Source organism: Drosophila ananassae, chromosome 2L (assembly GCF_017639315.1).
Source record: "Drosophila ananassae strain 14024-0371.13 chromosome 2L, ASM1763931v2, whole genome shotgun sequence".
NCBI classification, from domain to species: Eukaryota; Metazoa; Arthropoda; class Insecta; order Diptera; family Drosophilidae; genus Drosophila; species Drosophila ananassae.
Window position 1 is genome coordinate 13,420,074 of NC_057927.1, and position 231,866 is coordinate 13,651,939.

General features: G+C 41.2%; 20 protein-coding genes, 2 long non-coding RNA genes and 1 other non-coding gene across 50 annotated transcripts; 13 read left to right on the top strand and 10 right to left on the bottom strand.

The window, feature by feature from the left end:
- Positions 1-8,720: 8,720 nt before the first annotated feature.
- On the top strand, positions 8,721-64,833 carry LOC6501131. Its single transcript, XM_032449515.2, has 14 exons — positions 8,721-9,071; positions 10,071-10,474; positions 27,499-28,458; positions 31,885-32,273; positions 47,541-47,640; positions 56,018-56,128; positions 56,527-57,349; positions 59,620-59,710; positions 59,765-60,774; positions 60,841-61,017; positions 61,080-61,537; positions 61,605-61,782; positions 61,886-61,897; positions 61,957-64,833. Exons 3-14 carry the CDS (start codon positions 27,801-27,803, stop codon positions 63,191-63,193), a joined length of 5,244 nt encoding a protein of 1,747 aa, XP_032305406.1. The 5' UTR covers positions 8,721-9,071; positions 10,071-10,474; positions 27,499-27,800; the 3' UTR covers positions 63,194-64,833.
- On the top strand, positions 53,765-55,620 carry LOC26514799 (golgin subfamily A member 6-like protein 22). Its single transcript, XM_014911854.2, has one exon. The coding sequence runs from the start codon at positions 53,889-53,891 to the stop codon at positions 55,503-55,505; it is 1,617 nt and encodes a 538-aa protein (XP_014767340.1). The 5' UTR covers positions 53,765-53,888; the 3' UTR covers positions 55,506-55,620.
- Positions 64,834-65,174: 341 nt separating the features above from the next.
- LOC6499454 (pre-mRNA 3'-end-processing factor FIP1) lies at positions 65,175-67,821 on the bottom strand. The gene is made up of 4 exons (XM_001954572.4): positions 66,236-67,821; positions 66,090-66,176; positions 65,947-66,017; positions 65,175-65,882 (listed from the first exon to the last, which is right to left on the bottom strand). Exons 1-4 carry the CDS (start codon positions 67,671-67,673, stop codon positions 65,373-65,375), a joined length of 2,106 nt encoding a protein of 701 aa, XP_001954608.1. The 5' UTR covers positions 67,674-67,821; the 3' UTR covers positions 65,175-65,372.
- Positions 67,822-68,060: 239 nt separating this feature from the next.
- Positions 68,061-68,760, bottom strand: LOC123256986. Its single transcript, XM_044714047.1, has 3 exons — positions 68,710-68,760; positions 68,336-68,653; positions 68,061-68,275 (listed from the first exon to the last, which is right to left on the bottom strand). The coding sequence occupies exons 1-3, from the start codon at positions 68,758-68,760 to the stop codon at positions 68,102-68,104; spliced, it is 543 nt and encodes a 180-aa protein (XP_044569982.1). The 3' UTR covers positions 68,061-68,101.
- A 311-nt stretch (positions 68,761-69,071) lies between these two features.
- LOC6499453 (nuclear receptor subfamily 2 group E member 1) lies at positions 69,072-70,046 on the bottom strand. The gene is made up of 2 exons (XM_001954574.2): positions 69,349-70,046; positions 69,072-69,283 (listed from the first exon to the last, which is right to left on the bottom strand). Exons 1-2 carry the CDS (start codon positions 69,986-69,988, stop codon positions 69,072-69,074), a joined length of 852 nt encoding a protein of 283 aa, XP_001954610.2. The 5' UTR covers positions 69,989-70,046.
- A 4,079-nt stretch (positions 70,047-74,125) lies between these two features.
- LOC6501132 (serine/threonine-protein kinase Pak) lies at positions 74,126-84,993 on the top strand. Of its 6 annotated transcripts, none has more exons than XM_044714035.1 (9): positions 74,152-74,217; positions 74,348-74,506; positions 79,900-80,196; positions 80,283-80,437; positions 81,281-81,446; positions 81,510-82,133; positions 82,540-83,783; positions 83,842-84,060; positions 84,129-84,993. In XM_044714035.1, exons 3-9 carry the CDS (start codon positions 80,013-80,015, stop codon positions 84,210-84,212), a joined length of 2,676 nt encoding a protein of 891 aa, XP_044569970.1. In that variant the 5' UTR covers positions 74,152-74,217; positions 74,348-74,506; positions 79,900-80,012; the 3' UTR covers positions 84,213-84,993. The 6 variants fall into 6 exon arrangements, with proteins under 6 accessions (XP_032305465.1, XP_032312080.1, XP_032306084.1 ...); XM_032456408.2 differs by having other exon boundaries at positions 74,348-74,417; XM_032449574.1 differs by lacking the exon at positions 74,348-74,506 and having other exon boundaries at positions 74,126-74,217.
- A 1,236-nt stretch (positions 84,994-86,229) lies between these two features.
- On the bottom strand, positions 86,230-92,126 carry LOC6499452 (transcription elongation regulator 1). 5 transcript variants are annotated; one of them, XM_014910587.3, is made up of 8 exons: positions 91,791-92,125; positions 90,146-91,728; positions 89,739-90,072; positions 89,527-89,677; positions 87,369-87,752; positions 86,950-87,314; positions 86,554-86,883; positions 86,230-86,493 (listed from the first exon to the last, which is right to left on the bottom strand). In XM_014910587.3, the coding sequence occupies exons 1-8, from the start codon at positions 91,991-91,993 to the stop codon at positions 86,367-86,369; spliced, it is 3,477 nt and encodes a 1,158-aa protein (XP_014766073.1). In that variant the 5' UTR covers positions 91,994-92,125; the 3' UTR covers positions 86,230-86,366. The 5 variants fall into 5 exon arrangements, with proteins under 5 accessions (XP_014766073.1, XP_044569969.1, XP_044569968.1 ...); XM_044714034.1 differs by lacking the exons at positions 86,230-86,493; positions 86,554-86,883; positions 86,950-87,314 and adding an exon at positions 89,007-89,225 and having other exon boundaries at positions 87,705-88,789; positions 91,791-92,126; XM_044714033.1 differs by lacking the exons at positions 86,230-86,493; positions 86,554-86,883; positions 86,950-87,314 and adding an exon at positions 89,007-89,225 and having other exon boundaries at positions 87,705-88,860; positions 91,791-92,126.
- A 711-nt stretch (positions 92,127-92,837) lies between these two features.
- On the top strand, positions 92,838-93,851 carry LOC26514179. Its single transcript, XM_032455191.1, has 4 exons — positions 92,838-92,874; positions 93,074-93,279; positions 93,354-93,472; positions 93,667-93,851. Exons 2-4 carry the CDS (start codon positions 93,074-93,076, stop codon positions 93,810-93,812), a joined length of 471 nt encoding a protein of 156 aa, XP_032311082.1. The 5' UTR covers positions 92,838-92,874; the 3' UTR covers positions 93,813-93,851.
- Positions 93,852-94,103: 252 nt separating this feature from the next.
- LOC6501133 (HEAT repeat-containing protein 3) lies at positions 94,104-96,089 on the top strand. Its single transcript, XM_001954578.4, has one exon. It carries the CDS (start codon positions 94,179-94,181, stop codon positions 96,066-96,068), a length of 1,890 nt encoding a protein of 629 aa, XP_001954614.1. The 5' UTR covers positions 94,104-94,178; the 3' UTR covers positions 96,069-96,089.
- Positions 96,090-96,389: 300 nt separating this feature from the next.
- LOC6501134 lies at positions 96,390-98,390 on the top strand. The gene is made up of 3 exons (XM_001954579.3): positions 96,390-96,696; positions 96,999-97,396; positions 97,453-98,390. Exons 1-3 carry the CDS (start codon positions 96,397-96,399, stop codon positions 98,312-98,314), a joined length of 1,560 nt encoding a protein of 519 aa, XP_001954615.2. The 5' UTR covers positions 96,390-96,396; the 3' UTR covers positions 98,315-98,390.
- Positions 98,317-100,280, bottom strand: LOC6499450. Its single transcript, XM_001954580.4, has 2 exons — positions 100,022-100,280; positions 98,317-99,962 (listed from the first exon to the last, which is right to left on the bottom strand). Exons 1-2 carry the CDS (start codon positions 100,154-100,156, stop codon positions 98,463-98,465), a joined length of 1,635 nt encoding a protein of 544 aa, XP_001954616.1. The 5' UTR covers positions 100,157-100,280; the 3' UTR covers positions 98,317-98,462.
- A 150-nt stretch (positions 100,281-100,430) lies between these two features.
- Positions 100,431-102,538, top strand: LOC6501135 (general transcription factor IIF subunit 1). The gene is made up of 4 exons (XM_001954581.4): positions 100,431-100,595; positions 100,652-101,568; positions 101,624-102,214; positions 102,276-102,538. Exons 1-4 carry the CDS (start codon positions 100,572-100,574, stop codon positions 102,475-102,477), a joined length of 1,734 nt encoding a protein of 577 aa, XP_001954617.1. The 5' UTR covers positions 100,431-100,571; the 3' UTR covers positions 102,478-102,538.
- A 179-nt stretch (positions 102,539-102,717) lies between these two features.
- Positions 102,718-107,981, top strand: LOC6501136 (E3 ubiquitin-protein ligase RNF13). Its single transcript, XM_014911413.3, has 9 exons — positions 102,718-103,069; positions 104,629-104,879; positions 104,939-105,114; positions 105,175-105,269; positions 105,336-105,529; positions 105,599-105,794; positions 105,852-106,217; positions 106,281-106,431; positions 106,495-107,981. The coding sequence occupies exons 2-9, from the start codon at positions 104,769-104,771 to the stop codon at positions 106,847-106,849; spliced, it is 1,644 nt and encodes a 547-aa protein (XP_014766899.1). The 5' UTR covers positions 102,718-103,069; positions 104,629-104,768; the 3' UTR covers positions 106,850-107,981.
- An 834-nt stretch (positions 107,982-108,815) lies between these two features.
- On the bottom strand, positions 108,816-126,382 carry LOC6499449 (transmembrane and coiled-coil domains protein 2). Of its 4 annotated transcripts, none has more exons than XM_001954583.4 (10): positions 125,801-126,382; positions 114,510-114,671; positions 111,992-112,693; positions 110,959-111,023; positions 110,384-110,895; positions 110,203-110,323; positions 110,024-110,128; positions 109,826-109,939; positions 109,585-109,760; positions 108,816-109,516 (listed from the first exon to the last, which is right to left on the bottom strand). In XM_001954583.4, exons 2-10 carry the CDS (start codon positions 114,643-114,645, stop codon positions 109,390-109,392), a joined length of 2,058 nt encoding a protein of 685 aa, XP_001954619.2. In that variant the 5' UTR covers positions 114,646-114,671; positions 125,801-126,382; the 3' UTR covers positions 108,816-109,389. The 4 variants fall into 4 exon arrangements, with proteins under 4 accessions (XP_001954619.2, XP_044574299.1, XP_044574301.1 ...); XM_044718364.1 differs by lacking the exon at positions 125,801-126,382 and adding an exon at positions 113,124-113,212 and having other exon boundaries at positions 111,992-113,006; positions 114,510-114,650; XM_044718366.1 differs by lacking the exon at positions 125,801-126,382 and having other exon boundaries at positions 111,992-113,006; positions 114,510-114,648.
- Positions 126,383-127,028: 646 nt separating this feature from the next.
- Positions 127,029-163,112, top strand: LOC6501137 (histone-lysine N-methyltransferase, H3 lysine-79 specific). Of its 3 annotated transcripts, none has more exons than XM_044717398.1 (9): positions 127,029-127,243; positions 127,890-128,109; positions 151,986-153,229; positions 153,293-153,876; positions 153,940-154,115; positions 154,458-158,219; positions 158,284-158,505; positions 158,778-159,242; positions 161,551-163,112. In XM_044717398.1, exons 3-9 carry the CDS (start codon positions 152,951-152,953, stop codon positions 162,528-162,530), a joined length of 6,468 nt encoding a protein of 2,155 aa, XP_044573333.1. In that variant the 5' UTR covers positions 127,029-127,243; positions 127,890-128,109; positions 151,986-152,950; the 3' UTR covers positions 162,531-163,112. The 3 variants fall into 3 exon arrangements, with proteins under 3 accessions (XP_044573333.1, XP_014766900.1, XP_001954620.1); XM_014911414.3 differs by having other exon boundaries at positions 127,030-127,243; positions 127,710-128,109; XM_001954584.4 differs by lacking the exon at positions 161,551-163,112 and adding an exon at positions 160,518-160,875 and having other exon boundaries at positions 127,031-127,243; positions 127,710-128,109.
- LOC116654773 lies at positions 128,999-129,588 on the bottom strand. Its single transcript, XR_004310016.2, has 2 exons — positions 129,472-129,588; positions 128,999-129,411 (listed from the first exon to the last, which is right to left on the bottom strand). It is a non-coding gene; the product is annotated as an uncharacterized LOC116654773 (long non-coding RNA).
- A 2,572-nt stretch (positions 163,113-165,684) lies between the features above and the next one.
- LOC6499448 lies at positions 165,685-171,198 on the bottom strand. Its single transcript, XM_001954586.4, has 4 exons — positions 169,878-171,198; positions 169,576-169,818; positions 169,079-169,514; positions 165,685-169,022 (listed from the first exon to the last, which is right to left on the bottom strand). The coding sequence occupies exons 1-4, from the start codon at positions 170,660-170,662 to the stop codon at positions 166,611-166,613; spliced, it is 3,876 nt and encodes a 1,291-aa protein (XP_001954622.3). The 5' UTR covers positions 170,663-171,198; the 3' UTR covers positions 165,685-166,610.
- Positions 171,199-171,716: 518 nt separating this feature from the next.
- Positions 171,717-173,308, top strand: LOC6501140 (transcription factor Ouib). The gene is made up of 4 exons (XM_001954587.4): positions 171,717-172,042; positions 172,100-172,680; positions 172,753-172,887; positions 172,946-173,308. The coding sequence occupies exons 1-4, from the start codon at positions 171,899-171,901 to the stop codon at positions 173,232-173,234; spliced, it is 1,149 nt and encodes a 382-aa protein (XP_001954623.1). The 5' UTR covers positions 171,717-171,898; the 3' UTR covers positions 173,235-173,308.
- A 5,974-nt stretch (positions 173,309-179,282) lies between these two features.
- On the bottom strand, positions 179,283-179,780 carry LOC123257638. Its single transcript, XM_044717406.1, has 2 exons — positions 179,535-179,780; positions 179,283-179,411 (listed from the first exon to the last, which is right to left on the bottom strand). The coding sequence occupies exons 1-2, from the start codon at positions 179,778-179,780 to the stop codon at positions 179,319-179,321; spliced, it is 339 nt and encodes a 112-aa protein (XP_044573341.1). The 3' UTR covers positions 179,283-179,318.
- A 122-nt stretch (positions 179,781-179,902) lies between these two features.
- On the top strand, positions 179,903-180,495 carry LOC116655193. Its single transcript, XR_004310400.2, has 3 exons — positions 179,903-179,987; positions 180,047-180,253; positions 180,320-180,495. It is a non-coding gene; the product is annotated as an uncharacterized LOC116655193 (long non-coding RNA).
- Positions 180,496-182,901: 2,406 nt separating this feature from the next.
- Positions 182,902-185,498, top strand: LOC6501141 (neurochondrin homolog). 2 transcript variants are annotated; one of them, XM_032452010.2, is made up of 2 exons: positions 182,902-183,048; positions 183,101-185,498. In XM_032452010.2, exon 2 carries the CDS (start codon positions 183,174-183,176, stop codon positions 185,343-185,345), a length of 2,172 nt encoding a protein of 723 aa, XP_032307901.1. In that variant the 5' UTR covers positions 182,902-183,048; positions 183,101-183,173; the 3' UTR covers positions 185,346-185,498. The 2 variants fall into 2 exon arrangements, with proteins under 2 accessions (XP_032307901.1, XP_001954624.1); XM_001954588.4 differs by having other exon boundaries at positions 183,131-185,498.
- A 9,075-nt stretch (positions 185,499-194,573) lies between these two features.
- LOC6501142 (verprolin) lies at positions 194,574-211,702 on the top strand. Of its 13 annotated transcripts, none has more exons than XM_014911419.3 (9): positions 194,574-194,750; positions 196,372-197,070; positions 202,208-202,244; positions 206,758-206,846; positions 207,303-207,523; positions 207,579-208,023; positions 208,080-209,026; positions 209,758-210,468; positions 210,534-211,702. In XM_014911419.3, the coding sequence occupies exons 2-9, from the start codon at positions 196,941-196,943 to the stop codon at positions 211,233-211,235; spliced, it is 3,282 nt and encodes a 1,093-aa protein (XP_014766905.1). In that variant the 5' UTR covers positions 194,574-194,750; positions 196,372-196,940; the 3' UTR covers positions 211,236-211,702. The 13 variants fall into 13 exon arrangements, with proteins under 13 accessions (XP_014766905.1, XP_044570513.1, XP_044570517.1 ...); XM_044714578.1 differs by lacking the exon at positions 194,574-194,750 and adding an exon at positions 195,995-196,191; XM_044714582.1 differs by lacking the exon at positions 194,574-194,750 and adding an exon at positions 195,995-196,175.
- Positions 211,703-212,642: 940 nt separating this feature from the next.
- Positions 212,643-212,715, bottom strand: Trnam-cau. The gene has a single exon. It is a non-coding gene; the product is annotated as a tRNA-Met (tRNA).
- Between the last annotated feature and the right edge of the window lie 19,151 nt (positions 212,716-231,866).

Sequence of the window (231,866 nt, forward strand, 5' to 3'; positions counted from 1 at the left end):
GGGCTATTTGCCTGGCCCTGTTTTGCCTTTCGAACGTCAACAGAAATTATTCAATAAAACAAATATTTTGTTGGCTTTATATAAATAATCTTAAAAGCCAACAACGAGTCGGAAACATCTCTCGGGCTGTCTGTAACAATTACTTGTTGTGTGTGATTGCAAATTGGATATACTGCAGGCTGAATTGATTGATTTTCAGACAAATTTGAGTTCGCACAAGTAATTGAATTACCTTTGTCTTTGGTGCACTGAGTAATTAACTTAGCTTCCATCAATGTTTGCATTTCTAAAGTTTCTGGGACACTGACTCGGAACAAGAGTATTAGCTTCCAGCCGCAAATGGGAGATAACCACATGAAATGAACAGTGACAGGATAACAATATGGCCGGCTGACAATGCGATAATAGGCCAGGACACGGAATCGAACAGCCTAACCGACTTTGGCTATATAAGCCGTCCGGCTCATGTCACAACTGTCCCGGGGAAATCTGTTGAAAAGTGCAAAAAAGTGCGATAGAGCCATTGAAGGACGACTGCGAAAATTGTCAAGTGCCTTTTTGCCACACTCACACACCCTGACACTTACACTCCAGCACACACATGGCAAGAAAAAACGCTGGCAATGAAATGAATAATGTATGCCTCCCCGCTGAGGCCCTCCACTTTTTCACCTGCTGATGGTGTACACGCTTTTATGCACAAATTACCTGTCACTTGTGCTTACGTATGCGTGTAGTAGTGCACGCCCACACAACACCATACAGCCACACCTACATATGTGACTCTTGGCTAAAAGTTTTTGGTAGCCTCGCAGGTTTGGTGGCTTGGAGGTGCGAAAGTGGCCCAGGACTACGACCAGGACCAGCACCAGCACCAGAACAGACACTTGTGGCAGCTGCTCTGCCATAAATCTGCACTAACGGTATGGGATAAATTTATGTTCCGCATTTGCCTGCTGATGCCGCCTGCCCGCCCCTCAGCCCGCTCAGCCTCCTTTGGCCAGGACCTCTTCCCCTTCCACATCCTGTGCAACTGTGCGTGCAAACGCTTAATTAACACGCAATCATCAAAATGCCAGCACACAGAAGGTGCTGCAGAAAAAGGTCGAAAAAAATATCCAAAAATGTTGCAAAGGGCCTATGGGCACTATATTTCCAAACTAAGGGTGTAATAGTGCCCTTTCTATGGAAGAGGATTTCTAATAAGGGTTTTTATGAATTGAATTCAATTGAATTGAACTATAAATTGTTTTATACATTTTTAAAGAAAAATATTAAATAAAATGTACAAATGAATGGGTTTTAATATTTTTTTAACCCATAATTTATTCATACAAATTAAAAGGATAACCCCCGGTTTCCACATTTTCATTGCGTAAAAAATATACTATTTTTACAAGTGTATCTTTAATGCAAAGACGTAAAACTCCCTATAAATATAAGCCAATTAAGCCAGCCGAGAGTGTGCGGAAAATGGGCCACCCTGCCGGCCAATTGATATGAGTAATGAATGGCCACGGGCCGGGCAAACATCTCACTCGATCGAGTGGGCGTGGCAAGTGTCGAGTGGTCGGAGTCAAAAGATGCCCTCAAGTGGTTTGTTGGGGCCATAAATAATTCTCGGGTTTGTGAGGTGTTTTCCCATCCAGCCTTACCATCTAGGACCTAATCAAATCCAACTGACACCTGGCAGCCTGGTCGAGGGTCCTTAATATGGATAAGTGGCTGAGAGGGAGAGGTGATCTTAATATGTCAATAAATAATCCGAAACCAATGACCATATGCGGTTAGCCAATATACTAAGTGTTTAAGCCACAGAGCACAAGGCCGGGAATATGCACACAAAAGTTAGAGTATTGTTACTGAAAAGTAAAATGCATCTTGCTAGTTGTTTAATTGAAAATATGTAATAAAATATCACTGGATAACACGAAAACCAATTAATTTAGAGTATAATGAAATAAAAACCAACCAACCAAATTTTATATTTTATTATTTAAAAATTTCTGAATAAAAATAGCGTAACACTATTTTTTTATATAAGGTTCAACCCCATCGCTTTGCAATTAAAAATTTTCCCTTGAAAAAGGGGCGAAAAACTATAAAAAGTTTTCACCCTAAAGCGTATGCAACAATTTGCTGCAACTTTGTGTTGCATGCAATTACATAATTCAATTAAAAAAGTTGACAATGTTAACGGGTTTCCGGAGCCTGAGTGGATGTTGCAAAATGTCAATGAATAATTCAATTAAATGCCACGCACACGCCAATATCGGGCCAAGGGAGCCGTCATAGAAAAATATAGACATAGAAAGGACGAAAATGGAAAAATTGAAAAGCTTTGATGGGAAAAAGTGAGGCCAAACGGGAACATGAACCGGATATTAGTGATGGGCCCAAAGGAAAGGACCGACCAGGCACTGTAACAAATCAGGAAACAAAATTCTATGGTGCATAATTAATTATGCCAGCAATTACGCGGCCAAGGACCTCGCCTCAAGGAGCACGTGCCTCGGAAGCCCACCTGACAACATTTCTATTGTTGACAAATTAATGCGAGCCTCGAATTGAATGCAAATAATTTATCCAACACGCAGCCCAAGCCGGTCAATGCCCATCAACATTAATTACGTTGACCATTTGAGGATGAGAGAGGATTTGAGAGGATACAGGACCCGTGACCATTATTGTCCATTGTCATCGGTTTTCAGCTGATCCCAGTCTCCCAGTCTCCTTCCCGGTCATTTCAATTCAACTAAAAGCTATGGAAATCTTTTGAAAAAAAACGCCCCAAGTTCGAGCCGAAACTAGTGTTTGAACTTTATCTTTTTGTGCTAACGGCCAGAAACTTTCGGACGGCAGTGTGATGTCGCTGCACACTGTCGACACATTTTTGGCATCCATTTATTGTCCTTGCGCCTTAGCATTGGCATAATGAAACTCTCTCTCTCTCTGGGAATGAAAATACCAGCCAGAATAGTCAGGTCCTATTGGAAATAAGCCAACACAATTTTAATAGCAAAAAATTGTTATAAATGCAATCAGCCAAGTGACAGTGAAAAAATTATGGCCGAATTCTGCAACTATTTTGATTACACAAGAAATAAATTATTAGGAAATGGAATTATTGAGGTAAGTTTTTAGGGCATTCAGGAAATTGTTATTATTGGTTTCCCTATATTTATTAAAGTCCATATTGGAAAGCCAAGTTCTAGTAACTTAAATCTAGTCCTTTCTTATTATTTCTAGTGCAATTCAAAGTCTAGTCCCTGCAATTTGTGGCGTCGCCTTGGTCTCATGAAGGCAATTGCCAAAACGCTCCAGTTACCCGGCATTTCAATAGCGTCCTGATATATGCATGAAAAATGCATGGAAAAAATGGCGCAAAGGAATTGTTGCGCATTTATTTTCATGGCCACCGGAAGCAGTCTGTAGTCATGGCAAGGAACTATCTATGTTTTTTACCCAAACGACCCTAGCAACGATATTCAAATGCTCTTGCCGGCGACTTTATATGCATTTTAAAATTTGTTTCCATAACTTTGTTATGTCTTGCCAAAGTACACTCTTAAAATGTTATTAAAATAATGGCCTGGACTGGGTCTGAGTCTGGGTCTGGGGTTTTGGGTTGGCTCCTTTGGAAAGCCAATCAAAATACCCATTTCCCGGGGTAGATTGCGAAAGTTTTCACAAGTCATGGCAAACGTGAAACTGACAGGTATTTTGAGTACACATTCATACATTTATTACGCTGCACATTCGACTTTGAGGTTGGCTTGATAAACACAGTCAGGAAGCAATTATGTGGATGTCTGGTGTAGTCAAACCGAAAAATAAAGATAAAATCACCCAGGCTCCGTTTCAGTGGCCATCAATGTCAAGGACACTCGTTGACTCTTGACAAGCACCATTCGCACTTATACCGAACTGTTTCATGAGTTCTTTATGGCTGTCGGCCACGCAAAAAGCTTGAAGGATAAGATAAACTGAAAATGCGATACTGAAACACAGGGCATATCTTTGACCCCACTGATTCCTTGGTCCCCGCCTAAGCTGATTCAGATTCCTAGAGCACATGGCAAATTATAATCGTCTGCCAATTTGACAAGCCTATCAATTGAATTCCGTTCGGGACTCGGATGCCCCCAAAGTATATCTCAATTATGGCTGTATGGCGGGTCAACTTTTTCCCATTCATTGAGTCCTCACAAATTGGGTTTATTGTTGTGTTTAGTATGCGATTTCCACTGGGTCAGTCTTCCAACTAACAATTTCTTTATACAGAAAGACAACATAAGTAATAATATTTGCAATAAACAAGAATATGCTGATTGTCACCTTATGTGAAGAGATGTTGTTGAGAAAGCAAATTTATTTTATTTTGTTTGGTGAAGTTCAAACATAAATGATTTATCCATACTGTTATTAAAAGTTTCAGGTTTTTAAGAAAGTCATTAAAAGTCGAATAAAAATAGGAATAAATAGTAATCTTCAGGGATTTGCAGGTTTTATTAATAATAAAAAAATAATAATATCTTTGGCCACGTTTAGTGTCTCACTGTTCCCTAAAGGGATATTTTCTCTTAGCCGTTAAATCCTCTTTAGTTCCCTCTTAGCTCTTAAATACTGGTTGCACACAAAGTTGGGAAATATTGTTGGCTAGCCTTTATGAATGAATATTATATTTATAAATATTTTAAAGTTTCTAGTTTGAGGAGGATTTGTGTTTTAAATCTATTATATTCAGATATGCAAATGGCATATAGAATCTATTTTACACATTTTTTAAAATGGTTTGATATTTTCTTTTAGTTTATTACTAATATGTAAATGCTTATCCTTTCTCTGACTTTAAAGAACATTAGTAAATTGCTTGGGGAACGCATGTACTCGTCCTTGAATTTAATATCATATATTCCATTAAACCTTCTCTAATAAGGGAAATGTTAATTTAAATTTCGAGCGAGTTCTCAACTTAGTTGGAATTTATTTTGTACTTTTCGCTGTTTCATGCCGAAAAAAAAGTTTCAATTGAAAACATAAACAAAAATAAAGTCGTGCTAACAAGACTTGATTTCTTGGAGATTTCCATCTCGTTGGCTTCACCGAAAGCTAAGACAATGTCGCTAAGTTGCTGACTTAAATTGTTTTGGAGCCCCCTCTGCGGCCCCTGCCCATTTTTGATGCTTCATTTTTATGGCTTGTACAGTTGCAGCTGCTCGAGGTAGTAAATTATTGTGGCGTGCTGGAATTTGCCGTTTCTTATGAGCGGGGCGGTGCTGGAACCCCTTTGTTATCGCCCGGCCAACATGGCGTATGCGCAATTACGTATACGACATGTAGGCGCTTACATTAAACACTGACCGCTGTCTAGTCCTGTCTCTCTTACGTTCCACCCGCAGCTCGTGTCAAGTGTCCTTGCAGGGCAGTCATAAAAATTCCACAATGTTGATTTTAATATATCCTTAATGGGGTGCCATAAAAAAGAGTTGATGTCCAACGTGAATAGTTGCAGTTAAACTAAACTTCATTGACTTGAGAATGCTCTAGGTCCGCCATTTGTAGATTATCCAAATGCCAAAACAATTCTTGAATCCTTCACGTGACTTACCACGCTTTATGGCCCATTTACATTCAATCGTAACTTATTTCCCATTCGTGGCTTGTTTAATTACCAAAGGCCATATGCCCGACTACCACAGCTATTAAATGAACTTTTTCAAATTTATTGAATTGAACTGGGCGCGTTAATTGAATGGGTTTCCTTTTTGGTGCCAGAGACTCAGGCCAAGAAGGATCTCGAAAAATATTCATAAATCTATTGAGGCCAAAGGAGCGGGTGAAAGCTGCCAAGTGAAAGTCATTTAAAAAGTTTCCCAATAATAAGGTAAACGCAAACAAGCCGGTCAAGGTGAGGCGAGTCCTGTCGGTGAAAATGAATTCAATATTAAAGCCCTCAGATAAGATACTCGACGGCTTACAAGGCCGGACATTGAAAGTTTCTTTTTGTATTTACATATATGCATATATATATTTGTATTAACAGAGTCGACTTGTTCGGATCGGTTCGGTTCGGCTAAAAGGGGAAGCCAGCAGGATACTCGAAATGAGTTATGTGCCAGGAATCTAAATACCATTTTGACCAAAAGTTTCTCTGGCTCTGGCTCTGGCTTGTTGGCTGGCAGGAAGTGTAAACATGTTCGCAGGTGTCGAAAGCGGAGTCAAGTTTTGGCCAAGTTTTTGGTCCAGGCAAATGGCCAATTTAATTAGTTTTCCTCATTTTTTTTCCGTCTTTTGTTTGGGTATGGCGGCTTGAAACAAAGGCCATAAACAGTTTTCAATTTATTTAAGCGAATATCCTGGCCATCCGGCTAAGAACAACATAGGTCCTGACAGAGGATGAAATAAACGAAATGTAATCAAGCAGATGGCTGCTGTCCCGATTCATTCCCCTCAATTTCACTTTGCGGTTCTTGGTTAGCCGCATCTGCGAAATTAAAGCGATTTTCATACATTTTGTACCTTTGCCGATCGAGTTAAAAAGTTTGCGGTTGGCGGCCCTCGACTACCAATTATTTATTTTTTTGCGACTTCCTCGGGAAGCTTAATTTCAATGCTTTATTGCTAAAGAAGCTCACGGACCTCTGGGCCAAAGAATTCACTGTACATGCCAAAGAACTTGTCACATTGACGTGGTGACGGCACATACAAAATATTTTCTTTGACCTGTGAAAACTTTCGGGGCATTTCTGGGGTCTGGGTCGGCTTCTTTTAAAAGGTCACTCGGCTGCCAAAATGGCTTTGTGCCGAAAAGTTAAGCAATAAAATTTTGCGAGTGGGCGGAAGCGTTGCATGAAAAAGGCCGAGCAAAGGGTTTACATATTATGATGGATGGCGGTTCCTAGGACTCCAAACTGGTGAGGTGGACCCTTAAAAGGCCGAACATTCTGTTAATGTGTGTTTGGTTTTATTAGCTTAGGATTTCGAGGTTCGAAAAGGGATGAATTTTATTTTGTGAATCGTTAGAAAAAAATTTATCACATCCTGGAAATTTTTTTAAAATATTATATCCTTAACATGAATGGTATTTTTCAAATGATTTCCGCACAAGCTTTATGTTGTTTCTGAACCTTTTCGGCGACGTTGTCCTTACTAAAAGCTGTAAAGCTTTTATCCTCTTGGTAAAAGAATCGGAATAGGTTGATTTTCTGGGAAATATCCTAAATTTAGTGAAACACAAAACCTAGAAAGGATATTTTTAAGCTTTTGGTCGCTTTAGAATGAAAGGCTGAAAAGTCTATTTTTGTAGAAAGTACAAATATATATTTGATACTATTAAGAAATAATGGTTTCAAGATAATATATGATTGGGTTTAATTTGTTAAAAAAGTTATTACAGTTAGAAGTGTAAGCCTTACACTTACACTGTAAGGATATGTGTATTAGTTTTCATCATTCAAATTAAACATTATCAGCTTATCGGAATACCTTATATGAAGTTTAAACTCGTCATACCTTAAATATGATTTTCAAAACATGGAAATGTTTCCGTCCTTTTTATAATAAGCTGCCCAAGTAATTAAAATGCTTTCAATATTGATGAAAAAATGGCACGGAGCCCGAGGCATGTTTTTTGACAAAGATTTCGGATTGTCGGAAGTAAATTGGCCAGTCACGAAGGCACGGCCAGCAGCAACAACGACACACAAGAGTAAATATTTTCTTGCCACACACATAATTAAATTCCTATTAAATGTCGAAGGCAGCAATAAAAAAAAAGTAGAATATTAAAAATAAGTAGAATATAATGGCATTTTCAGGGTGCTGCCAATGAAACGAACGCACAAAGCCTGTCGACGAGCGCCGACAATGAGAATCAAATTATCAACATAATGGGAGCCGGGAATACAGGAACCACAGGAACGGGAAGGGCGGAAGGAAAGATGGTTGGTCCTATAGCCGTACATGCGTACATACACATACCTGCTTTTTCATTCATAAATTGCTTTAAGGTGGGAGGGCTGAAGACACGTGTTCGTAGAAAGCTTTTAGTTGCCTAATTAGAGGGTGTCGGGTTAAATGCCAGTTATTAGATAAAAATTGCTCAAAAAATGTATGAGTTACTAAAAACTCTCACTGGATAGTCCCTATATCATATAGAAATGATACTTGTTCCCGTCCTGTCTTTTCAAAAATCCATCTATGATATAAATACCAACGTTGTATGTTTAAGTAATTAATGACCCAATGTACTGGAAGTAATTATCATTTTCCCTACTTCAAATGTCCAATTATTTATTTTATCTCGTTTAGGCCCACAAGCTGACCAAAGTGGACAGCAGATGTGGGCTTGGAATGGTAGAGCCAGTGATATATTTCCGGTGTCCACCGAGCGTGTCCTTGGCTATGACAACAACGGACTAAATCGCTGGCGGATAGTCGTGTAATGCAATCAATTACTCAATAATCCCCAAACAAAACTTTGCATAAACAAAACGGCTTGTCGAAAGAATGAGAGCACCAACAGTGACAACAACAATTCCACTAGCCGGCAAAGAAAAGGCACGTCGATTGGTTTAATAACAAAAATCAGCTGTTAATGTCCTGCCGCTCTCAGGCCATCTTTCCGAGCCGCTCTCTCACAAAAGCTCAGATGCCGAGTGAAGCTTTTTAGGGCCATGTCGGGAAGAGGGTCAACGCTGCGTATGCGTTACGTTTCACTTTCGCTGAACGTCGCCGAAGTAACTCAGCTTCTGTCTTTGGCGGCTGCTGCGACCCAATCAGGCTCGTTTCGTTTCGTTACGTTTCGATTTCAGTTTCAAATTCAGTTCCCGTGCAAATCCCGAGGCGTCTGGTCGTGTCTCCGGACGAGTCGAGTCGAGTCACGTCCTGTAACAATTCCCCCATTGAATCGCGCGGATTTCGATTGCTGTTGCCCTACTGCTGCCCAAAAAAGTAGGCAGCGCGAATTGTGCAAGAATCCCCCTCCAAAGTCGACTCCGGGCCACCGCAGAGTGTGCTTCTTAGCAGTGTCTGTGCATTGGTGTTTAAAGCTTTAACTTGGCCAAGACGTAAGATTTTTATGAATGAACCAGAGCGACGGCCGGGATCGGGGTAGGCCTGCTTGTAATTGTGTTTGATGTGTTAAAGTGGAGGCGTGCCAAGCATATCAAATGTCAATACCTGGCCAGAATGCCGTTAATGAGCCAGCCCTATGGAAAGGAAAAGCTTAATTCCATGTACTTCGGCCAAAACTTTAACTGATCAAAAAGTTAATATTGCAATTTTATCCGATGATTATGGAGAAGTCTTAGTTAAAGATTACATAGGCAGTTTTGGCATTTTTTTCAAATTTCTTTCATTCTTTTTAATTTTAATTAGGAAATTTAAAATGTTCCTTTACGAAAAACTTGATTCAATTTTTACCTTCTAAACAGATCAAAAGTTTAAGTAAAATAAACCCCTTTCAAAACCTAGAAGCTTAGTGCGTTAACCCACATTCTGGATATATCATAAGAATATTTTACTCACGTGCTATGCCTTTTGAAGCAGTCCTTCTGAGTAAGCCACACTGACTCACAAAGATTATAAAAGCCTCTCCAGGCCTTTGGCTAAATGTGAAAAATTTATTTGGGAATTTCTCTCCTGTCGCGCCAATGGAGTGTCATCGTTGGGGTTGTTGTTGCTGTTGTTGCGACTGCTGCTGTTGACCCGGCTAATACGTGATCAGATCACACAACAAACCGCAACAGCAGCAGCAGGAGCCAACGATGGAGGATATACCTTTCCCTGGCCCTTTTGGCTTAAACGTCGCCATGGCTGCCATTAAAGATGACACACGCCAGCCGGCTGACGCCTGCTTACATTACGAGCACTCGTAAGGCATTCCGATTTCAATTCCACCAACGCCAAAGCCAACGCTAAGGCCAAAGTCAAAACCGACATCGCTCATACGCACCGTAGGCTGCCAGCTCGCCCGCTGACCTTAATTGCCGAATATTTCGGCGAAGCACAACAAAGACGTTCAAGCAATTTGCCACCCCGAAAAAAAAATCGTTTACATTTTTCAGTGAAACTTGTGGCAGCCATGAAGATGATGTCGAAGGATATATAAGACTGGAAGTCTACAATTACCAAAGAACATCCTTCTTGACACACGGCGTAAGTCAAACGGTTGAAGCGTTTTAATTGCCACCGGCAGAAAGGATTTCCTGTGCTTTAGAAGTGCGTGTCCTTGTGTGCTCACGTGTGTGTTTGTGCGCGTTCGGTTGAAAGGTGTGCGACTGGCAGACGGGCAAAGGAAAGGACCTCGCACAGCCCAAATCCCTGGCCAGACAAGCCTTTGCGGGCCTTCGGTCGACACCCATCAAAGCGGCTTACGTGCCCTATACCCGATACCCCGCCCAGTGACCAATGGGCAGTGTCTAGGACGAGCAGACGCACTACTTTCACACATCTGGGTCTGGCGAGTCGGGTGAGTGTGCTTTGCGATTTTAGGCCGTAAGCTCGGGTTACGTATACGCTTCAATACTTTGGAACGTACTAAGAAGGTACACCATGAAAAATCAAAGCACTGGATTCGGTTTAGAACTGATTAAAGTTTACAGAAAATTTGGGTTTCTTTATTAACAGTTTTTGTGAGACTTTATTAGGGATTTTGAGCACTTGAATGAGTATTTCTTCGGCAATTATAATCCAATTCTTGCAAAGAATACCTTAAACGATTTGTGAATCGATTCCCCACCAATATACAACAAAACCTGCGAACAAAATATTTTTTAGATTTTTTCAAATTTTTCCTGGGGAACCCCCTCCAAAAAGAGGGATTTGGGAAAATGCCTCACTGGGATGACTATGTCTTGCCTAATATATATCCTATTCTTGCAAGGAATATCTTAAACTATTTGTGGACCCCTAATCTGCATCAAAATTTGAAAACAAAATATTTTTTAAATATTGGGCACAACTATAAAATATTTTTTCTTGTGTAGTTTGCAAGAACACACTTCCAAAAAGCCAAATCAACCTGCTCGTTATGACAATGACCTGAAACAGCAGCATCCACTTGTCAAAAAAGACGAAATAAAATAAAGTAGATGGGACTTCGAGTGCGTAGCCAGGATAAAGCCAGAAGTTTACGCGAGAATCGAGTGACGAAGTCACACAAAAGTTGAACCGACAAATTTTTCATAGAATAACAAATGCAATTTCCCCCGGGAATGAGCTACTCAATAAACTGCCTCACAAAAAAGCAAACAAAAGAAGACATGTGGCAGAAGAAATGAAAAGGTTAATAGAATACCTTCGGTAGGTTGTATGTCTACGATTTGCATGTCACGTGGCAGTTAATAATGAATGAGACCTGAGATGGGTCAAAGTAGTGTGCTTTTTGGTGAATCGAACGGGACAGCCGCTAAATTGAATGAAAAGCCAAGTTATTTCGAGTTGATAAAGAGGCTTTTTAGGTGGGAACTAGACATTAAATATTTGATAAGCGAAGAGCTCAATATTTTATATGTCTGGTCGCGCCTTGGTATAGAAAACATAATTTCTTTTAAATCGCTAAGCTAAAATCTCGTTTAAAATGTAATTTTAAGTCAGTCTCGATAAGGGACTTCCATAACTTAAGTTTATCGTTATAGTTTTGAACTCAAGAAAACATCCCCAAAGTATTTTCTTAAACAGAAAGCTTTCCTCCAGTTCACATATTGCTTGAGCGAGTGCCATTAAGGATTATCTATTAACCCAGTTCTCTAGTTTCTCGCCGCCAAGTTAGATCCTCTCAAGGCCAAGTCTTTAAATTAACGAATACAGTGTATTCCGCAAATGTATCCTAATTTTGTTTTCATACTCCCGTCAAGTGCGGCAACTTCTTAGCCGAACTTAAGCATCTCTCCTCGCATCTATGCCCCTTCGCGTGCCGTCTGCTTGTCCTCAAAGTTTGCAACTTGTCGCATACACGACATAAATCCACACACAGACAGCCACATCCACAGAAGCCAAGTACTTTACTATAAGTGTGTATACAAGGCCTATCCACGGGCTTTGGAGACAAAAACTTCTTGCTAAGGACGTTTTTTGTTGAGAATTTTGATGCGGTAAGGGCATGACTGTGGCCAAAAGGATGAGTGAAGGCAGGGCCATTGGGTGAATATCTCAGTTTTGAGCGCTTTACGAGGGGCTGTCAAAAAGCCAAGTGAGACATTTGTTTTCACTGTCTTTACAACTTCCGGCTTGTCGCTTCAACTATGCTGGATGCTATACTCTGGCGCTCTAAAATTGTTTGCATGGCTGCTCCGTAAAGTATGCAACAGCCCGCTGAGCCTTAACAGGTTTTCATCAGACCCGAACACATGGGAACATAACCTACACCTATGTATACATATATACGTATTACATCTGTATATTCGTTTCACTTGGCTTGGTCGAAGCCCATCAGGCTCATGTATTCTCGGGAAACGACAGCCCAGTGGAATAAAAGTAACATAACATCATGTTTGCGTAATCATTAGACAAGGATATTCGCCCATCAATCCGTCCAGGCGCACATTACCGCACTGAAATGCACAAATCAATGCCACATTGTGTTCTTGCTCCCAGTTATCCTGTTTGCCTTTGTTCTCGGAGTGAAGGCTTTGACAAAATGTTAATCAAATCTCTTGTTCGGGCCAGAAAAAGACAAAAAGGCAAAACCCACTCACACGGGGGGTCGGCATTGTTGTTTGCGTTGCAATCTGTTCGGGTGTTAAGTAGATTTATGCCACTCCATTATGCCATTCAGCATTGGAGAGCCCAATTAAAGGTGCCTCTTTCCAGGTCCTTTAAAAAGCCTTCCACTTAGCCAGGCAATAACAGGACCTCGGCACCGAAAGCATCCTTTTTGTTTAATACGAAGCTTTTGTGGAAAATAAAGAGGTAAAAACAACAAGTTAAGCCGAGTCTTAAATACCCTTTACTTTACTTTCTGTTTAATATTATTTAATTTCTTAAAAATATTCACGACATAGCATAGCATGGAATATGCCCTTCCGGACATTATTTTTTTTACTTTTATGAGGCTGCATTTTATGCGTGGCCCATACCACAAAAAAAAGCAAATCCCGTTCTCTAAACTGGGTTATTTTAAAAGAAACTCGTTACTCAAATCTGAAATGCCAGTGGAATGCTAATGAAATGATGGGCGTGGCCTTGTCTCCGCCCCTTTCGGATCCCTCCGCCATTCGGGTTGGTTGCTTTTCATTTGACCTAAGCGGCTTTCCAAAAAATTTATGTTAATTTTTCCGTCTGGTTTTTATATTTGATTTTTTTCGAGAAAATTTCCGTAATTATTTCTTAGGGATTTTTAGCCCTTGCTTCGTGTGCCATTCTGCGAATCAGCTGAAAATCGTTTATTAAATTTTTTATAAGCTGCCAACGCATTTTTTCTGCCTTCCCATGGCATTTAAAGTTTTATGCTACCGCTCTGTGTTTGCTTTAGAATTTATTTTTATTTTTGGCCAAATAAAAACTGAGCATAACTCGGGGTTGGAGAAAAAAATCATAATATTAAATGTTTATTCCGCATTTAATGAATTGGATATTTTCCCTCTTTTTTCCTTCGGCCAATGCCAATTGCGGAAAAATATTATGAATGCTTTTTGCTGTCGCAAATTTATTGGAACTTTATGTTACAATGAATGTGGTTCATTTGTAAAATCATATTAAAAAATATATTTACTCTGTTTGTAAATAAAAAGACCCTAAAAAGCGGATTATTATTTATTTTATCTCTATACGCATTTTTTGCTAATTATATGCTATTAATCAAATAGAGTATGATATATCATAAGGAATTTAATTAAAATTGGAAGTAACTCAATTGCAATTGTGAAAGGCTTTAATACAGACATTAAATTTAAATGCAACATTTTGCACTATCCGCAGTGGCGTTCTCTTTTCACAGCAATAGTTATATCAAAGTGTTTATCCTGCGGCTAAAATGTTGACTTTATCCCAACAGAGACAAGCAAAGAGCCAAAAATGAAAAATATTTGCCATTTTCGGTGACCCACATATCCATTTCATATTCGACACCCAACTGCATCTAATTCAGTGTCCCGAATTGTACTTGTATTGCCTCGCACATTTGTTTACTTGCCTCACACACACTCTAGCAATCTGCCTTAATGCCATATTACGGAAAGCTGAATGGAATTGAAAACGCAAAAAGAGAGACTCAAAACGGCAACACTCACATACGCACACGTATTCACAAGCACACATGAATAGTTGAGCGCTGGGCGAATGCGTAAACAGTCAACAGAAGGAGCAATGGGGACAAGAGGAGGAGGCAGCAGGCAGGACTCAGGCAGTAGGAGGGATGCGGCATGAGGCTGTAGGGAAAGGAGGAAAGTAGAACGGAAGCACAGCAAAATTTTTCAAAAATAAAATCACGCTGTAAACAGACAAAAGAAACCGGAATGGCAGGAGTAACAGCTGGCAGGGTTGAGCAACAAAAAAAATAAAACAATCAAGTCTGAATATCGAAAGTCATGGGTTCTGAATATTTATACCCAGTACTGCAGATAAAACAGTTGCATATACAGTGAAGTTTTGTAATCTATGTTTATTTATTTATTATTATTCATGTTATTAATTTTTATGTCTTCTAATATTTCTAATATTATAAAGGTTTCAAAAACCTCCTTAGTTCTCATAAAATTGCAAAAAGTAACATACCCTCTTTCATAGCAAGTACCGGGTATCGAAATTTCTAATGGAGTCTTAGTTGGAATTTTTGAACGTAGAAAAAGCTTAGCATACAAGCAAGAATATGTATGTTTGTACTGTCGTGTACAGCAGGATGTCTGCATCTTCCATTTGCCTTTTGTCTTTAAGCGTTTATTTCGAGAGACAAACTTTTTTGCTGGCAGCCATTGTTTTCGTTTCACAGCCGCCCTGTTGTTCGCTCCCCAGCGCTAATTTATCTTGTCAAATATGATTTAATGCCTTACCACGCCCACTTGCACACGCCCGCCTCTCGCCCTTCGACGGCATAAAGAATTGCTGCAGCAACAGCCAGAAGCTTAGCATTTATGGCAGCAGCTTAGCCACTCCCCGCATCGGCCAATATTCCAATTTACTGAGAATTTGTAATGCGTAGTGATAAACGATGCCATTATTTGTGGTGTGTGCAATTGCAGTTTAATGCGTGAAATTATGAATTCGCATTGGGGACGGACAAGTCCCCTAACGAGCATGATTATCGAAATAAATGCAGAAAACGACAGCCTATACTAGCAATTGATTGATAATACTTTGTTAGCCCACACGAATCGACAAGCGTTTCAATAATTTGGGGCACATCCTGTCGGGAAGAGTGATAATCCCCCGATTTATGATGAAAATTGAAAATCTTCCGCTTTATGCCATATTTACTGAGCGTAATTATGCTCGTCGTGGTTGTGGCTTTGACGGTGGCGTATACGTAATGTGGTGAGCCATTGACAAGCATTCCGATGACCGCCAAAAGCTGAACTTCCATTTAAATTCCATTTAATGCAATTGCCGTAATTAACTAGAAATTGCATTTAAACGTTAATGATGTCTGGCAAAGGCAATCAATAAGGGATGGCTTGCTTTGACAGTGGAAATTAAAGTTTCCTTTCGAAATTAAACACAAATATTATGAAGTTCCCTTTAAAGCTATAAATAATGAACAGTATGTTATATTACATTTAGCAACTTGAGCTTAAAGCCTTTCATCTCTCAGACAATAAAGAACTTCATTTTCATGCCACTGGCAGTGCATCGATTAATTGGGCATTGATGATGATAATGACCGCAAATTGCCGAGGAACAGGATCCTAAATATTTTTCTTCTCGCCGGGAAGCAATTACCAGCATTCTGTGAAATTAGGGGAGAAGCCAAGAAACAAATTAATGGAGCTCGGACTGTGATTTATGCAGTCCGAGCAGGTGCCAGACATCCAACGGGTAGACTTCTAATTGCATTCATACATATACACTGAAGCGGCCGCAGGAGGTGGGATATACTAGGCCAACTTGAAATGGTGGTCAACTTGAGGTTTCCTGTAGAAGGGGACAAGTAGGTCTTCGCTGACGATGTCATTAAATGAGCCTAATTAGCGTGGTCCCCAAAGGGGCCAAAGCTGATGCCACTGTTTTGCGAGTCAACACAAATTAACAGTCGCAAATAAATGCGACCTTTAATTAAAAACTGGCGCGGAATCAAAATTGCAATCGTAAGCATTAAGTCAAACAGCAACCAATCCCAAGGATTCAAGGATCCAAAGGATAAGGAACGGCCAAAGGCTGGCTACGCAAGGCAAGGAGATGCAAACAATTTAATTTCACCTAACTGTAAACAAAGGGCCAGAATCAAAGCCAAACAACGAAGGCGATGGGAAAGTCAAAGTCAAGCCAACTTGAGGACGCCATTTTCCAACAATTACGCAATAAACAACAGTCGGGGACCAGGTCCTGAGCACCAGGACCCAAAAACCAGGACTAAAACTGAGACTAGAACCCGGACCATGAATGAAAACGTAAATTGAAGAAAACACGCTCTGGTTCGGAGAAGGCACAAGGAAGTCTTTAAAATATCACAGCTTGGCCTTTCCCCAATTTCACTTTCCTTGTGTTTGCTTTCTCCGTTCCCCCTGCGGACCCATGGAAGTGAAATTCATTTCTGGTCTGGCTGACAAGGGAAAGCCCCCAGAGTGAAGGGGTTAAATGTGGAACTCGCCGGGCCTGAAAGTGTGACACTTGGCCTAGGAAAGTGCCGAAAAGGGATATCCTAGTCGGGTCGCCTTATGTAAGCGAACTGGCGAGAAGCGAAAAGCAGAGATATGGTATGTCAGATGCAAACGGGTAAGACGAAGCCAAAACTGAATAAAGTTATTTAACAGCAACTGGATGAGGCTTAAGAAGGGGCCTTCGCTTCCAAGATATGGGTTGTAACTTTGACATAAAAGGTACCGAACAACCTACATACATCTGAAGTACTTGCACGAATAAATGTCTTAAATTGGATGCTTGCAGAAAATTTTGCAAGGCTGGTAGAGTTTTTTTTAGGATTATCCTGACTTAGAGGGCTTTAGCAGAAAGAAGTGAATCATCACTTTTAGGAGATGTCTTAACTCAGAGAAATGAATTACTAATTCAGTTAAAAGCGGTTCTCCCAGTGCATATTTTCTCAGGGTCGTAATTAATAATGTCAAGACTTGACTGAGTGTTTTCACTGCATAATTAGAGTCACGCATGCGAGTTCAATGAACTCATTAAAATGCTCGGTAAACCACAGAACGGAGCAGAAATATTAATGGGGCGTCGGCTCATGACATACGAGTTGGAAATCCTTTTCAGTTTCTTGCACAAAGGCGGAAGACTAAGCCAGAACGCCGCCAAAAAGTCATAAACTTGTCACACACTTTGTAATCTCAGAATGCGGTCGGATGGTCCTCATTTTGTAAAGTATCTCTCTCCATTCTGCCGGGTCTTCCACTTGGCTAGATGCCATGGGAACTGCGTGCTGATTTCGCCAAAAAAAAAAGAATAAATAAATAAAATCCAGTAACCAAAATTCATTAGGTTGGCAGCCGCTGGGAAAACACTCGACATTGTTGTCTCGCAGCCGAAATCTTCACACTCTGTATCCGCCAGATACATATACACTCGGCCATTTATTATCTCCTGCAATTTGTCAATGTCGCACTCAAATAAATTCATTAAAGGACATTCGCCAGGACGTTGCCATGGCGGCTGGCTCATTTAGGCGAATTTAACGGTGGACCAATTAAAAGTTTTCACACGTTAACCGGAAATGTGCGACAGTTCCGTCATTTCCATTTGAATGCTAATGAGCTAACTGGACAGAGACCGTGTCGCATGTGGCCTAAACGTGTCGCAAAGTGGCAACACCGTCAGCAATTGCAATACAACAACAGAAACAAAATCTGCTGGGAAAAACTTTGCGTGTTTAGCGGACACGCCTCTTTAAAGGGGGTTACAAAGTTTCTCTATTTGTTTCAATTTTCCCCGCCAGCGAGCTTCTGTGTTTTTTCAGGACTCTAATACGCTTACAAGTGCCCCCCAAAAAAAGTCCTCCATCCACACATGAGGGCATACTTTTGGCAAACAGTTTTCATTGCTTTTGGCGCTGCTTTATTTTTCGGGCCAAGAACTTTGCTCAACAAGTTTTACGCATAGTTTGGCTGTATTTCAATTAGAAAACGAAACGTGTTTCAACCTAATCGCGGGAAATTTAATTTCATTAAATTTGATGTTATTTCATTAATTTCTTATTCACCTCATCTGTCTTCGCTGCGTACATTTCCTTGAGGAATACAGGATGTGTCCCGCTATCCTGAATTGGAAATCAGTTTCTAAAAATACTTTGACTTGGCAAGAAGGAGCCAGAATCCTAACAACAAAAATCACCGAAACCTGTCCCAAATGTCGGATGAATACCGATCCGCCTAAAATGGCTCCAAGCCAAAGACATAAGAAATTAGTTGACAGCCAGATTGTCGCAGTCCTTCTCTTGGAGAGCTCTTGGGCAAAACAGGATACAGGGAGAGGCTTAAAAGATACTCCACTCCAAAAGCTCCACATAGCTCCACGAAAGGGCAGCTCCGACCTAACTGAAAATTCAATTAACTCGATTGGCGGAGGACACCCACGATGACACCTAGTCGACCCCGTATGGTCGCCCCATAAAAGCCAAGTGTATCGGCTTTAACTCAAGGCCGCAGCGTATTAAAAAGGGCTTAGGACACTCTGGAAAAAAGGGTTGCCGGGCCTCATAAAAACTCATTAAAAGAGCGCCCAGCAAATGGCAAGAATGCAATAAAAATCACCAACGCCGAAGCGGAAAGCGGCAAAAACAAATGAATGGGAAACAAAAAATGAGGCAAAAACCAAAGAAATCGGGAAAACAGCTGAAGCTGGAAAAACAAATTTGTTTCGTGCGCATAATTAAATTTTTTCGCCGAGTGCTGGAGCGAGAATGTGAGAATATTTTGTGGATCTGGAATGAAATTGCCCAATGTTTATGGCCAAAAGAAGAGGCTCTGCATGGGCTGGGCTGGACTGACCTGGCCGAAATTTATGCGCGGGCCATGCTCACCAGACAAACAAACAGTTTTGGCTGCATAAATTTAGAGGCTTTCGACCAGCAGTTTTGGCTTGTAGTTGTTGGCCAACTAATGAGTGGCCACAAGGGAACTCTTTGTTCGTGTGTGTTTGGCTTTGCGGCTTGTCACTTGGGTTAGTTGAGACGTCAAGGGAGTTGAATCCCACTTACTTCAAAGAGATGTTAACCAAATGACGGAAATTTATTAAGTTAATTTGTTAATATTAACTTACAAAATTTGGGCTTTCTTTTCATATTTCATTCATGAATTTACATTTCAATTTGATTGCGATTTGTAAAGTTTAGAGACAATTTGTGGCTTTTTTGTGGTGAATTTGTAGTAGTGAGTGTGGCTTTAATTCTTTAACTATATGCTTTGTAGATATGTATTTTATCTTACAAATTCTTCATTTAACGTATTCTTTCTGACTTTAACAAATTCTTTTATTGCCAAAGCGTCTCCCTAGTCAACTACCCAAAACTCAGAGCACCTTTGGCAATTCACTTAATTGGCCAAGTATCCAAAAAAAAATAAAGAGAACCAGTCGTAAATCATTTACCAACATGTACGTATTGAAAGCCATATATATCGATCTAGGGAAATGGTAAAATGTGAAGCTAAAACAACTTGAACAGCGAGTCCCTGGGCACTGACTTTTCCTCCTTTATTACCTTTGAACGGTTTAAGTGGCGAGCTTTTCGGTTCGCGAGTCTCAGATTCGCGATTTCCCCAAGTCGTGGCCTGAGATAAGTAAACATAAGGAGATGAAGACAGTACATGGAGAAGCATAGAACGCAGTGAAAGGGAGACTTAAACGCAAATCAAATAAAAAGCGAATATAAATTTTAAGGAGCGAGTGGCGTTTTCTGCAATCGTCTAAATGCAAATTGCTTTTAACGTAGATTTTGTTTGAAACTGAAACCAAAAGCCCAAAGGCAATGCGAAAAAATATATATATTTTTATATGAATGTTGGATATTTACTATGCATTTAAGCCGTAGTAAAAAAGAACCGCCATTGCTGGCATCCCTGGAGGAAAAATAAAAAGTAATTCAAAAAACTACAAAAACAAACTTAACACCAGCTTAATAAAAACATTCGCACACTTTTTCATACACCGCAGTGTGTATGTGCATGGTCTTGTTTTTCTGAAAATTATGACATTATGAACACATTTTTTCCCCTCTATCTGCGAGCTTTCATTTATGCTTTGCTCAAGTACACTCATATATATTTTTTCTTGAATTTTAATGATGAATTCCAGCGGGGCTGTCAGCACAAAAAGTTTCAACGCTTTTTTTCATTTCTGCGTTCATATGTGCGTGTTGCCCGCCGAGCACAACAAAATTTGCATAAATTCGTGCAAATAATGCGATGGAAATTATTTTAGATTTTTGTTGCCATTACTGCTTTCTCTTTGCTTCTTTTTCGAAATTAGATTTACCCTCAGGCCGAATAAGCAAATATTGTTTGACAGGCCCAGTCTGGGAAAAGGCCATAAACGACTTTGGCATACAACTGAATTTGGTGGAAATTTGTTGATGGAAAAAAAACTCTAATAAGAAAAAAATCACAAGAACGCCGGAAACTTTTTAATGAAGGTCTCTTCGAATGCAAAAACAGTTTGAAGCCTTGTGCGATCCCTGAATCACTCACAAATCCTTGGAAACTATATTCGTCTAATCCACATGTCTGCCAATGATTTAAGCCAAGGCCAAGCAAACAAAACTCATTAATGTCAATTGGCATTTACGGCAATCAAAAGCACAAAACGCAGAAACAAAAGGGAATGAGACCCAGAACTAAGGCAGTACCGGGCCAAAAGGAGAACTTTTCCTGTTGCCAACAATTACACCACTCAAAGGCAAATCAACAGCAACAACAAGAGGACTGGTTAAGAAATGCCAAGATAAGACGAAACACAGAACACCGTAAAAAATGTTTTCCATAAACAAATATATTTGAATAGTAGCTCTAAACTATTTTTAATTAAATAGTTACCCCTTACATATTTTGTTGATTGTTGATGAAGCACCGCCATTTAATATCAGAACCTATAGTCTACTTATTTGGGCAATGAGTCATATTTGTGTTTTAAAGCCATGTTTTACAAAAAACGGTAATCGAATATCTTCAAAATGTAAAATTCAATTGATCCATATTTGTATCTCAGTGAACGTTTCAGGCCAAAACAGAAAGAAAAATTTCGTTCATGTTGCGAATTTTGTGCAGACGCCTTCAAGTTCATGTTTTGCCTTTGCTGCTTGCCACTAATTTTTGCACAAACAACAAACGGGCTGAGAGGAAAAAACAAACCGCCCACACAAGCTCATTCGCCCACACACACCCATGCACCCACTAACACGCAAACTCACACAAGCGCGAGCGACCAACAGCTGTAACGGTAATAAACAACAAAGGACCAACCGAAACAAAAATAACAGCAACAAAAACAAAAAACTCTTCTTGGGCTGCCCCCTGTGTGTCTGCCACAAGTTGCGCAAGAGATTTTTGTCGCCAAAAGTAGGCAAGCCAGGCTAAAAACAAAAATACACATTTTTTGTTACTTTATCTGTATATACATATGTATGTACAGTACAACCATAAAATATATTCCATAAAATCGTGGTAAAAATACTTATCAGTTTCCTATAACAGTTTCAATTCGATTACGCATTCAAAAAATAATGATTATCTTTTAAACTCAAGAATTTTATATTTTCTACCGCCCAAGTTAGGGAAAATTCACTTAACCTTGTAACTAACAAATATAATTATAATTTTTTCTACAAGATCTTACCCAAAATGTTTCCATATCGTTGGGGTATGTTTTACCTTATATACAGAGCTATTCACCTACCAATTTCCCAAATCTCCTTGCCGGGATTCTCAAGAAGTTTAAATTATTAAAAGTAATACTCGTTGATAATATTAAAGCAAAACTCTTTTTTTATCTTTTCTGAATATTATAATAAAGAAATTATAGAATTATATTTTTTGTAAATTTAAATAACTGTCAAAATAGGAAAGCCATAAGTGTAAAGAGATAATATTTTTAGTGCTTGCTTGTTTTGACTTTTAATAAAACATTTTAAGCGTTTATCGACGTCAATGGTTTTTTTACAAGCTTTTTCCTTACTATATTTTGCAAATTCTTTCATGTTTACAATATACCCCGCGTTTTTATGAAAAGCAAGTGTAAAAACACAGAGATAAAAACACACAGCACGCAAAAAAAAAAATCACAAACCGGAGAAAAATAGAAAAGAGCGCGAATGTGGACAATTTTTTCACGACGCTGCGAGCGCTACATGTGTCACTTTGGCACCCACCAGCCCCCTTTTTTAGCCTTCGCCTCCGTACACCTCTCTCTGCCATGAGATGGATACCCAAAACCAGACATGAATAACAGCCCAAATACTATAGATAAAAAACCAAGAGTGTGCCCAAAAAGCGAACCCAACTCGCGAGGCTCATACGGTGGCTAAAAGAAGAATCGCCAGTTGGATCTGCCACCTCCCTGGGGGCAGGTTCTTATATAAGTTCAGCCAGAGCATCGCCACGACAAGAAAAGCAGCAACCCCACCCGGAACCCGAGTCACAGATTGCAATCGGAACGAAACGCAGAACAATACAATTAAAAGTTTTGGGACTTTCCAAAGATTTATGCAGCAATTGCCTAGGGCTTCCAAAAAATGTCCTTCTGTTTTGGTTCAAAAAAAATACAGACTTCTATATGCAAACTTGGTCTTAAAGTGGCTTAAACTAGCATTATTGATCTTCTATTTACAATTAAATTTTAGATCAAGGAAAAAGTCTATTGCTGGAATTTAAGTCATCAAATATCACGTAACTTATTCTTAAAAAAAGAACTTGTGCTAACTTCAAACAAAGTTCAACCAAAAGTGCTAGTCTTTTCTCAAGAAACTTAAACACCGCCAGCAAGAAAACAGAAGGAAGGATGTTGAAGACGTTTCCATGTTTTCTTTCCATTAACTGGTGCCTCCAATTGGTGTGTGCACCGAAGCCCAAACCAAAAAGCCGAGAATCCCAGCACGGGCTCAGACTCGAAACGGCCGGGCAGATAGCTCACCTTGTGGCAACCGCAATCAAGGTGGCAAACGTTGCCACCGGCAGCGACAGTTCGGTTAGCCGCACTTAACCCGGCGCTTTGTGCGGAGCGGGCGGCATTTTAAAATGAAATTAGTGCCTCTGCGATTCGAAATACCAGTTATGCAAAATTCATACATTTTGGGAAAGGTTTACCGAAATAACTTGTGTTCTACACTCAATTCAAGCACTTAAATGTAGGTTAGGGTCTTTAATAATGAATTAGTATGATGAATTAGTGTATTAAGGTCAGAAAAAATATTGAAAAAAATGCCTCTTTCAGCAGAATTCTAATTGATTGGGGGGAAGGGTCCTGGTTATCAGACACCAAAAGATAAAACACTCAGCACAAAAGAAGCCCAGGGAGCTAAAAGCAAAGAAATTGAAGAGGGCCGGGCGTTCGTCGCAGTTTCCAGGACAACCACATAATTGAGTTATTACACTCACTGACAACACTGCCCATGGCGCATATAAATTCACTTCAACGAGCAGCAACAAAAACGAATGGCAAAAAAAAAACCAAAATAGTAAAAAAAGAAGGTGGGCGGAAAAGGGACCAATACGGCCCAGCCTGGCCCAAAGCAAATGCCTGGCAATTTGTGGAACATGTGTGGGGTAGATCACGTTGAAGCTCCCTTGAGCTACAGCGAAAAATATAAGCAAGTAGATCTGACAACACTGTCACTGCCATAAAATTGTCACTAAGCATATAAGAGTAGGAAGGGTTATCTTCATAACTCACAGAGCATGCTTTATGGACGAGCGAAAGGTACAGAAATAACAAACAAATTTCTACCATCGCGTAATCCCAGCAAATAATTTAAAGGCATGAATGGGAGATCTTTCAGCATACCCAAGCCTTAAGAAGCTTTTCTTAAAAAAAAATTGGGCGTATGCAGAGAGAAAAAATAATTTCTTTAAAGCATCCTATAGTTTAAATAAAATAAAAGATATCTTATAGAATGGACACATAACGAAAGATTTTTCAATGGAGTTCAGAAAAAAATCAATCTATTATTTATTTAAGTAGCGGATACTATATAGATAACTAAAAAAATAACTAAAATAATAAGAATATTTCTTAAGAAATTAATCATTTTGATAAATTGGCTAATAAACCCTAATTAAGTTCCCAGTGTAGGGTCAACAGAAGGCGTTCATAACCCAAAGCATATGATAAATAAAACACACACTCTTGCAGCTAAGATATCCTTGGTAGACGCCTATGTGTGTGTGTCTGTCCTGAGTGCCATTCCCTCTCACCGCCCATTGTTAGTTCAGAGGAGTGTCGGTGAAGAGGAGACTTTGGCGTTGAAGCCTCTGAACTACGACCCGACCTCAAGTCACGGCCCAATGCATATGTATGCGTATTAGGGATGCTCCAGATACACACACAGACACACTCACCGCACTAACTGTCGTTTGGCCCGTGTCAATATGTATGTAAATAAGCGGGAAAACAAGTGGTTATAAATTTCCAAGGATGATGATGCCGGGCGACTGTCGCTGGCGCTGGCGCTGCGCCATTGCGTATACGCACCATCGACGCCAAAAGCCGTCAACCAAAAATAACGCCATACACAGACTAGCCGGGCATGTGTGTGCTTCTATCAAAGAATGTGTGTGTGTGTGTACTGTGTATACCTTAATAATAACGCCCTTAAGAAAGGACGCTGGCGCTACAAACTCAATAACAAAACGAAAATAGGCACCATGACTGAATGAAAGCTCTTTGAGAGGCAGATGGGATGAAGGAGAAAAATAAAATAAAATAAACGTAAACGTAAACATGGCCAAGATGAGATGAGGGTGCCTGGAGCTGATGAGGCTGAAAAAATGGGAACGAGCAGGATATCTATCAGCTGAAATACTCGCTTAAAGCAGTCCAGCCCAGTAGTTTCAACGTCCACTTCACTATTATTACTCGCATCCTTGAAAGTTTTTAATATGCTTATTTATATAAACCCCGAGCCACCGTTGCGTCGTCAATGTTGTTTATTACGTCCCGTCCTTTGGCCCCAAACCACCTCAAATAGGGGTTGTCCACTCACCACTACCACTAAGTTGAAAGCGTTATTGCTCTGCTCATAGAACGCCATTAAATTAAAAGCAATTTTGTCACAGAAAATACTTTAACTTTTTGTGCGTAAGCTCGTTTTGCTGAAAGGTTTTTCATTTTGTCGACTTGCATCTCCCACTTATCCCTGCAGCATTATTGGGAGTTAAAGGGTCAAGTGGTGGGGAAAACTTTAGTGAAGCCGCAGGCCAAACGAGAACTTTGAGTAATTAAAGTCCTATTAAATTTACCCGAGTTTCCTTCATCCTGGTAATTGTTTGTAACTCTGTCAGGCGTATTAGGGACAAATTCAATATTCAGTAATCCCGCCAATCTCATCCATCCATCATTAAAATAAAACGTTTGAGTGGTTGTGGAGAGAGAGGGGCTGCAGCATGTGTGCCCGGGGCCTCATTTTTAACCTTCACACTTTTAACAATTACCCTCCGGTCCCGATCATTGGCAATTTGCGTTACCATGTTGTCTCAGAATTTTCCGGGGAGGCGGCATCGTCGGGCAGATTATTTATTTTGGCGACAATGACAACAAAACAAATGCATCAATCATTTCCGGGCAATCGGATGACAATGGCCCAGGACGACCTTCCTTGAGGTGTGTACGCCCTCCGTTGGAAGCATCTTTTTTAATATCTAAATGAAAGTTTAGATTGTCATGTTGATGAATCGAAATATTGCCGCACGAATGCGTTGCGCAGGTAATCAACCATAAAAATTGGGCTGAGCCGGAAGAGGAGCTCCAGCTCCAGGAATAGACCTCAAAGCCTGAACCTGTCTGAGTTTTGCGCTTTAAATTGCCTCAAAGTGGATTTTATGAGTGTGTGAATGCACAGGGAGAAGTTTAAGTCATATAAATTTTTATCTAGAATATTTAAGTATAATTGAAGCTTAGAGAACATAGGACCTCCATTCTGAAGTTTATTATTCTTGCATATTGATTCAATAATTTTTGGAAATATATTTTTCTGTGTTTCTATTTTTCTAGTGTAACTGAGAATGTGAATGGTATAGATTGTAGGCTTTAAAAATTGACAAAATCAAAGAATATATGTCGACTCCTGCGACTGGATAGCTTGCCACGACTCACAAGTAAACAAAGTCAAAGAGTTGAGTCTGGCTGGCCAAATGAAACTCTAGATGATGGAGGAATATGATATGTAAACTCACAAAATATTTATTTAGGCACAATCAATTTTATGGCCATTCGTTTTTTATCCCGCCGGCGGGGACTGGAAAGTCCGGAAAAAAATAAACGGCCTGAATTATGCAGAGCCTGGCATTTCCTCTTCCTTTCGCAGCACCTTGCGTGGGTGGGGCGAGGTACTTGAGTGTGTGAGTGGAGTTGGGGACGTGCGCGTTAGCGAGTGTGAGTGTGTGGGTGAATGCTTAAACGTGCATGAAAACGCTGCCAACCAGCAAGAGACACAAAAACAACAAACAGAACGGGAAAAAACAACACCAACACCAGCAAACAGATGAAACGTCAACGGAAGCGCGTGCGTGACAGACTGTGGGTGTCTGCCATTCTCCTTTGTATCTGTGTGTTTGTCTGACTGCATCTGTATGTGTGTGAAAGTATGGGTGTTTGAGTGCTTGTGCTAGCTGAACTTTTAAACTAATTTGAAATTTTAATTTAATTAATTTGTATGCGTATTTTTTAATGAAAATGTCAGGGTGTCGGAAACTTCCATCGCTCGTTTGCCGATGGGAAATTTTTGAACGCGGATGTCGGTGACTTGGATATTTAAGTCTTTAAATAAATCATGACGACAGGTGTGTGGATTGGAAATCACATTGAGTGGGGAATGTCATTTGAGAAATTGAACTGGGTACTTGGGATGGAGGAGGAAGGTAAAAAGACGCTAATGAAGGAGATAAATAAGGGACAAATAATGAGATAATTTCATGGAAAGTCTTTGGATCTCTGAACGAGATTCATATCATTTGTGCGGGCCTTATTATATGGTATTTTTAACTAGTTTTTATTCCTAAAATACTTATTATAAATGTTCTTGATGTCTATTAATGTGTTGCTCACAATATTCCAGCCTATTTTGCAAAATCAAAGTACAGCTGGAAAAAAGTTTCCTTAAATCTTTCATTTGCAAACTTTTAATGAGAATTGCAATTTCCATTTCACGTTCTAATTTCCCCATCCTGTGTTGTTTTTTTTTTGCAGAAAACAACTGCAATTTGCCAGCAATAGAAACACAATTATGGCAGATTCGAACAAAGCGTCGTCAAAGTTCATTACCAACAATAATAGAGGAAATAACAGCAACAGCAATCCAACCAGCAACAGCGGGGCCAGCAAAATGTAAGCTGCGAAGTGGGTGGAACTGAAAAGGCCCGCTCAGCTAGGCAGTGGGCAAAAGGGTAACAGCATCAGCAACAGCAACATAGAAGCTGCAACAATCGACAAGAGCAATCACAACAACTGCAGCAGCAACATTAAGAAAACCAAACCAAAACGCAACATAAATGAAGTTAACAATCTGTCAAATTGCTAAATTATTTCTGCTGTTGACAGCCTTCTTCTTTCTCAATTCCCAACGCGGCGCTGCCTCTTCAGTCCTCGGTCTAAACAGCGCCAGTCCCTCCACTACCACCATCTCCTCTTTCCAAGCCATCCCTTCTGGAAGTAACCATAGCTCTGGGACGCGTATCCTTGAGCCGCTTGCGCCCAAGACAGCGACAGATTTTGCTGCAACATCAACAGTGGTTGCGGTAACGCGGACTTCCGCAGCAACAACAGCAACACAAACACTTGGAAACCATTCACTTTCAGCGACATCCACAGCAACAACAACAAGGACAGCAAAAGGACCACGTAATGCGCGTGAAACTGAACGTCAGAAACGTCAAAAGCAACAGCCCCCAACTGCAACAAAACAGGAACAGCAACATCATCAGCGCCAAAAGCAGCCGAGGCAGCAACATCATCAGCAGTTGCAACAAGAGGGACAGCTACGTCAACGGCGACAGCAACAGCCGGAGGCCTCAAATCAACGAGTGGGCGTCTTAATCCCCCCCTCGTTGCACATTGATATGATGCATGTGCAACAGGGCTTTAAGAATTTTCTCGACTACTTTCAAGTCCACTTGCCCAATGCCAGCGTGGATTTTCTCCATGATGCCGGTGAGTATGCCCGAAAGGACCGAAAATCCAACGAGGAGGCTGTCTTGTTTGCCTTGTTTGTTTAGCCAAGAACCCCCACCCCTAGTCCTGGAGTGGGGAAAATCCCTGCCAACATGCATTTAGACATCATGCTTTATCGATGATTTGTGTCGGATGTGTGTGTTTCTGTGTGTGTCGGATACTCAAGTCAGCTTCGTTCTTGTCCGAAAAAAAAACAAAATAAAACTGCCGAAAAATTTCACATGAGTCAGAGAAGGAGGCAGTTCATGAAGATGAATTGGCCGGTTGTTTGTTTGGGCCAAATATTTGCAGGCAGCCAACAGAGTGGAAGTTATGGGGGAACTTTGCTAATTGAGTGAGAAAATACAAATCAAGCGCCTGAATTAAAGTTGCTGCTATCTAGATGGGGGAAGACTGCAAAGCTGGAGAACGAGATTTGAATTTTTGCCATCTTTAGGGGGCAGAAACTCAATTTGCATGAATTATAACAAGATTGCGTCTGCCGTTTTTTGTAGTTTTCTCTTCTACGAAGTATCTGCAACTTGAACTAATTTAAAGGCACTGCCTGTCTGGGATGAGAGTTGGTTAATTATGTTGCCTTCTTTAATTAGAGGAAATTTCCTTGGTTCTTCGTGTTCTTATGCAAGTGGAACTTTTTCACTTTTCCCCTTAAGGACACTGGAAGTGACAAGCCAGGTAATAAATATTAAGAGTATTATAATGGGACTAGCTGTTATCACCACTTCTATCGAGTAGTTGCAGAAATAATTAGACAACATGGCGAATGCGCAATGCTTTCAGTTGAATTGCAACGCCCGCACTCTTGGCGATGACCTGACATGTCCTGTAAGCTGGTTACACAACAGAAACATATGTAAGCCCGGCCAAAGCAGCATCCAATCAATCTCTAAAGCTCTCTGTGGAGCCTCTTGTATAACATATATTACCCAAGCAGGACCCTTTTCATTTTGTCCTTAGGTAGGATATAACATATAGACCTTTTGTAGCAGTGCCAACTGTGGTCAGCAAATAAACTCCTCCCGGACCATAAATTGTTACAGGACACGAAATACAGCCATACGGCCATATGCAACTAAAATCCATTTCAATATTTTGCAAAACATAAAAACCTGCAACACAGAGAGACAGCCAAGTTAAATTACGGCAAATGGAATTTATTTGTACGGACTACGGAATGGAAACGTTACGTTAGTTTGGTTTTGCAAATTGAATTTCTTTGTCCAGGCACTTAAATCAATTTAGATGGCTTTCGGTTAGAGGAGGGTTGGAGGTGTGGGTGAGCAAGTTTTACCTTTTAGTTGGCTCTACGCTCTACGCTACGCTCTTATTTATGACACCTTCGAGGCAGCGCTCTAAATTAAAGATATCAAATTTAAACTTTCCCCACTGACAACTGAAGCAGCAACAGCAGCTAAATTGTTGCAATCGGCAAAAACTTTGGCGCCAAATAAGTGAGCGTGCATGGCCCTAGCCATGTGTAGATGCCCGTGTTTACTTTCAAACTAACTGAAAAGAACTGAGCGCAAAGACAGCAAATTGAAAGAATAAAACAAATAGCCAGACGGGGAACACCAACGGCAACTTTGACAGTCCGAGTAGAGCGGGTAACTTTCCCAAATGAAAGTGCCAGTGTTTGTGCCACGAACTTGAGTCCTGCACATTCGGGACTCTCCTTTGCTCCTTGGCTGAATAAACTTTCGGCTTATCGCGATCTATGGCGAAATTCATTTAGGAAGCTAATCACCACAGCAGCAAACCAAATTCGGCATAAATATTCACGAACATAAGTTGAAGTCTAGCGCCGGCAAAGTTTTTAATTTACAGCAGCCATTATTCCCCGAAAAGAAAGTTGTTAAGTCGCCGGATTAGCAGGGATTCCTTTCTGAGAATTGTTTTATGGTTTTCGGATCTTCCACCTTGTCATTGCGGGTATCCCAGCCAGAGTCAAGGACCTCTCTTCCTGGCTCAGCGTGAATCACAGGAATTCATAACTCGGCCACTTGTCGGCTACTTGGTCAGTTACTTGGCCAGTTACTTGCAATGGCAGCCCGTTAGCAGGCCATGCCAAGCACCTCAAAAAAGAGCCACTCGAGGCGGAAAGTAGTGTTGCACAGTGGCTCCATATTCCCAGGAATTACTTTTCAAGTAGGCCTTGCTTTTTTTTTGGCTCTGTTTCTGCCAAGGTAGCCCCTAAAACCCTGATGTTTGCTTATTCCTTCCCCGACCTTTCATGGGAAGAGGTCTTATTCATTAATATTGAGTTTCTTTTTCACAAAACAAAAAATCTTTTTGTTTTTATAATTTTTTTTTTTTCCAACATTATTTTTAGTTAGCAGCTGTGTAAGCTTTACTTTATTAACTCGTTTTGTGCTTGAATCTTAAAAGGTTTCACTTGACTTTTCTTATTTTCCTCTTTTTAATATTTAATATTAAATGAATTAATGTTTGAATTGTATAAACCTTTGTATTGAAAATTTAACTACACTGGTATCTCAGAGCAAGTTCTGGGGAACAATCGCTAAGGATTCACTTATTTTCTTTTTTTATATACATATTTTTTTTACTTATTGATTGTTATTTTTGGGTTGTTACTTCCTGCGTATTCCTCGTAGCTTATTTGTCTTTCAATTTCACTTTCAAAGATTATATTTTCGATTTTTTATTTGTACCAGTTTAAAAGATATTTGAGGTGAAATCTCTGGAGCAGGAAGGCCCTCGCCTGTGAAAACCTCGCTTAATTTCACTTGTTTGATCGTTTTTAAAATTTACTTTTTATTTTGAATACAAAAATATATTTTGTTAATTGGAATTGTTTTTTATTTATTTTTTTTTTTATTTTTTATATCTTGGAGCCTTAGACTTGAGCTGGATCTTAGAGAAGACTATTTCTGTCGCAAGTATTTTATTTTTTTTTAATTTTATTTTTTTTAATTTTGTTTGGTTTTTTTTTTCAGTTATCACATAAAATTTCAGTATCATATTATTTATATTATGTTATTATATTACTTATATTATATTATTTATATTATATTATTTATATTACTTTTGGCAATGTTGTATATTGCCAAAAATATTCAATATTAGTGAATTCTTCTGTTAATTTTCGCTATGCCACTGTGCCGCAAGAGGTATTTAGTGGTGATGTGGCTGCTGCAGACAGATTCCCACTATGAGCACGGCTGCCTTCATCAGCAGTAACAGTTACTACACCGCTTAAAGCCACACGCACACACACACACACACACACACCCGCACAGGAGCTCACCCACAGAGCCAGCTTAAATATGCAGAAGTTTTTTTTATGTGCCACATAAAATGTTTCTCTTTCTTTTTGGTGCACAACCCGATGATGACGATGTCGACGACGACTACGATGACGGCGTTGGATTTGGCGATGATGCACAGATTTAAGTGGCTTCATTAAATTACTGGAGCTGCCCAAATACACGAGCGTTGTAAAGACTTTAAATGTGGGCACTAATGTAGACACCCTGGACGTGGACGAGAATCGGGACGTGAACAAGGACCCGAATCGGTATGCGAAAGTGGGCATTGACCCGTCCAAGCAGCCGCATCAGCAACATTTGAGCCAAAAGCAGGAGCGACAACATCATCATCGTCAGCAGGATGCCGATGCGAAACAAGAGTCGGCGGGCCAGGATACTCCGTCGGAGGGTCAGGGGGCAGGACGGTGGCAAGAAGCCCGCAGCCTGGGTCACTGTCATCATCTGGCTGAGCAACTGGCCCACGATTACAATAAGACCGTCGTCCTGTGGCCCTGTCCGCGAATGAAAGTGAGTACGTCCCTACTTAAAGGTCCTTCCCAAACAAAGGGCATACATATTGAAAGCCCGAATCAGGGCAGAGTCTCATCGAAAGATCAAATAAGTGCCATTTTAATTGCAGATCGATTGTGTGTGTTTATTAAAGAGTGACACAAAGGCAAGACTTTAAGTTATTGGGGGTATTTTATTCAAGTTCTTTATGTAATAAGTTTATACTTACTTGCGAGCTTCTTAAAGATATTTTGCTTTTAGGTAAATGAAAAAGAAATTGCAATTTTATAGTTCGAAGGAATTTAAACTTTGTAAATTGTTTCTAGCCAAGGAATGTTCTATATTAAAACAAGAAAGGAAAGCTAACTTCGGGCGGAGCCGAAGTTTATATACCCTTGCAGTTCAGTCGCAGTCCGATAGGTGGCGCCACGCATCTATATTATTAGATATACAGCGGATCGTATATAGTCGGCCGATCCTTATGAAATTTGGCATATCGAATTATTTTGACCAAAGAAGCATACATTGAAAATCCCATCCTTCTAACTTGAAAAACAACGAAGTTATGCCATTTCCGATCAATCAGTTATATGGCAGCTATAGGATATAGTCGACCGATCCCGGCCGTTCCGACTTATGTACTACCTGCAAAGGAAAGAAGGGTGTGTGCAAAGTTTCAACTCGATAGCTTTAAAACTGAGAGACTAGTTTGCGTAGAAACAGACAGACAGACGGACAGACAGACAGACGGACAGACAGACAGACAGACAGACAGACAGACGGACAGACGGACAGACGGACAGACGGACATGCTTATATCGACTCAGGAGGTGATCCTGATCAAGAATATATATACTTTATAGGGTCGGAGATGTCTCCTTCACTGCGTTGCACACTTTTGACCAAAATTATAATACCCTCTGCAAGGGTATAAAAAATAAAACTTAAGGGAAAATAACTTTTAAAATTTCTATACCTCTACTTCCCATTAAATATGCACCTTTGCGGGTGCAAAATTAGATTAAAAACTATCATTTTTGGCTTTTAGTAATGTAAAATCTGGCTTTTAATATAATAATAAATGGCCATCACAACCCTATCGGGTCACAGCCTGTTGCACAATCTGCCTCCACGCTTTCCTGTCCTGGGCCCGCGCTCGCCAGTTGGTAACACCAGATGTAGACAGGGCTTCCATCACCTGGTCCTGCCAACGTATCCGGGGTCGTCCTCTCCTCCGTTTTCCGACGATTACCGCATCAAATACCTTACGAGCCGGAGCGTCTTCTTCCATACGGGCGATGTGACCCAGCCAGCGGAGTCTTTGAATTTTGACTCGGCTTACTATATCAACATCCCCGTACAGCTCATACAGCTCGTGGTTCCATCTGGTGCGATAAGCATCGCCAACGCAGATTGGACCAAAGATTTTGCGGAGAATCTTTCTCTCGAACACTCCAAGAGCAGCTGCATCGGATTGCACCACTGTCCAGCACTCCGCACCATATAAGAGTACTGGAAGAATGAGCGTCCTGTAGAGTGTTATTTTTGTCGGTCGAGAGAGAGCTCTACTGTTAAAGTGCCTACTGAGCCCAAAGTAGCACCTGTTGGCAAGTGTGATTCTCCGCTTAATCTCCAGGCTGACATCATTTGTGCTAGATATTGCAGATCCAAGGTAAATGAATTCCTTCACGGACTCAAAGCTATGGCTTCCTGCAGATAGCTGGGAATCAAGACGCCGCGATTCCCTGCTAGAGCACACCATAAACTTTGTCTTATCCATGTTAACTGCCAGTCCTACTTTAGCTGACTCTTTTTCAATAGCCCCGAAGGCTGCTGTAACATCACGCTTGGTTCGGCCAATGATATCAATATCATCAGCGTAGCCAAGGAGTTGGACACATCTGTTTGTTAGAATAGTGCCCGTCCGATGCACACCAGCCTTCCTTATAATACTCTCCATTAGAATGTTGAAGAGCATACAAGACAGCGAGTCGCCTTGTCTGAGACCACACTTGGTATAAAAGGTTTCAGATTGGTCATTTCCTACCCTGACAGAGCTGATGGTGTTGCTCAATGTCATCATGCAAAGCCGTATTAGCTTTGCTGGTATACCAAGCTCAGACATGGCGGCATATAGGCGATCTCGCCGGGGACTATCGAATGCTGCCTTGTAATCGACGAAGAGGTGATATGTGTCGATCTGATTTTCGTAGGACTTCTCCAGGATTTGGCGCAAGGTGAAAATCTGGTCAATAGTGGATTTGCCAGGCCTGAACCCGCACTGATAAGGTCCAATCAGTGCTTCGGCATGTGGTTTAAGTTTTTCACACAGTACGCTCGTAAGGACCTTGTATGCGACTGGAAGAAGACTAATGCCACGGAAATTGGTGCGCAATGTGGCATCACCCTTCTTCAGGATAGGACAGATCATGCTGTGGTACCAATCGTCGGGCATGCTCTCCGTAAGCCATATCTTGCTGATTAGTTTGTGCATGCTCCCTACCAACATATCACCAGCAGCCTTAAACAATTCAGCCGGCAGGCCGTCAGCACCTGCGGATTTATTGTTTTTAAGTCGTTGGATTGCATCCTTGACTTCGGCATGGCTTGGGGTCGGTACGTCCACATCAGTACCATAGATTGGGGTTTGTGGATCATACTCTCCATAGTCATCATGGCCAGAGCCAGCTAATAGACTTGAGAAGTGATCCCTCCATAACCTCAGCACAATCTCTGCATCTGTGATTAGGTTTCCGTCATCGTCCTTGCACGCAACTCCTCCAGTCTTAAAACCTTGGGTCAGACGCTTAACCCTCTGGTAGAAGTTACGAGCTTCATTCCGGTCTCTGCTGCTCTCAATGCTCTCACACTCACGCCTCTCCTGTTCTCTCTTCTTGCGTCTGAAGAGGCGTTTCTCATCTCTCCTCCTTGACCTGTAGACCTCGACAACAGCCCTTGTGGCCCCAGCTTGCAGTGTTCTTCCGTAGGCGGCGTCTTTTGCAGCTGTTGCGTCGCGACACTCCTGGTCGTACCATGGATTCCTCTTTGGGGTACGTTGGAATCCGATGACCTCTTCTGCAGAAGTTCGCAGGGAGTGGGATATGAGTGCCCACATATTGCTGATGTCTTCAGGTGTTGGAGTTGCTCGGCTCAGTAGGCCTGTGACTTGAGTGGAGAATGCATCCCTTGTCCGTTGTGATTGCAGCTTCCCGATGTCCAGCTTTCTCAACAGTCCTCGACGTGCTACCTTCGCAACACATAGCCGTGTGCGAATCTTAGCTGCAACAAGATAATGGTCGGAGTCGATGTTGGGACCCCGACAGGATCGCACGTCGAGTACGTTAGATGCATGCCTTGCATCGATCACAACATGATCTATCTGATTTCTGGTCAGTCGATCAGGAGAGAGCCATGATGCCTTGTGTATGTCCAAATGACGAAACCCAGTACTACGAACTACCATATTATGCGCTGCAGCAAAGCCTATTAATCTGAGACCATTGCTCGAGGTGGTCTCGTGTAGACTAAATTGCCCGACGGTGGCACCAAAGATGTCTTCTCGCCCTACCTTGGCATTAAAATCCCCAAGGAGGATCTTAATGTCATGGGAAGGACAGCGTCCGTAAGCCCGGTCGAGCTCCGCATAGAAAGCATCCTTGGTGACATCGTCCTTTTCTTCGGTTGGGGCATGCGCACATATCAGGCTGATGTTGAAGAATTTGGCAGTAATTCGGATCGTTGCAAGTCTCTCGTTTATTGGCAGAAAGTGAGAGACCCGGCGCCGCAGTCTGGCGCCTACAACGAAGCCACAGCCAAATTCATGCCGTTCTGGATGGCAGCTGTAGTAAATGTCGCAGTTCTTCTTCCTAAGGCAACCTTGTCCTATCCATCGCATTTCCTGGATAGCAGTGATGTCAGCCCTACATTTATTGAGGGTATCTGCTAGCTGTTGAGCAGCACCTGGTCTGTACAATGTGCGTACATTCCAAGTGCATACTCTCAAATCATTGTCCTTTTTACGTGTGCCATGGTCGTCAACTTTAGATTGGTTCCGTTCCGAGGCTTCATCTGCTACATTCACTGAAGATTTGTTTTCCGTGGGTGGATTTCAAGTCCTACGCCACAACCTAGTTTGAAGAGCTAGGACTCTCGTCGCGCGCTTTAGTTTGTCAGACAACGGGTGTTGAGTGACAATCCAGGGAGAACCACGTGGAGGTAGTGCGTCGGCTTGGGGAGAGCAGTGATAAGGATCATGCTGGCATTCACCAAGTTGAGTGCAATCAGACACTTTACCTTATATAATCTCCCCCATTCTCCCCAAATCTCCCCCATTCTCCCCAAATCTCCCCAAATCTGGCTTTTAGCTTAGTAAAATTTACCGACAAGCCCTTGAGAGGCAAATATGGTGTGTTAATTACACAGCAATTTGAAGAAAATAACTTAGAACATGCCTAGAAGCGGCCGCAAGCATTTTGCAGTAAAATTTGCAAATTTTCAAGCCCAGGCCGCAAACAAAAAGTTAAGAGGCGATATGCAGGAATAGAAACGGGAGGCAGAAGACCAGTTTGCGCCGCAAAAATTCATCAAGTCAAGTCTGTGGCAGGATACTGAAGGTTGCACCAAAAAACAGGAAATGGAAAAGCCGGGCCAAAGGCCAAAAGCAACGAACTGTTCAGAGTGGCGGGGATTAAGGAGTAACCGGGGGTGATGGGATGCTGGATCCGGGTAACAGCCGAAATATGTTTGAAAATTGCTTGATGAAAGTCGACGCTGGCACGAAATTACTTTTTGCGGCAAGTGTTGCTCTTGTTTCACCTTCTGCCACTTGCTGCCTGCCAAGCCCAAGCCGACGCCCTCGCCCACAACTCGATGCACCACCAACAAGTGCCCAGGAGAATATACGGCGCGAAAATCTCCAGCCACTCCCGCATTCTTCCCGGCCAACTGTCACACAAAGTTGTGCAACACAAAAATTTCTCCTCGTTACTTTTGCATATTTTTATGTCGAATTTTTTGTTTCCTTCAGTTTTTTTATTTTTTTACTGACAATTGATTGACAAGTACTTGGGTGAAATTCTTGCGAAAGTTTGTTAACTTGTTGAGAATGTCAGCCAGATATTAATGAAAAGCTGTGCGGCATGAAACGTAGTGACAAACTGTGACAAAATGATTGACAAATCGGTGCGCTTTGGTTGCCACAGACGATGACCAATAGCCAAATAATGAACTGCTCAGTTAGGAGGGTGGAGAAGGCCAAGATAAATAGCACTGTGTCTGGACTGGACGTCAGTGCAGAATGCATATAATTTCCATGAAAATAAGGCTGTGATGATGACGATGATAATGGTGCTGCAAGGATGAGGAGGGAGGAACTTGCATGTCCTACAATATTTCACATTGTTAAAAAGCCATAATTTCTGATTTTTATGCTTGCCAATAGCCTGGCCGGGCCTGACTCTGCAGGCGGGCATTTAAATCACTCGGAGAGTGCTGCCTCTAGCCGGAGGCTATTCCAGGCACGTGCCTACCTCTTTCTGCCACTGCTACTGCCCCACCCTCTGACAGCGACACAGCTCTCCCATAAAATTCTGCACAATCATAAACAAAAATGTTGCTTAGCCTGGCAGCTGTCTGTCTCTGTTTCTGTCTGTGTGTGTTTTTATGAGCTGAGATGCGCTGAGCTCAGCTGAGCTCGGTTTACGGCAATGCAAGTTATTATCAGGATGGAGATGCAAAAATGCACATCAAGTGCTGCAGCATGGACGTTCGCTGAAAGTGCAAACTGCACGGAAAATATACTACCCTCTCGAAAAAAAACTGTATGTACTTCCAACCTCCAAAGCCCCACCTGCCGATATAGCTGACCCAACTAAATCCACGTAATGACCCCGCCCCACGTCCACCTTGCCACTTTAATGTGCTTCTTGTGAGCCCACAAAAGTGTGCTAAAAATTTTCATTCCAGGCGCTTATTTTTTCGCTTGGTTGGCAGAAAAAATAAAGCCCTCGCTTAAATTTTTCAATTTATTTTCTCTTTAGCATTTCAGAAATCAAAACAAAAAATAATCCCCAATGAATAGCCACAATTAATTGTTTTTTTTCGCATACACTCTAATTTAATTGAATTAAATGTGAACTGAAACGTTGTTCGTGACCACCTAATGTAATTGAAGCCGCAGGAGGAAAACCTTAGCATTTCAGCAGCAGTATCATCAAATAAATTATGTGGCAACTTTTCATGCCATGATTAAATGCCCCAAATGTGAAATAGATTGAATGTTCCGTGGAAAAAGGTTGTGAAAAGGACTATTTTGTGACAATGAGGCACAATTAAACACTTTTAATTCAATTTAAAAAGAGAATCATGTGAATTCTTGCATTATTTTTTAATTTCCTTTTTTCCCATTATAACCAAATGAATGCACGGATATTATGGCCCCCATCGAGGGCTATATCTTTGCGACAATTCATCGGATTCTTGAGCGGAATACCTTAAACGATTCGTAGATCAATTCTCCACCGATCTGCATCAAAATCCGGAAACAAAATATTTTTTTGATTTTTCATCAAATTTTCTGGAGGATCCCCTTCAAAATGTGGGGCAAGGAAGTGACAATAAGGGGTATAGCCCGTTCGAGGGTTATATCTTTGCCAAAAATGATCGGATTCGTTAGCGGAATAACTTTTACGATTTATATATCGATTCTGAATCAAAGTCTGACAAAATAATTTGTATAATTTTAAAGATAGTAAAGCTTTTTGGTGCTTTAAAGAAAACACAGAGACAGAAACGGGGCGCTGTTAAGGACATATTTCTTATAGGAAGTGAACCGCCAAACGGCAGCAGGCAGCAAAATCAGTGACCAGAGATGGCGACAAAGTAACAAAACGTGCAATTAAGTATGATTTTTATGCGCTGTGCAATATTTATGCGCTGAAAATGCAACAAAACACGCCTACCCTGCGTCGTGGGGCCGCTGCAGCGGTGCCGCCCCTAAATCAACGACACAAGCGCCGCACAAAAGTTGCAATTGATGCGCTTTGTTATCCCTTCGAGTCCCGCATCCTACATGAGAGTTTCTGCCACGGACACGGACGAGCATTTGCAGAGCCCCCGGAGAGTTGAAAAATTTGCAAACTGCCGGCGCCTTGGGAATGCGAGGCAGAGATGCCTTTAAAGTGGTAGGAAAGAGAATGGGCTAGGGGGAGAGGTTATGGAAGCGATAACATTCGGGGGAATAGTGTGAGGGAAGGTCAGTTAAAGCAATGGCAGGCATTACATGGCATTGAATTGCGCATTCGCCATGTGGTCCAGGACACTTTCAGTGCTAGGATACAGTGAATGGGGACAATAGTAAACTGTCTGTTGATACTATTTTTGGTTTAATAGGTACCTTATAAGTAGAGACTCTTTATCTTATTATCTATTTGTTCTTTTGAAAAATAATTTTTACTCTTCAGTTATTACATATATTGCATAAGGAAGTACCACTGTGCCTTGGCCATACGCACACACACACAACCACACAGCACACTCTTACACACTCTTAGAAAACCACATCAAACACATTTCGGGCTTAGTTTTCCATAACGGTCATTGAATCCGAAGTGCCCAGACGGGACCCAGGATTCTCATCTTCTCCATCATACTTCACACACTTTTTGCAGATTTTTAGGATCTTTTTTTTTTTGTTTTACATATCAATTTCGTGCAATTTACAGCATTTTGTAACTTTTGTTGCATTCTGTTAACTTTTGCGGCTTTTGAAGAGTGGTTTGCATTGTTTGTATTGTTGCTGTTGTTTAAGGTTGTTTGTTCCGCTCGAATTGCTTAATACGGTAAATTGAGTTTAACCCGCCCACATCAGAATATCCTGGGGATTGGAGAGTTCTGGGTCTGTATGTTTTGCCATACAACTTAACTAATCCCCGGGAGAGAGCTGGCAAAGAGCTTAATGAAGATTAATGTTGCATTTCAATCGAATGGGGGTAGATATCCCCAGGAGACAACTGAAATCGCTCAAAGAAGCGCTCCCCGGTCGCAGTGCATTGCCAATCTGGATCGACTTTGCCATTTATCTAACAATTTGCAACGAATGCAACCGAGCAAAACAAGTCACATGGGAGACTCACAATGGGTCGATACAGTCAGTGAGTCAGTTAGTCAGTCAGTGGGTCTGTCATGTCGGTGAGGGGACAGCTTTTGGTTTGTCATCCAGTCAGTCAGTCACTCAATCATGCAGTCAGTCAGTGCAGTTTATCATGGCAAAAGTGTGGATCCAAACACTTCCCAGCCACCCAGCCTGCTCAGCCACCTTCCAATGCACTGTCGAGCATTTGCCTTTCACTCAATCAGCTCGACAATTGACAATTGCATAGCAAGCTGAGAGCTGAGTGCAAGCATCAATGATAACGTTGGCATCCGTTCTGGCCATGCACTGATATGGCCAAGTGCGTGGTAGATGGCACTTCCAGTCCTTATTTTGAAACAACAAATGACACTGTGACTTGCATGACAAAAAGTATAATGTGAGAAAAGGCGTTATTAAGGATGTTGTTTGGATATTTTAACTGGAAGTTTATAAACATGTTCATTATATTGCAGAAGTAGGCTTTTTTACTACAAATTTTCTGAAGCATCAATAATTTGCATCACCTATAAAAAAATATTAAATCCGAGTTTCAACTTTCAATTTTATGCCTTGCTGATCCTTGTTCCATATTTTCATATCTCCATGTCACACGTTGCCCTTCGGCTTTTTGCCCGTGCGTTGCATGTCCGCCTTTCCGGGTGTCCGTCTTTCCGGCTGTCCATCAGCATCGTCATTGATTTAACACTCGCTGCTGCATTGCTTCATATCCATGATTGATTGGTGTTTACGCTCCTCGACCACGCCCACGCCCCTGGCTGGAATCCGGAATCCGGCCGGGATGCCTGCGAGGAAAGTGTTCAAATTGAATTTTGGCACTCGAGTGAATCCCAGTTCGAACGCTTCATTTTTTTCGACGTCTCAGTAATTCGATTACACTGCATTCGCAAGGATGGAATTGCAATTTTGCATGCGCTTTTAGAAGAAAAAATCAAATTATAGAGCGTATAGACGTAAGGACCTTAAAAATAACGTCAAGTCGCAAGCCAATCAAGTCTTATAACGCGTTCCACACTGACGCTTTCCATTTGAAAGTCTGCGAAATGACATGTCCATTGTGACTCAGCGGATAATTAACTACTGTCTTCCCTCTGAGCTCCTCTTTTTCGCCTTTGTTTGTCTTTGGGCCAAATGTGACATGGCAACAATCAGCATGTCGCATCCTCCCTACTGCCAACCCCCTCATTGCACTTTTGTGGAAGCTCCGCCAAAGTCCGTCCCTCTTTTTTTGGTCTTCTTGCAACGCACTCACTACGTATACGTAATATTCTGCAGTAAATAGCAACGCAAATGGAGCTTTGTTTGCCGGCATCACCGTCATCATGATCGTAGCCATCATCATCATGCGAGCGGGATAAAAGCTGGAATTGGCTTATTTATTATGACTATGCCATTTTCGGGTCAACGCACCTCCAGACGAGCCACGCCCCCTTTGTAACCAGCCACATGTGGGTAAAAATGCATTAAAATTGAATGAAAATAATGGAATGATGCAAATTGATTTAGTTGTCGAAGTAGTTAAAATATATATTTTTCATATCCTTAAGTAAACAAAAAGTGATATTAAATAGTTTTCTCTTATTACTTTTAACTAAATTAACAATTATTATTAACTAAATATTTATTATTTACTCATCCTAAAAAATAAAAAGTACAAAGACACTCATTGCAATTAAAGCCTGGTGGAAACTGTCACAAGCAGTTGACTTTAGTCACCTAAGGTATTATAATTCCACTTATTGGATTCGACTTAATGTGCCACCTGCCACATTACACATGCAGGGCAGTCCAACGTTCATGGACAGGTATTCGAATTTACTTATATATCATATACGTGTGTATGTTTATATTTTATAGCCTGCGGGGGCTATTGATTTTTGATTTGTGGTTTGCCATTGATTTTTGATTCGCATCACGCAAATTAAGAACAATTTCATTTTCATCCACGTGATTGTGAGAGTGCGTGGCATATTTGATTCGAGTGTTGCAGGAAGTCAAGTTCTCACGACACAACCCAATCGGGATATCCAACGGCAAACAACACACATGGCTGTTTCATTTGAACTTTATATAAATAATCCATTTCCTGAAAGTTTGCATGAGGGGTGTTTAGGTAATCAATTGGTTATAAATAATATAAAATCTAATTGAATTGTAAGATTTAAAAAGTAAATAAAAGTTTAATTTATGAACGAATAATTTTTGCAATGTCTTTGTTACTTTAATGAAAATTAATGTATTTAGGAAAAGCTACTGGTTAAGCTTTAATGGGAAATTTTAAGAAAGTTCCAAACCCATCGAAATAATTGCAGCTAAAATCTGATATAATTTATTATACCAAGTGAGAATATCTTCCCTTTTGCCAACTTGGCAAATATTGTTTTAAGCAACAGCCGTCAGCAGCTGGCCAAATCAACTCGGGCTTGGCTCCATTTGCGGAGGGATCTCAAGCTATGTGGCAATTAGCTGCTGTGAAAGATAGAGTCGGGTTTATATAACTGAAACAAGACAAGGATGGAAAGAGAGTGTAAAAGAGAGAGAAAAGGGAAGGAGGAATACCAGAGGTGACCTTTGAGACAATCTGGTGAAAGCACTTCGTTAGGCTAAGTGGCAGAGACATAAAACCTTTTTGCGCCGCTTGCCACATTAATTGCATTCATCGTGCGCCCTTTGGGGATGCAGCAATTTGCATAAAAATCATAATAAATTCAATGATGCTTATTTTCCGGGAAAAAACCCTCTCGCACACCGCTCACCATATTCTCCATCATTTTCAGTCCTTTATTTCGTCGAGCGCGAGTTTCTCATAAAAAGGCTGGTGGCCCGAAGAGGCTGCCACTTAGGCGCCGCTCAATTATTCATAAAGTTGGGGCCCAACAAAGTGCTGCACATGTGCACGTACTCAAAGCGGGGGCCTTTATGGTCTGGTCAGGATCTGAACGGAGCCTGGAGACCAGGATCGGAGGCTTCAAAAATTAAATCGTTTAACAAGCAGTCAAATCACTTTATATGTCCCAGCCAGGTGAGAGAGTGCCTCAAAAGACATCTAATCCAGGCATCCATCCATTTTTACTGCCGCGCAGGCCGTAAAATATTATGAACTGTCTTCAGCTGTCGCAGCAGTCTAATTCAATTCGTTTCAGACTGCAAACCAGCACATCATTCACAGCAGAACTCAGATAAATTTATTCTGAGTATCGTTTTCACCAAAAAACAAACTATAAATGACACAAGACCAAATAAATTTGGCTGGCAAATATAGCTTTCTGGCATAAAATGTGGACAGTCGGAATAGTGGGCATTAAAAAGCAATTTCCCAAGCAGAGGCAGAGGCAAACACAAATTACAGGAAACAAAAAATCCATCAAACAAACATTCCGCAATTCAAATCGTATTCAATTTGTTCGAATGCCGAAGATGGCAAAAACTGCAGACATTCTAGAGAGAAAGTGAAAACAATTTGGGAATAGCAGCACGTGCTCATGTGATTTGCATTTGTGTGTGTGTGTGTATGAGTGTGTGTTTGTGCTGGAATATGTGTGTTGGCCAAGCTGACAGCCATTTTGGACAGTCAGTCAGCTGTGGCGCATCCTGCTGTCGCTTCTCTGCTGCCATGTAACTTTATAGCACCTCAACGTTGGCTGCCACTTTGCCACACAATAAAAATGTGCCACTTTCCCCCATCTATTGGCCTCTCTTTCCATTTCAGTTTCTGTCTCTATCTTAAATTAGAAAAAAGAGCTGTCCTATATAGGCCAAAACTTCATCCTTCGTTTGCTCTTCCTGCGGCATCTGAATGGGTTTGTTGCAGCCGCATGTCCTGGCCATTTATTTTCAGTTAAACGACAGCAAATTAAGTGCCCGTCGCCAAAGTTTTGGCTTCGTCCTTTCTCTTATTGTATATTGATAATAATGAAGGTTCTTAAAAAAAGAATGGCCAACGGCTATTAATTTTTATCTCCGAAGGCCAGATGTTTCAAATTGGAAAAATGAATAAACTTCAAATTCCAGGATCCAGCAAGCCATAATCCTGCTCCCATCATTTTTAGAAACAAACTAAAGACTTAGTTATTAAGGGGGGGCCTGCATAATTTATCCTAATCGTTTTGTCAACCCTTCAACGGATATAAATTTAATAAGCCCACATAAATAATTTCTTTGAACCCATTCAAATGAAGAAATCGCCACAAAAGACCAATTGAAATGTGCACACGCCCCTAACTAAATTATTAACATTCGAATAAGTTTACAAAGCTGTTGTGTGTAGCGAATTGTAAAGCAGCACAAGATACACATGCCACAGAAAAAGTATACATTTATACAAAACATATAGCAACAAAAGAGGACGCTTGAGTTGAATTGGGGATAAGCCAACCATCAGATTTGGCCAAGGATTCTTCGGGGAGTGGCCCCTGTCTCTTCGACAATCTGCCAAAGAGGCTGGCAAATGTCAAATATTTGCTGAGCTGTGATTAATGTTGATTCTTTTTTTTTTTGGCTCTCAGCTTGTGCCCGTGGCCCGTGGCTCGTGGCTCACAGCTCCTTTGCATAACATTTCGGCTAAGGCTGAGGGCCAAAAGCAATTCACCTGTGAATAAAGCCCGATGAAGAAAAACAACAAAATAATAAGAAGCAAAAGGCAGAGGAGAAATCTAGCAGCATGAAAGAAAAAGAGCAAGAAAAACTCATTTTCCGGCCACTTGACAAAAATAATAAATATTTCCTTCTGCCTGCCAAATTAATTAAATTGATTGAACGTTAAACAATTTATTATGCCGCCCAACCAAACAGCGAAACAATAAAACTACCAAAGGTCCCCAATATCCCTCGAAATGCCTTTTAAGTCCTTGAATGCGTTTTCCACCAGCCAGGAGGGGCTTGAGAGCAAGAGGCTGGGCTGGGCAATGGGGCTGCAAAATGCCAAGTAAATGCTCCCAGTACAATGACTGGTCACGTTGTGTCAATAGCTGTCCGAAATGCACTTCGATGCCAAATTGTTGCAATTGTTTTAACAATTTTCAGCATTACGCCCCACCACCTCTCTCCTGCCCACAGTGGAGAATGGAAAAGTTTTCCAAAGTTTGGCAAAGGAAACAAGACCAGGCCAGTAATTTCAAACAATTCCACTAAATAACAAGAGGTTTTTGGCTCATTTGGGCAATGTCGAAGAAGTACACTCAAAGAAAAGTTTATGAGGGATTTTAGGAAATGGTTTTCAAAAGGGTTTTAATTCAAAAATACTTTATAACTCTAACCGGTGTAAACTATATATCAGATATATAAAATAACTGCCCCATTTGAAGGGTTTCTTTATAAAATGTGTCCCAAATTTTATATTTTTATAGGCCAACCATTTTCTACTTTTTTATTGAGATAAAAAATTACATAACCCTAAAAATGAAAGAAATATTTTCGTAAAAAAAAAGACCGAAATGCCTCACCAAAAATGGAACCCACATTAGGCCTCCCTATAATTTTTCAAATGGCCGCCTTTTGTACAAAAGTTAATCGTCATTATGGGAAATATTTATTTGACACAATGCATATGGATGAAAAGAGGATAACAACCAGAAGAAAAAAAAAGGAAGAATTTGTGAAAAATCATTGCCTAATCACATCGAAAACCTTACAGTTTAGGCCGTAACTTCCCTTAAAGGCCTCCCTGTCGCCTCTACCTCGTCGGTCTTCTGATTGCTTCCGGTGTTGATGTTGCTGCTTTTGAAATTCAATTTTGTAGAAAATTGTATATGTCCAAGCTGCCTACACGTATTTTCTCAAACGTTTTTCAATTTATTTCGTCTGCCAAAATAATGAAGCAGCTAACAGCCAACAGGCAGCTGTCCTGCCAAACTCAAACTCAAATCAAGCCGACAAATGAGTCTAAACAAAAATGAAAAACAAGCCGGCCGAGAAGGAGGAAAAAAGGTCAAAAAGGTACAAAAACTTAAAGCCATGGCTTCCTCCACTTCCAGTCATATTTTCCCAAGAAAACCGAACCGAACGGAACCCCAAACCCCATTTGAACAGCCCCTTATCAATGCCAATAGAAAATCGAATTTCTCCCTAGTATCGAGCAAGGACCTTTTATGCTCGAGCACGACGATGATTATGGGGGATATAGGGGAGGAGGAGCTGGAGGGCAGCTCAACAAGGGGGGAGTGATTGGGAGCAGGCTCGATTATTGATTGAAGTTGGTTGTCTGCGTATGCGCCGGTCTAATGCTTTGATTAAACATGATTGAATTGTCTATGGGCATGTTTCAGATTTATTTGTACGACGTCTCTCACAAATAGCCAACAAAAAAGCACCCCAAGGCTCGAATCAAGAGGTTCTTAGCCCACATTTGTTAATTTGGCAGCCAGGTTGGGGTGGAAGACTGAAATATATCTATAATACATATAAAATTAATCATATATATCAGGAAACCCCACTGGCCATCTGTTTCCTTGTAAATACTTTAAAGTTTAAAGGAAACAATAGGTCACCTACCTTTTAAAATCCTCTTAAGATGTACACTTGGCTTAGTTATTCAGTTACAAGTGTATATGAAAGTGTGCCTTGAAAATATGAAAAAATAAATTTTCTTTATAGACCAAACCTAAGCTCTGCAAGCCCCATTGTTTAAGTTTTAAATAACAACCAAGTTTGTATTGCTCCTTAATCCACAAGATGCAACCCACACAGCAACTGTTCCCCGCCAAGTGAACATCTGAACATCCTTCGCATCCTTTCAGTCCTGCCTAGCCTCCTCCAGGCCCAGGCTCTGTTCTTTAATTGCTTGAGCATTTAATTTGTTTCACTTTAACAAACAAGCCGGCGGAGCACTAGAGTTCGTGTTTAGATTTTCATTTGCAGCCCACAGAGACAAAAGGTGATTGTGGGAGGTGGATGCCACCGAGGTGGGGCATGTGGCAGCTACATAGTTAACACCAACAAAAGCAAAAACAACAGCCGGGGTAAACAGCACAATGGAAGAACCAGACCGGGGGCGTCGGTGAGAGTTATGTTTATAGAACTTTCTAGAATTGTGGGTGGTATGGGGTATGGGTCCCTGGTTGTTCATTTATGCTGTTCCTGAGGATGTAACTCGGCTTGTCCTGGCATTTTCTAACACCAAACTTATCTTTTTTTCACAGATCTCCAGCAATTTCCTTCCATCATTCGAGGCCATTTCCTTGGCCGTACAGAGTATTGCCAGCAAGCTGAACTGGTCGCAGGTCGACATCTACGTGGGTGGTAAGTTTTCCCCTACCATTTCCCATTTCCCAAACATTTTCCTATTTTTCGTTCATCCTCTCTCAATTTACCGGCCGATCACTCGCCATTTGCATTGATATGGCTTTTATTTTATTGAATTTTAAATTGAAATCGTAATTGCAACCGTCTACGAAGGACTTTGAGACTTTTAATAAAACTTTTTAAACGTTTTCGGCGCCAAATCTAGGTTGGTGGATTTTTAAAAGATTTTGCATCTGCAATAAATACTTGCTACTTTATTGTATCAAAGAAAAGGGATCCACATTAAAGGTAGTCTTGTTGTGACATTATTCTCGTGTTTGTTGCGAGAAATACGACCTCTTTTATAAATCAAGTCTTTACAAAAAGCAAACAAAAAAAATCATTATAATTACCTCTCAGGAAATTTGACTTTCCCAGCATTAATTAAACGAAACAAGAATACTGAGCATAAAATAGTTTTCACTTTAATCGCTTTCATGTAGACTGTAATAACTTCCGTTGAAACCTTCTTGTTGCCCCAAACTACTAGTGAATATGTTGCTGCCTCAATTATGGCCACACATGTGTTTATGTGTGTATGCATTAGAGCCGGCAAACATCCCAGTAGCCAGATCCCGTCCCATCCCAACAGATCCAACGGATCCGGCGGTATCCCAGGTCGCTCGTTCCCAATTCCCGTTTATGGTCGGAAGGCAAAAGTTGCTTGCTTAAATGTTAAATAAACACATTTACCGACCGAACTTGTAGAGACTGAACTAGGGGCGGTCTTGGGCCGCCGGGGGCGTGGCAGTTAAGGATGGAGGACAGAGGGGATCGCACCCACATAATACCAAATTATGGGGGAGAAGGATGCTGGTTGTTGCCGACTCTGAGTATACGTGTGCGTATACGCAATGCAATTAGTGGTGACATTATTATGATTAACGCTGCCGCTGTGTGGGTGAGTGGGCGGCTGTCTGTGTGTAAGTGAGGGTGGGCGGTGTTGCTATGTTTGCAGAAACGCTGACAGGCACAGAAAGATAGCGCAGTATTAAGAGGAGCGGCTGTGGCAGAGGACCATTAAGTTGACACTGCTGCATTTCAAATTTAATTAGGTGACGCAGGCCCGCCTGATTAGTCCTGCATAAACATCCTACCCGCCGCCCAATTATCCGACTGCCAATCAAAGCAAACATTTGCCCCCGCTCCAGCCTCCGGGTAATCAATTAAAGATTAATCGAAAACAGATACAGCCCCCGCAATCAGATTGCCAGACAATTAAACCACTTTTATTGCACTCTGCGAATAGTAGTCCCCGAATAGTAGTTCTACTTTGTTTCAACTTAAGTGCCTGCCGTTACTCAACTGGCCAAGTTTGTTGACCTATCTGGGGTGGGGCAAAAACAAAACTGGGGAAAGTAAAAAGTGCAAATTATGTGACAGCAGCTGAGCAACTGAGAAATGGCATAAAAACAAAGTTATAAAATAAAAGCCAACGCAGACCGCAGACCCGTCTCCAACTCTGAGTATAGAGACTCCGTGGCGAAAAATGTAAATCCAGAGCAAAACAAACACAAAACCTTACGCAAATTGAGATGTCATGGCTGGTATGAGGATATGGCGAACACGACCGACAAAAAGGAGTCCGGGGGCTAGGAGCATCAAATGCCAGCTAATAAAATCAGTCAGACAGCAGTTAAAGTTCTATGACGAAACCATGAATCCGAAAAAGAGGGAGGAAACTTCAAATGTTGGTGCTTCAGAGGGCAGTTCTGCGAGTATGGGCGAGTATCACCCATTCTGCCAGAAGTTTCTGGCAAATCTTTGTGCCATGAACAAGAGAAATATGTTTGAAATTTTCATAACATCTGAATAAGAATGCGTTTAAGAAGACCTCCTTAAGATCTTACTTTAATAAATATTATTAATTCTTATAAATAATCCTACCCTCATATAAATAGTCTTTGATCGACCCTCACATAGAGAGAAATACACTTACTATCGGCAGGACGTGACCAAGTCACACTCGCACGGAGAGCACGCACATCTGTGCGTAGTCCCCCAGGGAGGATAATGAGAAATGGCAGGTCCTAGACCTGGAGTTTCGGGTATCTTTGATGGCCTCTCCGAACATGGGCAAGCCCATACGCACTTCCTTTGATTTATGCCGAAATGAGTCCTGCTGGGATGCGTTTGATGGAGAGCCGAAACATTTTTATGAATACCACGAAAGCTGCAACATCTTTGTCTATAAATAGGTCATAAACGAGGGGATGTCCGCCAACAACCGAACATTAATCTCAAGTGTTTAACAATTAACGAGATGTGCTGGTTTTTCGGGGCAAGGCCAGGATTCACTTTTATGACAGCATAATTAGAGAGACTTTTCCGTCGGCAGCAGTCCGCTAATTTATGATTTCTTTTACACTAAGTGACGGCTAATGGAGCTGCCGGCCATAAAAAGGTGGCCAAGACCCATATTCAGGCCAATTATTGGACCAGCTTCTGCGCGGATGGCTTTGACTTTCAGTTTGACTTTGGCCGAGCTGAACAGTCAAGGAGCCAAGTAAATTGCAATTTCCATTTCTCCGTATCACGGCATCTGCATTTCTTTATGCTCTCGGCCAGGCCAACATCAACAACAAAACCAGCAGACAGCCATCGCCTGCGATGACAACGGCGAGAATCCAATCAATTGAACTTGACTGAACTCTGCGGGCAAACTTTGTTCTCCAAGATTATATCGTTTGCATTATGTAAATTGTGTGTACGAGCAAAAGCAATTTGCAACTTTAATTGCAATTCGATGGACTGCACCACAACTTTTCGCCCACACCCCAAGAAATATCTGAAAAGTATGCTACAAGTTTTTCCATTCTCACACACGAATGTTCACTTAATTATGACAGAGTTCTTTTGCGGCCTGACAAGGTCCTGATAAGTTGCCAAGCCCTCAAAAATTCACAATTAAATGTATAATAAACGCACCAGCCTGGCCTAGTAAGTTATGGCTTAATTTTTAATGTCCCTCTTAACCGAGCAAATGTGTGAATATTTTAAGTAATGTTGGCCCGAAAGTTTTGTCTGAGGCACATGGGTCTGGGCGGGCCATCTGTGCGGATAAAGTTGTTTTTGATGGAGGGACAAGTTCATGATGAGCATTTAACGGCTCTGGGTCTGACTCTGGCCAGAGGGGGCTGGCTAACAGAATTTCCCTTCCATTTTTTTCTGCCATAAAATTTCTTGAGCCAACTTACAGTCAGTAACTGGTTGGCTGAGCAGCGCATGGCTATGCAAATGATATAACGTATACGCCACGTGCGACATGTGTTGATTGCACTTCTGTGGAAAAGAGGAAAAGATTCAACACCAAAGCTACCACTACCACTGGTGCTACGGCTGCTGCCACTAATGCTGTTCCACGTGGCAAGGCTTAGATAAATGGATGCGAATCCAGGCAGCGCCCACAATCTGCTACAATTTACCCCCACAGCCGGTCGCCGGTCGGTCGCTTTTATGGTTTTCGCCAATTTATTTACCTGCCCAACCATTTATTTGTGCTTCTGTGTAGTTTCAACCATGATTTTTTTATTTTATTTACATTTTTCGATTCTTGTGGCAGAAACAAAGCAAAAACACGACCAAAAAACAAGGAAAAACAACTTTATAACGAACCATAACTGAGAGTAAAAGCGCAGCACGTCGCTTTATTTCGTTTACCCGCTTGAAATTTGACGGGAGTCGAGGGGCTTCTGTTATTATATATTTTTTGAAATTTTCGTTGCAGTTTTCCCTTTTTAGTTATTTCCTTTGGCGGCACATTTTTTGGGTTTAGTGGCACTGCTGGTGAGTTGATTGTAAATAACATCGCTTGACTGACCAAATTTGCTGGCTAACTTATACAAACAAATGTCTGTGAGTGGCCCCCAAAAATATATATATTATTTTTGGGTTCACAGTTGAAAGCAAAGAAATAGTTGAGGTTTCTATTTAAATCCAAAGGAAATTGTGTAATATACTATAGGTGGTACTGCCTCGTTGCTCTTTACTGGCATGTAGCTAGTAATTCTTACTCTAGAACTATAGAAAAAAAATATTAAAAGCCAAGAAACTGCACATCACAAGTTTTAAGTAAAAACCATCACAGAAAACCTTAAGCTACTTTTATTTGTGTTCTATTATTTGAGCCACAGCTGTATAAACATGTAGTTGCATGTGGTACACATCCACGCACTGCCACGAGTGAAAGCGCCGCAATTTAAATTTTGAGTCAAGCGCATGAATATTTAAATGCTCGAAATGAAAAAGCACAAATGCAAATATGAGCGTGGAGAGCACTCATCTGTGTTCGCCGGCGAGTGGAGGGAGGATGCATTAGTGGGAATGTGGGGGCTCTATTGCAATAGACAGTTGGCGCTAAGTATGCGCTTTTCCACCTATCACACAAATGCTGGAAGGAGAATGTGGCAAGGGTAGGGGATTCCCCTTAACCTTGGCAAAGAACGCAGTAGTTGAGAGAATTAACCACAGCTCGGTTCCCACTTCATGTGGCAACCCGTGAAATGGAAAAGACCTGCCATTCTCTGGCTTTCGCTTACTCGAAACAAATCAAGGGCAACCTTCTGCCATCTGACTTTAAACAGTACAGATACAGTCCTTCTTATCAGGAACATTCACTCCAAATGGTTATCCTGTCCCCGGCAGTTATTACATTTTGTTATTGTTCTCGGAAAACTATGCAAATGGCCTGAAAATTCAACCGCACAACTTTGTCTTGAATGTAGCAAGACCGAGAAATGGAAAGGAAATCCCAGCCGGAGTGCATATGGCTAAGGATTCCGCCGCCTTGCAGGATGTCCTCGTTTGCGACTTCTTCTTGGTCCTGGCAGCTGCTCCTACGCAGCGTAATTGCACAATTTTGCACTTGGGCAAACATGCACTTGCCAATCGCAGAAGATGGAACCCAGGCCCATATAGTTTGGCACGGCACTGAGAAACATTTTTAAACAATAAGTTTATTATACATTTTTTTTCAATATCTTCTTAAAATATACATTTATCTAAGAAAACTCAATATTATATGGGGTTATAGAAGTACTCCGGCACTCCCGTATATTTTCACTAAAAAAAATTAATATAATCTTAAATTTTAAGATCTTAAATCTAGATAAGCATTTATAAGTATTTTAATAACTATTACTATTCTTCAGTTGTATATATTCCCCAAAAAACAATGCCAATTTTGTTTTGTGCATCGCCTGGTGGCGTTACTTTACTTTTCGGTGCCCATTTTCTTTCGTTGCTTTTCCTGTTCACGTGGCAGCTTCCAAGTTCTGTCAAGTTTTTCCAGCTCACATCTCAGTTAATTAGCGTGTTGTCAGCTGCATTGCTAATTGAGTTTATAGAACGTAAAAAGGAAGGAGCGGCGGAAGGACCTGCCTAAGGCACTCTTTAATATTAAGACTGAAAACACATTGCAGCTCCTCCTACCTGAGAAGTCATTTAATTTCAGGCGCCCAGTGACGCGGCACAACTGCATTAAATGCTTTTGACAACACCGCGTATGTGTAATGTCCCATTAGCTGTCCCGCCAATGGAAGCTTTAACATGTTTTCCAGACGGCCACTTTTCGGCCACCTTTTCGCCACAGTTCGCCGTCAGTAGGTGGGTGTGAGGTTCATAAATTATTCCAGAGATGACCGTTTCAGAAATCTGCACATTGAGCATGACAATGCAGCAAAATCTATTTACGGGGGATTGCATTTTATGGGCCTTGCATTGGTTCCCATGATCTACGGCACTTTTCCGGGGGGATATTAGTCAGCTTTATGGGGCCAGGGAGGTGGCCACCGAGAGTGTTTCTCCCCATTGAGTGTCCCATTAATCATGTCGGCTTTCCCAGCAAAGGCTTCGTATCTGCCAGGACTGTGGCGGCACCTCCCAAGGTCGTAACTTCCGGAGAAAATCTGAGGAGATCCAACATGAAGATAATAGCTAGTTTGCACGTTGTTGAAGATTTCTTTTAGACGTGGCTGAATTAAATTAATGTACCTAATTTTTTAATTATGTGGTTTGGTTTAATTTTAATTGATTTATTACATAATTTGTAGGTGTAAAGGTTATAAACATCATGGGATTTGATATTTCCGTCTTTAGATATTTAATTTGGAAATCGGAATACTGCCTGAAAATTATCAGAGCACATTAGATACTTTCTATATAGATATATATTTTGTGGTTATTTGGTATCTGAAAGACCGATCACGATGCAGAATTGTGGGCGCGGAGAAGATCACTTCCACTTCATCCAGCGGACGGACCGGAAGAGTCTGCACACCCAGATCGGCCAATTGGTGGCGAAGGCGAAGCAGGTGGCTCTTCAGGAGCTGCAGGAAAGGAGCGCTCGCCTGAAGAACATGCTCGAAGAGGAGGACAAGCGGTACGAGGAGGAGTTCTCCAATACGGTGAAGACGCGTATCGACCAGGACATCAAAGAGCGTAAGGAGCATCTGCACGCCATCAAGGAACAGGTGGCCAAGCAGCAGAAGCAGTTCCTCGAGGAGAAGCACATTCAGCAGGTGATGCTCGATTGCTACGAGATACGCGAGGCACTACGCCACCAGGACCTTGTGGAGACGAAGATCATCCAGGAGGAACAGATCCTTGAAAATCAGCGCAAAAAGCGACGTGAGTGCGAGATGGACCAGCGCTGGCAGGAGCTGAATCGCAGGCGTTGGGCCCAGTTCGACTGCTTACAAGAGGACGAGAACTTTAAGCGGCAGCAGATGCAGGCCCAGGTCAACCACGTCCTGGGTGTCCAGGTGGCCGAGCACGAGGAGAAACGGGCCCAGGAGGAGGCGGTGCGCCGCGAGGAGGAGCGGGTGATCAACGCCCTGCTTGAGGAGATCCGCCTGGAGGAGTTTGACAAGGAGCACACGCCGGCTTCGGTCAAGCAGCTTGAGTACCAGGACGAGCTCCTCAAGGAGATCGAGCGGAAGCGGTGCGCCCGCCTCAAGGAGTGGGAGGAAGAGAAGGCCGAGCACTTGGCCTTCTGCCGGGAGACCCAGCGCCTGGAGGCGGAGGCCCGCGAGAAGATCGAAAAGAACAAGAGGGAGCTCAACCGCGCCACCCTGGAGTACCTCGCCTATCTGCGCCGCATGCAGTCCCTCGAATTGGGCATCGAGAAGATGATGGATGAGCGCACTGCCGATCTCTACCAGCTGGATATCTGCACCAAGGTCAACCTTACAGAAAGAATTCGCGTAAAGAAGGAGGCCGCTGAGAAGTGCTACGAAATCCTGCGAAAGCAACTTTGTGACGATTACGAGCGGCGCTTGCTTTTGGAGGCAGAGGTGCACGAGAATAAGATGCTGGAGAACCGCTTCGTCCATCCGGAGATCACCCACGAGATGAAGTTATGCCGACAGATCAAGTACAAGGCCGATCTGGACGCTCAGATCGTTGAAATGAAGCGCATCCAGGCTGAGGAGGAGAAGAAGTTCGACAGCCAGCTGATGGCCGCCGTCGACGATCCGCTGGTGTGCAAGCGATTGGCCAAAGAGATCCTGGCCAGCGGCATTGACTACCTAGCTCCGCACCCCAACTGGCGGGTGATGGCCTGCAATCCCAATAAGTACGTTCCCCGAGCCCCCACCACCGAAAAGGAGTTCAACGCCCGGGTGGCGGCCGCCAGCTTGGACAAGTGTCCCTGTCCTCGGCAGGCGCGTAAGAACTGCGGCTTCATGGCCGAGATCGGGGAGGAGATGGGTGGTGCAGGGGATATGTCATCCAGATCCAAGTCCAAGACCCAGTCTGTCGCAATCGAACTGCCACAGAAGCCGCAGAAACCTGGCTTCCGGAATTGCCACTGCAAATTTTATTGATTTTTTTTTCGCTGTTGGGACTCTTGTGAGAACTCCTCTTGCCCAGCGATCTTAAATTGCATTGAATGTTAAAGACGATAACAAAAAATTCAAAAGATAAAAAGTTGTTATTTTATAGTTTTAGAAATTTCTTCAGAATGAGATAAGTCCTGTAGCTTACATGTGGTCCTTGTAAGCCCCAAAGTCTTCCATTAGTAACATCCTAAGCATTTAAGACCCTACGTGCCCCTAAATAAGCTCCAAAGCCAGTTTGAAACCCTCTTTGGAAGCAATCATGCAGGACTGCATAGGCAAACCGCACTTAACCCATGAAAATGTTCATTATGGACTAAAATAAGCCACTGCAGAAGGTTGCATCATGCAACGGCCACAACACAAATGACACCAACCAACTCTCTTCGTGCCGCAAAAACGCAATTTAATTTCGACATCCACCCAGCCTTTACCTCTTCCTCTGTCTCTCATCCTGTCTCTTTCTTACTGTATCCCCTTTCTCTTTCTACGCTTTTCAGACGACAATTGGGGCCTAGGACTCGCCATAGCGGCCAACTTGCATGTGCCGTATCGCATCGAAATTGGCAGCACAATACGTGACCTGCATGGCCAGGATAAGCCGGGCAAAGGTGAGTACCGCTGGGCTCCGGGTCACGGGTCATTGTAAACTGGCCACTGCACTAAAGGAAAACAATTCAGAAAATTAAAAATATAATTATCCTTCAGTTAAATGCGGTTTTTTTTGCTTAAGAACGTAATTACCCAAACAGAATACGGCATTCAGTAGGATGGCAGTTACAGAATGTAAAGTAAAGGGATTCTTTTCAGATACAAATTTAATTTCACTTATAAATCTTTTAAAAATATGGATATAGTGAATTAAACTTTAAATAGAAGAGTAATTTTTCCAATTTAATATCAATTTCGACTTCAAATGACTTAAAAGTAATCATTATATAATGCAATTTTTTATTGCAAAAAAGATTTCAAATAAATACTTCTTTTATGTTTCTGTGTGAATTCTCAGCAATTATCATAACAGCTCCTCTAAACGATGCCAGCACTCTGCGCCTTTTAGCCACCATCGGCCATGAGTGGGGCAGGAGTCAGAGGAAGGATGCGGACAGGGACACACACCCCCGGAGGCCCCACACGAAAATCCTGTTCATCGACATGGTGGCCGGCTCATTGGATGTCGAGCATCGGTTCTACAAATATTTGGCACGCATCGTCAGTGCGGAACGGGGCAGTGCCTCCAATGCCAATTCAAATTCAACCACCAGCCTGGTCAGTAGCAATCTGTTGGTGCTGACTCTGCTAAGCGACCGACACCGACACTTTCTGAATGCCGCCGGTCTGATGGCAACAATGCAGCATTTTCGCACGCCCCATGGAAGCTCGGATGTGGGTGTAATTCCCAGGGGCGGCCACACTCAGAACGACACAGAACCTTCGGCCAGTGGCCTGGACAAACTGTATCCCTACCGCAGCCTCCTGCCGCTCTACGACTTGATTGTCAACACTGCAACCGATTCGGATCAGGCGGAAGCCATTGCCAAATTCGATTTCGTTGTTCTGGACATTTTGCAGGATGTCCAGGCGGCCAGTTTCAAGTGGCGCCCGCTGCTCATCCTCGAGAGGGAAGAACGGCGGGGAGAGAACGACTCGCAGGATGGATCGAGTGGCTCGTACATCACCCACTCCGTGCAGCCGGGCTATGACGAGTGGCTCCTCGTCAGCAGCGTCCAGTTGTGGCATTGTGGAGCCATCTGCTGGACCATAGTGGCGATCTGCGTGGGGGTGCTAGTGATCATCGTGGCTGGAAGTGTGGCGGCAGGAATTGCAATGAGGTAAGTCATTAATAAATTATTTCAAGGAAATTTAAACTGTAAGGACGATCCCCATAAAACATTTCAACTGTTTAAAAGTTTACTAAAAGAAAATTCCCGTGAATTCTTAAATATCTTTACTCTCTCAACAAACTTTGGAATTCCTTTAAAGTTTGTGACCAGGCTTTGGGGCTAGAATTCTGTGAATTAAGGAAAGCTGAAGCAAATTTATCGCCCAGCAATTCGCATTTGAAATTCAGGATGAAACAACTGCTCTGGTATAATTACGATTCCCCTCACAACTGCCTTGTGTAGATGAAACAACAAACTTTGCTTCCACTTCCCAGCAAATAATCAATTAGACACCCAAAAGGCAGCCACTCGTTCATCCTTTTGGAAATCCATGTCCCACGCAATGGCCCAATATCCTTTGGATTGGGCAGTAACGTGGCAAGTCCTTTCGCCGTCGTTTCGCCTCCCAGCATTGGTTTCTCTTTTTCAACCGGAGTTTGCTGCTAATTGATTTGTACGGCCCATAGGCCCATAGCCTAGAAATTTCATAATCTATACTTTATGTTTTTCAAAGAATAAAATATAATTAAATGTATTCCTTATCTGGTTTATACAGATCTGGTAGGTCGACTCAAAATACTAATAAAATAATACATATTTCAACGCATGTTGAAACAACTTTAGCCACGTTTAATCAAATCTGATGGCAGCTTTGGGGAATTTAGCTCATTTTGTATTCCGGTAATTATTATCGCCCCCTCGACCTGAATAATTCAGGCCGAAAGTCAAAGCACAGCGGGACTCATCGAGATGGATCGGTGGTGTGGAAATCTGAATTCAGATTTTAGTTTGCGGCCGGCTGGAAATCATGCGTGGAAAATCAATATCCAACCGCACACTCAACTTCCACAATCCATCCATTCAGCCAGTCGATGGCGATGGTTTGCCATTAAAATCGGCATTTAATTAATTAATTACATTCATCAAAGCGTGGTACAAGATGCCACCCACCCAACCGACTGTATTGTGACATTTATGCTCGCAAAAAAAAAACCTCAAATGCGGTTAAACAAATCATTTACTCTATGGCATGTCGGCTCCCTGATTTCATCCCAATGAAACCTCTCATTAATTGCTGCCTGAATTGCCAGCCTTAAACTAGTTAACAGAATAGGCAACTTTAAACCGCAGCAAACCGAGGGATTTATCCCGTCGGCTAAAATGCAACTCATGAAGTTTTAATTAGCGGGAGCGACACGAAACAAAATACGCAAAAAAAAAAATGAGAAATGAACAAACGAATAGCCTGACCGGGAAGGACACACCTGTCCGGGGGAAAAAAGGAAAAACCCGGCAAGCAGGGAGATATGAAAAAGTTACTCTAGTATGACGATGCTTAAATACCCTTGGGTGTTGCATTTGACAAAGCTTTAGCATAATCCTGCGCACAAAAAATGAAAAACAAAAGGATAAACAGAGCCGTTCGGGGATCTAAACGATGCAGACAATATTTGAAGAGCTTACTCTTAAAGTAGACTAATCCAATCAGATTTAAAAATGCCCCAAGGCTTCTTAATTCTTAATTATAGTCAATTTTTGTGACCAAGAATCGTCATATCCTTCACATAGCAAAGCCTAGTTTAACTTTGCCCTAGTTAAGTCCAAAAGTTTCGCCATAAATGAGAGAACAGGAAGCAAAATTCAATGTCAGTTTCCTTCTTTTTTGTTGTTTCTAGATCGAATTGGATATCTAGTTAACAACCGGCACACGTGTGTCCACAGAGTTTTTCTTTTCGTGCAACAGCCAGCAGCAGCCCATTAATGCCCCTAATACACTTAACCCGACTTGACTTTGGCCACGTGGCAAACTTCTGGCATAACAATTGCTGCATGAATTTGCGGTTTTGCCAGCTCCACCTTTTTCTGGTCAGGGACAGCAGCAGGAGCAGGACGAAGGACGAAGGAACTGTTAGGTGCGAGTAAGCAGGAGGCAGTAAAAACTTTTTACGGTCCCAACCGCAAGAACACAAGGGCCGCCCTCATGGACTGCGTGGGTTAATGGATGCAGATTGCAATGGTCGAAGGTGAAGGATCACCTGGGAAGGTAGGACGTTAATTGGCAGTCCTGCTAAGTAGGACTAAGCCATGTTTGTTTAACCAACTAGGATAAATGTAGTCTGGCTCGAATGTGGTTTGAATTAAAATGAATAAGTTAAGACCTACTAAGAGAACTATTAATTAGGGATACATCCTGTTAACTCTTCACTTTTATCCTTCAGAAACTATTTCCTGCGAAAACGTCTCTCCAAAGGACCCAACAAGATAGTCCTTTCCGCCAGCGATTTTGTGTTTCCGGTGGATTCGAGAAGGGTAAGCTTACTCTATCCTGAGGGGACTCCTTAAGCTTATCATACTTGATTCTAGGTGGACGAAGGCATCGAAGCTATGCTCTGTTGTTGGCTACAACAGCTGCAGGAGTTCGGTGGTCCGGAAGTGGACAAACCCGACCTGCTCAAGGGCTCCATTGGCTCTCTGAAGAATCTCGGATTTGTCATACCCGGGGCAGCAGCTCCGGGGAACTCCAGTGGAGGTGCTGCCACCACCACAGTCAACGGTAAGAGCGGATCTTCGGCCACGGGAAGCTTGGCGAGGCACAATCCCGCCCACCTGGATATGCGGGCGCGGTACAACGGCGATCTCGTCCAGTTGAAGGAGATCCACATGAACGGCTCGGCAGAGCTGCGCTCCAAGGCGATGGATCTGCTAGTGATGGCCCACGGGCTACGGCACGAGAACATAAACCCACTAATAGGCTGGCTATCCGATCCTAATCGTACGGCGATGGTTTTCGACTACTGCTCAAGAGGATCGCTGCAGGATGTGCTCATCATGGACGAGATTAAGCTGGACTGGTCCTTCCGCCTAAGCTTGCTGACGGATCTGGTGAGGGGGATGCGATACCTGCACACGTCCCCGCTGCGCGTTCACGGCGCCTTGACCTCCAGGAACTGCGTGGTGGATGCCCGCTGGGTGCTCAAAATCACCGACTACGGACTCAGCTCTTTCTACGAGTCCCAGGGCCTGACTCCGCAGCCCAGGAGCGCCAAGGAGTTGCTGTGGACAGCGCCGGAGCTACTGCGCAGTATGAAGCACCACCAGCAGCAGCACCACCATCACCACCAACACGGTAGGATCCAGCTGGGCACTCAGCCCGGAGATGTCTACTCCTTTGGGATCATTATGCAAGAGGTGGTGGTGCGCGGCGAGCCCTACTGCATGCTCTCTCTGGCCCCGGAGGACATCATCGCCAAGATCAAGAAACCCCCGCCACTGATTCGACCCTCCGTTTCCAAGGGAGCCGCACCTCCAGAGGCCATCAATATCATGCGGCAGTGCTGGGCCGAGCAGCCTGACATGCGACCAGATTTTAATTCGTAAGTCATTGGGCTTGGGCTTCCTCGTCTGAATAATTCATAAAACTATCACTCACTTTTTCTCAGAGTTTATGAGCGCTTCAAGATGCTCAACCATGGACGAAAGGTGAACTTCGTAGACACCATGTTCCAAATGCTCGAAAAGTACTCGAACAACCTGGAGGAACTCATTCGAGAGCGAACCGAACAACTCGACATTGAACGAAAGAAGACTGAGCAGCTGCTGAATCGCATGTTGCCAAGGTGGTATCAATATTATTTTTATTATATTACAATATTTAATTTGTTTAAATTTATTGAAATAGCTCTGTGGCTGAGAAACTGAAGATGGGCTTGGCCGTCGACCCGGAGGAATTCTCCGATGTGACTATATACTTTAGCGACATTGTTGGTTTTACAACAATCGCCGCCCACTGCAGTCCCGTGCAGGTTGTGGATTTGCTCAACGATCTCTATACGATCTTCGATGCCACGATCAATGCCTACAATGTCTACAAGGTGGAGACCATTGGCGATGCTTACATGGTGGTGAGTGGCCTGCCCGTGAAGATACCCGATCATGCCGAGCAAATAGCCACCATGGCCTTGGACCTACTGCATCAGAGTGGCCGCTTCAATGTGAAGCATCTGCCTGGAGTTCCGCTCCAGCTGAGGATTGGCCTTCACACAGGTCCTTGCTGTGCCGGAGTGGTAGGACTCACGATGCCCAGATACTGTCTTTTTGGAGACACGGTCAACACAGCCTCTCGGATGGAGTCAACGGGTGAGTTAAGGTCTTATTTAATTTTAAGTGATTTCACTGATAATATGGTTCTGTTTTTTGGTTCAAGGATCCTCCTGGCGGATTCACATGTCCCAAGAGACAAGGGACCGGTTGGAAGCACGTGGAGGTTATGCGATAGAGCCACGGGGTCTCATTGATATCAAGGGAAAGGGCATGATGAACACGTTCTGGCTACTGGGCAAGAAGGGATTCGAAAAACCACTTCCAGCTCCACCTCCAATTGGGTAAGTTTAGCAAACTATTTAAGTGTTTTATTAGCCAGGAATACCTTTTACCATTTAAACCAATGTAATAACTTTTAAAATACTTTCCACCGCCTTCCTAAAGAGAGAGTCATGGGTAGGTATTGAAACTTTTAATTCCGCACTACGAATAATTAATTCATTAAAATCCCCCAGATTGGATGAATCTCTCATTCGCAACTCGATAACCCTGAAGGCGCAGGCCAACAAGTCCCGGACGAGCACAAATCCCTCCTCCTCGCAAAGCTCATCCCTGGCTGGAGAGTCCGTAGAGGTCAAGGTGGAAATAACCCCACCCACGAATGCGGATCTGGGATCCGGTGCTAATTTGCCCAACTCCTACTCGCTGGACTCCAATTCAACGAACACCATCAGCCCGAATGCCACGCTCTGTCCTGAATTCCCGGGAAGTAAAACGACGCCCAGCAGCACCAGTCCACAGTCACGGAAGCTGTCGGAACTCGCGCCGGACAATCTCCTGAATCCGAACAACTTCAACCGGCTGCCGAACTCGGCGGGCGGTTCCAGTTCCAGGCTGTACAAGAAGATCGAGGAGATGATGGACCTCAGTTCGCCGTATAATCACTACAAATGTCTCAGTCCCAGTGAGAGCAATCTGACCCAGTTTTATGACGGCAAATATCTTTACGGGATGGCGGGGGCCGGGGCGGGCGTCACCGGAACCGGAAACGGTAACAGCAGTGGCCCGGGCAGTGGCGTCGGCTGCTCCTCAATAGTGGGAAGCGGCATCGGAATTGGAGGAGTCAATCGGTACGACAGTAAGCCCGGCTCCAGTCGCCTGCTGCGTCGCCAGTTCAGCCTGGACCGCGACGACCAGCAGGCGAAGGGAGAGCAGCAGCACCAGCACTCCCTGCAGGCGTCTAATTACGCCTCCTTGGTGGGCGGGGCGGTCGGTGGAGGAGGTGGTGGGCTGGGAAGCGGAAGCTCTGGGGTCAAGAGCTCCATGCTGGATATACCCCTCCTCCACGACACCGCCAGGAGTCCGAAGGGAACGCTGACGCGGGCCCACAAACAGAACTCGGCCTCGATCGCCCAGGATCTGGAGAAGATCGAAGAGATACCGTTGTCACCGGCCTCCTCGCAACATCACAGCAGTCTGGACAGCAATCTCAACCGCAGTCCCCCCTCAACCCTGGAGGCGCAGTCGCCGCCACTGCCCTCGCTACCGCCTCTGGCGCTAAGCCCGCCCCTGCTGTCTGCGCCCACGTCGCCCGCCCCCTCGCGAACCCTCAATGGGATGTACCCCCACAGCGGCGCCAACAGCCAAAACAGCTCCAACAGCAACACCAACAGTGGAGCCACCAACAACAATAATGGCTCTAATCCTGGCCCAGAGCTGACGCTCAATGCCGAGCAACTTCTGAGCAGATAGGGCACAATCTAAGGCCCCCAGAATCGAAATGAAAGGGCGGCCAATCAAAGCTTTAGGTCTCAACCGAACCCAGTTTGAGTGTGCGAGTGAATGGTACAATGATACGATATAAGATCCATTAAATATCCATTTTATTCAAAAATGAATAAGCAAAATGAAGTAGTCTAGACATAGCCATATTAAAGTTATCGATTTTCATTCCCTTTAAAAACACATAAAAAGGAATATCCTGCAATAATTTCTTACAATAGCTCTTTTTTCGATTAAGATTTATGTCGTATCATTCGAATAAGGAAGTGAGTGTGTCGTGTGAGTATGTGAATGACGTGCCATTGTTGTGATGTGGAAAGCAAAGTACCTCGATGCATGCCAACTCGATTCCAGCTGCAAAAGAAAGTACAATTTAGTTGAGCATTAGTTCAAGTTGTGGTTAGTAAAAAGAGTCACAGTCCATTGTCCATTGTCTCCATAGAATGAATCAGCATTATAAGAAATCAAAAATCTAGTCAAGTGAATTATGTTACCAAAGTAGTACAAATTAAAAACATTTCTTCAACAAAAGATCTATGGCTTTTCTGTTTTTTCCATATTGGTAGCATATAACTAAATTTGTTCACCATAGATTTTAAAATATCTTCTTAAACCACATCTCAAAAGTAATAATCAAAAACCATCAACATTCCGAAAGGAAATCCACTTTTATACTGACACTCTCTTTAATCCTCAAGGGACTACCATACTCGTAAAGTTGATCCAAACCTTTGGACTGTTTCTTTGTTCCACTCGCATGGTTTTATAAGTAAAAGTAGGATATGTATACCAATAATATAGGGATATGTGTACACGATGTTCCTTTTGAGAATCAAAAAAATAATTAAACTTGAATTCAGTCGAAATATTAGCGAATATAGAGGACATTCAAACATATTTATCGAATAAGAATCGCATACGTGAATTTAGTTTTCTAAAGACAATCGTTGTTACTTTTAAATGAAACGCAGATCTATGTGGACTAATGGGGAATAACCCGAGGAATCGATGACGAGGATGATTGTTTGTCTCACTGTCTATGATATATGGTATATTTTGTAATCGCTCTAAGATAATGGTGTTTAGTATAGTCGGATTGTAAACTACTTTCATCCAGTGCATGCGTTTCGAAAATTAACTGAAATCTAACCGCATTGAGGAAATCAAACTAAAATATCAGTTAAAATACATACATATAGACTCTAGTCCTTAGCTAATTCAAGCGGAATGTAATTCAAAGCCAACTCAAACTATCCCACTAAACTTTTATAACTAACCCAAAGACTAGTCTTAAGAAAAATCAGCATCATTTCCTACCTTATACACTTATTTTATTTGTTTTAAAATTCAAATGTATTGGCTGATTAAAATGTTGCGACAATTACAAGTCAATTAAGTAAAAGCCAGTCACTAAAAAGTGCATTCATATGTTATTCGTTTATCTGTGAAAATGCATTCATTTCGAGGTTAATTAAGATCACAATTTTTTATTCCGACTGTCATTGTGTTGTTAAAGTTCCTTTTTCCACTTATGTCAAACTGTATTTTGTTTTCCGCCAGATCCATTTATGGTATACAAATAAATAAATGCATAAACTTATTAAAACCCATTTCGCTTTTATTCTTTTAAATGTCACGGGACAAAAACCAATCAGTATTCACTGCGGGAAAATAAACCAATTGGTCAGCTCCGATATCTGGGCCAATGTCCTGAAAGCTTTTTCCAAATGGCATGAATAATTTACGTAAAAACAAAACTTACTGAAATATGTATTATATTTTTTAAGCATTTCTAATTTGCGCAAACAAAACAATTATGTTTTTCAGAAAAATGTTGGATGTTAATTTGGGTTTATTCAACTATAAAATGCGCTTTATTATATCCTTAAAAAATATATAACCACGAAGGAGAACTAATAAAAAAGAAACAAGAACAACTTATACGCAGATGTCATATTCAAAATATAATATCTTTGTAGGTTTTTTTAACTGAGCCCCTGATTTCTTTTGGGTTTCTGTTTTATTTTATTGGAAGTGGGTTTGCAAATTGTTCTGTATTGTTTTTAAAGTATTTGAATTGGATTTTAAAATGGTGGGCAGCTTAGGGAGTGGTTTCTTGTTCGTCCCCCAAGTAGTACCTATGCAAATGCTATTCCTCCTCTTCCTTGTCCTTGCGATGAGACTTTTTCTTTTCGCTGCGACTGGAGGTGCCGGAATTCGTTGAGCTGCTGCCGCTGGCTTTACTGCTTCTTTCACTTCTATCTTTCTCGCGGGACTTGGATTTGCGGCGGCTGGACTTTTCTCGGGACCTTGAGCGTTCCCGCCTCGAACTCTCCTTCTCTTTGTCCTTTTCTTTCTCCTTATCCTTATCCTTTTCCTTATCTTTGTCCTTCTCCTTATCCTTTTCTTTGTCCTTATCCTTATCCTTGTCCCGAGATCGATCCTTGTCGCGATGTCGTTCGCGCTCCTTAAGGTCACGCTCCTTGCGCTTTTCCTCCTTCAGCATGTGCAAATAGTCCTCGAAGTACTCTTCGCGATATGACGAATCCAATACCCGGTATCGCGGATCCGATTCGAACTTCTTCTTGATGTCGTACCATCTCGTATGCCGTTCAATGTCATGGCGCTCCCTCAGCATGTCCAAGAAGTCCTTACGCAGCTGTTTAATAATTTAAAATGTTATTTTAATCAATTGGTTTATAATTTGTAACTGATTTTTATACCTGATCTTTTTTTAATTGCTTGTCCTTGTCGCGCCGTCTGCGCTCACGATCGTCCTCGTAGTTGCCGCGATCTGGTTCAAAAATAGTAAGGAATTATTATCGATAAACATTCATAATAAACATTATAACTAAATGAAACTTACCTCCCATTGCCATTCTTGGTGGAAGGCCCATACGCATCTGTGGTGGAGGCCCACTGCCCATCATCATTCCAGGAGGCGGTCCCATATCTAAAAGAGATCTCCAGGATTAGTATTGATATGAAAAAAACTGCACGCACAGAACTCACTCATATTCGGTGGCATGCGCATGTTGGGTGGCATCATTCCACGCAAGTTGGGCGGAGGACCGCCCATTTGTGGTGGGGGAACACCCATACCTGGTGGCGGCATGCCTGGCGGGGGCTGTTGCATGTGAGCGTGGCCGGGAGTAAGCTCTTTGATGCCGCTTGGCACCCAACCGGCGTTGTCGCTACCCCACTGCGACTCTTGGGTCGGTTCGTAGCCGTAATCAAAGGGCTCTGGTTCGTGGAAGAACGGCTCGTCGGAGGCACCCGGGGGCGGGAAGTTAGGTGCCATAGGTCCCAGACCGCCGCGGGAATACTCTCTGCATTCTGCGGTCATCACCTGAATGGCGTTCTCCTTTACTCCACCGCCTCCCCTTTCGCTACCGCGTTCGCCGCCTGTTGTGGAGATGGGCCTCGGTGGCCGCTGCATTAGGCCCATGCCAGAACGCGACTGGTGCTGCATCATTGGGGGTGGCATGCCTGGCGGCGGCATCTGCATACCACCCTCCCCACCCATACCCACCATGGGCTGGATGTTGTGCATACCAGGCGGGCCTATGGACATGCCTCCGTCCGTCAAAATTCCGATCGGGGCGTTCTGATTCACGTTCTGCGTCAGGCTGGCCAGGCCTACGCCGCTCTCCGCCACACGGAAGCGTTTCTGTCGCTCACAATAGGCGCGCCACGTCTCCTCGTTGAAGCCGTAGTTGAAGTAATCCGTAATATCTGCTCCCGGCTTGCGCCACGGCTTCTCCTCCAGCGAGTCGATGCTAAACTCATGAACCGCCACGCCATTGATTGTGCCTGCTCCCTCGAAATCTTCGATGCTGAACTTTCCTGCCTGGGCCGCCGGCTTAGCCTTGTCCCCGCCCGCTCCACTGGCCCCGGCGAGCAAATTGGGACGTTGCTTAATGTTGTACGTGCTGGGCGCCTGCTTGATGTCCCCGATAACCACATTGATATCGTCGTCAGAGTCATCATCGTCATCGTCGTCTGATCCTGATCCATTCCTCTCTCTCTCCCGACGCATACTTGGTCCATCAGTCATCTCCTCATCCTCTGGGTCACGAAGGGAATGCATATCGGCGTCGCGGTCAGCGTCCCTGTCACGATCTCTCCGGCTCCGACTGCTCCCACTGTCTGTGGTGTCAGGCAGCGCCTCTTCGTCCTCCTCCATTTCTTGAGCCGGGTCATCGAACTCGTGGTACTCGGAAACCTCTTCCTTCGGATAGAGAGGAAGCTCATCTTCGGCGAGATCTCCACCAGGTGCTCCTACGGAGCCGGGCTTCTCCCCGGACACAACGGCGGCCAAAGCTTGAGCCTCTGCCGCAGCCTCGTGCTCCGCCGTCAGCGATTCGCCGCCGTTGCCCAAAACGCCGGTGGTAGAGTCCGGATTGGAGGTGCCATACAGCCAGCTATCCTCGTTGGTGTCATCTGCCATGGCGCTGTGTGTGGTTTAGTTCTTAATTAGCTGGCCGCTTAGTCCAATTTTAATGTGTTGCGGCAAATTTTCACAAAAAACAAAATTGACGCGGTGTTTCGTTGCCAAAACGTTCCTAGTTCTTGCAGAATTTGCGGCTGTGGAACGAACAGCTGTGCGTGCGTTTAACAGTACACTGTTAACTAACATTTTTGTTTCTGTAATAAAAAATACTATATTTAAATAAAATGTTAACTTTATTTTTTTTTGTTTTTTGTGTATTTTAAATTAATTTTAAATTTTATTTTGCATTTATTTGGGGTATAAAGCTGTTTTGTGTAGTAAGGCTGCATAATACATCTTATTTGTAAATAAAAGCTTATTACTCAAAGCTTCTGCTTTGTTATTTTAAAAACATTTTTTTATTGCCTTGGAGATAATATTACTGATTAATGAACTTTTTTTTTGGTTGCAATATCTTCAACGAAAACAAAACTAACATTTGTATCGAATTGGATCCTATTAAAAAATAACCATCGTAATGCTAGCATATAGTCTCCAGTTGGTAAAGGAAGAAGTAGCAACTCTGGTTTCAGATAAAAATCCTTAACAATTTGGGGACCCTAAAACAATGGCATAACAATGAAAATCGTGTATTTAATATATATATATATAAAACATACCACAAATGGACACGTATGATTGATATTTGTAAATTCTCGAAAAAGACCGTAAACTATTTTGGCAATAGGATTATAACTCCTTTTTAAAAAGCGACAGGCATCAATCTGAATGTCATATAACCACGGCTTGTAGCCACTCGCCCTTTTGAAAACTTTAATGTGAACTTGCACATTACTGACCGGATGTAGAACGGTTCCCTCCATATTAAGTAAGATCCTATCTCGGCTTACCGCCTTTAGACGGCAATGGTTGAAAACAAACCATGACTTATTGTGACTTTCGCAAATAACGTTCGAAAACTTAAAAACCAACGCATTCTAAAAAAACATTTAATGAATTTATGAAAATATTAAACAATTCAGAAAACTCTTACGTGTAATGTAGCCTCCACAATAAACAAAAAACAAATCAAGTATAATTTCATACTGCTGATGTCTAGATTTGAAGTGGAACTAAACCCAAAACAAAGCAATCAAGTTCTTTTAAAATGCTCAAATTAGGTAATTTTCTTTATTTTTGACACTGAAATTAGTAATATCAGTGATCAATCGATTGTGATTGCATTTTAAATTTCCAAAATTGCAGTATTGCGAGCAGATGATTGAGAACAAATGGAGCTCATCTTTAATAAAAACGCTTATATGGTAAAATGATCCATATCTCCTTATAAATACAGGGTTATTATATATATTTATTTATAATATACAATGTACAATATCTATTATTAATATACAATTATATTGTTTTCAATATATCCTTAACAACTGTTCGAAACATACACGACAAGGCACAGTCAAAACGTCGCAGACAGAGCTGTCTTAAGCCAAGAAGAAGTTGGCCAAAACGTAAATAGTTGGACTGATGGAGGGTGTACCTGGCTAGGGAAACCAATGCTGCATTGGAGTGACTTCCCAACAATATAGCATACTCAGTACTAAGGGCAAGCTCTGAAAAATATTAATAATATTTTGTGATTTATTTAAACCAAGTTATTGGATTGTTTGAAAGTTACCTTTTCTGCACAGAATTAGCGTCTCTAGGAAGTTCAGCTCCAATACGTCAGCTTGCATTTGCTGAGCCTCGAAGATGAGCCCCTTGAGCTGTTCATCGCCGCACCCCTCGATCATGACGCTTATGTCGAGGGACCAATGGGAGGCCCGCAGAACAAAGATCTCACTCCATACCACCTGCAGGATGGCATCCTGCTGGCCTCGGTCCAGCAAACGAAACTGCTCATTGGACTTTGCTTGGCGCAGGCACGTAACCAGAATCTGGGCAAGAATCTGAAAGTGTAGAGCCTGTGGATGCATAGTGGGTGCTGGGGAGGGTAGGGCGGGTGGTGGATTCCTTCGAGAATTTCGGTAGAGAGTGACCTGCTGGTTTCGGGGACCCCGCTCCTCCTGGACAGCCGAGGCGTTCATTCCAACGGCCAGACACCGTCGGAAACGGCAAGAAGGACACCAGTTCCTTCTGGCCTTGTCGATAACACAGTTTCCCGCGAGGGCGATGCAGGAGTAGCTACTCCCACGCCGAACACTCCGCTTGAAGAAGCAGGAGCAGCCGTCACAGCAAGCCACGCCGTAATGTTTTCCGGAACTCTGGTCGCCGCAAACGGCACAGCCACTGAATGTGGACATGGTTCTATCGCACATGGAAGTCACCTGCGACTAAGTCCGTTTCTTCGAATATTGCCGGTTTTATAACGACCAGGCTGTCATCTTTTAGCCACAAATGATATGCAAACCCAGTACACTCAGAAATAATATTCCCTTTAAAAGGACCTAATTTATTACTCATGTTATATTTTAATAAAAGAAAACTAGTATAGAAATGTTTAAAGAAATGTTTTTTTGAAATAAAATATTTAATAAACCTCTAAAATTTTTATTTTGTTTAAAGTTTTAGATATTATTGAACGGATATTATACTTGATTTCTAAAGTGTAACAGTACATTGTTCTCCAAGCGTGATTTGTGGTTTTTTATTTGATCGAGACGCTCCTGGCAGCGGGCGTACCGCGTCAAAAGTGACAATCATCTACTACCATTGCGGAGCGTGTTAACAATTTGTAAACAATTACTGTTTTGCTCTGTGATTGGACGCGCGCTGGCCACTTCAACTGTCCACGTTGAGGTCCTTTGTGCTGACATTTTGGGTAAATACCAAAGACATCCTGGGGATGTAACCCCTAGTACTTCGTCCACACTCCTATTAAACACATACATATATTTATATCCCTGAAAATTTTGCGGGTTTAGCCACACCTAGCTTTTCTTATGACCGTCTTGACCCACCTTTTTAAACAGGGCATAATATTTAAACAGTTTTTTTTTTTATATTGATGAAATAATTTAACTTACTAAAATCGCAACTTTAATACGATCCATTGTTAGTATTGCCAGGAAACAAATTACTTGATAGTTCTTTTTGTAAAACATTGGGAGGATCCCAATGTGGAAAATGGAGCATGGCATGGGAGGGACAATATGGCCCCCATCGAGGGCAATATCTTTGCCAAAACTCATCCGATTCTTGAGCGGAATACCTTAAACGACTCGTAGATCGATTCTCCATCGATCTGCATCAAAAGCTGGAAACAAATTATTTTTTTCAATTTTCATCAATTTTTCTGGAGAATCTCCTTCAAAATGTGGAAAAGGCGTGGGAGGGTCAATATGGCCCCCATCGAGGGCTATATCTTTGCCAAAACTCATCCGATTCTTGAGCGGAATACCTTAAACGACTTGTAGATCGATTCTACACCGATCTGCATCAAAAGCTGGAAACAAATTATTTTTTTGAATTTTCATCAAATTTTCTGGGGGATCCCTTTCAAAATGTGGAAAAGCCATGGGAGGGACAATATGGCCCCCATCGAGGACAATATCTTTGCCAAAACTCATCCGATTCTTGAGCGGAATACCTTGAACGATTTGTAGATCGATTCTCCACCGACCTGAAATAAAAGCTGGAAACAAATTATTTTTTGGTTTTTTCATCAAATTTTCTGGGGGATTCCCTTCAAAATGTGGAAAAGCCATGGGAGGGACAATATGGCCCCCATCAAAGGCTATATCTTTCCCAAAACTCATCCGATTCTTGAGCGGAATACCTTAAACGACTCGTAGATCGAATCTCCATCGATCTGCACCAAAATCTGGAAACAAATTATTTTTTTGAATTTTCATCAAATTTTCTGGGGGATCTCTTTCATAATGTGGAAAAGCCATGGGAGGGACAATATGGCCCCCATCGATCTGCATCAAAAGCTGGAAACAAATTATTTTTTTGAATTTTCATCAAATTTTCTGGGGGATCCCTTTCAAAATGTGGAAAAGGCGTGGGAGGGTCAATATGGCCCCCATCGAGGGCTATATCTTTCCCAAAACTCATCCGATTCTTGAGCGGAATACCTTAAACGACTCGTAGATCGATTCTACACCGATCTGCATCAAAAGCTGGAAACAAATTATTTTTTTGAATTTTCATCAAATTTTCAAAATGTGGAAAATGATGCATGGCATGGGAGGGTCAATATGGCCCCCATCGAGGGCTATATCTTTGCCAAAACTCATCCGATTCTTGAGCGGAATACCTTAAACGATTCGTAGATCGATTCTCCATCGATCTTCATCAAAAGCTGGAAACAAATTATTTTTTTGAATTTTTATCAAATTTTCTGGGGGATCCCTTTCAAAATGTCGAAAAGCCATGGGAGGGACAATATGGCCCCCATCGAGGGCTATATCTTTGCCAAAACTCATCCGATTCTTGAGCGGAATACCTTAAACGACTCGTAGATTGAATCTCCATCGATCTGCATCAAAAGCTGGAAACAAAATGTTCTGGGGGATCCCTTTCAAAATGTGGAAAAGGCGTGGGAGGGTCAATATGGCCCCCATCGAGGGCTATATCTTTGCCAAAACTCATCCGATTCTTGAGCGGAATACCTTAAACGACTCGTAGATCGATTCTACACCGATCTGCATCAAAAGCTGGAAACAAATTATTTTTTTCAATTTTCATCAATTTTTCTGGAGAATCTCCTTCAAAATGTGGAAAAGGCGTGGGAGGGTCAATATGGCCCCCATCGAGGGCTATATCTTTGCCAAAACTCATCCGATTCTTGAGCGGAATACCTTAAACGACTTGTAGATCGATTCTACACCGATCTGCATCAAAAGCTGGAAACAAATTATTTTTTTGAATTTTCATCAAATTTTCTGGGGGATCCCTTTCAAAATGTGGAAAAGCCATGGGAGGGTCAATATGGCCCCCATCGAGGGCTATATCTTTGCCTAAACTCATCCGATTCTTGAGCGGAATACCTTAAACGACTCGTAGATCGATTCTACACCGATCTGCACCAAAAGCTGGAAACAAATTATTTTTTTCAATTTTCATCAATTTTTCTGAAGAATCTCCTTCAAAATGTGGAAAAGGCGTGGGAGGGTCAATATGGCCCCCATCGAGGGCTATATCTTTGCCAAAACTCATCCGATTCTTGAGCGGAATACCTTAAACGACTCGTAGATCGATTCTACACCGATCTGCATCAAAAGCTGGAAACAAATTCTTTTTTTCAATTTTCATCAATTTTTCTGGAGAATCTCCTTCAAAATGTGGAAAAGGCGTGGGAGGGTCAATATGGCCCCCATCGAGGGCTATATCTTTGCCAAAACTCATCCGATTCTTGAGCGGAATACCTTAAACGACTTGTAGATCGGTTCTACACCGATCTGCATCAAAAGCTGGAAACAAATTATTTTTTTCAATTTTCATCAATTTTTCTGGAGAATCTCCTTCAAAATGTGGAAAAGGCGTGGGAGGGTCAATATGGCCCCCATCGAGGGCTATATCTTTGCCAAAACTCATCCGATTCTTGAGCGGAATACCTTAAACGACTTGTAGATCGGTTCTACACCGATCTGCATCAAAAGCTGGAAACAAATTATTTTTTTGAATTTTCATCAAATTTTCAAAATGTGGAAAATGATGCATGGCATGGGAGGGTCAATATGGCCCCCATCGAGGGCTATATCTTTGCCAAAACTCATCCGATTCTTGAGCGGAATACCTTAAACGATTCGTAGATCGATTCTCCATCGATCTTCATCAAAAGCTGGAAACAAATTATTTTTTTGAATTTTTATCAAATTTTCTGGGGGATCCCTTTCAAAATGTCGAAAAGCCATGGGAGGGACAATATGGCCCCCATCGAGGGCTATATCTTTGCCAAAACTCATCCGATTCTTGAGCGGAATACCTTAAACGACTCGTAGATCGATTCTACACCGATCTGCATCAAAAGCTGGAAACAAATTATTTTTTTGAATTTTCATCAAATTTTCTGGGGGATCCCTTTCAAAATGTGGAAAAGGCATAGGAGGTACAATATGGCCCCCATCGAGGGCTATATCGTTGTCAAAACGCATCCGATTCTTGAGCGGAATACCTTAAACGATTCGTAGATCGATTCTCCACCGATCTGCATCAAAATCTGGAAACAACATTTTTTTTTGATTTTCCCCTTGAGGATCCCCTTCAAAATGTGGAAATGGCATGGGAGGGACAACATGGCCCCCATCGAGGGCTATATCTTTGCCAAAACTCATCCGATTCTTGAGCGCAATACCTTAAACGATTCGTAGATCCATTCTCCACCGACACATTTTTTTTAAATAATTACGTTTAATTTATTTAAAGTTTAAACATTAAACTTTAATGTGACCTTAAAAAATACCAAACAAAAAATAGTACTATCGTTATATCGATATTTTACTAAAAGTCAAAAAGCTAGTGTGCCCAGTTTCAGTTCTGAATAAAGCGCTGAAAGATTTTGCTCGCTAACATAGGCAACCACAGTGTCTGCGGTCTTTCTGTAATTATTTTTCCAATTTATAAAAACGGTGGAATATGTGAGCCAATTGGCGTGCAAATAAATACAAAAGCAAGCCGCGCGCGTTGCCAAATGAATTAACCGCAGGTCTTTCGTCATATCCTGGTTCTAGCTTTTTCCTGGTGCTTCTCCGTCGGCCATTAAAAAAAAGAGAAAACGGGAAAACAATACCGAGCCAGTGTGTGAGTGTGTGCCTGTGTGTGCTGTGGAGTGTTGTTGTGGGCTCGGGAAAACTTTAAGAAGCCCGTGGAAAATCTGTGGAGCTAGCTGGGTAAAGCGACCACTTCTAACCGTTTCTTCTTCGCTGCTGCAGGCGGCGTACAGGGTGTCGCATGCCAAACAAGCTGTGGCAAACATACACATATACATATGTACCTGCCGTGAGTTCAAGTGTCGCCCCACCGGTGGTAGTGGGGATGAAGGTGGTGAAGAATGGGACAAGGGGTGCCGTCCGAAGTGTCCAGAGGGGGGAGTTTCATTCATAAATCCAGAGAGTGCACCGCAACAGTCCAATTGGTCTGGCTTCGCACCCATACACCCATACACTGACACATCCAAGGAGGAGGTGCACACGCATACATGTGCATTGATTTTTCCAACACTCGAGCCAGTGTGTGTTTTCCTTGGATAAGCAGTTCAAGTGGTTTCCATGCCACATTATTTCCAGATTTTCGGGATTAACGCATAGCTGCTGCTCCCATTTCTTCAGTACGAAAATAATTTCATTTGTGGTAGTGGGGGCAGGGGGCAGGGATGTCAACATACTGGCATACAGGGTGATCAGGGAGCCAGCCCCTGCCCCTGCCACTCCCCCTTTACCGCCTTGGCCAACAACCCAGTCGTGCCTGGCGCTCGCCAAACGCGCATCCCGCGGTAGGAAATAGGAGTGCGCGGCGCACTCCCATCTGCGGAAAACCATCATTCCGATTTACATTGGCGTGGCCGCTTTTCTCACCCAGCGGAGCGAGTATCAATATGCTTGGCGATCGGAAAAAGAAGGTTGTTCTCCCCTACCCGCAAGCTTACCGGCTAGGGGGAATCGGCGCGAAATCTCACCCAGGGATTTTCTGGTTGAAAAAAATTTCCCTTGCTTTTTGCTTTGCTTTTGGTTTTTGTTTTTGTTTTTCCCAACCATGCCCATTGATTTTTACTAAATTCGAAATGCGTTGTTTGTCATATTTTTTTATTTTTTAATTATATTTATTATTTATTAATCTTAAACAAATAAAACTGAAAAGATATAAAAAGAAATAACAAAAAGCTGAAAATAAATTAAAAAGAAAAACAAATTATTTAAGATTCATACAAATAAAAATATTGAGACGTCCAAATTGCTAGTACAGCCAGAACTGAAAATATTTGTTTAATAAAATAACGTTTATTCATCATTATCAACACAATAAAATAGGAATAATTGAATGAACAGAGCAGTAAACTTACCATTTCACAATAATAAACCAATGCGACGGACTACGATCAACCCTATGTGACCGTTTCGATTTGGGTTGATTTAGCATAAAAACGCTGCACAAAACGCACACTAATTACGCGGGATTATTTTTTTGCTGCCCTCAGTTAATGTAAAAAAAATATTCCTTATATAAATAATCATCATTTCATTAAATATTGAGCTATGTTTAAATTTTGTACTTCAATAAAATTATTATAGAACATAAATTGGTAAACTTAAATAATATACGTTGAATTGTTCATGAAATAATTTTTTCTAAGTTAAAAGTCCCACGCATAAATTTTTCTAAGTCCCAAGCGAGACGAAAATTTTCTAAGTCCAGTTTTTTGAGAGCAAAATCTATGTTGAGAGAACAAATTTCCTCTCTCAACTCGGGGTGGGTGAGAACAAGGTACGAAAGATGCCTGCCGGAATGCACCGAAACGCTGCTAGCACCGAAAAGTCCGACTGGGAATACACGTGTGGTTTGTGACGGGGTGGGGTGTGGGGGGAAAACGTGACAAAACAAGGTACTTGCATAAAGCAACAACATTTTGCAGTCGATTTGGCATTTAACAGTTAGCTTCGCGTCCTAACGGCTCATGTCCATCCCCCGAAAGACACACTAGAGAACTCAGGTAATGGCGGTGGATGGGGGAAGAGGAAGTGGGCTGGCGGGGAGCTCTGAAAAAGAAATATATAAAAGGCATAACATTTCCGCCTGCTGCTTTCGGCTGGCGTCCAAAACTGAAACCAAAATAGACAACGTCGGCCGTGTCGGAAAGTCCCATTCTAGCGGATACGATTATGCGTGGGAAATCATGATGTTCTCAGGAAGTCCAGATACTCTCTTGTAAAAATACCCTGTAATACCATTGGAACTTAAGGTTCTAAAGAAGTATTCTTAAGATCCAGATACTTAAGACTCCCGTGTAAACGTCACTCAATGCACTTGCAACACGCCATGTTTGTAGCTGTTGTTGTTGTTGCAACATGCACCTATGGTTGCGCCACTTGAGCGCCCCGTCCCCCAGGCCCCTGCTGCAATGTCACTAATTTAAATGCCGCAAGTGTTGTTAAGCTTCCTGTGTGCGCGAGTGTTTGTATTTTGCTCATTAGAAAATTATTTTGCCACCAAGCCCCAACCGGCCGTAGTCTGTTATTTTTTTTTTTTTTTTTTTTTTATTGATTTTACGTGAAGTTTGGCTGGAAGGTAAGAACCGTTAACCCAATTCTGGGCGCCCACACGCTCCCCTTAAGATCTAAAAACACGAAATAGTAAAACTCACCTATAGATCTCTCGGCAAGCTGCCAGCAAACCTACAAAGACTCGCATGGCTGCAGATGCAGATACTCGCATGGATTTTGTTGTTGTTGTTTTGTTGTTTGGCCAAAGTTTTCACACTATATGCCCCCGATTCCCCTTGACCGTCACTCCCTCCTCTCTGCTCAATGCAATTGACTCTTAACGCCCTGACGTTGAAAAATGAATCATAAAAGCAGCGCAGCCGTCGTCGGCGTCACCGGCAAGAGCAGACAGGCGCCAACATTGCACAGTGGAGCGAACCACTAGGATATAATGTTAAATTTTTTCATTGGAAATATTAAACATAAGAAAATCAAATCATTATTTTTTAATTATAAACTACTAGCAGTACCCTGCCACGTTTCGCTGTGGCATATTGTTGTTGCACGCATAAAAAATAAGTCAAACAAAACAGAATAATTTTCAAATTAATTAAATTCTGTAATACTTGTGGGTATACAATATTCTTTGTTTCTCCTCCTTAATCATTCATTATTATTTCTGTATTTTAGTACATAGGTTGCTCTTCACTTAAGCACCTTGTGATACACGACATTTTTTGTTTTATTATCAGGCGCAAAAACAAACAACGCAGATGGTCTTCCGACCCGTGAACATGCCACGTATAATTGACCATGGGAAAAACATGAATGTTCTAGATTTAAACCACAAACTTTTAAGGATTGGCCTTGTGATTTGTTGATTGTCATGGCAAATGCAAGACGTATCGGAAATTGAAGTCTTTTAAATTCAAACGGCATATCGGTTGGGATCATCGGGATCCTCGGAATGAGAACTTCCTCACCTTTGAATTTTCCTATCATTATCGTAGCGTAAATTACATTGTTCATCAATTTACTAACCACCAAACGCGTACCGTTGCACAGTTTTGGTTGGTTTATGTTTCGAAGCATGATTACTACGGAGCCAACCTTTAGGCGTAAATTGTGCGGTGGTAAGCCAGGCACGTCCAAAGAGTTTAAAAATTCAATTGGATAGTTGGTGGCTTCATCTTCATTTGTGACGCAGTCAATAGATTTGAATGAATGCATTGTTCCAATGATCTTATTTTGAATTATGTAGTTCAGGTCATCTACATCTTTATTCTTAGCCGCTAAAATTGCTCGCTCACTCAACCATTCATTATTTTTGTAGTTAGAAATAATATTTGGAAATACATTGTTGATAAGTTCGTCTTTTGATGAGACAAAATTACAGAAATTATTTGGAAATGATATTAAACCGCTCGATTCATCGACAGGTACTTGACCATTACCGATAGTCAGCAATCCTTAGTCCTTTCATATGCAATATTTTGTATTCTTCTTGCATTACGGCTTTGTCGGGAAAGATTCGACCGTCTTGGTCGCGGCATTATTAATTAAACTTCACTTCACTTCAATCCACTTGTTAATTATTTATTTAATAGAAATAGTTTTAATATTGATTTCAGCGCAACACAATCTTTTTGGTTCGTTGTTAAATTTGAGAGCCTGACTATGAATTTGACTTCGTTTGTAACTGACATTTTGACATTTGACATTTTCTTCTTAGCTGTCTGCCTAAATAAAAAAGTATGGGCCAGGGAGGAACGCTGTCGAACGGGACAAAAAGTATCCTATGTCCTTCTCCTGGCTCTAAGCTACCTCCCTACCAATTTTCACTCAAATCTGTTCTTCCGTTCTTGATTTATAAGTGGTGTAACATAAAACACGATGTTCTTTTATATATATAGATGTTTGAATATTAAACCTTACTGATTTGTTCCACTGTGCTTAGCCTTGCTCCCTCACACGGGTCATAATGTTTGGCTGCGACGCCGCCGCCGCCGTGCCGCCCACTTGGGAATGTTGGGTGCTGTTGCCCCTGTTGCCTTTAATTTCCTCCTCAGTGTTGCTGTAATCCCGAGTGCGTGAGCTGCTTTGTTTTTGTTGGAAGCCACTCTTGTTATCGCATCCCCACTTTTTTTTATGGCTCTCCGAGGCGATCTTCCGTGGGTGGCAGGAGAGAGCTACCCACTCCAAGATACAGTGTTACCTTTTAAATAGTTTCTTTTCAGATTTTTATAAATTATTAAAAAATAAAGATATTAAAATATCTATTAATTTTATGAGAAAAATTTCCACTGACCTGTCAGAGGAGCTACTGTGGGATCAGTGATATCAGTGACCACTGAGATAGCCTGCCTTGTTGTTGTTGTTGTTGTTGTTTGCGGCGGATTGCCGGCTGCTCTAGTGGCAGTGACACTCGACTCGCGAGAGACAGAGCGGAGCAGAAAGCGAAAATAAAAGCCCCCGACAGTCCGATTCAGTTCGTCGAACGGCCCATATTGATAAATTTATAATTCTCCCCGTTGGCTGTTAGCTGTTAGCTGTTAGCTGTGTTTTTGCTTGGTGCGGCGTCTGCGAGTGGGTGTTTTTTTTAAAAAGCAATGCGAAAAATACACAAAAAAATTATATTTTGGCTTGCCAACAAAATCGAGAGCAGACGAATTTGACGTGATCTTCGGGAAGATCACTTCTTCGCATAAAGAAAGAAATAAAGTGTCAATGTTGTATAATTTGTGTGTGCAGAATTCTCTGAAAATATATAGAAAAACATTGTTGATTCTATGACAAATACCAACTTTTAAGAAACCCAATGACGCGATTGCAATAGGGCGTGGAAAAAAATAAAAAGAAAAAGAAAGAATTATAAGATAACACGATTCGCGAAAGATAAGAGACCTCAAGAAATACCAAAAACATTAAATCATTTTTTTTTTGATTTTCCAGTTTACAGTATAACTGCCCGATTAAGAGAAAGTGAAAAAAAAAAAATGAAATGAAAATGAAAATGAATGAATTATAACTGTTAATAAGTAAATGATAAAATAACAGTACTTTTCTCTCTCACTCTCTCCTCACAGCTGTTTTTTGGCCTTAGAACAGCTGTGTGTATAAAAAGGCGCTAAACGAAGAGGAGGCGGAGGAAGCAGGAGACAACAAGTGGAGACGGTGCAGAGGCAGAAGAGGAAGAGCGATGTCCAGCGAAGAAGACAAACCGCCAGCTCCCCCCGTACGCCTCACCAGCAATCGAGGTGGCGTTGGCATCGATCGAGTACCGCTGTCGGGGGGCGTAGCCGGTGGTGGTGCAGGTGGTGTGGGCGGCAGCGGTGGCGGTATAGGGGATGTGCCGCCCGTCGATATGCGACCACTGCCCAAAGGTGAGTACCCGAACGATTAGTTTAGCGTGGCATGTGGACACCAGTGGTCCGTTCAACAATGTGCTTCTTTCTCTTCCCCCCCAAAGAACCCGACGATGCCGACCGCAAAAAGAAGACCCTGAAGAGCAAGATCAAGGGCTCGAAGCCATCGCACACAGACTCCAAGCCGAACATCTCGTATCCCACGAACTTTGAGCATACGGTGCATGTGGGATTCGATGCAGTGACCGGCGAATTTACGGTAAGTACGGTGTAGTTCCTCGCCGAACACCTTCTTCATAGCCGCCGGCAAGAGATCCAAAAGAGATCTGTCTAAGAATAGAAAGCCGAAATATCTTATGTTTTCACTGCTTATGTCCCCCATTTGATAAGCTTTTCGGAAAAATGATTGAAAATACTCTCACATAATAAATTTTATTGCAATAATTAAATTACTTTTTATTGCTTTTTAATCCTTAACTGCTCTCTCTCTATCTACAAAATTGGTTTGATTAAATTTTGTTGTTTTGTTTTTTGACGCTTTATTAATTATATAATACTCTATAAAACATAAACATACTTAGTACATACATTCTGTTGTCTCTATTCCTCTCTCGCGATATGTTCTCAATACCGATTATCTATTATCCATTATTATTTCAAGCTGCCAATGAAAGTAAGTAAACTCCACGTCTAAAACGCCACGGAACTTGCCTTCATTAGATTTTCCAAAAAAAAATAAACTATAATTGTGTGTTCCTTTGTCTGTATGGATGACTCGGTGTTTGTTTCTCAAGTTCGATCGGTATTACTCATAGTTTACATTCCGTTTCCGTTCGATTCGATTGATTGTTCCTTTTAATGAGTTCTGTCACCAAACACTACACCCACTCACACACACACTTTGCAATGAGGCTAAGCCTAGAATTTGTAGTTGAGATGCATCCTCTCCCCAAATCGGAATAATTGGCCAATTTATGTGTGAAGAAATCCCCAAAAAAATAACACTTTTCCCGCCTTCTTGATGTGCTCTCTCTCATACCTTTAGTCCAGCGCTTGATTTTCAGACTAAGAGTTTAAAACTAATCTTTTGGCCATTTTTCAGGGCATGCCGGAGGCGTGGGCGCGTCTGCTGATGAACTCGAACATCAGCAAGCAGGAGCAGAAGAAGAATCCCCAGGCTGTGCTCGATGTGCTCAAGTGGTTCGACAACACAACCAAACAGAGGCCCAGCTCCAAGTACATGACAAATGCCATTACCACGCATTCTGGTGGGTATTCCCCGGCTCTCAATTGATATCTAAATGCACTAATATACCCATCCCCCTTTGCAGGATCCTCGCTAAGCCGCGTCAGCAGCAGCAGCCCCAGCAGCACGCCGACAGACTCTGAGCTGCACGGCTCGAACAGTGGCGGCAACCTGATCGGCGTGCAGCTGGGCAGCATGACACTCGGATGCAATGCCAACAATGTGGCCGCAGCCGGACAGATCCTGGGCAACCACTACCAGCAGCAGCAGCAGCATCTCCTCCAGCAACAACAGCAGCAACTGCTGCAGCACCAGCACCAGCATCACATGGGCATCAGCCAGTCGCATTCGTATAACTTTGGTGGTCACACGGCCTCCTCATCCACATCGCAACATTCATCCGCCAATGAGGATGAAATGCTGGGATCACCGCATCCTCATCCGCAGCAATTGCCGCCTCAACAGCCGCCACCGCCGCCGGTGGCCTCCAGGCCCGAACGCACGAAATCCATCTACACGCGTCCCATTGAAGATCTGCAACCGACGCTGCCACCCGTCAACCATCAGGCAGTGCCAGCAGCGCCCGCAACCACGCCCACAACGCCCCTGCAGAACCATCGGGCGCCAGGCGGTATGGCAGCGCCGGTGGCTTCGCCGTTGCTCCACAACAATGCCACGACGACGCTGGACAAGAACAAGAACAATGCAAGTGAGTGCCGCTATAGGATACTGCCATGTAGGACACTAATAGCATCTTCCTCATAAGAAGCCCTGAAAGCACAACTCTGGGTTGCAACTTCTTTAATTTAAGCTTCTAAGATGAAGTCTTTAAAGTGGGATTTAATTTTTTAATATTTTAAATTAAAGAAGGAGCAACTGGCATTCTTTTTTGAAAGCAACCAGTCTGATGCCAGGGTTCTGAGGATGTGCTGTAGTTCATAGCTTCTGTTTGTTGTTGCCCTTCTTTTTAAAAAACTAATGATCTTTTTGTGGTGATATTGCTAACGAATATGTGTGTATTTTGGTATTTGTATCGCCTCTCTGTGTTCCGTTTTGTTCTGCTTTTAATTGCTGCTAAAAAAAAATACAAAAAAAATATAAAAATAAAAAAAAAGAAACAACTGCAACTGCGACGCCAGCACCAACACCCCCAACAACCATAACAACAGAATCAGCAGAAACAGAATGCACCGATGCAACAACAGCAGCCACTACGGCCGCTATTTTGTCTGCTACTAATCCTAGTCGTACTACCACTTCTGCTACTTCTACTACTACTACTACTACTACTTCCACTGCAATTACTCCTGCTCCTGTTCCTGACCCAGCTGCTGCATCAGCGCAGCTCGCAGTTGAAACAGCAATAGCAACCTATGCCGCAGCAGCAGCAGCAGCAACAGTGACTTCAGCCACAACGACTAACCACCATTCCTCTGCTTCCTCCTTTTCATCATTTCCTTCGTTCCACGACGACGATGTCGCCACGCTGCACCACGCCCTACCGTCGATCCACTGCCCCACGCCGACGTCTTCCGCCCGCAATTCAACGATTCCCGTACCGATTACGGTCGTTCCCCTACCGCCCATCATCACGCCCGCCTCGCCGACTCCCGCCAACGCCGCCGGTCCTTCAGATCTGTATACAGCGGACAGCACGACAGCACCATCTCCTGCGCCGCCGGCTGGCAACCAGATCGCCGTGCCTCAGGCGGCTGCGGCGAGTGCCGTCACGCCAAACACCCGGGCTGCCAACGCCAAGAAGAAGAAGATGTCCGATGAGGAAATCCTCGAAAAGCTACGAACCATCGTCTCCGTGGGCGATCCCAACCGCAAGTACACCAAAATGGAGAAGATCGGTCAGGGTGCCTCGGGCACAGTGTACACGGCTATCGAGTCTTCTACTGGCATGGAGGTGGCCATCAAGCAGATGAACCTCTCGCAGCAGCCCAAAAAGGAGCTGATCATCAACGAGATTCTTGTGATGCGGGAAAACAAGCATCCGAATGTGGTGAACTACCTGGACAGCTACCTGGTGTCCGAGGAGCTGTGGGTGGTTATGGAGTACCTTCCCGGCGGATCGCTCACCGATGTCGTTACCGAGACCTGTATGGACGAGGGCCAGATAGCGGCGGTGTGCCGCGAGGTGCTGCAAGCGCTCGAGTTCCTCCACGCCAATCAGGTAATCCATCGCGACATTAAAAGCGACAACATCCTGCTGGGCCTCGACGGTTCCGTCAAGCTGACTGACTTTGGTTTCTGTGCCCAAATCTCGCCGGAGCAATCGAAACGCACAACGATGGTGGGCACTCCATATTGGATGGCGCCCGAGGTGGTTACCCGAAAACAATACGGACCAAAGGTAAGAAAATTAATATAAAAAAACTGTAATAATTCTAATGAAATTTTGACCTTTTCAGGTGGACCTGTGGTCGCTGGGAATCATGGCCATCGAGATGGTCGAGGGTGAGCCGCCGTATTTGAACGAGAATCCGCTTAAAGCCTTGTACCTCATTGCCACCAATGGCAAGCCAGAGATTAAAGAAAAAGACAAGCTCTCCGCAGCGTTTCAGGACTTCCTCGACCAGTGCCTGGAGGTGGAAGTGGAGCGGCGAGCGAGTGCGATGGATTTGCTAAAGGTAAGTAGTTTGTTGCTTATTAATTTCTTAATTAAATCATAAATACAATTATTGATTATTTTGTACAGCATCCCTTCCTAAAGCTGGCACGTCCATTGGCCAGTTTGACGCCTTTGATTATGGCCGCAAAGGAGGCCACTAAGGGCAACTGATTGACAACCAAGAAGAAACAGCTTATTTAACCATTACTAATGAATTACTACTGCAGAAAACAACAACAGCAACAAGAAGAACAACCACAATAGCAACAATAACAGATGAATTATTCAAGATTATGATTACTATTATTAATTATTTATATAAACGTATTATATACAAACATATTATTATATTATATCTACTCTAACGATACAAGCAACCAAACACTGCATGCATCAAGCAAGAGATCCGCGTAGTTCAATTCACACAGTTCGATTTATACCTTCTTCAAAGATTTAAAAGAAAAATTATGAATTCACCCGACGTTACTTTTGGCCACCAAATCAACGAAACACGTTTCCAACATTTGAGATACAAAAACATTTTTAAAAACTTGTACTTGTATAGACCCAAAAAACGAAAATTGTATGGAGCATTTTGAATGCTTTTTAAATTGTAAGATGAACGTTCATTTGGAGAAGTAAGAAACAAATTGCTTACATTATAGTTTTGAATATTTATAAATTACAATTGGTAACTTTTGCATTTATAACAACATGATAATACACATACATACCTATTTTTACAATGTATAAAGCACATTAAATTCGTTTATTTCGTAAAATTTCTATAAGAAAGCCTAAAATGTATGAGTATGAGAATGAGACAGAGGAGGAACGATTTGAAACGCTGTTACTAATCTAATGACTTGGAGTATTATTGCTGATTTTAGTAAAAGTTTCATTTAGTTCTTATATCGCTTTATGTAATAAAAATATATATATTTTTATATGATTTTAAAATTCTTTTTAATTTGCTTCTTGTGTTGCCCTTGTTGCCCCTCCCTTTCAGGAAACATTGCACCCTTCTATGTATACCCTTTGATTTTTGCTTTTTTAGTGCAGCTTCTGATATTGCATATGACTTCCTTTGTAATACGAAAATCAAAATAGAAACATCAATATGTAATAAAATGTACCATTTACACAAATCACAAACACACCTGACACCGACTCGTATTTTAGTTTGCAACCAAAAACACCAACAAAGTGTAGAAATATATTAAAGTGAAATGATATTGAAGTTGAAGAGTTATGAGAATCACACCTCACTGTTCAATCAATTGGTAGAACTTAATATAACTAGTAAATTAATAATAGAGTGTACAATTCAACCCGTGACAAAAAAACAAAAAAAACCAAGAAGAAAGATATTAAATCCAGTTACTTTGTGCCTAACCGAACAGAAAAATGAAATCAATAAAAGCAACAAGTAAATAATATACTGATAGTAACTAGCAGTGGTAGCGTAACATTAAAATAGTGAAACAAAAAAAATCTAGCATATAGAGAGAGCATTCTGTCAACTAAACACCAGCTATTATAGGGTATAGGGCATGTATTGAAGCGTGAGTTTGATTATGAATGTAATCTTAAAATAATGTTTTCATTCATTTCCAATTGAGAAGCTTTTTATGTTGCTTAATCAGAAATACGATAAATAATCTTTGTTTAAAAGGGAATTAGTTTATACCCGATCTAGCTATTATCTAAGAAGTATGTAGATTAGTTGGGCTTATACTCAAAGCGTTAAAAACACCAAAATCTTTAAGGACGTAGGAAGAAATCGTTTTCTAACAGAGGGCATTATTTTATATATTAGTTCCTAAAACAAACATTTGCATAGAACTTTGATTATTCAAATGGATAAAAAAGAGAGGAGGGGAATGAGCCAATGGAAAATAAGTCTGGCATTGAAAAACGAACAAAACTACGAAAGTTATTGTATTTGTATTTATTTCTAGAATGGCGAAATGCATGTGTAATAAACAATAACGCGATCCGTTGAATGGCTAAATAAGTACATTTAGAAATAGATTTATTGCAAAACACAAAACAATGTAAAACAAGATCAATATACATACAAAAAAATATATATATATATGAATAGAAGGAAACGCAACTCAAACAGGACGTATAAATGATCAATAAATTATTATGAAAGAAATCAATCGCTCTTCTTGATACTTCATTTCAATTGCAATAAAGTGTATATTTTATTCATTAAAATAATAGAAGCTACAGAACATAGGGCGCCTTAAAAAATTAAATAGACTTTAAGATTATATTGAATAGTGTTAGCAGTTTCTTAATGCAAACAAGATGACACTATTTGTTGCGGCGTGTCGACTCAGAGGCTGTGGGCGGCGGTGGTGGGCCACGTTTGTTCAGCTCCTCCAAGAAGCCGAGCACAATGGTGTTTCTCTCCTCCTCCATATGATCCAGCACCAAATACCTAAAAAAAAAATCACATCACATCAGATTTTAACTAATTAATTTTAACTTGTTCCCATACCGCTTGTCGTTTTTGAGTATGTCCTGGATCTCCTTTAGATGGTTGGGGTTTTCTTTGATGAGATCGCTGCTTTTGTGAGTTATAAATTTGCATTCTTGCAACAGTTCTCGCAACGCCGTCTTGGCATGCATTGTTTTATCCTTGATGTAGTCACGGAACTCCCTCTCGCCCTTCTCCGAGTTGTATTTCAAATAGCGCGGATCCTCTTTGATTAGCTTCTTAATCTCTTTCCAGGTGCTGGTCAACTGCAGTGTATTCACATCGTCTAGCATCTCCCGGAAGCGCTCGCGCTTTTTCTTCATGAGATTGTCAATATGTTCATTGAACTTTCTGTAGGGATAGTAATATTATGTAATTTAAAAAAAGAATGATTTTCAAAAAAAGCCTATTACTAACCGCTCACGATCATCCCGATCAAGAGTCTCTATCAGCTCCCAGCGATGATCTTTCCGCAGCTGGCGCTTCACTTCCTTCCAGGTGAAGTCCGGTGTCCGCACCAGATCCGTCAGCAGTGCGGTGAAGTGACCAATGCACTCCTCGCGCATATGATGCTCCCGCTCCTTGTCCCGATCCCTCAGATGACCGGCGAGGGTGCGCTGCACCTCCTTCTCGCGTTCCCGGATACTCTGCTCAGCACGAAGCTTCTTTTCGCGCTCCTTCTGCTTCTGCTCGGCCTCGTTTTCTTTTTGCCGGGCCACCTCGCTGTCCACGCTTCCTGCCCGTTCCTCTCGCTCGGAATCTTCCCGGTGTTCACCCTCCTCCTAGAAATAAAGATAGTGAGGCTTTGTTTTTTTAATTTTCACTCTTCTACCTACAGGACTTTCTCTTTTCCGGCTCTTCTCAGACTTGGTTTTTTCTTCCTTATCCTTTGAGGATTTAGGCTCCCGTTCCTTGTCTTTCGATCGACTGCGGTCGCGATCCTTGCGACTCTTGTCCTTGTCCTTATCTTTATCTCTGTCCTTGCGGTCCGACTTCCGTTCACGGTGTCGCTCCCGTTCCCGTTGCTCCCGCTGTTCACGCTCCTTGCGCTTCTCCTCCTTCATAATGTGAAGATAATCCTCGAAATACTCCTCACGATACATGGAGTCCACCATTCTGTAGCGCAGGTCCGAATCCAGCTTCTTCTTGATGTCATACCACCTGGTATGTCGTTCGATGTCATGACGCTCCCGCAGCATATCCAGAAAGTCCCTGCGGATCTAGATTATGTATTTTTGTGTAAAAGGATTATGGACATGACAGCCATATGGAAGATAAGAAAAACGAAACCGAGAATTAGTGGTCTGGAATTGATGCGAATTTCACTTAACCATCTAGATCTTATGAATGTAACTTAGGGCTTAGCGCTAGTTTTTATTTTAGTGAATATAGTTACACGATTTGTTTGCTGAAAGAGAACGGGGTTGATTATCAGGTAGAGACATAACTGAAAGAAATCTTAGGGTTAGCTAAGGATCTGCCAGCTGAGAGAGGTCGGCGTAGATACTGGATGAGACGGACGAGAATCGAACCACTGGATACCAAAGAGATAAGGTGGGTGACAGCAAAGAAAATCAAAAAACCTCTTTTAAGTGCGTTCAAAAAACACATAATTTAAATTAAATGTAGATGGAATAAATTACTGAACCAAAAATATATGATTTTCTACGGAGTGAAGCCTCTTTCTTTTGGAATCGGACAAGTTAATTCCGTTCCTCTCTCAAAATGTTGCATTGCGATCCTTGGGATTGAATCTTCAGCCAGGCCGAAGGATACAGTAGTTTATAGAGCTAAAGTAAACATACGGAATAGAGTAATTTTAATTGGGCAGAGACCCTTCCAGCGGCTATGCGCCGCTGCTAGGACCTACGAGAGCAAAGAGTCATGGAGACATGGAGTCTCCCCCGTTTGCTTTGCGTAGGACATGTATCTTGTTCGGTTCCTTGGGCTTGCCTTATTTAGGTGACAAACTGCTGAGTGTTTTCATTATTGGTAAACAAAACGAAAATAGTGGGTTAATTAAATTAAGTATTATCATACTGTTTGCTCAGAGCCGCAGACCCCTTCTTCACACGATTTCCTGCTAGCTGCTCTCTCATCCGGAACTCTTCACACCAGGCTCTGTGGTTTCAGCCTCAGTCTCTGTCACAGTCTCCGGTGATCATCCGGTGAACTTCATAGCCATAGAGCCTCTAGATCTGACAATGCCACTCACAGACAGGCTCACGTCATCATCACGTCGCATCACACATCCTCTCTAATTGCGACATGGAAGCGGGGGAAATCACACCAACAGCGAACAAGAAGGTATTTTCAGTTTGGGCAAACCTTTCGATATTTTGTATATTTTTTTTATTTTTGGTTTTTTGATATTATGGGATAATTTTTTTTTATTGGTTTTATCCAAATTTGTTTCTTATTGCAGAAAAACAAATTTTAATGGTTTGTCTTTTGTATGATTTGAAGTAACTCACCACACAGATTGCAAGCGTGTGCGTGGTCATGGAGTCGGTTCAGTGGACGACGATGGCAGGCGGCAGTCGATGGAGTTTGGCTTTGGCTCTTGATGGGCAGTTGTTGGTCATTTCGTTGTCGTTGTTGAGGAGGATGTTGATAAAGTTGCTGTAGAAGCTGTTATGTGTTTTGGTGTTTAGGGTGATGGTGCATTTGTGCTGTAACCTGCTAGCTAGTGGCTAATATATCGGGTGGCAAACCACCGGGAACCCAACACACGTTCAGGGACAATGCAACCGGTTCAGGGTTCAAATTCAGTTTCAGTTTCAGTTTCAGTATCGGATTCAGTTTGGTTTGATTTCGTTTTCGATTCACACGTTGTTTTATGGTTTAAAAGTTAACAAAAAATCAATCACATTATGTAAATAATTATGACATATAGGTAAGTTATTATTATATAAATAGATATGCATATATGTTTAAACATCGAGATACGTAAGGTGATGGGATTGGGGCGAGAGCATGCCCTAGGCGGCCTACCTGTTCTTTTTTCATCTGTTTATCCTCCTTCTCGCGGCGTCGCACCTCCACGATGTACTCGTTAAACAGACTCTCCCGCTCGCGCACCTTCTCAATGGCCCGGTACCGCTCCTCCTTCGCGTTCTTCTGACTAAACTCCGAGAAAGATGACCTAAAATTGCAAAAATAACATTAACATATACAATAATTTTAATTGGCACATTTTTACTCACTTTCCGTGCAGTCTAGCCTCCTCCATTAGACTTCGGAAGTCCTCCCGCTTCTGTCGCATCTTGTTCCTCTTCTCCTTACGCTCCTCTTCGGCGCGATCCTTTACATACTTTTCAAATACCTGTTTACGCTCCTTCGATGTCAGCAACAAATATCGGGGGTCAAAGACGATCTTGTGCAGCTCCTTCTCCCATGTGCTAAACGCCGACACATCCTTCTCCCTCAGCATCTCCTTGAACTGGGTGACGCGCATCTCCAGCGGCACCAGAGCTCGTTCCTTGGCCGCTCGCTGCTCAGCCTCCAGTGCGGCATCTTCCGCACGCTTCGATTTTGAAACTAAAATAAAGGCAATCACATTTCAGATTAATTTATAAACATATTTCGTATCGAACTTTGTAGTCGAACTTACTAACTCGAACCCGTTTCGTGGGCACTTCCTCCACACTTGATTCGGATTCTGTCCGAATCTTGATCACCTCGTCATCGTCGTCCTCCTCCTGCTCCACTTTCTGAATTTGCTGTTGCTGCTGCGCCTGAGCCTGTGCCGCCTGAGCTTTCTCTTGCGCCGACTCATCGGTCGACTTTTGTTCGCCCTCGGATGATTTATCTTGCGGGGTTTTCAGCTGCTCTGGCCGTTCGTTAACCGCCTTGTCCACGTCCTCGCGGTTCATCAGCTCTTCGGGGCGGTCCCATACCGAAGTCCTGGTGGACGGATTGTAAAAAAAGACACGCGCATCCCCTGTCCACACCACACACCACGGTGTGCCAGCAATAGGTGTGCTTGTCACCGGTCTACTTTTGTCTGTTTGCTTCGCGGTGGCCGCTGCCTTCTTCTGCTCTTCCTCCTTTTTCCGTTTCTCCTCGGCCGCCCGCTTAGCTTCCTTCTCCAGAGCGGCCGCCTGAGCCGCCTTTGAGTTCTCCGTGTTGGCTTTCATGGCGGCGGCAGCTGCTGCAAAAGCTGCATGCGGATCAAATCCGGGGGGAGCTGAGCCTGGAGGCATATGCATCAACGGATTTGGGAGCAGATGCGGTGGTAAGCCGGATGGGGCAGCAGGCACATTGGGAGCGACGCCAGAGTGTGCCGCCATTCTGGCTGCTTCCATGTCCCTTAAAGCTTGCGGCTTTTCCCAAACGCTTTCTGAACGCCCGGCGTGAAAGTAGTACGGCCTGCCATCGGGTGCCCGGTGCTCAGACCACTCGGCCGCCCGGGCTATGACTGCTGGATCAATAACTCCGGGTTTAATGATGAGGGTCTTGGCCGGCTTCTCCTGACCTCCGGGAGGACCGTGCATGTGCTGTTGCTGCCACGGCGGTACGCCTACTCCCCAAGGTGCTCCACCTGGGGCAGCACCGCCCGGAAAACCGTAAGCTGGCGGCGGCATGCAGAAGGGTGGTTGCCCAAAACCTGGTGGTGGCTGCATTCCTGGCGGCTGCATGCCTGGCGGCTGCATTCCTGGTGGCTGCATTCCTGGTGGCTGCATGCCTGGGGGCTGGAACATAGGTGGGGGCTGCTGCCGAACATTAGGTGGTGGCTGGGAAAGCAGTGGTCCGGCTGCATTCGGCGGAGGTTGGCTCATAAGGTGCGCGGGTGGCTGTGACGAGAGGTGTGGCATTTCGCCGGGAGGTTCAGTTGTTTTTGCCTCCGGCTTGCCAGAAGCTTGTGCCGGTCGCTTGGCCATCTCCTCCACCTCGATTTGCGTCATAATTTTCACGGTGGGGCCATCAGGTCGGGTCCAAGTGGTTTCCCTTGTTACAGCATGATAATAATACGAGCGTCCATCCTCCGCCTTTGTCTCTACCCATATATCAGGGGGAGCTCCAGATCCGGGAGTGACACCATTAGCCCCAGGACCAGGTTGCTGTTGATGTTGTTGCGACGGTTGTTGTTGCTGCTGCTGTTGCTGTTGCTGCTGTTGCTGTTGCATTGCCTGCTGCTGTGCTGTGTGCTCCCCAATGGGTCGCCCACTAAACGCGTTGAACGCGGGTTTAGTCCTAAAATGAGTCAAGGTTGCTAATGATATGTTACCCAAAGAGACATCACCTTGACTACTTACCACTCATTGGTGGCACTATTTGGTGTTTCCTGGCTTCCTCCGTTTCCACCTCCACCTCCAGCTCCTCCTCCTCCAACACCATTATCGTTTCCATTGAGGCCAGCTACTCCAAGCGGAGATTGCTGAAGGCTGGTTTCCGAAGGGCCCTTGCTGGGCGAAATGGCTTTCTCGCTGTCCATGCTCTCATCTAAACTCGTTTCCATTATACACGGAGCACGCTTTTCGCTGTATCTTCTCTTTGCATTTAGAAATTTTCAGATATTTTCTGCACTTTTCTGCCGCTAGGGATGTAAATACATTCAGGCATGCTTTCGATAAGTTTTTTATCGTGTATCGCAGATGGCAGCACTGTTGCGACTGTCCTATGTGGTGCCGATAACTTTTTTAAAAATTATCAAAATTGGCGAAAATTTAAACATTAAATTTAATTAGGTTTATAATTTTTAGATAATTTTCTTTCATTTTTATCAAAAAGTGTTCAACTGGTGTAGAACAAAAAATTTTTGAATACAAAATATACTCAACATTTTTTTATCTTCTGTCAATTCGACTGTTCCAATTAAAATTAAATTATTCAAAATTAAGAACAAGTTTAGATTTTTAATAAACAAACACTTTTAATAAGCGAATAGAGAAAGTAATACTGAGAGTTCACCATAAACTGTACATAAGATTTGGTGTATTTTCAAATTTATTCAAAAATAATTGAAAAGTGGTTTTCAAAGCAAAATATTTGCTGATTAAATGTTTTTCCAACACCAACAGATGGGACGTTCAATGAAATGATCAATTTATGATACGGTGATCAATATATGGGGAAGTGGTCAAAAATTGTCGAAAACGCAATTACATAATATTTATACAGGCTCTTTTCTCTAATTCAACTTAACATTCAGTAGTGAATAAACATTGATTGAACATAGTTCTATTGCGCGAAGCGTAAAACACTTACTCATAAAAAATCCCGTCCACTGCATTCCAATTAACTACGTAAGCAAACAAGTTTTCTGAAAGCTTCAATCGTATTTTATTATAATCTTTCCATTCCGCCAAGTCTAGTCTTTCCAGCAAGAAACACGGCCTGGTACTCTTATCTCGTCTAAAGAGTTTTAATTGACTCTTAATTTTAGACCAAAAGTCAAAATACTCAGCAACACAGTCATAAATAGATTTTTGAACGTGGTGGGTCTTCACTGATCCAACCATACTTATTCTTTTATTATTATTATTCAAAATGGGAACCGTTATAATTATTACTCAAACCAGTATTCCATACTTTTTAGATGAATCCACAAAATGAAATTATTTGGGACAACGAAAAAGAACTTCTTCTATGCCAGTTGTGGAAAGAACATGCTGCTGCTCTTCAAAAACCCGAAACTACCCACGATACATGTGTAAAAATTGCAAAAATCCTACAAAACACCGGATTCCAAGTGGAATGGAAGGATGTAAAGGATAAAATAGCTGAAATGACACACCAATATAAGTAATTATTTCAGTGCTACTTTATTCAAAAAAATTTCAGTGCTACTTTATTAAAAATTTAAATTTATTTAATAGGCGCGATAAGGCAAATGACAACGGGGCCAATTCGATGTGGTACTCCTATTCAGATGTTGATAGAATTTTTTCTACCCTTGAGCTGATAAATTTGGGCAATAATGCATTGGTGATTACAAGTAAGCAGTGATTTTTTAACCCTTTTTCGACCAATGTTGCTTGTGAGCAGATTAAAAATTATAGTTTCATCATTTTTAACTTTTAGAATTAAAACCAAAATATTTTATCACGTATCTTTGAAAATAATTTTTTTTAAATTTGGGCCGAAAGCAGTAAAGTACTATTTATATTTCAAATTTAAATTTTTTTCCAGCTGAAGCTACTTCTGAGTTATCAGTGCCCCCCATTGAAAAAAATTCTTTGGACGATTCCATCTCAAATGACTGCTGCAGCGACTGCGGAGACTGTGACTGCGGAGACGGTGACTGTGGAGCTTGCGATGACTGTATAATACTATAAACTTATTTATAAATAAACAATCAAATCTAAAACAATGAACTCCCTTATTTTTCACTAAAAAATTCCGTTTGAATTGTTTAATAATTCAAAATTTAAATTGCCATTTTTACATTTCTGCACGGTATTTTTACATTTATCGTATCCTTATTATACGTATCCTGGCGATACGTATTCTCTCAATTATTATTTCTAGAAAGTTTATTTTTACAAAATGTGCCCGGGAAAAATGATTATTAAATATTTAAAAAATAACTTATATTCGATATAAAATTCGATTAGATTCGATATAAATATATAATTCTTGACAATTATCGATATACTCACATTTTAAATAATCAACAACACGTGCGACTCGCGTTTAGGGAAATGGGAAAAACACGGAAAGTGAAGACCCGAAATCCGTCCGGAATGGACACCTCCACAGGACTAGATATTGATGCGGGGGGAGGGACAGAGGGCGAGATGGAAGGATGCGGTCCCATCGAGGCGATATGCCTGCACCTGCAGCGTCCGGACGTGGAGGACAAACTGAATGGACTGCATTCCTTTGCCGTTCTGGCGCTTCGAAAGGAGAAAGTGCGAGAAATTTGTGAGAGCGAACTGGTCAGGATTGCGGCTCCTTTGCTGTGTGACAAGGAGAGCGCTATTCGGGATGCAGCTGCGGGCGCCTTCCGGAACCTCTCAGTTTTTGGATCAGAGGTCTGTGACTTTCTGGTGGACAACGATATACTGACTGCCCTGCTGTCTCTGCTCCTGGAGTACGACTTGGCCAAAGGTGGTTTCGAATCCGAATTACAAGCCGACATTTTCCTTCAAGCCATCCATCTGCTCCGTAATCTATGCGAGAGCTCTCCCACAGCTACCGAAGCCTTCAATCAGGCTAACTTCCTGGGAAGACTTCTGCTGTGCCTGGACTATCGTAAATTTGGCTTGGAGATATCATTGTCAGTGGCCCAACTGGTGCTGGTAATATCGGAGAACAATTCTTCCTCGTGGAACCTTCTGGCCAGTGCCGGAATATTGCCCGAACTGCTGGCTACTCCGGCGGAGAATCACGGACAACTTTATCTTAGCGCTTTGGCAGCTGGGATACTGTGCAATGTACCCGCCTGCTCGGCTGCCCACACCAAAGAGATCCTAAATGGTTTGGACCCGCTGCTCAGTATTGATGCCCAAGCCCAGCTGGGAAACTGCCGAACACAGATTCAGGATGTAAAGTCAAAAAACGAAGCTCCCGTTCTGGAGATATCTATGGAAACCGAAGAGCTGACTGAAACCCAAACTGTGAACGAACCCAAGTCCGGTCAGAGCGACGCAGAAGCTGTATTAAAGGACTTGGAACACCTACTAGATGCCCAGCGCTTGGTGGCAGAGATTATAACCAATTTAGGGTCCAGTGATGATCAAAGTAACTGGGACTCTGCCTCCGACCAGTCAGAGACTGAAAGCGTGGCCGATTACGACATGGAAGAGGACGCAGAAGACAGCGGGGCTGGAGGACTGCCCGCTAACTTTGTAGAGACCATCAAGCTGAACAACGTCGTCCAAAAACTGTGGCTGAAAGCACAACCCTTGGATCCTACTCTGGAAAAGGTCTTGGATCAGCATGAGAATCTTCGGGAAAAGGTGTCCAAGCTGCGGGTATCCTACCTCATCTGTTTGCAGAACCTGTGCAATGTGCTGTCTGTGGAGGATTTGGGTGGACACACTGAGATCTACAACATGTGGATGAACCTCGGCCAGCAGGCGTTCAAGGGCTCTGAGGAGGCGCCTGTAATGGAGGCCATCACATCGCTAATGCGCTCCACGCTGAGTCTGCTCAAGTCCCGACGAGAACTCTTCGGCCAGATGACGGAGAACGATTTAAACATGATCATCGAGGGTGCCAGCAAGTGCACAGTAATGGACATTCGGGTCAACTGGAACCGAATGCTGGGAACTCTGGGATCACTGCTTCCTGAACCACTTGTCAAGGCGATTGTTCTGTTCCTACTTAATGCCTGCTCCCACGAGCAGGATCTTTGGGCCCTCTCCGAGGGACTGGACGCTTTAATGGACATTTTCGCCGTGGAAGACTGGCCGCAAATCATCGCCGAGCTACAGATGTGCGAACGAATCCAAGCCCTGGAAGAGATATTCAAGTCCAAGCTGAGACAACAGCGCCGGGAATTAAAGGAACGCCGCGCCACCATCTACACGGTTAAGACGAATTTCGCCCGATTCGTTGCATATTTAAACAAGAATTGTAAACAATAAACTTGACCGAACCAAATACTATTTTTTATATTTATTTTGTATTTAAAAACAAGCTTAATTTTTTGATTTTTTCACTCTTAGTTAGAGTCTGATTTAAGATCTTTTTCGACTTCCTAAATTTAGGATAAAGATTTCAATGTAAGAAAGGATATGCTCTATAAAGAAAGAGGATGGTATTTAAGAGCATTTAGAGATCAGCAGAAAAGAAATTATTAAATTGGTATTAATATAAAGCAATTAAAAATTATCTTGGCTTATAATAAAAAATTTCACACATTAAGAGCTTGGGAAAATATATTATTTTTCAACTAACTCCTAGTACTCGATAATGTCTGAAAGAAAAACGTTGGTTCTAAGCGCTCTCTTGGTTTTCGGTTTAGTGATTCATATGACCTCAGGTCAGGACTCGACGACAGTAGCTCCTGATCCGACAGCAACGACGCCAGCAGATCCTGGATCAAATACAACTACGCCCGGAGGCGGAAATGAAACTCAGGCCGGAGGATCAAGCACAACGCCGGCGCCTGGGTCTTCTGGAAATAATGAAGGACCGGATACAACGGTCGACTACTGCGAACCCTCACTGTGCCCGCATGGACACCTTCATGTGGCATGTAACGCCTCAATGGTGAGCATACTATCAGATATCAGATACTATTTCAGATACTGGAACTAATAGTATAAATATAAACTAATTTCTCAAGTTTAGTGTGTAGTTTTAAGAAAATATGTTTTATAAATTATATATATTCCTAAAGGTAAGACGGTGAAGTAACTTAATGGAAATTAAAGGCTTACTTGGAACTTCACGCCCAAGTTTTCAAGCTTTACAGAGTGTCGTCATTTTAAACTTTTAGCGCAGAAATTTAAATTAAAACATTTACAGTCTTAATGTCTAATTTTTTACAAAATATTTAATGATTATTTAAGACTATCACGCATCGCTTATGCGAATTGGACGCCGATATTGTGCCCATCAATGAGAGGCTCCAGCACTTCATAGTTACCGTCTTCAACACATTGAGGAATGACGTGTCCAAAGGTGGCTTAAACGGATTGAGTCCTGCTGCCAGGATGGCCTCTGTACAGTGGGATCCAGATCTCGCTTTCTTGGCCGAGTTCAATGTACGGAATTGTCATCTGAGCCATGACGAATGCAGGAACACTAAAAAGTTTCCCCATGCCGGCCAGACTGTGGCGTATCGGGCCTTTAAAGGTAATATCCCTGACCTGGAGGACATCATAAAGGATTGCTTCGGATTATGGTTGAACGAAAATCTTAATGTCCATATAGCAGACATACTGAAGTTCAAAGGACTCAAAAATAAGTATGAAATCGGAAAACTTGGACGAAACTGTATTGAAATTTCAAATTTATTCCCAGACCGCCAATGTACAACTTCTTGCAACTGATGTTGGAAAGTAACGATCATTTCGGCTGTGCCATCCTGCAGCAGACCCACAATGGATGGTTCCAAACCTATCTGACCTGCAACTTTGCCGTGGGACTGGTTAAGGGCAAACACATCTATACCACCAGCCAGCTAGCGGGATCAGGATGCAAAACAGGATCCCATTCAATCTTCCACAATCTGTGCTCCCCGGACGAAAAGTATGACACTGAGGTGCCAAAGGCCGATTTCGCCTACCTTCGGGCAGAGGAGGAGGAGCCAGATCCCAAAATATGGATAACTGAAAGCGACGAATCGGACACCAAAGACTACATAGAATACGAAAAACATGGGATTCACGTTATGATGCCCAATCACGAGGAATTCGTCTTTTTACAAGGAGATGCTGCACCCGTCACCACTGTGGCAGCGGGTGGTGATACCACCACAGCTCCAGCCGGAGGTGACACCACAACAGCAGCAGGAGGAGACAATACGACTGGAGGACCAGATGGTAACAACCAGACAATGGCCAGCACCGGTGAAGAACATAATAGTACCGATGCAGAATCTCTAGTCGAGCCCACCACTTTGCCACCCGACCTAACTGCCCTTCAGCGAAAGTTCGCACGCTTTATATTCCTGATGGACCTGGCGGAAACGGCCTCCTCCCACCGAAAGTTCGTGATCACAACTAGCAACCACGAGATAACCGATAAACGACACGAAACGTCCCACAATGAGACTGAGAAAGCAGCCAGGAGCCGCAAGCGGCAATGGCGGAGTCGTCTGGCGGGCAGATCCATGAAGCTGAAACCGCAGCTCCGATCTCGAAGAATGCAAATACGAATATAAAGTAAGCATTACTAAAAAAGGACAATATTTGACATTTAATATAATAAATAAAGAGTCTCAAGATTATAATACAAAAGTCCTAATTGTTACGGTTTGGAATATTTATTTAGAAGCTAAAAGAAAGCTTTATTGTCAACATCGACTACATCTATACCTTCTCAGTGTTCATCGTCTTCCAGATGGCTTCGATGCGCCGACTACCTTCGCGTAGGTGGCTTAACATGGCCTCGAAACCTGATTCTGGAATGACGCCGGCTCTGCGGCAGCTGGGGACGTGACGATCGTATCGCCACTTGGTCTTGAACGACATGTCGCAGTGCTCGCACACCATACTTTCCCCATTCATCCCATCACCGTCTTCTTCACCCGAATAATCCCCCACAGAGTGCTTATTCGACTGTCTGCCGGGACTTGGCCATTTGGGTTCCGGCTTGATGATCAACTGTGTCTTGTTTTTGCGCCGCAGTTCATCCTGATGATTGTAACGAATGTGATTCAAGATCTTTGAGGTACTAGTCTTTGTGCGATCGCAAAGGCTGCACTTAAGGTAGGAACGGTAGGGAAGGTGCTTGAAGCAGTGCTTCTGCAACTGCGACCGCTTAGTGGATGGCTGTACTTCGTGGCACTGCAGGCACACTGCCTGGTGACCTGGCTCCTGAATCTTGAAACTATTCTCGATAATGTGCTCAAAGTCGTGCTTATTGAACACATGCGCCCTCCAGCCTTCCATCGATGCGATCTCCTTGCCACACTTGGGACAGAGATAGGAGATTAGCTTCATTAGTCCGTTGGTTGACACCTCAGAGTCAGAATCGCGGTTGGGCGAGGCAGAAATACGTCGTCGCTTGGCTGCCTGACTTTGAGAATCCGATTTCATTTCCTTTTTCAGCTTGGCTACTTCTTCCTTTCCGAGCGCATCGATTTCGATTAGGACCACTTCCTCGGTAGACCTGTCTTCCCTTTTCTCCTTTCCGGCCGGAGTGGACTCGTCGAAAAACTGCTGACAGAGGGCATCCAATTCCGCTTCGAACTTTGGTTGCTTTCCCTCCTCCTTTCGGACAATGTCCTCGTATGCGTCCAAACATCGGTCCAGGTTCTGTTCACTCGCATTTGTCTTAGATGCGACCGAGGAAACTGATCCAGATGAGCCCGCCGTTGCTTGTGCCGCGGCAGTGGGGGATTTGTCTACCTCAGTGTGGAGATCAATGTCCATCAGAGCCTTTTGTAGCAAATCCTTGCGCTGTTTTGGACCGCTGCCCCGAGGGCGACCACGTTTGGCTGGCACATTGACATGCGGCAGCGCATTTGCATTAGCAGGTGCTGCTGCTGCTGGTCCGGCAGTGGATTCCTTATCCTGCTGTTGCTGCCGCTTCATCTGACGCAGCTTCGTCTCATACTTCTCGATCTCGCGCAAGTGTGTGTCTAGCAGATGTGTGTTGAGTGCCCGGCGCCTGGTGTATGCCATGCGGCAGTGCACGCATCGGTAGGTCTCACTGTGCTCCAGGTGCATAAAGTAATGGTACTGGAGCAGGGCGATTGTCTTATGGGCGTTCTCCACCCACTTAAAGCACAGCTGGCACTCGTGAAAACGTTCATCGATCTGGATAAAGTTGAAGTCCGAGTAGGTCTTCTTCAGATACTCATGTTTCTGCGGGAATTAATCAAATTATTTAACAATCTTTTGTGCAAAATTGCTTTAAAACTTGCCGTATTCAGATGCTGACGCCATTCGACCTGTGTGCGAAACGCCTTACCGCACTCCGGGCAAATGTATACCATATGTGCCTCCAGGCGGGCGTTTAATCGGCTCTGCTCATCCGATAATGTCACATTTCGCGACATTTTCCCTATATACCAATGCCTTATCTGTTTTCAAAAAAATAAACAAAATTAATAGCGCTTATTCGAACCTAGAGATGGGCTTATCTAGATACGGATTATTTACGATAAGAAGCTTATCGATATCAATAGGTCTTCTGTTTAAAAACAGTATATTCAAAATAAATAATATATTTTAGGAACATATAATGCACATCGTTTTTAGAACGTTTTTGAATTTTAAAAAACAATTAACAATTTAAATAAGACTTTTGGTTAATAAGAAAATATATCGATATTTTTTACAACACAACTTGAAATTGTTGCACATCACCAGAAGCAAGGCAGACTGCTGCAGTCGCGGGACAAGTAATTTTATAACTGGTACTCAGATTGCAATAGTTTTAAGCCATAAAGAGGAAATTCATCAAGTATTACAATGTCAAGTGCAGCAAAGCCGTCGGTAAGTAACCGATTCATTCGACCAAAACCTCTTTTTAACTCTCGATCTCTTGGCAGCCAACCGCTGCCAGTGGGAGCTCCACGTCTGCAGCTGCCGCTTCTGCCTCAGCCTCCAATTCAGCTGCTTCCTCCTCGTCCAATGTGCAGGAGTTCAAAATCCGGGTGCCCAAGATGCGGAAGAAGCACCATGTTATGAGATTCAACGCCACCCTAAATGTGGATTTCGCCCAATGGCGAAATGTGAAGCTGGAGCGAGAGAACAATATGAAGGAGTTCCGTGGCATGGATGAGGATCAGCCCAAATTTGGCGCCGGCTCTGAGTACAACAGGGATCAGCGAGAGGAGGCGCGACGCAAAAAGTTTGGTATCATTGCCAGGAAATACCGCCCTGAAGCACAGCCTTGGATTCTAAAAGTGGGCGGCAAAACAGGAAAGAAGTTCAAGGGCATCCGTGAAGGGGGAGTGGGTGAGAATGCAGCATTTTATGTGTTCACCCATGCGCCCGATGGTGCAATTGAGGCATATCCTCTTAACGAATGGTACAACTTCCAACCCATCCAGCGCTACAAGTCCCTGTCAGCTGAGGAGGCGGAACAGGAGTTTGGGCGGCGAAAAAAGGTTATGAACTACTTTTCGCTCATGTTGCGGAAGCGGTTGCGAGGCGACGAGGAGGAAGAGCAGGATCCAGAGGAAGCCAAGCTCCTTAAGGCGGCCACGAAAAAGTCAAAGGAACTGAAGATCACTGATATGGACGAGTGGATTGATTCCGAAGATGAATCCGACTCGGAGGATGAGGAGGAAAAGAAAAAGAAGAAGGAGCAGGAAGATAGCGACGACGATAAGAGCAAGGGCAAAAAAGGAGCCGACAAAAAGAAGAAAAAGAAGCGGGATGTGGACGACGAGGCGTTCGAGGAGTCTGACGACGGTGATGAGGAAGGAAGAGAAATGGATTACGACACGAGTTCCAGTGAAGAGTATGTAACCATAATACTATACTATGTCTTCACTTCTCAATATATCCAATTTTAGTGAGCCGGATCCGGAGGCCAAGCTGGACAAGGATATGAAGGGCGTTGCCGAAGAGGATGCCCTGCGGAAGCTACTCACCTCCGATGAGGAGGAAGACGACGAGAAGAAGTCTGATGAATCGGACAAGGATGAAGCCGATGGCGAGAAGAAAAAGAAGGATAAGAGCAAGGATGATGCCTCCAAGGACAAAAAGAAAAAGAAAGTGGGCAAGGACGACAAGAAGGGCAAGTCAAACGGCAGTGGTGGCGATTCTTCCACGGACTTTAGCTCAGATAGCACCGACTCCGAAGACGACCTTAGCAATGGCCCACCCAAAAAGAAGCCAGCCTCCAAGGAGAAAGAACGAGAGAAGGATAAGGAAAGTGCCACGACCAGCAGTAAAGCTTCCACGAGCAGCAGCAGCAATGCGAATAAATCAAGATCTGCCACCCCGACCTTGTCGCCAGACGCCAGCAAGCGTAAGATGAACAGCCTTCCCAGCGATCTTACCGGCTCGGACACCAGCAACAGTCCTACCAGCACTCCGGCCAAGCGACCCAAGAATGAGATCAGCACTTCGCTGCCCACCTCTTTCTCCGGGGCGAAAGTGGAGTAAGTTTCTTTTGGAAATTCTCTTTGAAGTTCCCGTTTAACAAAATACTTTCCTTTTCAGGGACTATGGAATTACTGAGGAGGCAGTACGTCGCTACCTGAAGAGGAAACCACTCACCGCCACCGAACTTCTCACGAAATTCAAAAACAAGAAGACTGGCGTCTCGAGCGATCGTTTGGTCGAGACCATGACCAAAATCCTCAAAAAGATCAATCCCGTCAAGCATACGATTCAGGGAAAAATGTATCTCTGGATCAAGTAGGCTTCAAAAATGTGATTTTTATTCTTTCATAATCCAAATGCATAATTGTTCCACTAACATATATCTGATCATTTAGTTGAATATATTAATGATTTATTCAAACAGCAAAAAAATTCTCAATTCTAATTCGATAACTTCTAAAAAGTTAATTTGAGTTTGTAACGGATTCCAACTAGGTGGCAACTCCGTGTGGGGGCTGCCAACTTGGGAGGGAGCGAATCCCCAACGCGATAACTACACCAACAATCGATGTTTGTCAGGAACACTGTCATCTCCAACACTTTTGTGTGTGGGATGCAAATTCTAATACCCAATAATTAGCGAGCGAACCCAAAGTGGCCCCCTAGAGCGAGTGTCATGCCCAGGAAAAACTCATCCAGGCGTCCCTGTTGAATTCTAACCTGGGCGGATTTGAACTCCGCAGATTTAACGCAAAGACATTAAGGTAAAACGCAATTAAGCGATGGCGACGAGTGCTGCTGGGGCGAACGAGTATTGAAAAGTCGGATTGGATATATGTATGAAGGAATAGTAATCCCACAAGCAAGTTAAAAACACCAAGCCCAGACCCAGTGAGACAAACAGAAATCAAGTGAGTTTGTGCTGAATGCATCTAAATAAAAAATAAAAGAAGGAAAAAAACACAGGAAATCGCCCAGCTCAGCTGCTTTGTTGTGTTAATTAAACGCACACACGCACACTCACCCACTCATACATACAAATTCACATGTCCGAGCAGATACGCCTGAAAAAAAGCATAACAAAGCGAATTTACGAAATTAAAGTACATTAACTTCTGCCTGCCTTTTCTAATTGGCCGAATTTTTCATTTATCCTGTTGATTTTTACCTGTTATCCTGTTACCACCTTGAATTTGTCATTATTTGTGTTCTGAAATAGTCTTCCAAAAAGGAAAACCTTGAGACCCACAGTCCCACCTTGTAAAGTTCAAGGTATGCCCCTCTGCATGTAACTGTTTGTGTGTGTGAGGGGGCGGTTGGGTGGCTGTCTAGAAACGAGTGTGTAAGGCGATATTGGCCTCTAAACTATGCGGTTTTAACAGAAATTGCTCTCAGATATAAATATTTAAAGGAATTCCCCCATTGGTAAACAAGTTGGAAATGTTTGGCATACTTTAGTTTTTTTTTATTATTTAATATATCCTACCTCTAACTATCGTTAAAGACTAAAACTTTGATGCAAATCGAGCAATAAAAAACAATAAATTCTTATTCAAGCCCCTTCTTTGATATTCAACCGGACGCACGCGTCTCCCCAGATTGAATTTCGCAGTGGAATGGCCTGCCTGGCCCTCTCTATGCCTCCCATTAATTGTTTACACATCCAATAAAAACAAAGTCACGTTCTCATTAAAGTCGCTGATTCGCTTGTCTATCGATGTGCTAATGCCCAGTGACGTTCCTCTTTGTTGAATTGTGAATTTAATACAATTTGTGGCATATTTGCACACCGTTCCAGTCGATCAGTGTGTGTGCCAAAAATGTTAACAACTTTAATAATTTTTTTTCGACAAAAAAAAAACTTTCCACATTTGTTTCTGGAGCCTAAAGCAATTCTACGAGGCGGTCTGTGGATCAGCGACTAAGTTCTGGTTCTCCTATCAGCGAACACCCGTCGTGAGTCATTTTGTTCTCAGCCGGCAAGCAGACTCATTCATTTTGATAACTACTGACCGCTCTCTACAGATTCACATTTTAGATTGGTGATAATATCCATTCAAGGCAACTCTGGCTTCCAAACGTCATAGTTCTTCTCCAGATTCAGCTGCATATTTTGTAGATATTTTCTGGAAAACTGCAATGAGAACTAAAATTACCATTGCCGGCGCTGTGTCAACAAACAAAACAGCTGTCGTCGAGCAGCGTGACTGAGGAAAAGTAAAATTTTGCAGAATCAACACCCCCCGCACATTATACACTTGCAGGGAAACACACAAAAAAATATGAACAATCGCAAGCCGTTTATCTTATCGGTTGAGCTGTTTGTTTGCCATTGAATCGACGATCCAAAAAGACCGCGGGTTGCCTTCGGGAGCGTCCTCATTAACACCATCGTTCAGCTTACTAGCACAGCAACTGCCAATTATTTTAATAATAAAATGTAACTAATATTAAACGTTTTAATTTTCAGGATCCTGGCACATAGATGAGAAATGCAAATAGTGCGAATGGTAAAGAAACAAAGCAGCAGCAGAGGACACCGTGGACTTGAGGAATAACAGAGTAAAAGAGGACTCTACCGGCAACAGACGTCGTGTCCTGGCTGGCAAAATGTGTCTGAAAAGCTGCCTCCTAATCACCCTTATGGGTCTCAGCCTTGTTTGTAATGAGGCGACTCTAGTCGATGGGCATGTTCTTGTCTTTCGTAGAGTCACAAATCAGGTAAGAAAAGTTCTATTCTATAATCAGATTAATTTAATAATATTGTGTAATTGTTACAGTTGATTGAAGAGTTTAATGCCATGCCAGCGCAATTCGGTCCACAATTGGCGTCTAATGGCATCAAAGTGTTCGTTGTACCGCCCATTCCCACCCAATCCTACGCTTGCGACCACCTGAGTAGGCCACCGCACCTTAATTATCCAACCGGCGCTAAATTTGTGGCTCTAATATCACGGTAACTATAGGCATGACTATTTCCCACAAGTTTTCATATTAATTTGAGTTGTTTTTGCAGCGGGGGTGAGTGCACATTTGAGCGGAAGGTGCGAGTGGCTCAGAACGCCAGCTATTCTGCTGTGATTGTTTACAATAATGAAGGAGATGACTTGGGTAATTATCTATTTAACCATATACTAATAGATTTATTTAAACTAATATTTTTTGTAAAAATTTTAGAGCAAATGTCGGCCGATAATAGGACTGGCATCCACATACCATCCGTTTTTGTGGGTCACACTTCGGGCAAAGCCCTAGCCTCGTATTTCACGCCCGAAGTGGTGCTAATCATCAACGATGAGCTTCCCTTCAACATCAATACCCAACTAATATTACCCTTTTCCATACTGATTGGCCTGTGCTTCATCATCATGGTAAGTGATCAGAGTTTTATTTTTATTTTATTCTCACTCTGACTTCTTTGTTTGCCGGCTGGCGGTTAGGTTATCTACATGATCTACAAGTGCATCAGAGAACAGAGACGTCTGCGTCGCCACCGACTGCCAAAGAGTATGCTGAAGAAGCTGCCGGTGCTCCGCTACACAAAGAACAATGTGAACAACAAGTACGACACCTGTGTGATCTGTCTGGAGGACTTTGTCGAGGACGACAAGTTGCGCGTTCTGCCCTGCTCACATCGTAAGTGAATCAGTTAACTCATAATAGCCTTTACTAAATTCGGATAATGTTATTTAGCCTACCACACACACTGCATCGATCCCTGGCTCACCGAAAATCGACGCGTTTGCCCCATTTGTAAGCGCAAGGTTTTTACGAAGGGCGCAACGCGTGTAAGTCGGAGTCGACAGCCTTCTTTGGATAACGTTACGGACACCGATGATGACACGACGCCACTACTGCAGCAACAATCCAGCACTCGCCAGACGACACAAACAAGCTCCGCATCTTCAGCGGTGGATGCTGCTGCTGCTGGTGGTAGCAGTTCAAATGTGGGTGCGGCAGCTGCTGCCGGAACAACTAGGCACGGCACATTCCGACGGGGGGATCCTGGAAGGAATCCGTTCGAGAACCAAGAGTCCCAAAGTTCGGACGACGAGAATGGTGCGTCTGCCGGTGAAATGCATTCATTAATTGTTACTCTAACTAATCGAATTGCTTGTGCAGCCCTGCTGGACTCGGCTGTGCGTCCGGCCACATCGTCCGGAGCTCCCCGTGAAAGGATCAATCCCTTCGATCGTGCCCCCAATTTGCCAGCCAATTTGGCTGAACAGTTCAATGGAGGACGTCCATCGATCTGGTCCCGATTCAACTTTAAGTAAGTAAACATTATCATTTCACATTAGATCTGTGATTTAAATTACTCGTTGAATTATTTCAGCTTCCTGTTCCGCCGCCAGCCGAATACGATTAGTGTTGCGGCGCCACCTTATCTGGAGCATGTAGAGTCCGGCACCAGTGCCATGGGCTTGCCTGTGACGGGGACAGTTGCCGTGGCCGTGGCGGTGGCCACACCCGCCTCGAACAACATCCTCAATCCGAATTTAAGCGGCTCCTTCAAGGACGACGACGATATGCCACCGCATCGCTCCATCTATGAACCAATTGCAATCAGTACGCCGGCAACGGAGTCGGCGATGGTCGATGATTCGGCGTTCCTGCAAACGCCAACGCAAGGCGGTATAGGCGTGGCCGCCTTGCCAAATAGCGGCACCGATCGCCAGTTTCTCATATGAGGGGATCAGTTCGATCGCCCCGAGTCCTTAGCCTGTAGGTTGTCACCGATCCTTAAGCCGAGAAATGTTGTATATGTTTCGGTTATTACTAGGAACGTTCTTCAATGTTTTTCGTTTTGGGTTCGCTATTTATATGCTGTCGGCTGCCAGCTGCCAGCTGTCAGCTGCTTTGTTTTAAACAATTAACTAATGTTTATTATTAATATTAATAAATATGTAGCCGAACCTTGTGTTGGCCTGTGCGCAGGACATCCACATCCACTACCCCAAGCCCCAAGCCTCCCCACAGACACAACAAACAACACACACAAAACACCCATACACGTCATTTATATGCGTATACAAATTGTGATTTATTTTATATACATTTTACAATTAAACCCAATCGGCATACTAGATAACGCCCCGCCTGCAAACTTCCAAAAATACAATAACAAACAAAACACAAAAAAAAAAAAGAAACTATAAAAGAATGCGTAAAATACATATAAGATTGAATTGTTTACCTGATTCGGATTAATCAAAGATTTTGTTTTTTTTTTAATTCTTATTTAAACACAAATACACGTTAAACCAACACAGAACCATTTAACTGATTTAAGAAATTATGTATGAGTTTAGATTTTGAAAGCATTGTTTTATGATGAGATCTGTTATTCGCGAAACAAAGGAAATTAAATCATATAATTGATTATGTGGCACTGGCCCTGTATATTGTACATTATTCTCGATTTAACTAATTTTAAGTTTACTATATACATATAGTGTATAATCCCCGATTTATGCCCGTTATTAGGTCAGAGAGCTAGAAATACTTTCAAATATGATCAAATTATATTTCGAGTCAATGTCGTTGCCACACTCCAATAAGAGTAGAAAACTTAAGCGCTAGTTTTGTGATTCTTTTTCCCCCAAGAAAATAAAAAATAAAAAAAACAAAGATTTAAAAAAAAACACCTATTAATTAAAAAAAAGAAAACAACTGATGAAAATGTTCACAACAAAACGAAATCAATTAGGGCATAGATGCATTCGAAAGTGGAATATATTTAGAGATGCTGTGGCGCAGTGTAATTTAAATTTAATTTACATTCAAATAATAAATAAACGTAATGGATATAAACAAACAAAATGTGGTTATTGTTTTATTATATGATAAAATAAATGGGAAAAATTATTTTATAGATAAGAAAATAATTTGAAACTATCCTTAAATTTGTTTATAATTTTGCTACCTAGGGTGCTACATAATTGTGCTTCATTAAGGACTTGGTATCATATTATATCACGGACTTTATAAAGATTTCACCCATTTTTTGATTAAAATCACCACCCTCGTCTATAAAGAATGTTTCCCTCCCCATCTCCCCATAGTGACTAGATATTAGTTATTCTATTCTTATTTTAATTATAATATCGAAGAATAATCCATTACCCAAAAGATTAAAATAGTCTTCCTTTTTTATAGGCTATAGCTAGTAATCCTTTTCATAGTTACTGGATCTGACCAAGAAACTTCCATCGTTATAGGCTCTGTAGGACTATAAAACTATCCTGCTACTTAGGAGAGAATAAATATATTTTTAAAATTTCCTCCAGCCTAGTCTATAAAGATTGTTTGCCAATCAATCTTGTCTTTCTTTTCAGGATAGGTACCTGATAGATAGATAGATAGATATATATATATGTTTTTTAATAGATTTAACCATTGGTAGTCCTGTGCACTACCTTAATTTAATGATATCTGGGTCTGACCAAGAAAATACCATAGTGATAGTCTCATTAGGACCTAATAATAGCTTCCCAACATAATCCATTTTTAATTAAAACAATGAACTTTCGTTTCTTACGCATGTAATATATTTATTTTTATTTTTTTCAACTTGAATTTTAGCCAGAGTGGGATTTAATTGTTATCTCTGCTGGGAAAGTCGTCAGCTGGTCAAATAATCCTACTCGACACGTGTAAATTGGTATTTCTATATTTAGATGTTTAGGCCACCTTCGATAGTTGCTACAATCATTAGGCAAACGTACGTACATAATGGTTATTTGTAAAAAATAAATACAATAATTTCGGGATTTATACAAACTTTCATTTTTTTGTTTTTATATATAATCAATTTCAATAGTATTATAGTATTGTAAATTTGTTTATATATAGTAGGTTATACATATACATTATATATATATTCAAATATAGTTGTAATGCACGGAGACATGTCAGCATTTTCAAGTTATTACTACTACCATTAGGTTAAATCAATTTTTTCTAAGTGTACGTTTTATGCGAGAATGTGTATGTGTGTGTGGTGTGGTGTGTGGTATAGTGTGTGTGTGCTAAGGATTATTTAATGTTTTTGTACAGTTTCTCGGATAGTGTTTCGTGGTTGTGATGGATATAATTGATACAATTTCAATTAAAAATGATCATTATTATAATCATTATTGATAAGCTATATACAGAAAAGTATGCACTTTAGAACTTAATTAACTAAAAACTTAATGAGACGAGATGGCCCCCTTCAACCCAGCAGAGCTTATTTGACCACCAGCGATTGCTTCAGGTGTCGCACCAGCCCAGAACCGATATCCTGGACATCCGGCCACTGTCGTATCACAAAGATGACGAAGCAAATGGACAGGAAAGTGGTCAGAACCCGAACCCTTAAAAAACAGAAATAGAAATACTTTTAATCACTATATTATATAAATTTATGAATCACACTCTTTACCTTGTTTTGAGAAACGGCATTATAATCCCAGCAGCTGTGGCCACCAGCAGGAGAACCACTTGCAGTATCGTTAATACCACATTGATGAGTTTCACAACCAGGGCCCGTGCATTGCTATTATCAATGCCCTCGACGGTGACGTATTGTTGCTGCGACATGTGCTCCATTTTTGATATCTAAGGGTATGAGTTGGATGGTTACTATTTTGTTTGTTTGGTAGGCTTCGTTGGTTCCTACTTACCCTCGTTTGACAGTTCTCGAGCACTTCGTTGACGTCACGTAGTCTTTCATCGCTTTGGTATTGTACTTTCTCCTCCATGTCGGCAATCGTTTGCTTCAGATTCTCAATTTCATTCTATCGAACAAAGGAGCGACATGAGCACGAATATTGAAATAGTGGGCAAAGTGCCAGAAGCTATAAACTATGAACTATACGAACCTGATGTAATTCCGTCAAGTCATTGATTTGCTCCTCAAGTCCCTCGGCACGATAGCGTTCACTTTCGAGCGTGGCGGTCAGATTGTTGAATTCCTTTTGGCCCGTCTATCGCAAAAAAATGGAACAAAAAACGAAAGGATTAGAAAGTGTTGCTAACCAGGAGATTCTCCATCACTTACCTCCAGTCGTTCGATACGCTCCTTAAGCTTCTCGTTCTCGGCCTTCCGTTCGGCCAACTCTGTTAGCAGAGTCTTGAGCACTATGTGGTATTGACTGGCTCCGGATTGGCTTTTGCCAGATCTTTAAGAGAAAAAAATTATTAAAAAAATATAACTAAGAGTCCTAGAGCTCATCTCTTACCCGGCTGGTATACTTTCGCTGGTGACGCTGCTGCACTCACTGCCATTGTCACTATTGAACTTTCCTGTTCCACTGCCCGCACCACCACCGGTATTATTATTCTGACCACCACCACCGGATCCCGTTGAGGTACCCACTCCGGGTGTTTGCTGCAGGCGCTCATTGGCCGCCAGGACGTCGGCATTCGAGGACTGCATACCCTGCAATTCGGCATCGGTCATCTGATTGATGTTGTCGGCGCTGCCGAATTTGTTCTTGATGAGGTGGGCGAACTCCCTCGGCTTGGACATCACCGATCCGGAGAAGCCAGTGATTCCATCACGAATATTCCCACCCACATTGCGCAGTCCCTGGCCCACGTCCCGCAGCACTTCGCGCGGCTGCCGGTGCTGGCTTTTGGTCTGGTACTGATGGTTCTGCAAGTCCTTGGCCCGCTTCGTATAGTTGTCCAGCTTCTTCTGAAGCTGCGAAATGTTGTGTGCGCTCTTCTGGTTCTTCTTCTCAAAGACAGCCTGTTTGGGAGTTTAAAACATTGTATTTTCTTTAACTCTTTCATCTCTGATTGGAAAACTTACCTTGATGCGCTGCAACTGTTGCTTGTCTGCGCTGGCTGCCAGCTTCAGATACTCGTTAACATTATCTGGAAGAAAAGGATTTAAAAAATACAAAATAAAATTCTTGTTCCATATTTTAATTAAGGGGAGATGGGGAATCGAAGTAGAAATCGTTTGAGGTATTCCGCTCAAGGATCGGATAAGAATGAACTGAAATATAGACATCGTTTGGGCATTATATCGAATTTCGAGCATTTCTAAGGTGGTCCATGGGAAAAATTTTGAAAAATATTTTAAAAAAAATCTTTTTCCATATTTTGATGTAGAATGATGGGGAATCGAAGTAGAAATCGTTTGGGGTACTGCGTTTAAGGATCGGATAAGAATTGGCTGAGATATGGACATCTTTTGGGCCATATATCGATTTTCAAGGATTTCCAAGAGGTCCATGGGAAAAATTTTGAAAAATATTTTTAAAAAATCTTGTTCCATATTTTAATGCAGAATGTTGGGGAATCGAAATAGAAATTGTTTGAGGTATACCGCTCAAGGATCGGATGAGAATTGGCTGAAATATAGACATCGTTTGGGCCATATATCGAGTTTCACGAATTTCTAAGGGGGTCCATGGGAAAAATTTTGAAAAATATTTTCAAAAAATGGGACTTTCATATTTTGATGAAGAATGATGGGGAATCGAAGTAGAAATCTTTTGAGGTATTCCGTTTAAAGATCGGATAAGAATAGGCTGAGATATGGACATCTTTTGGGCCAAATATCGAAATTGAAGCATTTCTAAGGGGGTCCATGGGAAAAATTTTGAAAAATATTGAAAAAATAATCTTATTCAATATTTTAATCCAGAAAAATCTAAGTAGGGGAATCTAAGTAGAAATCGTTTGAGATATTCCGTTTAAGGATCGGATAAGAATTGGCTGAGATATAACCTTGGTTTGGAGCCATATGTGGACTTGAAGGTAATGATGGTATTGCTTTCTAATACTGCACTTTTGTTTCTGGAATAGCCCCTGGACTAATGGACCCTTTGACTTACCATCTCTGGCAGTTTGCTCCTGGCGGATGGACTCCTTGGTGCACTGGATCTTGGTGTTGAGCCGGTCGATGGCCTGGACGCTGGAGCTGCGCTCGTGGCAGCGGCGATGCACCTTCTTGCTGCTGTCGAACTCATCGGAGACGAACGAGGAGTAGTAGTCCTCGTTGCCGGACAGGCGAGAGTCCTCCAGGCCACTCCCTGTGCCGGCACTGCCACCGCCACCCCCACCACCTCCTCCTCCTCCTCCTCCTCCCCCACCTTGGATAGGAGCACCAAAATCAGTCATATCGACGGGAGCGCCAACATAACCACTGTAGGCCAGAAGACCGCCCTGGTCGGAGCCATGGGTGCGTCGCTGGCGCTCTCGACTGCGTCGCCGGTGGGTGGGGCTGTGGCTGCGGAAGCCACGAGCCACCACACCGCCGCTGCCCAGACTGCCGGTCACCGTGTTGCCGCCGCTGTAGACAGCCGCCTGTGCAGCTGCCACTGTGCTGGATGAGGCCGAGGAATTGCTGTTGGTGTTGTGCGCGGAGGCGGTTCCCGTTCCCGCAGATCCGGATGTGGTTCCTCCAACCGTTATTGTCGATGCACCTGCTCCTGCTCCAGCACCACTTACTGGTGCGGATGTTGTGGCTGTGCCGCCGCCGGATGCTGCTGCTGATTGAGTGGCTGCCGCTGCCTCGCTGGCGCGCTCCCGGGACACTGGCGAATTGTGGCGCATAGAAAAGCACTTATTAGATTAATTCTTATTTTTTTTTATTAAATTTATTAGATATATTTTGTTAGGAGAGATGGTGAAGTGGTTTTAGCTTTCTTTTATTATTATTTTTGATTATTTTTTTGTTGTAATATTTTCAGAGGCTCAGAGGCAGTGGCTCGAATGTGAGTGACTTGTTTGTGAATATTCTGGTGGAAGTGACTTTGATGGACAGTTAGTGACAGAGTTACGACGGTATGTATTATGGAGAAGCGGTGGCAGGCGTTTTAGTAGCGTTTAAAATCGCGTGTATCTTGGCTGTGAATAAAATAAGCAACAAACAAGTTTTTATGTGAATGAGAGTGCCATGAGTGGGTGACTGGGTGGAGTGAGTAGTTTAATAAATATTTTGAATAAATTTTGAATAATACCTACACTTATATGCTTTTCGATTGTTTTGTTTGATTTTTGGATGCAAGTTTTGTGTGGCTAGTTAGGCAGGCTAACATTCAACGATTAAAAAGCTAAAAACAAGGAAAAACTTTAATAAAATAATACAAAGAAACAAGATAAGAAATCAAAGAACATAACAAATGTTAGGCACAGATCGAGTAACTCAAAAGAGAACACTCAAAAGTAGGCTACACTTTTTGTATTCTTGTGGAGGCTTGTGGGATGCTGAACTCAAAAAAGTGGCGAAAAGCGAACAAAGTGGGGTGAAACGGGGTGGGTGGTTGGACGACCAGGTCTGGCTGGGTGGTGTGATGAGTCATCCTCGTCTGGCGGGGTTGTTGGAAGTGGAATTTATGCGCCAACAACATGAATCAAAAGTGGCCCAAATACCCAAATGCTTTCTTTGTGTGGAGGACTGATGACTAAAGCATCTCTCGGATGAGAAAGTTCTATGAGACATCACTTAAAAACTATCTTTTTTCTTGCCAATTTTAAATAAAAATATGTGAGAAATTAACTTGCTTTTCGCACATATTTTTATTAATATATTACTATTTATTCTATCATACTTTTATTACTTGTAACTTTATTTTTTGGCTAAAATTATGATTTATTTTTATTTTAAGATTTCTAGAGAGGCCTCTTGAGTTTTTTTTTTTTTTAATTTAAATTAAATATGAAAATTATTATGTGCGAGAAAATATATTATTAACTTATTGTTCTCAAATATTTTTATTATACTATTTTTATTCAGCAAAAAAAAGAGAATTTTAAAACTAAAAAGTGCTTTGGAGGAATAAAATATTTTTAAATGAGAAATATTATATTTTTTTCGTCACTAAAATGGATATTTTACGTCGCTGGAAAGTTCTAAATTTATTTTATTTTAAAGTTTATTAAGAGAACTCTTAAGATCTACTTTAAGGAAGAATACCACACCTATTACTTCTCTAATTTATGGAAGATTTATGGTTTTTACTAATTTTTCAAATTATTGACAATGCCAGTGACGAATTGCACTCTAATTTTAAACACAAATAATTGTAAAATAAAAACCACTAAAATTCCACAACGTTTAATAGTTTCGAGTTCAAAAACACACTAAAGCCACTCATTTATTGGCGGAAGAACAAATTTAGTGACGCCCCTGATAAGGGAAATGATTCCGAAGCCAAATCTGGCTTGGAAACCGCAACCAGACAGACCCTAAGATAGAGACAAGCTCCCCGCAGATAAGATGCAGGAAGCATCCACTAATCAATTCAATTATGAAGCTATTACTGGGAAATAGAGGAGGAAGGAAAGCCAGGAGAGTGCCGGGATGGTTGACATTTTTGGAGGAAAAAGCAAAAGATAATTAATAATTACTTTGTTCGGCACTTCGGCTGGCGGATGGGGAGCGACTGGCGCGCAGATTGGAGCTAGAACCGCGGGAAGATCGCAGCGGCTGGAGAGTCAGTAGATCCCGATTGGGGTGAGGAGCCGCATTAGGCGTGGAGTCCATTATTGCCGACTGCCATTCAACGGCGACTGGAAATAGAGACAAGAAAATGGAATTCAATGAATAAAAATATTATTTTTCGAAGCGTTTTTCTAGGCCAGATTGCAAAGTCCAAAGGTAAACACACTCACAGTGTCCGCCCCAGCTGATAATCCCCACATAATCGGAACATATATATACGTTTCTATATATTTAGAGAATATGGAATAGAGAATTCTTGAAATTCCTGAGCCCACTGGCATATGGAATCTATCTTGTAATTCAAATAGTCTGGAAACAATGACATCACGGTCACTTCAAGTGCTTCCAATTCAGATATGTTTACAGTGTATATATATAGTAGGTATAGTAGGTGTTCTTGGCCCGATATGGTATCAGAGATAATGCCCCTATAGCTGCCTTATATAGACTGATTATGTGAGTGGACGAGCGCCCCAAGTGCCATGGGCGGCATGCCAATGAAGTTAAAAAATTCAGGCTCATCTGGCACACACAATGATAACAATTGTTTACTTCGATTATAAACAATGTTCGGTTGCCAGCACACCCAATTGAGTTATTAATAAACAGAACCATACCCCAGTCGCACCTCCGACTCAGTCGCCACCCAACCAGGAAGATGTTCCGGTAACTTGGAATTATTTCAGGAATTTAATGGTAAGGGAAGGTGTGTTTGTTCGAATTCTATCAAAAATGATCGTTAAAATTTCATCAAATATACAAGAGTGTGAAGAAAAAATAAACAAAAGAGCTTAGAGAACCTAAAAATAATAACAAAGATGACCTTTAAATGTTTATTTTTTTTCTTACAAAGTCAAAAGAGGCAGGGAATAGTCTTCCAGTCTTAAATTACTCTACACTTGTGATATTTTCCGCCTGAATTAGTTAGTTTTGCTTTCCTTTGTTGAGCTCTGGAATCCTTTCAGATTCTAATCTGCTCTAATGGATGTCACTTTCACACCCACTTGGCAGTCTACCCCATTGTTGCTTCTTTACTTTCCACTTTCTTTCTAATCCTTTTCCACTTCAGAAATTCTTGCAGGGCAGGGAATATAAAAGGATTCCTCAAGGAAGTTGTACGTTTAGGTAATTGGTACTTCTATGATATACACTAATAAGTATTTTTTTATTTATTTCTTCTATTAAAATCGAAAGGAAATGGCAGGGAATCTAAGAGGATTCCTCAAGGAAGTGTTTCGTTAAGATCAAGACGACATGGCAGGGAATCTAGAAGATTCCTCAAGGAAGTTGTACGTTTAGGTAATTGGTACATCTATTCCATATAGTAAAGTGTTTATTTTTTACTTTTTGATTAAAATATATCTACTAAATACATATATTTAAAACTAATATTTCACTTAATTCTAACTCTATCCTTTTGTTTTTTATTTCCTTTTTAGTTTTATTTTATGAAGAAAGTTAATAGAAGGAGCTCTTGAGATTTTTTTTTTTAATTTTTATCTTTTTAAATATTCTTATTTAGCAAAAAATATCAAGTTAGCAAGGAATATTTTCAAATGTGAAATTTGTTATTTCTTCTAACAAAAACTAATTAGATTCAGAGGAAATGGCAGGGTATCTACGAAGAGTCCATAAGAAAGTAAAAAGGCACTAAAATGTGTGTTATAATTAATTACAAAAAAAAATTGAAATTAAAAATTTATTTCTTTTAAATTTCTTCTATTAAAATCGAGAGGAAATGGCAGGGAATCTAAGATGATTTTTCAAGGAAGTTGTACGTTAAGGTAGTGGGTTTTATTCCTTATTTTTTATTTATTTATTTATTTGTCTTTTTTAAATAAATATTACAATGCTGGGACTATAGACTATAGACTCTAAAAGTCAACTCTGGAAAGCCATGAAGCGCGAAACTGTCGCTCTGGGAATCGGGGAAGAGTGGCGACCAAGATGGACTTTGCTTCGAGGCACTCACTCCCCAGTCTCTTGTCCCCAGTCCGTTGCGCTTTCAACCCAAAAGCGTTCATCTGCTCCACAGCTGATAGATAGGAGGCGGTGGGTGGATGGGTGGTTGGTGGGTTGGGTGGTTGGGTGGTTGGTGGGATGGTGGGATGGTGGGTTGGCTGGAAAGCGAGGCCGGATGTGCCTGCTACGACGATTTCTTGTTTAAATGCGAAGCATAATCATTTTTCTTTGTGCGCATTTCATTCGGATTGTTTGTGAATTTCAATCATTGTATTTTGTAACCTTCTTCAGTGTTTTTGTTTTTATTATTTCGGGCATTGTTGTTCGCGTCTTTTCGCTTTCTTCACTCCCATCTCACCTGTGGCGCAGTTGTTATTGCTCGAGTGCCGACTTTAAACTGATGTTTAAACAAAAACAAAAAAAAAACAGCAGCTAAAAAACAAAACAATAACAATTGTAGAAAGGGCATCACAAAGTGCTCTCTGCCTGTGCCCTCTAGGGAAGTAATAGTTTATTCAGTTTTAGTTTATTTAATAAAAGAATTCTTATCACCAGCGAATAAAATGCATTTAATTTTCATTGAAAAATGGTTCAGGGTCATTGCACTCTGGAACTTGCTCCGAAAGCACGTTTCGAACCCGTGGCATCTCTACTCAGAGATCTGACAAGTGGCACATTTTTTTGTTGATAAGAATCATCATGAGAAGCTATGATTCTCATCCCTTAGTTGCGGTTTAAAGTTAGGAACGTTTCTATATCTATTTCCCCGAATGACTCACAACTGAAATGCCGCAACGCTGCATCTCGAGAGAGAGAGTCTCTGTAGCCCAGCTTGGTTATCATTTGTGAAGGTCACCATGCTGGGATTATAAACATAAAGAGGGCATTAAATTATAAGTCACAGACAAAGGCAGTCAGTCAGCCAGCCAGCCAGCCAGCCAGCCAGTCAACAAGTAATTACACCCCCATAAGTCCCATGGCATGCTTTTTATAGACTTTGGTCCACATTTCTGCTTTCCAACTAATGTCTGGAATAATTTTGCATTCAAAAGTTGTTTTTTATTTCAATTAGACAGAGCTCATTGGTTTCTCGAGTTCTGAGAGAGTTAAGATGAGGAATTTAGAGGAAAAATCATGTAATTTTTCTTTATTTTTCATTACATAGTATCTTTTATTGTTGGAGAGGTCAGGGAAGTCGACAAAAACCATTGAACTTGCCACGAAAAATTGCAAAGTTTTACTTAAAAGCGAGCCAGTTTAACGCAACTGTGTCAGAGCTATGTGTTTTATTGTTGCAGGTGTTTTAAATTGCCATTCGAGACAAGCCAAAGGTAAGCCGTAAACCGTAAAATGTTACTTTATTGAGGGGCAGCACCAGGCTGCCGGGCTGGCAGGTGGCAGGTGGTGTCAAGTGGTGCGGCTGCCGTGATTCATTCCGAATTCCGACAAAAAAAAAGCATGAAAATGTTGCACAACATTGCCTCTTTGTTTGTTTTTAGATAAGCGACACACAGCGCCGCCACACACCAGGAGCTGTCATAATCGACAGCCACAACCGTAAAAAATCGTAAAAAAAAAACAATAGGGTTGAAAGAAAAAAAGAAATATAATCTTATTATGGCTGCATTTTGCCATAGATCCCCCCCATCGCAGATCTATTTTTGACCTATCAGTTATTGCAATTGGTTTTTGATGGCCACCAGGGGCATTATTTTTCAATCAATCAGCCATTTGAGTCAAGTGCCCGGAGAAAGGGTAATTAGTGGAGGAAACATGCAGTCTATAAGATAGGGAGTTCTATACTTTAGAGTTCTATACTTTAAAGAGTAGAGTTTCAGTCAAAAAATGACTCAGTTACTGAGGTTCTAGACACTTAATTACCTCTTAAATTTAAAGTCTCAAAACAAACAACAAACAAAACACCAAATTCATGAGAAATCCAGCAAGGTAGAGAGACCTCAAGGCAGGTAAAAAACAAATAGTTTTTTTTGGAGAAACTTCAGGTAGCGCCAGGGGTCTAATGGTTCAAGGTCTAATGATCTCAGAGTTACTAAGAGTTTTCAAATCAAAATAAGAACAAATGGTTCATAAAAATATTCCATTTATGACTAAACTCAATAGAGAAAAAATTACACTTTATAAACAACAAGAGTCTAGAGCTTTTCTCCCTCCAACTGACCATTTTGCCGGACCTTATCGAGTGGACAGGACAGCCCACACACCTGACACACCTGACACACTAATCAGCCCTCGGCTAAGCCCACAGTTCAATTATTTGAATCATCAGGCTATTAATCAGAACCAGATATTTTTGTTTTGACGAGAAAGAGAGTCACTTCCTAGAAAGATTACAAAAGAAATGCATATTTTGTTTAAAGATAGAGTATCTGAAGTTTTTCTTCTGCGGTTTCTTGAGTTTCTGCGGTTGGAAAATGACTTTCAACAGTTTTTTTTTAGCGAGTAACTGAAGCTGGAAAGGCAATTACCCTTATGACAGTTATCTAATGTTTTTAGACTTTAGGTTTTTAGTTTTTTGTTTTTTTTTTTTCACTTCTGGTCTGTGGCACTCTCTCTTCCGCTTCTGGTGGCCATTAACGCAATTGGTTTGTGCCACTTTCTTTGAAAAAAACAAAAAATACTTGCAACACGACTCCAGATGCTGAGAGCTGTCAGATATAATAGTTCTTTTTGGCCATAACTCATAGGTCGTTTATAAAAAAAACACTATTTTATGGCCAGCAGGGCATACATATGTGGGTGTTTTTGGTTATTTTTTATATTTATTTTTAAATTCAAAGATTATAGAGAGACTAGATCAGAGAAACCTTGAACTCTTCCGCAGGTTGAAGGTTTTTTTTTGATTATTTTTTAGATTTTTTAAGAGATATATACTACACTCTTTAGATATTTCCACTTATTCATTACAAAATATCAAGCTTGCGCATTAACTAATTAGCATTTAACAATTAACAATTATCATTTAGCAAGAGTGGCACGAAATTGTGTGAAATTATGCATACTATTATTTATTATTTGTCATACATCCACAGCTACATCCACCACGCCCATGTTTCGTCATTTAATTGGGCAACTTGGGAGGCTCTTCCATCGAGCGGGTCAATAACATTTTCGATTTGAGAGAGAAGAGAGAAGAGACCAGGGAGAAGAGCCACAGAGGTTGGGCCAAGACATTCTTTTTATGGTGTCATGGCATTTGTCAGAAATGAGTCTCCGAGCTGAACTTTAAGCCGGGAACTGAACTGAGCGCCAAAGAGCTTGGAGCTTAAGAAACCCGAAACAGTTACCGAAATGGTCTGTTTTTTAAGCTAAAATATAGTGATTCATGGCTTAAGGGAGGGGTATAAAAGATTGAAGTTTGAAGTTTAATATTATTAAAGTTCTAAACTAAGAGACTAGTTCTAAACTTAGGGCTAAGAGTCATACCAGCTAAGGCCTTCTGCTCACAGTTCAAGTTTGAAGTTTAATAAGTTTGGATTTTTATTTAAAAAAAAGTGTTTTAAATATATTTTACTTCTTCTATTAAAAGATAATAATATTCCATTAATATAATGATTAATTTTTACTTTTCTATAATAGTTATGATTCTATTAAAATAATACTTTTTAGCAGGGACTAAAAATAATGGATGTTTGTTCATTTTGAGTCAAAAAAGTTACTTGTTTTTTTATTTTATAATTATATTCTACATGTAACCTACATACCCCCCAATCTAACAAAAGGCGCTGTCGCATAATGTACGTCTGTATGTAATGTATAATGTAAAATAATGTATAATGTAAATTTGCAGAAATGGCAACAGAGAAACGAGGTTTCTAGAATAGAGATGAAGTTTATAGGAGAGATAACTTCTGCTCAGATCCAAAAGATCGAAAAGATATATATATTATAAAACTGCCTATAGATTCTTGATTTGTCATCTTGACTTGGCTATATTCAGTGACTAAACTCTAGACAAATATTCAGAAAAGTATGAGTCTGATTAGCATATTTCGACTAAAGAGTTGAACAAATTTTCTTTCCGAGAAGAAACCATAAGTTGTGAGTATCTTGTTAACCAAATGATATCTATTTCTTCTTGAGAACTATTTTTTTTATAAGAAACCCTAATAAATGGATGTAATAGCCTCTTGTTATATAAATTAATGTCTTTGTTCAGCTGTTTTTTTATTTTTTATCATTACTCATCGGACAAAGATCAACCTGTTTAGCATTTTTACACCGAAAGCAAACACTGACTGAGACTGGGCTGGCATGACTAAAATGCTAATACGCAAAAAGAATGAATAAAATAAATATATAAACAAATGAGGCGCTTCTGCTTGAAATTTCAAACTCATCATGAAATCCGAGACGACCGGAAAGGAAAACGCAAAGCTGGGCGGCTAGCTTTTGGCGATTTTCGACCAGAAAACAGGGAAATATTCACAAAAAAAAAACATAAACAAAGGAAACAAGTTTTTCGCCAGGCAGCCATTTTTGGAGTCAGAACGAAAGAGTCGCCCAGGCAGAGTCCAGACCCCCTTCCTGCTACCGAGAATGATTCATTTGCGCGCCTGCCACTGACGTTGATCGCATTCGCTTGATGAATTTCAATTGTTTTCAACACAAAGCCTACACTAAACCGAAAAAGGGGTCTAATATTTATTGATTTAAGAGTTAAGAGGGGAAGAGTTGGATAATAATATACAGGGTGCGTACGGTATTTGAGGACATATTGCTGTTAAAACTAAATTGTTTCTATTTTTAACAAAAGTAATTGTAATTCATTCAAATTTTTACAGCAAGTTAATTGATACTTAAACTAAACAATTATTCAATAAAACCCCCGTTCGCTGCAATTACAGCTTCAATTCTCGATCGGAAACGTTTACATGCCCGAATTAGATGATCCTTATTCATTTCGGGCATTGCTTTGGCAATACTAGTTCGAAGGGAAGCAACCGTGTTGTGAGGGTACTTATTGGTGTCCCTTTCAAGTACGCCCCATACGTAGTAATCCAAAGGATTAAGATCCGGTGAGCTAGGTGGCCACAAGTGTGGGGTAACGTGGTCATCCGGACAGTCAGGATGTTTTAATTTGTTCAAAAGTCGTTTTGCACGAATTAATCGCTGATCCTGAGTTTGTGCTGACATAAACTGACCCCTACGCATCACATAAGATTTGTACCGGAGGTCTTCGTGGACAATTTTCCGGATTAAACCCTCAGAAACGTTGAGGTCCCTAGCGACGGCCCTCATGGACTTGGAAGGGTCCAGGTCAACAGTATCCTGAACTTGTTCAATAAATTTTGGTGTTTTCACACAATCTGAACGTTGTTCGTGCTTTTTACGCTTTCCAGTGCTTTTCACATTCCCACCAGATGATTGCAACTCTTGACGAACTTTATAAACGAATGATCGGGCGACTTTCAAAAATGTGCTTATTTCAAGATCGCTGTGCTCTGCGTGTAAAGCAACGATAACCGCATGTCTTTTCATTTCTTGAGTTAGAATATTGTCCTCCATTGTTAATCTAAAAAGAATAAAAAGATCACAACACTAGGTACAAAATGGCAGCCTCATATATCAATGTCCTCAAATACCGTACGCACCCTGTATCTTTTATGATAATAAGACATCACTAAACAGGCCACTTCATCTGGTTATGTAACTGACTCTGACTCGGCTGCCTTCCATGTGTCGCCTATCAAATATTAAATTATTGATTGATTGAGTCCTCTAGCCCCCTCTCTCCTTTCCATTTCCCATCCGCCAATCACAATCAAAAGGTGAAAGTGAAAACTTTTTTTTTGCTTTTTTGCGCAAAACAATTTAACAATTTATGTGTACATTTTTCACAACGGAAGTTGGGGCCATTAGAGCGCTAAAAAAAAGCAAAAACATAACAACAAAAACAAAACTGTAGTTGAACTTATAAGGTCAGTGTCATAACTATCTGTGAGATACTAGTGAGTCAGAGATACAGATACGCTTGCGTTTCTGCGTATTTAGCTGAGAATTCCTTTTAAAACACAATGTCTTTTATGGTCGAATTGCGAAAGAATGAAGTAGACTCTCTTTTATCAATCAATTACGAGTAATAAACCGTAATCAACGCGATTAGCCCCAACAAGTGGCATCTAATCAGTCAGATTAAGGTTCATATAATGCATATAGTAACAGTCTACCATGATTTAACTATTTTTCCCGTAATCAGCACTCCCAAATACATAAATTCTGAAAGTTTCAGACAAATCGAATGTCATTTTCTAATTAAAAATAATTAAAAATTAGAACATCTTTTATAGAGACTCTCCCATATGGAGAGAACACTAATTTCCATAAGAAAATGAGCAAAAAAGAGAACAAAACAAAAATTATAACGGTATGGGTGTTGCTAGGACAAAAGTGATTAAAGAGCCGGGTCAGCACGTGTCTCTCACCTCTCTCCCACTCTCCCACTCTCACCTCTCTCCCACTCTCTTCTCGCTTTCTCTCTGCCATGGCACACGCCCAAAAACAACGGCACTATTGGGAGGGGGTTAGCGAATGAGAATAAACAGAAGGAATTAACAAAAACAAATCGAAACGAAATCGGTTCGCAAGAAGTTCAAGAACAAAATAAAGTCCAATGCTTCTTCTTATTTTTTTCCCCACTTACCTTGCCCGAAAAAAAAAAACAAAAACTCGATTAAATATGCTAATAATTGCGTGTTTTCGTGGTATTATATTGCATAATGCACGCTACTTGGCCAAGATTAATGGAAATAAAAGTGAAAATGAAGAGAAAAAAATCATGAAACTGGGTTATATCCGAAAGCGATTCATCAGAGAGCGTTTGATTGAAGTATTTTTGGGAAATTAAGAAGAAAAGTGAGGGTAATTAAAGTATCAATAAGCCCCTATAGCCCCTATTACTTAAGGAAATAAAAAAAATGCTTTTAATTGAATCTTTTTTGAGAGTCACACCTCAGTAAAAAAATGCCTTAATTTTCTCCCTACCACCCTCTTACTATTTGACGTCATAGGAGGCTAATGTCTAGGTCTTCGCACTCAAAAATTCTCACATGTGGCGCCTCCCCCTTGGCAACAAAGTATGGAAGCTAATTATTTTCCAAAATTAAATTAAACAAAAAAAAAAGAGAGAAAAGAATTTTAAGGAATTTTTCAATGAAAATATATGATATTTATGGGGATAATGTATATAATATATTGTATCTATATATCTTATATCTTAAACCGAGAAAACCGAAAAGAATCTCATAAATAAAACCATCAGTTGTCACAGCAGCCCCAGAAGAGATTATTTGAGAGAGGTGGGGCGGGACGGGGCGGGGTGGTTGATCTGCACACGAAATTAAATAAATAATATAAACAAAGAGAGAGAGATTGAGAGAGAGAGAGCCAGAAATAACTGTTCAGACACTGAGAAAAAAATACATAAATATTAAAAATAATTTATACTAATTCAAGCTAACTAGCATTAATTTTTCTCACAGTGTATATTAAGAAAGTGTATCTCTCCTCTTGAATTTAATTCAATTGCAGACAAAGTGCTCTTGTAGGCTCTCAGCCGTGCCAGTCTCCGTTACAACAACACTCTATTACTTGCCACAAATCACAACAACAATTACAGTAACAACAAACAGGAAGAAGCTGCAATCAAAAAGGAACTAAACAAACCGACTCTGAATACTAACTATCTCACAGAAGATGTCTAGCAGCCATTTAAATTGATTAAAAGGCATTTATAAAGAAAGTATATACTAAACTAATAGTACATACTATATACATACTAAATATATACATAGATATGTACTATATAGTATGTACTATGACTGCCACATGCCACCACAATGCTTCAATTTCTCTATTCTGCTATTCTCTGATTATTAATTGAATTAAAGTTGTTATTAACTTTAATTGTGTTGGGGAGATGTCAGCGAGGGGTGACTAGGGGGGAGGGGGAATTGTAATCAAAGTGCAGTCGCAGCAGCGAAAGCCAGGCCATCCGCATCACTTTCCAGGAGCGGATTTAATCATCGAGGGTATGGACAAAAGAGGAATTTTAAGAAATTAGACATACATATTGCGTTTTCAATATTTCTTTTTATTTTAAAAGTTAAATAATTTAAATAATTACATAGAATTATATGAGAAATAAGACATATTGTCTTGTATATATTTTTTTTCATATTTTAACATTATTTAAAACCTGATTTCATTTAAAAAAAATATCAATATAATTTAAAATTCATTTTTCATTGTTTGTGACATAAAGTTGCTTGGTTTTTAGCTCTTAATTGTATTAATTTGACTAAAAAATAGGCTAATCATGTCTAATGACACTATATTTGATTGATTTTAATGCGTTTTATTATGAGAAAAAAATATTAATCACTTAGAATTAGTAAAAAAAAAAACTGATTTTTAATAATCCATCCTGATGTGTAATAAATAAATCAAAATATTGAAATTAAAATATTTCACAACTATGTTGATATTATACTCTTTTTAGCTCAGTTTTAGTTATTATTTATTAATACTAATATAATTATTATTTAATACTGTTTTTAACAGAGTTTATTTTTACAAAAAAAATGAAATTTCATACATATGTTTCAGTTTTAAGAATTCCCAGTTTAAAACATATGATTTTGAAGTATTTTATTATGAAATTATATTAAATATTCCTATATATATAATTCTATATAAATATTTCTATTCCTCCATCCTAAAAAACAAAAACTAAATGGAATAAAAATATTTAAAAAATATTCGTAGCTAAAATATTAAGCCTTTAAGAGCTTAAAAATTATATTTTAGCAATAGTTATAATTATTTTTTAGTAAAATATAAAAATAAACCAAAACAACCCAATTCCAAAAAAAAATTCCAAAACAAAAACCCATGAGCCAGAACCATTTTTAGGCCAAAAAAAACCAAGATAGCTGGACCAAATCCGCCCCAGAATATTGACGGAAAATAAATAAATTTTTAAACTAAACCCACACACACTCGCACACCGGCATAGACACGTTTTGCGGGCTGCAGTTACGTGCCTGTGTGTGCCTGTGCGGGCATAGGTGTGGTTGATGGGCCAAAAACAGAAGGAAAAAAAAAACAAGAGAAAAAACCAAAAACTAAAAGCCAACAACAAAGGCTTAAATAAGCAACTTGGCACAACAAACAACATTCGGCACGCACTCACTCACTCTCTCACTCACTCACTCACCTTTGAGCTGCAGGCAACAACAACAACAGCTATTGTGCCTCACCCCCGCTTGCTCTCTCCTCTCTCCAGGTACGCTCTCTTTCTTTTTTTTTTCTCCTTCTGGCTTGGCTGCTGCTGCTACTGCAGTTTGATTTTTTTTTTTTTATGCACACATAAATTTTCCAACTGCGACGCCCTTTTTTCTTCAAACTAACAAAACAACAACTGGCGTACCAACAACAAACACACGCGCGTTATATCTTTTTTTTTTTAACAACAATTTCGGTTTTCACTTTGTGTATTAGATTTTCTTTGATGCGTTCTTCTGCAGCACCTCCTCTCTCTCTCTCCGCTGATAATCGCACTTTGCAGAAAAACCAGCCAGACCAGACCGGGCCAGACCAGACCACTATTATTAATTATTATTTGCACTTTGGTTTTAACATTATGGGCGCCTGATTGAACTTTACTTAGCCGTATACGAGAGGTATCCGCCGCGAAGTAACCGTTCGTTCGCGCTGGGTTGTTTTTTGTTTCTCCGAGTCGTTCCACTGTCATTCGGGTCTCAGGGCTGGGTTCAACTGTGAAATTAGTGTGACCAGTGCAAAGCACAACAGCTGGGCTATCAGGACTATCTCTTCACACATTTTATAGCAATACTTCATTTAAATTTTATTAATGTAATGTTTAACCTGCTATTCTGCTGATTTTACAAAATTATTTTATATATTTTTAGTTAGTTCCTACGGCAGAATGCAAATTCCGTTTAAGTTTTTTGAATTAGTGTAGCCAACAGTGCGTGTGGCGCCACTCCTGTTCCTAACGGTTGGTACTGGAACAGGAGAAGTGAAACAGGAAACGAAATGTGTTTGGAGCTGCCATTTATTGGTTTTATAAAATATATGTCAATGGATAGTTTTATATATAAAAGATATAAAAAGATAAGATTAAGAAATAAAATACTATAATCTATTACAAAATATACTATAATTAAAATTATCCAGAAACTAGTGTTGAAAAATACTACTGCTGAGACAAACAAAAGCTGATTGTTATGAAACCCTATTTAAATACAAATATATTTGGAAATATATTGAAGGCTTTCTTATTTTGTGCTTATAATAACATTAAAATTCAAAAAAATTCTTTGAAACAACTCTTTTCTTTTAAAAATAAGTAAAAAGTCAACGAACCGGTTAATAACGAACCGGTATGAATGGTGTGCCAAAGCAAACACGAATGAAAAACAGCTGTTATTTCGAGCTCTGGCCACACTAATACCACACAGTGGAACCAAACAGAGGCACACAAGAAACCGAAAACCCAGCGCGAACGAACGGACAGCGGAGCAAATAAAGTGCGGGTGTGTGTGCCTGTGCCTGTGTACTGAACCTTTTTGGGCCGCAGCAGAGGAGAAAGAAATCGCCAATTATACAATAGCCGCTTCTCGACGGCCAAAATCGAGTAAGTTATTGTGGAAATCATTGAATTACGTGAATGGCGTGTGGGCCACACCGACAAAATCAGAGTGCGCGAAAAAGAGTGGGCACAAAAGGCAATAGCAGCAGCAGCGGCAAAAAAAATATATAAATTAATGGCTGTTAATGCCATAGTGTGTGTGAGTGTGTGTGTGTGTGTATGTGTGTGATTATTGCTTGAGAGCTAAAACAAATGCTCAAGTTGCAACAAAGAAAATTTTATAAAATACACGATGCGATGAAAAAAAAAAAAGAAGAGGCTGCTCTTAAAGAAAAAGAAGAAGCAGTAGCCGCCGCAAGTTTTACGCTTGTGTTTGTGTCGGTGTGTGTACGTGTGCGTGTGTGTGTGTGTTTACCCATACTGATGCATAAGAAGAAGAATGGGCAGCTGAAAGGAGAATAAAATAAAGAAATAAAGTGAAAAGTTTAATAATTGTGTGTATTTCTTGCAGAGTTTAACAACGAAAACATAATAGTAATAGGAAAAAAGAAAAGGAAAAATATATATATATATATATATAATTTGAAAAGCTTAATTAGTAGTGTCTAATAGTGAACTGCGGTTTCAAGTAACACAAGTATCTCACGGTCTTCCGTTTCTTTTTAAACCGGAACGTCATCAACATCAACAGCAAGAACAACAGCAACAACAACAACAAACATCAACGAAACAAGATCCAAAAACTTCAGAGAACGCGAGAAGAGCAATCAGAGAGACAGTAACAGAGAGAGCTAGCGAGAGAGAGAGAGGGCTAGAGGCGTCGGCTAACGGCTTATCACATTTGACAAAGCACGAGGAGGAATAAGAAGAAGAACAAGAAGAAGCAGACCAGAGCGCTGAGTGCGCGAAATGTGAGTAAAAATTTTTTGAGTCAAAAGAAATCAAAACTTTTCTTATCGCTAAAAGTATGAAGTGAGGAAGAGTGAGAGAGAGAGAGAGAGAATGTGTGTTCACTGTTATTCTCACACTTGTCGTACTAGGAATGTGCTTACAATTTACAAAATAAATAAATAAAATTCATCTAAAATCGGAGAAAAACTTGCTTGTTTGCTTTTACATTCCAATAAGAATCTTTGGAATTTGTAGCATCTGTCGTTCGAGGCAATCAAAAGTTATCCATGAAATCCAATTAAAGACAAAAATGCCAGAGATTGCTGTTGGCAAGATCCAAAGCGTCCAGTCCATCTAACCCGACCTGACCGCAGTCTCTGTCAATTAAAAGTTGTTGCAACTGTTTTTCTTTTATTTTTGCATGCCAGAGCGAGAGAGAGAGGTAGCAAGAGAGGGGGAGGGGGTCTGGGAGCCTAACGTCTCCAGAATTAATTTCTCTTTCCCTTTTGTGGCTTGTGTTTGCAAAATTCCAAGGCACACACAAAAACACTTGAAAAAAAATTGCCGAAAGAGAAATCCACAAAAAAGACGAGAAAAAAACGTGGCCAACTAACAAAAATAAGTTACTTTGCCGCTTAATGTTGTTATTGTTGTTGTTTTGCGGCTGCTGCATTGGATACACACACAAACAAAAAAAAAAGGGGGGAAAAAAGATAGCAGCAGAGGTCTTGCTCTTCCCACTTTATCTCCTTCATTTGCTACTTTTGTTGTTTTTTATTTTAGTTGTTGCCATTGCACTCTACTACTCCACACTCCACTCCATTCCGCCTACTGTTTCTTCTTTTTCTAGCTCCCCTTCTGGCAGCTTTCAATACATACATACATATCTACATATATGTGTGTTGTAAGTTTGTAAGCTTGTATGTAAAAAAGGAAAAAAAAAAAAAATATACCGTTGCGAGTCAGTAGATGTTTATTGTTGTTTTTTTCCTCCATATCTTCTCTCTTGTTTTCCGCATCTCTTCCTGGTTGAGGAGTCTTCTCCCATTTTGGCGCACTCTTTTCGTTTTCGTAGCAATTGGTAATGGAACAGTTAGAAAACTTTTCCTCCTCCTCCGCCTTCCAAAAAAAAAAAATCTCACTCTTTAGATCATTGAGATTAGAGAAGAGATATCGCCGCCAAATGGGATGCATCCGCTTATGTGGTGCATCTTATAGATACGAATTGGCTGTGTATCTAGTATGCGGGCCAGAAATAGTTGCATTTTGGAGGTCTGCAAGGCGAAACAATGCCATAAGGCTACAGTACGCTCCACACGGAACTGTAAATGAAACAAAAATAGATAAATAAATGCCGAAAACAGAAACAACAAGAAACTTACAGAATGCAAGGGAGGCTAGGGAAGAACCTAACGGTAAATGTTTAGAATTAAACTTAAATTTAGAACCGAAAAGTAGAAAAGTTCAAACGCAGCTGCACCAGCGAACGAAAATAAATTCAAAGTAGAGAAAGAAAACAGAGGGAAAATGGAAAAAAAGGTAAATATTACAGATTTTGTAAGCTTTGATCTTGCATCTCTTTCTGATTATATTTATCTATAACTCTGCTTCTTCCGCCATGTGTTTTTGGCTCTTTTTTTTTTTTGACAGTTGAATGAACTCAAGGTATTATAAAGAAAAAGAGAAAACTAAAAAAATACAACAATAAATAAGAGAGAATAAGATAAAAAAGAAAATATAATAATAGTAGAGTAAGAGTAATAAGTTGTGGTTATGTTTAGTGCACTTATTAATATAAAATATTTATTTTAGCTTTAATGAGCCCCTAGTTGGAGCTAATATCTTGCCCGCCACTGTCTATAGATAGTGAGAGGAAGCGGGCCAGTGAGCGAGAGGGCGAGAGAGACATGACCAGTCAAGCCACAAAAAGTAATTTTGTGTTGGGGGCTAGAAATAAGAGGAAAAAAAAACAAAAAAAACCAAACTGCGTGCAGGCCTTTTTCAATACTGCTGGAATGGGGAATGGAGAGAAGAAGAGAAGAAGAAAAAAAATAACAATAAAGGGGTGTGAAGGGGGAGGGAATGTGGGGAGCTAAAGCCAGACAGTAAATGAAGTTTACGTCGAGTTGTTGGCCCGGCACTGTTTGTTGCCTTTATTGGTTTTCCTTTTGCCTCTCTCGTTGTCTCTGTATTTTTGTAGCTTTTATTATATTTTTATTTTTATTTCTATTTTTTTTTCTTGTTTAGTTACTGCTGGATTTGCAACTTTGTGGCTTTGTGTGGGGCATTAGATGCATGGAAGGGGGGGCATCATGTTCACACTGATTGGTTTTTTCAAGATTTTTTTTTCTTTTAAAAAATTCAAGAGAATTGAAGTATTTTTTAGTTTTTGTTACAAAAACAAAAACAAAGTTTTTAATAATTTTTACAAAAAAAAGAAATGTTTTTAGACTTATTTAGTAGATATTTTAGTTTATTTCTATTAATAGTTGATTTTTAGTAATTTTTTTAAAAGAATTTTTACTAAAACTTAAGTTTTAAACATTTTTCTCCTAAAAATTTATTTAAAAAATAATGTAAAACGTGTGTTTAGACAAATTTTTAAAGATCTGGTATTTTTTAGTTGATTTTCATAAAAAGTTGAGTTTTAAAATAATTTTTAAAGATTTTTTATGAAAAACTGCATTCTAAAAATGATATAAACCTTAATTTTAGACATTACTTAAAAGATCTTGTATATATATTAGTTGCTTTAAATTAATAATTGATTTTTAAGGTAAAGTTTTAAATATTTTTCACTAAAAATTGATTATTTTTAATAGATTTTTGTTCAAACTTTAATTTAAAGACTCTCTAGTTCCTAATTTTTCTACCACAAGGCCCTAAATTTTCACTCTCTTTTGTGGAAAATCTCTTTTCTAAAAATAAAGGAATTTGTTTATTTTTCCAAAGAGATTTCCATAAAGCCCTGGGATTTATGAGATGTTTTTATCTTCACGACCTTAAATACTTGTTATATATATATATTTTTTTTTTTTTCATTCATTAAATTAGCAATCAATGGTTACAAATTGGGGTTACCCCCTCCAGTCTGTTCTCTCTGCCATTCCCTTTACCAATTTTCGTCTCTGTGCATTTTTTTTTGTGCTGATTCGTCGCTTAATGGGCTTCACTTGAAATCGAATCAGCCAGGGACACTCTCCAACTCCCCTACTTGTACATATACATATATATATATATATTTTTTTTTATGTGTAGGGGGTGCTGTTACAGTTGAGGCTTTAAGTTCTGGCCCATAAATCGATAAATGTTTGCTTAATTCTGCTGCCACACCTTTTACTTTTTTGGGGCCAGCAGGATGTTGTTTTACTCTAGATTTTCCTCCAAAGCCAAGCCAAGACAACAAGGCATCGCTTTTCTGCAAAAATAATCTCAAAAACAGCCTGAAAAATTACAAAATTAAATACAAAATACCAACTCTCCTAAGCTTCAAACTCTAATACCCTTAAAATTCTAGTTTCTGGCATTTCTTTTGATGGAAAACACGCACGTACTGCAGGGCCAGCCAATCTACTGCAAAATATATACAAAAATAAATATATATTGTTCGCCCAACACGTTTTGGGGGCTCTGGGGCTGCCATTTGGGGCTGTAATCTCGATCAAATGGCGTGATTGACTGATTTATCAAGGATTTTGGCATGTGACTCCTTGTCAGAACAGCCTGTTTCCTATTTTCTTTACCATTTTTGCCAGTTTTTATTTGACGGATGAGGTGGAGGGTCTTGGGTTCTATTTTAAGTTATATACTTTCAGATTTTCAGAGTTTCTAATAGAAATTGTTACTTTTTAAAGAGTTTTCGGTTAAAAAAAATGTTAAAAATTTAAGAAAAGTTGGTTTTAATTAATGTATTCCGTTCTATAAAGATTCTGAGAAATTTCTTGATAAATTTCAGACTTTTTAAGGAGTTTTGGGCTCAAAAAATGATAGAAAACTATGTTGTTGTTAAAATATTCCGTTTTTAGAAGGTTCCTAAGATCTTATGGAGGTTTTTTTTGTTAGGTTTAGTGGTTTTTTTCTTTCAGTGTCTTACAATTTAATACTTTTCAATTAAATGTAGCCTCAAAAATGATAGAAAAGTATAGTTTGCATTGAAGTTTTCTATTTTTTTGAAGTTAAGGAGTTTTCGGATATTTATAGGTTGCTATCATTCTTTCTTCTAAAAATTCTATATTTTTTAAAGCATTTTTGTCTCAAAAATGAAAGAAATGTATGATTTATGGAGGTTCCTTTTAGAGATTCCTGAAATATTCTATACTTTTGAAAGGAATTTAAACTTAAAAGTGATAGAAAAGTATACTTTTCTATTTCCTTTCGCTAATAATCGCTCTATTTCTTTCGTACAGGCCCTCAGATCTCTCAGATACATGTCGAGAGAGGTAATAGTAATAGTATCTGTCAGATACATGGATAGTATCTTCCACTTGGCTTTCGTAGCCAGCGGGGCATGAAACTGTAAATTACAGATACAAAATGGCAGGCATCCGTATCCGTATGTGTATCGTATCTCTTGTACCTTTTGAGATGCTTTGGCATCTAGAGGATACTTTGGCTGAGCCAGATAGATGTATGGACTGCCATACATTTTACCGCTGCCGTTATGCTAAAATGCCATAAACATAAACAAGGAGAACATTTACATACATATACCCCCCCTCACATGTTCTTCTTACATGGCAACAGAGAAAATCGATAACGAATTTACGTTGCGTTGTGTGTATTATGTATCTTGTTGTACATGCGCAAAATTCCACAGTCTCTGCAACTTTTTCTTCTCGTAGACAAAAACAAAACAAAAGCCAGTCAGCCCAGCAGATTCCAACCAGAAAACCCCACTTACCCCACACTTATCAACCCCCCAATTGAGATACTCTACTTCAGGACCACTGAGATTACCAAAAGATTAGCCTCCCACAGAAAGGATATTAAGGATATCTTAGTTTCAACTATTGGTTCGGGTCTTTAGCTTCATAATACATGTTTTTTGTAAATTATTTATAGAAAAAAATAATAAAATTTAAACTATTTTAGACTCTAATTAAGAGTATCTTATAACCTCTCAGATTATCCTTCTCTCGCTCTATTTTTGTGTCTTCTCTTTCTGGGCTCTCAGTCAACGCTGTCATTATTTTCATTTTCAACTTTTTCTTGTGGCATCCTAAGCCAGAGAAGCAGCTACCGACCCAACCCACCCACAATGCGACCTCATTCGCACAGAAGGCAGAGGCGGCAGAGCAACACCCCACTCCCCACCCACCCCCCTTTGAGCCGCAGCTGGCAACGCACATTTTGATAACATTTTTGATAAAAAATAATGCGGCAACAACGCCCCAAGAGCTCAACTTTTGGGGTAGATGGAGGGGGGAGGGGGTGTAGTATACGTGCCAGGTCAGTGGGTGGCGTTGGGTGGTCTGGCATCTTGTCTGCGACACACACACACACACTCTGACACACACACATGGGCGCAGTATCAGACTTTGTCTGTGTTGGTGTAACTAGTTTTTGCGCCCATTTTTACTTTGGCATTCTTCTTGGGGGCTGCGAGGTTGCCGCATTTCACACACAGGAAGAAATTAAGGGGGAGAGGGGGGCAGGGCACTATACATAATACATTAAAGTTAGAGATTAAAAATGAAAAAAAAATAAAGGAGTTATAAAGGAGTTTATTTATTTTTATAAATATTCTAATCTCTTTCAATTGAAAATTGATTTTTTTCTAAAATTTCTTTCAGTGTTTGTATCTTTTTGTTGAAAATCTTCAAGTTTTTATCTATTTTATAATAATTCCTTTGATGCCAATAATTTAATTCATGAAATATGAAGATAGATGGCTTTCTTGTAAGTATCTTGTAGGGAAAGATACTTTTTTAGAACCTTTGTGGAAGGCAGACCACGTAGGTGACGAAACTTTACAAAAAATTTTAATAGGCCTACAAATTTTTTGAGTTTCTTAACTTTTTTCCATTAGTTTTTATTTTTTCTTGAAATTAGACATTTCCGATACAAATTTTCAACAAAAACTTACTGTTTTGCAATAATTTGTGACGAAAAAAGGGAAAATTTAGCAATTTAGAGAAAATAAGGTGCTTATAGCCTATTAAAATATTAAATTTAAAACTGCTTCAATTAAATATGTGACCTACCCCCCTTTTAAAGCCAAAAAACAGCAACTTAAAGCCCCAAAATCAAGTCTATGAAGAAAATTAAAGGAATAATGAGAAGGAGAATGGCACGAAATAAGCCACGCCCGTGTTACCATTGTGTGTATCACATTACCCCCTAAAAACAAAAAAGAAAGAAAGAAACCTATCCTGGAAAGCCAATCCTGGCACACCGCCTCCCATATCCTCGAATTTGACATTTTCACATTAATTTAATGTCAGACCAAAAAAAAAAAGAAAAAGAATTCTGACGTCCCTGACGTCCTTGCCAAAAATAGGAGTGGGGGTAGGATATTTAAATGCAGACGCCATTTTCTATTAGTCCACACATTAAATTTGATGGCGCGCCATTTAATACGAAAACAAAAAGGAACGAATAAGAAAAACAATATCCTGTCAGGACAACCACACCCTCTTATCCTCGCAGTTCTCCTTGCCAAAAAAAAAAAACAAAAATAAATAAATAAAAAAAACTTTTTCGAACCGAAAATAAAACCTAAGCTAAGCAGAAGCTTCTTTTTAGCTGCTGTTCCTTTGCTGCCATTTTCGCTTCTCTGTCCTCCGTTGTTCGTACTTCAGCTCGTTCTTTCTTGTCTGCCGCTGACAGCGCCCCAAAACAGGACCAAGACAGAGCCGGAAAGAGAGTGTGGAGCGGACGCGGAGAGTGGGTCACAATCGGGGGAAGGAGATTAGACTTTAAGAAGGACTAGGGAAAGAAAAATAAATATTTTATATTATTAGAGTTTTAAGGAATTAAATAATAGAGTTGTAGAAAAAAAAATTATTTTTAGAGCTTATTTTTTATGTAATTTAAAAATCACTTAAAAGTTCCAGTGACGAAAGCTATGACATTCCTTAAATTTATTTTTTCAGTTTTAGTGACGAAAAAAATGTCAAAATTGAATATTATATTATATTATTAAGTTTCTATATGTTATTATTTAATTTTATGTAATTATTAATAAAAAAAATAATATTATATGGGGTAAATATTTGAAAAAAGTTAGAATTAATTAATATAAACTCTTAACAATAAACTACTAATCAATAAATAAAAGAAACCTTAACAAATATTTCAATTTGATAGAAATAATAAGAACAAATAATAATTTTAGCTAGGCAGTTCTAATAATATGACCACGACTGTGAAAACACTACCGAAGGAGCCCACAACCCCTAAGGACTATACTTTTTTTTTTAGCTACTGCTCTGCAATTTGAAATATTTTGCCAGGCACCGCCCCAAAAAGTTTCTTTGGGACTAAAGGAGGTGATAAGGGGGTGTGTGGGAGGCAGCTCCACAAAATGATTATTTTTCATGCTTTCTCATTTCATTTTACTTCCCTCACACACACACACACTCTGACAAGCGGAAACTTTCACAATAATGTTGCCTTGGGGGTTGCTGCTGCTGCCTGCTGTCGCTGCGACGCTGGCAGCGATGCCACCTCTTTTCCACCCACTGGGCGGCTAAGATGATGATGAAGAAGAAGAAGCCCAGCATGCCTCACGTGCGCTGCCTCTGCCGACGCGAGCAGTAACGTCGGTAGCGGCATCAGCATTGTCTGCCCTTGATTTTATCGATTTTCGCTCTCTCCGCCCGTCGCTCTTTGGCCTTTTTTGGCTGCTGGCAGCGACGTCGACGTTTGCTCTCTGACAGAGAAGCCAGCTGACGGACTGTTGGCTATAATTAAGAATTGCAAAAAACAAAAGATTAAAATAGAAATGCTTTAAATAAGTTAAGGAAAAATAAATATTTTATTATTAAATTAATTTTTTTAGTTATTTTTATCAAGTTTTCTATATAAGTATCTCTAAGATACTTTTGTTTAGCATCTCTGTCACATTTTCTAGCCCATCACTCTGCAATCTGGCGCACAAAAGCTTAGCTTCTGTCTGTATTCTCCGGCCGGCTCTTTCTCTCCCTCTCCTCTGCCTCTTCCTCTCTGCCTCTCTCTCTCAATCCCCAAAGCCTCCTCGACTCCTCTCTGTTTTTGTACATTATGTGCTTTTGCTCGGCTTGTATTTATGTGCTGACTGCCGCCTGTTTCGTTATTTATGGCATTTAACCCCACACGAGCCACACTACCACCCACCCACCCAGCTACCCACCCAGCCACTCACTGAAATTGCTTTATTCACACAGAGAAACCATACACACATACACAAACATTTAAATGTATTGCCATGTGCTTTAATCTTTTGCCGGAAAATGTTTGCAGAATTTAAACTTGTACCGTTATCGACCGTTATCGTTTTTGGTGCATTTAAGTTTTAACATTTTACCGTTAAAGTGAGACCAACGCCCTCGTTAAGTGTCTCTCTTTTTTGGGAGTATATATGGCTATCTCTTTTTTTAATTTACTGTTGTCGGAGGTCTGGTCCTGTCTAGCTTTTAAATTTAAAAAGGGGTTAATTGGTTCACTTTAAAAATAAAATTTAGCTTCTTAAAATAGATAATAACTATAATAACTAAGATATATATTAAATATCTATATATTTCTATTATTATCTCCATAAAGAAACCGTCCCTAAACCCACTCGGACATAAAAAATAAATGTAAATCCCAATTATTGGCCTAAAATTCATGATTTACTTATTTTCGAAAATTTTTCTTATGGTTTTGGGTTTCAGAAGACCCTATTTCCTTTTATTTTTCGTCCTTTTTAGACTCTCTATAAATCCCTATTTGAAAAAGGCCCAATATGCAAAAGGAAATTCTTTCTTTCGTCCTTTTTGCGTCTGCGGTTTCCCTTAATAATTTATTGGCAAGCGTAATGGAGCAACTGTGTGGGGTTTCTCTCATTAATTTTTAAAAATCTGAAATGGAATTGAAGGGGGGATGCATATTTTATGAAACAAATAAGTTAGGAAAGTGGAACTCTTTCCTAAGATCCACAAATTATCTTAAAATAAGAACTATATGATTTTATTGCAAAAACCAAAACAAATTTCGTCACAAATCCCAAGCCAGACCCATAAATTTCAAACTGTCGCTGGTTTAAGGTCTGGGGCTTGTTTGTTTATCAGATCGGAAGACCTTTTATTCGCTTTATTGAAGTGTGTTGCCCCCTTCAGAGATGGGGATTCAAAGAAACAACAAAAACTGTCTACCGAAACACGCCCATATTCGTCCAAAGGCTATTAACACCATTAAACGGTAAAAAAAAGAGGGGAATACGACGTCCTAGGGTCGTCAGACAGACTGAAGTTCTATTCTACATGTTGGGTGTGGTTTAGTTTCTTTTTTTTGCGCTCTAAAAACAAAAAAAAAACAAAACCAAGACTCGCAGAGGAGAGTGTAATAAAATGCGAGTCGCGTGCTTGGGCATCATAAATATAAAACTCGCAGGAAGACGCAAGTTAACCCTTCCTCGTAAAATCCGCCCCTGACCTCCGTTATGGCTCAGTGCACACGCCTCAGTCTCAGTGCCAGTCCAAGGTAGAAATCTTAAAGTGCCCAGGTACTTGAAGTGAAATGTAAACATGACGAAACATGTCCTTAAACTTCTTGTGCCAATTCTCCCTCCTCCGCCTCTCATTCGTCAACTTTATTCATCTCGCTCCATTCCACTCGATGTCTCGTTTCTTGACAAGCCCTTTTTTTACACTTCTTTTGCACTTTTGCACTTTTATTTATGCGATAAAAATAAAGCGATAATAAATGTGGCGGGCCACAAGCGAAAAGTTATTGCACTCTCTCTCCCGCTCTCTCTCTCTCTTTGTCGTGTGCAGCAACAGCTGTTTGAGTTAAGAAAGTTGCTGCAGCAAAAGTTCAATTGCCTCGTGTCTCGTGCCTCGTGACTCCTCGCCCCCCTGGAAACTTGTTCCTCTCTTACCACCAATAACAGTGCATTTGCATTATTTATTAGCTGTGACTGTGCTCGGCTATCCATTCATTTTGCATGTGTTGCGTAATATCCGCTCAGCCCCTCTCTCTCTCTCTAAGAGATATAGAGGTGGGTGTAGGGCAGGTCTTGGCTTTTTTTCTTGAAAAAGTACTAATTCCTCTTCGGAAAACCCTTCCAAAGTAATCCATATCTTGTGAATAAAATATCATTTTATTTCCCTTATTGCCATATAATTAATTTCCCCCACGATTTGCATAGGAAATTGCCCTCCTTTTGGTTCCTTAGCTTATAAAATGATAGTTGTTGGAAAATAATAACCGATTTATTGATTTTATGATAATTGAGGGAAGAAACTTTAGCGAAATATTGGCGACTGTATCTTCCAAGTGTTGGCGGGGTTTTTTTTTCTCAGATGACGTTGATATTCTTGGTAGGGGTTGACTAATAGGTATTTCCTAGGTATTTTCCTATAAAATAAACCCGGGAAAATTGACTCAAAATTTAACAATTATTTATTTTCTTAGATATTGAGGTAAAATAATTGAAAAATTATCTTAAATTAGAAAGTAGCTTAAAAATCGGATAATTGGTGGATAAGATATGGCTATCTTTGGGGTTTTTAACAGGAAATTTTGTCAAAAAAAATCTCAAAAAATTTTGTTTTGTTCCTAGATTTTGATAGAAATTGATGGAAAATGTATCTAAAAATCATTTTACATCTCCCGCTTAAGAATAATATTAAGATATTGTCTCCGAAGTGGGCCATTCATCCTTTTTTCACAATTATTTAAAAAGATCCTTTACAAAATGTTGATAAAAAACGGAAGAAAAAATGTCATTCTTTAATTTCATGGAATTTAAGAGAGAATCTATCTACAAATCGTTTAAAAACTTGCACTTTAAAAACCTGTTTATTATTAAAAGTTACAGTGTTTTTTTTATTCATATATTTTTCATAATTTAGCAAGTGGACCCCCTTAAAATTAACAAAAAAAGCTAATAGGCTAATGAGTTCTTCGATTTTTATGAAAATTTAAAGAGAATAATTATAGAAATCTTTTAATCTAATAAGTTTTAAATTCTAATTATTTTTAAAAAAGATTTTAGAATGTTTTTAGGGTTCAAGTATTTCAATTATTTTGTGAATATTTTTCAATTACATAATTGTTTTTTTTTTTTTTTTCTATACACTTCTCAGTGTAACTGAAATGCATTATTTTTCCGAACTCAATCACATCCGGCATTGATAACCTCATATTATAGTTTTTTTTCAAGCGATAGTTCTTATCAGCGATTATACAATAAGTGATGATAAGAAGCTTAAAAAAAAGAATAGAAAAAAATGGATGGTAATTTCTTCCAATTTCATTAAATTAATTATAAATAACTAGAACTATAAATAGAATCTTAAATCGATAAAAAAATATTCGTAGTTCCTGGGTGACAGGCGGGAAAATATTTGCACACACTTGGCATTTGGCTTATAAATAAAATCTGTGTCAAATAAACTTTGCATGTTTATGACAAATTCTCGTCGCTTTTGCCGTTTTTATTGTTTTTGTTGTTGGAGGGGGTGACCTGCTTTCGGTTCGACGCGTGATTCATAAAAGCGGTTCCAAGTTCAGTCGGAGGAATAAACAAAACAAAAAGTAAAAATAAAAATAAAAGAGAAAAATTAAAATACAACAACTATATTTGCATACAAAATTGCAATAAAAGTTGCATTTTTATATTTTTTTGTCCTTCGTGCCTACAAGGTACTTTGCATGCGTGCCAAATGCGATAGTATTCGCTCACGAACCAACTCACGAAACATTCTGGGAAATGAGCGCCAAAACGGTGAAATAAAAACACTAAAAAAGAAAAACAACAACAGTTGGATGTAATTGTGATTGTTTGTTGTTACACCGGCATATAACGGTAAATTGTAAGCGGCGATTACAACACACAGACACACTCGCACACCTGACCAGGTGCCTTCTCTAGCGGTTGAGTAAGTGAGATGGCATTATAGGAAACTGAACATTTGCCACCTCTCTCTCCTCCCCTCTTGCACTTTAATTGCAAAACATGCCAAGGCAAAGGAGAAAAAAAATAGAAGCAAACAACGCACAAAAAAAAAACATAACACGAGTGTGCCAGACAGGTTGTTGCTAAGTACTTGAGTGTGTGTGCGTGTGCAAAAAAAAAAAAAAGGTAAAAAAAATTAAACTCAAGACTCGAACTCGAAATTATTAAATTGCAGACGACGCTTCACTAAGGAAAGTTAGTGGTGGGGCTAACAGAGAGGGTGGTCTCTTGGGGGGAAAAGGAGCTTTGGCGGCGGGGCTGCGAGTCACGCACAGACAAGCGAAGAAGGAGAAGGAGCAACCATGGAAAGGCAGGGCTGGAAAGTATACTATAGGTTCTAAACATAAATTTGATTAATTTATTTATCAAATTAAAAAAATAAAAACAAAAAATAATAGTTTTTCCAATTAGAAAAAAAAAAGAGAAATGTTAATTTTTTTTTCTGAAAAACAAAAACAGTTTTTTTTTTATGTAATGAGACACCTGGATAGGTACCACTGTACCTTGTTGGGGAACAAAATGAGTGAGTGAGCAGCTGAAGAAGAGGAGCAGCCGTGAGTGGCGTGTATGTGTGTGTGTGTGTGATAAAGGTCGTTGGCCAAGCGGCGACGCTGAAATCGCGCGACAACAACAAGAGGAACAGCAACAATGTTGGTAGAGAGCCAGTCGGAGTAAGAGAGAGAGAGAACACTCTCTGACGATGTATTTTTGAAGCCTAAGGGCATGAAATGTATTGCAGGTTTTTTTTTAGATGCTTTTGTTGGAACACGGCTATGTATAGGCCGCTTCGGTTTTTGGTCGCCTGAAAAACACGTTCCCGCCACAACAACAACAACAACAACAGCTACTCCGCATACAAAATAGACAAAGCCCCAAAAGCTAGAAAGAGACAGAAGCATCGAAATATTTTACCTTATGTGGGTGGTTCTCTCCAGCCTTTAAGGCCAAGTTAAAAGGCCCAGCCTTATCATAAAAAACAGGGCTTTAAAACCAGCAGAAAAATATATAATTTCAAATGTCATGTGATTAAAAAGAGAACCTAACCTATAAAACTAAAAAGCTATTCAAGAATAAACATGATCCACCTTGATCTTGCCTGACATTGAAACAGGTCTTGAAAATAATTTAGAATCATGTCTAAACAAGCACTCGATTAGTGATTTATTCATCAATCTTAGGAATTATGACTAACAAATTACTTAAATTATTAAAAAAAAAAATAGTTATTCTCAGACTCTGAAGTTCAAAGCTCAAACACGCACACTGATGTTCAAAAGCAATGACCTTTAAAGTTCTGCTGCTGAAAGCTTGAAACCTTAGTCACCGTATAATGATTATTATGGGTTGTTAGAGCAAAAAAAAAAATATAAAAAACGTCAAGGCGAATTGCATTGCATAATACTATACAGGCAGGCTGACTGGCTGACAAGTAGAACTCGTTGTCATTTCCTTATTTAATGTGACACTTGTTAGCTCTAGCCTCGGATTGCATTGAAATTGAGAAGAGCTACTCTGGCAGCCAAGCTCTCTATTTCACTTCTCTATCTTACAATTTTATTTCCTCTCTTTTGAACACCTGCGAGTGAGTAGAGTTTTTTTTTTGGGGCCTCACTGTGTGTGTGGTGTGGCGTACGTGACTGGCACTGACTGCAGTTATGCTGCTGCTGCTATTACGTCGTCTATGCACTCACAGACACCAGTGCGAAGGTAAACTTAGAGATACGGATACCGACGCACCTCACAGATACAGATACAGATGCTGAGGCAGACACGCACGACCGAACACCTGTCACACATACACCCCCAATCGCAACACGCTCGCACTCACACACGAAAAATTCAATCTAAAAGGGGGGGGAATCTATCATTCTACAGTGGAGGTCAAAATATTAGGTTTTAATTAGGGGTTTTTAAGAGTTTGCCGCCAAAATGAGAATTCTTTTTAAAATCTTCAGGGATTAAAATTAAATTTTAAATATTTATTAAATATATACTAACTAAATATAATATATATTCTTAAAAACAAAGCTCCTAACTCATCTTTCTGCTGACTCATCTCCTATGATTCTCAATCTTGAGATGCAGCGTTACCAACAGCATTTGTTTTCCTTTTCTGGGGGAGCTCTGTTGCCAAACTTCACCCAGACACCACCGCAGCCAAAAGTTAGCTTCAATTAAAACAGGTTTTTTTTGTTTTTTTTTTGTGAGACACTGCTAAGAAAACGATCATGATCGAAGCCAGCCTCTCCCCCATCTCCGTCCATCTGCCATTGTTTTCTTTTATTATTATTTTTATTATTGTTGTTTTTAGGCATTAATGTTCACTGACCTTTGCCGAATTACTAATAATAATAATTCTGTTCGTTTTTGGATCGAAAACGTAGTATATTCAAATGAAATATCCATATTTCGGAGTGCTTTCTTTGTCGCCATGTTTTATTTATTTTTTTTATTGTTTACAGGCGGGAGAGACGACCTTCAACTTGATTTTTTAATTAAGTTCAGTTCAATGAACTGAAACTGTCAACGTCTGCTTTATGTTTAATTTGAATTTATTTTTTCGTTCATATTTTTGGGTTAAAAATGCAAACACAAATGTTTTGTGTTATTTCGTTGTTGCGCATATAAATTATTATTTATTTTTGGGATATTTTTGGTGCAAGAATATGCAATAAAAATTATTTTTATAGAAATGAATCATAGAACTCTGACGACACACGAGATTTTTCCTCTCAAAGCGTTCCAGGGTTGCCAAACTTCAACAGATAGTCTCTCGGTTTAAGCTTAAACTTTCTATCTCTGGTTTCCTTTTATCTCTCGTAACTCATCTCGGCTTACAGCTTCTCTAGCTAGGTGGGATGTGCCATAATTCATGAAATTTAATCGCTTTCTTTGTATTTTTTTCTTTCTTTAACTATATTTTATGACTCTCTTACTTGCCCATTTGTTTCATCATAAATTTTGTGTCAGAGTCTCAAACAACAGCAAATTATTTTTTCAATTTACATTTTTTACCATATTTCATCTTAAATTCCACCCGGAAACTGTTTCAAGAGCGCCCCCATTCGTTTCCTTCGTTGTAAAATGCTACCCAGCTCCTCGGAACTCAAAACTCGACCCAAACCACCCAAATAATGTTAGACTTTTGCTACTTACCCGGAAATGCTCGTCTCGCACCCTTTCCGCCGGGATGCAAAGTGAGCTTTAATACATTTATTAAATTTTTACACAAAAACAAAAATTAAAAACATAAACTAGACATATTTTAATATATTTTAAGCATATTAATTTGAAAATCATAGGTCCCATTTTTTTTTTAAAGATAAATTTTGAATAAAAGAAAGATTTTCTCAGTGATGGAGTTTTATGAGTTGCATCTGGACCATCCCCTGGGGTTACACTTCCGAGTCTCGATGGCAACCCTTGTGGCAGGTTCTTCTGGCACCACCACCACCCCGTGGAAAATTGTTGCACTTCTTGTGTTGGGAAAACCTCCACCCAGCCACTACTATTTGATTTTCCCATATAAATTTCAGGGCAGTAGCTGGGGGCAACCACCAACCTGACAAACACTATCCAGGAAGGATGTTTCAATTTCTATTTTGTTTCTATATGCTTCCTTTTTTTTTGTTTTTTGTTTTTCTTCTATGCTCCGTTACCGTTTTTATCGGTCGTTTGAGCTTCTGGAAGTGACAGAGCAACCCTGCTTAGGAGAGTGAAAATTGGCAACATTGCTTTCCTCTCTCTCCCTCTCCCTCCGTCTTTTTCTCTTCAACTCCTGCAACCCATTTTGTGGGCTTGCCTTTGTCCCTTTGGTTTTCTTTTTTTTTTTTGTATCTGGTGGGTGTGTGTGTTTCGTTGTTCTTTTGATTTCTGTTGTTCTGTTTTTTTTTGTATTTGTTTTTTTATTTGGTGTAGGTTGTTGTTTTCGGTCTACATTATTTTCTTTCAACTCTGTAATTTAGCCAGGGTTTTCCTCTTATTTATTTAAGGCTCTCGGTCTTCCATTGCCTTTTGTATTTTCAGCATGTTTTAGTAATGCTATTGAGTCCAGAGTTGATTTGGGTTGGGTTTGATTATATAGTATATACAGTTACGTGACCACTAGCACGTACAGTAGCTATTACCTAGTACAGTGAATACCAAAAAAAATGTTTACAGTGAATATTTGAATGAAATATTTCATAAATTTATTGGAAGTATTAAATCAAATCCCATTTCCATAAAGCCCTTAAGCCTCTTTTTCTTTCATCTACGCTTTTCTTTTATTTTCTCTATTTCTGTTCTATTTATGTCTAATTCAGAGATTCTTCCTGTCTGCTTTTTCTAGTTTAATAATTGAAAGCCTGCATGCACTGGTGTTTTTTTTTTTTTTTTTTTTATTAATTACTGACCCCATTTCTCATATATTTTTTCATTCAGGCTTTAAACTTTGCTCTTCTCTACAACTTTTCCGGCAAATAATGCTTTAAGTTGGCAAATAGTTTCCACAACTTTGTTTTCCCAACAAATTTAATTGCAATAAATGACCTATTTCGGTGTAGTTCACCTGAAAGTGCCAGCAATTAAAGCCTTTTTTGTAAAATAATAATTTAATTTATTTAATTTAAAGTGAAAATACTACTGGCTATATTGACTTGATGTGGGAGGGGGAGTGGGGTGGTGCTTGTAATTATGCAAATTTACATAAACATAACCTACTAACTAAGCACGCAATTGAAACAAATGCACTCGGCTCTCATCTCTCGCTCTCGTTCTTGCTCTCACTCCCACTTCCCACCTTCTCTATTCCAACCCACTCTCTCTGTCTCTCTCTCCCTCTCGCACTTGGTGAAATAGTTGACCTAGTTTTTTGGGGGGGCTTTTGCTTGCACTCACTTTAACTGCAGTTGCTCTCCTCCACCTTCCTCCATTCCATTCCTTTTTTCGCATTAAAAAGAGCGGTGGAGAAGTTGTTGTTGGGGCGCCGCCTGGCGGTCTGTTGTTGCGGCTGCTGCTGCCGGTGCCTGTCCTGGCCTGCCCGCCTGCTTGCTCCCATTTTGCATGCATGCATTCTGTGATGATTTTTTTTTTCCCGCCTTTCTTCTCCCCATCTCTTTTTTTTTTTTTTTGGATGGCAACTCTGTCGCTGTTTTGGTTTTCCCGAGTGGGGGCGGCAGGGCGGGGTGGGAATTGGGGTTGGCCTACATTCGCTCTCTCTCTCAGGTTTTATTTTGACGTTCTCTGACTGACGTTGTTGTTGCTGTTGTTTGCAAAACCTTTTGAAAATTGCGGCAGGTGCAATTTTTTTTCATTTTTCCATCGTAGTGCATTTTCTTTCCACTCTTTCCATTCCCCCACCCCACCGCTAACTGTATCCAAGGCAGACATAAAGAGTGAAAAAAAAATACAAAAGCAAGACCGACTGAGAGGAATTCTCTCGGCTTTGTTTAATTTTCCACGTCCTTGTGCTAAAAACAACAAAAAATTGCTGGAAAAAGGGGGGTGCTAGCGCGCCAAGGAGGGACTCTGCACTCAGTAGCACTTGGCGAAGAAAAAATCGATAAAGCAATTAATGCCGAAAGAGTGGCGGGCGGGCGGGCGCTCCTCTCACTAACAATTCCACCCACCGGGCCAGAACATCCAAATCAGAAGCACTAAGAAGAAGAAGCGGGCTACAAAAATAAACAACATGATGACGTTGTTGCTGAACGAGGTGGGGAGGAGGTGGAGGAGAGATTGAGTAGAGAAAAGAGAAGAAGAAGCTAAAGCAGAACAGGATTCTGAAAGCAGAGTCAGAAGCTATTGCCATCCCGTCCGTGTTAATAAAACCTCCCCATTATCACCAAGAGCGTCACCACCGCACCACCATTCACCATTGCCTTCTCTGCCATCATTATTTTCGAGCCAATCCACCCGCAATTTTCGCCAATACTGGGTTCTGGTATACCCTTCCCCTAAGGAGAGTTACTTCCAATAAGTAATAGACCCAAAAATCGACTACTTTTAGTTATTATTTTAGGAATTCTTTCAAAACAACTTCATTATCAAAGACAATTTTTAATAAATCTTTTTCAGATTTATAATAAAAACTTGTACAGTGTCGCTGCCACATAATGTACGGCTGTTTCTTTAAATAGCAACAAAAAATGCATTTTCTTTTCTGATTTTTTAAAGAAAACTTGATTATTGAAGAGGATTTTTTAATAATAACTTCATAAAAACGATTTTACAATTATTTTTAAACTTTTCAATCGTCGCTGCTGCATAATGTACGGCGGTTTCTATAAATATCAGCAAAAATTCATCTTTTTATAGGATTTTTGTAAGAAAAACTTGATTATTCAAGAGAATTTTCTATAAAAACTCCTTATAAGCATTTTACAATTGTTACAAAACTTCTACAAGCGTCGCTGCTGTATAATGTACGGCTGTTTTTAATAAATTTCAACATTTTAGAGTGTTTTCGGTTGAATATTACTTAGAGAGTTACTCTTTAAGGATTTGGTCTACAAGAATTTCATAATTATACGATTTTTCAAGCGCCGCTGCTACACATTGTACGGCTGTTTTAATAAATTTCATAACTTTAGAGTGTTTTCTGGTCTGGTATTTCAAACTCGGATATTATTTCGTTCAGAGCTGCTTAAGAGTGCTTATTGCTTTTGAAATTCTTCTCTCTAAATGCTGGTGATTCCTTATTTTCCATTTTATTATTGTTATTGCAACCCCGGTTGCTTGGAAATTATTTGTTTGCTTGGCGAACGTGTGCCTCTGTTTGCGGCTTTAATTTCAATTCATTTCCAGACTTGACTTCCCACCTCCTGTCACCCACATATTTCCAACTTTAAGAGCTTTGCAAACAATTCAAGACTGATTTTAATTAGGGTTGATTAGGGGCTTTAATAAATTAATCAGTTGTTTGATTTCTGGTTGAATTTATTCTTGAAATTTCTGACAAATAGCATATGCTTGGGTTGGAAATTTTCACTTCTGTTGAGAGATCCTTTCTAACAATATTGATTAAACTTAAATCCCGGGCCTGTCAGTCCACCCTGCTCCTTCTGATTATTTCTGCTCCTGTCAGCTCCAGGACGGGTAGGGCTTAGCGGAAAACTATTTCTGATTTGGCCAATAAGGAGGAGGCATCCTTTTGACGTAAAAGCTAATAAAGGAGATGAAGATTTTCAGGTTAAAGGCGAAGATGTTATGCTCTATATAGGATGGGAACAGGATAGAGTTCTATATAGTTTAGTATTATGTATAGAACCTACTCCTATTTCCCAGTTATCCTTGTCTAAAAAGATATATTTGGAATTCCTCCACACCCACTCATGTGAAGTTGGCCCAAACCCCCACTCTCTACTCTACTAACTTGGCCCAAAACCCATCATCATCATCATCATCCTTCCCTGCCAACGCCGGCGTCTGCGTTTTTATGACTTTTTTTTTCTCTTTCCTGTGAGCGGCAACTTTTCAACAACTTTTTGCATATTTCAGCTCAGGCCAGGCCCCAAAAGGACGTAGGATCCAGGACCCAGGCCTCCCCACCCACATTACTGTATACATATTTTATAAGTTGAGGGCGGCGGCCCACCCTTCCCGGGACGAGGTAGTTTAGAGGTATTTTCCTCTCATCCTCATCAGCTGCCGCTGTTGCCTCGTTTTTTTTCCCAACATGCGCATTTTTTTTTGGGTGTGGGTTGAGGTCGAGAGGTCAGAGAGCCCACCACCCTTAAAAACCCAACAAAAGGAAGCCGAAAAACGAAGCTCAAAAGAGTGACTTTTCCTTGAACGTTCGCATTTTTTGGTCCTTCGAGCTTCGAGGCCTTTCAACTTGGGCGCTTTAAAGTCTGCCGCTTAAAGCCAGAAGCCAGAAGCCTCTGGTCTGCTTTGAAGTGCCAAGTTTTTGTTGGCAAGTAAGTGGCTTATGGTTTATGGTAATTCAAAATCGATTACCCTTCTGAGCCTGAACCTGAGCCCTTGTCTAATTTTTGCTTTTCTTCTCAACAATCTCTGGCAGTTCACCTTAACTGCCAAAAAAGAAAACATACTTTCGTGGGTGGGGTCGTTGTTCCTGTTCCTCTGAAGCTTTTTTTCTTTTTGTGGAGGTTTCTTTGTGCATTTTAAGTTCTGGGTGTGGCTCTAAAGTGCGTTAATGGTGTGGATTTTGGTGAAGTTGGGCAACAAGGCACTGCCCAAAAGGCAGTTCTTGTTTTAGTTCCATATCTTCTCAGAATCTGAGAAGGTGGATGGAAAAATAAACTCTTTTTCAAAGACTATCATAAACTTAACTGACTCCTTTACTCCTTTATGAATTTAATTACTAGGCTCTCTCATCTGGCACATGTTTTCATTGCCATTTAATGTCAGAAAGAGACCTTTGTCTCTTCCGCTTGCGGCTTCAGGTGGCAGCTGTTTCTCGGGAAACCGCAGGACAACAAATTACATATGTAAGCAATGCGATTGATGACCTTCCGATCAGATCGCATCAGATCACAAGGGGGAGCTCCATCATCCGAAATAAACAAAAAAAAGTGGAGGGGAACTGTCTCTGTCCTGTGGCACGTACCACAAGTACTCTTCCTCGGTCTTCCTGGACAGGTGCTTGACTTGCAGCCTGTTTTTTTTACGAATTTCTGTTGCTTTTTATTTTATTCGTTATATTCCCCTTATTTGTTGCAGAAACCTTATTTTTCTTACGAAATAGCAGTGTTTAAGTGGGTCACTTGTGTGTGCCACTTATCGGGATGTTTCCAAGCCTCATTTCTAAGTCAAAAGTAAACAATTAAATGGCCCACACATTCCAATAGGTTGGCTCTTTTATGACGTGGGCTTATCAGCAAACATTTGAAACAAATAGATATAAAGTGCATTTATGGATTTTTTTTTTTATAGAAAATGGTGATAGAGTGACCTCAATAGACTTTCAACCCGGAAAGTAATATTCAAAAGGCAAAAACTAATGTTTATGATCAAAGTTTTAAGAAGAAAAATAAACAAAAATGTAGTTAGAACTAGAGAGAGCTCGACGGCAGAAATAATTAACGAGAAATCAAAGCGTAAACTAATATGACCTTGGTAGCCCACTTGGGGCCAGCCAACACAAACGGGGCGGCAATGACAGCCAACACGTGACCCTCAGAAAAGCAAAAAAAAATCAAACAAATTATCAGAAAATAAAACACAATCATTGACGTATTTGTTTGTTATGGAATGCGAAATCAGGCATATTATGAAATGAAACCGAACGCCACCAGCCGATTAGATAAACAGAGCCCGAAACAGAGCCAAATACTATAATTGACAAATGCTTTAATTGCCAGCACAATTGACGACCTTGACACACTGCGTTTAGAACAGGAAAAGTATATTTATATTTTTGAGATATATATTTTTGAGAACTTGCTTGTGAGCTATGTACTTTACAGGCTATAGTTTTTAATTAAAACTTAATTTAGTTGGGAAATATCGGAGAATAAAGTGGGAGAGGGCAGGAACCAAGGCAGACTGCGTGGTTTCTGGGGCAGAAACTCATAAAAAAAAGAAAGGTCATAAAAAGTCATAAAAAGATTATATTCACAAAAAAATATTAAAAATTTGGTTTGAAATTCCAAGAAATATTAAAAATAATAGAGTTTTTTCTAGGGAATTTTATTTATTTTGCTTATAATTTTTTTTTTTTATGACTTATTAATGCTCTCCCTAATTTTCCTAGTGTAGCTTGCCAGTGTTGGAGAGTTGAAAGAGATTGCTTTTTAAGTAAATTAAAAGCGCTTTAGAACTAGAACCCATAACCTCTCATAATTGTGTCAACTTTTCAGAGAATGAGTGTGAATACGAATATGAATATGAGTATGAGTATGAGTGTGGGTGCTATAGAGCCTCTAAATGTGTGTCACGCCTCCACAGACAAGCAAAAATAATATTAAAAAAATAAAAAAGTGCAATATAAACAACGTGGGAGTGTCTAATTAGCTTTGAAAGTGTTTATATTTATTTTTTATTTTCTGTTTCAAGTTTTGCTTAATTTTATTTTTTTAACATTTATTTCCAAGCAAATAATTGCCTCAAGCAAGAGGACAAAAATCAAAAGTCCTTTTTAGAAAACATCCCTTTTTAGAGCCAGCTAGACAGTAGCTTTGGGAGAAGGGATATGGGATATAGAGTATAGGATGTAGGATGAGATGAGATCCTTTGTTGACGGCTGTCTGGTCTGCCTAAATGGGAGATGACTTTGCCTTTTTGATTTTACGGCAGACGGCTAAGTTCAATGGCTGATAAATGGGCTTACTTTGAAGAGGTCCTTGGGGGAGTTGTTTAATGGCCACTAGAATAATAAACAAGTACTTAAAATATTATTTAAAATATTTTGTATACATCAAGTGATAGAATCTGTGGTAGAAAATTAAATTCCAGTTGCCTTTAAAATCCAGAAAATGCAATTTTTTTCACCTTTATTGATTAACAATAAATTGTTGTAGCTATCGATGCTATTTTTTGTTGCCATTTTGCGTTGGAAATGGATGAAATGGGCGACCTGTGGTCGGTGTGGCAAGGAGGTGTGGGTGGCAGGAGGCCACATGAAGCTTTTGTCTGCCTGTCTGTTGGGGCTGTCATGGTTTTATGTAGATACAGATGCACAAATACACCCAGGACAGAGACACAGATACAGATACAGATACAGGAGCGGGAGGATACAGGATGAATGAGGATACAGCACACGTGCCTGCATAAACAACAACAACAAGCCACATAACCCAGCTTCTATATACATTTCCACATAGATATATATGATCTACCGGACGTGTTTGTACATAAGCTACTGCAGTTTTGTTTGCAGTTTCCAGACGGGTTAGATTATATGTATATCTAGTGGTATGCTATGCCATGGCACATAGACTGTATCTGTATCTGTATCTGTGGGCTGGACAAAAACCCATTCAATTTAATGTGGCGCTTGTCTAGCCAAAAATGTTAACGCTAGACTGACTGCGCCCCGAACTCCCGCCCCGCCCCGAACCCCGTTTATTGAAGCTTCAAGCTTCGACTAAGCCCATGGACGGACTATATTCTATGCTATTTTCAACTTGCCCCCGGCAATAAGCTTTAATTAGAATTCTCACAAGTGACGGGTATTTCGAGGAATTCTTTAATTCAGTGCCGAATGGGGGGTTGTTATTGATTTTCCAGCGAATGGCTACCACCCCCAGCACCACGCAGTCTCTTTTGGGGGAAGAAAAAAAAAAGACTGTCGTCAACGTTGTTTATGCTAATGAAGTCACATTGTAGTCTACGCCCACCAAAAATATACAAAAAAAAAAAAATAGAAAAAATGGCATCACATTAAATAATAAAAAAAAAAATTACATTACAAAAAAAAAAAAGCCATGAAACGTGCCTGGAATCCTTAATTAGCATAATAAACAAATAACGAAAGCCACCACCCTGATCTCGGCGAAAGAGGTGCTGCATATTAATGAAATAAAATATATTTCTCTGGGAATAAATTTCAGTCTCAAAATTTAATGTATTTTAAAGTGAACACTCTCTCAATGATAGAATATAATATTATAATCGATATAAGCTTAGTTATAGTTAGTTATATGCCTCATAAATGGATGGCATTTACTTTTAATTCCATATTTTATTCCATTCCATACCATTTTTCATAAACTTACATTCAATTTATTTATAATTTATATATTTTTTAATTATTCACCTTATATACTATTATTTTTCATTTACCATTTCTCTTTTTCTCCTCTCTTACAGACTCAAAATATAAAAAAAAAATAAAAATCATTCAAATAACTGTAAATAAAAAATAGGGGCGCGAGTGTTGCAAAAGCACATAAATAACACGGATTTACACAAAAAAAGAAACACTTTCCAACACTGGGCCAAGGCGCGTGCAATATGCATAACGGTATTCAGCTAAATGCGCGTGTCACGGCACGCACTACTACTGACACGAAACTGATCGCGTGTCTATAAGAAGAAAGAATCAGCAGGAAGGACGACGATGAACGAAATAATTTAACGAGAAAGGATAACATTTGGAAAATGTTGTGGCCAAATACTGAAGAAAATGCATCGTTTTCTTAACATCCAGCAAAATATCAAATTACGCAACTATCATCAGTTACTTTTATATTTTGTCACGGCTGCTGCTGGAAGAAGCGGAAGAGCGGAAGTGAGTGGAAGAGGAAGAAGCGGAAGAAGCAGAAGCAGAAGAGTAGGAGCAGCAGCAGAAGAAGGAGGAAAAGCAGCAGGAGAGAATAACGTAAATGCTACGTAACGTTTTACGTAACGAAACGTAAAGTTAAGAATAGTTGAAGGATAATAAGGATAATAAATTATTAATTATTAGCCCAAATAAATAAACCCAACGCTGCCACTGTTCCTAAGACATCCAGACAACAAATCGACAAAAAAAATCCGTATAAAATATAAATTATCCTGTAGTAACGTAAACGCCTCGACATAACCACAAAAAAAAAAAGAAAGAAAAATCACAAATCCTATGCCAATTTTTGAATCATCGAAAACATAACCTCACTCTCATCAAGTCCCACACACACAAAAAACACATATTTTAGTTCTCTCTAAAACAAAAATATTGAAAAAAATAAAGAAAAAAAAGCATAGATCTCTTGCTCTTTGCCAAGCACATCAAAAAAAAAATAATAATAAAAAGAAAATAAGAGGCTGGCCAAGAGGAAAGCGGACAAAAAAATATGGCCACACCCCAAGTCAAGGACTTGGTGTTGCGCTCACCCGCTGGCTCCTCCGACGTCATCACCTTCGCCTGGCCCTTACAAATCGGACACGGACAGGATAAACATGATAATGGCATCGATATTATCGATACCATTAAGTTCGTTTGCGATGAACTGCCATCGATGTCATCGGCCTTCGAGGAGACGAACCTCAACCAAATAGACACTGCCTGCTATAAGACTATGACCGGTCTGGTCGATCGTTTCAACAAGGCCGTCGACAGTATTGTTGCATTGGTGAGTTTATCCTTTCAATCCTTATACAAAAAATCAATCTTAATAATATTATTAAATTTTTAGGAAAAAGGAACTTCACTGCCCGCCGAGCGCCTGAACAAGTTCGCTCATCCTAGCCTTCTAAGACACATATTGCAATTAGTTTACAATGCTGCCGTACTCGATCCCGACAAGCTCAACCAGTATGAGCCATTCTCGCCGGAGGTGTATGGCGAGACCAGCTACGAGCTGGTCCAACAGATGCTCAAGCACGTCACCGTCAGCAAGGAGGACACATTCATCGATCTCGGCTCTGGTGTCGGTCAGGTTGTCCTTCAGATGGCTGGATCCTTTCCCCTGAAGACGTGCATCGGCATCGAGAAGGCGGACACTCCGGCCCGGTATGCCGAGCGGATGGATGTGTTCTTCCGCCAGTACATGGGATGGTTTGGGAAGCGCTACTGCGAATATAAGCTTATTAAGGGTGACTTCCTGGTCGATGAGCATCGCGAGAAGATCACCTCCTCCACGCTGGTGTTTGTGAATAATTTTGCGTTCGGGCCGACGGTGGATCATCAGCTGAAGGAGCGCTTTGCGGATCTGCGCGATGGAGCGAGAGTGGTCTCCTCCAAGTCCTTTTGTCCCCTCAACTTTCGGATCACCGACAGGTCTGATTATCTTACAAACTTTTACACTAAAGGATTAGAAAGTAATAGTTTTTGTCCTTGCAGGAACCTCAGTGACATTGGCACCATCATGCACGTAAGCGAGATTCCGCCACTCAAGGGCTCTGTTTCGTGGACCTGCAAGCCCGTCTCGTATTATCTCCATGTGATCGATCGCACCATTCTGGAGCGATACTTTCAACGCCTGAAAACCAAAGGCGGCAACGATCACGAGGGCGTTGGTAAGTCAACAACAACAACAACAACAACACAAAAATGGGCACAGGACACAACTGGCTAGGAAACACTAGACACAAACAGTCATGATCGGAATCATTCAAGATCCTTATGATTTCTCATCATTTATTTATTATTTCTGCGGAAGAATCATTCAGTTCGTCACTTTTCCTTTAATGTTCAATTGTTGAATGTGTTTTAAGATTAAAGAGTGTCCTTTTGTGTGATCTTAGATTAGTTAATTAAAGTCTATAAGGTTAGGATCTAGGATCTATTCCGACTAGTGATTAGTTCGTAGAAGATAAAATATGCATCCCTTTTTAAAATTAAATTATTTTCTCTTTCAGGAACCGTGCGCACCACTCGAGATCGTGCCAAGCGTGAGGCGAACGTGGGCCAGCACCACCACCACAACCACCACGCCAACAACACCAACCACGCCAACAACCACAACAATCATCATCGGGAGCGGGAGCGGGAGCAGTCGAACGGAGCCGCCAGTGCCGCCCAGTTGCAGCGTCAGAAATCCCAATCGCCGGCCAATGTCAGCGGCAGCGGTGGATTAGCAGGTGTCGGCGTCCAGCCAGCAACAGGAGCAAGTGCAGCGGCCAACTCCAAGACGCGCCAGCAACTGCAGCAGCAGCAGCAACAACAACAGCAGCAGCGCAGCCTGGACATGGAGAGCAGCACGGAGAGCGATGGCGAGGCGACGAACGGCAATGGAGGCAACACCACCACGACCACAAATGCCACCTCCGCCTCGAACGGGCCGATGACCCGCAAGGTGTGGTCGGACTGGTGCAGCTCCAAGGGCAAGAGCTCGCAGTCGGACGACGAGGAGAACAACAACAGCAACAGCAACGGGGGCAGCAACACGGGAGCGGGCAATGGCAATGGTAACGGCGGAGGAGGAGTAGTTGGCCGCCAGGCACGAGCTGCCACGCAGAAGAAGCGCAAGAAGCTGACGCGCAAGGCTGCCATTGCCAGCAAGTCGGCGGCAGCTGCCCAGCGGGAGGCGGAGGCGGCGGCAGCAGCGGTGGCAGCAGCCACGGCCAGCAAGGACTCCAGCTCCAAGGAGGATCAGCCGCGAGCGGCCATCGGTGGCCCCGGCCGGAAGGGACGCATGAAGAAGGGAGCGAGGGGCAGGAAGTCGCTGAAGATCGTCGGGTTGGAGGCGCTTCACAAGCAGACCGTGCTCAGTACCTCCCTGGACGCGATGACGAAGAAGCTGCCGGCCGCTCCCGGGACAGTGGATCAGCAGTTGACCGCCCTGCTCACCGACAATATGGCCCACACTGAACTGGATATACCGACGGCGCCGCAGGACACCCCGTACGCCCTGCAGATCCTGCTGGATGTGTTCAGGTCGCAGTACATGGCCATGATCGATCAGATGAAGTCGAGTGCCTTTGTGCCGCAGGTGCAGAAGCAGCTGGCCCAGGAGCAGGAGAGGATGGCGCGTCTGAAGAACCGGGCCAGCCAGCTGGACAAGCAGATCAAGGTCCTGATCGATGACAGTGTGGCGCTGCTGAAGGTCCGCATGAACGAGCTGGGCATCAACGTCAACTCCCCCAACGATCTCATTGCCCAGGCCAAGGAGATTGTCGGCCGGCACAAGGATCTCCAGCACACGGTTAGCCGGATGCGCAACGAGGTCACCTACTACGAGGGCGAGCAGAAGCATCTGCTCAGTAAGCAGTTGAAGAACTTGTCGGAGTACCAGAAACTCTGCACCGGAGCCAATGGAAAGGTGAAGCTGGAGATGCCGCCGGAACTGTCGGAGACCACGGCGCAGGAGCTGGTGCTCAAGGAGATAGCCAACACCCTGAGCCAGCGGAAGAAGCTCTACGCCCAGGTGTCCACCATCGAACAGGAGACGACTGTGCTGCAGAAGACCGCCGAGGAAAGGAGCACAGCGGCGGTCCTGCTGGCCCAAGGAACCAACATGAGTTTGGCCACCGGATCGCCCTCCACCGCCTCGTCAGGGTCCTCCACTCCATCCACCGCCCTTGCCGGTTCTACTCCCGTGTCCGTGCCAAACAGCAAGCTGAATAGTGTGAAGAATTCGCGTCGCAGTCGCGAGCATCGGGGTAGATCGCAGGAGTGGCCGGAGGTGCCTGAGGTGGGCAAGATCCAGGAGAGCAATCCCGAGGTACTGGCCCAGAAGATCGTGGAGACATGCCGTCAGATCGAGGCGGGCAAGTTCCAGGGAGCCGCCGCCCCCACGTACCAGGTGAACGGCAAGAACAAGGCGATCCCCGAGGCTGGAGTGCCACCGAATCCCGTCGCCGTTGCTCCCGTGAGCATCAAGTCCTCGCCGGGCCATCACTACAAGGACAGCACTCTGATGCCGGCGCCCAAGCAGCAGAGCCAGCAACAGGTCACCGCCTCGCTCCTGCCGAAGTGCGAGTTGGGCGGCCTCTCCGCCAGCCGGATCAAGCAGGAATCGCCGAAGGTGGCCAACTTCGAGGACCGGCTGAAGAGCATCATCACCACGGCCCTGAACGAGGATCAGGAGCACCGCAGCAAGGCGGTGGAGCCATCGCCTTCACCCTCGCCCCTGCACAGTCCGGCGCCCAAGCGCTCCAAGCAGCAGCTGCAGCAGCCGGGTAGCATGAATCCCGGCCAGCAGCAGCTGCCCAATAGTCTGCACAACATTATCACCGTCTCGACGCAGGGACTGATGCATCTGAATGCGAACACGACAATATCCCCGATAACACCGCCGCTGCCGGGCCCGGGAGCCGGAGCAGCTGCCTCCACAGCGCCGCCACCGCCGGCGAATCTTCCGTACGGAGCGTATGGCGGCAAGGCCACGGTATCGGGCAAGTATCAGGCGGCCAAGGAGCCGAAGTACTCGCCGGTGAGGCAGGCGCCACCGCCTCCTCCACCACCGCCGTCTCACATGGCCGCCCTGTACGCCGCCGGCGCCGGCCAGCAGACTGGTTCGACGGACTTGAGTTACCAGCGACGGCGCAGCTCCGTTAGCGCCAGCAGCTATGAGCACTTCATGGCCCAGCAGCAGCAACAGCAGCAGCAGCATGCTCTGATGCTGGCCGCAGCGGCCCATGCCGCCCAGCGCCAGCAGATGCGAGCGGAGGAGCAGCAACAGCAGCACCAGCAGCAGCAGAACCAGGTCCAGCAGCATCACCAGCATCAGCAGCACCGCCTCCAACAGCAGCAGCAGCAGCAACAGCAGCAGCACCTTCAGCACCACCATCATCCAAACGAATTCAAGGCACCGCCTTCGGAGAATCTTCTCCAGCGATCCAGCAGCCGGGAGCAACTGATAGTGGAGCCGCAACAGCAGCCGCTGGAGCTGCTGCCTCGGGCCAGTTCCGCCAATTCGGACTACGGCGGTTATCGCATCCGTCCGCCCAGCCGGCCCAGCTCCAACTCCTCGCAGCCGGACTACACGCAGGTGTCACCGGCCAAAATGGCGCTGCGCCGGCACTTGTCCCAGGAGAAGCTCAGCCAGCACGGCACACCCCAGGCCACACCACCGCTCCCCGGCTCGGGTGCCCCGACATCCGGCAAGACCATCGGAGATCTGGTTAACGGGGAGATCGAGCGCACTCTGGAGATCTCGCACCAGAGCATCATCAACGCAGCCGTGAACATGAGCACGGGAGGTGCCCACTTCATGGAGCGGGCCTTCCTCAATGAGCGCTCCAACGAGCGTCTGCTCATCAACCTGAATGCCCAGAGGCCGGAGCGCGTGCACGTCCGACCGATGTCCGAGGAGTCGCAGGAACCGCATCCCACCAGCTACGCCCAGGAGAGGGGATCGGTGGGTTCGGCCGGTGGGAATAGTAACTTGGCCACCCTGGCCCACGTAGCCTATGTCCAGAAGGCACAGGGAGCGGGAGCTGCTCGAGCAGGAGCAACTGCGCCGCCTGCAGCTCAACACCATGCGGCCACGGCTCGAACTGGACGAGATTACCAACCTGTGGCGCTGCCTCGGGCGGAGCTGAAGGGCAGCATCGAAGCCTACTTCCACGAGGAGCAGCAGCAGCAGCAGAAGCAGTCCAAGGGGGCCGGTTCGGGATCATCGGGAGCAGCTGCTATGCGAGGATCACGTCTCAATGGAGCCAATCCGCCACTGGAGGGTATGTTCCCTCAGGATACTCTTACTCTTACTCGATTTATCCCTGAACTCTTCTCTACCTTTAGGTCTAGCTGCTTCTCTACAGGATCACGTTCGTGCCAGGAAGTACAAAGAGGAGACTGAGGAGCGCCAACGCCGGGCAGCAGCTGCTGCTTCCTCCTCCTCGTCCGCATCGAACTCTGCGCTGGAGCTCTCCAACCACTACGGCCACCAAGCGCCGCCGGCCCACAACTACCATCACCACCACCATGCCGCCAACCTCAACGGAACACCGCACAAAGTGGAGCGTAAGCGACGTCGCGGCATTGACTTGTTTGGGTGCAAATAGATCCCCAGGAGGATCAGTAGAAAATGGCTAGGGAACTCTATATGTAAAGGGAGGAGTACTTTCTATTTTTCAAAAAAATAAATTTCGAAAATCTGAAAAGGCACAAAATAACAGAGATTGTAGATCCTCCTCTCCTACAGCCCTTCAATCCAAAGCACTTCAAGCAACTCACTTAGCCGCCAGTTTCCATAACTCTAAGAACTTTACTGACCTCCGGATATTCGATTTCAGTTGGCGTGAAGAGGAGCTCACCGTTGGCGCCCCACCAACAGCCGCCACGTCCCTCGAAGCTGGCCCACTACGATGCGCCGCCGAACTCCGGTCAGTCCCATCACGCCCACATCTACGCCAACGGACAGGTGCTGCAGCCGCCACCGGCTCATGATGCAACCACGCCCTCGCCAACACCCTCGTCCTCATCGTCCTCGTGCGGACGTCGCAGTGGCAGCAACAGTGGCAAGATGCTGGTGGAGCCGCCGCTCCTCATGAGTCCCGAGATCAACTCGCTGATGGGCGACGAGAGGCCGTTGCAGTTGTCGTCGCACCAGTCGCAGACCCAGATGCTGCAGCAGCATCAGCAGGCGCACCTGCAACCGTTGCGCGTGCCACATCTCGGACATGGTCATGGTCATGGCCACAGTCACAGCACTACACCCACACTGGGGGAACGGCGGAATGCCAATGCCGCCGACGATGGTAAGCTATACGTAGACCAAGCCACATATTCGGCCAGGGCACCATCACCACTACCACCACCACCACTACCACCCACACACGCACCTGCACAACCTGCACAAGCACCAGCACATGTAGTCTATTTGCAAGAACCGCTTAATCTTCACCAGCATTCGCCCAATTTTCAAACTTGTCGACTTGTCGCCCAAACGGTGGCAGAAGATCTAACCATGAAGAGGAGGGCTGTGTCAGGGCCGGAACTGAAGTCAGAGGAGGGTCAGCTAGGGGCATCCCAGTCCAGCTCTGCTTCGGATTCTGATTCCTGTTCCGATTCTGACTAAGCTTGAGAAGATGTACATATTTTTACTGTAAACACCAAACAACCACAATGAGAATTATATTCATTTATAAAATTTATAAATCCGAAAACTTTATTTTTTAAATGTTGTGTGTTGTTCGTAGTTTGGTTATTGTCCTTCACTTTGTACTCTCGTAGAAATATCCTTACTATTGGCTTCTATTTTCATTTCAGTAGCTGTTGCATTTTAATTTATGATTTCCTTATGATTTTGTAATGCTTTTCATGTTATTATTATTTTCCGCCATAACCATTGAAATCTGTTGAACTTTTGAAGGTAAAAAACACTAACAGAGAATTGTTTAGCAGCCATAAAAAAAAAAAAAACACCATTAAAAAACACATAAATTAAGAGCCCCTTGATCGCCAAAGATCGGAAAGAGTCTTTATTGTAAAATATATATAAAATAATATATAAACGGAATCAAAGCCAACAACATCCAACATGCCGAAAGTAACTTAGATCCTATTTTTCTCTCAAAATAAGCGTCATGCCAAATCAATCATCTATATCTACTGCATATATAATTATAATATATGATACCCAGAGCCACTTCCACCCACAAAAAACACACACTTCAAGCTATTATGCTATTTGTAAAAAAAAAAAATCATACATAAAAAACACACACACATAATACACACTACACTACACTACACACAAAACAAACATTTATTTCGAAATTAACAAAAAAAAAAAAAAACAAACAAACAACTTTCTGGAATGTTATTATAATGCATATAATTAATTTTCAAATTTTACTAAAAAAACAAAATTCGAAAAAAAAACCTGAAAATGCCAAAACTTTTGTAATGCTAAGAACGAAAAAAAAAACCATAAAACAATACAAAAAACAATACCAAAAAAAAAAACCAAAGACCACCCATCTTATCCAGCCTTCTTTATTATCCCTTCTATTATGCTCTACTCCATACAGTTAACGATTTGGCAACGCAACGTACTATAACTAATTACGATCCCAGACGTCGCCTTCGCACGACACTGTCTGGCCCAACGAAGCTGGCCCAATCAGCTGACCATGCCCATGCCCATAGTAGTCAGAATCTGAATGGATACGTTCTGGCCGATAGTAGTAGTAGTTGCCCCACAATACCAAATACCACCCAATAACCATAACCACAGAGACAGTCTAAAAGATTGCATTGAAACAAACTGAATTGAATTGAAAAAAGAAATTGAATTGAATTGAATTGGTTGATTGATTGACTTGCATACCTCAAAATTCCTGAAAAAAAAAACATGTTTGTTGTTGGGCCTAAAAACGAAACAAATCTTCTAATAAATAACAATTAATAATAAGCAGAAAACAAAATAATATACAAGATGACAAAAAACAAAAAAAAAAACAATGATTTCAAATCAGAAACCTACAAAAGACAACTTTTAATTTTTGCGTTTAATAATTTTTCTACTAAAAGTACAGAATTCATATGCCAAAAAAAAAAAAAATTACAAAATAAAAAAAGTATATATTATGAAAAAAAAAAAAATTATGAAATTTTTAACGAGCATGAGGTAAGTTCTGTTGCGCCTAATTGGTTTCTTTCTATTATTTATGATTTACTTTATGATTTTTGTTTTATTTTTATTATTTTTTAATTTTATTATTATTTGATTTCATTATGTAATCACTATTGTTTTAACTATCACACAAGAATGCATCTAAAAAAACACCCATTCATACAAACACAAACACCAAAAACACAACAAACATATATTCCTGCACGCCAGACGCAACGCCAAACAAACAAAAACAACAAACAAACTGATAATTCAGAAAGAAAAGATCCTGAGAGGCTCTAGGATATTTGACCGACTTCCTCAGAATAATATTAGAATCCGCCAAAGCCACCCACTCACCCCAAAAATTGAGCCAACTTCGCACTCTTTTTACCCTTTAATTTATTCCTGGGATTATATTAATATTTTTTTTTTGCGATTCTCCATAGATGATGTTATTGCCGCCGATGATGAATCCCACTGGCAGCACCGGGTCAGCTCTGGTTTTGATCGCCTGGTGGCTTTCGCCAGCACGGAGCTGGACAAGACGCGGCGCAGCATCGATGGCGACACTGTGCCGGCCTCCATCAGCTGCAACACTTCCCCGGACTCAGGCATCACGCACAGCAGCAGCAACTCGGACGCGGTGCGTACCTTCTTGTCCACCTCGTCGAGCTCCTCCCAGCTGGAGCTGCCGATCGGCAACAGCAACAGCCTGTACAACCATCATGCCCAGCAGAGCAGCGGCGGCAACAGCAACCATCTGCCGCAACAGCAGCAGCAGCAACAGTTGCAGCCGCAGCAGCAACACCATCATATTTCCGATCATCTGAGCGACAGCAGCATCAAGTCGTCGGCCTCCTCATCCCTGCATGCGGGCAGCTCCCTAAAGACAGTGTCGCCAGTGGAGACCATTGAATCGCCGCCTTTGTCGGATGTGGGACTGCCCAGGACGCCGAGTCCCAGTGCCGCCAGCGTGGCCACCCCGCCCCTGGCCAGTGGACCGCCTCTGACCGGAGATCTGGGTGGAATACCACTGAAGTACCAGCGCAAGTCGAAGAGCAGCTCCGAGAAGCACTACAAGAAGAAGTTCTGCGAGCGTAACTGGGAGTACGACTGCGACGAGCTTCTGGCCTACTCCAACTCCAGTGCTCCGCCAACGGCAGCCGATGCGGCCGGGAACGGGCCACCGAATCTGGATAATGCCACAAGTGCAGGAGGAGGGCCTGCTGCTAAATCCGGCAAGTCGCCAAAGGAGAAGTCATCGCCGCACCACAGTGGCTATCTTCAAGCGCAGCAGCACCATCACAAGAGTTCCAAGTTCCGGCCGAAGGGCAAGGACTGGGACTGGTCGCTGGACAGTCGCAGCCAGACGGGGGAGCTGATGGCGCCCATGAACAACAACTCCACCACCACAACGAGTAATTAATTTAGTAAACTAATTTAGTTCAATTTGCTGAATAGGAATGAGAAAGAAATGAGAGAAAATCCAGAAGAGTATGCAATGCTTGCTACTTTTAGCCACATTATTTGTACATTTTTTAAATCTATGGATCGAATGGGTCGTAATGGAATGCCGGACTGGATCCCATAACTTATATTGTATTGAATAAAAATTTTGTAATTTAAATTAAATGAATTGTATATGCATAGCTAACTTATTGTAAAGCCCAGCTATCCGTTTGCCTTGTTTTCTACACAAAAATTTTCGAAAAAAACTATTTTTTTTTTCTTAAACTGTCTTTTCAAAACTGTCTCCTGTCTACTAGTGTATTTTTTTATTATTTCACTGCAAGATCTAATTAGGCTAGACACGTTTTCGTATTAGGCTGTAAGGTTGAACCCAACAATGCTGATGAACAATGTTACTGACTTTTCTGTACCGATTACCAACTACTATGATTATGTATTTAATTTTCATTATTGTTTAATTACGTTTGCCCATAAGTTGAATGTTTTGTCTTTATTATTATTATTATTTTGAAATAAAATTGTCAACTAATTAACGTTATGGTTTTTGATTTTTCATTTTGAAGCGAAAAGTACCGCGCTGTTGAATTGGGACCAACCCTCCAAATCCGAACCCGTTCCTCTTTTTTCAAAAAAATATTACGAGGATAGTGAAGAGCCTCTCGAATATGTATGAAAAAAATTAGCATACTTTACTTGCATCAATAGATTTTGATATATTCACCCAACACGAATATAGAATAACCAAATAAAAGCACAAACGAATCAAAGTTTATTTAACATTTTTTTTTAATATTTAATATTTTAACTTGCGCTCGCATTTAGGAGGCATGTGCTCAAAATAGGGACGAAGAGGATATATGCATATACTTTAACAGATTAATCGCAAAAACAATAATTCTAAACTGAAGTAGAGGAAATTAGATAATGTATACAAGCAACATGCAACATGCAACATGCAACATGCAACATGCAATATGCAATACGCAACAGCAACAGCAGCAGAACAACAAGTAACCTTATAAATTAATGAATTTTCCACCTCAGCGAAATAAACAACAACAATTTTATATTATATATTATATTATAGCAGGCATATACAACATATATACATAAATATATATATATATACATATATATAGATACTTATATATTATATATACGAAGCCGGCAGAGCGGGGGCGTCAAGGGAATATCAGGAATCCAATTGAAGCGAAAAAAAAGAAACAAATAAATGATTTACAAGCATTTAATAAATAAAGTAATAAATAAAAAGCATAAACAAACAAAATATTTAGCGAAACATAATAATAAAATATAATTAAACTTATATAACTAACAATATACTTGAATAGCGAATAATGGGAATTTCAAATGTGCTATTAGCGTAGTGTAATATATGAGTAAAAAATAAATAAAACCTAAAAAAAAAGATTCAAATACGAATATGTATTTACATCAAGGGCGCATAAATGATTTTTATACGTAAATATTGTAATATATATATTATATATAGGGTCTGGCGCTGGAATCGAATACGAGGGCCCGAGTTGTAGCAAATGGAATATTAATTTGGCGCTATTAAAATAAATCTCATGTAAAATGCATATAAAAACAACGTATAAAAATGAATAGTTAAATTTACATGTAAAATTAATAAAACAATAAACGAAAAAAAAAACGTAAAAGTAAACATTCGGGGAAAATAATAAAACACACACTCACGCATATTAAAATTAAAGGTATTATTATGTATATTTAACAAATATTAATTGCATATTATTATTTTAAAACTAAACGTTTAATAAAAAATATTAAAATATAATTAACAGAAATAAGTAAGTGTTTAATTGAGAAGGTTGGGACTCATCTTAAAGCGATCCATAAATTTAATAATTCCCACAATAGATATCCCTTAAAATGAATAAAAAAATCTTTTTTTTTTTAGTTTCTGTTATCTGTATTTTATGTCATTCAAATATCTTATAAAAAAGTACAGTTTTGGTTCGTTTATCTTTAATGCATTGTTTCTGTATAACTGCGATTATCTCATCTAAAGTGTTCCCGGTGACAATATGTTCAATTTTTTATTTTTTTAACCATACTTAGGGCTATTGCTATTTTAAATCGTACTCGTAGTATAATTGTTTATTGTTGTTCAAAGCGGTATGCGGGGATGTTTTGGCTTAAAAATAAATGCTCAAATCGAGTCGTTGTTTATATATTTTAGAATTTAGCTGACAATGTTTACGTTAGTTAGGCTATGGGTGCAATTCGGTTTATTTAATTTTTTATGATTTGCTCGATGACTAAGAGTTGCTGGCTGAATCTGAGGTTCTCAACAAATTCATTTGTTTCCCTAGCTTGCATTTTGTAAATGAGTGTATATTTAATTATACTCGTATAACATTCTATTAATCTATTTATGTATGTATACGTAGCTAGCTTTTCTTTGTTTTTTATGGTTTTCATTTTCATTTTAATGCATTTTGTGGTATATAATTGTTTTACAATAAAGCCTGAGGCACATTTATGATTTATTATTAAGTTCAAATATTTTTTAAAATCTCCCTTTTCTGAGGGAGTTGCTGAATATAAACTTTCTTGTTTTAGAACGAAAATGGGTTCTCTGGGTTTTGTGTTTTTTTTTTACTTTGTTTTACAAACAAACTAACATTCATTTGCAATGCGAATTATTAGGTAGAAAGATTTAAAGCTAAACTTTGTTCCAAGCGATAAAACAGAAATATATAGACTCCATGACGATGATCTGGGAACACGACATTAAAACTAGAATTTCACGCCGCAGAGACGTCGATTTAAATCCATTGACAGCATAACTAAAGATCCATAGCGATGTAAACAAAAAATAATAAACATTTATAACAAACAAACACTTACGACTAATCGAAGAATCAAAGAGTTACAGATACACAGGTGGATAGACAAAAAGTTTAACAAATAGAAGGGGGTTTGGGGTTAGTAAAATCGAAGTACTTCCGGTCAGACCGGGAGTCGGGAGGATGATCAATTGACAAAGCTCGCTATTCTCGATACCTCACAACAACGTACAAAAAACACACATTTCAATTTGACAATTTTTGAACTTAGACTGGTTCGCTGCGACCCCGTATAAAATCCGTATGGAAATTCCCTCTAGAAATAGATACTTATATATATATATAAAGTAGATACTTATATACAAGTGGGGGTCGCAGGAATACAAACTCGTCGGTCGCCGAGATTGGGTTTCTATAGTTATAGATATACATTCGTTTACAGTTACGTTTTTGTAAATTTGTTTTCGTTTCTAAAACCGCTGCACACGTTACCATCATTCAGACTTTAAGTTCGTTTCATTTGTAAGGTTTTCTCAACAGTTATCAACTACGCAACTACATATAGCATATACCGCATACTATACTATCCTCACCACAGTAATCCTCAGTGTTAATGATAATGTTTTGGTAATAATAACATACAACAAGGGGCCTGAGGGTAATGTTCGATTAGAATAGATGTTGGCCTAGGCCCATGGCTCTACCTCTAATGCATTTGGACAGTAAAGTTCTTGAAACCAATTAGAGGCTACCGCCAGGCCGATAATTAGTTAGATTAGATAGAGGGGAAGAAAGGATATTTGTTTTAGGTATTCTTAGTGGCACGAAGAGAAAGCTCATTTGTGGGGAAGTTCTGTATTAAGAGTCCTGTTCCCATTACTAATTTTGTTCTTAAAAATGGATTTAAAAGGGGGATAGAATATAAGTTTATAAAAATCCTTTTAAAAGTTAAAATCAACTAAAAGGAAACAGGACCAAAGAGGATCAAACACAACTACACAAAATAAACTATACGTAAGCAACAGGATAAAGAGGATAGAGAGGCTTTACAGCTGATCCACGTGCTGAAGCAAGCAGGCCACCACAGTGGTGTCCTCCTTGCCACCCTCATCGACTATCAGTTGCTCCTCCTCGGAATCCTTTTCCTCCTGTTGCTTGGAATTCTCAATCTCCTCCTGAGCTTTCTCTTCATGCAAATTCTAAAAGTCGTCGAGTATGTCTGTGACGCCAATCATGGCCTCTACCACATCGGTGCTGCTCGGAGCACTGTCGTCAATAAGGGGATCCGTCGAAGCGCCTCCTATCCCAAAAGCGGAGGATGGCAGACTGTCGATCGTGTTGCCGTTGATCAGAAAATCACGCGACATTTCCACCGGACTGTATCGGAAGCAGGGCGTTGTGATGGGAGTGGTGGGCATGGACTTGGAGATGTCCATGGGATTCCTGGAGCTATACGAATGTGCGCTGTAGAACCCGGAAGTGCCAGATGTGCCGCCCCAGGTAAAAGATGGCGAGACAGCAAATCCATTTCCTGCTCCGCAACTTCCTCCGTTTCCGATTGTCGATCCGCCTGATCCTGCTCCTCCTCCGCCTCCATTCAAGGCAGACAGACAGTTTTGTGGTAGCGGTGTGGAGGGTACCGATCTCGAAACGATTCCCGCTGACCCGCCACTGCTATAGCCAGACGAGGATCCGGCAGAAGAGCTGCACGTTGTCGTCGTCTGCTGCGTCACGTTGGTAAATTTGCTGCTAAAGCTGGGCGAGATCAAGGCGGCCATATCCACTCCCTCGTACAGCAGGCCTGTGTCCTTAAGGGACGCCGACTGCTGGCTGTTGCTGTTCTCCGAGTAGAAGGCCAGATTTGGTGACTGTTGGCTGCTCCTTCGTTGGAGTTGGGACAGAGGCACCGACTGGGATCGCTGCAGTTCCGCCGTATCCAGATCTCCGGCCAGCGCCAGGCTCGTTTCCAGGTCCATTGAGTTCTGGTTCACCAGCGGATCCGCACTGTGACTGCTGTCTGCGAAACTGGAGTTGTTCCCACCACTAAACGCCCAATTGGCGCCAATGCATTGCTGGAGCAGGGAAGGACTTGGCGGCGCGGACGCAGACGTAAGATTGGGATAACATACGTAGCTGCGACCTTTGCGATGAGCTCCGATCATTGGATCCCGGTTATCGCAATCCAAAGACTGTTGCTTGCTTAGCAGACTGCTCCGCTGTTTCATTCTGGTGAGGCCCGGGCTGGCGAAACAGTTCTGGTTGGGATTCGTTGATGTTACGGCTGCGCTAGTGGCACTGGATCCATTAATATTGGGCGAGATGGGCAGGAATATGCAGTTTTTGTTGTTGCCATTACTGGAGGCGTTGCTCAGACTGATCTTACGCTTGTTGTTGCTAAAAGTGGGCAGCAATTTGGAGCGCTGTTGGAGTGGCTGCTTCTCATTTTGCTGCTGCAGCTGGAGCTGTTTTTGTTGTTGCTGCTGATGCTTTTTCGACATTAGGGCCAGAGACGCTGAGGCAGAACCCACTGTCGCCGCCTGATTGGGCAGCATCGAAGGCACCGGAACTGGTGCCAGCATAGCTGCTGCTCCATTGCCTGGAGCTCCGCGGCCAGGAGCCGGCATCGCCACTTGCTCCAGGGCAGAGCCAGCGTTTGGCGGCTCCTGTGGATTCCTATTCGGTTCTACAGCATCCAAGGAATTTAGTTGTTTTTCCTCAGCGTCTCCCATCTGAAAATATTGGAGCAGCTCGTTGTCGGGCTCCTCGGAGTTATCCTCGTCCTCCCCAGGCAGGAAGTAATCATCCAGCTCGTGCTTGTCCATGTTACAAATGCTGATAACCCGCTCACGCGGCAGGCCCAAGTTCTCAGGCAGTCCAGAGTCTTCGGCAGCGGCCAGGGCGGCATTTTCTGCCGCCATGACCCGCCTAGCTCGCATTATCATCAGCTGGTTGCGTGAAGCCACCTTGGGAATCGCATCCACACTACTGGAAGGGCTAACTGAGCTGCTGTTCATCATCTTCGCGGGCGGGCCCATAAACAGAGCGGCTCCCGGTCCTGGAACGGGGGAAGTGTCCGCTTGTGGCGGAGGAGGTGTAGCGGATGTGGTAGTAATCATCGGCGGCACTAGTAGGCCACCACTTCCTCCTGTTGTCCCACTACTCGGAGAGTTGGCCCAAAATCCTTTGGTTTGCTGCGCCTTAAGCACCTTCTTGCAGAATATATTGGTGGTATAGTCCTCCACTTCATCCTTTATCACTAGGCCCACGGTAGGCGACGTTTCCTGCTGGGTGAGTACAACCGTGGGGTTACCCAACTCCAACAGCTTTGGTGTTAGGTTGCGAACAGCGCTATTCGCCCTTTGATCGGTAGCCAGATTCATTGGCGACACCTGTGCCAGATACCCCATTGCGGGTGCCTGCTGCGGCTGCTGCTGCTGTGATTGCTGAACGGGGGAGTCTATAATCTCCTGCTTTATCTTCAGAAGCTGCTCTTCGCACGCCTCTTGACTGCTGCCCGCATCCTGGCTATTTCCCAATTGATTGCAGCTGGATTCCGAGGAAGTTGATCCTTTGCGCTTCTTTTTTCGTCGCTTTTTCAATGGTCCCATGTCCTAAAAAGGATTTGAATATGATGATAATTTAAATGGTTATCCTTCTCAAGACTTACGGCCAGAACTCGTTTTTCCTTGGGCTCCCGAGGTGTGTACTTCTTTGTCGCCACTGTGGCATTGTTGCTCCGGATACGGGCACTCAGATCAGCTACGCTCTCCAGCTTGGTGTTGAGCAACTTCTCAGCCCATCCGCGGATTACGTCCCAGCTCTCCCGATCGCCCTCGGTTGACGGCATTCCACTTAGAGTGGCCGAACTTGTCAACTGGCTGGGATCAGTTGCGGGAACATCGGTCGGACTCTGCTCACTCTTGCACAGCTGCGGCAGTTGTGGTGGTGTCAGCTTTGTGGTTTTGCGCATAGCAGCATAGCAATAACGAGAGTTGCCTCGCGTTCCCAGTCTTCGAGGACGCACGCCCGGAAAGACCTGCTTCATCACCTTCCCAAAGTCCGCTGTCGACAAAGGCTTGATGCTCAGACGTTCGCAGTAAGCTCTAAAATAATAATAGTAACCATATTAGCAAGGATTATTCTTAAAACCGCATTCAAACTCACATATAATCATTGTATACATCCTGTTTGGGTATGGACACTTTGGCATCGTGCTCCAAATGCGAGCGCACCCAGTTTATTGTGTGGTTAATCTCAGAGCGTGTTCCCAAAGGATTTTGCGGCTGTCTCAGCGGATCTGTGTCGGCACACTCGCCGGGCAGCCTCAGATAGAGGAATAGCTTCTCAATGGGCTTCAAACCGGAGACGCGCTCCAGAATCTGCGAAATCTGCAACTTGGCGTTGTCACTGTGATGAAAAAACACAATATAGAATCAAAAAGAAGGGTGGTAGGCGGTTGTACTTACTCCAAACTAGACTCAATCACTTGCTGGACTCTCCGCATCTTCTCCTCGCTGGGCACTGGAGGTCCTCCTCCAGTGGAATTACTGTTGGTCAGGGCGTTCATGACATTCTCGGCAATGGTGGAGTTTATCACCCCACTGGTAGCCGACACGCCCTCACTGGGATGTCTTTGGCCAGGTATGGTTGGGGCACCTGCTGCTCCCGGGGTTGGGGGAGGAGCTGTCCCCACCACTGGCCCTGATCCGGCTGGTGCTCCACTAATGGCATGCATAATCTTGCCCAGACCCAGCTGGGCTGTGTTGTAGGGAAAGGAGGCATTGGCGAAGGCCAGGCCAGCTGCAGCATTTCCAGCTGTGGTGGCAAAGGGGTTCGGTGTTAGCACGGATGTGGCTCCAACAGCTCCAGCTACGGCATTGGGAAACGGTGGCGGCACAAAGCCGCTGGGCGTGGGCACAGGTACAGGTACGTGGGTGTGACTCGTGGGCGAGATCTGGGAGGAGGGAGGAATACTTCCGCCTCCTGCAAGGGCGCTGCCCACGGGCGTAATGGTCAAAGGCGACGCCTTGGCATGGATAACTGGAGCCTGGAAGCGGGCAGCCGAATAGGAGATATCCGCAGGTTGGAGGCCACAATTGCCATAAGGATTTACACTGGATTTCTGCAGAGGAACTGGAACTGGAACAGGAACGGGTACGGGTACGGGATGAGGGACTGGGGTGGAGGCTTGTGCTGCTGGCGCCGCTGATTTTGTCCACTGCGCACCCAGCTGGCCGTGCTTTTCGGACATCTTAGGTGCTAGTGCTGGTGCTAGCGGCGCCTCCTTCTAGGCTTATTCTGTTACTGTTTTTATTTATTGCAGCTGGTTCCCCTCCTTCTGATCTTGTTTTGGTTTCTGGTTAAGATTGCGCCTCCCGCTGGGCTGGAAGGTTACGCAGCTAGCGCGTGTGTGTGAGTCTGTCTGTGTGTAGTGTGCGTTTTAAGAGACCGAGATTGCGGAGTCGATAGCTGGCGCGACGAACATTTCGACAAGTGCGACTGCGACGGCGACGGAAGAAGATACGGGTTTCAGATAATGGAGCATTTTCCAAGGGGCCTATTCCCCTCCTCGACGCGAGGCGGAAATCTCTGCGGGGCGTGGAAAGTGCCAGGCGTGTTCTAATGCCAACTCGGGTGCGAATTTCCAATCAGACAGGCCACGAAACAAATGAAAAAATCCATCTTTTACCAGAGATAAGAAATGTCAATCGTTCTGCGTCTCGAAAAATATGCAACGTTGCCAGATCGTCGCCCTACGGAATGTACTATTTTTCCCTCAGCTTGCGGATGTAAACAAGCAAATTTTTGGCTAATTTTCAATGTTTAAATATATGAATAGGTAGACTTTTGGATCCTTTATTTACATCCAATTCAAACACTTTTCGTAAATATAAAATAAAGCTGCAAAATCAGTTAATTCATGATTTCGCAGTTATCGTTATCGATGTTAGCCAGGGCTGCACTCCGGAACTTGTGACAAGTGAGAACACTGCATTTTAAAATTACGTCAGAGAAGAAATGTTGAGGAGAATTCGTTTCATAAATCATAACTCATTCCTTTTATGTACTAATGTTGTCCGATATAAATTCTGGATCGAAGATGCACAGACTAATATATTCCTATTACTTTATATGTACATGATCCTGCATATGAATGTTAGGATGAGCTTTAAATTAAAAATTAAATTACAAAAATTTTATATTTCATTATAAGTCTTTGTGTTTAATGGAATTCTTCCAGAATAAAGAATTTTGAGGTGCACTGAATATGAAAAAAAGATTTAGTGTTCACAAAAAATGAACCAGTGATTGGAACCACTATACGTCAGCGTCGCTATCGTGCATCCCTGGAAGGAAAATGGCGATGCATGTCTTTTTTTTTCTCATTCGCTTTACACAACACTTTTGAGCAACACGGAATTAACACTAAAATACTGTACGAGCGGTTCTTTTAACTAAGCGAAAACAGAAGAAAAGACTTACCAGGATGCGGGGTGAACTAGGACCACAGATGTGCCGGGTGTGCCTGGAGACCAATCAGAGGCTGCAACGTTTGGACGAAACCCGCGAAGAGGGAGAAGAGACGCCAAACGAGATGTTGATCCAGCTACTTGGTGTCTCATACAGCAAAGTACGTGTATCGATTGCCATTGTGATATGCCACTGACTTTGTGGCTTTTATTTTCAGTTAAATGACAAGGAACAGATTCCGGAAGGCATATGCAAGGCCTGCAAGGTGGAGCTGAACATGGCCTACCAGTTTCGTGAAAAGGCTCTACGGCGGCAGGCCGAAATCGAGGATTATTTGAGAGAAATGGGTCTAATCGATGATACAGAAGACATGTTCATTAAGGAAGAGGACGAGATGATGTACATTATCGAAGACACTAGTGAAGGAAAGGATGACGAATTTTTGGAGGTGGAGTCCAGTGAACAGCAAGAGGTTATTACAGAGAATGGCGACACCATTGAGTTCCTGGACGACAACTACACCATTGAAATGAACTCTGATCAGGGTGAAATAGTCTTGGAGGCGAAGGAAAAGTTCGAGGAGACGGCAACACAACAGCAGGTGCTGCAGGAGGCGGCCAGCACCAGTCTAAAGGCCAGACGTGGTCGCGTTCGCCGCGGGCTTAACTCCCTAACCACTTCCGATGGAACTGAAAAAGGCGGTTACATTTGTGATGTGTGCGGAAACTTCTATGAGAAGCGCGGTCGCATGATGGAACACCGACGACGTCACGACCTTGTCTGCCAATATCAGTGCGAGTACGTAAAATGAGTTAAAACAATTACTTTCTAATAGTTTTTATTGTAATTTATAACTTTTACTTTTTGCAGACTGTGTGATGCCAAATTCCAGGTACGAGAACAGCTACGCAAGCATATGTACTCGCACACGGGCAGCAAGCCATTTAAGTGCAGTTTCTGTAGTCGGCAGTTCTTCTACGAGAGTGTGCTTAAATCCCACGAGAAGTATGTAGTAAGATTCATACTAAATGGCGAAAATAAATTAATTCTAATCTATCCGCAGTGTGCATCGTGGAATCAAGCCGTACGTCTGCAAGGTATGCGATAAAGCATTCGCATATGCTCACTCGCTGACTAAGCATGAGCTCATTCATACTGACATTAAGTTGTACCGATGCGAGTACTGTAACAAGGACTTCCGCCTGCTGCACCATATGCGCCAGCACGAGGAGACCAGGCTGCATCAGAACGCCGTGATGCTGGCCGAGAGCATGAAGGTGGACATGTCGGGAGAGGAAGATGGTGAGACGCAGAAGATCCGCATGCAGGCAATTCGCAGTTCGCAATCATAGAATTAGTACTATTCTTCTTATATTTTACTGTAATTTAATATCTCTTTAGAAATATAATCCTTTTTTCCAGTTTAGTTTGTAGGCATATGAATGGGCAGTCACTTTCTTACAGACTAATAAGCATAACTTAACCTAGCTCTATAGTTTTTTCGTTCAATAAATGTAGGAACAAATCGTTCAATGCAATGAAATATTAATTTGAGTTTAGTTTATTCAGAAATGATACAAATGTTATTAAAATATATCTTTTTTTCTCTCTGTAATATATTGTAAATTGGTTCAAAACATGGGAAGAGCTTTTTCGAGAAAATAAAATAAAGCTTTTTTCGGATGTGCTTGGAAATTTATGCTTTAAGGACTCTGATTCAATTTAAATAACCAAAAATTCAAATAAGACAATATATAAAAAAAAATATAATATAATTAATAAATAAATATTTAAATATAAAAAAATAACTATATATATAAGAACACAAATTGGCAGGATATTAAGGGGTACTTTAACCGAACCATATGATTTAATATTCCTTTATTTGCGTTATAAAATGAATAAAGAAAGGTGGTAAGCCCGAAAAACCCGCCTGCCAATTGTCCAGGGAGTAAAAATCACAACATTATTGAAGAGCCAATCAATATTTGAGTTTCTTTATATTCACAATCAATGCCAAAGGGGATGTGGGTGCGGTATGGGAGTTATGTTGAAAATTATGCAATAAATATGGGTTGCTACATGTCGTCGAGAGTAAATAAAATGAAATGCGAGAAAAAAAGGGAAACCAATTTGCACCGAACGCATACGAAACACAAGCGAATGTACCATATCAAAGGAAGTTACCAAATTACATGACTTGAATAAGTTTTTTTTTTTCGCTGGCATTTATTTTTTTATTTTTGGTCCGCTGTCTCTTTTATTATATTTTTTACGCTCCCCCGTGTATTTTTACCACTTTAGTGTAAACAACAAAAAAGTTCTTATGGACACAGGAAAGCCTTTTGGGCCCCCCTGGGGGTTTTGTATTTGATTGGGGGGTGTTGTTACTTTTTTTCTTCTCATTTTTTGGGGAAAAAAAAGTCAGAGATTGGGTGGGAAAAACAAATTCAAACAAATTTGCACGCGATTTGACATGTCGAATCCATAAAAGCGCTTCAAACGATTGGATTATGGGTGTGAACATCGGGCCACGGCCCGCCAACTCAATTGCCAAATTGCGAGCCGGCCCTTTTAAACTGATTACGAGCCAGTCCGGGCTATCAATTGCAAATTTATTTCCAGCCAAAAAATGGTAATACCGTTTTCAGCCCGGCTCACACGGAGCTTACCTTATAGCCTTGACCTGGCCGTGACTTTGCATTTGGCGAAAGCCCAACAGCCAGACTTGACTCATCACGGATGCCCCGCCACCTTTTTGTGGCAAACAAATCAGTAAATTTACGAGCTGAATTGCAAATTCTTTCCAGGCATTGGCAAATCTTTGAGAGGGTTTGCATACGAGACGGCAGAGCAGGTGGTAAGTGCCATAGAACTTTCGGTTTACCAGGCCAAGTTTTCAACGACAAGAGCTCAAGTCGTCACAGTGGATATTGGCTAAAGGAAACAGAAGGATTGTTAAGAAATTAGGTCAGTAGTTTTACAGCTTAGAGACTCATATATTTAATATTTAACTTCTTGTTTGTTAGAAATTTTGGATTAGATATATCCAAGTTATATCTATCTTACGTTTAAGGATACTTACTGTACGACCCAATCAGGATAGATGGGTCTCAGGATAGATGCCACTGTATGTGGGCATGTCAATGTCAAGTGGTTTTTGGAGAAAGTTGAGAAAGCAGCTCTGGAGCTCTGTGACTGGCTTTCACTCCTCCCCATCAACTATTGTGCATAATTCATGTATTTTATTAAAAGAAAATGCAAAACCAACAACGAATCATTTCCCTCCAGCACCGTCGCCACTCTTCACAACTGGGGCGAGTGGTTGTCAAATGGCAGCTGTAAACTAAATGCTTTATATTCATTTATTCCGGAGCATAAACAATGTGAGCATCCACGGCATGAACCGGAAGACTTGATGAGCTGCTTGTGCCAGGATCTTCATGTAGATGCATATATACAGATATGTTAGTTGTATGTATGTCCTTGGATGTGTGTGTAAGTTTGCATAATGTTGCGAATGCCATGGTTAATGCATGTGCAACAGGATGCCCTTCCATTTGCGGTTGCCTCATCTAAGGAAATTAGTAGCTCATAGTCGAAGCTACCGGGACACCGAAAAAAATTTTGTTTCTAGAAATATTTTGTAAGAAATATATAGATTTCAGGATGTAAGATTCCATGATTGTTGATCCTTTTTGGGTAAATGGTTTGAAAAAAGTGAGTCTAAATAATAGTTTTTCGAATACTTGTTTTGTAGTTTTTAAGATTATAGATAATAATCCATTTTATTCCAATAAAAAACTTCAAAAGTGTCAAGTCGAAGACATCCTTATTTTATGAAAGTGTAGGGGGTTAAAGAGGCAGATGCTGTGAGGAAGGAAAAGCTATTTAAATGCCGAGAAATCCCCTTCAATGTAGCGCAACGTTTACGCTTCAAAGCCATGCAAAAACAACAAGGAGCAATCAAGGGGAGCGGGGGTTGGGGAGGGGCAAGGACATGCAGGATAGAATGAAGGATGGAGGATGGGGGGTGCCCCATAAACCCGGTAAGGCACGCTACCGCCAATCAATAAAACCCAAAACAACTAGCGCTCTGGAGCATCAAATATTTGTAGGTCTCGGCCAAAGTTAAGATGTGGAAAATCCCCTTTCCGAACACGGAAACACACAAAAAACCAAAACAACCGTACCAGCGAACGGGCCAAAACCATTAAAAGTAAACGCTGTGGAAAATGAACGATGTTTTCCTTCAAACGTGGCTTGGCAATGGACGAGATCTGGCCGTAATAAACACAAACAAATGAAATAATTTCGACTGCAAACAAAAGGGCATAAATTTATATATATACGTTTATGGGTGTATATATTATGCTGGTCCATAGTCCAATATCTATGTGTACGCGAATCTATGTATAATGTGTAAGCAGGATAAGGGGCGTGGCAGGGAGATAGGACAGATGGGATGTGGCCTTGTCCAGTCCGCCTTGCCAAATTACGCATACGCACTGTTGTGCCGCTTGCGGGAGGCGCCATAATTCATGACACACGGCGTTTTGGGTGCACGATTCACAGGCTACGGACACGGATACGGACACACGGCCACGGCCTCAGCGATGAAGACATCGGCAACGTAAATTGGTTTAAGCTGACGGCTACGGACAGCCCACCCAATCTGCTCCACCCAGCCCAGTCAGCCATTTAGCCAGCTCCCAGTATCCCAGCTTCCAGTGGCACGCCGACTTTGACCTATTGCCCGGCCACACAAAGCTTACCCGAGGAGTTGGGTAGACTACACAGGAAAAAATATTTATTTATTAAAAATATTTATTAAATTTGTTTAATAATCTACATAAAATCGAACTTTATATTAGCAAAATAAAATAATATTTTCCTGATTGACTACTAGAAAAATAACGTATTATTTTGTCAAGTGTACGGGTTCTAAGCAACCAAACGGAAGGCAAATAAGGCCCCGGAATGAGCTGTGGCCCGGCCCAAAAGGTTATGCCAAATTACGAGAATTTTTGAGGCTCAGCAATAACAAGCCCATTGGCCCGGTTACCGGGTGGAATTTACTTTCCGCCTCGCTCCGCCTCATCCTCCCTACAAGCCAACCTGGCTCACTTCCGTTGTTGCCCCCCAACGGCTCTCGTCTTCGCCGCCTCTCCAGATATAAATCATTTAAATTAACAACTTTTGGTTTATTAACAGAATTTATTGGCAGCCGTTTCTGCAGCCTCAGCTTGGCCGCCTGGGGTTTTTGTTGTTGCCGTTGAGGTAAACACGTTTCGGGATGCCCACACCCCACCCATACTCAAGGTCCTGGCAGGACCCCCTTGGACCCGAAAGGTTGTTCCAAGGATATAACGAACGGTTTGCTCGATGATTTGTTATTTGTTAGTGAAATGATAATAGCAACAAATGAGCTTTTATTGTTCCAATGGCCGATGCTGTTGCCGCCACCACCACCGCCGCCGCCACCGCCGACGCCTTAAGGCCGCGTCGTCATTGGCTTTGCGTTTCGATATAAATTCATGAAGGATAAGCCATTCAAAAGGGGATTTGCATAATTTGTTGTCGACTCCAGGAGGCCCCGATTTCTCAATTCCTGCTGCCACTTCTCTCGTTGCGAGCAACAACTGAATGCGAGTTGAAGTGAACAATGGGTCCACAATTACAAAAGTTATACGGGATGACAACCGTCGGACTCCCACACTCGAAAAAGAAATTCCATATTAAATGATTTTTATTTTTTTAAGCAAATATTTACAATAAATTATATATTGAGACTCTTTTGCGAGTGCTGTCGTTCGAATACATTGAGCTGAAAAGTCGATCTGTTTAACGAAGTTCCGGGAAAATCGGTTAAAGTTGTGAATCCTTCAGGAAACCAAGCTCCATGCTCCACCCAACAAGCTCCACCACTTTGCAGCTGCCTCGCCCACATTAATCAGCCATTAATATTGTGTAAACCAAAACCGTTAACAGCCGGCAGATGCCTTTCGGAAAATATGATTGTTTTGCGAGAAATCTCGCAACCGTTCAGTTGCCGCCTTTTGAAATTTAATTCTATTCTGAACGCCTGGAATTTTGATTCGGTTTTTGCATTTAAATTTAAATATAAATTGACACGTGCCAGCCTTCGCAAACAATCAGGACACGCTCGCCGGCAAAAAAGGTTCCAAAGCGGGGAAATCGAAACTGCCTGGCAGTAGGAAGAGGTACAACGGTGTGCACGTGTATGAGTGATTATTTTGAACTCATTCTATGGGGGCGGCCAAGGGTCCTGGTGGGTGAAAGGAGCTGTGAACCACAGCTGTGATTTTCCTCCACATGCCCGTAACTTAAGATCCGAAACAGTTTTAAATTCTTTTTTATGTTTCTTTAGAATTTTTCTCAAAGAATAAGTTTCAATGACACAAAGTAAAATATATCAATTTTATATACAATTTTAAAGAGTTTAATGATTTAAACACAAGAAAATAGAATCTATCTTATATTCAAATATAATTGAATTATTATTATTAGTATTAGTCCTTAGCAGCTAAAGTAAAGACCTCCAATATTAGCTATTAATTGGAAAAATATGTTTCTCCTTTATACCAACCATTATTTATCAGAATCCTGCTTAAATTTTCCTATTAAGAGAATAAGGAAAGCTGTTTGCCTGATTACAATGCCGAATGCCGTCGACATTATAAAGATTAATTTCCGCCTGCCACAACTTGGATGAACTTCGCTGAACCCAAGCTCATCGAAAGCGAAATGATTCGTTGACCAACTTAAAGCTCATAATGACAGACAATTTATTTTTTCCTTTTTTCTATTGAGGTCCTGGCTGCAAATTGGAACAGTGCCACGCCCAGACAAGCCGGCAATCGCCAAACTTGGCCTGGGTGGAGCTGCTGGGATGATGACAATCACTGAATGTTATTGACGACGCCCGCCCGCCAAAAAGTTGAAATCAATGTTGATGATCTTTAGGCCAGCTAAAAGTCGAAACTTTCTCATTGTTATCTATGGGATTGTGGATTGTGGATTGGGGAAGAACGCCGTCCAGGGACCAGTAACTGGTGACTGGTGGCAATGGGGAATGGCCGCAAGAGTGTCGCCATCGGAGGCTTCGATGAAAAGGAAAATATAAACAAAATCATTTGTCAAAACATTTCGAAACAGCTCTGCAAACTGCGGACTCTGGTCGAATATCGATGTTTGCTGCCTTTCGTCTCACACAACGCCAGAGTGTGAAGGACCTGGAGTGGGAATCGGAACTGGAAGCGGAAGTAGAAGTGCAAGTTCCTAGAGTTTTTACATGGTTAAAAAATTGCTGAAAAAAGTTTGTGAAAAGACAAGGTTGGGGATGAAAACCTAGGAAAATGTATTTTTCATATATTTATTAGATTTTTTATCGTAAAGGATAATACAAATGCATATCAGTTCGGCGTGGTGAGTGCCAAACAGACTTTCTTCAGGTTGTTTAAGTATTCAATCAAATGGAAAGGTCCTTGCATCACTAAGACCTTCATCTGAAAATAAATTAAGTATTAATGAAATAATACTGCCTAATACTAAGATACTGCCTTAAACTAGGATATTATTAAAATATAAACAACTAACGTCAATAAAGTTATAAAAATTGTTGTACTTACTGTATCAATTTCGGTAATAGCTCGAAATGAAAATAAGTTCAATTGTTCCTTTTTCAATTCGATTTTAATGTCAGAAATCATTGTTCCAGCGCTGTTTATTTGAGTTTTTTTCAATTCAAACCAGTTATTCAATTTTCTAATTTCATCGTGTCTTTCCGGTAGTCTGATCTTTTCCTTTCCCCAAAACCCATTTATCGAGAAATCATAGATCAAATTTGTAAAAAACCTGTCGAACAGAATTGCCATTTTGTTTAATGTGTTCAAGACTTCATCCAAATCGATCAAAGATTAGTTCACTTCTTTAATGCCAGGAATAAGAACTGTCCCAATCATGTTTTGGATTATGTTTGTCTGGAGGTCAGTCAACTGATTGGAAGTTATCGTGGGTAGAACGATGTCGGCGGTGCTTTTGGCCTGGTTGCACCATTGGGATAAAGAATTCTGATATTCTCGGTACTTTTCGCGTGCCTCGAAATTTAATTTATGCTCTTCAACAAATTTTGTTTCAGCAGTTCCTTTATAGAATGTCATAGACTTATTCATAACGCCGATAACTTCATTGATTTCCATAAATTTTACATGAACTTTGCTTGGATTTGCTTGACAAACCGAAAATATTGAAAGTACCATTGCAAATATTACAGTTTCTGATTGTTTGTTCATGATAAGAGGATACTAGTTACTGATCTAAAGAAAAATGTGCACTGGCGGCGTATTAGGTGCGTTATTCACGAAATATAAACCAAGATTGATTCTGCATATTTACGTATTCGCTTTTATAATAGCAAGAATGATGACAGGTTCTTGGTCTCACAATAAATTCAATAATCAGGGTATATTCTGTGGCTTATCAATCAAAATGGTTTCCTAGAGATCATTTAAAACATTTAATAACTTCTTGGAAAAATTGGGTAATCTCCTATCTATAAATTGCTCTTATCAGTTATTTACTGACAAGACTGCTCCAATACAGGTAATATATGTTCAATGAAGAATCTTTATTCTGATAGCATTTAGGAGAGTCCAACCATGAGTATGTGACACATACTATATGTAACATATGTTTTATTGTACAATCACATCTCCTTGATTGGATTCTGATACAAAATTTAATTTAAACATTTGTGTTTTGAATTCCGCCAAGGGTTGGAGTGGACTCTCTCTTCAGTTAATTCAACTTTTTCTCGTGATTACTGATACGAGTAAGACTTATTTCCCTCTATTCTTGAAGTATGTGAACGAGTTTTTCTGTTTTCTTGATACTCTTGGAAGGAACGACGCTTGGTTTGTCAAGCGATTTATTTCAATTATTGATGGTGATGTTGTGTCTTCTGGGAGTAAAATAAGAGTCTTGCAAAATATTCTTGGCCCTACACGAGTGGACATTTGTGGAGCATGTGACCCATTTCCATAGTGGAATAAACCCTTCCTAATTCAAAGGAGGAATTTTCAAAAGAGCCAGAAAGTAGGCAGCGATTGAACATCCGGATGAAAACAAATACACCCAGCATATTTCCGCTTTATAAATATAATAATAACAATGGCGATGGATTTGGCCTGGCACATAATTAGTGCAATGTAAAATTTAATCAATTTCGTTATAACCCAATTATTGAAATTGCTAGCAACGCAATTAAGCCGCGTTTCACCCAAAAACGGTCAAATGACCACATTCATCGGCCGCTTGGTGTCCACGGACCACGTTATCCCAGCCAATATAATAATAACAAAGGCAAATATGGGATCCGATTTGCACTTGGGTCGAGTGCCATCAGTATGTGCAGTGCATCCACCCATACATCGATGCATATATACGTGTAATGTATATGTTTTTTCGGGTCTCCGGAATCAAGCGGGTCCGCTGGTTGGTTTCAGACAAATTTGCATTTTGGACGGCAGTAAATAATCCAGAATGGATAAAGTTTTTCATTTGCATTATGATCCATATATGAAGATACATAAAACGCCAATGCCGACCGAGTAACCGACTTCTCTGGCCTGAAATCGTATTAAAGATTTAATGGAATTTCGTATACAAAAATGGAGAGGAATATTTGTGAGAGCAATTGCCTCTTTTGAGAAAATTCTCGCGAATGTGTCAGATTTTGTGGCTCATTAGCAAATGAATATCTAAAATTGTGCCAACAGAATTAAATGCCAAAACAATAAATGGCCCAAGTGATGTCTTTTTCGAACCTTTCTGATGTAAAATTTACAACAACAGATGTTTGAAAAAAATCAAACCAACATGGCAGCAGAATAACAGTTACAACAAAAAAACTATAATAGAAAAATAAAATAAAATAACAAGTATACCATTTGTAACGGGTTAATTGTGGCCATTTGCCTAAAGATGATACACAAATATATGAAAACATAAATGTTTAGCTACGTCATTTAGTAAAAATAAACAATAAATCAGAAAGTGTACAGTTAAAATTATCGTAATTTTTCAATTGATTCTATGGAAATAAATTGAATTGAAAACATAGTGCGATGTGCAATTAAATTCATTGACCCCTAGGCAGAAAAAGCAAAAAGCAAAAAGCATCGCATCGCATTGCATCGCATTTAAATTAAATATGCAAATTTGTGATCCATATAACAATGTGCTATATAACTAAGTTAAATGTATAATTAATTTGAACAGAACATATAACCAAATGTTTTTCATATATTCCCGTGTACTCCGTTGCACAGAGTGAGTTTTTTGGTTATTTTTATATTCCTGGATGTTGATGCAAACACCACACCGCCACCTATTCCAAATGTTTCGGTATTTAAGGAGATTTCTTTTTGGGAATATATACATATATGTATGTATATACAATAAAGGCCGAAATTCAACAGAGAGTGCAAATGCCTATAGAAAATATTCTGGAAGAAGTGCAGTCGGCAGCGTACATTTCACAGTTGACTAAAACGTAAACACGAAAAAGTCGGAAAAACGAAAATCATTTTCTAAATATATACAATGGTACTCGAGAGAGAGGGTCTGTGGAAAATGAAAATTGGAGAGCGCCGAGCAGTGCATTGGTCATCCGTTTGATTTCAAATATTTTCCGAATTCTATAGGCCGTAGAAAGTGAAAAGCTTAAAGTCCATTGGGTTAATACACTTTTTAAATCTTTCGAAATGAATCTGAAATTATTCATTTTATATTTACAAGAGTCAAAAACACATTCAACTTAAACAAAATATTTTATAGAATTATATATAAGTTTAGAAAAGTATAGAAATTGCTATATCCGATGCTTAAAAAGTGTATGATCGATGTATAAATAAATTGTGTGTAGGTTTTCCTCGTTCCTCGAACGGCGACAGCTGCACACCGCCGTTGGGCTTTTGGAAAATGGGGAAAGCCACTCGCGAGTGAGTTTTCCACTGGCGGCGGGATCAGTCCGCGAGAGTGCGTCGTCGAGCGAACACGGAACCCAGAAAAAACACGAGGTGCCCGGAAGAAGAGGAGAAGCAGCAGAGACAGCCAACGGGAAAACTGTAGCCAAGTGAAAGTGTAAGGAGGATATATTTATAGAAGACCACGCCGCAACCACATACATATATAGTGTATATATATATATTTATCCGACAAGTAGCAGATACAGACCGTGATATACACACCCGGATAGCGAATCCAGGATGACGGACGTGCCGGAGCCAGTGCGCAAGTGCGCCAACCTGTTGAAGGGCACCCGTAGTGATACGGAGAAGTTCGCGGCCCTGTTCATGGTCACCAAATTGGTGAAGGGCAAGGATTGTAATTCGGCCGGCAAGAAGCTGCTCTTCGAGGCCATTGGATTCCCCTTTCTGAAGAAACTTCTGGTATCCAAGGACCTGCCCAATGATTGCCCACCTTTGGTGTACAAGAGCGTGGCCCTGTCGATCCTCACCTGCTTCTGTCAAGAGGAGGAACTGGCCACCCACAAGGACATCATCGATGCCATTCCCACACTGTTGGAAATCGTGGAACAGGCCGACGACGAGGATTACGAAGATAACCTAATCGTGGTTAGCGAGGCTTACAGTTGCCTGAAAAGCATCGCCAGCTATGAGCCCGGGCAGCAGGCTCTCCTCGCCACCGGAGCCATTCCCAAGATGTCCCAGATCTACTCCGCCCAGAGTTTCCAGACCGATGAGGCCCTTCACCTGATTGTGCTGCTGGTGAACAAGTTCGGGGTGGCCTCCTGGCCAGAGGATCCCACCGCCTTCCACGCCTTGATCCAGAGGATTGCATTGGACATGGAAACGGATCATACGGACAGGAAGTACGAGCTGTGCCGGATTCTGGCTGATATCCTGATCACCTGCCGCCGCGAGATCGTCATAAACTCGCTGGAGGGTCAAATTTGGCCGGAGAGTCTGTTCAAGGGCTGCGGTGACATCCTGAAGGCAAAGATCGGACCCAAACAGAGGGACCCCGCCCTGCATCTGATTGCCACCACCCTGCAGGTGCTGGGCATCCAGTGGGCCTTCATGGACGAGCAGAAGCAGTTCTTCCTTCAGCTCCTTCAGCTGGCGGCCATTGAGGTGCGCATGCAGATGGACGAGAAGAAGCTGGAGACCACCTTCAAGCAGGCAGATTTGATGACTTGCTGCTTCCTGATCCTGGAGCAGTGCATCGAGTACATGGCCACGGACCAGTTGGACTTGGAGCCAAAGGAGAAGCAGACAACCTACACGGCCCTGAAGGGAGCCTTTAACCAGGTGATGGCTGTCTTGACCAGGGTGAGCCAGGACAAGATTCGGGACAGCGCCAATCCCCGTGACAAGAACTTTGTGTTCGCTATTGTGCGGGTGTTGTCGGCTTGGTTGGCCCAGGAGACTACGGCCATGCGACCAGCCATCTATAAGATCCTTCCCTTCATGCTGAAGGTGGCCAACGAGAGCTTCCACGATCTGAAGACCTGGCGGGCGGGTCCCAAGGAGGGTGCCGCGCCCAATGACGTCTTACGGATCATGCTGCCGGCTCTCTGCCACTTTGCTGTGGAGGATGAGGCCAGGCGGGTGCTGTTCACCCACAAGCAGGACGAAGTTTTGCTGGAGTCTCTGGAGCTCTACTTCAGCATTGCCCACTGGAAGAGACCGCCGATTCCCAGGGCCGAGCGCTTGAAGAGAATGAACGAACCGGATCCGGTGCCCACTCCGGAACAGCAGGCTGAAATGAAGGTAGCCCGTAGCGCCATTGTCGCGCTGTGCAACATCCTGATGAACTTCACCGTGCTGGAGCCCAAGCGTGCGGAGGACGGAGCCACCTTTGCCAGCCTGCTGAAGTTCGTGGTGGAGAACCTGCCGGAACTGAAGGATACACCCGACAACCTGGTGATTCATGGCAACCTGGCCGTCCTCGGATTGCTTCTGCTTAAGCAGCAGTCAAAGAAGGTCAAGCAAAACGACTTCTCCATCTGCCGCTACATCCAGGCCACCATCCGATTCCTCTGGGACGCATACAACATCGATGAGAGCAACGATCCCACTGCCCTGGTGGTGTCCATTGCCTACAAGGGCTACTGGTCGGATCTCTCGGAGCTGTGGTTCCTCGGCATGCAGACCATGTGTGGAGTGCTGCCACTCGTGCCATGGCTATCCGAATTCGCCCTGGAGTCCGGCTGGGCTGAGGGTATTGTGAAGACCCTGAAGAAGGTCAAGATCGGCACCCTGCCGGCCAACGTGAAGTCCGCTTACGAGGACTTCCTGTCCCAACTGGTCGACGTCAACGGCGATGTGGTGGCCGTTCTCAAGAAGGCCGATGCTCTGCGGGTCTGTCGCAATCACAGGATGATGGATCTGGGCAAGAAACTCTTCGGCGATTAAGATGACCCAAATAAATAATATACTGTTCTCCGAAGGCATTTTTTGTGTGTGATTTGTGAACAAGCGAAAAATGGAAAATATTTTTTATGGATTTTATTCTATTTTATATGCTCTATTTTAATGATTAAATAACTAAATTTATTAAAAAATTAACACCACCATTTTTACAAAAACTATACACATCCGGACATAAATTTTATTTTCAGCTTTCATCAAAATACTTTTGCCATTCATTCAGTTTCGTTTTCGTTTGTTCTGCTCAGCTCGGTGGAATTAGTTAAAACTTTAGCTTGTTTTTGTTTTTTTCGGTGAGTTTTATTTTCGAACAATGGCAACGTATGTATATCCGGATATGTGGATTTATGGAACGCGAACGAAACACGTCATATTTGCTTGTTTGTCGCTTTAACAACTACAATGTTAGAAAGAAACAGATGACGAGTCCAAAATAATACTAATAATAAGTGAAATTTAATTAAAAACATTGAGGCAAACTTTTTGCCCCGAAACACGGACAGGAAGCGACGAATTAATAATGTGCTGACATGGAGTGACAACTTTTTTGGTTTGCACTCGATGTGCGAGGTGAGGGAAATGCATCCCAAATTTCTGGCTAAACTTTGACGACAACTTATTCATTGTGTTGCTTTTTTCCAGGATGTGAGCTGGGGAAACAAACTAAAAAGTACTTTTTCAAATTTAATATGACACAGGTCTTTTGTCCTTTCATAATTGTCGTTGTATTTCGTTTAAAAGTTTAAACTTTTACGTGAAACATAGTAAAGTACTCTGGCTAAAAATTATGCCATGACCAGATTTTCTGCAAAAAAAATATAGCGCCCTAATTTACTCTTCAGGTGTAATTTTGTTTTTTTAACAAACAGAATTAATTCGAGTTAATTAATATTGTTTCCTCATGGTATGTTACATGTCCATCAAATGGTTTTATATGCAACAATTTTTTTTTAGGAGTCATTTCAGAAATTGTAACAGAAAGCATTTATGTATAATAAAATACATTTTATAAACATTTGATAGGATGAACACACTGAGGGATTTAATTCTATCTATATAGACTTTAACTTCGCAAAAATACATTCGATTCTTGAACGGAATACCTTAAATAATTTGTAGATCGATTCTGCACCATTCTGCATAAAAATCTGGAAACGCAATTTTTTAAAGATTTTTTGCAGAATTTTCTGGGGGTCTCCTTCAAATGTGGAAAATGCAGGAAAGCGTCAATATGGCCCCCATCGGAGGCTATATCTTTGCCAATAATCATCCGATTCTTGAACGGAATACCTTTAACAATTTGTAGATCGATTCTGCACCATTCTGCATAACAATCTGGAAACAAATTTTTTTAAAGATTTTGTTGTCAAATTTTCTGGGGGGTCTCCCTCAAATGTGGAAAATGCAGGGGAGGGTCTATATGGCCCCCTATCGGAGGCTACATCTTTGCCAATAATCTTGAACGGAATACCTTAAACGATTTGTGGATCGATTCTGCACCATTCTGCATAAAAATCTGGAAACAAATTTTGTTAAAGGTTTTTTTTTCAAATATTCTGGGGGGTCTCCCTCAAATGTGGAAAATGCAGGGGAGCGTCTATATGGCTCCCATCGGAGGCTATATCTTTGCCAATTATCATCCGATTCTTGAACGGAATACCTTAAACGATTTGTGGATCGATTCTGCACCATTCTGCATAAAAATTTGGAAACAAATTTTTTTAAAGATTTTTTGTCAAATTTTCTGGAGGCCCCCCTATCGGAGGCTATTTCTTTGCCAATAATCATCCGATTCTTGAACGGAATACCTTTAACGATTTGTGGATCTATTCTGCACCATTCTGCATAAAAATCTGGAAACAAATTTTTTTAAAGATTTTTTTCAAATTTTCTGGGGGGTCTCCCTCAAATGTGGAAAATGCAGGGGAGCGTCTATATGGCTCCCATCGGAGGCTATATCTTTGCCAATTATCATCCGATTCTTGAACGGAATACCTTAAACGATTTGTGGATCGATTCTGCACCATTCTGCATAAAAATTTGAAAACAAATTTTTTTAAAGATTTTTTGTCAAATTTTCTGGAGGCCTCCCTATCGGAGGCTATTTCTTTGCCAATAATCATCCGATTCTTGAACGGAATACCTTTAACGATTTGTGGATCTATTCTGCACCATTCTGCATAAAAATCTGGAAACAAATTTTTTTAAAGATTTTTTGTCAAATTTTCTGGGGTTTCTCCCTCAAATGTGGAAAATGCAGGGGAGGGTCTATATGGCCCCCTATCGGAGGCTACATCTTTGCCAATAATCATCCGATTATTGAACAGAATACCTTAAACGATTTGTGGATCGATTCTGCACCATTCTGCATAAAAATCTGGAAACAAATTTTTTTAAAGATTTTTTTTCAAATTTTCTGGGGGGTCTCCCTCAAATGTGGAAAATGCAGGGGAGCGTCTATATGGCTCCCATCGGAGGCTATATCTTTGCCAATTATCATCCGATTCTTGAACGGAATACCTTTAACGATTTGTGGATCTATTCTGCACCATTCTGCATAAAAATCTGGAAACAAATTTTTTTAAAGATTTTTTTTCAAATTTTCTGGGGGGTCTCCCTCAAATGTGGAAAATGCAGGGGAGCGTCTATATGGCTCCCATCGGAGGCTATATCTTTGCCAATTATCATCCGATTCTTGAACGGAATACCTTAAACGATTTGTGGATCTATTCTGCACCATTCTGCATAAAAATCTGGAAACAAATTTTTTTAAAGATTTTTTGTCAAATTTTCTGGAGGGGTCTCCCTCAAATGTGGAAAATGCAGGGGAGGGTCTATATGGCCCCCTATCGGAGGCTATATCTTTGACAATAATCATCCGATTATTGAACGGAATACCTTAAACGATTTGTGGATCGATTCTGCACCTTTCTGCATAAAAATCTGGAAACAAATTTTTTTAAAGATTTTTTTTCAAATTTTCTGGGGGGTCTCCCTCAAATGTGGAAAATGCAGGGGAGCGTCTATATGGCTCCCATCGGAGGCTATATCTTTGCCAATTATCATCCGATTCTTGAACGGAATACCTTAAACGATTTGTGGATCGATTCTGCACCATTCTGCATAAAAATTTGGAAACAAATTTTTTAAAAGATTTTTTGTCAAATTTTCTGGAGGGGTCTCCCTCAAATGTGGAAAATGCAGGGGAGGGTCTATATGGCCCCCTATCGGAGGCTATTTCTTTGACAATAATCATCCGATTCTTGAACGGAATACCTTAAACGATTTGTGGATCGATTCTGCACCATTCTGCATAAAAATCTGGAAAAAAATTTTTTTTAAGATTTTTTGTCAAATTTTCTGGAGGGGTCTCCCTCAAATGTGGAAAATGCAGGGGAGGGTCTATATGGCCCCCTATCGGACGCTATTTCTTTGCCAATAATCATCCGATTCTTGAACGGAATACCTTAAACGATTTGTGGATCGATTCTGCACCTTTCTGCATAAAAATCTGGAAAAAATTTTTTTTAAAGATTTTTTTTCAAATTTTTGGGGGGGGGGTCTCCCTCAAATGTGGAAAATGCAGGGGAGGGTCTATATGGCCCCCTATCGGAGGCTACATCTTTGCCAATAATCATCCGATTATTGAACAGAATACCTTAAACGATTTGTGGATCGATTCTGCACCTTTCTGCATAAAAATCTGGAAACAAATTTTTTAAAGATTTTTTTTCAAATTTTCTGGGGGGTCTCCCTCAAATGTGGAAAATGCAGGGGAGGGTCTATATGGCCCCCTATCGGACGCTATTTCTTTGCCAATAATCATCCGATTCTTGAACGGAATACGTTAAACGATTTGTGGATCGATTCTGCACCATTCTGCATAAAAATCTGGAAACAAATTTTTTTAAAGATTTTTTGTCAAATTTTTGGGGGGGGGTCTCCCTCAAATGTGGAAAATGCAGGGGAGGGTCTATATGGCCCCCTATCGGACGCTATTTCTTTGCCAATAATCATCCGATTCTTGAACGGAATACGTTAAACGATTTGTGGATCGATTCTGCACCATTCTGCATAAAAATCTGGAAACAAATTTTTTTAAAGATTTTTTGTCAAATTTTCTGGGGGGTCTCACTCAAATGTGGAAAATGCAGGGGAGGGTCTATATGGCCCCCTATCGGAGGCTATTTCTTTGCCAATAATCATCCGATTCTTGAACGGAATTCCCTATACGGGTTGCAACGGATTCGGGTTCAATCATTCTTCAAAAACCGAAAACATTTTACTTATTTTTTTTAATTTTTACTTATTTTCTTAATAAATGTAATCACATGATTCCCAAAGAAATTCGTGGAATTATTTAGACTTAGCTCATCTTATATCCGTAACGAAGCTTGAGATTTCAAATTGTTTGAAAATGAAATGGAACTAGACCAGAAGTTGGGCAGCTGCTAACCAAGGCAAAAGCCGGGCATAAATCTCCAATAAATCTTAAATACATGTTGCGATGCCTGACTTGGGTTTCGCTTCTGGGCCAAGGAATACATATTACGGCAAAAGAATCGCTCAATCGTGCTATCAGCCACTGGAGCCTTTCGAAACCCCCCAAAAACCACCCTCTCAACACCTGCCAGCCATTTCTCTTCTATATCTAAGAGTGGGCAATGGGTTTTTATTACGATATAATATTTTATTGTGTACCTTTAGATGTTTTTGGATATTTTGGCTCGCAACATTTGAGTTTCAACCCTTTTTGTGCGCCCACATTTTTTGTAGCCAACAGAATGTGTAAATTTGCCTGAGCCGTTTGTTGTGTTTTGTCACCGGAATTGCTTAGCTGGGACCGTCTCAAAGGGGAGTGGGGCAGGAGGCTGAGTCGGTGAATGGGTGACCCCGGGAGTGGATTTGGATTTTTGGGCTATTTGTGCATTTGACAAAGGTAATAAAAAGGGCCTTTGGCTTTTGAAGCGTCGCCTGCTTGTTGATTTTGCTTCTCTGTTTGCTCAGCTCAAAGCTATAAAATATATACAAATATATACGAGAAAACAAAAAAAATGTATTTTTATTTTATTTTGTTGTTGTTTGTTTACCTCATTTTTTGGCTGAGCAAACATGCGCTGGCATTTTTCGTTTCTGCTTGGGTTTTGTGGGCTTAAATGTGTTTGTTTCTAATTAAAATTAAAAGGTTTTTGTGGCTGACAACTGCCGTGAAATAAATTACAAATGTCAAACCAAAATTCTGCCAAGCAAGTGGCTAAATCTTAAAGCTAGCACAAAAGGTGTAATCAAGGTACAATGCAATTGCTTTTGTCAACCAACCAGACCCGTTCTCAATGATCCATTAATTTGGCGAGTCAACTCGTCAATCAGACGGATGGGAAGAAAAAAAAAACCGGTAGACAAAGAATTGGTAGTCATGTGAGAGGTTGTTGCAGCAACAAGTTGAAGCCACCTTGATTGCAATTAGTAGGAGTCTCCGACATTGTTGCCACCTTAATGAAATGAAAACAAAGTTGAAAAGGAGAAGAGCAGCAGTAGCAGGAGAAAGCGAAATAAGACGAAATAAGAAATTCAAGACAAGTGTACATTTTCACTGTGGAAAAGCTTTATATTACTTTCTTTTTTATAGACTACTATACAGGTCTATCTCTATAGAAGCATATATTTAAATCGTGCGAAATTTTTGTTTAAATTCCGTACAGTGTGCCTTTCCGGAATAAACTAGTTGACAAGGATTCTCCCACCCCTCTAAGCAGACTGATTAAGTCTTGAGCTTTGCTTTACTTTGTGGGAATCGTTTAAATATACTCGTACTTTGGCAGCTGAGAATGATTATCTGAGGTGTTGATGCAAGAGGGCTTCACAAACCATTTAACCCGAGAGTCGTCTCAACTTCCAATAACAGCGATCCCACGAGATTTTTATTGCCATATTCAAGTGCCACTTGTTGGCGTTACCAACCCTCTTGTTAAACCAATTGCTTTAAGTTATAAAGGATACGCACAAATGCGCACCCCAAACAGTGTCAGAGTCTGAGATACTGCTTTTGATTCAACCCCAAGCAATAATAATGCGAAATAAAGTAAATTCTGTTCACAAATTTCCAATTGGTGCTATGGGGCGTTGTAAGGGAATGCTCTTAACACTTTCCATATAATCATCTGGGGAATTCGTTTGGACATGGACCGCCCCACACCCCTCCTTTAATATCTAGCTGAATTTTCGAGGGGCACGAAGCGGTCCCAGGACAAATTAAAATTAATGCAGAGCTTGTGGACATCCAGTCGGAGTAGCAGTAGCAGATGTTGCAGTCGAAACTGGGCAAGTCATAAATTATTCACGACACTTGTCAGCTCCAACTGGCAAGTATCAGCCAGAATTCAGTTTGCTCGAGCGCAACATATGCCGCTGAAGTGGACTCAAAACTTAATCCCAAATAGATATCGGATTGTCGGAATCTGGTTAAAATTTAATTCCAGGGAAATTTAAGCCTTGACCTTGCCAAAAATCCCACAAAGCGAGAGAAAGTGAAAGCGAATAGGCACCGCAAGGCATGTCGCAAATTTTATAATCCCCATAAATTGTGTTCATTCCATTGAACATGGATTATCGCATCCAGGCAGCTCCAGTGGCAGCTTCTTTTCATATTTGTTGGATAAGCGGGGGAGTGGGTGGTTCTTTTATTATTTCGGGTGTTGGTAATTAAATTTGTCATCACGCTCAGATGGCAATTGGTCGTGGGTCAACGGTCATAAAAACTGACGCCCAAAAGTAGGCAACGCTTTGGCGCGAGCCAGAGCGGAAATGAATTTCACCAACGAACTCGGCGCTCTTCCTGTTCTGCCCATCTCTTAAATTTCTCTTCGGTTTCGAGTTGTTTCGGACCAAAAAGCTTTTGCCAAAAAAGCTTATTCAGCCTGATAGCTTTCTGGGCTCCTCTTGTTTTACTTTCCTTGCCCGCTGCCGTTAATGATGCGTTAAATTTAAATGGCCATCACAATTAACGATAATTGCTTTTAAAGTTATTGTCTATAATGTTATTTGAGTTCTGCGTAGAAATTTGAAATATTTCCATAGTTACTAAGGCCATTATGTAAAATGTAATTGCAACCCATCCATTATCCAGCTCATTTTAATATCTCAATCGAAGTTGGCGAAAAATCCTTGCTTTTGCAGCAAGGAGGTCAGCCTGTGAGTGCACTTGTTGCCTTTTAATAAATAATTTTTATTACAGTTTCACTGAGTTTTGCTGGCTGAGTGTTGGCAGAAAGGGGATGGGTGGAGGTTTTTGGCCAACAGGTGAAACTAACAAATAATCCGCTACAAAACTGTTGGAGAGCCAACAGGGATTGAATTACAAGGCAATCGGAGTTCGAAACAAATGGAAACGCTTTCTGGTTTCTGTTTTCGGGAGGTTTGGTCGGTCGTCCTTTGAAAACATTTATGAAACATTTTCTTTACCCTCACCCTCCCAAGTCCCCTGCCCCGTCTCAGCTTTGGCGAATTCAATTGAAATTCAATTGCAATTGCCCGTACCCGCCCACGTTGCGTATACGTAACACAATAAATTATCCAAGTACACAGAAAACAAAAAATAAAATATTCTCCACGTGAATATGCAATTTTTGGATAGAGGGGGTAGGAGTGGGGATGTTGCCCTCCAAAGGCAGCGTCAAAGGTTAGTTTATGCCTCAGCCCAATTCAAAACACAATAAATACTGCAAGTGGGCGTCTCACATCGGCTGTGGTTTTCCTCTTTTTTGTTTGTTTGCTGTGTGAGCTCTGCTCTTCGATATCAACAAGAAATTCAAATAAATGCATTTTAATGCCAAGAGCCTTAGCAGGCGAGTGTGGCCGCTTTAAAAGCTTTCAAATGGAATAATTTATTTCCCCCCAGGAGGCGATGGTGCCGTGGGCGTTGGGGCAGAATGGGTGCGGTTCTTCCATCGATACTGTTGTACATTGATGTGTTAATTGCCGCAATCCCAAGGAGGCCAAGGAAACTGGCAATCAGATATGCCAGAGTTGCCATCGGCGCATCGGAAATTGATAAATTAATTTATGCGCTAATGATATTTTGTCAAGTCAACTGGCTGATTATCCGCAAGCAGGCCAATATTGTGCTGATGCAATTCCTCTCCACCCAAGTGAATTGGCAACCCTGGGGGCAATTTACATTGCCTTGTATGCAGCACCACCCACCACCCACTACCACACCCCCCCATAATTGCTACACATTTTGTGTAAAAGTATTTCGCCTTTCCTATTTTTTCGTTGTCTTCTCTCGCTTGCCTGAAACAATGCATTTTATCTTGGCTCTTACACATTTTATTTTTTACTCTTTTCCATTCAGCTTCGACATAAGAACACAGGCACACATAAACGTAAAAACGCACATGGAAGCAGAAGCTGAGACGCTTGCATATTAGGGTTGCCCTTGCAATCCTTAAAGTCTAGCTTTTTGCTATATATTCTCTAAAATCTTGGCTTATGAAGGCTTGTTCAATCTCTATTGAAACATTAGAGATTCTTCTGTAGTCTACAATATACTCTTTCCTAAATCGCAGTGAATGTTAAATTACTTTACAGGATATTTCAAGCTTGTATATTTTATTACATTTATGTAATAGGATGGATCAGCTCGAAGGAATGAGGTATATTACATAATCCATTGCTTAAATATTGTTTGCAGACTTTAAAAATGGTATTATACTTTTTCGACGTTAGTCCACGTTGATGTTTGAATGAACAGAATGTGTTTCTAAAAAATATACAATTTTATGTGAAATATATTAATAAATATAAGGTTCACCCGGGAAGACAACTTATAGCCAGCCTGCATGCCGCTTGACGCCTACCACCCACCGTCTACCGCCCTGGCAGTATCCGTCCGCCACCTTGGGTTCCGGGCGGAATGCAAGCCAGTATGCATGTCTACTCTAGATACGATACTACAACTAAATACTTAATTTTGCTCTTTGCCGTTGCCTTTGATTCTTTTAATTTTCCATAGAACAGTCGCTAGGCCAGTCGAAGGGTCGGGGCTTAGGGGCGGACGTTAGGAGCCTAATACAGGCACAGGCACACGGGGCGTCTAAGTTGTCTGCCAGTACTTACGGCCTACGCACACTCAGGCACACATAGGGAACAAAAAAAAAATATATGTGGGCGGAGGGTGAACATAGGCGGGAGGCGGCGGACTGACTGGAAGACAGCTGTTTGGAGCAATGGGTTCGATGCGAGTGCAGCGGCTGCAGAATAAGTCGGTCTTTCATCGCCAGCGGACGTTGTTTTGCGCCACATTGCCACCCTCGATTGGAAAAAATCGCTCATACGCCGCGTGGCGCGATCGCCAGCGATGCGGAAGTGAAATTGTTTTCTGATTGAAATGTAAATAAGCAGAGCCTGCCAAAACAAATATCGTGTTTATCATTGAAAATATGGGAAAGTGCAGGCCGCTGATTGACGCAGGAATTGGCGGCGCGATGCATTTGTGACGACTCTTTTAATAAATTGCCATTTTGACTCAAAATGTGAAAATTTCTAATTTCCAACTGAAAATTTAAAGGAGCTTCGTTGTGCTGCGTTGTGTTTCCATAAAATTTCGGTTTTAGATTACAAAAAAATTACCATTTCAAAAGGAAATTGAAATGAAAAGGCGGCGTGTGAATGTTGACAAAGTGCCATTAAGTGCATAGTGGTTTGAAATGTAAAAAAAATTGGTCAAATTTTATTTTATGTGACTGGATTATAAAATACCCTAAGAATACTTTACTGATGTTTTTGAGAAACATTAGACTTTCAAGGATCAACGAGTCCAAACTCCAGCAATGTGTATTTCATTCATTGACTGATCGAACTGTTTAGTCAGATGTTTTAAATAAATTACACATGCTATTGAATAAACAAACACTCGGCATTGGGAAAACTCAAACAATTAGACAATTAAGACATAAAAAATACATTCTGAAAAGACTATAAACCAGCCATTGCTCCCCATCATCTCAGAATGCAATGAAAAGTATTTTCAAAATGCTTAAATTCCTGTTTGACATATTTTGACATAATGCTTTCCCAGCTAGACAGTTTCAGTGCCTAATGAATGATTTATTGAATCAGCTCCGTTCCGAAATTCAGAATTCAGAAATATTTATTTGGCATTATATGACTTGTAGTCTCAACGAGTGTGGATTTTATAAATATCATTCCCCCGAAGGGGAAGCCCAATGCACTATGGCTCTATAGTGTTTGGGTGTAGGAGTATTTCCGTTGTATTTTCTTAGTATTTTGCTCAATTTCCATTTGGCCAATGTTAATGTAGATATCGCAGAACGCCCCCGAAGGGCAGCCAGGTAATATTTATCTCCAGACGGCCCCAATGAGCTCACATTTAATACGTGGTTGGTGTGTCGGTCGGAGGTAAACACGCACACGAATCGTATCTGCCGACATGTCTAATAGGAAATTGGCCAGAAGCGGCTAACTATTTGCCCCTTGTTCTGATCTGGTGTAGCGTAATACTAGAACGCCCCGGACTTGTATAAAATAAACATAGGAAGGTACAATAAATTGAGGCAAACTTATGTATTTGTGTGTGTGAGAGCACACAACGAACAACAAAAGTACAAGAAAATACAAATATCGAACACAATGGAAACAATAATGTGCGAAACGATTGGAAATGCGCCACAGTCGCTGACGCTGCTGTCTCCACCGACTCAGTCTATATCTCTATATAGCTGGCCCAGTCCGGTCAGCGTCCGCGTCTCGGTCAGAAGCAATCGGCTAATAGCAGCCAATCGATATTAGTTATCGGTATAATCGACAAAGTGTTAGTGTATAAAACAACGAAAGTGTGTGACTAAATGATTAAGATTTGTGGAAAATAAAACATTTTTTTTTAAATAGAAACACAAATTATATATTTTTTAGTTCAAAGTATCAAAGTATTTTGTTAAAATTAATCGAAATAATCGATTATTATTTCTAAAATATTACCATTTCTTTTCAGCTAATAAAAATATCATAAAGGTGTAGCAAGCCCAGTCGAATTCTCGACCCTTATTACAGCAGTTGACAAGTGTTAAAGTGCAATGTGCTAATTATGTCACACGGGGCGTATGCGTGCTGTTGAAAGGCAATCGCAAGTGAAAGCCAAAGCCAAAGCAAAGCGGGAAGTGAAATACTGGAACAGTAGACAGCAGGGTGAAAATCGAGAAGAAGGTGGAGCCGAAGGAAAAGGTGGTCTAAACGGCCATTCAATACTTGTTGAATTGTTATCTCTTTGTGTGTGCGAGGTGAAAGAAACAGAAAGGCGAAAAAAAAACAAATGTCAACTGCCAATGCCCTGAATGTGTAAAAAGAAAAATGTGAGAAAAAAGAGAAAGAAAAAAAAACGCTAAAAGAATTCACGAGAAACGGAAAAATGAAGTGTCAACGATTCGAGATGAAATTATCAATTGCCCAAGCTGCTGCTGAAATGTGATTTATCCACCTGCCTCCAGGTTTAGAAGTGAAAGTGTGTGTGTGTGTGTGTGTGAGCTTGGTGTGTGCGTGTAGACAACAAAGGGAAATAATGTCATGCATTGGCTCGACGGTATTTCTTTGGATGACAATTTAATTAGCGGACGCGCCAGCGGCAGCAACGGCGACAACAGCGACAGCAATCAGCGGAAATCAACGCAGTCGAGCTCATCGCCCACCAAAGCAAGTAGGTTGCACCTATACCAATGTACACTCTAAACTTAACAACAACAGCAACACAAACAACCGTATAAAGCCACAACCGCAGAGCCTTTCCGCAGGTATCTCTTCGGTTGTTGCAATGTGTGTGTTTGTGTTACCAAGGCTTTAATTCGTTGACGTGAGCTAACCCGAGCGTGTTTATTTGGCTTAGAGCAAGAGATAGAGCGCAAAACTATCTGCATGTAATCCATATCCACAAGGAGTGCCAATGCGAAATTGGTTTAGTTTCAGTTTATAAAAGCCAATTGGGTCTCCAAACTCGGCAAAACATTTTATTTTACTAGAATTTCATGATAGCTGTGGGGCAATTTTTTATTAGCTATAATTAAAGTAACTTTTCTGGTTAGTTTAGCTAATGTTTAGTTTATGTTTGGTATACAAAGAGCAGTGATGTTTTCTATTGGTAATATAATAATGGATTTTAATTAAAAATAAATTTGAAAAATATGTCATTTCTTTTTATCTTAATATTCTTCAAAATTTATCTATAATGCGACTCATTTACAAAACAAAAATTGCAGTGTGCAAAAATTATATTTCAATTAGGCCATAAAAACTACTTGAAAATGATTTTAGCCTCCTTCCACACGTCAGATTTCAGCCAAATTTGTCTTCTGAAGCCACAAACAAAAGGCCAAAATGAGCTTCAATTAGCCAGGATGGAAATCTTTTGTACACTGTTTTAAATTGGATAATTGGAAAAAAAATTATTTCAGTCATGGCCCCCGACTGTGTGTTTGCCAGCATGCTGTTCATAATTTATTTTCAATTATTAAAAACATATTCATCATTTAGTCAGACCAATTAGTAAAGAATGAAATCCACATCGAAAAGCAGTTTGAACATAATTTGAGTTTCTATTTTATGCGGCTGTGGCTCATTGAACTTATTTCTTTTGGGCCTGCGAAATAATACACGTACTTTGAACAGATTTGTGTGCTATGTTAACGATTCCCAAGCAAACTTGTGGGGGCCATTAAATTGGTCTCGCTTCCGTTACCTTGATCGTTCATCGATCATCGGCGAGGCATTGCTTATTGCAGTGATCTGAATTTTCCGGCCAGTATTTACCCCATTTTCCGAAATCCCTCAATTGGCACAACCGAATCGTGTGTAACCAATTCATATTGCTTGACGTATTGATTTTATTTATACAAAAACATGAAGGCTTATTTTGATTGAAAATGAAATACCCTTTCTTAATCTCAATCCTTTCTATACGATGTGTATTAATGGTGAAAATTTCTTTCCACATATAAAATTTGAAATACCCAATCGATTAATCACAAACAAATCACAAGTACTGGCTTCTGTAAACTTTATCGTACAGACCTAATTGGCGGCATATGGTAATTTAATTTTTAATTTATTGTTTACAAATTCTTATTCGTTTGCTTTTGTTTCGCTGCGCTGCGCCACACTGTTGCACACACGTCCAAACATTACAGCTTGTGGCAGGCAGCCGCCTGGATAAAAATAGTCGAGACTCTCTCACCTTTTTGGAATGACTGCGGATGACCTAGTAAAGCCGTGTAGCACCAAAGTTTGTCAGCACGAAAATCTTCGAGAATCCAAATCTAAATTAGTTGTGATTCAGACACCTTCAATAAAAATAAATTATGGTGTTGAAATTTACACCTAAAAATATAAAGTTTCTTTCTATTTAATTTCTGATGTCATCTAAAGAGAAACAAAATAGCTTGACATTATTTATACTATTATTTATTTTCATGAATTCCTGCAACTTATTTTAGGAAAATATGAATAGCCATTAAATTAAATACATAATGTCCCATAAAATATAAATTTCTGTCACCCTTTTTTAAACACACCTCCTGACTTTGGACAACCATCGAATTAGAAAACTCATATGTTGGCCATTAAAAACTTTAACTGCTGCAGCCGCACATCAAAAGTCGTGCCCCCCTTTTGAGTGCCCGGGCATTATGTGTGTTTATGAAATCGTTCATATTCGTTCTTAGCCGAAAGATCCTCTCGTTCGTCTGGCATAAAAAGTGACCCACACAGGCGAAGGCCCACTGCCCCATAATAGAACCATAAACTGCAACAGGCGGCAAAAAATAGACGCAAACTTGTTCATTTTGCTTATTTGTCCGAGAGTTTGGCTGTGCATTTTGTTTACTCACCGCTCGCCCTGTCTCACGCATCATTTCTTTTTCTACCCGTCTCTTTCTCCGCCTCCTTTCTCTTTCTCCTGTATCTTTTTTCCATTCTTATTGAAGTTGTCTAGCCGCTCAGAAAAGCAAGATATAGAAGAAATAGTATCTGGCTGAAATCTACAGTCGATAATTTGCAAAATAAACTTTGCGGAAAATTTTACTTGGGTAGGAATTTCAATTCTTTATAATACCAAAAAATTCCCAATTTCCTTTTTTGAAAAATAAAGTTTTTTAATACATTTTAAGAACCATCCAAATATTTTCCTTGAATAACAAAAGTAAGGGTTATTAAGTGATTTCTTTGAATAGTAATGTTCACTGGGAATTTTTAGAGTTCCATCAAAATTTCTATATCTTCTTTATGGAATATTGTAAACATTGTTATATTCTAGAATTCATATTTAGTATGGGTATGGGCTAATAAACATAATCCTTAATAGAGAGCAAACATTTTTATAACGCTCACTGTTGGTAGACGGTTTAGTGGCTCACGCACATTCCGGCAGTTTATTGGCATGCCGTATGTTTTTGGCCTGTTCAAATGCACTGCCCCCGGGGCCCCGGATTCCCGATGCCCACAGATACTCACACACACACCGACAAACACCCACAAAAGAAACAACAAATAAATTGTGTGTACGCAAAATATTTAACACGAAAACGCAGAATACACAAAATTCAATGCTGAAGCCAAGTGGTTGCAGTTCCCAGTCGCGTGCCTCACGGGCCACAACGTATGCGTATCCGTCCGTCAGAGCGCGAAGAAAGTATCTTGTATCTAGCAGTTCGTATCTCATCCGATCTTTGTCATCGTCGATCGTGTATGTGGGTGTGTTTGTGCTCGTTTCGCCCCTCCAGAAGCCGAGAAAGTGCACCCGATGATCATTTTTAATGCGAGAATGTGCCTGAGAATTCTGGACAAATTAAATTGATATTTTTATGTGCCGCTGCTTAATTGTTAATTGTCGGAGGACATAAATCTTGCCACGAAAGAGCGTTTTAAAAAATTAACGCAAATATTTATGAGTTCTTATTACGATACTGAGTAAGTTTATTTAACAATATTTTTCACCTTTCTCTTGTTTGTTTATTAAAAAGAAATACTCCTGTATGGAAATGAGGGATCACTTATGTTTGTGCAATTTATCATATTAATCTTTTTATTGGCATCAATCGAAATCGGTATAAATGTTTAACATTGGAAATTTATGACCATAACAATATAGAATATATATATCGAGTGCAACATATATGTCTGAATGTATACATATGTGTATTCCATTATCTTGGGTCCTGTGTGCCAGTTATGTAATCGCCAAGGAAAATCCTTTGCTTTCAAGCTTTTCAATGCTATCCGAGAGAAAAGAAAAAGTCTCCAAGAGCTTGGAGATGAAGACGAGGCGGGTCGTGAGGGCAGGGAGGGGTCTGAAGGGGGGCGACATCCCCTCAAGGAGCGAGGCTGAATTGTAACGCATGTAAATATTAATGAAGGATGACAATGTGTACTTGACGACTTAATCGATAAATCAATTGCTATACCAGATAATGCTTTACCCCTTTTGAATATAAAAAAAATGTATATATATATAAAGATATACATATATAGATGTGTATGGGTTTTGTTGTCGCTGCTACACTTTTTGTCTGGCCCTTGGTTGTTGTTATTCTTGGGGATACGGCAAGATATGGAACGGAGGCGGGCAAAGTCGAAGGCATTCGGTGCGTGTGTAGCATACATCCAGGCGCTGGGGCATTGTGTAACAACAACGAACAGCCAAGAGCCCGCAACCCGTCCAGACACTGCCGTCGCCAAAAGCCATAAAGAACGGAATGTCATTGAACATCTAGATATTAAAACCGGAATCAGTATTCCGCACAGCAAGCCTCCAAACCCAAACATTTTTAAGGTGCCACAAAATGTGTTTCAAATTCTAAAAGCACTTATCCAAAAAATTTACTTTTACACAAAGTGTAAAAAAAATGGTCACCGCAAGTGGCAGTTAGGAAATACATATTTCATCCGTTTCCTTTGAAATAAGGGAATACTATTTATAGAAAACTTTTTGATAGGAAAAATAAACAGGAATTCTTAGAAACAATGAAATCCATTCTTAAGGACATATGTACGCCAGAAAGAAATAATAAAACGGGGAAACAGAAGAGAAGTTCTACGGTTCTAAAAATGTATTTTTGTTTGAAGCCTAGAATAAAAATAATACCTACAATATTTAACAAACAAAAATGTGAAATGGAAAATTCAAGTTCAAGGCAGTAATTGAAAGGCCAATGCGAGGAAAGTATATATTTAAAAATCTTTTGTTTATTTTAAAGTGGAATATTTTATTATAACAAATAAGATAGCCACTCCATCATCACACCATAAAATCGCATATAATATATGTATTTATTACAGAACTGAAAAGTATGATTTTACGGTTCAATGAGTCAAATTATTTGACGTATATATTCGAAGGAAAAAAGTTATGATGACAGAATTAATCAGATACAAATTTGTGGATACCAATTTTTTCAGATAAAGGATTTTTACTATATGCCAATTTTTCAATGCGCTTACATACTTTGCTCTAGTCTAAATAAACACGCTCTCAGCTATTTGTAAACAAACAAACCAAACAAAAAAAATCTTAAACAAAAATCCAAAACAAAACAAAAAAATTAAGAAAACACACACAAAAACAAAATCAAATAAGCCAGAAAATAATTTTCCATTTTCATTATTATGATTTTGGTTTGCGTCCACCCATTTTCCCACCTTGTTCCTCTCTGCCCCTTTTCTTTTGTATGTTGTTTTGGTTTTGTCTCCAAACTATTTTTTTTTGTTTTACTTTATGTGTATTTTGTTTTTTGTTTGTTGATTTTTCTTTCACATGCGGGAAATCTAATGCACGACTATGCTCCGAGAACGAAGACGTCATGCACACTATAAGCTAAATAGCAGGTAAACTTAACTGATTAATCTCTTAATTAGCCGTAAGCTCTAGCATTAAGTTTGGGTCCTGCTGGCCGAAAAGTAGGTGTCTCGTGGCCAAAAGTGATCACTGGTCAGTATAAGAGAGAAAGCTTTAGGGATGTGCTTTTCCAACAAACAGATCTCTTATATGCATATCTTTTTAAACTTTAAGAAAATATTTAGCTTTTTGGGATTATAAAAGCTACTCGTTTGTTAAAGCTTGCTTAGAAACAATTATTATTAACAAAAAAAAAAATAATAATTATGTTAACTGAAGTTAAATTATATTTTTTAAGAATATACATATCAATGGTATAGTAAATATTTTTATCTATAGCAACTATTATAAAATAATTTTGGTCTTTGGTTCTTAGGAAGATTACCCCTAATCTCATGGTACTTATGCAAATTACCCAAACTATTTCCAAAGAAAACATCTTTCATAGCCTAGGAAAAATATAAACGGCCAAGATTAAACTGTCCACGTCAAATTTATGTCAAACTAAACAATAGATACCGCGGCGATAAATGACAGCAGTGATTAGCTTTGAAAAAATTGGCACGAGTTAGCAAAAGTAAAGTATATTTATGATTCTGACGCGCTTAGCTAACCTTTGCTAATTTTCTAATTGGCTGATAAATAAGCGGATTCACACACATTTTTCATAAATGAAATGGAAAATGAAAATATTATTTATTAGCAGCTATGGCCACCCTGTGAACTTTACATAATAAATACATACGGTCAGAACGATACTAACGAGCCGAATGAGTGGGGACTTATTTTTAAAATGTTGTGCGTAGAGGAATACATATTCAAGTCCAAGATTTAATGGGATCTACGAATGTGTGGGGGCAAGATATAGTTTAATTTAGGCTGCCAATGCCGCGACACATTTCACAAGGATAGGGGACACTGGCCTGTCAATTTAATTCGTTCGGATCTCAATAAAAGAGCTGTTAATTTAATTGAAAATGTGGTTATTGTTAATTTACTCTATCATCTGCTGCTTACCAAAGAAATAAATTAATTTCTCTTGTATCCATTTTACATGCATATGTGTACCCGAAATGCCCACCAATAAACCCCAAACCAAATCCGAAATGGAATGCGATTAAAGGCTTGATTAATTTCAATTTATTTCCTATGCTATCAATACCGATTTGCACCACAAAAAAGACTATATTTCCATCGGAAATTTATTCACAAAATAAATATGCAAGTAAATAAAGTCAACGTGCTCTACCCAGAGAAAAAAAGGATAAATAATATTATGAAAATAATTAGATGGATAATTGATTGTGTAAGCACTGCGTTTTATTCAATTATATTTTGCCTTCTGGATAAATAAGAACGAGCTAAAAATAATATAATTTTTTTAAAGGATTCTTTGCCATATTATTAAATTTAAATTAAAGTCAATAGATCAAAGGGAAATAAGATTAAGCTTTTCCATTTTTCAAAAAAAAAAACGAAATGCCATTTGATGAATTTGCCAAAAAATGGATTGATTTCTTTTTGATATTTACTTTGAAATAAAAACTGAATTAATTTATTTTGAGGGCATTCAAAGTTCGATGTCCTTTTTCAGGTGATTCCCTTAGCTTTGTGCTCTTTATACCGTCTGATACGTGGTGCTTTTGTTAATCTTATAAACGAATTCTCGACACAGCATGCGTACATTTCATTGAGAACAATAATTTGTTGTTCTTTCGATTTACTCGCCCGAAATTTTACTTTATGAAACTTTTTGCCATGTTCGTTTTTCATTTTTCTTTTTATTTGAATAAAAATTGATGCAGACAAAGCTTGTTGCTCTTGGCTATGGCAGCGTTCAATGCCAGTCGTCGACGCTTGGCGTTTAGCGTTTGTTGTTCTAGTCGCTTTGTTTTTTGGCCAAAACTGATCTCGCCCAACTGTCAGTTTTCCGTTTATAGTCGACTCGTGCGGTTTTGCTGCGGTGAAATTGACTTTTGTTCGCACATTTCTCATATTGTCACGCTGCTGGTTGTTAACAAAAACCTATAATTAATTATTGGAATTGCTGTGAATGGGATTGCTGTGGCAGTGAAGATCCCTCCGCATATGATTGCATAAACGCGGAAAACACCAAGCAAAGTGAGACCAGTTAGTTCACACGTGTGTCCAATTCGTGTTCAAATAAATGAAAGGCGCCAAAACAGCTCGAACGCAATATGAACGGAGTCGCAAGAGCAACAAACGCTCCGAAAAGTCCGCAAAGTAAGCGAAAAGTTTTCACTGTTTTCCTTTGATTTTCTTAACATTGCTCAGCGATTTCCCTATTTGGCCGTGGAATGTCAAATGCACTTTAGTTTCGGAAGCGTCGGGATGCGGACATCTGGCGATTATTATTAAAAGCCATTAAAATTCTCGTCTAATATCCATACACTTCAGTGGTCGTAAAATAAACAATATTCGCTTATGGCTAGCCGGACTAAAAATAATTTCAGTTTGTTTATCATCAGTTCGTGTACATTGTCCAACTTGATTTTACACTACAAAGTTATACACAGAACTCGCTAAAAATGTTTACTCATGCGAATACATCCTTCTTGTGTATTTTTCTTGCCGCCTTGGTGTGAGTGCAGACTTCAATAAAACTGCCAGAGTTTGCTTTCCTATCGATCATCAGTTTATCGATTCTATTGTTGGTATATTCATAGGTAAACGTGACGCGATCGAAAGATTTTTGTATACATTGGGAATCAAAAAATAGAATTTTCAAACGAGGGCTGGATTGTTTCATGAACCAGTTGAACCTCAGATTGTGAACTGAAAAATAAGAAAATCAACAGATTTTGTGAAAAGCACAAAAATGGTGAGGAGCCAGCACAGTTTTAGGATCTAATATACACTTTGATAATTTATAATTTTAAACAAATGCTTTCCTAAAAAATAAGTTAGTTTGTTTACTTAAAATCTAACTTTGGTTTAATTAGGTTCGGAAAAGTTTCCAATAAATATTACTCATACGACCCGTAATCTGGCTTTAAATGTTTTTCATTTTAGTCGATTTTGTGTTTTTCGAATTTATACGTTTAAAAGTAGTGGATTTTTGATTTTAATTTACTTAGAGAAACTTTTCTTTTCAATGAATAACAAACATAAAATAGTGTAAACACTGCGTATACGTGATGTTCTCACATGTACTTGGCTGCTTCTCTTAAGCAAAAGCAAAAAAAAGGTTCAGTAAAAAAAGAGTAAATATAAAAAAATTATGGAAAAGAAATGTTTTTGAGGCAGACAAAAAAATAAAATTCTTACGAATCTGTTTGTGAGTGACGAAAGATCCTACAGCCTAAAACAGTTTTTCTTGCCTATTTTTTTGGGTAATTGGATGCTGCGTGAATTATTAGTGGCGCCTAAAAGAATACTCTTTAGCTGTACATTTGTTTCCAGTTCTCTCAAGAGATTTAAATATTATTTATTTATACATTAAAAATATACGGAGCTCTTTTCCAATCAGGCAGAATAAATGACACATGGCTGACTTAAGCGTGGCAGCTCAAAATTTCAAGTACAAAAGACTTTTCCCCCTTGATAAATATGGGGCGACGTTTTCACATTTACGCATTCCACAAATCGAATGGGAGACAGTGTCCCAGACGGAATACGTACGTTAGAGTGGAAAAAATGTGTACATAAATATTTGTTTGTGCCAACATAGGCGACGGCTCTAAGAGCTGGGGGCTCTCGAGCGATCGGCAGTTTGTCAAAAATTCTCAGCGTGGACAGCAGTGTCACATCGTTCGGCATAAAAAACGTAAGTTATGGAAAATTTGCAAAGAATCCCATATTTATGGATCATTTGGGATTTGAATAGATCTTTTCAAATGGCTAATTTGATTTGGGGGAATCAAGTGCTCAGGGGGAATCAAGTGTTGTCGGAAAGTATGGTTGTCTCTTTTCAAATATCACTACTGATTGTATTTATTTTCTTAACAAAATTCGGATAAAATTCCACTTTACTTTTTTACGTTTTACGTTTGGCAACGGCTGGTGATTGGATAAAATAATTTATTTATGTTCCGTTCTTGTAATTTATAGCGCTGCTGTGCTTATTTTCCTCTTCCTAGCCGTTTTTTGTCTAGCACCACCTTCAGGCGTACCAAAAAATCAGTGAAATATTTATATTTATTTTTCCTGCGTCGCTGTTTTTTTTTTTATTATTATTTATTTATATGCGGCGAGTGTTGAAAGGCCCCTGCCATATAGCCAAAGAGAATGTCTAACAATTGGTTCCAATGCTGGATCTATCTGCTTCAGTTGACTTACAGCATTCGGTGGAGAACGACCCACATTCTTTGGGGGATTTGGATATTTTTGATAAACTAAGTTTGGAAAAAGTTGGGAATGTTGATTGGCTGCCGTTCGCCATGGCAGCCGCTTAGCAGCAGTCGAAGGCAATTCCTTTAATCTTTGTTCAGATGCTTGAAGAACTTCTTAAAACGTCATTATAATTCGTATCGAACCTTTCAGATTGGACAGAAAGTCATCGCGGGGCATGATATACGAGAATGAGGAGCTCAGGCTGCGCACCATCAACATTAATGCAGAAGTCGAACGAGGTAATAACCGGATCAAAAGTTGGCCCAGTAATGAGCCATAAACTGAAATGCTCCTGTTTGATTTTTCAACAAACAGGAAATCAAATAATCGTTAAGCAAATTGCGAAAACAACCTGAAAACAGCCAATTAAAAAGACATTAGATGGTGGCTGATGAAAAGCCAAAATAATCCAACAAAATATAGCTAACAAAAAATATACTCACCTACTCAGTTTTATATACGTATTCATTTTGCTGCCCACCTATTTGCGTATATACGTATATCCGCTGAAGAAATATTCATTAAAAAATGTTTTCATTGCCAAAACAGAAGATAAGCGAATGTAAACAATGCGATTTGAGGTGTCTAAGGTCTGACAGCTCTGCGTGATGGCCACGTGCTGCCTCTTTTGACTTGGCCAAAAAAACGCTGAAGTGACCACTTGCCATGGATTTTATAATTTTATTATTTTCCAGGCCAATCGGACATCAAGCGCCTGCGACGCGAAAACGAACAGTTGCGCCGCGAGATCTGGACTTTGCGGGACGAATGCGATCGACTCAACAAGCGCTTCAAGGCGAAACTCAACGAGCACGAGTTCGGAGGATGCCGGGGGAGCGGGGGCAGTGGCGGCACGTGCCACGCCTATCGCTGCAGCGGTGGGCGAGGTAGTGGAGGTTGTGATGTAAACAGTGATGTAAGTACAGTTCCTTACTCTTTAAAAAAGCTTCTAAAAATGAATTTCCGTTTAGGACTCTGACTCATGTGATACGTGTCGTGGGGCAGACGATGGCCACTGCAGCGATGAGTGCTGCCAGGAAGGCGTTTCCTGTGCTCCTCCCAAGCCACCCTTGCCGCCAGAGGTTCCCACACAGGCGTCGCCCTCCAAGAACGAAGCCACCAATAGCGGCCAAGGCAAGGAGGCCCAGCCCATGCACTTTGATCACCTGTCCGTGGTCTCCGAAGAGACACTCAGCAATCCGGAGCTACTGCTGGCTCAGCACCAGGAGCACCTGATGATTTCCCCCCAGGATCCCAACGGCTCCCAGAGCACTCTGCCCAGCCTGATGGGTCCTCTGACTCCTCTGACTCCCATCGAGCTGGTAGCCAACCAATTGAGTGATCTCCAGGCAACGGTTCCTCCACTCTCCTACTTTGAGAACATCCTGCAACAACACATAGGCGGAAGGAATCCTGGTGAGCTTACAAAAATAATAACTAATAGATAAGATTGGTAATCAATTTCTTTGAAGCTCAAACCCCTTCTCCGGAACTGGGCACCAGCTCCAGCACAACCACCGGCCAGACAATGCGGCACACCAACGGATGGGACTACAACCTCCAGTCGCCATTCTCGCAGCGTAAATACTCAGCCCAGTCATCGCCCTCCTGCTCGCCACCGCCACCGCTGCCTCCACCGGGCATCACGATGACCACCTTTGTGCCCACATCCGCCCAGCAGACAATGCCCAAGATTGCCCTAAACTCGGCGCCGCAAGTGGCACTGCCGCCGGAAATGGGCGACATCGAAACGGTGGCCATCACCACGAATGCCACGCAACAAGCGCTCAACAGTCCCAAGCACTTTTTCGCGCCGATCAAGCCGCGCCTCAAGCTCAATACCAAGCTGGCTAACGAGTCGTCACCGGGTCAGGGACACGAACAGGACGACTTGCCACCAGGATCTCCACCGCCGCCGCTCCGCGACCCTCCGGACATCTTCGTCAACAACGCTCTGGCCTCACCCTATCAGCGCAGAATCTCGCCTCAAGTAAGTCCACGTCACCGGCGCACCGCCCACTCGCATTGCCACGCCCATCAGGCGTCGCACCACCGCAGCCACCCCTGCCCAAGGCAACGCCCTCAGCCAGGACACTGCTCCCTACACCGGGCGGTGGTGGATGTCGCCGCTGCCGTGGGCCTGGGAGAGGTGGGTCCTCGTCCGGGCTCGAGTGTCCTGGATATCTATACTGCGGCTCTTGCGGCGGCAGCCGCCGCTCGGTGTTCGCCACTGCCAGCGGCCCGATCCGCGGATCCCATCTACGCGACCGCACAAAAGCCCGGCCAGAGCACATGCACCTCGGCCACGGCGTTCTCCCAGCCGGTGATGGCCGCCACCACGCACTCCGCGAAGGCCAGCAAGCCCAAGGCGGTGGGACAGGCCAAGAGGGTGGCCAAGTCCGAGGAGAACGTTAGTCAGGTGAGGGATCTCTGGTCTTCAGACGATCATCCTCAAGTCATAGTCATTTTAAATCAGTCATACGATTAGATCAGTGTTTTTTATGTTTTTAGTCATTTCAGTTTATTATGGACAAGAGGTCCTTAGATGAATCTTTTCTATCCTTCCTATCCTTAGATCCTATTCTTAGATTTGTGTCATTATTAGGAATTGAAGTTCATGAAATACTTTTAAAGAACATTTTCATTCTGATATTTAGTTAAAAAATCCAGTTGCTCTTCAGTTTCCTTCTCAGGAATATATTTTTTTATGTTTCTATTTTCATATTATATACATTGTTGGTTATAGTTTTTGTATTATTGTTTTATGAAAGAAATGCTTAATTCACATTAAAGTTCACATTAAAATATTTCTTCATATTTGTTTAAAAAAGAACTCTTAATCGAAAGAACGATTAAGTATAAATATGTTAACACCTTTCGTCCTACTTTAATTTGGATCCCCAGCTTAGTTAAGTGTTAAAAAATAAAAAATAGTAAGTGTTATAATTTAAAAAACCGTTAGAGCCCACTTCTATGTTTGTCAAACTTTATTTAATAGAGATTAGCTTTACAAAGCTCCCTAGAATCGATCAGTGTCCCTTCTAAATCACAAAAATGATCCTTTTAGCAGAAAGGCTTTTACTGCTTGCTAGTTAATTTTAATTAAACTTTAAATATTATAATCTAATACAATAATTAATTTTCCTGCAGACGGATTCCGTCAACTTGGAGTCGATACTGAACGACATCGAGACAATTTCAGAGGATATACTGGCCATTCAGCTGGAGAAGAGCAAGTCGCGGGACAATCTCAGCCAGGATCAGAACAAGGACGACGTCCGAGCGAAAAAGCCCTATCGCTCGGAGATGAATCTGTATCTTCAGTATGATGGCACAAATCCGACCATTTCTCCCGCAACGGCCACAACGGAAGCGGAGATGACAGCAGCAACGACTTCCGCTGATTCCATTAGCAAGCTATTGCGACGCACCCGATCCTTGGAGAGGGAGCACACTGACAGTCCCGCCCCGCACATTCCGGATCCCATGGCCCCGTTTCCCGACAAGCGCACATACCTGGGCTTCGAGCAGATCAATCAGGCGGTGGTCGTGTCTCCTTCATCCCCGAATAGCCAGAGGCCCCCGATAGCAGCCAAGCCAAACATGTCCCAGAAGCCACCGCCTCCCTTGCCGCCTGCCAGAAGACCCACCATGCCCTCAGAGCCACCACCTCCGCCTCCAACATCCCTCGCCGGACTTACGCCCAACAAGAGCCAGCTGTACAAGACGCTGGCCTCGGCGGCGGCCAAGCGCGCCATCTTCCGCTCATCGCCATCGCAAATCACCCGATCCTTGGACGTCGACCTGACGGGGTCAGAGGCATCCGGGGAGGTGGGTGGAGAGCAAGCGGCCTCAGGAGATGTAAGTCCTAGCCTCTTTAAAGACAAAAACCAACAACAGAAACTTATCAGTAACAACTCTTTCAGTTGGAGGAGCTGGCCCGACGCAAGGCGCGACGCGTCTCCATTGTGTGTGGAAATCCTGGCCAGCAGGACGAGGTGACCGCCCCAGTGACCACCGCCCCCACGGCCACTGCCAGCTGTGTGGACCTGAGCACTGTGCTCCAGCATCCGAGTGTCAAGGCTTTCAAGCAGATCAGCCACAGCACTCCCAGCTCCCCACATTCCTCCCGCCGTCGCACCAACAGCAATTCTATGACCCCCTCTGCCACCGGTGGACATCCCGAGGTGGGGGCCACCGCCTCGGCACCGCCCAGTACCAGCCACCATCATCACCACCGCAAGGAGAGCAGTGATCCGGTGCCCATGACAGCCACTGTCAGCAGGACCAAATGCTCCCGCAGGCATTCCGAGGGAACGGTGCACAACGTCCACCGGAACAGCTCGGCCAGCGGAGGCGGTGGCGGTCATCACCACCACCACAGCCACCATCATCCGCACAGCGGGATGGTGATCAGCAGCAATCCGCACCACAGCCACCATTCCCACCAGGACAGCAACCACGAGACGGTCACCTCGCTGTCGGACCGGAACTCCAACAGCTTCGCCTCCTCGCGCGAATCCTCGACGAGCTTCAGTATGCGCTCGAACCGCCGCAAGATCTCGATTAGCTCGCACACGGGCGGCAAGATCCCGTGGTGCGGCTGCTGGGGCAACGGGTGCCTCTAGGAGTTGGAGTAGCTTCATGTGCCGTCCAGAAATCGAATGCAGTGTAATTCGCTTAGTTGTCAGTTTCACTCCCATAAATATTTATTAAAAATCATTAACTAGATCAGATCGGGAATGTAACTAAGTGTAACTAATTATATTGTATCCCCTTATCGATTGTACATTTATAGATCTTCAAGCCCAAAACCCATTGACGTGCTTGTATATGGCCAACAATTAGTTAAAGTATGTAGATTGTTTAAGAACATAAGTCCGCATTTTGTTTCTAGAAAAGTTGCAAGAGAAGTTAACTAACCCTATTGGCGAATCAAAATTCACTTCAAAATTTGTTGTATATATTTGAATAGAAATGATTAAGTTGTAGCATTTAATAATGGTTCCAAAACAGCATGTAAATTCTATGAATAATCCTATGTAATAATTGTTGCTCAATTTGGAGAGAATATAAATCAAAAAACAGTAAAAAAGGATTTCTGAAAATTTCGGGTCTCTAATTGGGATAAATTAAAGGCAGCGGCTTCCAAGGCAACTTTAAACTTAAAGCTCCATGTCCTGGTAACTGCTCCAAAGTTTTTCGAATGAATTCACTAAAAGTGCTGCTGTGCAAGGAGTGGGGCAAGGACACGGCAGGCGACTGGTGGCAAGCGCCAGGCAGCGGGCAGGATGCAACGTCGGTGGCGGCAAATGCAACTGAAATTGCGCAACAAGCGAAAATATACAATATGCAAATTAGCCGCAAATTAAGGTGTAAAAATGCATGACACACAAAACGCCTCTAGGATATATGCAGGAAACAAATTAAATTTTGCTCCATGTACCAGTGCAAATTGCGGTTGCAGTGCAAGGCGTGAAGGTGGTCGTCCGGATGGTGGTAGACTAGTAACAAAAAATACAAAACCATGATAAACCCAGGGAGCAGAGGCCACTGCAGTGCGCCACAAAATGTTTCCCAGCCCAAGGCCACACCACAGTTTATTGTACTCTTCATTTTAGCTGCGAAACATCCTGAACCTGGATCCTGAGCCATCTCCATTACTGGCCAGCTGCCAATCGATTGGGCGGCACATCGAACTCGTTTAAGAAATAACAGCATTTATGGCATCTTGGTTTAATTGATTGGCTGCCAACTTTTGCCAGATTGCCGCCAGTTTTATTTTATTGCATTGTGTTTGTCTTGGCCATTGACTGCTGCCAGATGCAGCCCAGTCCCTATCCTTATCTAAACAAGACATGAAAAATCAATTTGTAATCATTACGAGTTTGTTTATTTGCCAATGAAATCACATGGCCAGTCGGCCTCTTAACTGCGACCCATAAACTCGAACACGAAAAGTTAATGATTGACATTAAAAAGTCCTTTAGGACACCGAAAGAATAAACTAATAAAAAGATCCAAAAAAAGTTACATGCCCCGGGTGAGGATCGAACTCACGACCTTAAGATTATGAGACTTACGCGCTGCCTACTGCGCCACCGAGGCCTTGAAACCTGTGGGAGAAAGGATTATGAATAAACTTACTTATCTATATAACTGATATTATTTCACATAGAATTTTTACTAAATATAAACAACATTTTCTTCAAAGAAAATATTTCTTATTTTAATAACATAATAGACGTCAACTTATTGCTTGAAATATTCAGGATAATTAAATTTATTGCTTAGCTCTCATTCCATTTCAATTATGGAAGTTATTTGGATAACTACATAGTATTTGAGGAGCTATTTCGAACTAATTTGGATATGATTAATAGGAAGTCAATGTCTTCAATCGTCATCAAGGCCTAATGAACCCTCATAATAGTTATAATTGTGAATAGTAACCTCAGCCTTGCGGTATGGTTCCCTGATTTAATTTGTGATGGCTTTGACGTTAATGAGCCAACTTTTGTGCCACCTGACGATTAAAAGGGGTAGATTTCAGGGAAGCATTCCTGGGACAGACTGACAGCCAGGTATTCTGGCATTACTCCTATGATTTATACGCCGCACATACTTATTTTATGGCTGTTGTTTAGATTTTGTTGTGGCGCGGCACGGCTCGGCGCCTTCAATGAGCTGTGTCTGCACATATTTCTCAATCATGGCGACTTTTCCGACAATCTCACACATTTATGCATACGTTTCTATCAGACACACACACACACGCATATAAATTCAAAAGTGTTTGGGGGTTTTATGACGAATCCTTGTTCTGCTGTGCTGTTGTTATGGGGAAACTTCTACTGCTTTTATTACCATAAATTCTGTCGCTTTTCAGGCAGAACCATCAAACCGCTCACTCCCCGAATCACGGAGCGTTTCATTGTTAAAGCCGACGAGCTCTGACGTATTAACAATTTGTCAAGCAAAATTTACCAGCAGCAGAATAAAAATCAATGCATGGTAACTAATTACTTGCTGGCTAAGCATGCTTTTTTCCCTTCCAACCAGCTGCAATTTACCATTCGCTCTGAATTCAAGTCAGTTTCACATACACTGAGCATTAATGTTGAATTTTAATGAGTGATTACAGTTTATTTGAAGCTTCATTTATCTTAAAATGCTTAAATAAAGTATTTCTCTCGTAGAATTATCTTTGAACTGTTAAAAGGCTATCCTAGTTAGTTTCCTAACTATATCGTTCTTATTTAAGCACTAATTATAATATTATATGTTTTTTATCTGGACTTTAATATTTTATAGAGTAATTTTTTCCTGGTGCTGCCGCAGATTAGTGTGATGCAGCAGATGTGGCACGCCCCCAGCTGATGTAGCCCGATCCAGATGGCGATGCTTTGTTTGCCCGCATTAACTGAGTGGACATCCCAGCAGCAGCCCATACAGTGGGCAGATGTCCCGGCTCTGGGGAGCTGTTTCTGCTAAAAATTGCAACTACCAACTGATGATGTCCCCGGTGACGCCCCCGCCATCCCACAGGACATCAGGACAGGGGACATCCCGACTGAAAATAGTAGACAGAGGAGCAGCTGCTACTGGTGCTGCAGTTTTTTCTCTTTGAGCCAAACACTCACTTTGATCATTTTTCATTTTCCAAAGCGACACATGAGCTCTTGCACTCCCTAACCATCTTGCATCCCGCACGGATGTCTGATGGCTCTGGATTCCTGGATTCTAGATTCCGGCATATGTGTGTTTGGGTGTAAGAGGAATGTGTGTGTGCGCCGAGTGACAGGGTTGGACTTGCGTGATATTTTTATTAAGAAATATATCAAATGCACATAATGCACACATTCCCAGCTGCCATATATAATCCTTGGGAGCGGAGACTTGGGAGCCAGCCAAATGACACTTTATTATTATTTTCATTGTTATACGGGATTCTATTAAATTAAGCCCTAAATGCGATGATTGAGCAGCGCCCATCGTTCAGCCGTCAAAGGAGTCGCCTCAACCAAAAGCCAGCCAAAATTGGAAATTCGAAACAGGAATTGCAAATTTATTCATACGAGTCGCGGTTCACGTGAAGCGTTAAGTTAAGTGACCTTTCCGATTCGTGGGCTAACAAGCCAGGTTCCTCATTCTCGGCCCATTCTCGTTGACGTCCCCCTTGAGCCTTTGTTGTTCACTGAATTTGCATAATCGCGTGAAGCTTATTTGTAAAATAAAAACGAAGCGGCGCACACACAAAATGTCAGGAATTACACATAACGTCGAGCACTTCGTGGAAGTCCTGGGTCAATGCGCAGGATTCGTGTGCTAAGCTAGAGGGGTGCACTACAAAAAAAGGTGATCTAAGCCCTATTAATGTGAAAAGAGTCTTTAATAAATGCTGTTCTGAAAAGACAATTTTCTTAAGACATCTTACATCTTTCTGAGAAATTTGTAGAATAAATTATAGAAGATATATAGTGTGAGGAATATAAATATCTGAGAAATACCTTTATTTGTTCAAGTGCACATTGTAGAGCCGTTAAAACGAGCGAGCAGGTTAAGAGCATTGGTGAATAATTTGCATTTAACATGCGCGACATGAAAACCAAATAAACAATGCTTTCGACTCCTCCCCACCAAGTTGAGTGGCAATTTGTCAGGCTGCTAACTGGTCGCCTGAAAATGCGACTGTTTCCTTCTGGTGATTTGTTGCACTCGTTTTTCATTTGACTAAATGCTGCAAATGATGCGATTTGATATGTGGAATGCGCACGTTTTCCGTCCAATGTACCAAGCCCACTGTCCAGTGTCCACGCTGCGTATGCTTAATCTGGCCGAGTTCTGGCCGAGCATAACTTTTGTCTGGCTGCTAGTTATGAGTTATGGCCACTGCAGGCGGGACACATAAAAACAAAATTAACATAATTTAGTTGTGAGCAGGACATGCTGGTGTCCTGCCACTGCCACACTCCCCCAAACTTTCGATTCAGCCGACTATCTTTCCGGGCCAAAATAAATTGTAAAACTTTTGCCAAAGAAGAAAATGTATTGTTAAGGCCGCAGCTGAAAGTCAATAAGGCGAGCGTAAAACTTTTCCCATTCAACCGATCATCATCAATTCCTATATATCGTTGAGACCACTCTATGCTACAATATGTGATTGGGAGGGGGAATAGAGTATAAATTTGATTAATATTAATGCCGGAGCTGCTGCCCCGTGAATACATACATGCGAAATGTACAAAAACAAGGACATGCAATATCAATAAACCCAATGGCAGACTCCTTTTTATGATTTATTGTGTTTGGTCGAGAGGACGTGGCCCGAACAGTTTCACCTTGGCCGCCATCATTCTCGTGCTCCATTAAATCTTTGGCGACACATTCAATGAGCCCCATAACGTGTGCTCTAATACCTTTTGCCCTCCCCTAGTGTCCAGTCCGAAGTCCTCATCCCTTATATCCTTTGTTTATAAATGTTCTAATGGAGGGCAAATTATTATTTTTCCTTTTTTTCGGTGTTTGTGCATGTCGAAGCTGCTTCCTTGACGCCGTTGGAGTGATAAATTGATTGGACTACACACGAGGACTTGGTCGAGTCCTTCCCGAGGCCAACATTTATAGCGGCGGTCAGGCGTGGTAGGACCCGCTGTCAACCCTTGGTCCTGGTCCAGTGTGCGGCCAATTTACGGTCAGTATTAGTGGCCAAAGGATAATAGTCGGACACTGCCCTGGGGTCACAGGTCACCCTGAAATCGTCGTGTACACTGCCGCCGCCACTGCTGACCCTCTCGAATTGTTTGCTGAAGATCAAATGGCCTGTATGCGGGTCCATGTTTACAGGCTTCTCCAATGTCCTGGCTGCATATTTTTTCAAGCACTTTTTTTAGCCAAGACAAAGTTGAAGGCACTCTTCTTAAGATGTCTTTCTACGAGCTTTAAAATAAATTTAAATCAAGATTTTCAGTTTATATGCATCTGTGGCTAATTTTTATCAACCATTTGAGATAGCTTTTATTAAAGTTAGGACTAAATATTTGCAAATAGAGTACTACCAGCTTCGATTTGATGTGGTTCGGTTTATGTATCCTTCGTTGGACTGCTATATTATAATAAATGTCATTGTACTTACCTAGCGCCACATTGAGATTTAATTTATGGTGGGAAAGTTTGCCGGGTGAATATTTTTGTTTTGTGACCCAGGTAGGGATACTCCCACATAAATAACAACCCTTACCTATCTTGGACACTATTTTCTCAGCATTTGCATTGCAATGCGACCTTCGGGCTTGATTTAGAGAAGTGGCACAGCCTTTATATCGCGCAGATTCATTTCTGCTTAACATAAATATTTTAATAGCTGCTGTCATTGTTTTTAAATTCGCTGTCAAAATCAGCGGCAACTAACAAAACGATATCTGTTTCCCTTTCAGATTCAGAGCGCCGTTTGAAATATATATGAGCGGCGGTGGCATGTTGATTATAATATGCCTCATTAAAAATAATAAACTGTCAGCCAAACGAAGGCGAATGCCAAATACTCGCACCACCCACGCCTCTCTCCTTTCTGCCTTTCAGTTGCTATATTTCAGAATTTCAACATTAATTGTACAATGAGGATGAGCAACTGTAAAAGTTTACTGGTCCTAGCCCTAGTCCTGGTACTCATGCTCGCACTCGCACTCGTCCTCGTAGTGTTTCTGGTTTCGGTGCTGCTGTGGGGCTTTTTGGGGGTTTCGCTTTTGTAATTGTATCCTTGAAATGCATATTTGATATTTTGTGCAAAAAGCTTAGAGCCATGAAGCCCCCTCCCTCTGCCCCGCCACTGACCCAGCTCTATTTTATAAATATTATATGCAAACACATCTAAACACTGGATACCGTGGCGGGGTGTGCGTTTGTTGAAACCGAATGCGGTTTTTAGATGTCTTTCCCTATTTTTTGTTGTTTTTTTTTGCACTTTAGCCATGCACGAAATGGTATGGAGGGGGTGTGGCGAGGTGTTGGTGTTTATGGCAGCAGAAAAGGCCATAAAATGAACAAAAACATATTTTCCTGGCTGCAAGTGAGTGTGAGTGAGTGGGTCCAGGCATGCAGCATAAACGGTATTTTGAGACTGCAGCGAAAATGTACAAAAGCTTCAGATTTCATACACTGCCCAAGGACCCCCGCAGTCCTTTTCCTGGCGATGTGTACGTGAGTCGTGAGCCGAGCCGGGCCGAGCGGAGCTGGGTCGAAATGTAAATCCTCAAATCAAATCAGATCGCATCTGATTATTCCCGAGTGCTTTCCGCTCTTTTGGATTTCGTCCAGGCCCGCAATTTATCACATCCCTGACACCTCGTTTTGCCTGGCCCATTGAAATTGAAGCTGCAAATTCACAGAATTGCTGGGCCAAACATCAGCGTCAACACTTGTCTTGGCCATATCCCAAAACAGGGCTCTGATGGAAACACGGTGGGCACAAAGGCATTTCGGTCGACCATGGTCCACATGGCGGATACGGAATACGGATGCGGAACAAGGAACACGGATAACTGAGAACGGATCCGGATCACAGGGACCTGCAGAGCGGAGGCAGCAGAGAAAGGGAGTGCAAGGTGACGATGCTTTTGCTTTGGTCTTGGGCTTGGCAGGCTGCGGTTCTTTGGTTCTGGCTTCTGCAGCAGCAGTAGAAATTAAAATGTTTACACAGCCGAATGCCAACGACGTTTTTGCATTCAGGCGCTTGTGTCCTTCAACAGCAAAACATTATCCTGCCAGTGATGTGGCTCGACCAACATCTTTTGGTTCAGTTCTTGTATACACAGGAAAAAAGGACTGTCGAATAAAAGAAATTAAATCAAATATTAATAATAAGAAAGAAATAACAATAAACAGACTATTAAAAGATGTGCCTTTAAATATTATACAGCTTTTAAAAATATTTAAACTAGAAAATGTCTGTTTTTCGACTGCATAGGCAGTTTCACAAATGCATTCAGCACTCGGTGTTTCCCGGGCGTTTGGAATTTTGTAGGGAACTGTGGACCTGAATGGGGTGTCACATGTTTAGAGTTTTCATTAAAATGCTCGAACAAAGACGCAACGCTTGGCATTTTCAGCGCAATTAGTGCCGAGTGGAGAGGGCCAAAAGGCAGGGACCTTGCCAGGCATTTACCTCATTGCACAAGGACACATAACTCAACTCGGGACTTGGGACTCGAGGCTGGGGAAAGGAATGGGATTGCGTAGTGAGTCCTTTGGGAGAAATACTGGGATGGGGCTGCTGCGAATGCGAATGCGGATAAGGGATAAGAAGTAGACAGTCGTTTATCCCTTGCGGGCTGAGCTTATTTATTCGCTTTGCGTAATCTTAAGCAACTCACAGCCGCAGCAGCTTGGCCCGCTACTGAAATCTCCGTCAGCCGCAACTTAACACCGTTTTAATCTGCCATTTGGCACCACTTTCCTGAGCCACCCACCGCAATTTCCGCCCGTATTCCGGACTTCAGACTCCCGACAGAGGACTTCTTGCTACAGAATAAGAACTCCGGTCGTGGCAAGGTGCGGCCAGGAAAATAACATTATTGCAGGCAACTTCTTAGCGGCAGTTTGTTGGCTAAAGTGCAGTTGAATATTTTATGAACTCGGCGAGTACTTCGTCTTTACTTCAACTGCCCACTCCACTCCAAGGACCTCTGCCAGGAGCTGTCTCACGCCAGGAGGAAGCGACATGTCAGGACCAATAAATAAATAATCAATTTCAGATGCAGAAATAAAGAAACATCAATGATTGGTCGGATGAACTATTTTTCGCATCCTCAGCTTCCTCAGAATTAATCTAAAGCACTTTATCAAAGTTAAATTTAATAAAGAAAAGCCTTTAAAATGTATTCTTTTAAGATGAACATTAAACGAGAAAACTGAAGACCTGGAATTACAAGAAAGATGCCAAGAAAAATCTGTCTGAGTACATACTTTGACATTCAGATTGAATACGGGAAAATGCAATGCTACAATTCAGGGATTTTATTGCGAGAGAAAGGATACGAAAGGACTTTAGTTGGATGGTAGTGCTCCGTGCTCCGTCTCTTAGTGTTTTGCATTTAAATAAGTTGCCGTTGCAACAATCACAAAAAAGCAGCTTATGCCAGCCACTTACCTCACTTTTTGCCAAAGAATAAAAGCAAGAATACAAATTTTACCGAAAATGGTCTCGAGAAATATTTCTGACTTATGCAGTTATTCGAATAAAAACCTTAAAATGTTGCAAAATGGAAAATCAACTAGTTCGATGACTCAATTAAATTTATAACCGGCTTGTCCCAATTCCAATACTCAAAATATGAATAAAATAAAATTTGCCATTGCAGACATGAAAAGTGAATGAAAATAGCTTGAGATATACAAGGCTTAAAGGACGGATTTAGAGAAGAAGCCAGCTTGTGTGAGTTCTGTTAGTTAATTTCAATTTTTCTTCGGCAGACAATTCAATAAATGATTTCTACTGCCAGGTCAAAGTCACTAAACCAGAAAACACACAAAATGAAATGTACAACAGCCGAGAAACAAATGGCGAATCAGGCCAACAGGCTGGGCTCTTGGCCAACTTGGGCTCTCTCATTCCCGGTGATTTATTTGGAATTCACTTTTGGGACTCGGCTCGGCCCGCCGCTCGCTTATTTGTCTTTGTTTGCCAGGCCGGCCTCCTTCATGACTTCCCACCCCCCAACATCCGCCTCCTACCTTTTTGGCCACTCTTGCTCCCACTTTGTCTTATTCTACTTTGTTTTGGCCGCCAATTGAATTTGGTTTTATTGCATTTATTGTGGTGGTTGCTGCGTCTTCTGCTTCTGCCAGATTCTAGAATGGTTTCTGGTTATTGTTAGCTGCTCGACTGACCTCAGTACATTATCTCTAAATAATTTATGTTTGTATACATTTTAATTTAATTTATTTGTCCGACTCGGAGTATTTGTTCATTTCACTTCTATTCGAATAGAATGTTGTTCTTGCTGTCCGCGTGGGTGGTCTGATGTTTGGTCAGCAAACAACGGCCCAGGCACGTAATGTATAGACCATCGTGTACGAACGACGTACGGATACGTAATACGAGAGGCAGAGGCCAATATTGATTGAGTAGCCGCAACGTTGACCCGCTTCACCAAATAAGAAAGATATCGTAAAAAGACCTGCCTTTCGTTCACCCGGACTCCCCTGTAATTGACGATGTTATGTGCATGTACATATAATTCCCATATAGACCCCAGATATATGGTCAGATAGTTTTTTATTTCCCGAAGATTGTTTCATTCGATGCTCTCCTTTTCGCATAATGGAAATTGCACATCGGAGGCCTTCGCATCCGTGTGCTTGATACGCAGAACAATACATAAATTACCACAGGGCGACATGAATTACGCGTTCTTGTTCTTTTTGATTCTCTTAAAGTCGCATTAGTTGATGAAAATGACATGACCAAAAACTGAGGAAACATAAGCCAAAAAAATCATTGTTCGAGCTTGTTAGCTGGCTTGTAGATTGAAACCAAACGCAAATTGAAGAACAACTTCAGAGTGTGCACATGCAAAGCTTAATGAGATGAGTTCTGCCAAGTGGCGTGTGTAATGTGACGGGGCGCCGTTAAGGGGGTTACCCCATGAAAGCAGGAGAACGGGCCTGTCTGGCTCTGTGGAGGAACAATAAAGCCCGGGGCCATTATCAACGAGAGCCCGGCAAATGTGACAATGCGAATGACACAAAAGCGCAACTGGATTAGCATCTGCCAGTCGGTGTCTCGATTCCAGTTTCCGCTTAGTCTCCTATTCAGATCCTTTTCGTCCTTTCTCGTCCTCTTCCATATCATACCACTTCCTTTCCCGTGTGAGCATGTCAGCTTTTTCCCTCAATACACTGTGGATGGGGTAATTTATAAAATGGGTTATTCATTAAAGACTAAAATGACAATTTTTATTTAAATATTAGAATTAAGACTACTTAGGATTAAGATATGATGGATCCATAGTCTAACAAAGTGTTAATGCTAGAACTTTATTTTTTATTAAAAAAGAGGTGACTTAATATAATTGTTCCTCCTTCCTCACCAGTTTATGGAGGAAAAACATTATCTTTTCCCTACAAAACAAATCTTAATAATGATATTAATTTAAGATACATTCTCATAAAGTTTCTATAGACAAGTAGCAGTGTCTTTTTTCCTGGTCTGCGAACCACTTGAAGCTTTAGATTGCAAATTTTACAACAGTGGCGCGCAATTGTCAAATGCAAATGTAGCCTTGGCTTAACGAAATAAAACTGAATACGGGGAAGGGAAGAGCAGAGAGTCAGGGAGTACAAACATTGAGAACTTCATCGCTATCCAAGTCGGCTCCTGGTTCCTGGCTGTTCTGGTAATGACAAACTTGTATTTCAAGCACTCACACTTTTCCAGTGAAGGGCAGAAAGACGGAAATCTTTGCCTGCCGACACTGGGATTATGCATATTTCGCCAGTGTCACTCCGAGGAACTCACTTTGACGCCCTCACCGGGCAAATGGAATTCTGATGTATTGCCGCCTTTGTTTTATTAGCCCAGCTCAACTATTTATTTCATATGGAATTACTTCGGAGTGCTCCTGTTTTAGTCAGCATTTTAAAGTTTATGCTTTGTCCGGACTCTGGACTACAGATGCTGGATGTGGGAGTGGGATTGGGCGTGGGCATGAGGATAATATTTCGCACTCTCCGGAAGAGATGGTAATTTACATAAACATAAAGTCTGACGTTGGCCACATCCTCCAGGACCAGCTGCCAGTTACCGTATGTTTGTTTGCCCAGCAGCCGCAAGGACATCAGCCCAGTTTCAGTTTCCAGCAATGACAGTGGTGACAAAAAACATATAAAAATTGAAATGGGAATAAAAATAAGTTGTGTATTTTATTGAGGAGTTGTAAAAAATATTTAAAAAATTGCAATAAAATATTGAGTAAATATTTTTGAATAGTAAGTTAGTATGTGGGATCTTGAAATGAATATTTTTGAAAAGTTTCAAGCTTAAAGTATTAATCAAATTAAAAGAAAAATAGTCGGGAACTTGAAATGCATTACAGAAATAAGAATATCTTAAAATTCACTAATTGACAGCACTGATCCATGGTTTTCTGGGCAGCGGGCTTTGTTCCGTCCTGTTCTGCTCTGGTGTGGTTTGCTCTGGGCCAAGTTTATGACTTTGCAAATTGTCGTAAACTTGCCAGCGGAGTTTGTGTTACATTCGGATTACGGCAGTAGCAGCAGCTAACCTTAAGTCAGTTTCCATGTCAACAAGCCGCAGTGTTAAGTGCTCCAGATTTTGCGCATCCGAATGGCAGTGTCCCCCAAGTGCTACACCCAGTATCCAATGGTCTGTAAATAAGTTGTCATCATCCCCCGGGCAATAGTCGGTAGGAAGGGCACCCCCCTAACCACCGCATTAGTAATTAGTGATTGCTGTCAGAGGCATCAGACTCAATGCAAACAAAACCGTTCTCATCCAATTCCAATGTCCGATACCAAATTCAGTTGCGTTCCGGCCATGAAACCGTAATTTATATCGCCCTCCATTTGCTTACGGTTGCAATGGTTTTACGCTTGAAAATGGCTGAATTGTTGGTCGTGGTGTTGCCATTTAATGGATGCACGGGGAAAATACATATCTAGATCATATAAATATTTAAAAATTTTAAAATCTTTCGAGTTTTAAATAGGTTTTAAGAAAGAGTTCAAATAAGAGGTTTCATGTGGAAAACATTTTTAAAACCATATCAATATTTGATTTCAAAAAGTTTCATTGAATCTTTTCTAAGAAACCCACAATTTCAATTATTGAAATATATTGGGGAAATCCTTTCTAATATCCTTCATTCTGTGGGCAATAACTTTCTGTGCCCTCGTCAACCCTATACACATGGTTGATTCTTCTAGATTCCTTGGCTCTGACTCTGTCAAATGATAGGATTGCTTGACACTTTTGTAAGTTTCATTCAGTTAATTTCACGGCCTTGACAAGATTGCAATATTGAGACGTTGTACGCCGTTACAACCGTCCTCCTTCGCCCCCTAAGCCACCCACTTCATTGGCATTGGTTCAGTCAAACGGAAACTCTTGTGTAGCCGGAAAAGATGTCGGCTGCTCCTCGCGGAGGCTGCTGCTTGTTAGCGCTGATTTTATGCAGATTTCCACGGTAAATTTATGTAGAGCTGCGCGGATACATTGTTGCCGATCCGTGGAATCTTGGCTATCTGTGGAGTAGGATTGTGGCGGCAAGAGAGTGGGGTGTGGAGGTTGGACTGTAGTAGCTGCTTACAAGTAGCGACAAAGTACACGAAGTGTACGTTTCATTTCAAATTGATTTATGCGCCACTTCCCCGTTCCCGTTCCCGTTCTCGTTCTCCTTCCGCTTGAGTTTGGGGCCCTATATGCTTGATTACGTTCGGAATTGGTTCGCCCAGCAGCTGACGGAGGCGGTAATCAAGGCCATAGTGACAGATAGACGGGCTGTGGGGAAAATACTGCCGAAAACAGGTGTCCTAGAATAGCTTCGACATGAAAATGGTATGTAGTCATCCTTGAATGCCAACAAAACTGCGCCAGGAGAATCGATTTTAAAAATAAACCGGATTATAAATATACTATTAAACGCCAAGCTTCAAATGAAAGAAAGGCAATGGAAAGTTTTTAAAGTAGATTACAATTTTGACTCATATTTATAATTGCATTTTCCCTCATATCTGTAATTTTAAATGTTCCTCCTATTTCCTATTTAAGAAATAAAGAACTTCCGTGTAAAAATTAATAAATTTACAGCTACCTGTTAAATAATAAATTTACTTTATTTTTCACTAATTGATTTGCCTTAGGCTGTAAATCCTTAAATCAGAATCCTTAACTGACACCCAAATAAGTCCCTTCGCTATTGAAACCAATTTATCATAATGCGTGAAAATTGGGGTTTTGGTGGCTCAATCAATTCCTTTTCAAAAATTAAATTTATTGCTAATTAGCGTAAAAGTTCTTCCGCACTAACACTAGCACACAGACACATACCCAGAGGCAGAGGGAGGAACACCAACACAAGCACAGAAATTTGATACTGAGCTGGAAATTAATTGCGGGTTCGTTGGGGTTGCGCCCCGAAATTCGACTTTTGCCTGTCGAAGCGATTAGGCTATCGAGTTGCCTTGATATATGTACGGAATACGGTGTATATAGTATATGTGTATATTCGGCTGATGCCAGCAGCCTCTCTGTATCTGAGTGTGTCCTGGCTTATGCATATGTGTCGGCTGTAGCCCACTCTCTCTCAGCTCGACGCCATAATTAATAGCAGCTTAACTTATAATTACGGTCGCCGAAACCACAAACAACCGTTTAAGCCTAATAGTTGAGGTGGCCCGAGTTGATATGTTGAGGGGCAAGGATGTAGTCCTTTGATTTGGGTCTCTTGCCATTAAGAAACCTTCTGACAAATCGCTAAACAATATTTAAAGCATTTCTGTTCGGTCACTGAGCTAAAAGCTTAATGGAAAATAAACACTCAATGGCTTACTATCAAATAATTTAATAAAATATATATTTTTTGATTCAATTCTCCAGTTTCAGAAGTTATAATATTTACAGAATCTGGCTTTTAACTAATTAGGTTTGGACAGCTTCATGCAAGTTTATAAAAATAAAACTTAAATGTTTATTTATTCTTTTAAATGCTTTGCCAATCGTGAAGTTTATGTATTTTATGGTTTTGTTTGTTTTCATTAGATTTTGTGCGTCTTTTATGGCCCAATATTTTTCCACTGTCGGACGAAATTGTATAGATTTTATTGCCCACTTTTACTTCTCTTTGATGTAGAAAAATGTCAACCGCGTACATTAGACAAATGTTTTTATAGTTTTTCCGTAACGTGTAAAAAAAAAACACCCAACTAGATAATACTATTCTCTGAATATATAAAATTTTTATTTAGTTTTCATAAAAGGTTTTCCATTTTAAATTCATGCGGATTGCGGAGAGATCAAAAAAGTATAAAATATCATTCTGTATGAATTTAAATCGACTTCTGGAATATAAAATAGTAAAAAAATAGTCACATTGTTGAACAGATAATTTAGGATATACATTGTCTGGTTTATCTGTCGGCCTGTATATATGAACGCATGGATCGGAAAGACTATTGAGTGAAAGTTTATAGAATAAAGGGGGTTGTCGTCCTTAATTTTTCCACTATTGAACTCTGCATCGCCAAAACAAAATCTGAACAAACACCTGTAAAAGCCTGCCAATTTTTTTTGCCAACCAGACATTGTGAATTTATGCGTGTAAACAAAAGTGCAAACAATTCGCAAAAAAAGGCATTTATGCTTAGGCAGGTTAAAACACGTAGGGTCTAAATATTTGGCTATGTTTGGATTTGGTTCGCATGGAGACCGAACCGGCTGAAACATTATTTGTTTGAATTACAACTCTGTCAATATTTACCAGCTATTGGTGGAAAATGGCAGCATATTTTTCACAGTGAAATATTGCACACATTCAAATTAAATTAATCGAAAGCGATTAAAGATGTGACACTAATTGAATGAATTGTAAACAAAACTTGGGTTCTTAAATTAAAGCGATAACGAAATACATTCTTTGGGGCGACTTTGAGGCTCAAAATTCTAATGTCCTGCCATCTCCATGGCCCAGTGAAACATCTAGCGAGATTTATAAGAAGTAGAATTAATGTGGCAGCGTGGCACAAAAAGCAAGGCCCACAAAAAAATAAAAGCCAAAAGAGAAACTTGCGATGATTTTTCTGGGCTAGTAGGAGGGCAAAAAAAAAAACGCCAGGACACTCAGATTGGGAGATATTTAACGGGGGATGATGAGCTCCAGGGCCCTGAATAGAATTTATATTTTTTTAAAGCTACAAGGCTCTGAGGCCTCAGATATACATATACACAAAAAAAAGTAAATCTAGTTTATTGTTTTTCTCAATATTTTTACTTTTTGAAGATTTTTAAGAAATAAAATTGACTTGAGTAAGGTTCATTATTTAGTTAAAATTTAAGAAATAAACTCACTATTATTTGTTGAACAAGAGGAAATCGGATTCTTTTACCAATCCACAAATAACGAAAATCTCTAAAATTCAAGTTTAAATTCTAATAAAACCATGAGTTTGCTCCTAAAGTCAAAACAACAGCACAATAGAACAATGTAAATTAAAACTATAGATTACAAGTGCTATGCAGTTCATTCGTTCAATTTTGTAAGTATTATTTGGTGAATTGAGTAAGCAAAAGCAGTTTCTTGGCATCTTGTTATGCAAACTAATAAATCAACTTGTTATGTATGAAATAAAATATTTGCAATGCCAGTTTTAGAGAGGAATTCGGCTAAAACCGAATTGGATTGCAGGCCAAACACCTGCTCTTTAGTTGGCCAAAACAAATTCATTCAAAAGCCAATTTTCATGCATCGAAACGTGCAAATTTTCCGAGCTCAACATGCAGACGAGCCTGAGCTTCCGGACAGCCTTATCCTGTATCCCTGTATGTTCTGTATGTCCTGGCTGTTGCTTTTGTTTATCCTGTTTCGTTTCGCCAGTTGTTGTGCGGGCGACACTGCGTAGTATTTATCCATCACTGACAATGTCAAATATATTGCCCATGATGAATGACTCTGCGGATTTGATGAATGTGTTTTGTGGCTTTTCCTTGCCGGCGAGCGGCCTGAAAAAGGGCCATGGAAACGCCAAATGATTTATAAAAATTCGAACCAAGCGGCATTCACTGCAGACACGTCACTTTTGATGTAGGCACCCAATTGAGGCCCTGCCCTTGGCTTTTCCAAATCAAACAATAGCGAAAATGTTTATTTATCCTGCTTCTCCTCCTGTCGGCGTGAAAATATTTGTGAAATTTAAAACCAGATGGCAATGAATCTGTCAAGTGATTTACAATCAGATTCAAGTCAATCCCATAAGCAATCTGGATGCTCCCAAGCGGCGGAGTCAAAGGATTCTTGCCCATTGCCTACAATTATGTGCCATTATTTTCATTTTCATTATCAGACAGCAATTTCATTCAGCAAGTTTAAATATTTTTACTGGTCAGCCATAAAGAGAAACCCAAAGAGAAGAAAGGAAACCAAAAATGGTAAGGGAAAAATGGGAATTATTCAGAGCTGGCCAAGGAAACGTAATTGCAGTTAATGAAGTTGCTGAAATGCTAAATAAATAATATAAGAACGGGCGAAGAGGTCAGTTATGGTAAAGATGGAATTCAAGAGATAAATTCATATAAAGAGGTATACATATATCAGCCACGAGAGCTTATTAAGTCGGAAACGAAATGTGCGGTAAAAGGTCAAATGGGAGCAGTGATTTATCAAGAACCTTTTAAGAATATATATTATATTAATGAAAAGTTTTTTAAAATATGTTGTAAAACTTCTCATTGCTTGCCTTCTTTAAAAAGTGAAAACTTTGAAAATTATAAAAATAATAAATGCAAGAACCATAAGAAGCACAACGTTAGTTCAATGGTTATTCCATAAATCCCAATAAACTACAAACATTTAATTTTTTATTCATCCTCCATGGTGGAATCTTAAAACCCATTAGGCCATGCCAGAAGCTGCTGGCCAGTGGCCACCGAATATCGAAGGATACCTTCCCCTTGTCGATGCCACAAGTGCGTTTAATGATTCAAAGCTAGTCCAGCTAGACCATCGGATAGGCCATTAACTACAGGCCCCGGCCATGTTTTATGGCCACGGGAACACGTTCAAATTGAATAGCAGCCGCCTCTTCGAACCAAAAACTTTTTTGTTCGTTTTTTTTTCTCTGCTCATTTTAAACTGAAAAAGGAGAGTTGGCCGGGACTGGCCTAGATGGCGGGCAAATGAGTTTTGGGCCGTGCATGATTTTTGACAGTTAAATACATTTCACTGGAGCCCGTCGACTGGTCGACTTTAATTCGAAATTTGTGTAATTTTATTGTGCTGAAATTGCTGTGCGTGCCGAGTCCTTTCTGTGTCCTGCATTGTCCTGTCCTTGGCCGGTTTCCAAGTACTAGGAGCCAAGAGCCAGAGCGAAAATGTGATCAGAAAAACATTAATGCGACAATTACGACATTTTTAATTGTTTTCAAGTCGCGCAATACAGCAATGACTCTAGAATGCCTGTCAACCCCCCTATCTCCACCCACACTCTCGTCCCCACTCCCTAAGTGTCCTTGCTCGAGAATGGGTAATTAAAAACGTGTTATGAAGTAGAACAGAGGCGAAGGAAGTTGGAAGAAACTTAGTTGGTTGGGTAAACAGAGAGAAGCGTTAATTGCCCTGTTGGTGGAAATAAATGTTCATTTTTTGAGAATTTACTGCAGAAACCGAATGACTGATGACGTTATAAACTATTTCCGCTAATATTTAGTACAAGAACACAAATATATGTATATTTTAAAATGTATGACCTAATAAGACCTAATAAGGGCAAACAATAGACGACTTTTTTAGAATTGGTTTTTATTCGAATTATTAAGATAACGCTACATATACAGAAATTTAATACAAAAATATAAATATTTCAAAATAATCTCAAAGTATAAAACTAACATATGTATGTGGTATTTATCAAGAAAATTGATAATATTTTACCAAGAACCGTTCATACAATCTTATTTAAGCTGGGGGAATTCATTTTTCGAAATCATTCTTGATTTTGTATTTCACGAATAACGCAACTTGCCGGCCATACAATTTTAATTTTTACATTTAAAATTTCCTCGAAAATAATTATCACTATATCAAGATGAGAAATCCTATGACTGTGATTTTGTGTGTGATCATTTCATTACTCTCAGTGTGCCAAGCCGATCAATCCACTTATTCACAACTCATGGAGTTACATCAGACTCTTGAAGATTTCCCATTAGTGCAAAACTATATTTTAGAGGCGCGTCGAAAGTACCAGAACAATTTTAATACTATGTCCGAGTGGTGCTACTCGTTCGAAACCAACGCCGACAACGTTATAACTTTTTTAAGTCCCGATGAAGTGACGCCCTTCCAGTCTTCTATATTATATAACATGACCAGGAATGTTCTTGATTCTGGAATGAAAAAAAATGACCGATTCTTGAATGATTTGATCGAAGTCTCGAAATGGATGTTTGAGCTGGAAAAACGTTTTAAAGAATTTTCTCAATATCAATGCGGACCAAATGAATTATGCCATAAGCTTTTAAATGCTGAGCTTAAAATTTTGGATATTCTAATAAAATTGAATGATGACCAAACATTTTTGTATGATTTTAGATTTGAAATTAAACAGAGCAATTTGGTGAGTTACTGAAAATTTAATTTGTTTTTTAAGTTTAATTGGCATTACTCATAATTAAAATTGGCTTAGACTTATATTTATTCTTCATATTTATTATTTATTTATTATTCTTATTATTGTTCTTTTCAACATTTTTCAACATCTTTTCAAGACTCCATTTTTTGGGAAAAACGAACTAAATTGTTAACAAATAAGAGCCAAACTTTCCATCATCTGTTACTGATTTTCATTAATTTATATTCTTTTATGTTCAATATATGACAAATTTTCTCGGTAATTTTGCATAATAGCATATTTTGCATATAAGTCGCTTTTCCTGGCAACCACAGAATTATAAACTAATTTTTGCTTTTGATCCCATACATCTATACATTTTCAGATGAAGGACTTGTGGGAAATTCGTTCACCTTTTATACGACGTGAAAGTTTAGAACCTATGAAAAAATTGAAGGAGTTCTGTAATAAATTCCACACCAGGATCGAAAATGGTTTTCAATTATCATAAAATTGTATAAAATTGAGAACCAATTTCTATGTAAAAATAATTACTTTTAAGCTGGTAAAATTTTAAAATGGTCCACATTAATATTTTCTGATTGCTTTTTGATTAAAATAAAAAAGGTTTCTATTATAGACAGAACATTTAAATAATGAAACTAAATGTACTTTCCGATTAAAGACTATTCTATTTATGATCCCATAAACTAATTTTTGTTTTTCTCGCATGACTTAAAAGTGTAAAGGAAAAAAGTGGCAAAAAAACGTTAGGAAGTTGGTGGAAATTTCATTAAATTTTCATTTCTAATTTTCCAACTGGATTAACGCTAAAAGATGCAGAAATCTTTCATCATAATTAGCACGCAGCTCAGGCACGCGCCAAGGCGTGTAGAGTGGTGAGGGGAAGGGAATTGGGGGCCGGCGAGTGCCGTCTGAGGGGGCGTGGTCAGGACTCCAATGAATAGTTGTCCACTGTCCTTACATACATACATATGTACTCATTTTTACATATATCCATACATATATATTCCCTTTTCGCATCGTGTCCTCTTTTCGCCTCATTTTCATTTTGGATTTTTTGCACTCTCCCTTTTTTTATGTTTTTTATCCATTTTTATGCTTTTACTTCTACATGTTCTTTGTTCTTGTTTTTCATGGCCTTGGGCCTCTTTGACTGACTTATTTTCAACAATTTGCAACGCCTCCACCGCCCTTTCCTTTGGCCAGGCTCTTTAATTAAGCAGACTGATAAAAATACCCTTAACTGTTCTCGAGTCTGTTAAATGGAAATCATAATGAAATCATGGCGAGAGGGCCGACTCAATAAGGGAAATTTCGCCTTTGATAGCTCATGGCTTTTATCAATTAATTGGTAGGCGATATATAGGCACAACTACAAAGATATTGATCTAACTTAAATAGTCCTGACTCGGCCGACAGGCCAGTAAGTTACTTCCTTTTCAGCTCGAGTAAATCCAATTTAATTGAAACCAAGATTGAAACAAAAACTGCATCTAGCTTGCCCCTTTGTTGTCGCTTTTCCGCTTTCCCCAACTTGAACGGAACTCATTTGGGTTGTACTTTCGTATGGAAAATTACGAAATACTGTCACGTATGTTTTGCTTTTTAGAATATTACCAGAGAAGAGCAGGAAAAGCAGTGGCAGCCAGAGGACAAGAAAATGCATATCAACTTCAAACATAAATTTGGGTCAAAAAGTTTAATTTAAACAAGTGTTGTTGCCGTCTTCGGGCTGCTGTGTTGATACTTTCTTTCATTCGTTGGGTTCTTGTTTTTGTTTGGGGACAAGGACACCCCAAATATCACGTATACGCAGTGTAACACAAAGTACAAATAAATTAGTTGCACTCGAGGCGGATGGGATCGGCAAAAGAGATTGCCTGGGTTGAGATTCT

What these genes read in the sequence shown, in the direction of transcription:
- LOC6501131 (XM_032449515.2), top strand. Translation starts at nt 27,801, where the DNA reads ATGAAGTTAACAATCTGTCAAATTGCTAAATTATTTCTGCTGTTGACA. An exon ending in GGCCCTGTCCGCGAATGAAA is followed by an intron (nt 32,274 to 47,540) that starts GTGAGTACGTCC and finishes TTTTTTTCACAG; the next exon opens with ATCTCCAGCAATTTCCTTCC. An exon ending in CCAGGATAAGCCGGGCAAAG is followed by an intron (nt 56,129 to 56,526) that starts GTGAGTACCGCT and finishes GTGAATTCTCAG; the next exon opens with CAATTATCATAACAGCTCCT.
- LOC26514799 (XM_014911854.2), top strand. Translation starts at nt 53,889, where the DNA reads ATGCAGAATTGTGGGCGCGGAGAAGATCACTTCCACTTCATCCAGCGG.
- LOC6499454 (XM_001954572.4), bottom strand. Translation starts at nt 67,673, where the DNA reads ATGGCAGATGACACCAACGAGGATAGCTGGCTGTATGGCACCTCCAAT. An exon ending in ACCAAGAATGGCAATGGGAG is followed by an intron (nt 66,018 to 66,089) that starts GTAAGTTTCATT and finishes TTTTTGAACCAG; the next exon opens with ATCGCGGCAACTACGAGGAC. An exon ending in AGCAATTAAAAAAAGATCAG is followed by an intron (nt 65,883 to 65,946) that starts GTATAAAAATCA and finishes ATTATTAAACAG; the next exon opens with CTGCGTAAGGACTTCTTGGA.
- LOC123256986 (XM_044714047.1), bottom strand. Translation starts at nt 68,760, where the DNA reads ATGAAATTATACTTGATTTGTTTTTTGTTTATTGTGGAGGCTACATTA. An exon ending in TTGTGGAGGCTACATTACAC is followed by an intron (nt 68,654 to 68,709) that starts GTAAGAGTTTTC and finishes ATGTTTTTTTAG; the next exon opens with AATGCGTTGGTTTTTAAGTT. An exon ending in ATCATACGTGTCCATTTGTG is followed by an intron (nt 68,276 to 68,335) that starts GTATGTTTTATA and finishes CCATTGTTTTAG; the next exon opens with GGTCCCCAAATTGTTAAGGA.
- LOC6499453 (XM_001954574.2), bottom strand. Translation starts at nt 69,988, where the DNA reads ATGTGCGATAGAACCATGTCCACATTCAGTGGCTGTGCCGTTTGCGGC. An exon ending in GCTAATTCTGTGCAGAAAAG is followed by an intron (nt 69,284 to 69,348) that starts GTAACTTTCAAA and finishes AATATTTTTCAG; the next exon opens with AGCTTGCCCTTAGTACTGAG.
- LOC6501132 (XM_032449574.1), top strand. Translation starts at nt 80,013, where the DNA reads ATGTCCAGCGAAGAAGACAAACCGCCAGCTCCCCCCGTACGCCTCACC. An exon ending in CAGTGACCGGCGAATTTACG is followed by an intron (nt 80,438 to 81,280) that starts GTAAGTACGGTG and finishes GCCATTTTTCAG; the next exon opens with GGCATGCCGGAGGCGTGGGC. An exon ending in GAAAACAATACGGACCAAAG is followed by an intron (nt 83,784 to 83,841) that starts GTAAGAAAATTA and finishes TGACCTTTTCAG; the next exon opens with GTGGACCTGTGGTCGCTGGG.
- LOC6499452 (XM_014910587.3), bottom strand. Translation starts at nt 91,993, where the DNA reads ATGGAAACGAGTTTAGATGAGAGCATGGACAGCGAGAAAGCCATTTCG. An exon ending in AATAGTGCCACCAATGAGTG is followed by an intron (nt 91,729 to 91,790) that starts GTAAGTAGTCAA and finishes GACTCATTTTAG; the next exon opens with GACTAAACCCGCGTTCAACG. An exon ending in CACGAAACGGGTTCGAGTTA is followed by an intron (nt 90,073 to 90,145) that starts GTAAGTTCGACT and finishes CCTTTATTTTAG; the next exon opens with TTTCAAAATCGAAGCGTGCG.
- LOC26514179 (XM_032455191.1), top strand. Translation starts at nt 93,074, where the DNA reads ATGAATCCACAAAATGAAATTATTTGGGACAACGAAAAAGAACTTCTT. An exon ending in GAAATGACACACCAATATAA is followed by an intron (nt 93,280 to 93,353) that starts GTAATTATTTCA and finishes TTTATTTAATAG; the next exon opens with GCGCGATAAGGCAAATGACA. An exon ending in TAATGCATTGGTGATTACAA is followed by an intron (nt 93,473 to 93,666) that starts GTAAGCAGTGAT and finishes ATTTTTTTCCAG; the next exon opens with CTGAAGCTACTTCTGAGTTA.
- LOC6501133 (XM_001954578.4), top strand. Translation starts at nt 94,179, where the DNA reads ATGGGAAAAACACGGAAAGTGAAGACCCGAAATCCGTCCGGAATGGAC.
- LOC6501134 (XM_001954579.3), top strand. Translation starts at nt 96,397, where the DNA reads ATGTCTGAAAGAAAAACGTTGGTTCTAAGCGCTCTCTTGGTTTTCGGT. An exon ending in TGGCATGTAACGCCTCAATG is followed by an intron (nt 96,697 to 96,998) that starts GTGAGCATACTA and finishes TGATTATTTAAG; the next exon opens with ACTATCACGCATCGCTTATG. An exon ending in TTCAAAGGACTCAAAAATAA is followed by an intron (nt 97,397 to 97,452) that starts GTATGAAATCGG and finishes ATTTATTCCCAG; the next exon opens with ACCGCCAATGTACAACTTCT.
- LOC6499450 (XM_001954580.4), bottom strand. Translation starts at nt 100,156, where the DNA reads ATGTCGCGAAATGTGACATTATCGGATGAGCAGAGCCGATTAAACGCC. An exon ending in GGCGTCAGCATCTGAATACG is followed by an intron (nt 99,963 to 100,021) that starts GCAAGTTTTAAA and finishes TAATTCCCGCAG; the next exon opens with AAACATGAGTATCTGAAGAA.
- LOC6501135 (XM_001954581.4), top strand. Translation starts at nt 100,572, where the DNA reads ATGTCAAGTGCAGCAAAGCCGTCG. An exon ending in GACACGAGTTCCAGTGAAGA is followed by an intron (nt 101,569 to 101,623) that starts GTATGTAACCAT and finishes ATCCAATTTTAG; the next exon opens with TGAGCCGGATCCGGAGGCCA. An exon ending in TTCTCCGGGGCGAAAGTGGA is followed by an intron (nt 102,215 to 102,275) that starts GTAAGTTTCTTT and finishes TTTCCTTTTCAG; the next exon opens with GGACTATGGAATTACTGAGG.
- LOC6501136 (XM_014911413.3), top strand. Translation starts at nt 104,769, where the DNA reads ATGTGTCTGAAAAGCTGCCTCCTAATCACCCTTATGGGTCTCAGCCTT. An exon ending in TAATGAAGGAGATGACTTGG is followed by an intron (nt 105,270 to 105,335) that starts GTAATTATCTAT and finishes TAAAAATTTTAG; the next exon opens with AGCAAATGTCGGCCGATAAT. An exon ending in AAGTTCGGACGACGAGAATG is followed by an intron (nt 106,218 to 106,280) that starts GTGCGTCTGCCG and finishes TTGCTTGTGCAG; the next exon opens with CCCTGCTGGACTCGGCTGTG.
- LOC6499449 (XM_001954583.4), bottom strand. Translation starts at nt 114,645, where the DNA reads ATGGACTCCACGCCTAATGCGGCTCCTCACCCCAATCGGGATCTACTG. An exon ending in ACTTGACGGAATTACATCAG is followed by an intron (nt 109,940 to 110,023) that starts GTTCGTATAGTT and finishes TTTGTTCGATAG; the next exon opens with AATGAAATTGAGAATCTGAA. An exon ending in TCGAGAACTGTCAAACGAGG is followed by an intron (nt 109,761 to 109,825) that starts GTAAGTAGGAAC and finishes TCATACCCTTAG; the next exon opens with ATATCAAAAATGGAGCACAT.
- LOC6501137 (XM_044717398.1), top strand. Translation starts at nt 152,951, where the DNA reads ATGGCCACACCCCAAGTCAAGGACTTGGTGTTGCGCTCACCCGCTGGC. An exon ending in TCGACAGTATTGTTGCATTG is followed by an intron (nt 153,230 to 153,292) that starts GTGAGTTTATCC and finishes TTAAATTTTTAG; the next exon opens with GAAAAAGGAACTTCACTGCC. An exon ending in AACACCGCACAAAGTGGAGC is followed by an intron (nt 158,506 to 158,777) that starts GTAAGCGACGTC and finishes ATTCGATTTCAG; the next exon opens with TTGGCGTGAAGAGGAGCTCA.
- LOC6499448 (XM_001954586.4), bottom strand. Translation starts at nt 170,662, where the DNA reads ATGTCCGAAAAGCACGGCCAGCTGGGTGCGCAGTGGACAAAATCAGCG. An exon ending in GTGATTGAGTCTAGTTTGGA is followed by an intron (nt 169,819 to 169,877) that starts GTAAGTACAACC and finishes TTTTCATCACAG; the next exon opens with TGACAACGCCAAGTTGCAGA. An exon ending in GATGTATACAATGATTATAT is followed by an intron (nt 169,515 to 169,575) that starts GTGAGTTTGAAT and finishes TTATTATTTTAG; the next exon opens with AGCTTACTGCGAACGTCTGA.
- LOC6501140 (XM_001954587.4), top strand. Translation starts at nt 171,899, where the DNA reads ATGCGGGGTGAACTAGGACCACAGATGTGCCGGGTGTGCCTGGAGACC. An exon ending in TTGGTGTCTCATACAGCAAA is followed by an intron (nt 172,043 to 172,099) that starts GTACGTGTATCG and finishes TTTTATTTTCAG; the next exon opens with TTAAATGACAAGGAACAGAT. An exon ending in GTCTGCCAATATCAGTGCGA is followed by an intron (nt 172,681 to 172,752) that starts GTACGTAAAATG and finishes TACTTTTTGCAG; the next exon opens with ACTGTGTGATGCCAAATTCC.
- LOC123257638 (XM_044717406.1), bottom strand. Translation starts at nt 179,780, where the DNA reads ATGGCAATTCTGTTCGACAGGTTTTTTACAAATTTGATCTATGATTTC. An exon ending in CTATTACCGAAATTGATACA is followed by an intron (nt 179,412 to 179,534) that starts GTAAGTACAACA and finishes ATTTATTTTCAG; the next exon opens with ATGAAGGTCTTAGTGATGCA.
- LOC6501141 (XM_032452010.2), top strand. Translation starts at nt 183,174, where the DNA reads ATGACGGACGTGCCGGAGCCAGTGCGCAAGTGCGCCAACCTGTTGAAG.
- LOC6501142 (XM_014911419.3), top strand. Translation starts at nt 196,941, where the DNA reads ATGCATTGGCTCGACGGTATTTCTTTGGATGACAATTTAATTAGCGGA. An exon ending in CACTATAAGCTAAATAGCAG is followed by an intron (nt 202,245 to 206,757) that starts GTAAACTTAACT and finishes CGAACCTTTCAG; the next exon opens with ATTGGACAGAAAGTCATCGC. An exon ending in TAATGCAGAAGTCGAACGAG is followed by an intron (nt 206,847 to 207,302) that starts GTAATAACCGGA and finishes ATTATTTTCCAG; the next exon opens with GCCAATCGGACATCAAGCGC.